Source organism: Phytophthora ramorum, assembly GCF_020800215.1.
Source record: "Phytophthora ramorum isolate Pr-102 chromosome Unknown Phyram_PR-102_s0006, whole genome shotgun sequence".
NCBI lineage: Eukaryota > Oomycota > Peronosporomycetes > Peronosporales > Peronosporaceae > Phytophthora > Phytophthora ramorum.
The window spans coordinates 2,563,164-2,828,554 of record NW_027150652.1 but is presented as its reverse complement, the minus strand read 5'-3'; the positions used below and the strand labels follow the sequence as shown (position 1 = coordinate 2,828,554).

At 53.6% G+C, this 265,391-nt stretch overlaps 88 protein-coding genes across 90 annotated transcripts; 46 read left to right on the top strand and 42 right to left on the bottom strand.

Moving 5' to 3' along the window:
• Window positions 1–27,393: 27,393 nt before the first annotated feature.
• Window positions 27,394–27,674, top strand: KRP23_7747 (uncharacterized protein; the record flags this gene model as incomplete). Its single annotated transcript, XM_067893102.1, has 2 exons — window positions 27,394–27,486; window positions 27,552–27,674. The coding sequence occupies 2 exons, from the start codon at window positions 27,394–27,396 to the stop codon at window positions 27,672–27,674; spliced, it is 216 nt and encodes a 71-aa protein (XP_067744917.1).
• Window positions 27,675–28,147: 473 nt separating this feature from the next.
• Window positions 28,148–28,918, bottom strand: KRP23_7746 (Protein THEM6; the record flags this gene model as incomplete). The annotated part of the gene is made up of 2 exons (XM_067893101.1): window positions 28,148–28,504; window positions 28,589–28,918. The coding sequence occupies 2 exons, from the start codon at window positions 28,916–28,918 to the stop codon at window positions 28,148–28,150; spliced, it is 687 nt and encodes a 228-aa protein (XP_067744916.1).
• Window positions 28,919–29,078: 160 nt separating this feature from the next.
• Window positions 29,079–37,196, top strand: KRP23_7745 (Helicase sen1; the record flags this gene model as incomplete). The annotated part of the gene is made up of 11 exons (XM_067893100.1): window positions 29,079–29,344; window positions 29,417–29,675; window positions 29,747–29,853; window positions 29,938–30,112; window positions 30,189–30,263; window positions 30,339–30,455; window positions 30,526–30,729; window positions 30,795–31,618; window positions 31,728–33,891; window positions 33,951–34,371; window positions 34,729–37,196. The coding sequence occupies 11 exons, from the start codon at window positions 29,079–29,081 to the stop codon at window positions 37,194–37,196; spliced, it is 7,080 nt and encodes a 2,359-aa protein (XP_067744915.1).
• Window positions 37,197–37,281: 85 nt separating this feature from the next.
• Window positions 37,282–38,206, bottom strand: KRP23_7744 (uncharacterized protein; the record flags this gene model as incomplete). The annotated part of the gene is made up of 4 exons (XM_067893098.1): window positions 37,282–37,559; window positions 37,627–37,702; window positions 37,775–37,857; window positions 37,939–38,206. The coding sequence occupies 4 exons, from the start codon at window positions 38,204–38,206 to the stop codon at window positions 37,282–37,284; spliced, it is 705 nt and encodes a 234-aa protein (XP_067744914.1).
• A 310-nt stretch (window positions 38,207–38,516) lies between these two features.
• KRP23_7743 (NADH dehydrogenase [ubiquinone] 1 alpha subcomplex subunit 9, mitochondrial) lies at window positions 38,517–39,634 on the bottom strand (the record flags this gene model as incomplete). The annotated part of the gene is made up of 2 exons (XM_067893097.1): window positions 38,517–39,421; window positions 39,505–39,634. 2 exons carry the CDS (start codon window positions 39,632–39,634, stop codon window positions 38,517–38,519), a joined length of 1,035 nt encoding a protein of 344 aa, XP_067744913.1.
• Window positions 39,635–39,876: 242 nt separating this feature from the next.
• KRP23_7742 (putative transport protein) lies at window positions 39,877–41,448 on the top strand (the record flags this gene model as incomplete). The annotated part of the gene is made up of 3 exons (XM_067893096.1): window positions 39,877–40,175; window positions 40,245–40,319; window positions 40,398–41,448. 3 exons carry the CDS (start codon window positions 39,877–39,879, stop codon window positions 41,446–41,448), a joined length of 1,425 nt encoding a protein of 474 aa, XP_067744912.1.
• Window positions 41,449–41,486: 38 nt separating this feature from the next.
• KRP23_7741 (uncharacterized protein) lies at window positions 41,487–42,437 on the bottom strand (the record flags this gene model as incomplete). Its single annotated transcript, XM_067893095.1, has 2 exons — window positions 41,487–42,239; window positions 42,330–42,437. 2 exons carry the CDS (start codon window positions 42,435–42,437, stop codon window positions 41,487–41,489), a joined length of 861 nt encoding a protein of 286 aa, XP_067744911.1.
• A 434-nt stretch (window positions 42,438–42,871) lies between these two features.
• On the top strand, window positions 42,872–44,131 carry KRP23_7740 (DnaJ-like protein subfamily B member 7; the record flags this gene model as incomplete). Its single annotated transcript, XM_067893094.1, has 4 exons — window positions 42,872–42,951; window positions 43,034–43,161; window positions 43,235–43,752; window positions 43,835–44,131. The coding sequence occupies 4 exons, from the start codon at window positions 42,872–42,874 to the stop codon at window positions 44,129–44,131; spliced, it is 1,023 nt and encodes a 340-aa protein (XP_067744910.1).
• A 145-nt stretch (window positions 44,132–44,276) lies between these two features.
• KRP23_7739 (Mevalonate kinase) lies at window positions 44,277–45,583 on the bottom strand (the record flags this gene model as incomplete). The annotated part of the gene is made up of 3 exons (XM_067893093.1): window positions 44,277–45,009; window positions 45,093–45,382; window positions 45,452–45,583. 3 exons carry the CDS (start codon window positions 45,581–45,583, stop codon window positions 44,277–44,279), a joined length of 1,155 nt encoding a protein of 384 aa, XP_067744909.1.
• A 208-nt stretch (window positions 45,584–45,791) lies between these two features.
• On the top strand, window positions 45,792–48,740 carry KRP23_7738 (uncharacterized protein; the record flags this gene model as incomplete). Its single annotated transcript, XM_067893092.1, has 2 exons — window positions 45,792–47,166; window positions 47,248–48,740. The coding sequence occupies 2 exons, from the start codon at window positions 45,792–45,794 to the stop codon at window positions 48,738–48,740; spliced, it is 2,868 nt and encodes a 955-aa protein (XP_067744908.1).
• A 3,606-nt stretch (window positions 48,741–52,346) lies between these two features.
• Window positions 52,347–54,080, top strand: KRP23_7737 (Methylthioribose transporter; the record flags this gene model as incomplete). The annotated part of the gene is made up of 1 exon (XM_067893091.1): window positions 52,347–54,080. One exon carries the CDS (start codon window positions 52,347–52,349, stop codon window positions 54,078–54,080), a length of 1,734 nt encoding a protein of 577 aa, XP_067744907.1.
• A 1,197-nt stretch (window positions 54,081–55,277) lies between these two features.
• Window positions 55,278–55,846, bottom strand: KRP23_7736 (uncharacterized protein; the record flags this gene model as incomplete). Its single annotated transcript, XM_067893090.1, has 3 exons — window positions 55,278–55,358; window positions 55,471–55,603; window positions 55,686–55,846. 3 exons carry the CDS (start codon window positions 55,844–55,846, stop codon window positions 55,278–55,280), a joined length of 375 nt encoding a protein of 124 aa, XP_067744906.1.
• Window positions 55,847–55,971: 125 nt separating this feature from the next.
• KRP23_7735 (uncharacterized protein) lies at window positions 55,972–57,015 on the top strand (the record flags this gene model as incomplete). Its single annotated transcript, XM_067893089.1, has 2 exons — window positions 55,972–56,351; window positions 56,424–57,015. The coding sequence occupies 2 exons, from the start codon at window positions 55,972–55,974 to the stop codon at window positions 57,013–57,015; spliced, it is 972 nt and encodes a 323-aa protein (XP_067744905.1).
• Window positions 57,016–57,301: 286 nt separating this feature from the next.
• On the bottom strand, window positions 57,302–58,100 carry KRP23_7734 (uncharacterized protein; the record flags this gene model as incomplete). Its single annotated transcript, XM_067893087.1, has 2 exons — window positions 57,302–57,508; window positions 57,579–58,100. The coding sequence occupies 2 exons, from the start codon at window positions 58,098–58,100 to the stop codon at window positions 57,302–57,304; spliced, it is 729 nt and encodes a 242-aa protein (XP_067744904.1).
• Window positions 58,101–58,615: 515 nt separating this feature from the next.
• KRP23_7733 (Ankyrin repeat domain-containing protein 2A) lies at window positions 58,616–60,152 on the top strand (the record flags this gene model as incomplete). Its single annotated transcript, XM_067893086.1, has 3 exons — window positions 58,616–59,074; window positions 59,148–59,988; window positions 60,055–60,152. The coding sequence occupies 3 exons, from the start codon at window positions 58,616–58,618 to the stop codon at window positions 60,150–60,152; spliced, it is 1,398 nt and encodes a 465-aa protein (XP_067744903.1).
• A 111-nt stretch (window positions 60,153–60,263) lies between these two features.
• KRP23_7732 (putative E3 ubiquitin-protein ligase XBAT35) lies at window positions 60,264–61,954 on the bottom strand (the record flags this gene model as incomplete). The annotated part of the gene is made up of 5 exons (XM_067893085.1): window positions 60,264–60,818; window positions 60,892–61,093; window positions 61,170–61,262; window positions 61,334–61,428; window positions 61,499–61,954. The coding sequence occupies 5 exons, from the start codon at window positions 61,952–61,954 to the stop codon at window positions 60,264–60,266; spliced, it is 1,401 nt and encodes a 466-aa protein (XP_067744902.1).
• Window positions 61,955–62,166: 212 nt separating this feature from the next.
• On the bottom strand, window positions 62,167–63,165 carry KRP23_7731 (uncharacterized protein; the record flags this gene model as incomplete). The annotated part of the gene is made up of 1 exon (XM_067893084.1): window positions 62,167–63,165. One exon carries the CDS (start codon window positions 63,163–63,165, stop codon window positions 62,167–62,169), a length of 999 nt encoding a protein of 332 aa, XP_067744901.1.
• An 87-nt stretch (window positions 63,166–63,252) lies between these two features.
• Window positions 63,253–64,053, top strand: KRP23_7730 (Protein-lysine N-methyltransferase EFM3; the record flags this gene model as incomplete). Its single annotated transcript, XM_067893083.1, has 1 exon — window positions 63,253–64,053. The coding sequence occupies one exon, from the start codon at window positions 63,253–63,255 to the stop codon at window positions 64,051–64,053; it is 801 nt and encodes a 266-aa protein (XP_067744900.1).
• A 76-nt stretch (window positions 64,054–64,129) lies between these two features.
• KRP23_7729 (Phosphatidylglycerophosphate phosphatase PTPMT2) lies at window positions 64,130–65,008 on the bottom strand (the record flags this gene model as incomplete). Its single annotated transcript, XM_067893082.1, has 5 exons — window positions 64,130–64,403; window positions 64,477–64,558; window positions 64,634–64,724; window positions 64,795–64,923; window positions 64,985–65,008. The coding sequence occupies 5 exons, from the start codon at window positions 65,006–65,008 to the stop codon at window positions 64,130–64,132; spliced, it is 600 nt and encodes a 199-aa protein (XP_067744899.1).
• A 183-nt stretch (window positions 65,009–65,191) lies between these two features.
• KRP23_7728 (uncharacterized protein) lies at window positions 65,192–66,481 on the top strand (the record flags this gene model as incomplete). The annotated part of the gene is made up of 9 exons (XM_067893081.1): window positions 65,192–65,325; window positions 65,400–65,494; window positions 65,560–65,585; window positions 65,646–65,678; window positions 65,757–65,795; window positions 65,870–66,020; window positions 66,086–66,183; window positions 66,257–66,295; window positions 66,368–66,481. The coding sequence occupies 9 exons, from the start codon at window positions 65,192–65,194 to the stop codon at window positions 66,479–66,481; spliced, it is 729 nt and encodes a 242-aa protein (XP_067744898.1).
• Window positions 66,482–72,130: 5,649 nt separating this feature from the next.
• KRP23_7727 (Guanylate kinase 1) lies at window positions 72,131–73,014 on the bottom strand (the record flags this gene model as incomplete). The annotated part of the gene is made up of 2 exons (XM_067893080.1): window positions 72,131–72,709; window positions 72,775–73,014. 2 exons carry the CDS (start codon window positions 73,012–73,014, stop codon window positions 72,131–72,133), a joined length of 819 nt encoding a protein of 272 aa, XP_067744897.1.
• A 172-nt stretch (window positions 73,015–73,186) lies between these two features.
• On the bottom strand, window positions 73,187–74,362 carry KRP23_7726 (Poly [ADP-ribose] polymerase tankyrase-1; the record flags this gene model as incomplete). The annotated part of the gene is made up of 1 exon (XM_067893079.1): window positions 73,187–74,362. The coding sequence occupies one exon, from the start codon at window positions 74,360–74,362 to the stop codon at window positions 73,187–73,189; it is 1,176 nt and encodes a 391-aa protein (XP_067744896.1).
• A 298-nt stretch (window positions 74,363–74,660) lies between these two features.
• KRP23_7725 (uncharacterized protein) lies at window positions 74,661–75,158 on the top strand (the record flags this gene model as incomplete). The annotated part of the gene is made up of 1 exon (XM_067893078.1): window positions 74,661–75,158. The coding sequence occupies one exon, from the start codon at window positions 74,661–74,663 to the stop codon at window positions 75,156–75,158; it is 498 nt and encodes a 165-aa protein (XP_067744895.1).
• A 325-nt stretch (window positions 75,159–75,483) lies between these two features.
• On the top strand, window positions 75,484–82,075 carry KRP23_7724 (uncharacterized protein; the record flags this gene model as incomplete). Its single annotated transcript, XM_067893076.1, has 19 exons — window positions 75,484–75,571; window positions 75,646–75,710; window positions 75,785–75,928; window positions 75,988–76,094; window positions 76,164–76,810; window positions 76,891–77,298; window positions 77,370–77,522; window positions 77,607–77,864; window positions 77,948–78,033; window positions 78,603–78,702; window positions 78,783–78,847; window positions 78,919–79,062; window positions 79,132–79,238; window positions 79,312–80,312; window positions 80,385–80,612; window positions 80,686–81,117; window positions 81,189–81,338; window positions 81,435–81,752; window positions 81,831–82,075. The coding sequence occupies 19 exons, from the start codon at window positions 75,484–75,486 to the stop codon at window positions 82,073–82,075; spliced, it is 4,746 nt and encodes a 1,581-aa protein (XP_067744894.1).
• A 411-nt stretch (window positions 82,076–82,486) lies between these two features.
• On the top strand, window positions 82,487–84,147 carry KRP23_7723 (uncharacterized protein; the record flags this gene model as incomplete). The annotated part of the gene is made up of 5 exons (XM_067893075.1): window positions 82,487–82,542; window positions 82,620–82,680; window positions 82,741–82,878; window positions 82,939–83,524; window positions 83,591–84,147. The coding sequence occupies 5 exons, from the start codon at window positions 82,487–82,489 to the stop codon at window positions 84,145–84,147; spliced, it is 1,398 nt and encodes a 465-aa protein (XP_067744893.1).
• A 97-nt stretch (window positions 84,148–84,244) lies between these two features.
• Window positions 84,245–86,917, bottom strand: KRP23_7722 (uncharacterized protein; the record flags this gene model as incomplete). 2 transcript variants are annotated; one of them, XM_067893073.1, is made up of 6 exons in its annotated part: window positions 84,245–84,780; window positions 84,928–85,098; window positions 85,204–85,708; window positions 85,778–85,995; window positions 86,052–86,145; window positions 86,324–86,917. In XM_067893073.1, the coding sequence occupies 6 exons, from the start codon at window positions 86,915–86,917 to the stop codon at window positions 84,245–84,247; spliced, it is 2,118 nt and encodes a 705-aa protein (XP_067744891.1). The 2 variants fall into 2 exon arrangements, with proteins under 2 accessions (XP_067744891.1, XP_067744892.1); XM_067893074.1 differs by lacking the exons at window positions 84,928–85,098; window positions 85,204–85,708; window positions 85,778–85,995; window positions 86,052–86,145; window positions 86,324–86,917 and adding an exon at window positions 84,871–84,874.
• Window positions 86,918–88,017: 1,100 nt separating this feature from the next.
• On the bottom strand, window positions 88,018–88,488 carry KRP23_7721 (uncharacterized protein; the record flags this gene model as incomplete). Its single annotated transcript, XM_067893072.1, has 1 exon — window positions 88,018–88,488. One exon carries the CDS (start codon window positions 88,486–88,488, stop codon window positions 88,018–88,020), a length of 471 nt encoding a protein of 156 aa, XP_067744890.1.
• An 870-nt stretch (window positions 88,489–89,358) lies between these two features.
• KRP23_7720 (uncharacterized protein) lies at window positions 89,359–90,006 on the bottom strand (the record flags this gene model as incomplete). The annotated part of the gene is made up of 1 exon (XM_067893071.1): window positions 89,359–90,006. One exon carries the CDS (start codon window positions 90,004–90,006, stop codon window positions 89,359–89,361), a length of 648 nt encoding a protein of 215 aa, XP_067744889.1.
• A 1,747-nt stretch (window positions 90,007–91,753) lies between these two features.
• KRP23_7719 (uncharacterized protein) lies at window positions 91,754–96,173 on the top strand (the record flags this gene model as incomplete). Its single annotated transcript, XM_067893070.1, has 4 exons — window positions 91,754–95,197; window positions 95,277–95,462; window positions 95,524–95,826; window positions 95,904–96,173. 4 exons carry the CDS (start codon window positions 91,754–91,756, stop codon window positions 96,171–96,173), a joined length of 4,203 nt encoding a protein of 1,400 aa, XP_067744888.1.
• A 69-nt stretch (window positions 96,174–96,242) lies between these two features.
• KRP23_7718 (uncharacterized protein) lies at window positions 96,243–97,925 on the bottom strand (the record flags this gene model as incomplete). Its single annotated transcript, XM_067893069.1, has 3 exons — window positions 96,243–96,292; window positions 96,365–96,646; window positions 96,707–97,925. 3 exons carry the CDS (start codon window positions 97,923–97,925, stop codon window positions 96,243–96,245), a joined length of 1,551 nt encoding a protein of 516 aa, XP_067744887.1.
• Window positions 97,926–98,603: 678 nt separating this feature from the next.
• On the top strand, window positions 98,604–99,977 carry KRP23_7717 (uncharacterized protein; the record flags this gene model as incomplete). The annotated part of the gene is made up of 3 exons (XM_067893068.1): window positions 98,604–99,510; window positions 99,574–99,855; window positions 99,919–99,977. The coding sequence occupies 3 exons, from the start codon at window positions 98,604–98,606 to the stop codon at window positions 99,975–99,977; spliced, it is 1,248 nt and encodes a 415-aa protein (XP_067744886.1).
• Window positions 99,978–100,013: 36 nt separating this feature from the next.
• On the top strand, window positions 100,014–102,182 carry KRP23_7716 (Protein NLRC3; the record flags this gene model as incomplete). The annotated part of the gene is made up of 4 exons (XM_067893067.1): window positions 100,014–100,357; window positions 100,429–100,864; window positions 100,933–101,356; window positions 101,428–102,182. The coding sequence occupies 4 exons, from the start codon at window positions 100,014–100,016 to the stop codon at window positions 102,180–102,182; spliced, it is 1,959 nt and encodes a 652-aa protein (XP_067744885.1).
• Window positions 102,183–102,576: 394 nt separating this feature from the next.
• On the top strand, window positions 102,577–104,084 carry KRP23_7715 (uncharacterized protein; the record flags this gene model as incomplete). The annotated part of the gene is made up of 3 exons (XM_067893066.1): window positions 102,577–103,609; window positions 103,687–103,968; window positions 104,041–104,084. The coding sequence occupies 3 exons, from the start codon at window positions 102,577–102,579 to the stop codon at window positions 104,082–104,084; spliced, it is 1,359 nt and encodes a 452-aa protein (XP_067744884.1).
• A 1,223-nt stretch (window positions 104,085–105,307) lies between these two features.
• Window positions 105,308–110,008, top strand: KRP23_7714 (ATP-dependent RNA helicase DHX29; the record flags this gene model as incomplete). Its single annotated transcript, XM_067893063.1, has 1 exon — window positions 105,308–110,008. The coding sequence occupies one exon, from the start codon at window positions 105,308–105,310 to the stop codon at window positions 110,006–110,008; it is 4,701 nt and encodes a 1,566-aa protein (XP_067744883.1).
• Window positions 110,009–110,078: 70 nt separating this feature from the next.
• Window positions 110,079–112,619, bottom strand: KRP23_7713 (uncharacterized protein; the record flags this gene model as incomplete). The annotated part of the gene is made up of 2 exons (XM_067893062.1): window positions 110,079–110,215; window positions 111,167–112,619. The coding sequence occupies 2 exons, from the start codon at window positions 112,617–112,619 to the stop codon at window positions 110,079–110,081; spliced, it is 1,590 nt and encodes a 529-aa protein (XP_067744882.1).
• An 88-nt stretch (window positions 112,620–112,707) lies between these two features.
• On the bottom strand, window positions 112,708–114,972 carry KRP23_7712 (Ascus wall endo-1,3(4)-beta-glucanase; the record flags this gene model as incomplete). Its single annotated transcript, XM_067893061.1, has 1 exon — window positions 112,708–114,972. The coding sequence occupies one exon, from the start codon at window positions 114,970–114,972 to the stop codon at window positions 112,708–112,710; it is 2,265 nt and encodes a 754-aa protein (XP_067744881.1).
• An 839-nt stretch (window positions 114,973–115,811) lies between these two features.
• On the top strand, window positions 115,812–117,459 carry KRP23_7711 (Glycogen synthase kinase-3 beta; the record flags this gene model as incomplete). The annotated part of the gene is made up of 6 exons (XM_067893060.1): window positions 115,812–115,991; window positions 116,084–116,215; window positions 116,297–116,729; window positions 116,796–117,060; window positions 117,141–117,256; window positions 117,335–117,459. 6 exons carry the CDS (start codon window positions 115,812–115,814, stop codon window positions 117,457–117,459), a joined length of 1,251 nt encoding a protein of 416 aa, XP_067744880.1.
• A 224-nt stretch (window positions 117,460–117,683) lies between these two features.
• KRP23_7710 (Dynein axonemal assembly factor 11) lies at window positions 117,684–120,241 on the bottom strand (the record flags this gene model as incomplete). Its single annotated transcript, XM_067893059.1, has 10 exons — window positions 117,684–117,832; window positions 117,897–118,053; window positions 118,136–118,219; window positions 118,292–118,480; window positions 118,548–118,751; window positions 118,834–119,520; window positions 119,608–119,721; window positions 119,795–119,878; window positions 119,947–120,084; window positions 120,158–120,241. 10 exons carry the CDS (start codon window positions 120,239–120,241, stop codon window positions 117,684–117,686), a joined length of 1,890 nt encoding a protein of 629 aa, XP_067744879.1.
• A 154-nt stretch (window positions 120,242–120,395) lies between these two features.
• Window positions 120,396–125,050, top strand: KRP23_7709 (Leucine-rich repeat-containing protein 74A; the record flags this gene model as incomplete). The annotated part of the gene is made up of 3 exons (XM_067893058.1): window positions 120,396–120,523; window positions 120,595–121,084; window positions 121,175–125,050. The coding sequence occupies 3 exons, from the start codon at window positions 120,396–120,398 to the stop codon at window positions 125,048–125,050; spliced, it is 4,494 nt and encodes a 1,497-aa protein (XP_067744878.1).
• Window positions 125,051–127,426: 2,376 nt separating this feature from the next.
• On the top strand, window positions 127,427–128,215 carry KRP23_7708 (Lateral signaling target protein 2-like protein; the record flags this gene model as incomplete). Its single annotated transcript, XM_067893057.1, has 1 exon — window positions 127,427–128,215. The coding sequence occupies one exon, from the start codon at window positions 127,427–127,429 to the stop codon at window positions 128,213–128,215; it is 789 nt and encodes a 262-aa protein (XP_067744877.1).
• Window positions 128,216–128,950: 735 nt separating this feature from the next.
• On the bottom strand, window positions 128,951–129,436 carry KRP23_7707 (Mitochondrial inner membrane protease subunit 2; the record flags this gene model as incomplete). Its single annotated transcript, XM_067893056.1, has 1 exon — window positions 128,951–129,436. The coding sequence occupies one exon, from the start codon at window positions 129,434–129,436 to the stop codon at window positions 128,951–128,953; it is 486 nt and encodes a 161-aa protein (XP_067744876.1).
• A 198-nt stretch (window positions 129,437–129,634) lies between these two features.
• KRP23_7706 (Protein CASP) lies at window positions 129,635–131,803 on the bottom strand (the record flags this gene model as incomplete). The annotated part of the gene is made up of 1 exon (XM_067893055.1): window positions 129,635–131,803. One exon carries the CDS (start codon window positions 131,801–131,803, stop codon window positions 129,635–129,637), a length of 2,169 nt encoding a protein of 722 aa, XP_067744875.1.
• A 336-nt stretch (window positions 131,804–132,139) lies between these two features.
• Window positions 132,140–132,566, top strand: KRP23_7705 (Glycine-rich RNA-binding protein 2, mitochondrial; the record flags this gene model as incomplete). Its single annotated transcript, XM_067893054.1, has 2 exons — window positions 132,140–132,233; window positions 132,307–132,566. 2 exons carry the CDS (start codon window positions 132,140–132,142, stop codon window positions 132,564–132,566), a joined length of 354 nt encoding a protein of 117 aa, XP_067744874.1.
• Window positions 132,567–132,621: 55 nt separating this feature from the next.
• Window positions 132,622–134,082, bottom strand: KRP23_7704 (Tetratricopeptide repeat protein 29; the record flags this gene model as incomplete). Its single annotated transcript, XM_067893052.1, has 2 exons — window positions 132,622–133,044; window positions 133,111–134,082. The coding sequence occupies 2 exons, from the start codon at window positions 134,080–134,082 to the stop codon at window positions 132,622–132,624; spliced, it is 1,395 nt and encodes a 464-aa protein (XP_067744873.1).
• Window positions 134,083–134,166: 84 nt separating this feature from the next.
• On the top strand, window positions 134,167–135,586 carry KRP23_7703 (Farnesyl pyrophosphate synthase; the record flags this gene model as incomplete). Its single annotated transcript, XM_067893051.1, has 6 exons — window positions 134,167–134,221; window positions 134,285–134,441; window positions 134,503–134,584; window positions 134,649–134,852; window positions 134,939–135,030; window positions 135,103–135,586. 6 exons carry the CDS (start codon window positions 134,167–134,169, stop codon window positions 135,584–135,586), a joined length of 1,074 nt encoding a protein of 357 aa, XP_067744872.1.
• Window positions 135,587–136,116: 530 nt separating this feature from the next.
• Window positions 136,117–137,419, bottom strand: KRP23_7702 (Vacuolar protein sorting-associated protein 26C; the record flags this gene model as incomplete). The annotated part of the gene is made up of 7 exons (XM_067893050.1): window positions 136,117–136,208; window positions 136,282–136,395; window positions 136,459–136,555; window positions 136,624–136,710; window positions 136,782–136,853; window positions 136,927–137,301; window positions 137,363–137,419. The coding sequence occupies 7 exons, from the start codon at window positions 137,417–137,419 to the stop codon at window positions 136,117–136,119; spliced, it is 894 nt and encodes a 297-aa protein (XP_067744871.1).
• Window positions 137,420–137,760: 341 nt separating this feature from the next.
• Window positions 137,761–138,049, bottom strand: KRP23_7701 (uncharacterized protein; the record flags this gene model as incomplete). Its single annotated transcript, XM_067893049.1, has 2 exons — window positions 137,761–137,866; window positions 137,937–138,049. 2 exons carry the CDS (start codon window positions 138,047–138,049, stop codon window positions 137,761–137,763), a joined length of 219 nt encoding a protein of 72 aa, XP_067744870.1.
• A 495-nt stretch (window positions 138,050–138,544) lies between these two features.
• KRP23_7700 (uncharacterized protein) lies at window positions 138,545–140,368 on the bottom strand (the record flags this gene model as incomplete). Its single annotated transcript, XM_067893048.1, has 4 exons — window positions 138,545–139,594; window positions 139,667–139,786; window positions 139,855–140,214; window positions 140,300–140,368. 4 exons carry the CDS (start codon window positions 140,366–140,368, stop codon window positions 138,545–138,547), a joined length of 1,599 nt encoding a protein of 532 aa, XP_067744869.1.
• A 468-nt stretch (window positions 140,369–140,836) lies between these two features.
• Window positions 140,837–142,299, top strand: KRP23_7699 (Phosphoenolpyruvate/phosphate translocator 3, chloroplastic; the record flags this gene model as incomplete). Its single annotated transcript, XM_067893047.1, has 6 exons — window positions 140,837–140,968; window positions 141,035–141,170; window positions 141,251–141,561; window positions 141,648–141,761; window positions 141,845–142,135; window positions 142,207–142,299. The coding sequence occupies 6 exons, from the start codon at window positions 140,837–140,839 to the stop codon at window positions 142,297–142,299; spliced, it is 1,077 nt and encodes a 358-aa protein (XP_067744868.1).
• Window positions 142,300–142,633: 334 nt separating this feature from the next.
• KRP23_7698 (Nuclear transcription factor Y subunit C-4) lies at window positions 142,634–143,787 on the bottom strand (the record flags this gene model as incomplete). Its single annotated transcript, XM_067893046.1, has 3 exons — window positions 142,634–142,987; window positions 143,056–143,492; window positions 143,604–143,787. The coding sequence occupies 3 exons, from the start codon at window positions 143,785–143,787 to the stop codon at window positions 142,634–142,636; spliced, it is 975 nt and encodes a 324-aa protein (XP_067744867.1).
• Window positions 143,788–143,857: 70 nt separating this feature from the next.
• KRP23_7697 (uncharacterized protein) lies at window positions 143,858–144,611 on the top strand (the record flags this gene model as incomplete). The annotated part of the gene is made up of 3 exons (XM_067893045.1): window positions 143,858–143,935; window positions 144,004–144,216; window positions 144,294–144,611. 3 exons carry the CDS (start codon window positions 143,858–143,860, stop codon window positions 144,609–144,611), a joined length of 609 nt encoding a protein of 202 aa, XP_067744866.1.
• Window positions 144,612–144,688: 77 nt separating this feature from the next.
• KRP23_7696 (Choline transporter-like protein 5-A) lies at window positions 144,689–147,195 on the bottom strand (the record flags this gene model as incomplete). The annotated part of the gene is made up of 5 exons (XM_067893044.1): window positions 144,689–145,361; window positions 145,430–146,776; window positions 146,860–146,903; window positions 146,979–147,030; window positions 147,104–147,195. The coding sequence occupies 5 exons, from the start codon at window positions 147,193–147,195 to the stop codon at window positions 144,689–144,691; spliced, it is 2,208 nt and encodes a 735-aa protein (XP_067744865.1).
• A 1,608-nt stretch (window positions 147,196–148,803) lies between these two features.
• Window positions 148,804–149,439, bottom strand: KRP23_7695 (uncharacterized protein; the record flags this gene model as incomplete). The annotated part of the gene is made up of 3 exons (XM_067893043.1): window positions 148,804–149,051; window positions 149,126–149,242; window positions 149,322–149,439. The coding sequence occupies 3 exons, from the start codon at window positions 149,437–149,439 to the stop codon at window positions 148,804–148,806; spliced, it is 483 nt and encodes a 160-aa protein (XP_067744864.1).
• A 139-nt stretch (window positions 149,440–149,578) lies between these two features.
• KRP23_7694 (uncharacterized protein) lies at window positions 149,579–152,331 on the bottom strand (the record flags this gene model as incomplete). The annotated part of the gene is made up of 2 exons (XM_067893041.1): window positions 149,579–149,692; window positions 149,761–152,331. 2 exons carry the CDS (start codon window positions 152,329–152,331, stop codon window positions 149,579–149,581), a joined length of 2,685 nt encoding a protein of 894 aa, XP_067744863.1.
• A 404-nt stretch (window positions 152,332–152,735) lies between these two features.
• Window positions 152,736–155,933, bottom strand: KRP23_7693 (Phosphatidylinositol 4-phosphate 5-kinase 6; the record flags this gene model as incomplete). The annotated part of the gene is made up of 6 exons (XM_067893040.1): window positions 152,736–154,317; window positions 154,403–154,489; window positions 154,577–154,630; window positions 154,725–154,881; window positions 154,957–155,606; window positions 155,677–155,933. The coding sequence occupies 6 exons, from the start codon at window positions 155,931–155,933 to the stop codon at window positions 152,736–152,738; spliced, it is 2,787 nt and encodes a 928-aa protein (XP_067744862.1).
• A 605-nt stretch (window positions 155,934–156,538) lies between these two features.
• On the top strand, window positions 156,539–157,838 carry KRP23_7691 (putative elongation factor 1-gamma 1; the record flags this gene model as incomplete). Its single annotated transcript, XM_067893038.1, has 2 exons — window positions 156,539–156,541; window positions 156,627–157,838. 2 exons carry the CDS (start codon window positions 156,539–156,541, stop codon window positions 157,836–157,838), a joined length of 1,215 nt encoding a protein of 404 aa, XP_067744860.1.
• KRP23_7692 (uncharacterized protein) lies at window positions 156,863–157,240 on the bottom strand (the record flags this gene model as incomplete). The annotated part of the gene is made up of 2 exons (XM_067893039.1): window positions 156,863–156,938; window positions 157,065–157,240. 2 exons carry the CDS (start codon window positions 157,238–157,240, stop codon window positions 156,863–156,865), a joined length of 252 nt encoding a protein of 83 aa, XP_067744861.1.
• Window positions 157,839–162,941: 5,103 nt separating the features above from the next.
• On the top strand, window positions 162,942–164,254 carry KRP23_7690 (Elongation factor 1-gamma 2; the record flags this gene model as incomplete). Its single annotated transcript, XM_067893037.1, has 2 exons — window positions 162,942–162,950; window positions 163,043–164,254. The coding sequence occupies 2 exons, from the start codon at window positions 162,942–162,944 to the stop codon at window positions 164,252–164,254; spliced, it is 1,221 nt and encodes a 406-aa protein (XP_067744859.1).
• Window positions 164,255–164,696: 442 nt separating this feature from the next.
• KRP23_7689 (Mediator of RNA polymerase II transcription subunit 14) lies at window positions 164,697–168,250 on the top strand (the record flags this gene model as incomplete). The annotated part of the gene is made up of 2 exons (XM_067893036.1): window positions 164,697–168,044; window positions 168,113–168,250. 2 exons carry the CDS (start codon window positions 164,697–164,699, stop codon window positions 168,248–168,250), a joined length of 3,486 nt encoding a protein of 1,161 aa, XP_067744858.1.
• A 435-nt stretch (window positions 168,251–168,685) lies between these two features.
• KRP23_7688 (putative protein disulfide-isomerase A6) lies at window positions 168,686–169,774 on the bottom strand (the record flags this gene model as incomplete). The annotated part of the gene is made up of 1 exon (XM_067893035.1): window positions 168,686–169,774. One exon carries the CDS (start codon window positions 169,772–169,774, stop codon window positions 168,686–168,688), a length of 1,089 nt encoding a protein of 362 aa, XP_067744857.1.
• A 225-nt stretch (window positions 169,775–169,999) lies between these two features.
• Window positions 170,000–171,535, bottom strand: KRP23_7687 (putative serine/threonine-protein kinase drkB; the record flags this gene model as incomplete). The annotated part of the gene is made up of 5 exons (XM_067893034.1): window positions 170,000–170,095; window positions 170,193–170,455; window positions 170,527–170,684; window positions 170,771–170,959; window positions 171,027–171,535. The coding sequence occupies 5 exons, from the start codon at window positions 171,533–171,535 to the stop codon at window positions 170,000–170,002; spliced, it is 1,215 nt and encodes a 404-aa protein (XP_067744856.1).
• A 248-nt stretch (window positions 171,536–171,783) lies between these two features.
• On the bottom strand, window positions 171,784–172,408 carry KRP23_7686 (uncharacterized protein; the record flags this gene model as incomplete). Its single annotated transcript, XM_067893033.1, has 3 exons — window positions 171,784–171,969; window positions 172,044–172,201; window positions 172,270–172,408. 3 exons carry the CDS (start codon window positions 172,406–172,408, stop codon window positions 171,784–171,786), a joined length of 483 nt encoding a protein of 160 aa, XP_067744855.1.
• Window positions 172,409–172,567: 159 nt separating this feature from the next.
• Window positions 172,568–179,775, top strand: KRP23_7685 (Pre-mRNA-processing-splicing factor 8; the record flags this gene model as incomplete). Its single annotated transcript, XM_067893032.1, has 3 exons — window positions 172,568–174,756; window positions 174,839–177,471; window positions 177,551–179,775. 3 exons carry the CDS (start codon window positions 172,568–172,570, stop codon window positions 179,773–179,775), a joined length of 7,047 nt encoding a protein of 2,348 aa, XP_067744854.1.
• A 178-nt stretch (window positions 179,776–179,953) lies between these two features.
• On the top strand, window positions 179,954–182,219 carry KRP23_7684 (CCR4-NOT transcription complex subunit 10; the record flags this gene model as incomplete). The annotated part of the gene is made up of 3 exons (XM_067893030.1): window positions 179,954–180,955; window positions 181,023–181,928; window positions 182,007–182,219. 3 exons carry the CDS (start codon window positions 179,954–179,956, stop codon window positions 182,217–182,219), a joined length of 2,121 nt encoding a protein of 706 aa, XP_067744853.1.
• Window positions 182,220–182,839: 620 nt separating this feature from the next.
• Window positions 182,840–184,429, bottom strand: KRP23_7683 (putative G3BP-like protein; the record flags this gene model as incomplete). The annotated part of the gene is made up of 1 exon (XM_067893029.1): window positions 182,840–184,429. One exon carries the CDS (start codon window positions 184,427–184,429, stop codon window positions 182,840–182,842), a length of 1,590 nt encoding a protein of 529 aa, XP_067744852.1.
• Window positions 184,430–184,651: 222 nt separating this feature from the next.
• Window positions 184,652–185,329, bottom strand: KRP23_7682 (Syntaxin-7A; the record flags this gene model as incomplete). The annotated part of the gene is made up of 1 exon (XM_067893028.1): window positions 184,652–185,329. One exon carries the CDS (start codon window positions 185,327–185,329, stop codon window positions 184,652–184,654), a length of 678 nt encoding a protein of 225 aa, XP_067744851.1.
• Window positions 185,330–185,797: 468 nt separating this feature from the next.
• KRP23_7681 (uncharacterized protein) lies at window positions 185,798–189,034 on the top strand (the record flags this gene model as incomplete). Its single annotated transcript, XM_067893027.1, has 1 exon — window positions 185,798–189,034. The coding sequence occupies one exon, from the start codon at window positions 185,798–185,800 to the stop codon at window positions 189,032–189,034; it is 3,237 nt and encodes a 1,078-aa protein (XP_067744850.1).
• A 2,929-nt stretch (window positions 189,035–191,963) lies between these two features.
• KRP23_7680 (uncharacterized protein) lies at window positions 191,964–192,845 on the bottom strand (the record flags this gene model as incomplete). The annotated part of the gene is made up of 1 exon (XM_067893026.1): window positions 191,964–192,845. One exon carries the CDS (start codon window positions 192,843–192,845, stop codon window positions 191,964–191,966), a length of 882 nt encoding a protein of 293 aa, XP_067744849.1.
• A 536-nt stretch (window positions 192,846–193,381) lies between these two features.
• KRP23_7679 (uncharacterized protein) lies at window positions 193,382–194,923 on the top strand (the record flags this gene model as incomplete). The annotated part of the gene is made up of 1 exon (XM_067893025.1): window positions 193,382–194,923. One exon carries the CDS (start codon window positions 193,382–193,384, stop codon window positions 194,921–194,923), a length of 1,542 nt encoding a protein of 513 aa, XP_067744848.1.
• Window positions 194,924–195,179: 256 nt separating this feature from the next.
• KRP23_7678 (WD repeat-containing protein 55) lies at window positions 195,180–196,634 on the top strand (the record flags this gene model as incomplete). The annotated part of the gene is made up of 6 exons (XM_067893024.1): window positions 195,180–195,301; window positions 195,374–195,468; window positions 195,537–195,621; window positions 195,694–195,817; window positions 195,887–196,212; window positions 196,289–196,634. 6 exons carry the CDS (start codon window positions 195,180–195,182, stop codon window positions 196,632–196,634), a joined length of 1,098 nt encoding a protein of 365 aa, XP_067744847.1.
• A 108-nt stretch (window positions 196,635–196,742) lies between these two features.
• On the bottom strand, window positions 196,743–198,800 carry KRP23_7677 (putative LRR receptor-like serine/threonine-protein kinase; the record flags this gene model as incomplete). The annotated part of the gene is made up of 1 exon (XM_067893023.1): window positions 196,743–198,800. One exon carries the CDS (start codon window positions 198,798–198,800, stop codon window positions 196,743–196,745), a length of 2,058 nt encoding a protein of 685 aa, XP_067744846.1.
• An 862-nt stretch (window positions 198,801–199,662) lies between these two features.
• KRP23_7676 (uncharacterized protein) lies at window positions 199,663–203,043 on the top strand (the record flags this gene model as incomplete). The annotated part of the gene is made up of 1 exon (XM_067893022.1): window positions 199,663–203,043. The coding sequence occupies one exon, from the start codon at window positions 199,663–199,665 to the stop codon at window positions 203,041–203,043; it is 3,381 nt and encodes a 1,126-aa protein (XP_067744845.1).
• A 657-nt stretch (window positions 203,044–203,700) lies between these two features.
• Window positions 203,701–204,809, bottom strand: KRP23_7675 (Succinate dehydrogenase [ubiquinone] iron-sulfur subunit; the record flags this gene model as incomplete). Its single annotated transcript, XM_067893021.1, has 5 exons — window positions 203,701–203,894; window positions 203,970–204,322; window positions 204,393–204,464; window positions 204,532–204,617; window positions 204,699–204,809. 5 exons carry the CDS (start codon window positions 204,807–204,809, stop codon window positions 203,701–203,703), a joined length of 816 nt encoding a protein of 271 aa, XP_067744844.1.
• A 353-nt stretch (window positions 204,810–205,162) lies between these two features.
• Window positions 205,163–206,868, top strand: KRP23_7674 (uncharacterized protein; the record flags this gene model as incomplete). Its single annotated transcript, XM_067893019.1, has 3 exons — window positions 205,163–205,237; window positions 205,313–206,058; window positions 206,133–206,868. The coding sequence occupies 3 exons, from the start codon at window positions 205,163–205,165 to the stop codon at window positions 206,866–206,868; spliced, it is 1,557 nt and encodes a 518-aa protein (XP_067744843.1).
• Window positions 206,869–206,973: 105 nt separating this feature from the next.
• KRP23_7673 (uncharacterized protein) lies at window positions 206,974–208,684 on the top strand (the record flags this gene model as incomplete). The annotated part of the gene is made up of 6 exons (XM_067893018.1): window positions 206,974–207,012; window positions 207,075–207,518; window positions 207,586–208,059; window positions 208,124–208,189; window positions 208,261–208,410; window positions 208,475–208,684. 6 exons carry the CDS (start codon window positions 206,974–206,976, stop codon window positions 208,682–208,684), a joined length of 1,383 nt encoding a protein of 460 aa, XP_067744842.1.
• A 35-nt stretch (window positions 208,685–208,719) lies between these two features.
• On the bottom strand, window positions 208,720–209,838 carry KRP23_7672 (18S rRNA (guanine-N(7))-methyltransferase RID2; the record flags this gene model as incomplete). Its single annotated transcript, XM_067893017.1, has 1 exon — window positions 208,720–209,838. One exon carries the CDS (start codon window positions 209,836–209,838, stop codon window positions 208,720–208,722), a length of 1,119 nt encoding a protein of 372 aa, XP_067744841.1.
• Window positions 209,839–209,931: 93 nt separating this feature from the next.
• KRP23_7671 (uncharacterized protein) lies at window positions 209,932–211,862 on the bottom strand (the record flags this gene model as incomplete). Its single annotated transcript, XM_067893016.1, has 2 exons — window positions 209,932–210,429; window positions 210,516–211,862. The coding sequence occupies 2 exons, from the start codon at window positions 211,860–211,862 to the stop codon at window positions 209,932–209,934; spliced, it is 1,845 nt and encodes a 614-aa protein (XP_067744840.1).
• A 755-nt stretch (window positions 211,863–212,617) lies between these two features.
• On the top strand, window positions 212,618–212,929 carry KRP23_7670 (uncharacterized protein; the record flags this gene model as incomplete). The annotated part of the gene is made up of 1 exon (XM_067893015.1): window positions 212,618–212,929. One exon carries the CDS (start codon window positions 212,618–212,620, stop codon window positions 212,927–212,929), a length of 312 nt encoding a protein of 103 aa, XP_067744839.1.
• Window positions 212,930–213,208: 279 nt separating this feature from the next.
• On the top strand, window positions 213,209–213,922 carry KRP23_7669 (uncharacterized protein; the record flags this gene model as incomplete). The annotated part of the gene is made up of 1 exon (XM_067893014.1): window positions 213,209–213,922. The coding sequence occupies one exon, from the start codon at window positions 213,209–213,211 to the stop codon at window positions 213,920–213,922; it is 714 nt and encodes a 237-aa protein (XP_067744838.1).
• Window positions 213,923–215,717: 1,795 nt separating this feature from the next.
• KRP23_7668 (uncharacterized protein) lies at window positions 215,718–217,935 on the top strand (the record flags this gene model as incomplete). The annotated part of the gene is made up of 8 exons (XM_067893013.1): window positions 215,718–215,793; window positions 215,857–216,011; window positions 216,080–216,195; window positions 216,277–216,361; window positions 216,429–216,565; window positions 216,648–217,092; window positions 217,186–217,431; window positions 217,519–217,935. The coding sequence occupies 8 exons, from the start codon at window positions 215,718–215,720 to the stop codon at window positions 217,933–217,935; spliced, it is 1,677 nt and encodes a 558-aa protein (XP_067744837.1).
• A 211-nt stretch (window positions 217,936–218,146) lies between these two features.
• KRP23_7667 (Mitochondrial intermembrane space cysteine motif-containing protein MIX17) lies at window positions 218,147–218,608 on the top strand (the record flags this gene model as incomplete). The annotated part of the gene is made up of 1 exon (XM_067893012.1): window positions 218,147–218,608. The coding sequence occupies one exon, from the start codon at window positions 218,147–218,149 to the stop codon at window positions 218,606–218,608; it is 462 nt and encodes a 153-aa protein (XP_067744836.1).
• Window positions 218,609–219,747: 1,139 nt separating this feature from the next.
• On the top strand, window positions 219,748–222,423 carry KRP23_7666 (Elongation factor 2; the record flags this gene model as incomplete). The annotated part of the gene is made up of 2 exons (XM_067893011.1): window positions 219,748–219,750; window positions 219,838–222,423. The coding sequence occupies 2 exons, from the start codon at window positions 219,748–219,750 to the stop codon at window positions 222,421–222,423; spliced, it is 2,589 nt and encodes an 862-aa protein (XP_067744835.1).
• A 726-nt stretch (window positions 222,424–223,149) lies between these two features.
• On the top strand, window positions 223,150–224,925 carry KRP23_7665 (Aldehyde dehydrogenase, mitochondrial; the record flags this gene model as incomplete). Its single annotated transcript, XM_067893010.1, has 1 exon — window positions 223,150–224,925. The coding sequence occupies one exon, from the start codon at window positions 223,150–223,152 to the stop codon at window positions 224,923–224,925; it is 1,776 nt and encodes a 591-aa protein (XP_067744834.1).
• Window positions 224,926–226,254: 1,329 nt separating this feature from the next.
• On the top strand, window positions 226,255–226,791 carry KRP23_7664 (RxLR effector protein 207; the record flags this gene model as incomplete). Its single annotated transcript, XM_067893008.1, has 1 exon — window positions 226,255–226,791. The coding sequence occupies one exon, from the start codon at window positions 226,255–226,257 to the stop codon at window positions 226,789–226,791; it is 537 nt and encodes a 178-aa protein (XP_067744833.1).
• Window positions 226,792–239,018: 12,227 nt separating this feature from the next.
• KRP23_7663 (Bet1-like SNARE 1-2) lies at window positions 239,019–239,658 on the top strand (the record flags this gene model as incomplete). 2 transcript variants are annotated; one of them, XM_067893006.1, is made up of 4 exons in its annotated part: window positions 239,019–239,093; window positions 239,170–239,274; window positions 239,352–239,408; window positions 239,503–239,658. In XM_067893006.1, the coding sequence occupies 4 exons, from the start codon at window positions 239,019–239,021 to the stop codon at window positions 239,656–239,658; spliced, it is 393 nt and encodes a 130-aa protein (XP_067744831.1). The 2 variants fall into 2 exon arrangements, with proteins under 2 accessions (XP_067744831.1, XP_067744832.1); XM_067893007.1 differs by having other exon boundaries at window positions 239,167–239,274.
• Window positions 239,659–239,920: 262 nt separating this feature from the next.
• Window positions 239,921–241,101, top strand: KRP23_7662 (Protein phosphatase 1A; the record flags this gene model as incomplete). The annotated part of the gene is made up of 3 exons (XM_067893005.1): window positions 239,921–240,436; window positions 240,501–240,835; window positions 240,918–241,101. 3 exons carry the CDS (start codon window positions 239,921–239,923, stop codon window positions 241,099–241,101), a joined length of 1,035 nt encoding a protein of 344 aa, XP_067744830.1.
• Window positions 241,102–241,541: 440 nt separating this feature from the next.
• On the bottom strand, window positions 241,542–242,825 carry KRP23_7661 (UDP-glucuronic acid decarboxylase 1; the record flags this gene model as incomplete). Its single annotated transcript, XM_067893004.1, has 2 exons — window positions 241,542–241,707; window positions 241,789–242,825. The coding sequence occupies 2 exons, from the start codon at window positions 242,823–242,825 to the stop codon at window positions 241,542–241,544; spliced, it is 1,203 nt and encodes a 400-aa protein (XP_067744829.1).
• Window positions 242,826–243,077: 252 nt separating this feature from the next.
• Window positions 243,078–244,073, top strand: KRP23_7660 (CAX-interacting protein 4; the record flags this gene model as incomplete). The annotated part of the gene is made up of 4 exons (XM_067893003.1): window positions 243,078–243,281; window positions 243,357–243,383; window positions 243,451–243,543; window positions 243,606–244,073. 4 exons carry the CDS (start codon window positions 243,078–243,080, stop codon window positions 244,071–244,073), a joined length of 792 nt encoding a protein of 263 aa, XP_067744828.1.
• Between the last annotated feature and the right edge of the window lie 21,318 nt (window positions 244,074–265,391).

Sequence of the window (265,391 nt, the reverse complement as noted above, 5' to 3'; positions counted from 1 at the left end):
GAGACAGCGATCGGTCGGGTGGCCCTTCTTGCCACATTTCTCGCACGTCAGACGCTTCCAGCAACCAAGATCGATGTGCTTCGACGATCCACAGTGGGAACATGGCTTCCGCGGGGCTCCTCCCTCGAGAGATCCGGCTGGACGATCGAGGCGACGGTCGTTGGAGTCTCGACTAGGACGGCGTTGCTCCTGATCCGAATGTGATCTGGTCGGCTGATCGGGCGTTGCCGCGAAGTACACCTTGCGTAGGTCTCCCTCACCCTCCGATCCGCTGGTTTCCAATTCGGAGTCGCTCGAGTTGACTGTTGCGCGGATTGCGCGGACTGCGCGGGCATTCGCGGATGGGGTGATTCCCGTGGGTGATTTCTGCTTGGGTTTGATGGACCCATACACCGTCTTTCCTTGTCTCGCCTTCGCACGTTGTCGGGATCGCAGTGTCTCTTCGAGAGTGTCTGCGTCCGGAATTCTTAGCAGTGCCAGTTGGCTGGCTAGATCGCGATCGTCGAGTGTTTCGATGAAGTGATCGACATGTTCACGGCGGACCTCAATCGATCCATCCTTGATCGAGAGCTGAGCTCGCAAACCAGCGACATTCAGACGGTGCAGATATTCCAGCGGCGATTCATCCGATCGCTTTCGCGCATGGTAGTATTGTCTCGCGACAGACACGCCACGTCCGCAGTATTGAGTCTGGAAGTTCTTAGACAAGCTCTTCCAGTTGCCGCGCGTCGTTCGACTCAGCTGTCGGTACCAGTTACGTGCGGGTCCAGTGAGCAGATCTCCAAACACCAGACACTTCTCGCCGTCAGGAGCTTGATCGCGGACAAAGGCAGACTTCAGTTTGCCGAACCAGCTTCTGGCACGATCTTCATCGTTGTCTTTTCCCGAAAATTCCTTCAGTTCTGAGATCGCGGAGACTCGGATCCTTGTGGCTGAGAGTGTTCCGCCGCCTGTAGTCCCAGCAGATGCGACTGCGGCACGAGGGGTAGCGTCGACACCCAGGTCATCCGGATCGTATTCGCTCGGGTGCGAATGGTCCCGGCGATTCGACTCCACGGACTCCATGTCAACGTCTTGAGCTCCAGGTGGCTTGGTTTGGTTGACGACTGGCGTGGTCGAGACCGCTTGCTGTTCCTTCAGGAAACGCTCCATTGCTGCATTGAAGAACGATTGCATGCGTTCAGGGGGAGCTTGGGCTGGATCGCTCGTCGCGATCACTGTCGGCTTGGTTTCCGATCTCTCCTTTCGCGACTGTAGCATGGCTGCTCCGGCCGGCCCAAGTGTCATCCGCTGCAGCTCGATCGAGCTGTCCGATCCCGCTTCGGATGTGGCTGAGGCATATTGCGACGATCCGGTTTGGCTGCGAGTCGGTGCTGGTCTTTCACGTTGAACCGGGACGACACTACCGACAAGGGGCGTCAGCTTCGCGAACAGGCTCAGCGTTGATTCCCTGATGATTGGCAATTCCAAGTCGAATAGCTCGTTCGCGTCGAAGGAGCCGAGCACGATTCCCGCTTCTTTCAGCATGCGCATCAGCAGTTTCACCGCCTCGAGTTGGCTGGTTACTTCCTTCGGTGCCTTCACTGGACCTTGCAGTTCCCCAATTGGCTTCGGGCGCACGATCTTCATTACAGGGTCTTCGTGCAGGAACTTGTAAAGGTCCTTGTAGAAGAAGGCAGACTCCAGTTGCTCGTCCGTCCACGTGTTGCAATCCTCCTGGTCTTCGGCTTCAGACTCCGGTGCCTTCAGCTTCTTGCGTGAGGGCTTCGACTTCTTCTTCTTCGAGGTTGCGTGCGGAACTGGAGGAGTGGTTTTGGATGAAGGTCCTTCGGTTTTCGCCGTCGGACCTTCGTCCGGCGGATCACGATTCGCATCGCGATCCGCGGGGGTCCCCGAGGGGACCTGGGGAGGGGTTTGAGGCTTTTCTTCTAGGTCCATCGCTGAACCTTCCTCTTTCACATCGTCAGAGCTCCTCCCGGCACTCTCACGATCAGTGGATCCTGGCGCTTTCAGCGCCGTCGGCGGCGATCCTTCTTCCGTCGACGACTCGTTCCCTGGTTCCATCTTGATTTTGACGTCTTCTTCTGTGGACTCACGGTGAAATCCCTGGTTCGAATCCGGGCACGCGCACCATTGTGGCGAAGCGGGATCACGAAAATTGCTGTCGTGATCTCCGGCTTACCAGCGGTACGCCCGGACTGCCGACTATCGGAGGGGGTACTCCGTTGATCTGGCGCGATCGGAACCTTGTATTCACCTTGTGTACCCGACGGCGGGGCGGGTTACGCTCTTCCGGTGTTCACTGAAGGCGTCGGTGGTTACCAGGATGGGGTGGGGAGCTGGACGGCTCCTTCCGGGGAACTGGGGGGTGACGTCCACGCGGGTATTCTTCACGCGGACGTCGGTGGTCTGCCGATCGGGGCCTGGTGGGGCTTGATCGGCGTGGGGGGTGTCCTTGGGTGTGTTCCTTTACGTGCTTGCCGCCTCCTATGGCGGGGTCTTCTGGGGGGGGGGTTAAGTGGTTGCGCACCTGGCCAAGCGATCCAGGGGCTCCCGTGTGATTACCTTGCGCGACGAGGTGAGTCCGAAGTCGTCAGGAGGGCCAATATACTTCCCAGCCCAGAATAAACGAACGCCACTTGTGTTGCAAGGGAAAGCTTCTTCTTCTCTTATTAAGCGAAGGCAAATCAAAACAAGCAATGACCTCAGCTTCCTATCCTCCCCCCCTTACTGGATTCTTTCACCCATCTTCCGAGGTACCTTCCACAGATCTTTTACTCCGGAATGATTGCGGGTGTACCACCAAGGTGGTACGTCACGATCGCCATTTGCGATCGGGATCGCGATCGCAGTGGTGGCCATGATCGCATATCGAAATGATCGCACCATACCGCATACCGGTATACACCGATGACTGATGGCACCACTGTACCCATTGGGTCTCCATACCCCTACCCCTCAGGTCCAATTTAATCCCTCCAAAGTCTGCCTTCATCAACCTCCGATCGTACGTCCGGTCCCGTCCGATCCTAGCCCATCGTTGGTCCATCACGAAATTTCCAACATCCACTTCACCACATTCTCGTATTACTAAGGCGCAGAAAATATGTATTGACTGACTGTAATGGGTCTGCTTAGACCCACTACTTAAGCTTACACGTGTGCGCACGTGTATGAGGAAGCGTAGGAGTAATTTACTTAAGTTCAGTATACTTGTATCCACAAGTATACTTAAACCTAGATAAAGGAACCGAACGATAGCTTTGGTGCCAAATGAGAACTGTATTGATTGTAAATGGGGTTTCCTCCTAAAACTGATATTTCTAATGAGAGGTTCTGCCATTGGATGGCTGGCAGAACTCCTATCTATTGAATGACTCTCATTGGTAGAAAGGTGTTACTTTCTACCAGTCATATGCCTTTTGCTATGAATGTGGACCACCCTGTGGTGGTCACCTGAATGTATGCCTTAGTGCATGTTGCACTAAGGTAGGAGGTGAACCGAATGTGTAGCCCCGCTACACCATCCCCCCGTTAGGATTTGACGTGCCAGTCTCGACACGTCAATCCGTATTTTCTTCGGGAGAACACGTGCTCATTCCCAATGAGCACGCCAACGCCGTCTTCGTCCAAGACGCCGGCCGCTTCGGCAACAGCAAGTGCTGTCGTTGCCTCCAAGGCGACGACGGCCGCTGCCTCAGCCACGACAGCTACTGGCATCGCCTCGACGGCGATGCCGACAAGCGCGGCAAGAGAGAGTCGCCTCTCTGTTGCTGGATACCACTCGAGATGGCATGAGAAACATGCCATCCGAAACAAGACAGGCAAGATCATTGCTGTCGAAACCGGAGTGGGTATCTACTCTCCGGGTGGAGAGGGAGTTCCCCTCGACTACGGAAGCGAAGTCGAGGAGAGGGAACTCGAAGGAGACAAGGACACCTTGTCTCCGGGCCACACTGACCCCAATGTGGGTCTGCGTCGTCCACGCGAGGACGACCCGAACGCTTCGAGCTCGAAGCGTTCGCGCAGCGGCAGTGGAACACCGCTCGCTGCCGCTGGAGCCTTGACGACTCCGCGGGATGGAGATGACTCTGCTCCATCCGCTGTTGTTGCGGCCTCGCACACTGAGCCAGTGCGCGAGCCGTGGATGCCGTCTCAGTCTGAGATCGGCAGCCGATTCGGTGCGACCGCGCCACCGAATCTGTACGCGTTGTACTCGTGCAACGCCATCGTTGACGATGACGTCGCGAAGCGAGTACACTTTGATCCGTTAACGAATCAAAGGCGCGACTACTACATCGGGCTCTTTCATGAGCTCCGATGGTTTGCGAGCAAGAAGACTTTTCGCAGAAGCAAAGTGCCCGAGTGGCAGGCACTTTGTCAAAGTTGGAGTGCCTTTGTTGAAAACTTCAACAAGAACCCCGCTGGCTATCGCGATCGGATTAGCCAGGCGCGGGAGCGCTACGAGAAGTTCTCGAAGCGTGGTAAACTTGAACGACTGCACCATGGTGCAGTCGGTATTGGACTTCCTTGCGCAGTGCCTTATGACACTGCTTGTGAGTACTGCTACCCTGGAGCAGTACGCATCACCGAGCGGGACATCAACGGGTACACGTCCATGTGTGTACCTGACGACCTCAAGACCCTGCGCGCTAGTTTTCAGGCGCACGCGTCTTCTAGTGCTGCGGATAATCGCAGCACTTATCCGAGTGCTGTAGGCGACTACAGCGCTCGCCCAAGTTTTACGCCCTTAGGCGGAGGTGGCGGTGGCGGCCTTCGTACGCCGTCACCATTTCCGGAATGTCCTCCATCAGGACATTCCGTGATTCCCACGTATCGTGTTGGGGAGGAAATCCTCTCCAACGAATACGAAAATGAACCGGACCTCGGGTCTGGTTCCGATGACCAACAATTCGCTGGACGATCCAGCGAATTGCCCCGCGTGCGTCTCGTAACGGGGGTGGGGGTGGGGGGGGGGGGGGGGGGGCGGGAAGACGCCCCGGGTTTGGTCAACCAAACCTTGAGTCTCGCTTGGAGGCTGTTGAGCGTCTCCAAGCGTCGCAGTTCGCTGCTCTGCGTCAGGAGCTGAGCTTGTTGAAGGCTCAGCTCGCGGAGGTTGCGCAGACGACCTCGAACGTAAAGGTCGAGGTCGGGACGAGGCTCTCTGGCGCCTTGAAGCGCGTCGCCGCACTCGAGAGCGCTTTGGCGAGTCACCAGACGTAGGTGACTCGTGCTGCACGTACGGCTTCAGTCGCCCAACGTAAAACGTTGGGTGCAAGCGCATGCTGGACGGTATGTCCAGTGTGTACGCGTTGCCATGCTTCGCCAACACGGTGAATGGCCCAATGAAGCGCGGAGCAAGCTTGCTTGCTCCGAAATCGGAAACTGCATGTTTAGCTAGGTTCTGCGTAGCTAACAGAACTAATGAACCAATTTTAAATTCATTTGTGTTTCCTCTGCCGGTGTTATCGGCATTCAGCTTCTGTCGATCGACAGAAGCTGCTATTGCATCTTGGACAAACCGAATTACGGCTTGTCGACGCTGGACAAAGTCCATTGCATCCGAGCTGAACCCCTGGTTCAGTTCGTGCTCCTTGTTCGCAGCAGGCCCGGCCTGCGCGTGATGTTCGTTGTCGTTTAAAGTGTCTACGCTCGTCGTAGACACTGTGTTGTCGTCGCCATGACTGCGCGCAGTACGTGCGCGAGTCGTCACAGCTGATACATTGCTTGTATCAGCGTGCTTATCCGGTTGTTTTGAATTTACCGGATATCCCCCCCCCCCCCCCCCCCCCCTCACTTAAGGAAGGAGCTACAGCACCGAGTACGCTCGGTACGCGTGGGTGCCTCATGGCATTCACGTAGAACGGTGTGTGTCCTGTCGAGACATGCACCGAGTTGTTGATGGCGAACTCCGCCATCGGCAAGCAGTCGCTCCATTGATGGAACGAGTGCGCGTAGCTTTTCATGGTGTCAACCAACACGCTCTGTTTGTCCGTCGGTCTGTGGGTGATCCGCAGTCGACATGGACAACTGTGTCCCAAGAAGTGTAAACACTTCTTGCCAGAATCGCGCTGTAAAGCGCGGATCCCGATCCGACACGATGTCGAGTGGCATACCATGGTGTCTAAACACCATGTCGACAAACAGACATGCCGTCTGTTTGGCTGTCACCTCGGCTGGTACTGCAGCAAGATGCACCATCTTGCTGAAGCGGTCAACAAAGACCACAATACCAGTCCTCCGCTTGTTGTCTTGCGGAAGACCAAAAACAAAGTCCATTGAAATGGACTGCCAGCACTCCGACGGAGTCGGTAGTGATTGAAGCGGAGCCTGCGAGTTGGGCGCAGGCTTCACACGCTGGCATACCTCGCAAGCACGAACGTACTTGCGTACCCATTTGTACTGGTGACTCCAGTAGAAGTCACGCGTGAGAAGCAAGTATGTCTTCTCACGGCCAGGATGTCCCGATGTCGGGGCATTGTGGTACTCGTACGTGATCTTGAGCTTCAGCTCATGATCATCCGGCACGACAATGCGATCTGCGTTGTCGTCGACTGCGCTGTAAAGCAGCAGACCATTGTGTACACGATAACGGTGTACACGGGCACGAAGGTGTTTGGCCAGCTTCTGACGAGACTTGTCAGAAGGTGTGGAGAAGTACTCCAACAACAGCTTCGCATCCGCATCATGCGCGTATGCGGCCTTCACGTCATCCAACAAGGACGACGAGGGTGTAGTCGTCCTGACGACGCCAACTGCGTTGGCGTCGGCCTCTTGCACCGCATAATCTGGTCGACGCGAAAGCGCGTCGGCCACGACATTCAACCTTCCAGGTTTGTACTCAACCTGGAAGTTGTATTCAGCAAAGAATGACAGCCACCGTGCCATTCTTTGTGATATATGCGGCGACTTGATCGCCGTACGCAACGAAGCGTGGTCGGTGTAGACCACGAATGGTCTACTCCCAAGTAGATACACTCGAAACTTTGCGAGTGCATACTTCATGGCAAGGAGTTCCTTGTCATGTACCGGGTAATTGCGCTCAGCTGGCTTCAGCTGACGCGATTGGTAGTAGACCACACGATCACGACCTTCGTGATCGAGTTGCATCAGTGCGCATCCGATCGCGAAATCGGATGCATCGCACACAACGTGGAATGGGCGATCTTGGTCGGCCACCGCCAAGATCGGCGCCTCAGTCAAGCCCTGCTTGACTGCTTCGAAGGCCTGCTGACAATCAGCAGTCCATTCCCATGCAGCCTCTTTCTTTAAGAGCTGCGACAGCGGGCGAATCTTGCCCGCGTAGTTGCTCACGTACTTGCACAAGTACGTGGCGAGTCCAAGGAACTGCCGCAGTTCCTTTACATTTGAAGGCGTAGGCCATTCATTGATCACTCTGACCTTTCCTGGGTCAGGGCGTACGCCGTTCTTCCCCACGAGACACCCAAGTACGGGTATCTCGGTCGCCCCGAAGATACACTTCTTCAGGTTCGCGTAGAGCTTGTGCTTTCGCATGAGCTCAAGCAACTTGCGGAGATGCTCTGTATGCATCTCCACATCCGATTTCCCATTCACAGCCCGGCTGTGAATGAACACGTCGTCGAAATAGCTCGGTGCGAAGTCGCGCACCGAGCGCAACAAGTGCGTGACGCACCTGTTGAACGTCGCTGGGGCGTTCTTCAGCCCCTGCGGCATTACGAGCCACTCCCAGAGCATGCCGCTCGGAGTGCTTACCGCTGTGAGAGGGATATCACTCTCACGCATGAGGATCTGATAGAACCCGTCTCTCAGATCCAGAGTACTGAAGATAGTACTCGAGGTCATCGAATCGATGATCACATCTTTTCGAGGTATCGGCGTCTGCGCCGGTACCGTCGCATCGTTCAGCTTGTTGTACGCATGAACGATGCGCCACCCGCCCTGTGGTTTCTTCACACAGAACGTAGGCGCGCTGTGCGGGGACTTCGATTCCCGCACTTGTCCTGCATTGCGACGACTTTCAAAGAAGTCGTCGATTGCCTTGACTTGCTCACGCGGCAGTCGCCACTGTCGCGTGACGCAGTACTTCGTTCCCGGCACGAGATCAATCTCGTGCTGAACACCCTTGTCCTGCGGTAACTCCGCAGGAATGTCGTCCGGGAGTACATCCTTGTACTCACGCAAGACCTTGTAAAAGGGGCTCGCCTTGAGCGAGTCCCAGCCTTGCTCGTCGAAGCGTTCCTTCTTCGACTTCGCGCTGAGGGCGTCCGCGCCCTCAGAGATGAGCTGATTCAGCTCTTCTGCTTCACACGTCATCCTCTCGACGTCCGAGAGGATGCAGATCTGCTCGATGCGTCCATCGTGCAGTTCGCGAGCGAAACGCTTCCAGCTTGTGACTGGGAGCGACATCAACTCCGACGCTAACGTCGGAGGATTATTCAGCCTCATCTTCTTGTATTGGAGACCAATACTCGTACGCGTCAAGACATCCAATGTCTCGACGGTCGTCTCCAACTCCTGTGTCTGCCCGGCAGACACTGCTTGTAGCGTCTCGGTCCCTGACCGAGACTTGCGCAGCTTTTCTCGCTTGTGCCGTTCGCTTCTCGTGCGGAGCCCGGCTCCGCGAGTTTCTTCTCGTCCAGACCCGGCCGTGGACAGTTGTTCCTTGTATTCGCCGGCGGGTTCTACCCGCGGGCGCACGCGTTCAAGCCCGGCTTGATCGCGCACCGCTTCGTCGTGCAGCCCGGCTGCACGCGAGCTCGCAAGCATTTCCGGTGCGGGACGTTTGCAACCGTCCGCACTGCTTGCAGCGTCGGCTCCCAGAGCCGACGCGTCTTCTTTACCTCTACGCCTAACGGCGGAGTGTCTTTCGACCAATTGTGTGTCGACATTACCTGTCGACACTACCGCGTCGCCCCGGACGCTTCGAGACCCTCTCGAATCGGATTGAACCAGGCCCTGCTGATTCGTTTCACATCTTCTTCCAACGACTCTCGCAGTCGTTGGCGTTCGCTTGGGGTGACCGGAGACAGCCGCATTCCGCGCTGTCTCTAGTGGAGGGCCGCATGCACCACGTGGTGCATGTGCTGCGCCGACAGGGCCATCGCTCTCTGTCGCGCTGCTGCTGCTCCCGAAGCGCACGATCGTGCGCTTCGTCCAGTCGATCACCGGATCATGCCGTGCAAGCCACGGCATGCCCAACACCATATCGAACTTATCGTCCAGTTCGAGGACGATAAGCTCGTCGACGAACTCCTTCTCTTGATAAGAGAAGCATACGCGTACGATACGCTTCTCGGTTCTAACAACGACACCCGTTGCTAGTCTCACTTCCAATAGACTTCGAGGTGTTTTCACTTTTCACCTCCTCGAAGTCAAGCCTTGGAAGGCTCTGCAGTCGAACAAAGTTGTTCGACGCACCACAGTCCACTAGAGCACGAAGAGACCTCTCTCTCTTCGAGCTTACCTTCAGGATGACAAGGTTCGGCTTGTCATCTTGCTTCTTGCAGTGAGATTGACTCTCACTGGGGGCAGCGATCTTCATTGCAGCGTGTCCGATGTCGACACGCTCGACCGCATCACCAGCAGGCGCGGGGCGCCCTGCTGGTCCCTTTAGTTTTTTGATTGCCCGTGACGATACCCAGTATCGCCACGACGGCTCCTCGCCGCGTGCACAGGTGCTGTGCACTCGCGGGCATAGTGACCGATGTTTCCGCATCGGAAACAACGCACATTCGTTGATACACGACGCTGCTGGGAACCAGCAGCGGTCGCACTCGAGAGGTCCATTGGTTCGGGACCTCCCGACGGCCTTACCACCGGTCGTGGCATTAGCCGTGGGGCGTTCACATGCCGTTTAGCCTGCCGAAGGCTAAAATCTTCTTGCATTGCAAGCGCAATTGCAGCCTCGAGAGTATTTGGATACTCTCGGAAGAGATAGGTCTTCACAGGCCCATCTCTAAGGCCCTTCATGAACGTGACGACCTTTGTCGCCTCGTCGATCGGGTTGGTCACGATGTTCGAGACCAAGTACCGTGCTCTTTGGGCGTAAGCATGCACGTCATGCTTGCCCTGTTGCAGATCGAGGAACTCCGCCCTCGATCGGAACTCGTTTTGCGGGGGCTCAAACGCTAGTTTGAGCTCCTCCTTGAACTCCTAGTACGTGCTAAAGCACGTAGGGTCTGTGAGTCGGCGTCCGTACGCCCAACTCCTCGCTCGTCCGCCAAGACATGACATGGCGAACGCAACCTTCGACAACGGGTCGACGATACGTCGAGCCGCAATGGCAGTGTCGACCTCGACAAACCAACGGAGGAGAGGTTCGCCCTCTCTTCCAACGTAACTGCTTACGTGGAGTTTCAATGACTGCACGCGCGGTGTGGCCGATGGCGACACCGAAGTTCGAGCAGCGGTTTCACGCTGTTCCTTCACGATGAAACCCAGAGCAACACCGTGTTGCTCCGTCGGCGATAGTGTTCGCAACATCGTTGCTACCGCCGCTTCCCCAATGACTGTTGACAGTCGTTGGAGGGCCTCCCACTCTGGTTCCGACAGGTGGGGGCAGTCTGCACGCGCAGCATGCGTTGCAGACGTGTTTGGGCTACCCACGGACATGTTACTGTCCGAGGGCAGGTTCTCAGCCCCGCGTTCGTATTCCATACGAACGTGTTAGTCGGTCGTTGAACGGACTACAAAGTGCTACCAGGTGTAATGGGTCTGCTTAGACCCACTACTTAAGCTTACACGTGTGCGCACGTGTAGGAGGAAGCGTAGGAATAATTTACTTAAGTTCAGTATACTTGTATTCACAAGTATACTTAAACCTAGATAAATGAACCAAACGAAAGCTTTGGTGGTAAATGAGAACTGTATTGATTGTAAATGGGGTTTCCTCCTAAAACTGATATTTCTAATGAGAGGTTCTGCCATTGGATGGCTGGCAGAACTCCTATCTATTGAATGACTCTCATTGGTAGAAAGGTGTTACTTTCTACCAGTCATATGCCTTTTGCTATGAATGTGGACCACCCTGTGGAGTGGTCAACCTGAATGTATCCATTAGTGCGTGCTGCACTAAGGTAGGAGGTGAACCGAATGTGTAGCCCCGCTACATTGACATACCAGTCAATGGAAGACACGCTCCCACTGCTTCATACATTTAATCGCTTATTGACACACGCTAACTTCTACTTACATAGAGTGATATGTTTAACCTAAAATTTGTGTGCAGCAATAAATTTTGCCGTGGCGAAGCGGCGCCTTACCCCTCCAACAAACCATGCCCACACCGTCCGTGTAGCGGGCGCCCAGAGCGCAAGTGTGCCGCTTTTAGCATCTTTCGGTAAAAATGACGGCTAGTGGACGGTTTTCCCGTTCTTGGTCGCACATAGTGGCTCTCACGGAGCTATGAATACTGATTCTCAAACAAAAGGAGCTACCCGATTGGCTGAATGGGCCATTCTTGAAGGATGAAATAACTTGAATGATGAATTCGTTTAATTACTCACCGGAGAATTGCTTATTTGATTCTTGCAGTATGAATTCCGAATGTAAAGGATGAAAGTTTGAGCTGTCGTGAGTTCTACATAAAGAGAATTCTTCAAGAGGGGCTCACGTATAAAAGAATGCACCCATGCAGAAAAATACAAGTGAATGGGTATAGGAAAGCGTCTTCGTCTGTCGAGTTGTCAAATTGATGTCCAGGTTGGTGGTCTCATTTTATCAGGAAAAGCGTTGATCTGTCTTGAGCTCAAGTTTCGAAAACTGTAAACTATTAATAGTTCGCGAGCTGCTGTGCACTCGCGGTACCGTCCACGGGTGGTGGAAGCTGGCTGACAAGCTGCTACGCTTTATTGGCCACACCACCTCTGCAGCGGGGCTGCCGTAGCTTGCGTCAGAGGAAGACGTAGACTCTCAGAGTCTTAGTTCGGTTGTAAACCTTGGTTCTATACCAGAACCAAGTACAGTCTGTAGATATGCGATCTACAGACTCCTAGAGTTATTAATACCTTAAATAAGGCTAATAGACACTAGACTTCAAAACGTGAACTGATTTTTATTGTTGTTATTCGCGGCAGGGCCGCCAGTGGGGTAAATGTATAACACTCACTATCTACCATAGTGGAGCCTAGTAATATGCATGACGGGTGGCTGTGAGGCCACCAACCTAAGTCTCGTGTACACACACCAACTTGGGTGTGCACACCATTTGTGTGAAACACACTATTCGTGTACGATACACTAACGGGTACGTGTAACCCCGTTACACCCTCCCTCACCAGACTGTTGACACCACGTGTCGACACTCGTCACTTTCCCTCATCAGAGGTATCCTCCACGGGGTCGCACGACCGATAAGCGTGACCTATGCACGCCCAATCCGTTCGTAGAACGTAGCGACGCTGTGTCAGCTCTGACCGCGTTGCGGACAACGTCGTCACTCCCGTCGCGAGACGAGGACGAGCCTATGGAGGCCAACGTTGTCTCCAACAACCTCGACGAGGTCCAAAGCCAGCAACTGGCCGCGATGGAAGAGGCGCCCCGCGCCCAGCGTCCGATAGCACGGCCTCTGCTCCACCCAAGCCGCCGTGACTACGGCTTTGAGCCACGCGACCCCAACGAAGTGGCTCGCCTAGCGGCGTCGCAACTGTTGAATGACTATGTCATCGGACCCGCGGCCCATTCCAACGAAGAGGTCGCTCAGCGAGAAGACCTCCGCCAGAGGTTGCTGACGCCTCAGCTTACCACTCAACGCGAGTACCGTGAGCGCCTGCAGCTCCAAGCCCGGGGGGCGTCCGTGCCGCAAATGCGGACGTATCCAGTGGTCCTACTGGCTGGCGAACGCCAGGAGCAGGATGTCGCTCAATTCGAGCTCTGGGTGGAAGGGGCTCGTAAGCTCTCTTCCATTGTCGCGCTGCAAGCTAGCTTCAAGAAGGACGACGTCCTGTTAGAGCGTCGGCTCCGGTTCGCGTTCGCGAAGTTAAAGGCGAAACGCCAACTTCCTTCGGGCTTCCAGCCCCGCCCTGCGCGGGCTCCTCAACATGCTCTTCCGAGCTCTGCAGACCTTCCACAAGGTGGATCGTCGGCTGCAGCAGCCCAGGGTCAAAGCTTGAGCTCAGCTGTTGACCCCCTCGCTCCCCGACCTACTGCCGGGAAGCGGGTGGCGACCGACGCGCCGGTCGCGAGCCCCCAGGGCGCCGTCGATCGTTTCGATCAAAAGCGTCCACGACGTCAGGGCAGTCTTGCCGGAGGGGTACCTCAAACTCCCATGAGTTCTGCGAGTGGGGGTACCCTCGCCACTTCACCAGATACTGGTATTGATTTTGGCGGCGACGCCGAGCCACAATCCGTTCCACATGGAAGTGGCGATTGCCCTGCTCATCGAGCAACGCCGGTGGCGGACGCTGAGTTGCACTGGGTGCATCGTTCGGAGCTTGAGGACGCTTGGAACGCGATGGGATCGCTGCGCCGGGAGGTCGTACGTCTCCGTGAGACTCTCCATCAGGCCGAGAACGCCTATGATCGTTCATGGCATGAGATTGATCAGCTCCGGGAGCGCGTCGACTGGTTCGAGGCCCCAGCTGCGCTGGCGAACCGGGTCTCCGACCTTGAGCGAGGTCTGGCGAGGCTGGAGGGTCAAGTCGACCTTCTGCTGCGACTTCAGCAGGGTTCTGTGGCTGTGCCACCTGTGCACGTCCCGGTGCCAGCGCCTCCGCGCTCACCCGCGCCGGGTCCCGGTACGGCTTGAGCAAGCCCACATAAAACACCGGATGGGTGCGCATCTTCTTCGGAAGGTTGAGCGTATACGCTAGGCCCTTCTTGGCCACGACTCTGAAAGGTCCGATGAAGCGTGGGCGCAGCTTCGTCTTGAAGACCGCAGAAACTGCATGTGTAGGTAGGTTTTTTGCGTTTAATAAAACCAAGTCTCCGACTGCGTAACTTTCAATGTTACCTCTGCCCCTGGCATCTGCGTTTTCCTTTTGTTGGTCTTGGCTCTCAGCCATAGCGTCACGTACGTGTCGAAGGACACTCAGACGCGTTGACAGAAACTCGTCAACCTGTTTACGAACAGTGAGAGGGCTGACATCAGCAAGCCGACCGGCTATCTCTCCCCCACCAAGCCCGGAACCACGGAGTGGTAGCGTCAACGGGACGCGAGGGTGGGTGAGGCCATTCACGTAGAATGGGGTAAAGCCTGTGGAGGCATGAACAGCATTATTCAATGCGAACTCCACGAGTGGAAGCATGGTGCTCCAACGCTTGGGCGTTTCGGCGCAAACGCTGCGGAGGACGTCCTCCACGACGCGATTAACGCGCTCGGTCTGACCATCGGTCTGTGGATGATCCGTTGTGGACATGTCCAATCGGGTGCCCAGCACCTTGAAGACGGACGACCAGAACTTACCCGTGAAACGGGGGTCTCTATCCGAGACGATCGACTCGGGCAGCCCGTGCTGGCGGAAAACCCGGTCGATAAACAGCTTGGCTGTACCTTTACCATCAATGGTGTCCGGCACCGCCGCTAGATGAGCCATCTTGCTCAAACGGTCGACAAAGACCACGATGCCCGTGTTGCCATCCGAGTCCTTCGGAAGGCTGAACACAAAGTCCATACTCATGGACTCCCAACACCCAGAGGGTACAGGCAAGCTTGCCAGCGGCGCGGCCGCATGCGGTGAGGGCTTCACCCGCTGACACGTCTCACACGTGCGCACATACGTGCTCGTCCACTTGTAAAGCTTGGGCCACCAATAGGAGAGGCTCACAGAGCCATAGGTCTTTTCACGACCAAGGTGGCCACTAAGCGCAGTGTCGTGTGCCTCATAGAGGATACGATATTTCAGATCCTCATCGTGAGGGACCACAATACGTGGAGTATCCTCCGGATCGGTGCTGTAATACAGCAGGCCATCATCGAGCGAATATCGATGCAGCCTCGCGCGTAAGCGCGCCGACAGCTTACAGTCCGAGTCTCCAAACTCCTTGCTCCCAAGAGCACGTAGCAGAGCGACACACATGTCGTCACGCGCATACGCAGCGCGGATCAAGTCCGTCACGGACGACGTCACAGTCGTGACATGAGATAACTCATAGTCGGGTCTGCGGGACAGCGCGTCCGCTAACCCGTTCTGCCTGCCAGGCTTGTACTTCACCTCGAAGTTGTACTCCGCAAAGAAGGAGAGCCAGCGGGCCATCCTCTGCGAGAGGTGAGGCGACTGAGTCGCAGTGCGTAGTGACGCATGATCAGTAAAGATGACAAATGGCTTAGAGCCTAGCAGGTGAACCCTGAATTTGACTAGAGCATACTTCATTGCAAGTAGCTCCTTGTCATGAACTGGATAGTTCTTCTCTGCAGCTTTAAGCTGGCGAGACTCAAACGCAATCACGCGTTCACGCCCTTCGGTGTCTGCTTGCAGCAATGCACAACCGATGGCAAAGTCCGATGCGTCACAGACGACACTAAACGGACGATCGGGGTCTGGCAACGCCAGGATCGGCGCGTGTAGGAGACTCTCCTTAACCGCCTCGAAGGCAACTTGATGCTCGGTGTCCCAGGCCCACTCCACATCCTTCTTAAGGAGATTGGACAATTGCCGAGCCATATCAGCGTAGTTCTCGCTGTACTTATGCAAATAGTTGGCGAGGCCAAGCCACTTGCGTAAGTCTTTTTGGTTCTTGGGAACCGGCCAGTCAACAATGGCTTTGACCTTAGAGGGATCCGCTCGAAGGCCGCGCTTCCCGATGAAGCACCCTAAGAAGGGGATCTCTTCAGCACCGAAGATGCATTTGGATGCGTTAGCGTACAGCTTATTAGTGCGCATGCACTCGAGCACCGCTCGCAAATGGTCTATGTGGTTGTCCACATCTGACTTCCCGTGCTCGGCACGACTGTGGACGAAAATGTCGTCGAAGTATGTCTGTGCATACGCCCGATGGGGCCGGAAGAGCTGCGTCACTAGGCGATTGAACGTCGCGGGCGCATTCGACAGCCCCTGGGGCATCACCAACCACTCCCAGAGCATCCCGCTCGGGGTGCTGACCGCTGTCAGCGGAATGTCGCTCGCACGCATGAGCAACTGGTAATAACCATCGACTAAGTCGAGCGCACTGTATGCTGTGCATCCAACCATGTTGTTCTGGAGAACATCCTTCCTAGGAATAGGCGTCTGCGCCGGAATGGTGGCGGCATTGAGCTTATTGAAAGCGTGGACAATGCGCCACTTGCCGTTTGACTTTCTGACACAGAATGTCGGCGTCGAGTGCGGAGACTTGCTCTCGCGCACCATGCCCGCCTCGTGTTTCGCACGGAAGAACGCGTCAATGACGTCACACTGCTCCCTTGGCAAGGGCCACTGCCTTGTTACGCAGTATTTGGTTCCAGGGACCAGGTCAATCTCATGACGCACGCCTCGATCTGGAGGTAGGCCAGAAGGCGGATCGTTGGAAACGACATCTTGGTATTCCTTAACCAAGGGATAGTACGGATCCGAAGGATCCTTCAGGATCGCCGATCCACTACGCGCACTAAGCGCCTGCTTCGTGTCCTCCAGGACTGTTTCGTCCATAAGGGACGACGAGTTTAACTCATCTTCAGGTCGTATAATAGCGACCTCGGCTAATTCGCCCGCCTTTAAGGCCTCGCCGAACTCGGCAATTGACATTTCGTCCAGCTCTAGCAGAGCATCTGCGGCGGGAACAGCCTCAAGGCTGACGTCGCCAGCGACCTCGCCGGTCACTCCATTAACGAGTGTATATAGCTGTTCGCTATCCACCACCCCCGACACTTGCTGTGTCATAACAGACGCTTTGCGTCTCGCAGCTGCCACACGGCGTCGCTGCCGTCTCCTCGCGGAGACCATACGCCTCGGGGAGGCCTGCATATTCACACCAAAGGTGTCCTCAGGTGTTTCCACCTCTTGTTGCTTCATCGGAGCGTCGACGTCAAACTCGACATCCGGCGAGGAGCTGCATAGCTCGCAGTCCCCACCCAGTGGGTTATGTGCCACTCCACACGCATCGTTAGGGCTGGGCCCAGGATGCCTCGGCTCGTGGCCGACCGCGCCATCGTTGGCACGCAGCGATTCTCCGCCATCGCGGCGCTCACCGCTCAGCGGATAACGTGCCGCTCCACGCGCATCATCAGGGCTATGCCCACGATGCCTCGGCTTTCTGCCGACCATGCCATCAACGGCCTGCAGCGATGGCTCGTTATCACAACGAGTCCCGCTCAGCGGATTACGTGCCGCTCCACGTACAGCCCCTTCGGGACTCTTGTCTACGACATCATGAGTGTCAACCAACTCCGACACGCCGATGTCCAGCACGTTGACCGTCTCGGTCCAGTGCTCGCGCCAATAGCGCTTTTGCTTCCTAGCAGAGGTGGGTTCATGACTCGCCAAAGCTACACCAGGAGGCAACCGCGTAGCGCCTAAGGTCTTAGACCTCCAATCAATCCATGGCTCATGGCGTTCCAGCCATGCCATGCCCAGGATGAGATCATATCTCGAATCCAGGTCAAGGACCAGACAGCGTTCAACGCTATCGAAGTCCAGAAACTTCACGCCAAGGTTCACAGGAACCTTGGGCACCGTAACGCGGGTTCCCGTCGCGAGACGGACAGTGATAATATCACTCGTACGCGCTACCAGCGCCTCGGCATACTGCCGACTTCCTTCCATCGTGGAGCGTCGAGCATAATTGCCCGACGCTCCCGAATCGATCAATATCGTCCACGGCTTATCAAAGCCCTTCACGGTCGCTTCAACGACCAGCAAGCCCGGCTTGCATACACGTTCCGTGTTAAAGAGCACGGTGCTCTTCGGGGCTAAGCCCTGCTGACCTCCTTGCTGAGGCTCAACAGAACTTAGTTCTTCCCCAGTAGGCCGCCCCGCGCCTACTGAGCGTTGACGTTTCCCCGCCACGAACCAGGTTTCTGGTAAGAAGTTGGGCTTCGGCTCGCCGGAGCCTGGCGCTGCTTACGCAGCGGGCACCCTGGTCGCAGGTGCTGGGTGCTCCCACACACGAAGCACCGGCGGATGCCGATGCGCTGCTCGGCAGCAAGAAGCTCAGCTTCTTCGTCTTCAGCATGGCTGAGATCCATCGGCTCGGGCCCACCCGAGGAGCCGGCGGCTCCGGATGAGTTCGTCTGCGACGTTCCCCACCCGGCTCGGGCCGACTTAAAGTTGAACTCGGCGTTCAACGCCACGCTCACTGCCTCTTCAAAAGAGGTGGGGTGAACTCGGAATACTTCCGTTCTGGCCACGCCAGTGCGGAGGCCTTCCATGAAGATGGTCACCGTGACCGCCTCCGGAAGAGGGTCCGCAGCCATACCGGCAATAAGCGTTCGTAACTCTTGGACGAAGTCCACCAACTCCTTCTTTCCTTGGCGGGTAGCCAGGAAGCGTGATCGCACGCGATAGGCCTGGTTAGGCGGCGAGAACACTCGCGACAGCTGAAGCTTCAGCTGCTCCCAGGATGGGAACGCGCTGTCCACCGACGTGCCACACGTTAGGGCCCACTCCCGGGCCCGGCCACCCAGCTTGGACACGGCCAGCGCCACGCGTTGTTGCTCCGTCTGGAGTATGGCGGACGCCATGGCCATCTCGACCTCTCTAATCCAGAGCAGGAGATTCTCTCCTTCCTTGCCCTCAAAGGTCTTCACGCTCACCATGAGCGGCTTAGCTCGTGGAGCTCCATCCGATGCCGGCTTGGGCGTTGTAGACGCTGTCACAGCCGTCATCTTCTGTTGTAGATGTTCCAACAGAGCATTCTCATAACTCGAGAACGCCTCCAGACGCGCATTAATCGCGTCGGGGCCTTGCGAAGCAAGATGAGCCACACCTTCCGGGCCCAACAAGGACATCAGCTTTTTAAGCCCGTCCTGTTGGTTTGGGGGTAAGTGGGCAAATTGCTCCATCCTCACAGAGGGACAGTCGTAAGACTCAGGTGTAGGATTGACTACAAGTGCTACCAAGTGCAGCGGGGCTGCCGTAGCTTGCGTCAGAGGAAGACGTAGACTCTCAGAGTCTTAGTTCGGTTGTAAACCTTGGTTCTATACCAGAACCAAGTACAGTCTGTAGATATGCGATCTACAGACTCCTAGAGTTATTAATACCTTAAATAAGGCTAATAGACACTAGACTTCAAAACGTGAACTGATTTTTATTGTTGTTATTCGCGGCAGGGCCGCCAGTGGGGTAAATGTATAACACTCACTATCTACCATAGTGGAGCCTAGTAATATGCATGACGGGTGGCTGTGAGGCCACCAACCTAAGTCTCGTGTACACACACCAACTTGGGTGTGCACACCATTTGTGTGAAACACACTATTCGTGTACGATACACTAACGGGTACGTGTAACCCCGTTACAACCTCCAATACGTTGAAGGGACAGAGACGACAGGAAATATTTCCTGACGTTCCTGCCATCGCCACCTTCATGAAAGACAAGTGGTGCGACGATAAGTTAAGCTATACTAGGCCGTTACGACTCGAGGCATCATGGAGAATATGTGGTAGACGGAGCCTGAGTGGGTAACCAACTATATGGATGGTAAGAAGAGTGGGCTGTTTGCGCTGCAACGCATGTGTGAGAGTCTCGCACATCGGTAATAATTTTTCTTTTTTATAAATATTGTCATACTGTAAATATTGTTTTTTAGACAATGATTTACGTCACAGAAACTCCAGACAGCAAAAAAAAAAAGACCTTGATCTATAGCGTGCTGAGTTTTCACTGGAATTCTGGAGAACCTACGCTGAGTTCGGGTCGGGGAGCATGCTTAATGTTGATGAGACGGCAATTAATTTTGACATGCCCTCCGCTCGGATTTGGGCTGACCCAGGACGGTGCGACCCCCTGGGACTAACAAACATGTGAAAGCAAGCAGAGCAGATGATTGCAGTGCTCACAATTCGAGGAGACGGTAAGTCTTGTGTATATTTATATTTTGTGTGTACTAATTGTCTCTTGCATGCGTTTTTAGGTAAGGAAATGCCGATTTTGTTCATCATTCGTGGTAATCCAGATGTGCACATCGAGGCAAACGGGGTACGTGAACTTGGGCAGCTGGTGGGTGAATTATAGAGGCCGAGAGAAATACAGCACTGTATGCAATTCAAATAGCGCTCAAGTGTTGATGAAGCACATAGACAAAAACCAATGTACGGAGCAACCAAGATCTGCGAATACGTGATGGAGAAAAGCATGAAGGTGGACCCCGTTACATAAAAAACATGTTGCAGATATGTTGGCGAAATCTGAGTCTGCAGAGGCATTTCGGTGACACCTGAGTGGGGTCGGTGGTACGACCACAAGTGAGGACAGCTCCGAGAAATGGGAAGAAAAGCGCGAGTCTTGCAAAATAGAGTTGGTCACAATGATGGCGCTGAAGATCGGGTGATTCGTGCTTGAAAAGACAGAGGTCCAAATTTGCACACAGACATGAGGGATGCTGTGTGAACGAAGACAGATGGATGGCTTGGTGATTTGTTTATTGATTTGAGTATGTGACAAATGGATGATAAACGTTTCGACTCTTAGTTGAAGGATAAATGAAGTCTTAGCTCGGAGAGTCATTCCGCAATCTGCAAGACTACCCATAAAGATTCGGCAGATTACAGCCAATCTTCAGACAGCGTTAAGTGAAGTATTTGCTTGGAAACTGATCATTGCTGATTTTCCAAATGTTGACGCTCGGCATGTACTGAGGGGAGTTATCTGCTCAAAGTTTGACATACTATGTGATATAACGCCGTAGCTGTGGTGCGAAGCCAGTGCGCTGCGCCACACACACTCTCACACACATGTCATGCTGGTATGGTGCTGCTCCTACCAAAGATCGCATTGATGACGCCACATCACGCGCAGCATCCGCGTGAACTTCACCAGTTGCGACCCAACGGACGCTGCCGTTGTTGCCGCTGACCAAACACTACCGTTGCCCAGAAGCAGTCAATGCGCAGGAGCTGCCTGTCGCTATATTTTGCTCTGTGAGCGAAACTCCTGTGTGCCGCCGCGATTGTACACGGCGCTACCTGGAGCTGGACGTTTCCCTGCGGACAAAACTCCTGAATGCTACAGCGCACACTCACAGCAAGTAATGCACACACACAAGCACGTGAATAGCTAAAGGAAACCAACGATACAGCGTACGGGTTGCGAGGGTTGGACAGGCGGACGTGCGCTGCGCGCATAGGGCTGTAGAGCTCGCGTCTCGACTCACCTCCGCCGAGCCAAGCCCCTCAAGCCCCTATAATGCTTCAGCCCTTGCATCATTGGCGTCAATGTAGTTTTCCTTCCTGTGAAAGCCCTACTCAAAGCATGACGAGCAACAACGACGAAGACTCAGCGAGTCTCAGCTTGCCCGCCTCGTTGTATTTTAGCCCGTGCTGTGCTGTAGACCACTGCAAAAGCGGATAGTTCTCGTATACAATACAGATTTGAACGGAAATATGTGACACCCTAAGTTTTTCTATTGAAAGGACAGTGACATTTGTAGCCAACCTTGATATTTAACCAATCAGAACTCGAAGAAAATCGTTCGTGGTGGTGCGTCGACAGACGACGCGGCGGGGCTACGTTATCATCACTCTTTCAGGACCTGCTCAAAACCAAGGTCCAGCATCCCCCGGGGGTTCTCAGTGCGAGAAAAAAGGCCACACTTCAGCTAAGTGCGAGTAGATATGCTCCACAATAGTTGAAATCCCCTGTTCTGGGATATGCTGGGGTCGAGGCTGGTGACGATCCATCCGAGCTGTGATGCCTGCGCCAGGGACGATGCCAGGGCGATCGGTGCGGCATGACATTCGTCATCCTCCCTCCGGGCCGGCTCGCGCCCGGGGCGAGCTTTGTTTGCATCGCCGAAAGCGCGTTCAAAACGGTGGAATACGCCGGTATGGACTTACGGATGCCGCTGGAAGAAGTCACAAATATTCTGTTCAAATCGAATAAGAAGGTCTTCCGAAACCAGAAGATTGTCACCGAGGAGGACAATACTGGCTCGGCGAAGTCTGCATTTCCGATGCTGAGTTCAAGGAGAAGAAGAGTCTACGCGCGACCGTGATAGAAGACATCATCTACCACAGCGTCGAAACGCGGCCTCGCGTTGGAGCCATTGTCAACTTGTACTGGATCATCGTATTTAAAGTCGCGCTAGACAGTCGGATCGCTGGGATTGGTGACAGACGTCGGCCCCCACGGGTTATATTGCAACTTGCCGCGAGACGGAACGTAGAAATGCTGAATGTACCGTGCGATTTGGTTGTCCTGAAATCCAAGGGCCCCGACGACAACATCAACGACCGACCCCTCCATCACCCTACGTCAGGCTCATTCAAAAAGGCATGGATTAGTGCAATAGAACGAGGGGCGTATATCATCCTGGTTGCTGAATTCCGCTTTTTCCAGGACGGGAGGCTAAGGCACTTCTGGGAAGTTAAAGCTGGCTGCTCTCACAGCACCAACTCGCTTCTTCGCAAACGAGTGAACGAAGTATGCAGCGATTACAATCAGAGAGATCGAGACTGCTTTTGACTCATGACAGTTCACCTGGCAGCCGACAAGGCCTCGGAAGCGGAGACCGAACTACTACGGCGCATTGCACTTCTTGGACTTTCGATGCCCGCGTTCCAAAACAATGCCAAGGAGCTCACTGAATTGGCTAGAGTGAGTCCTCGCCAACTTTTGATTATTTGAGAACAGCTACTCTGGATTACTATCAGACCGGAATACCAGCGTTCAGCCGGCCAAGTGGGCGTTCCGGAGGAAATCTGTCTTGATGTCTTCAACAATTCTACCGCAGACTTGTTGACGGCCGAGAATATCTCCTCATGTGAAAGCGAAGGAGACGTTCGGCCAGGACTCTCTCAAGAATCGACGGCGTTTTTACAAAATGTATGCTCTTCTTTAAATAGAAAACCGGGCCCATATGCAAGCCACCCCGTGGCCGGGTGCTAAACGACCGAGGCCATGATGGGCGAGTGGACCGAGCCAACGGATACTGCAGACGAACATGGCAATTAATGCGGACGCAATGCGGGCAATGTCCACGGGTATCAAACTCCGTCCTCCATATGGTAAGTGCCGCTCTTCCAACAGTTTGACGGTGATGCTGTCAACGCTATGGCAATCTTATTTACAACATTAAGACTGCCGAGCTTGTATCGCAGCCATGCTAGATGATTTTGGGACATTTGAAACATTTAACAGAGCTGGATGTGGAAAGCGTTGACGCAACACTTTAGTAAAGCAAGAAAAAGAGCTGGTTGCACCACGACCAACAGGAAAGAAGCGCGTAATGTGGCATAATGATGGTCAAGTCGATGATATCAGTTCTCTGAGCGTCTTAATTGACTGGATTACGAGTGGAGACAACTACGACCAGTACCGTGGGGGTGAAGGACAGAATGGAGAGATCATAACTGCACTTGCACAGCAAGTCATGAGCCAAATTTCCATCAAAGGAATTACGACGGTTCGAACAGCAACATATGCCATGATCAAGATTGCCTTTCTTGAATCAACGCTTCGGGGAGCAGTTGATTGGCTTGCAGTTACCGGTCAAGGTGTGGAAGACGAAAATACCCTGCGCGAATGCATTCTCGCGAGATGCCCCTAATATTATGAGCTCTTCGACACGATGCATAGCCGCATTAGCACCCGCGCGCAGCTCTTAAACACTGACCAACAGCTTTGCAAAGTGGATACAGAGAGCGAGGATGATGGTTCCGGTGATGAAAGTGAAGTTGAGTCGAATCAAAATGCTCGTGCTACTTCCGTGAACCCTACGTCAAAGCATTCCACGACCACTCAGATCGCTATCGCTCAACCTCAGACGAAAGCTCCTCGTAAACAAGATGACATGTCATCCCATCCCGCCCTATCGAGACTTAAGCAAGCTCAGCTCGACCAACAGGGGCACATACAGCTAGCAGAACTGGATGTACGCAAACATGAGCTCAGTCTTCGCGAATTTTTTTTTTTCTCGTGACCGACACATGGAAAATGAATTTCTTCTTGCTGCTGTGCGCATCGGAGAAGCAAATGATTAAGCAACGAAACTCCACAAAAAAGCTGCAACGCAAAACCATGCTACTTCGTGAACGTAAAAACTAGCAAAACGAAGGTATCTCCAAAACGGAGATTGATCTCCTGATGCCGTTAGGCCCGCAACTCCAGCAAATATGCTAAAAACTGATTTCGTCCTTCGCATTTTCTGGAAGTGGTGCGTTCAGCTCATCATCGTCAAGTTTTCCCGTTATTAGCTACTTAAACTCTCCGTTGGAATCGGCTCCGCGATGAGAAGGTTGTACATGATACACGAACAAGTGATAAAGCGGATCAAGGATCTCATGTGCTTTCTTTTCTTGGTCAGCTTCACGCGGACTTCACGTACGTATGGAAATCGCTTTTGTAACAACCTGATGCAGTGCTCGCTTTTGATTCTAGCCTTCGCAATTTTTGTGTTGAAGTACTTTGGTGGGATTCATATGAATTTTTTTTTTTTTTTTTGGGGGGGGGGAGGGATTGGACGCTGGAACCATAATCGCTGATACTTGGAAGGCCGAATCGGCTAAGCGATATTCGTTGTGCTTGAAATGACATTCCGAACGGAGCGCCATTGGACTGTTCATCCAAACACGGTTGTGATGGGTTGAGCTAGGCTACCCCACAGCTATGTTTTGTGGCGTTGGGTTTTGGAGCCGAACTGTCAAGGTCCGGCGGACGTTGCACCTTTCAGTGAACGGCGACAGAGTGTCCTGATTGGCGGGTCTCATTTCCCGCGCTATAGTGACCTAGGAACAATAGTGACCGAGGTCTCGGCTGGGTCTAATAAAACCCCGGCCGAGGTTAAAAAACCTCGTTTGTACCCACTTCGGTGTCGTACCCTCGGCTGTGTAGAGCCGGCTATACGATTTTCCACAGAGATCTGTTCACACTTGATATTTGTATAGATATATAGGACTAGCCAAATGATGACCTACAGAGGCTCCCAGAGCTGTAGGATAAAGAGAAATAAATCAGCAGTCTTCCCCACAAGCCACCAAGGGTCAAGTCCGTCTTCGGTAAGTCTAGCTAGCTTGTCTTAGGGTCTGGATACGCTCGGCTGCGTGGGATGCCTGTCAGCGAGCTTGAGGTACATTGAACCGAGAGTTTGTTGCTGGTCAGTCCAAGAGATAGGAGTGGCCAAGAGTTAGGGGCGACAAGGAGTGTCGGTTCCTATATATTGGTGGAACCCGAGTGTTCCCAAGTGTATTTCACTACCCGCCGAGGTTAGCCTCGGCAAACCCGTATTAGGCGTGACTGCCGGTACCCTTACTTCTGAGGGACTGCGGGGGTTCGCGCGAAAGCGCAATATTGCATTCTAGCCCTCGCTCGTGGCTAGTAGTGCAGGTTTTAAGGTTGACCGAACTCAACCTTGGTATACAGAGGTGCTTGCAACCAACCAGGTGTAAGGGATCGTTCCTGGTCTTCAGGTGTTGATCCAACGTTCGCTGACCTTTCGCGAGGGAAGCGTGTGTTGTTGGTGGGACTCATACCGTTCGGTAGTGAGATTTTCTGCGTGTCCCTACACGACAGTTTCAACTTCGTGCGAGGTCGTCACAAGTTACCAAGCCATTTACCGAATAGGATGCCTATCAGCTGTAGTAGTCTTCTCCATGGTTTGATGTAAGTGGGAATAATGTTCCATCCCTGATTCCAACACAGTTCACGAAATCGTACTTGTCTTGCATTCGCTGCGGAATCATATGACGCTCAATCTCATCATGCCGTGTGATGGTGGTGTTCTCAAGATTCAATATGGCCACTGACGCTCGGAACAGGTAATTGTGAACGGATTCGCTGACAATTCCTAGGAAATACCCTGTTTCGAGCCCCGAGTTGTCATTGCCGTACGTGCCTAGGAACTTAAGAAGCACTAACACGTGAAGCTCAGCACCAACACGAAAGGGTTTGCTCCCCTTCGAAGTGAAGACGCATACTGAAGTCTCCGATTTTGTCTCGGAAATCATTAGCAACTACACTTTGCCGTTTTCACGCGCGCTGCCTATTGGAGCCCTAGGGTCGTCTCTGACTAATTCCACTAGGCGGAAAAACACGTCACGGTCAAGCCGAAAGTGATCGTGAAACACGGTGGTATTCATGTAATCATGGTCATACAGCAGCTCCGGCCAGCAACTTTTACGCCGTCAGTACTTCAGAAGACGACTTATATAGCGCGTTGCGTGAACGCGCACATACTTGTACTGAGGGGAGTTATCTGCTCAAAGTTTGACATACTATGTGATATAACGCCGTAGCTGTGGTGCGAAGCCAGTGCGCTGCGCCACACACACTCTCACACACATGTCATGCTGGTATGGTGCTGCTCCTACCAAAGATCGCATTGATGACGCCACATCACGCGCAGCATCCGCGTGAACTTCACCAGTTGCGACCCAACGGACGCTGCCGTTGTTGCCGCTGACCAAACACTACCGTTGCCCAGAAGCAGTCAATGCGCAGGAGCTGCCTGTCGCTATATTTTGCTCTGTGAGCGAAACTCCTGTGTGCCGCCGCGATTGTACACGGCGCTACCTGGAGCTGGACGTTTCCCTGCGGACAAAACTCCTGAATGCTACAGCGCACACTCACAGCAAGTAATGCACACACACAAGCACGTGAATAGCTAAAGGAAACCAACGATACAGCGTACGGGTTGCGAGGGTTGGACAGGCGGACGTGCGCTGCGCGCATAGGGCTGTAGAGCTCGCGTCTCGACTCACCTCCGCCGAGCCAAGCCCCTCAAGCCCCTATAATGCTTCAGCCCTTGCATCATTGGCGTCAATGTAGTTTTCCTTCCTGTGAAAGCCCTACTCAAAGCATGACGAGCAACAACGACGAAGACTCAGCGAGTCTCAGCTTGCCCGCCTCGTTGTATTTTAGCCCGTGCTGTGCTGTAGACCACTGCAAAAGCGGATAGTTCTCGTATACAATACTATCGACCCATTCATAATGACCTCAGTGCTGCACGGAAGAGATCAAGATCTATCTCAGCCTCGGTAGAGCCCTTTAGTGGGTCTGCTTGGCCCTGCGTTGCTTTCATTGCGTTCGCTAAACTCGGCATATACCAGCCCGATTTGTATTTTATCGAATACTGAGCTGCGCAACTTCAACTGTGACGTCACCCAGGCGCGTCACCTTTATGCGTGTGACGCTGGCGCTACCATTGGCTGAAAGTGTGTCATAATTGACATCCATTGGCCGGAAATACTGCGGTCATTCGCACTTAGTCCCGTTGCAGACGCACGCCCGGCGTCCACCACGAGCTTTCCCGCAGCGGCAGGCGGTTGGATTTCTGCCCTCCGCTGCTGCGCTCGTCACATCGCCCACTTCGAAGTTTACCCCCTCGCCTGCAGATCACCACACGATGGAGAGCCTCAGTACCCCGAGCGCGGAGCAGCAGCTTCGCTTCTTCATGGCGCTGCCAGCGGATGACGAGATGGCGCAGCTGATCCTGGAGGTAGTTCTGTGCTTTGACACATGTGTACATCCAGCCAATCCACTAACGGATGTGCATTGTTGCAGGAGCTGTCGTTTTCGAGGCGCTCGTTCACGGGTGTGGCGGCGGAGATCGCCAACTCGCCGTCGAGCAAATCAGCGTCGGGGCTCAACTCGATCTCCGAGGACGAAGAAGAGGACGAGCTATAGACGACTGCCAGATGCCCAGGCGACCAACGCATAGAGAATCGACGCGACGGGGGAGCGACTGCATTGCGCAGCCTCCACCCTCGCGCACCCGGCGTACGTACATGTGCAGCACTGCACAGCGTCAGCAGGGGAGGCCGCCGCGTTAGAGGACCAGCGATTGCAACCCGATATTTATTGGAACATGGAGTCTGTTTAATAGCATTTTGGTGGTGGCGTTGGTTTGCATGCATGTAGTTCTGGCGGTGGCGGAGGCAGCGGCAACCATTGCGTTGCTCTTGTGGCGATCGAACCGCCGGTAGCCACTGCGTCATAGCCGCCGCGTCATTCCTGCAGGAGCAACCTACGTCATACGTGTAGTCTCGGATGCGCAATGGATCCATGCGCTAACCGTATCTTGTGCTTCAACAAAAACCCGTTAAAAACTGAGGATGGCGTTCATTAGTTGGGAGGAGCGCGTTCTAAAAAACTTTCATTCACTTGGCGCGCAGCATCTTGCTCGAGAGGTCGTTGCTCTGGACCCAGGCGGCGACGTCCGCGGGTGTGGGCGGGCTGGCCTCTTCGTCGGTCTGCAGCGCCGGCAGCTTGGCTACGATCTGCTCGGGGCTCAGGGCACCCAGCACTGTGTTCTTCACCAGCACGATGGCGTTCACAAAGTCGCCCTTGGTCACGAAGCGGTGCTCGACGTAGAATGCGCGCTTGTCCCAGCACAGAAGGCGCGACTCCATCGTGTACGCCTGGCCGAAGGACAGCTCGCGCCGGTAGCGCACGGTCTGCGAGCCCACCACGAGGTTCCCGCGCGCCGCAGTCACCACTTCCCACACGCCGTTAAGCTGTTGAGCAATAGCCACACACAGTTAGTTGGCTCGTACACGCCTCTAACGGCAATGGCCGAGACTCGCAGGTTGCTGCTGTACCTGCCATAGGTCGCGGCGCCCGAAGCCGCACTCACGCAGGAAGCGTGCATTGTTGCAATGGCCGTTGCGGTCGATGTCCATGAGCCAGATGCGTCCCTGGACTTTGCTCGTCGCGAACAAGTGGCGACGGGGGCCGCGCGCGGCGGGCGTGAGCGAGTTGAGCCCCATGCGCAGGAAGTACCACAAGTCGCAGAAGGCGAAGCCCGAGAGCGCGCCGACGCTCAGCGCTGCGACGCCGCTGGCCCCACCCACAAAGTACGTCAGCGCTGCAACGGCTGTTGGCGGCAGCGCCAGCAGCATGAATGCCAACACCTTGCGGGATAGCACCATCGCGCTCAATTGGATGTGTGTGCCGGGCTGAGCAAGTTGGCCTCTGACGCACCAAATGATTGACGAAACTGTAGCCATTTCGAAATGTGTTGTACAACACACCAACTTCACACCAACGCCTTTCATTGGCTGTTTATGACCCACTCTGACAATAACCAACATGGAGGCGCAAGCTCGCGCGCTGGAAGAGGAGGTGCGGCAGCTATGCGAGCTGGAACAGACCAAACAAACGGCGCTGCAGAGGCAGCGTCTGTACAGCCGCGTGGGCCAGTTCCTCATGGGCAGCCTGGACATGCGCCACTGGTGGTGCAGCTACTCGCCGCTCATGGTCTTCATGATGCGTGTGCTGGAGCTCTATCCATCGTCCGAGAGCGTCTGCGTCTTCTACCAGCGGATGGCGCAGCAGCTGGGCAAATGTAGTAAATGGTAGATGAAATTTTGCAATAAGGATTGTAGTATTTGGGAGAAAAACTTACATTGATGCTGCCTTTTTTCCAGTGTGGATATCTACCACTCGTCGATGCCGAGTGTCCACGTGGAGCTGGAGTTTGAGTTCACGCCTGACTCCATCAAGGCGTTTTTCGTCAAGCTGCAAGGACTGGATGCCGATCGGATCCAGCGCCAGCTGACGGATACGTCCATGGGGATGGCCAGCGCCGCTCAAGAGATGTCGGAGGCAGCGACCCTTACACTGTATGAAGTGCTCAGTCAGCGTCGACTGCTGTCGGACTTTCGCGTCTTGAGAGTACTGTCGAAAGTGCGTGGTATTATGACGTATTGCGGTGGAAGAACACTGTGCTGAAGTGGTGCTTTGGATGGCTTTTGTAGTGGGTTTCGACGCGGTTTGCTGATGTGAAATCTAACCCCAGTCTGGAGAGCCTTCGTGCTTGCGCTGGACTATATCAGCTGCTGGTATCACCAGACTCTGCAGTGAGGTGCGTGTTGTAGCGCCCTGGTGCTCTTTATTTTTCCCAGAGCAGCAGTAGCATACATCTAACTGATGGTGGTTGCACCTGTAGAGAATGGGCTAAACGCATGGTGAAACACTTTGGTAACATCCAGCTAACTGGGGATAACGGTGAAGACCAGTATTTTCTCGATGTGCTAGAAGAGTGGATGTACATTTTGGAAAACCAAGCGTTCAACAAATCTGTGCTATCGCTGGACTTGAGATCGACAGAAGACCTTCAAAACGTGAGTTTCATCACGGTCTTGGATTCGGTTGTAAGTGCACTGCAAGTCTCACCGAAGTTTACGGGTTTTGACACAGTTTTTGGAGCCGACAAATTGCGTGAAGACACCGACCAGGCAGATGCTATGGTCGGCACTTGATCACGTCATGCAGGTGAGACACGATACCAAATACCGGGCGGAAATGCATCATACATTAACTGGGTGTTTGGATTTGTTCTGTGTATAGCAAATGGACGTAAACAGTCTTGAAGCATTGCTTGATTCGTTTGACACGATTCCGGATCTTGTTTTCAACTATCTGCAGGAAGCAGACCCTGCTGGAGACCAAACAGTAACATTGGTGGTAGGAGGTCGGTACCTTGGAGCTATGCTTAACTTCTATTAATTATGCCGTCCACATCTCTTGCTTGCAGGTTTCTAAGTGCTTCGCCGTTCTTTTGCGCTGCCTTGGACACCGATTTTGGAATTATTGTGTCAACTCCCCCAAAGTGGTGCTGGATTTGGTGATGCAGCATTGCTGCTTAGCATCTTGGCGTGTATATGTGACGAAACAGTTTGTTGAACTTTTACCAGCGCTACTTGTGGCTATGCGACCACCTCAAGTTTCCAGTATTGCGGTATGTTATTGTTAATTTGCATTTTGTGGTTCGGACACTAAAAACTGACTCACATTTGTCACCAGTCCCACCAAGAAAAGCTGGATTTTTACTTGAAAACGCGCACGGAAATTTTGCGATTTTTGATTACCGAAGATTTCCGCAAGAAGCATTTTGATGCAGTCGCTATTGTTTCGTCGTCTAGGGCTGCGTTTACAATTTTAAGTGACTGTTATGAGCACCGCATGCCTTCTGTGAAAAGCATCCAGGGTGGAGCAGGCCGAGATGAAGGAGCGCTATCAGAATCGATCTCGGTCGACTATTCTGTTTCGGAAAGCGCGTTTTGGTGGCCGTGTAATGACGACGCCAACGATAATCTGGGGCAGTTGTGGATGAATCACTTATTTGACATTGTTGTTAGGCCCAACAATATCGAATCGCTCGTTGACGTGGCAGCGGAGACGACAGCACTTGTATTGAGCAAACACTTGCAGCTTGCTCGTGACGTCATTTATACGGATGTAGCGGTGAGCAAAGGCGAAGGTGCCACATCGATTGAAGCCGTTACGAAGGGAAAACCAATCATTACGCAATTGTTGAAGAAACTATGCTCCTGGGATGCGATTACGACAATACCGCTTCAAGTGCATGGAGCCCTATTTGAGTCGATTGGAGGCATTTCAGAGCTGTTAAATTGTGTTGCTGCTCAAATCAATCCCAGTGAACAGCTTCAACACTTCTCTGAAACCTTGCGGAGCTACGAAACACAAACGGAGCAGTATCTCCAGCGCATGTGTGATGAAGTGCTTGTCAAAGGCCTAGGCAACCCGTTTGGCTTTCCTGTTGTGTCGCAACACATTAGTGCTTGTTACCTCAGTCCAACAAGCAGCGTTGATCAGCAGATCAAAAGGTTCGTCCATTGTGCTCTCGAAGCTATAAAATACGGATTTGCACGACGCGACTGACATGGTGCCTCAGAGTGCAAAATGCTAACGATTCAAATTTCATGTTCCTTGTAGGTTAATTGGGCAATACGCCGCTGACAAAAAGCGACCAACACAAGTTCCCTCCCCGCTGGAGGCCCTTATCATTTCTGTTCACCGAAATGCTGAGGCGTTTTTGCGTGGACAGCTTTCGATGCTTCAGTCAATGCGGCTCTACGGCTTTTCACCAGCTGTTTGTTTGCCTGCCGTAAAGAAGCTTGTGTTTGTGTGGTCCCGCGTATTTCAAATGCTGGGCGGCGAGCTGGAAAAGGCTTTCCAGAAAGCGTCGAATGCAAAAGCCGAGGCCACATCGTCCCACCAGGTCACAGACACTGGCGTCGCAGCTGCACACCTGCTAAAACTCCCCAGTCTGATCAATGACTTTTTGATCTCTCTCCTGACTAGCTTATTTGACCCAAAGCTGAAATGTACCGTGGAGGTCACCGAAGCGACTCGCGTACAGTGTCTCGACTTTGGAATCTCCTTCTGGAAATTCTGGGTGTCCGTACTGAAAGACCCAAGCGTCTCAAGCAAACGAGTAGCAGCGCTCATTGTCCCACTGGTCGAATGCATCGCAAGGGGGTCCGCGTCTGAAAACAAGCGCGCAGCAGAACTGTTGATGACAGTCTTAGGGTGCCTTCTGAAGGGAAATACTCGCCTAAATGAAGCCACTCTTTCTATGATCGACAGCATCAAGGGTGAGGCAGCGTCCATTGAGTCCAAGCAGTCTACTGACTTTGGGCGCATGACCAAGAAGTTCCGGCAGCTGGACCATACGTCGTCGTTTTTCACGAAGCGCTCGACAGGATCAAGTGGTATGCAGAGCTTTGTGGACTTGACTTCTAGGTCAAAGTCAAGGTTGCCGCCGAGGACGAAAGCACCGGCAGGCTTGTTTAATTCTACTGCTCGCCCAATGAGCGGAAAATCTGCTGCAAGAGCTCAAGCCCATGCAGTCGTGGATCTTACTGGAGTCGAGGAAGTATCGAATGAAGCAGCAGCTCGTAAGCACCACAGCTTCTACTCCGAAGAAGAGTACCGTGCACCCCCCATGCGTGAACCTTCTCCCAAGGGGCTCACACCAAAGTCGAAGGCGGCGTTCGACATGACTCAAGTCATTAAGGGAATATCACACTCACACCCAGGCTCGAACAGAACTATCCGAGTGGAGCGACAGGTCAATGAAAGTGCAGCGAAACAACCTGAAGAGGAGGAAGAGGAGGTTGAAGAGGATACAGATTTGCGCTTTGCTGCACTCTTTCATCGGATCAAGACGACTCGAAAGCCGATCGCTGTCTGCTCACTGTTACCATTTTACCGGCAGTTGCTACAAGTATGTATGCCTGTTCTTCTGTCTGGTGAGTACCAAAACGAACGATCCGACAAAGAGTTACAAGCACCCGGCTTGAATTTCAAGAAAAATGCTGACTACGTCCGTGCGTTCCTGCCACTGATGCTGGAGGAATGCAACAATGAAGTTCAAGAGGGGCTTCGAAAACGTGCTTACAGCAACGGAGGTCATCTGCTGCGCTACGAAGCAGAAAAACCACGAGAAGGAATGCGGTGCATTAGCTTCAGCATCGTTCAGAGAGATGAGGGGTTGCTTGCGAGCTCCCAGTCAAAGTTTGGGGGAAAGGGCCGAGCAGGAAGATGGTTCAACGAAAAGCTCTTCCGGAATGGAGATGTGGTGCTGTTGCAGATTGCTGGTGGTAGCCAAAGCCAGGCTGGTTTCATGGGGAAACGAGAATTTGTGGGGGTCATTTTGATCAGCGAGATGGAGAAGGGGCGAAGGCAAACATCGTCGGCAAAGAAGAGCAGCAAGAATGAAGAGGAAGAATCCGTAAAGGTACTCTTTCTGAACGATGGCGAGCTGGACACCGCTACTGCGAGTGTGCAGTCCTTTTCAACAGAAGTGTTGGCAGCAAGTGTAATCGCGGATTCGGAGTGGAAGGTGAACCCACTTTGTAACTTGGTCACGTCTGCGCGTGAATACATCGCGCTTCGGTCTGTTGATATGCTCCCTGAGCATTTGCGAACAGCCATTCTGACTCCTGACACGTACAAGTCCACCCAATCGGAGCTCATTCTCATCACGTCGGTGCTGGACGAGTTGCGAGCAGATAAATCAAGTGAAGGATATGCAAAAATTGTGAAGCTCCTGAAACGCCTGGACAAGATGGACGTGATGCTTACAGATTTAAGGGTGCGCCTTGCTTGTTGTGAAGCTACTTTGGTGACGATATACTAACTCTTTCTCCTCAGTCTACAAGTATAGGGAAAGCTGTGAACAAGCTGCGCAAGCACGAGGATTCAGAAGTCAAGGCCTTGTCCGCGAAGTTAAAGGAGAAATGGACAAGCCTCATGGATAAAAAAGACACCCTGGAGCGCCCACCGCGATTTTTATCACCCGAGCTGTGGGAGGCAATTAAGCCTCAGTACAACTCGTCCCAGCTTCAGTCTATCCACAGCGTGCTGAATAACTACAGCATGGGTGTGTCTTTACTGCAGGGGCCTCCGGGAACGGGCAAAACGAAAACGATCATGGGCCTCCTCAGTGGGCTATTATCATTGAGGCTACCAGTTTCAGCGGTGATGCCGATAGCGAGCCCGAAAAACAGTCCAAATGCTCAAGCGAACGGAGCTAAGGGGGGCTTCAACAACTTTGAGGCTGCACGGTCTCGAGGTGTGAATGCTGGACAAATCAGTGGACAAGCATCTCGCAGTGATGTGGAACCAGCATTCTCGTTAAGTGGGGTTACTTCTGCACTTGGTAGTATTCTTCGTCGTTCCTCCGACTCTGCTTCAGCTGCTCCAAGTCGAACAACTATTCAATCACTGAAGAATGCGGGTTCATCGCGCTCTCGACTGGAAAACAAGCTGTCATCTCGGACAGGACATCAAGCCGGGTCGAACCTGGTAGTGAAACGCCGTGTAATTTCAAGAGCAGCATCAGAGCGATCAGCAAGCAGAATGAACAACATTTTGCTTTGCGCGCCATCTAACGGTGCAGTAAATGAGCTGGTGTTGCGAATTGTTACAGATGGGCTGATGGACAGCTCGGGAACAGTCACGAAAGTCCGAGCGCCAAGTGTGCATCCGGAGGCCATGTCAGAGGAGTGGATTTCGATCGTGCGCCTGGGAAATGCTGGAGAGGACGCGCCCGAGACCGTAAACTCGGTTTGCTTGCCTCACATCATCAGGCGCGAAATGGCAATCCACCCCAAAGCAATTGAACTGCACTCACTCCAAGACACACAACGACAGTTGCGCAGCTCTATCCGTGATTTCCACAACAAAGAAGAAGACCCCAATGGCCCTAAAAAGGATCGAAAGGCGCTAGCTAAGATGCATCAACAGCTGACGGGGTGCTCAGGTAAGATTCGACGCTTGCGAGATGAAGTGACCGCGATTCGGGGCAAAATGACGGAAACCATTTTATCCAAGGCAAGCATCATTGCTTGTACATTGTCAAAGGCCGGAAGTGGCGATTTCTCGGAGTTGAAGCGCGGATTTGACGCCCTCATTATCGATGAAGCAGCTCAAGCAGTGGAGTTAAGCACCCTTGTTCCGATTCGGGAGCGAGTCGCTCGAGTTGTGTTGGTTGGTGATCCGAAACAGCTACCTGCTACGGTAAAAAGCGTCGTCGCGGCTAATGCTCGGTACGATCGCTCGCTGTTCGAACGGATAGCACAAAGTGGGGTTGCACCGTCAATGCTTCGCGTGCAATATCGAATGCACCCGTTCCTGCGCGACTTCCCATCTAAAAGGTTTTACGGAGGAATGCTGACCGATGGACCCAGCGTTATGGAGCGTGTTCAGAAGGTATGCCCCGGCGTATATGCACGGACAAGCTTCCAGCCCTTCCTGCTGTATGATGTTGACAACTCGAGGGAGGAAGACATGAACGGATCAAAGTACAATCGCGTCGAGGCAGCCTTTTGCGTCAGCTTGTGCCAGAATATGTTCGAGTCCTGCGCAGATGTGCGCAACAACAAATGGAGCGTCGGATTCGTGTCTCCTTACAAAGAACAAGTGCGTGTACTTCGGCAGGAAATCACGCGCTCGGGGATCCCGGCGAGCGTATCCATCGAAGTGAACACGGTCGACGGATTCCAAGGTCGAGAAAAAGACGTGATTGTATTTTCGTGCGTTCGATCCTCTCGCCGCGGAGGTATTGGTTTCTTGCGCGATATCCGACGACTGAACGTGGCAATCACCCGCGCGCGGTTCTGCTTGTACGTGATTGGCAATGTCAACACATTGGTACGCGATGAAACCTGGGCGGCTCTTGTTAAGAGTGCTCGTGATCGTAAGCTGATCATTCGTACCGAGGGAGAGCCATTTCCAACTGTGGCCAAGCGGCTAGAAAGCGACAGATACCGTGATTTGGCTGAACACTACAAGATGATGCACGAAAAAGCATCTCTGAGATCTACTCCCACTGCGAAGCAGGCAAAGGCAAAAAATGAAAGGAAGTCCACTGAGGTTTCCAAAGCAGATGTAAACTCTGCGGAAGGAGGTAGGAGCGTGAAGGAGGAGACAAGCAGTGATGGAACACGTAGTGCACTTCAAGACGATCACAAGACCCCTGCCAAGTCATCCTCAGACTCCATAAAATCTGAATCACGGCCGGAGACTTCTCGAGATCAAAGTGAAAGTGATCAAGTAGTGAACCAACTTGCTGATAGCCACAAAAGACCTGCGGAGGAGGCTTCGGGCGCAGGAGTTCCCAAGAAGCCCCGTACGTCTGTGACAACGACACCTACTCTATCGGACTTGCAAGGTCAGCACGAGATCAGAAGCTTTCGGGACCGAAGCAATCCATCTACAGCGAATCCACGCCGGCGGGAAGAACGCCGTTCACACGACAGAGCTTCTGAGCATCGTAGGAGTGAGCACGCCGATTCCTTTAGAACAGAGGTCCGGCGTAATGAGCCCAGTAGATCTCACGACTACAATGGCTCATTTAATCGAGAGCGAGGCAGTCGAAGGGATGACGACACAAATCGACAGGGTAGCCGGTACCGCGGAGATGATCGGCGTGACCGCGACAACCGAAGCAGATACGCTTCTGCAGAGCCAAGAAACGCATCTCGATCTTCGTCCGCTCAGCTTACCGCCAATCCACCTCAGTCCATTTCGGAAAAGGAGTTCTGCCAGGCGAACGAGCCTCCACCTCCCTCCAAGAACGATCATATGCGTTCTATCACCCCAAGGTCGAGAGGCAAGCGACCGCACCAGGAGTCTAGCCACCCTCCAGCACACCCTGACCGTCATCGCAACCGCGAGCATCCATCCTACAGACCCGACGACCGTGCTTCATCAGGGAGAAACAGCTACCGTACTGTCACGAAAGAGTCCAGCACGACCAGAAACCACGGCAGCAGCACGAAATCGCCTAGAAGCGCTAACGTGCTGGGTAATATCCTAGGCAGCGCGTCAAAGTTGGCCAGTTCGACCTCGCGCGTGAATGACAAGACCAGCTCGCGCACTTCCGAGTTCTCGTAGACCTCTTCTGGAAGAAACCATTAGAAACAGGGCTGTTCTTATCTCATCACTCTTCGGGCCGCCACGTTGTTTTTGATTTGATGGCTTATAGGACCAGACGCATCAACGCGGCACCTACAGCCATAATGGTACCGGCAAAACCCACGGCGTACTGCAGCATACGCTTCTCCACCTTCTCCATCGACAGCCGCAGCTCATTCAGCGTCTCGTCCTCCGCTTGCTTTTGCAGTAGGAACTTCTTCTCGAGCTCTGCGATCTCCATGCGGATCTTGTCAAAGTCGATCTTCTCCAGCATGCGAATATCCTGCTTGAGCGTGTTGAAGTCTCGCTCCAGCAGCTCCCGCGAGTGACGCTGCGCTATGTCTGTTCGCCCAATCCCCACGGTCAAAAGTGCTACCCACCGCCACAAGCGAGCAACAATTCAGCCTACCGAACTTGAGCGTCGAGTTGAAGACTCGCTCCGACAGCTCCGCCTTCAGCTCGACATGCTCGGACTTCGTTGCCAGCTAACAAGTACAAGCGAGCGCAGAGTAAATACAGACAACTAAGGTTAGAGCATCTACCGGCCCAGCACTTACGATGCGAGACTGCGCTTCCAGGGAGTCGGCCATGGCGTCTTTCATCACTTGCAAAATGGACTCCGACTGATCGACGGTGAAGCCTGGGAACGCAAGTGCACAGCAAGATCGGACTCGTCAGCACAAATGGATGGCTACAGCCACCGATCTACGTCCACACGCACCTTTCTCCTGCAGACTCTTGACGACATGGTGCGTGTCGAAATACAGCGGCGTCTCGCTGTTGGCGGTGGAGAAGCAGCGACGGCCAAGTGTAGCCACAGCCAGCTGCGTCGACGTAACTTGCAGCGTCGGTCGCCTGCGCGAGAAGGTCACTGCTCCGTACGTTGCATGCAATTGCTGGGCCTGTGGTAGCGCTTGGAGTTGCTGCGGCAGCAGTGCGAACGCCCGTGTCCGCGGCGCAAGGGCGGAGACTCTGGCTCGGGCGAGCATGTTGCGTTCTGAGCTGGACGGTCGCTGGGACGGAGGCAATGATTTGCGCAAACGGAACGGAGACCACAAGAATGCATGTGGTTGTCCATGTGGACAATACTGTCCTACTTCAGCAGTTTCAAAGGTTCCTAGATCAATTGAGCAGGACGGCAGCAACGGCATTGACTCGAGCGGATAGTAGTCTCTCATTTTTGTCATTGTCACTCAATAAGGTATCGGTAAAGCGAGCAGGCTTGCCGTGGCCTCGCGTAGCCCAAGTTGTGTCGCTCACAGCCTATTCACCTCCCGCTCACCTCGCCGCAGGAGTGGTTTAATGGTAGCCAGACACCTCCTGGAAATGGCCGCCGGCGTTGAACTTGAGCAGGAAGTTGGGCGCCTCCTTCTCGAGCTTGGTGGGCTCCACGTCCAGCTCGCGCAGGCCGGGCAGGTCCGACGTCTTGACCTCGTTCAAGCTGAGACGCGTGGCCCAGTCCTGCGTGAACTTGGGGTCCGGGAACTGCTCGCAGAACTTGCCGATGGCCTGCGCCACGGGCAGCGGCAGGTTGATCAAACTCGGGTTGTGCTTGGTGATGTCGAACACGTAGTCGGCCAGCTCCTTGTACGTGAACTCTTCGTCTCCGACGAACTCGAAGGTCTTGCCCTGGATGGTCTCGTCCTGGGTGATGTGGTAGATGGCCTTGGCCACGTCGTTCACGAACACGGGCTGGATCACCGCGTCGCCGTTGTTCACTACGGGCACGCCGCCGTAGCCCAGACGGTTGCCCATCCAGACCAGGAGCCGGTCCTCCGGGCCGAACATGTTGGACGGCCGCACGATGTTGGCCTCCGGGAAGGCCTTGCGGACCGCCACTTCACCGCGGAACTTGGATGCAGCCCACTCGGACGGCGAGTTGGGCTGCGCCAGCAGCGACGACACGTGCACGAGGCGGGGCACGCCGGCCTCCGTGGCCACCTCGGCAATCGTGCGGGCCACGTCCACGTGCACGTCGTCGTACGTGTAGTTGATCCACCACGGCAGCATGTGCTTGGTCTGGTAGTGCTTACCGATGAGATTGATGACGATGTCGGAGCCCTCGACGGCCTCGAAGATCGAGTCACGGTCGCGCGGGTGGAACGGCTGCTGCGCCACGTTGCCCAGGTCGGCAGACACGCGCAGGTGCGCCACCTCGGCGTCTTCTCCGCGGTACGGCAGCACGTATCCGTTTCCGTTGAGGCCTGCGAGAGCATACAGAATCAAGAGTTAAAGGAGGCATTCGGACGGACCGCCGGAACGGATCAGGACGGGAAAATGGACGCACCCAAGTGCGCGCACACGTAGCGACCCAGGAAGCCCGTGGAGCCGAAGACTGCGGCTGTGATGCCGTTTCCGCGCACGCGGCCCACCGGGTGGCGGAGCGCCGCCTTGGCCACAGGAGAGAGCGCCGACATGTTCTGCTGCTTTCCCAGTTGTAGGGCCCCCGACCGCCGAGTTTTGTGCGGCTGCCATCGATGACGTACTTAAGCGGGACATAATATGTAAATGTGGTGTGGTACACTCACTCAAAAGTCATGTTTGACACACCACGACGAAAATAATATGCTTCTTTTTTAGCCCGCTAGTGACAGACACGACCAGGTTTACTTCAGTTCCCCCTGGGCACGCTAGACTCGGCAACAAGCAGCTCCCAGACATGAAGCTCGTGGGCAAGAAGGAGCAGGCGTACGCGTCGCTGGACATGGAGTCACCGCACGCGACGCCCATGCGACGCAGCAGCTCGAACCTCTCCAACGTGCAGCTGTCCCCCTCGGCGGCGTCCACTATCTCCATCAGCTCCGAGCGCAGCGGCACCTTCGGCGGCCAGGGACGACACAGCAACGACGAGGGCGTGCGGCCGTTCTACAACAACGTGGCCAACGACATCTTGGCGGCGCTGGACGGACCAGTGCGACAACTCGCGTTCGAGACCAAAGGCGCGCTGCTGGCCACGGGGTGCGTGCAACGTGTCGATGACGCGCCTCACCCTGGTCGCTAATTTCTCTTTTTTATTGATGACGACAGATTTGCAGCGACGTGCTACTTGCTAGCTTGGTTCCAGGCGGTGCTTATCCCGTTCTTCCTCGCCATCTTTTTAATGTTAGTTCTGTGCTTCGTTGTTGTTGTTTTCTAGCGGAATATTGACTTTGGTTTTTTATTTTTATTTTCCTCGTGCAGGTACCTGGTGGACCCGCTGGTGGAAGTCATTGACGTGTCGCCCAAGTATTTCCTTTGTATTTGCACATCGCATGGGCGTCACGCCCGGCGGAAGTCGCGCGGCTGCTCGCGTGCGTTTGCTTCGCTGGTCGCGGTTAGCTTGGTGTGCGTGTTCTTCGGACTGCTGGGCTACATTACTGTGCTTTCAGTCCATGCACTGGACGCTAGTGCTTATCAGACGGGATACAACCATCTTGTTGCGGGTGTCGAGCACATCCTCGAGCAGATCGGACTACCAGTGAACATCACGACGACTCTGCACGACAACGTTGACAAGCTGGCACGAATTGTGGTCACGGAGACCATGGACTTGCTCTCCGTTATGTTCGTGACGCTCATCTACCTCACGTATTTCCTGTGCACGCGCACGCGTGCAAGTGATGCTGGAGGCGTTTGGTCCAAGATCGACCACGACATCCAGCGGTTCGTGACATTGAAATGCTTCCTCTCGCTCTTCGTGGCGTTGCTCGTTACGATCGTGTATGTCTCGCTGAACGTGGGGTTGGCTGTCGTATGGGGCATGCTGACGTTCATCTTGAATTGGATCCCCAACGTCGGAGCTATGATCGCGTCGGTTGCTCCGATTTGCATCATCGCTATCACGCCGTCCGATCTGATGAACCCCATGGAGAAGTTTTTGGCCATGGTTCTTCCGATGTGCTTCCACATGTTCGTTGGCAATTTCGTGGAGCCCAAAGTATTTGGCCGCAAGCTCGAGATCGACCCTGTGGTCGTAATCCTGTCGCTTTCAGCGTGGGGGCTTTTGTGGGGTGTTGTGGGCATGATGCTGTCAGTGCCGCTCACGGCCGCGTTCAAGATTATGCTTAGCCACCTGAAGCTGTGGCCAGAATTTGTGGCCTTGGTGGAAGGCACATACTTCACCCGGTTCGGCCACAACAACAAGGCAGCTGGCTACAAGAAAGAGAAGGATGACAAGGAGGATTTCACGACTATGGAGGTGCGAACCGAAAGTGAGAAGGAGCGTGCAAATGGCAGCCACATGCGGGCATAACATGATTCTTCAACAGGTTCTTTATTCTTTACTGTGCATTATCTCGTGTGAATTGGATTTTGTAGCGCCAGGGCAACGCTGAGTGCTACCACGACGACGATCAGCGTGGATGTTGGCCGCACGGCTGCAGAAGGATCATGTAGGCACTTACACCTGGTAGCTGCTTCCTCCTCGCCGTACTCTTCCCTGCAAAGCACTTCGTCTACAATTTCAACTGGATAATCCTCGTAATTGGGCGGCTTGGCAGCTCGGTTGTCGTTAAGAAACATGAGTACGCCATCGCAAGTATATCTCGATGCGTTGCAAGGCACGTCGTTGAAACCCGTTGGCGTGTGCGCTGCTCCGCATTCCGAGTCGGAGCAGTACCACGTGGATGTTGCGTTGTCCTGGCAGACGTGCTGCTGGTCCTGGCAATCTGGCCACACTTTATGCGGCACGACAGGGGAGTTTGGTGAGCAGATCGTTTCGCGGTCGTCCGGCAGCGTGAGTCCGCAGTCGGAAAAGAGCTTCGGCGCCATGTTGATCGCGACGGTGGCGCATATTTTGACGGATTTGGTGCTCGCATCGAAGAAGTGCGTGTCCAACGGCGTCGAAAAATGTACTGGTTCTTCGGGGTCGCACGCGTAGCAAAAGACAAAGGACAGGAAGCGCTTGGCAGCGTTCTGGAACTTCTCGCAGGCCGGCCCGGCCTCAATCAGCGCGAGGAACTTGCCGTTGATGTCTGCGTCGTGCGCCGGCAGACAGCAGCTCGCAGAGCTGTACCAGTTGCAGAACACGAGGGGCTGGATATTCTACAGGTACAGCAGCAACGGTATCGGTATCAAACAGAGCCGTTAGATGGTTAAAAGACGAGTTCGCAGCTCCCAGCAGCAACGACTTGCCTTCCTGGGTGGATCCTGCAGACACTCGCAAGCGCCATCCTCCGCCGATATGGAGACTATTGCCAGCAGCGCAATGACCAGACACAGGAATGCGGAGATAACGTACATCCCGCACGTGTTCGAGCCAACAACAACAGGCCCGATCGGCCATTTTGGACGTGCACATTCGCAACGCACCGCGCACCGACGGTTGCAGACCCTGAACCGACGCGGCGGCGGTTGACTTATTGCAATTCCACACAACAAATACGAAGCTTGTCCGGCGCTGCTACAATAGCATCGCACGAATAGTGTAGAGCTAATGCCTAGCGACACGCATGGAATCGGCACATGGCAGGAGTAATCCCGCTTGCTCTTCCAGCGGTGTGATCAAAATGCAGCAAACATCCACCGTGCAAGTCGGAAAAATCAGTTCTTTTTTTCCACCAATCGCAGCACGACCAGTCTCTTCCGTTCAAGCCGAGTCATACGCACTTCACATCTCCTTCTGTCTGGTGGCACTGCTCGCCGCCTTCTCCGCCCTCTCTTCTAGCAGCACCACCATGGCCGACCTCACCTCCACCGACTACTACGAGAACCTGGGCGTGGCGCGCACCGCCACGGCGCAGGAGATCAAGACGGCGTACGCTTTCCTGGGCGACGAAAGAAGTTGACTGACGTCAAGTGGCTAACGATGTCTGTTACATGCTGTGATGCTGCTGCAGGTACCGCAAACTTGCCATCAAGTACCACCCGGACAAGAACCCGGCAGATAAACTCACGGCCGAAGCCAACTTCAAGATCGTGGGCGAGGCCTATAACGTGCTCTCGAACGAAGACACGCGCAAGATCTGTACGCAGAGAATGTGGCCACGGCGGCTGGAACGCGTGTACTGACTGCTATGGCTCGCTTTATGTGGATGCAGATGACATCTACGGCAAGGAAGGACTGGAGGACGGCGCGATGCCCATGACCAGGGAGCGCGCCATGGAAATCTTCGAGGAGTTCTTCCGCTTCGGCGACGCCATGGACCCGGACGCGCCTGACCGCTCCAAGGGTCTCAAGCGCGCCGCAGGAGGCGCAGTGTATGCGCCTGCAAAGGGACTTCTCTACGGAGGCAAGTCCATTGTCGGCGGCGTGTTCATGGGATCTGCCGCGATCGTGGCAGGAACTGGCGCCATGGTCGTCAACCTGGCTTCGGGCATTAAGGAGATGGGCGAGGCTGGTGTCAACGCAGCCCGCAAGCGCAGTGCTAGCAAGCAAGCAGCCAGTGACAGCGAGACTGAGGTGCCCGTTGCCACGGTGGTGGACGGACCTGCGGACGCTGGAGCTGACGGAGAGCAGAAGGTGGCGGTGGTGGAGGTCGCTAACCAGAAGCCCACGCCCACCTTTATGGGGGGCTTGAAGAAGGCGACGATTGGCGCTGTTGCAGCTCCCGTTGCGGTATGTTAGTGTTATGGTTTATGGTGATCTCCCCAGTTGGGACCAGCGACTCCCTGTATTGATCTATGATGTGTTCTTGCAGGCTATTGTCACTGGAGGTGGCGTACTCTTGGCTAGCGGTGTGGCGGCTGGTGGATACGTGGTCGGTGGTTTTGCTGGCGCTGCGTCGAATGTGGCAAGCGGTGTGCGTGAGGTGAAGGCAGCTAACAAGTTGGAGAAGAAGCGTCGCGCATCCAGTGCAGCAAGTACCCGCGACTCAACGTCTTCGAAGAGCTCGTCCCCGGCCAAGGATAGGCCCTCTTCGACCGAACCCTCCGTAAAAGCCGTTCCAGTGGCGGAAGAAGTACCAGCGACAGCGCAGGCGGCTCAAACCGCGTAGACGGCAATGAACATGCACGATAGAAGGCGGAAACCCCCTAGTCGTTGTGTGTAGTTAGAGAGAGATATTCCATAGTAAAACCTGATCTAGTTACTTCATGCTTTTGACTTGAACCATGATCGAGTCAACGCGCACTCAACACTCCCTAGGTGCGGATCAAGCCTGGACCTCCGATGGAGCTGGCGTAACAATGGTACCCTTTAGCTTCCAACTGGGTAATGAGCTTTTCCAAGTCTTCGTTGCTCAAGCTGCGAGGTAAGAGAGAGATCGTGCAACCACCGCCTCCAGCACCAGTCAGCTTTGTAGCGCCGTTAAACTGCTTGCAGATACGCGCGACCTCGTCAATTTGCGGATGGCCCACGCCTAGCCCATTGAGAATTTGTTGGTTGTGCTCGATCTCTTGGGCGAGAACCTCTTCAGACATAACCTTCCGCTCACCGAGCGCAACAAACTTTTCTACAAGCTGCTGAATGATGCCGAATTGTTTCTGCACCTTCTCGCGGTCTGCTTCGTAGAGCTTCCGGACATTGCCGACCTGCTCTTTTGTAGAGCGAGGGACGCACGTGTTGACCAAGAGAAAGCGGAACTTATTCAGCTGGCACTGGATTGGGCGGAAGGAGGGCCCCGGGTGCTTCTGGAAGAGCAGAGTGCCACCAAAGCACGACACCGTATTGTCTGCACCAGAAGGTGATCCGTGCAAAATCACTTCGGCGCCGAACGCGTACGCATTGATGAACTCGAGTTCAAACTTGCGAGGGCTGCCTGACAGCTCCGCAAATGCGCCGGAGAGCGCCACAGACATCGCAGCCGAAGAGCCCAGTCCCGCACCAATAGGCAAATTACACGTCGCCACCTCGACATGCAACCCTCCCTTCGCACTGCATAGCGTCAGAAATGACACAAGCTATTAGAACTCCAGCAAATACGCCCACAACATAGACATACGACCGACAAATCCTACCCACTCAAGTACCCAGACGAACGCAGCAATGCGCAACACAAGAACAGCGGAGCCCGCATCGCCTTGGCATCTTCAGGCGTCTCGCCATCCAGCACCTCTTCGATGCGCGTCATGACCTCTAGCGCCGGGGTCGGCACGTAGTGCACCTCATCCTCGAGTCCTTGGACCACATTCTGCAGCTCAGAGACCGCGTACGCGCGTCGCAGCGGCTCCTTGTCGCGCGTGGACTTGATGTCTTTGCATGAAAACTCGATCGTCGGCTCGACGCCTGCGGGCACTGCAATGCGAGTCTGTAATACGGCACACGATGAGTCTACGGGGTCTCTTCAACAAGTGAGCATCTGCGCTGAAGTACGCACGATCTCCGCCTTGATACGCAGATCCGACAGCGCCGCCGCCACCACGGGGCAGCCGTACACCACGGCGTGCTCGCCTAGCAGCAGCAGCTTCCCAGGCGCAGACACCCGCACGACCTCGCGGTCCCCTGCCATGACGATTGGCAACTGTCCTGGTATTACCTGCCCACCAAAACGTGCAACGCGATGCTGTACCAGAAATATGGCACACAAACGCTCCGCTCCTGTCACCACTAGTTTTTACGACATTTCGGGTATTTACGCGACCGCGGCAAGTGAGACCTGCTTGTTGAAGTGACTATCATTCTGCACTAACCTCCTCATGTGACAGACGCAGCCTGTGATGCCCGGCTTGACGCGCCCGTGGATGGAGACGGAGGCGAAGGGACAAGCGCAGACTCGCGCCATGAACGCAGCAGAGCAGGTGGACGTGACGACGGGCGCGGCGCTCTTCGACCTGTCGAGCTACACGGGCGGAGCGCCGCTGATCCCCATGGGAGACGCTGGTGCCGGTGTTGGAGGAGCCTCCACCACGGACGCGCACGGGATGTTTGACCACCAGGAGCTCCTGGGAAAGAGCTCGGACGGCGAGGAGAAGAAAATGGGGAGGCCCAGCCACCCGGCCTGGCAGTTCTTCGTCCGAGGAGAGAAGCGCAACCGCTACCACCACAACGCATACTGCAGGTTCTGCAGCGAAAATGGAGTGGACCCCGTTGCTGTGAGAGGCGTGTCGGGGAACATGATCCGACACCTGCAAAAGTGCATTTACTGCCCTGCGGAGGTGGTGACGCAGCTGAAGTTGCTCTGCGCGCAGAAGGATGCTGCGAGCTTTAACAAGAGACATCAGTCGAATCGCAGCGTCGACGTGTATTTGCAGGACACGTCGCCCGCTCCGAAGAAGAGGACGCGGCGAAGTGTAGGGGCAGGAGACGGAGCTGCTGTACCGTTGCGAAATGTAGCCTTGCGCGGATCCGTAGCGTTGGATGGTAAGGCGAGTGCTGCTACACAGGATACAACTGGAGTGGAAGACTTTATGCCACTCCAATTGCCTTTGTTGTCCACGGACATGAATGGAGCGCTCACGACGAGTATATCTTCCAAACCGCTGAGCTATGAAGAAGCTGCTTCCACACCGAAGAAGCCAAGCGCGTCTGCGAAACCTCGATTCCGAGATGTCGGGAAGAAGCACGGGAATAATCGAGCTGTTCAGCAGCAGCCGAATGAACTTCCGATGACTCATGTGGCAAATAACGTGGCCAGCTCAGGCACTTTGAATAAGCTGATTGTATCATCAATTGTGTCAGCGGGGCTGCCTTGGGATTGGGTGTGGACGGAGCAGTCTGCTCGAATGTTTGGTGATCTCCATCAGAAGGTCGACCCGCCAACTGCTGAGTTGTTGGCATCGATGGGAACCACTTCGTATGAAAAGCAGATTCTGAAAATGAAAGACGAGTCAGTTGGAGTTACGCTAGCAGTGAGCTGGTGGGTGGCCAAGTATCCACGATCGAACTTTGTACTGCTTTCTCTCGTAAATGCTCTTGGCGAAGCAACTGTCTGGGAGGTGATTGATATGGGGATCGATGAGACTGTACCTGAGACCTTGGCTGAAAAAATCAAGGTAAACTTGACTGATTTACGGAGAAGAGGCATCCATGTGATCAACATCGTTGCCGACACAGCTCTCGTTTATACCTCGGCCCGCCTTGCTGTCAGTTCAAGTGAGTGGACGAGCTTGGCCATCCCGGTGTTGCCATGCTTTTCACATTTGCTGCAATTGCTATTGGGTGTCGTCTTAACAGTATCGGAAAAATCGATCGAGACAATAAGCGAGGTGGTCGAGCTAGTGCAAGTATTTTCGAACCACCGGGTGCTGAAGGTGCTGCGGCGTGAATGCGGTGATCCGGATGCAGTCCTCCATGCTCCAACGCAAACCCACTGGTATTCGTTCATCGAAGCTATCGATTCAGTTCGACAGTACGAAGACGTGATCAAGATTATTTCATCCAAGGTTGCGCAGGCTTCCTCAGACTCCAAAGCAGCGTCAGGCCGAGCCTTGAACAGATTGAAGACAAATAACCCACGAAAAGACAGCGCCGGAAACACTGTGGACGAGCTAGCGGAGTGCGGTCTGTCAAGTGCTACTATACAGACTATTCAGAATGCCGAGTTTTGGGAAAGCGTGGTGGCTCTAAGCGAGCTGATGTCTCCGCTCAAGGAAACACACAAGATGATGACCAGCACTTTTACGTCAGCATTCTCGCTGTCCGACATCTTTTACCAGTTTGGAAGAATGCAGCAACAGTACAGTGCTATCTTGTCTGACTGGGAAGACACCGCTGGTGGAGGGCGATCTGCTGACCAAGTGCGCTTTTTACTGCAAACGGTAAACGAGATGTGGAAGTTGTATGACCAGCCGCTGATGGTTTTGGGATACACATTCAACTACAATCTTCAGCACCCGTTTTTCGCCCGACACCAACCTTCACTCCAGTGGCTCTCGATCGGAAAATACGCGAAACAATACTTTCGTGGATGGTTCTGTGCTGCGTCATCAACGCGGAACCCCTCGCGCTTGCTGGCCCTCAGTGACGAAGCCGCTGCCCAGTTCATGGAGGATATTTTGGCATTCAAGGAGCGCAAGTATCCCTTTGATTCAGAGTCAATGTGCGACTTTGAGAACCCCAAGTTTTTCTACATGCTTGTGTCCGACTCGCATCCGCTGATGCACATGTTCGGCTCTCGCCTGTTTAGTTTTGTGACCAGCACGCCACTCCTCGGCGATGTCCTCCCAGGAAAATGTTTTATCCCGTCCGCGCCATCGATGACGTGCTCGCAACAAACTTTGCTGCCAATCTTACGAATGAAATTGTTCGCGCAGACAGCAATGAGGCCGTCGAAAGATCTGCTTGGTTTCGTACAAAGCAACAGACCGAAGGGTACAATGCCCAGCGCAACTGATAGCGACATGCAGCTGCATCCTGAGTCGATGTCGGACGCTGATGATGCAGCTCCGACGTTTCTCCAAGCTTTTCATTCCGCTGACAGGACCAAAAGTGATGAAGGCGATAACAAGACAAGTACCGGAGGCAGAATTTGGAGAAAAAAACAATGGACCGCAATGGCGAAAGAATGGAAGGCGCACTGGGAGAAAGAAACGGATACTAGAAATCTGCTTCAAACGTCGAGAGTGCTCGACACTTTCACACCAGATCTGACACTTGACCAGATTTTCAAGGATAAGCTACCGTCTCGACTCCCCCATGACCGTGAAGATGCCGTTGTTGATGTGTAATGCTGATTCGTCGTGGCTACTGAGATCGGCGTCGTGAGTTATTCACCGAGGTAGAGCTGTCGCTGTTGCAGTGGAATGGCCATGAAAAGTTTTTCCAAAGTATCCCCATCCACGTCGCTGTTGCAAAGTGCTTCTAAACCTGCGGTTTGACGAGCGAAATGTTCGAATCTATTGGAGCAGCCGGTGTCAATTCCTGGTTAGATTTGGGATGGAAGTCCTACACGCTGAGTGGTTAAGACGTACGAAGCATGGAGCGCGTCGACCTGCTTGTCTTTCCCGGAAATACTGTCGCGAAAGACATCGTACCTTCTCAGAACATCAAGGGTTAGACATTGACCAACAGATGCAGTTAATCGCAAGGCAACGAACTTTTGATGATTCCGCTCGCTCTTTTTCGTGATCTTGTTGAGCATTGCGACAGCTTGATGTTCGGAGGCCTCGAATTGAGAGTAGTTGCCGTGATCTATTGGTTCACTTGGGATACTTCGGTTACTATCGAAGAGACTTTCCTCGTCGGTAGCCGGCTCGCTGTCCCGAGCAGAAGTGCGTAGGCTGTCAAATGGAAGCGATTCAAAATCGAGTTACTAGTAGTTGCAAAAAGAGGGTTATTTACTCGCTTACCTGGAAACCGTGCTGTTGTTGTCATCGTAACTACGTGCGCCGGGGCTAGAGGCTGATTTGGAATTGCGGCGTAAATGTGCCGAAGTGGAGGATACTAGTTGCGATGGTCTCCCCGCACGAGGCAACTCGACACTCTTTCTGCCAGGAGGCTTCGAAGGCTGAGGAGCTACATTCGGTAAGTCACCACGCTTGGACACCTTTTGCCTGACCCCGTTGCGGTTGGATAGAGTTTGGGGTTTGAAGGTATCGCAGCAGTTTTACTGATTGTAAAATTAGCTTGAATCAATTACTTTGGTTGGTGAGTTGCGTGCTGGTAGTGTGAGTCCAGGTGACGAGCGACGTGGGTCGCCGCTATGAGTCGAAGTGCCAAGCCACCTCAAGTTATGTTTGTGCGACCGAAGTCGGCTGGACCTGTTCGAAGCCGATCGCAGCTTTCCAGTCCGCTTTCGCGTGTCAAAGAAAGTAATCCATCGACCTCGTTGACGCCGTCAATTTCTATCGCTGCGTCGGCTCCACCACGTCCATTTCGCCCGCTGAATAATAGGGCAAGGCGTCCTTCTAGCGCAATCGGATCAAGGCGCTGCTTCACAGCAACACCAGCGTCGGCCCTTCCTCTACCTAAAAACGTTCATGATGCTGGCAACCTGGACACCTGCTTGTGGCAGCAATGCTCTCTCGACCCAGAAAGCTTCCCAGACGAAAATGTTGCAAGCATCTATCATGTTGTTGTTGCTCGGAAGGACGCCGAAGATGCGGCGGAGCAGTTGGCGCGCCGAATCGCGCACTTCCGCGCCCAGGAAGAGCGAGTACTTCATGAAATGCAAACCATGAGAACGCACCTGGAGACAACCCTCACGAAGACACACGAACAAGCGCACCAGGAGCTCAATTCGGTGTCAATAGCTTCCCTGCCGCTACATCTCAGGGGCCGACACAAACTAACACTTGACCCCAGTTCACGCTCGAATACTAAACATACGCGGATGGCGACAACCTCCGAGCGCACATTGAAAGTGCCACGTAGCCGCGAGCAGTTGGAGTTTCTTGCGGTAAGCTCACCTACCACAGAATTGAAGATTACACATTCGACTGATACTATTTGCAACCGTTTGGGAGGCGACAGAGGCAGAAGCGGGCACTCGAAGTGCACAAGCTCGAAGTTGCTCGCCAGCAAAGAGAGCGACGGAAGGTTGACGATATTTTTTGGATTTGGATCACAATTTTTGCTGATCATTTTACTATCTTGTCATTTCCATTTGAAGCAAGCTTTGGCCGAGCAAAAAACAAAGCAAGCAGAACAAGAACGCAGGCGGCGGTGTCGAAAAGAGAGCATACGAGCCGAGGAACAGCATGTCTTAGAGCAGCGCCTTGAGAAGCAGGTTCGCCTATCCGTCTTTCACAAGGAAATTTCTTGTGATTCGCTTGTGACTGACCTGCCTATTTGTACTGTACCAGCGCCAAATGCACGAGGCAGCAAGTAGGCAACAATACGAGCGACTGGTGACCGAAAAGCAGCGACAGCACGAAGCACTGAGTATGGTGGCTGAAATGGAGGAAGAAGAGAGGAACTTGAGGCTGCGACTCGAAGCGCTCCACTTTCATCGCGGGTACATGCAGCAAGAGCTGCGCGGTAGCTTGCCGCCGCACTGATTGACGACGACATTTTTTTGCGATCAGTGGGGACGCTTCAAGATTTACCCGTCCGGGAAGTTGGTAGAGGCCCTACGCAATTGAACGACTTTGCGGGCAGTGACGGTAGATACTGCACGGAGGACTAATATCCAGCATAATGACCGATGCGTTATGCGACTGCTCGTGCAGCAATGGGTCGGGAGCAGGTCGCCAGCGAGAGATGAAAGGAGTTCCTTCCTTAAATCAGTATGATATACTGGTACGTGCAGTTGAAAGTCGAAACGATTAATTGTTTTACTATGGTCAGGGGGTGATAACAGCGTCGTACACACATCTACAAAAATGCTTTTTCGCCTTGATCTTTAGGTTGCCGATTGCGCTTTATCAGTATCAGGTTGATGCACAGGTGAAGCGGAATGGGTCGACAACAAAGGTTTAAAAGTTTGTCATCGTACGCATGCAATTTTTCCGACGTGCCTTGAGAACCACATCAAAACGCGAAACGAAAAGATATTATCCATCTAGGATATTTTCCATTGCTACCAAAAAAGGGCATAGTTTTTCGGCGCAAAGAACACGTGTTGTGGCCCGATCCGTCTCTTTTCGTCTGCATCGAGTCGGATGGAGATGAGCGCGTTGACTTATTTTTTGTATGGGTAGATGGGAGCAATGGTAGTCGCGCATTCCTTTTTGGTCATCCCGCCTACTAAAATGCCATAGTAGACGAACTCCCGCGGAGTGCATCTCGAATGTGACGCGGCAAAGGTGACTTCTCCAGAATGCAGCGATATCGGTGTGCGGCCAGCGCTTCAACCTCGCTGTTAAAGTGGCGCAATCCGCGTGTTCGGCTCGAAAGTGTACCCTGTTGCTGAAAGTCTCTTTTGCGTGTAGTGCATCTGCCAATCAGTGACGTGATTCCTGTACGCAAAGTCTCGTCCTCCTTCGCCTCCGAGACGCTCTCGTCTGTCTCTGGGCGCTCACGCGAACGTTTTTACTGTTGAAATGCGGTGCAGTGACCTCTAAACAAAGGGATTAGAGGCCAAACGTCTGTGAACGAATGCTTTGGCAGCGGCTGGGACACACGCCCCAGAGGGTGTGCAACTCGCTGCATCAGCACGCGCCTGTCATCCAGCCAAAGCTACCGCGAGTATCGATCCGATACTATAATAACAGAGCCCTTGAAGCGATGGCTGGTCCATGGTTGCTGCTCCCTCTCTGCGCACCGTTGTGCCAACGCTCCCGCCACGACCCCGTCAGACACGCGAGTCGCTCCTCGCTTCGCTTCGCTTCGTCCTGCATCTGGTCATTCCACATTTTGCTAGCTGAGGTGAGCTGCCTCAAGCACCGATCGTCATGGAGAAGACGGGAACAACTGCGACCGCGCCGCTGCTGGAGCGCATGATGCGCCGCAAGCCCATGCAAGTGATCCAGGCAGAAGAGAGCCAAAGTGACCTACCTCGGTCACTAAGTTTGTTCGATTTGATCATGATTGGAGTGGGGGGAACTGTCGGCAGCGGCATCTTCTCGACGGCGGCCTCGATCGTGTCCGACACTGCTGGTCCGTCCGCGCTCGTCAGCTGGCTCATCGGCGGCGTGGTTTGCTGCATGAACGCCCTAGCGTACATGGAGCTCACCACACGTGTACCTTCGTCCGGCAGTACCTACGCGTACGCCTACCACGCCATCGGCGAGATGCCCGCTGTGGTCGCTGGCTGGCTGCTTACCCTGGAGTACGCCGTTTCCGGTGCTGGTGTGGCACGAAGTTGGGCGCAGAAGGTCGAGGACTGGGTTGTCTACCAGCACCCGGACGCCGACGTGCACTGGCTCAACCTGGAGTACGCCAACCTGCTGTCTGCCCTCATCCAGGCGCTGTGCGTGGCCGTGCTGCTTGCCGGTGTTCGCTTCGGTAAAGTTTTCGTGAACGGTTTCACGATCCTCAAGATGTTCGTGGTCGTGTTCATCATCATCGCCGGCTTCTGCGCCATGGACGCGGACAACCTCAGTCCCTTCGTTCCTGTGCGCTCGGAGAACAGTTCGGGCGACATGGCCTACGGCACGCAGGGTATCATCACTGGCGCCACCCAGGCCTTCTTCGGCTACATCGGTTTCGACGAAGTCTGCTGTCTCGCCGCTGAGGCCAAGAACCCCAAGAAGGTCATGCCAGTTGCTGTGCTGAGTGTCGTCACGGGCACGGCTGTGTTAAGTGTGCTGTGCTCGTTCGTGCTGTCTGGCATGGTTCCGTACGCGGAAGCCACGAGCTTCCCGGACGGCTTCAAGGGTGTCGGCTGGGACTGGGCTTCTGAGATCGTCCGCGCTGGTGAAACCATTACCATGCCTGTGGTGGTGCTTATCGCATTCCTGGCCCAGCCGCGTCTGAACTACGCGCTGGCCTGCGACGGTCTCATGCCGCAGATCTTTGCCAAGGTGGACGCTAAGGGCAACCTGTTCGTGAACACTTTTATCACGGGTATCTTTTTCACGCTGGTGGCGCTGATCGTGCCGTTCGTGACGCTGTGGGATATCGTGAACTTTGGTATTCTGGTGTCCTTCGTCCTGTCCAACTCGTCCCTCATGATGATCCGCATGTCGGAGCAGTCACCGCGCCTCGCGCCCAAACTCATCGGATCTTCGGTTGTGCTGGCACTGCTAACGGCCTTCTTCTACCAGCAGGGCTACGTGACCAACGACTCGTCGGCTTGCCTGGTGATCGCGATCATTTGCCTGGTGGCGACTGTCGTTATGACAATCGTGCTTGCCATCAAGTGCCCGCAGGTTGGCAACGACCCGCTGTATTTCTCGGCACCGCTTGTGCCGTACATCCCGATGATCTGCATTCTGGCGGACTTCTATCTGGTCGCTCAGATCAGCAACCTGGGTTTGATCCTCGGTGTCGCGTGGGTGCTGGTTGGCGTTCTCTCGTACTTGCTCTACGGGCAGCAGCACGCTTCCAGCCGCAACGACTGGGCCGACCTGCTCCAGTACCACCTGCCCAGCATCAGCAGCGCGGGCGATGATAGCTACGTGGGCACCCGTCCGTCCCTCAACGAGGTGCGTCCTTCGATGAGCTCCATGATGAAGGCCAACTAGGCACAGTTTTTTTTTGCTTTTATGATGCCGTCCACAACTGGGTGTTGCATTAGCCACACTACTGTACTCGTCCCGTACGTTTTATAAATACGTATCCAGAATAGTTTAGCATCTACAATACACCCCTGCTTGTGAGCCTACCGCGCTCCGCGCTCTCTTTTTTCAAAGAAGTTCACCTCTCATGGCGCGTCTTACCAATAGACTTCTCAACCAATGTTTGACACGTCCTCATTCCCTCCCTCTCTTTCTCCCGAGAATCTGCGGTGTCGAGGAAAGATGGCGAAGCTCTCACTAATGTGTGCAATCGATTGTGTGGCGGGAAGCTTCTCTGGTAGCTCTCGTTCAATTCGGATGGCGCTTGATCATCGGTAGTTCTAGCTACAGAAACCAGATTATTGAAATTCCAAATTGATTATTATGCTCTCGTTTGCTTACGGTAACGACAGCGTGCCGCCACGGCTCCTGCCACTGCGAGTCGATAGGCACTCAATCTGCTCATCTCTTCCCCGGGGTTGCTCTTCTTCGGACTGCTGCTAACATCGGGAGGGATTTCTGGCTCGTTGTGCTTGAAATCTGCCAGCTATCTGAGCTCGTACACGTGCTTTTTGCTGCTGTCCACAGCCTGAGAGCATCAACGTCAGACGCTGAAGTTGTCTCGAGTGCTCGCGCTCCGTTTATTTGCGCACTTTAGCCTTGCAATACCTGCAGTCTTGAAGTCAACATCTTCGTCATGGCGGCTCGCTCCTCCGCTAGCAATGCAGCAACTCGTGCTTCCACTTGCGCGAGTTGGTTTTGTTCCGCTCTTGCTACGCGTTCAAGCTCTGAGCGCGCCCCACTTCAAGTTCACGACGAATCTCGTCCGCTTCCAGCTTCAACTGGTGTCTTCGCTTTCCTCAGTCGCTGTCCGCTCCACCTCACGCAATTTATCTGCAGCATCCGAGTTGAGTTGAAGACAAAACGCGCATAATCCAATTCCGTTCACTGTTCTAAGCAAGGTTACGTGGCCCACCTTGCCTGGTGGACGCCATTATTTTCTGGTGGCAAAGTGGTATGTAAAATATCGGCAAAGTCGTTCAATCACCGCCAAGAAGGTGAGCCCAGCCACAAGTCCATTTTGTGCGGCTCTAGCCAAAGTACATAGCCAAAAAGTAACTTGACTCATTCCACGCAGTTCCTTTTTCTTGAATATCATTCACATCATGCTGAAGTCACGTTATCCCACGAGTTTGGCTCATACAGACCAATCATCACTCCATCAGGAGATCGCAGCGCAGCCACCTGCATCAAATAGAACCACCGCAACAGGAACCACATCAGCCTCGTCAGAAAGAAGACATTCTGAAACCCTGTAACTTCTCATTCCCACATCCCAATAGCCACACACACACACCTTCCCATGTGCCGGGTACTTGATGGGGCCGTCCATGATCGCTCCGAGCATCAGCAGCCGTGGCACCGCGTCGCTCAGATCCGGAATGTCAAAGTTAAGGAACGGAGAATACCCGCTACTGCACGCAGCCTCACTGTATCAAATGCAACAGCAAACAACCCAATCCCCATGAGCACTGGAGTGAGTCCCACAACTTCCACCGCAGATCCACGGACCTCTGCGCCAACTTGATGCAGAGCGGGACGCCTGCCTGTGTGTCGAACTCGGCGAACGTGTCGGACGAGCGCAGCAGCTTGAGCCCCAGCCCCTCCTGGTAGAACTGCTTGGAGCGCGCCAGGTCGCGGCTCAGCACCATCAGCTGCCGCAGTCGGCCCATGACTTCCGCAATGGTGAATATCAGCCAATCCGCACGTATCTCGCTCCCCATTGGCTGGTAAAAATAGCTTCAAGCCAAACTTGCCTCGTCACTCCCACAGCTCATACTCAATCTGGACATTCCTCATGCTCAGGACGGGACTCAAGGTGGGCGTCTTGGCGGCGGCCGTGGCCTGCTACGTGCGTCCGCAACTGCTGCTGCAGCGTCTGGTCGGATCGGAACTGGACGGAGCGGACGCCGACGCGTCGGTGCGCGTGCTGCGAGGGCTTCTGACGCTGCTGAGCTATGCGCTGGCCAGCCTTCGCCCTTCCTGGTTTTGGATCTTGGTAGTGATTGCGGCACTTCAGCTCGCTCTGTGGGGACTGCAGCTGGCGGAAGACTCACTACTGGGTCTAGGCGTGGAGGCGGAGAAGAAGCTGTTCCTGGCGGGCGCCGTGTTGTGCTTCGGAGCGATCGTCAGCGTCATTCTGTTTGGTGGGAAAGGAGACGCCAAAGCGCGCTTCCGGTAGGTGGTCTATGAAGTATTAGAGGTAGTTGAAGAGCGGTTGATAATGGGTTTGTGGTGTGCTGCATGCAGGAAGAGACTGGTGGCCTTCTACGCGAAGCACAACCCGGAAAAGCTGAAAGAAGTGGATGAGCTGGTCGACAAGTACGAGTTTAATGAGGAGCTGCTGTTCGCGCGCCTGCACCGCAAGTACAACGCGCTGGCAGCTGGAGCAGCGAGCCACTCGGTGATGAAGAACATCGATGAGAGCGAGTTTTTGTATGTGGAGGCAGAAGAGGAAAGCGCCGAGTCGGAAGAAGAGAAAGCGGCTACTGTAGCCTTGGTGGAGGACGAGGCTGACGCTGCTGCGTACGAGGAACCAGTGTGTCTACTTCCTACCGAGAGGGTTTTGGGAAGCAGTGGGAGTGATGAAAGCTTCGAGGTGGTGGAAAAGAAATCGCTGGCCGTTGCTCTCGAGCCGTTTGAAATTCAGGACTACGACATGCTAGACGGCACGCCTCCCGTGTCGCCTCGAACGGCTGAGAGACTCGCATATACGCACCGCCAGTCGTCCACGCTGATCAAGGATGCAATCGCAGAAGTGCGCCAAGAACAGCAGGCACGCATCAACCGGCGTATTGCTAACATTGCGTCGAAGAGTGGAGACGGCTACGCGGGACACTAATTAAGCCACGATATACAACTACAGCAGCAGCAGCAGCAGAAGAAGTGCATTTTTTGACAGGATGACAAGCCAGCAGGAAGGAAGGCAAGAAGAATAAGTATAACTCGAGCGCTTTTTCATTCGGGTAAGTAATTCTTAATTGGTCCTACCTACATGTAGTTATCCTTGACTATAATTCATCGAAAACCCCACCACGTTGAATGACGGACGGGTGTCCACGTAGTCCGCGCTGTTAATGCTGGGCAGGCAAGTGTGCTGCAACAGCTAGGCTCAGGTGAGGTTTTATTTATGATTGATACCTCTGTGAAGGTGATTCGACGATGCCCAACGTCGTCGCTGTAGAACCTGGTTCCCCATCCTCCGTGACGTTTGGTTTGCGCTTAAAGAGAAATGGCTGCGACGACTGCGCCAATGCAGAGCGTATTCCGTAGCCTAGCACGAGACTGTTGAGCACCTTCTTCTTGATTGGGAGAATTGGCTTGGGGGTGCACAACTGCATTGTACGGTGTAAACGTAAGTCTTACTGGAGATGATTCACTGGCGCTGTGGAGGACAGCACCGACGTCTGACAGCTTTGCTCCGATCATGCTTGAACCGTTCGCCGACCTCAGCACCATACCCTGTCGTACACCAAGCAGCCTCGCTGGCCCAAGCACCTCTGATGCAACTATCGGCGACGGCGGTGGAGTGAAGTTGAGGACACACGGGGAACTTGCGTTTTGCAGGAGGTCTACCACAGCTTGCAAGCTCATCCCGACGACCGACACCTTTCCAACACCGATGAGCTCCTGGCCAGGAGACACGTCACTGCGCATGCCCGGAACGTCCTTCACAGCCACTCCACCTTGAGGCATCTCGACGAACGTGAGTCCGAGTCGCTGGTTCTTGGACCAGACGAGCCGCGTGGGCCCCTCGTCCTCTAGAAATCGCGACTTGGCTCGCTGCAGCGTGACACTTAGCGCGCCGCCACTGTACACGATAGTTGTCTCCTTCGGGCCGGCGGAAGACTGCAGGGAGGCTGGTGGGGGCGGCAGCTTGGCGTCGAGGCCCCGTGTTTGCCGCTTGCTGTAACCAAAGAAGCGCATCGTCTCAGGCTAAACTCGAGTCGTCACGTGAGCTCCGCGCGTGTGTTTGCTAACTGCAGCGCACCTAGCGCTTCCTCGCCGCCGCCGTAGACTTCGAACAGCTGAAAGTGGTCAGCTGTGTGAAACTGGTCCGGTTTCTTGGACTTGCCGATGTCTCAGACATCGACACGTCTGGGCCTCTTCGCCTTGGAGCTGCGAGCCTGTCCACCCAAGGACTTGCGCCTGTCCCCATTGCAAATTGGTACTGCCCATTCTATTGCTGCAGCTCGGCTCGGTGCTGTAGCCCCATGTTTGCAACTTGGTGCTCGCACAACTGCATTCAACTCGACAGCGACGGTCATTGCAATGGTCCCCACATGTAGCATTTCTTTCTGCAATGGTCACTCTGTCTGATTTTCCCTCGGCATACAAACCGCCATACAAAACCAGCATTCCCACAAGCATATCCATTCACTATTTGCAGAGTGCCCGCGGCACAAGTGAATTTGCGTCCGATCCAGCAAGCCGTTCGCAGCATGGGAAACGTGACGAGTTGGCTGGCACAGTGCTTGTACCCGGAGGACCAAGTGTTCTGGGCGGCGGCGCGCTATGGCGACGCGCGAGTCATTCGCTCGGCGACGTCGCGGCTCACGCCCGAGACGCGCAAGTATCTCGAGTGGCAGGAGCCCTACACCGGACGGACCGCGCTGCTGGAAGCTGCGGCCAAAGGTCATCGCGAGTGCGCGCGGCTGCTGATCGAGGCGGGCGCCAACTGCAACGCCAAAGACCTAAAGATGAACACGCCGCTGCATCTCGCGTGCAAGCGAGCCAGGCCGGAGGTGGTCAAGTTCCTGCTGGAGGTTCCTGCGGTGAACCCGTTCGAGATCAATTTGTGCATGAAGACGCCGCTCGACTTGGCACGGAGCAGATTCTCAGAGGAGGAGGAAAAGAGCGAAGCGGAGCCGTACGCCAAGTGCGTTGAAGTTCTGGAGAAGGTACGAGCGAGCTCGACAGGCTTGAACTTGCGGTGTCTGCTGCAGATCTCTAACTGCCGTGTTGCTGCTGTAGAAATTCTGTCTGTACAGCGGCTGGGTGTATGAGAAAACCGACAACGTGCTCTCGCTCGTGTCGGGTATTTCGTCGCTGAATTCATGGACGCGGCGCTTGTGCATCGTGCTGGAGCGTGGGGAATCCGATGTGCTGGAGCTTGCACTCTTTAGCATGAAAGAAGGTGGAGGCGTGCGTCCGGTGTGCCCTACCTCAGTGTTGTTGTACAGCGTCGCTGCTGGGATGGAGCCTACCAGTGACCCGAGATGGTTTAGCCCCAAGGACTTCACTTTTGTTGTTCGCGGAGATCAGCTGAATAAGTGCCACTACCGTGCAAGCTCGGCCCTTCAAAACCCCGTGCACTTTGCTGCAATCGACCAGTCAAGCTTTCGTGCATGGAATGACTTCTTCACTCACCAACAGCAGCAATTGGCCGAGCGAGCTCACCTGAACCGGAGTCTCCACGAGCAATTGAGACCAGCAGAGGCCAGACACAGCAATATCCCTGGGTGGAATCCCAGCTCTCAGTCAGCTCCTGCTGCAATGTTGACGACCTTGTCGCCAGGAATTGGCCCAGAAGAAGACGAAGACATTCGCAGAGCCATCCAACTGTCACTCCAAACGGCCGCTGAAACAGGTCATGAGCCTGGTGCAACCATGGCACTTTCGCCGCCACTGCCGACGTCAGCTCCCGATTGGGAGGACTGGGTAGGATGCGAACCCAGTGGAAAGGAAGCTTCTGTTTCTGGAACAAGTGCTGCGGAAACGAGTGAGCACGGCAGTGAATCGGCCGGCTCGTCATCCTCAGAGCACAAACCTCCGGTGGTCAATTACGGAAGCACGCCAGCATACTCTTCCATCGGTGAGTGTGTTATTTGCTTTGATGGGCCGCAGTCTGCTGTTTGTGTGCCTTGCGGTCACAATGCAGTGTGCATGAAGTGTGCAGAGGAGATTCTTACGACCACTGCAGAGTGCCCGGTTTGCCGAGCTCACATCCGCGAGCTCATCAAGCTGTACCGTGTCTGACCTGAAAACAGGAACATTACTGCCTTCCAAGTGCTTAATAGGAGTTGCCTGTAAACTTGCGCGTAGCTTAAGAAAATTAATTTATGTAAGCGGCAACGATCCTGAATGCCTTCACACGCGGTACAGGCGGATAACTTCTCTCACTTGCTGGCGGCACACCGGGCACAATCGGGTAGTATCAAGAAGCTCCTGTGCACATTCCATGCAGACGGCGTTGTGGCCGCACGGAACGCAGACCGCCTCCTGAGGTCCATCAAAACAAATCACGCACTCGTCAGCGCTGTGCATTTCCGAGCTATGGCCCGGAATGCTCTTTGCAACAGGAGGTGCCGATGCTGTTCCATGGGCAGCCGAAGTGTCGTCGTCACGAAGGAGCTGCACAATCTCCACTCCATCAGGCCCAACGATCGTTTCAGAGTAACCCAGCGTTTCCAGCATTGTGTCGGAAGGTGGCGGGGCGGATGGCGACGAGTGGGTTCTGGAGCTTCGCCGTGCTTCCTCCAGCGACAGTTCCAGAGCACGTTCTAAATCACGTTGCTCTTGTAGCAGTGCAGCTTGAGAGGGGCTAGTGCTCTGAGCAGGAGACGCAGCGGGTTGTGCGCGTTGGGGGGATTGGTCTTGAGTGCCACCAAATGCGGTAGTGATTGGGTTCACTTGAGGATTGACCTGTACGCAGTATCCTTGGGTTAGAACAATAGATATTACACTTTTTCACAATCACAGCAAGGGGTGTCCTTACCCGAAGGTTCGTCAGGAATGTCTTCCAAGCGACAAGCTCACCGTGGTTTTTAGTAGCGAAATCCACCGGCTGAACAGCCGAGGCACGACTGGTGCCTAATTTACGGGAAACCTTCAAGGACCAACGGAAGTCCTTCCGATTCAACCATGTAGAGTCATCGCTCTGTTGAATGCCGTCGCTCGTTCGGTACACCAGCTCTGAACTGTTCACAACAACAGGAGTAAACTCGTTGTAGTCCATACTATCAACATGAATTGTCCCAATGTAGCGATGCGTACCTTGGGATCGGCGGGCGTCGCTCTCCAGGATTCATTGGAAACAGGTCGATCTCAATTACATCCCGCACAGCAGTCCGCAGCACCATTGCATACCTGAGCACAACAACCGCCGATTAATACCTCCCTAAAATATCTGGTTGCTAAAGGTCAAATATTCCTGCTACCTCTTCTTCCAGGAGTCCAAGCCCGAGAAACCTGATGCAATGGACAGGAAGTTGTCCGATCTCTCATACAACCAGCCCGAATAGAGACAAAGTTTCTGCAATAGCCACAACCCAATGAAATCAGACCCTGGCAAGTACAATTCACCCAACGCAGCACATTTTCACCTTCTCAATATGCTCCGCACACTGAATGTACTTGAGTCCTCGCCCCTCCGCCGTCTTGTAAGCTTGACGAGCAATATCCAGTGCCGTTTGCGCCTTGGTCGACGTCTTGGCGAAATAGTCCACCGCCGGCGTCTCCAGCAGCAGCCGCACGACTTCGCTCTTGCCGCAAGCCGTGGCGATGTGCAGTGGCGTGTTGCCCTGCGAGTCCCTCGTGTTGCAGTCCACCCCGTACGCGACCAGCGCCTGGACGCAGTGCAAATGGCCCTGCGAGCACGCGTTGGCCAGCGGCGAGTAGCCGTACATGGGGTCACGCCACTCGGCGTAGAAGCGCGTCTCGGGCGTGAGGCGCGCCAGGCCTTCGCGCAGCGTCGCCAGGTCCCCGCTCTTGGCGGCCATCCACAGCACTTGCTCTTCCGGACACAGCGACTGCGTCAGCCAGCTCGTCGCATTCCCCATGGTCGTTAGGCTTCGATTGTGGAAATGGCAAGGTTCAATCAAAAACTGAGAGAGTACCGTAAGAGACGCAGAACATAGTACCTGTTCAATATGATGCCGTAAAGTTTACAGGACCATACTAAAATGAAAGAGTTGCAAACCTTGTTTTCTTATTTACATTCCGGATAGTATAATACAGGAATGTATGTAGACAATATCCATCGCTAGCACCGTTAGCGCTCGAGTTCGGTGTTGGCTGGCAACGCGAAGACGTCTTCGTTGACTTCGCCCCTGTTGAAGTCTTCTACCACTAGCGACGCGCCTTGCAAAACGACGAACTGCAGGCTCGGGCAGTTGACGCTCGTGGTGTTTCGCCGCAGTTGGTCACAGCCCCGGAGATTCAGTTGCCGCAGCGACGGCGAGCGGATGTACAAGTGCGTGAGGTTCTTGAGGAACGACAAGTCCAGGTTCTCCACCCGCTCGAGGTCCAGCAGCAGGAACTGCAACTTGTCATTGTGCGAGATGTCGAGGGTCTCCAGCAGCTTGGAGGACACGTGCACTCGAGTGAGCTTCGGGCAGCAACTGAGATCGAGATGGTGGAGAGCTGGGAGATCTCCCGGGTCGACAAGTACCTGATCAAGCTGCAGACATCCCGCTAGACTCAATGTCCGCAGTACAGGAGACCTCGGGAGCATGTTTTTGATCAGATGGCGAGCCTGCAACGCGGTGAGGCTTCGCGAGGACACCGCCAGCTTGTTGAGCTGCGGCAAGCTCGTGTCCGCGTGGAACTTGGTCAGGGGGCAATGCTCAACGACCAGTGTCTTCAAGTTCGGCGCCACAATCGCCGGTTCCTGCACCTGGTAGCACTGTCGAATGGTGATCTTGGTGAGCTCCTCTGCCAGGAGATGCACGTAGAAGCCGCTGACGCAGGTCACCCTCGTCAACACCAGCTCTCGCAGGTTCCAGTTTCTGCCCAGCCACGGCACGAGCGACTCCATGGTCGGCATCTGCTCCAAAAGCGCATCCTGCAACCGAAGACACCACACGTGCGGGAAGAGCTTGGCCAGGTGACCCATCGACGCGGAATTGCTGATGCTGCTGGCAGTGAGCTCCCATGTGTGGCGTGGAATTGCAGTGTAGAAGCCACGACTCAGCGCACGCAGTGAGCACAACTCGAAGCACGTGAGCCACGAGCTCAGGTGGCTCAGCACGGCAGGCGATTCTAGCGACATGGCAACGCTGGCCAAATGAGTCGATCAACCCATTTTGCGTTTTTGGTAGCACTACCGTAATTTGTCAATCAAATTCGACTGGCCAAGATGAACAGCGATAGCGACAGCGATGGCGAGCAGTTGATGCTGTCTGGCGCGGCGCTGGCGGCGCTACAGGAGTTCGCCATTGAGCGCGGCATTGCCGTGGAGGATGAGTCGTCGGACGTGCGGCTGCACATCCAGAAGGCGTTGGACATTGAGCCCAAAGAGGACTCATTCGTGTTCAAGTTCGGTCAGCCAGACGAAGAGGAGGCTGAGATCACCATTCGCCTCAACGGCCTACGCCGCGACATCGGCCAGACGCTGCAGTCCACGGGGCTCACTCTCTGGCGCGCCGGGGACTTCCTGAGCGACTTCATGTACCAGAACCGCAGCCGGTTCGCTGACAAGGCCATCATCGAGCTGGGCAGCGGCCTCGGACTCATCGGCATCCTGGCGTCCTACCTCACGGACAAGAACGTGGTGATCACGGACGGCGACGACGACACAATTGACCTGCTAGTCGCCAACTGCAAGCTCAATGAGGTGGAAGAGGACCGAGTGCAGTGCCAGAAGCTCCTATGGGGAGTCAACTTGGAACAGATTCCGGACAAGTTTGATATCGTGCTGGGTGCCGACATCATCTACGAACAGGAGCACGTCGTTTCGCTCTTTGAGACGGCCAAATTCTTGCTGCGACCAGGACGTCGCAGTGTCGAGGACGGCGGCAAGGCTGCGTCGGAGTTCTTGCTAGCGTACACGAAGCGCAACGTCTCCATCGACTACGTCCTGGACACTGCCAAGAGCTTTGGCTTTGAGTGGGAAGAGCCCACCAGCGACGAAGGAATCTATACGTTTAGATTAGTGTGAACTTGTCTGCGTTTGACGCAGCAGAAATCAAGAACCGGTAGATTTACCTCGACAACTGGGTCCCATAGCCTGCCATCTATGGGTTTGCATTTCCATTTGCTACAGGCGACGTTGATTCGGATGAAGAGTATTTTTCGCTGAATTCGTGCAAAATTCGTCGTTGCTTCGGGTGGAGACTCACATGAGGCCGCTTGGTTTTCACAAACTCGAAAGCCTCTTCGATCGTCATGTTACGATGGTGAATAAAGAACGCCACGACGACCACTGTGCTCCGACCGCGCCCAGCTTTGCAGTGCACGTAGGTCGTGTTTTGCAGCACGTCCACCTGCTCGTGAACAAATTCCACACATCTGTGCAGTTGCACAGCAAGGTCAGTATTTAATGCTCCCCTTAGGCAGGTTTCACTTCTTCTGTCCGACCCACCTCTCTAATGTTGCCAAAGTCGGCGGAGAAAAGTCTCCCGTCGAGCCAAAGCACTGCGCAATTTGTGCATCCTCCCACTCCTCTGAACACCAGCAGCATTGGCATATCAACACGATTAATAAGAAGAGGTACTTCCACCAAGACCCTTCTACTGCACCTGGAGAGACTGGCGTTGACAAGAGGTTTGGCAGCAGCTCCACTGGCTGGTTCATGGTTACTATCGCTTTCACGCCCTCGACTTGCATCAACTGCACCAAGGCACAGACTCGATGTTAGCCAGGCTTATTAAGCAGCCAACACTAGTGGTTGACAGCTTACCTGGTCCAAGTGGTTTTTGTTTTGCAGTGGTAGAGCACCGAGGATCAAATTCGGCTCGATGCGACTCCACCATGGGCGGCGCTGCTCATGCCGCAGCACCAAATTGTACAGCAGCGACACGTGGAAGACCTGCCCAGCAACCTGTCAGCATCGAAAGAGCTGTAGCCAGACAACCTCCGCTGCGACTTACCACGCCGCGATTGCGCTTGACCATCTCGCGTCGCCCCCAATCGTCCGCTTGTTCTTCGGCAGGTCCGGTTTGATAATAAAAATTCACCATAGAAATGGCATTAAAATGCTTAGAAACAAGGTAGCCATTTTCGCATGCCGCAAATAGGCCTGCAACTTGCAGCCCGTTGCCACTCCACTATTATTTCAGCAGCGAACTGGGTGCGCAATGAGCTTCGCACTCGCGGCAGCATCGTCGAATTCTGGTGTCGGTCGCCGAGTGTCGGACCCATTGGGCCAATCGGACGCAGTGACGCTTGCCGCCTTGAAGAGCACGCTGCTGATTGCAGCACTCGAAACGCCGTACGCTCAACGTCGGTGCTGGACTTTGTGGCGCGTATAATTTTACAGATCGGCTGTGTTATGGCGCTGGACAGGCCTCGTTTTCGCAGCGACGTTGACGTGGTCATGATTGAACAGCACCTCGCCAGTCTCGGGGCTTTCGCGACCGTTTCTTCACAGATTTTGCATTGTACGCCTGGAATGGTTCATTGCTACAGAAATGGCCGCCTCTCATGTTCCTATTGTACCTACTAGATTTGGCAACCGAGTGCACAATCAGCGTAAGATTCTGCCATCTACCTGCCATTCTCCGAATCTAACTGGGGTTGCCCCTCTCATAGCGTATTCCAGACGGGGAAGTTCTCTTCTACCAGGTAGACGCGTTGACTGAGTTGATCACCGCCTTTGCTATACTGACTTGCAGCTTTCAAATGTGCTAACCGTGTGTGCAGGAAGATGTGGTAGACGACCACTCTCATGCATACATTATTGTACGCAACATATTTTCCACTTGCCTACTTGTGAAGCAACGGTTTATGGGTTATGAGTTGCTTGGGTAATGTAGCTCGAAGGCTCGCTGTGTGGTTACTTCAACAAAGCTTTTAGCCAACGCCACAGCAGAGGGGACAATTTTCGCTCGTGGAACAGCAAAAAGACCAATGCTCGGGGTGTGACCATCGATTTCGGGGATCTTCAGGTCACTTACGGCAAAGGAGGTACATTTTCAACGTCGCCGCGTTCATTGGTACCAGCGAAACGAGTCTCATTCTCTATTGCGCAGCCATTTGTGGTGTGGATGACTTCTACTTGTGCACTTCGACCAAGCCAACTCGCGAAAGTCGCCATCGTGTAAAGCCTCTTTGTCGTCGTAGAAGCGTGGTAAGCTTTTGAATTGTAATCGTCTCGTTTGCGTTACTGAAGATCTCATTGATACCACACGTGTGCTGTGTAGCACAGTCAAGAATCCACAACCATCATCGTTTTAGCTAAGGTAGGAGCGCTTACAAGAAATCGCTAGAGGAGTGGTCATTTCACACTCTTTCTCCTTATTTTCAATCTGCAGGACACCTTTGATCGTGTGTCGGAGCGGTTTGGTTTAATATACGAAAAGGGCGTGCTCACCACGACAAAGGTTGAGAAAGACACTCCAATCGCGAGCACCTTACCGTCTTCATAACCTGTTCGTCTAACCTATGTTATCTGTTCTCTTGCTGCTCATCAGGAAATCGCGCGGACGGATGTATCTCACCTAGCACTCTTCTCGCTACTATCGGATACTGCCAAGAGAACGCTACTCCAAAGTGCGTTGGTGCGACAGCTTCAACTCGGGGAAGATCTTTTTACTGCGAATGTCGAAAACAATTCCAGTTCAGCAGCTTTCGCGGTAGTACGCAATGGCCGACTTGATATCTACTGTGTTGAATACGGTGACATGAGCTCGGTGAAACCAGTTTCAGCGAATACAGAGAATGCTTCAAACGCATCTTCTAGCGCTGGACCAGGTATGTGTACTGTGCCACAAGACCCAATCGCGTCGCTTGCTCGAGGACAAACGTTCGGCGATCAAATGGTAGCGCTTGGCCACCCGCATATCTGGGTATCGAATCCACGCCGTCGACGTCAATTCAATGTGCGGTTTAAGGTCGTTGCAAGTGAACCGTCAACGGAAGTTCTTTGGGTCACAAGAGATCATTACGAGCAACTTGTTCGCGAAGACCAGCTTCGACTTTCATACAACCCCATATTTGGCAGTTCCTATGCCACTTATACGACAGCTGCACACGTGTCCGCTATCGAGAGTCGAGAAATTTGTCAGGCCACAAGACTGGTGCTCACTGATGCAAACCTGTCCAAGTTCTTCTTCCAGTTTCCTCCTCTTGTGCTTGATCGTCTGTGCCATCACATGGAAATTCAACACTTTGAATCTAGTGGCGTACTAATCGAGGCTGGAGGGTCGATCGAAGGAGTCTTTGTGGTCGCAGCGGGAGCTTTACACAGTTACCATATAAGGGGATCGGAGAATGTGCACACAGTAAAAAAGGCGATTCTGCACCAAGGGAGCTTGAGACGGATGTCTCTTGGTCAAGGCGTGCATTTCATTCCAGGTGATGCATTTGGGGCTCGTGAGTTGATGAAGCGTTGCTCAACGTCCGAAGCGCCTGTCCTAGCAGACCCAGGGACGACGGTGCTTTGCATCACACGCCCAGCCTTTGAGAGGTGGATATCTCCCATGCGCCACAATACCATTGTAAAAGCCGGAAGTATTTTACAGCCCTTCATATGGAGCAATTCGTCACCTCCAACAAGTCCACGCCAGACCTACCCAAACAACTATGCGTCATTGGTGAGAATGAATCGACGGCAGTCAGGCCCATCGGCGTTTTCGTCAACAGTTCTGGAACCCGACAGTGGTAAAACCCGCAGACTCGATGAGGCAGCCATTTTACTGAAGCGATTTGGACTCTTCCAGACCCTACCACGTTTTCTGCTGGCTCAAATGTTGACTCAGACCACTTTGTTGAGCAAGTCGGCAGGCGAGGAGCTGTTTCGGGAGGGTGACAACCATCGAGCACTTGTTGTTATTCTGTCCGGATTCGTCTCGTTTTATAGCCTGGAGAACATGTCCGCGACTATCGATATGTTCCAGAAGCACCCCTTTTGCATTTACACCACCTTTTCAGGGAGCACCATGAACCCCGAGGACTATGTTTCGGAGCCAAGAGCCAATGATAGTGACATTCTACCCCAGGCTGCTGCGTTGAAGCATCGCACCGCGATGCATGGTGTTCATATCCAAACCCTCCCACCACGCAACGCTTTTCGCACAGGAGTGCTAGAAGAAGGCTCCCTGTGTCCTGCCACCGTGCTAGCACAAACCGACTGCGAGTATTTGCTGCTGGACGAAAGTGTATATACACGGTTGCTGGCAGAACACATTCCTGCAGTGGATATGAGTGGCTACATAGCTGCTTTAGCGTCTTCAGAAACAACAGCACCGGCTTCTTCGGTAGCCAACAACGCCGAAGCACCTGCGCCGCAAGCTGCATTTCCTCTGGACAGCCCGAAAACTACAGCACCACCTGTGGATCCTTTACCAGGGGTGATCCCAGCGTCATTGTTATCGCATCTCGAGTCAACTCGGATTCCGTGGCTTCCGCCTTCTTCTGCAAAGAGGACGCTTCTCTTGCGTTCGATGCAGCATGTACATCTTGCGCCTGGGCAGCGATTTATCCAGTGCAACGATACACTAAAACAAGTGGTGCTCGTTGTCAGCGGAAAGCTTGCTGTGTACGTCCGTGAAAGCCACGAAGTTGCTTCCGTTTTGAACGCCAGCCAGCGGTCTGTGCAAAGTGCGGCGTTGGAGCGCAGTGTTGCAAGCAATTACTCCACGACATCTCAGCAGCTCTACCAAGAACGATCTGGTACAGTTGGTACAGCGAATCGAAAGGCGCTGCAGCGCAAGATTGCACGGATCGCAGAGGTAGAAACCTCAGCGTCAGACTCTGCTAGCTCAAATACGCGTTTCACTGAATTCGTCCTGCACGCAGCCATGCAGTCAAAATCGCGCCAGCCGCTCAAATCTGAGGGTTCGGAGGAACCAAGTCGCACACCAAAACCCCCACCGACATCTCGACGCCTCCATTCGATGGTAAAAAAAGTGAAGTTCCAGCACAAAGTTGGAGACAAAAGCATCGACAGTAACTCAGCGGGTCTCAAGGAGGGAAGTAAAGCACTTTTCATGCTTCACTTGGGACCCGGAGATATCTACGGAGAGGAAGTCACTGCTCCTAATGGTATTTTTCGCAGTGTGCACGACATCTACGCAGATACCACATCACCTAGCAGCCCTGGGAAAACGCCCGAACTCAAACGATCCCAGCCATCTCTGCTGGGGACAGAAGTACTCTGCTTAGATCGGCATGTGCTGCATTCGATTCTTGCCAAAACGGAAGAGGAAGCAGCAAACGAATTAATAGGCAAGTCATCAAATGCAAAGGCACGATGGCAGACCGCGAGCAAGAAGCTCTTTAAAAGAGCCTCGCACTCAACAATCGAAGAGCCTGGAGGGTACATCGGAACGAAGAAGACGCCGAAGTTATTCGACTTCTTCAAAAATATTTTGAACCAGCGACGATTTCTCACGATGGGGACTATAGCTCACTTTCCTGTACTACGAGACTTATCCGACGACGCTCGACGAGAGTTATGCCTCAATGCGCGATTCGAAGCATTAGATCGGTATACTGACGCGTACAAAGGCAACGGGGTTGGCAATGGAACCGGTCACCGCTTCTTTCTGCTGTTGACAGGGCGTATCAATCTCGTTGCCAATGGACCAAACAGCCATATCGTATCTCAGATTTCAAACGCTTCCAACTCCGATCACCATAGTCTTGGCGAGGTTTCTGCAGGAGAAGGTTTTGGTGAGTTTGAGATCTTGATACCTGAGGCACCCGCCTACATAGCCGCAATTGCTGCAGAACCTACGAAGCTTTTGTCGATTCCTTCGGAAATGTTTTTGAGGCATTGGCCATGCACGAGAGAAGCCCGTCGTAACATTGGGTACCTGCAAACGCAGATACCGTCCTTTGCCGCGCTTGACCCTGAACGGATTGCATATCTCTACCACAGCTTTTCATTCGAGACACACATTCGAGGAACCAGTAAGTTTGTATTTTCGATCAAGCACCTCTCACTGCCATCACTGCATCACTCTTATGCGTTGTTTGTTATTTTTTGCACAGCCATTTTCCAGCTCCACGACATGAAGTCAAATTCAGAGTCGACAAAGGAGGTATACTTGATCAAGGAGGGTACTTGTTGCATCCGCCAACATGTCACCTTGATAAGTCGTCCAGACGCTGAATTTCACTACGATCCATGCAATGATCACCGCCCAGGCACTCTGAATGCAGATTCCCAACTGTCTCGAACGAAGAAGCCTGCGAAAACCATTAAAGTCTTGGCGACTGTGGCAGACGTTGGTGCAGGACACGTTTTTTGGAACGATACAGATCACTATCCGATTACTTTAGTGGCAACATCAGCTGCCGTTACGATAGCCAGCATTTCTATCGACAAGTTGAAAGCGATCGTACCTCGAGGCCTGCTAGTTGGCCTGGAAGATTTAAGCGATCAATTGCGCGAACTATACGCGCATCAATTTGAGCTAGCCAAGCGAGCCACGGCCGCAGCGATGAATGAAAAGCTGACAACAACACATCAGAGGCCAAAACTGAGTGAGCGGCTTCCAACGATTCAGCCCCACCCCATTCAAAAGGCTTATCTCTCGAATCAAAGCCCTCCAGCTGAAGAACTAAATCTCCTTGACAACGCTAGCTCGGAAGCTACTGGCCTTGTATCTCTTCACACCGAGAGAGTAAATGCTGTCTATAATGCTCAGCATCGAATTGAGCACTACAATATTCCCAAACCGTTTCCTGCGTCAAACCTGACGGGGTCGTTCCTCGATAAAAATCCTACACTGGAAGGTGCCAATGACACTGAAGAGAATTCGATAGTGATGGCGGCTAAGGGCTGGTCAGTCAAACAGGATGAATACTGCAGCCCAGAGTTCACAGGTGAATCGATAGCATTGCCGCAAAAAGACACGACGAACTTGCTCCATTTGGACGTAAAAGTTCCAGTTGCTTGTCGTCTCAGGAATCACCCCAGCTCTCATAATCCGCTGCCTGTGGGTACTGGAGAGTGGAGGAGCATCGATCGTGGAATATCAACTGCATTAGTCAATTCTGTAGCAGAGACTACGACTCCAATTCAATCTGTGATGTACGAAGTTGACGTCCGTACACGAGTTCATGCTCAGCTGTGTATGATAAGTTCACCGATGCGGGCGATCCGCTTGGAGCCTTCACGCTCACCACTAAATAGTTTGGGCAAGTACTGTTCCGATTCCCCGTCTCCATTTGCCAAGCCTGGTGATTCGTATCGGAGACAGTGTGCGCAGCTGCAGCACCAGCTACCCACCTCGCTAACAAAAGTGCACACCAAGCCGCCAAAACACAAGTCGACCAGGGCTCTTCGATCAAATCCAAAGCTGCTGCATACAATCGGAGGCTCGGCGGTTCCAGAGTTGACACGAAAACAGGGGTTTCTGACATCACTACGCGTCAGGAATCCTCCCCCGCTGGATGGCGACGGGCGCGATTTTCTTGACACCATTCTCCCTCGTATTCACCAGGGGCGACGATTCTTTTATGCTTTAGTCGACGGAGAGCTGCGCGAGTATGCAGACACCATTTCTCTCAACAATATCGCACAAACTCCATTCCTTCGTCGCTACAATTTGTGCAACCCTCGACTATCGTCTGGGGTGAGCGAGGTTCCAGTAACCCCAGGAGAAGCCGAAGCTTTGCTACGCCAAAGCTTTTTGTTAAAGGTTGACGATGCAGCGCACTTCTTGCTTACGGCCTCGAGCGCGATTGAGAAGCAGAAATGGATGGCGGAGCTCAATCAAGCAGGCGCGCTCGGAGATTTACAGCACTCGATCTCCATCAAAATGCAGTCACCAAGGCCCAGTATCCCTACGCCACCGCCTGCCGAGTCGGCAGCACTGGCTGCGATCATCGATGCGTTTAAAGGCCGTCGTAGATCAACGCTAAAAGAACGAAATCGCTCGTCCATTTTCGTGCCTAAGCCCGTGGACGACTCGCTTCACGTAGAATATCGCATCAGTTGATTGAGTTGGATGAATCGCCGTACACATGGACTTTCGCATCTCATTCAATTCTCCTTTGGACAAGGGTGCGCTACTAAGTACTTCACATTGGCGCACTGGCAGCGCAAGCCGACCGCTTCCACTCGTCTACTTGAGCTCCACAGTCGGGTACCACTGCTTGAGCGTGACAACCAGCTCCCGGAAGCTGTCGTCCACCACCTTGTTCACGAGGATGGAGTCAAACACGCCCGGCTGCTGGCCAAAGGCCACTTCACCCGCGGCGTTCTTCACCCGCAGCTGGATCTTGTCCTCCGTCTCGGTAGCGCGTCCACGGAGACGCTTCTCGAGCTCGTCCATCGACGGCGGCGCGATGAAGAGGTACTTGGCACGGATGCCCGACTTCTTCACCTGCTGGACGCCCTGGATGTCAATGTCCAGGATGCAGATCTTGCCCTTCTCTTGCACGTCCTGCACGGCGCGCTTGCTAGTGCCGTACACGTTGCCGTGCACCTCAGCGTGCTCCAGGAAGAGCCCGGCATCGATCTCCTTGAGCACCTTCTCCTTCTCGGTGAAGTGGTAAGCCACGCCGTTCACTTCGCCCTCACGCGGGCCACGCGTCGTATGGCTCACGGAGAAGCCAAAGGTGTCGGGGAACTGCTCCAGCAGCAGGTTGATGAGCGTTCCCTTGCCGACGCCCGACGGTCCGGCGATCACGATGGGATCCAGCTGTGCGAAATTGTCACTATTAAACGTCATTTTTGACAACCCCTCACGGAATGTTGGCCACGAACCTCCGCGTGCGGCGGCTTGAAGGCCGAAAAATGCTCGGCCGCAAAGGCCACGACGTCCTGCGGCTTCTCGAGCAGCAGCGCCGACATGAAGCCGCTCAGCAGCGTCTTGATCTCCGGGTGCGCCTCCACGTAGGCGGCGTGGTCCTTCTTGAGCGCCTCCTTGCGCTCATTGAGCAGAGAAAGCTCCTCGAACGAGAGCGACTCCAGCGCCTTGGTGGCCTCCTGCTCCGCGCCGCTCATGATGCTCGATTGGCAGGGGAATTTGTGTCGTTTGCAGGTCGTGGAATTGCGATTCGGTCTTCAGATAGTGATATCAAATAAGGGGGGGACGAAGCGTTGAGCACAATTGCAATGGCTACACTTTAGCCCTCATAGGCTCTACATGTAGTAGAGACTCTCTACTTACTTGAAGCTACTGCAGCACACTGGCGCTGGCTGATAAATTCACTTCTTCGCCGTGCGCAGGCGCGTCATACTGAGCGGAATTGGGAGGAGGGTACTGCGGAGCCGCCATCGAGCCGAAGGCTGGAGGTTGGGCGACGGGGGCGGCAACTGGGGCAGCAGCAGCAGCACTAGAGTCTGCGCTGCCAGCCATCTTCGGGTTGAAGATCTTGAATTGCGGAGGGCCGCGTGCTGCAACACCAGCGTTTGGAGGCGCGTATCCCGGGTACCCGCCAGTTGACGACGTGCGTGGCTTGTTCGCGTACGCGGAAGCGTACGGGTTCACGCCAGCGGCAGCAGGGGGTGGAGCGGGTGCATCTTGCGCACCACTTTCCGTCGACGCTGGAGCGGGCGGCATCATTACAGACGGAGGCGGCGCCGTGACCTTGACCTCGCGCTTGTTGCCGAATTTGGCAGTCAGCTCTTCGTTGCCCACACTCGAGCCAAAGCCGTCAGCCTGGATGGGGCGGTAGTCCTTCGGACGAGCAAACCGCGACGGACCGCCACGAGGGATAGCACTGTGCGTTGCAGCGGCATAGAGGTTATTCTGTGGCGTTTGCTGCTGCGGCATGCCCATGGGTGGGCCCTGCATTGCCGAGTAGTCTCCGCTGAGTGGGGGCGGGGCGACAACCGGTCGGGGCGCCGTGGGGTCCACCGACGGGGTGATTCCAGGCGGCAGCATCGACGCTGCCTGCGTGGGGTCTTCGTGTCGGAATTGCAGCGGCAGCAGATACTGACGGATGTTGTCTCCCTTGGCCACGTCGTAGGCGGTGCGGCCGCTGCGGTTGCGCAGCGCAGGGTTGGCGCCCTTCTCCACTAGGAATTTGACCGCATCGTATCGACTCTGCGCCGCCGCATAGTGCAGTGGCGAGTTCTGGCGCGGACACGTGGCGTTCACGTCCACGTTGCGACTCAGCAGGAGCTCCAGGAAGTCCACACGGCCATAGTACGCGGCCGTATGGATGGGCAGGTTCCCCGCGTCGTTCTTGGCGTTTGGATCGACGTGGAGCTCGTCCAGCATGTGCATGAACTTGTCGTGCAGCCCCTGCTCGATGGCGGCGTGGAACTCCTGCTCGGGCGTGAGCGTGGGCGCCAGCAGCTCGCCCAAGTTCTTCACGTTGAGCTTCTCAGCAAAGTAGCCGAACATTGTGTCTGGTTTCACGGGGAGGTACTAGCGCTACGATCTGCAGCAGATGCACACAGTTCGCGGAGGAGGAAGGCGCCTTCTCGAGGGCGGGCAGCGGCGCTCGATGCCTGTGCGCTTCTCGGCTTTTGAAGGTCGCGCCACGTGCATGGTACTATCATTTATGTTCAGAACACCAGTTACGTACTACACACCATATGTAGCCACTTTGACCCCTTTCCCAGAGGAAACATGCCTGTCGCAACCTGGACTCGAAAATCCACCACCTTGCTCATTCTCGATTAATCGCCGAGGAGAAGAGATGATTCCTGCTGCCCAGCCACTGCCGCAGACGGCGGCCGACATCCCGCAGCGCTCGTACGCCCCCATGAAGAACCCGTCCACTGGAGTGGACACCACCAACGCCCAGTGTGCGCACTGCCGCAAGGGACTCATGGAGAGGGACATTGTGAAGCAACCGCAGTGCGGTCACCTGTTCCACGCGCACTGCCTCGACAGCCACCTGCGTACGGATGTCTGCTGCCCCGTGTGCAAGGTGCAGCTGCTGTTTCCGACCGTTACCACTGGCTCCGTCTACCCGTCGGCCCATTTGCCGCCGAGAGCGGTCCCGGTGGCGACGACCTTCGCGCCCGTGGACGGCACCAATGCGCGCGACTACGCGGCCTGTCGGGGCTGCGGGCAGATGTTCTACCGAGACCCGCGTAGGGTCCGACCCGAGACCAGTGGCTGGTACCGGTGCGAGCGCTGCGCCGACACAAACATCGTCGACTTCATGCGAGGCAGTTGCGTGCTGCAGTAAACGGCAGCAACTGGGAGCCGAGTGAAGCTTCTACAGCAGCAATAAGCGGTTGCTGGCAAGGAGATACTGCCAACTAAATCGCCCCATTGAGAGACCGAGGAGCTCCGACCAAGCCAACCACTTTTTTAACGTTATATAGCACAACCATTTTGTACGTTTAGCGCAGTCGTAGCGAAGAAGATCGAACAGTAAATCCAACAATCGCTTGTGAATGAACATGGCGATGTCAACTGCAACAATGCATCGAGCGGCAGGAATGTTTGAAGCGACGCATTTCGATTGGCTAAAATTGCGCGCCAGGTTCAGCTCCACTCCGAAGTTCGTCATGGTGACCAGGAAGCGGACCAAGCAGGGGGTCCGCAAGGAGCCCTCACCGAAGCTGAAAACGTTCCTTAAGGAGGGCGACTGGCTAGGTGTGTCTATCCTTCCTCTCCACCCTCACTTATTGTTAGTGTAACTAACTGCTGGTGTTGCGTCCTGAGTGCAGACGTGATGGATGGCGACGGCGTGTGGAACGTGGCTCAAGTGCTGAGCGTCCCCTCACCAGGAGAGGTGCCGTCCCGCCCCAGCTTGTGGCGTCTGGATGCAACAATCGCTGACAATCCATTGCTGCTTCGTCCGTCTAGGTGGAGATCACATACGACGGTTGGCCGGCGGAGTATGACGAAGTCGTGCGCGTGGACAGCGACCGCGTGGCGCCTTACCACACATTTACGTGGGCGGTCAAATGCTGGGTAAAGTATCTGAACTGGCCGTTGTGGCCCTCCCTGGTACGTAACTACTGACCGCCACTTAGTTGAGCTTGAGCTCATGCTGCTAGCTTTTGCAGGTCACCGTTCGGACGCCAGGAACGCAGGCAGGCATTAAGAACCTCGCTGCCGAGAATCGTCTCTATATCGACTTCTTGGACAACCCAAATTTTGCCAAGCGAGACCGGTACGAGGGTTTCCGCATTCAGGGTGGTATGGTTTGGTTGACAGTGCAGTGCACGTGATGATATTGCAGATGCTGGCAAATGAAGCGGCAAGTCCGAGCGTTCGACAACGACTACGACAAAAAGCGAACCGGCTCGACTGGTGATGAATTTGAACAAGCTCTGGGGTGGGTGCTGCAAGCAGACGCACCCACAAAGCTCCCCAAGTTTGCAGGAGGCACTTTGCCGGAGAATTATGCACACACAACGACTGCATCTGTCCAGGAAGTGCGAATTCAATTGGGGGATGAACTTTGGTTCCAAAACTTCACGAACAATCGAATGCGCCACCAGTTGGCCCATGTTTACAACACGAACGGAGAGGAAGAAGAACACTCAAGTGATGAGTCATCTTCTGCGACGATGGGGGTGAAAAAGCGAACGTTAAATCTGTCAGCGGGGAAAAGGGAGTCGCAAGCATTACCCAACGAAAAAAAGCGGCCACCTCCTGTCAAGATAGAACAGGAATCTAGTGCAGATGTCGAAGTGCCGTACGAGCTGGAGCTGCTGGACAGCAGTGATGCCAGTGTAAGCAAGGAAGACCAGGGAAGTACGCGGACCAAGAGAAGGCGACTGCGAACGAATCCGAGGAAGGGGAGAGCCAGAGAAAACCGGCGTTCGCAACCAACGTTCATTACGACGCATGTCCCGGTGAGCAGAAGAAAAGGTCATGGAAAAGGTGCATCAGCGTAGTGGAGGGATACCAACCGTTTGTTCATAAATTGATGATGATGTTGGTGATGGTATCTGATTGTGCAGGACAGATTAAAATGGCTGCCAGACGTAGTTTCCCACCTGTCGGTGAAATTCTCAACCCGACCGCGGGTGATATACAGATAGCAAATTATTCACCAGATGAAGATCATGATGGGGAATATGAGGCAGTCAACTCAGTCCAGAGTGCATTGCAAACGGACACGACCCTGAAGCATGTTATTAATCATCGTACGGAAAAGTTAAGCGAAAGTGAAGCCGAACAAGACGCTGAAGACAATTCCACGGCATCGAAATCGCCACAATATTCAAGAGGGTCTATCGAGCGGGAAATTACACTTACGACGAAGAAGCTCCAAATCCTGGAAGAAGAGAAGCAGCAAGCTACTGAAGACACATTTGCAAGAAGGGAAGGGATTAGGCTGGGTGATCCCAGTCCCATGTCAGCTGACTGTATGTCCATACCTGTATGTGATTGTCACTCCACTCCACTGTCCCACTTACGTGTTTTGTGATATATACAGCGCATGGTAGGGCCCAGCCGATCGCGCCTCACATTGACATGGTGGAAACCCATCGATCGAAACAGGCAAGTTCAGCTTTCTCAAAGCACTCTAGAGAAGTTGACGAGGTGCTTGATCCTCAGCCCATGTCAAAGATGAACAAACGTCACACGGGTATGACTAAGTCTTTTATTCTGCTGAATTTGTGGGGCATAATTAACGCTATGTGTTAATTTGTGGTGTGTTCTATTCAAATAGGAATTATTATACCAGCCTCGGATAACGTGGGTTTGCGTTCTGAGAAGCTAGGTTCCTCAGTTCTCTCTGAGGACAGAGCGCACAGCTCTGACCGTAACGAGTCAAAAGGTACTTCGTGCGTGGAGCAGATTGGATCAAAAAGTCGGAAAACAGTTAAAATCACGGCTGAGCCCCCAAGTCAACAAAAAGTGAGTAGTGCAGACGAAGAAACCCAAGAACAACGCCGACCTTTCTGTGTGATGCATGCACAGAAAGAAGGTCAGTTTGCGGATTGATAAAGGCTCCACCTGTTCAACAGGATCCATTCTCCACTAACGCTCTTTTGAGTGTTGTTAATACAGATGCCCAACTAGCAGACACCCAAGAGAAAGTCAAGATCTCTATGAAGACCGCCATCAGCGCATCAAGAAAATTTGACGAGAAGTCTGTAGGTCCCCAGGTGCCTGGCTGCCTGTTAACTAACCCCACGCTTCGGATTGCGCCACCGCCTCGACTTCGCCATCCGTCTTCCGGTGGTGCACTGGTATCTCCGTCAACAGGAAGTTTTAGCCCCAACAAAGGGTTTACGATGGAGTCATGGTTTCAGCGCAAGTTGATGCGAACTTTCATGAACGGCGGGGGCTGATGGGATATACTAAAGTGCCGTATTTACTATCACTTCACAATGCTTTCTGAAGCTTGACCAGTGTCGACAATCTAATATGAATACCTAGCCCACGTAATCTGGGCAGGATGTGCTTCTTCAGAGCTATAATGTTCTGCATTGCTATCCGCCGTGATCTACCACCAACAACATGCTCTCGCGCCCCAGATCAAAGTCCAATGTCGTGCTTGCACAATAACTTGATAAAACGAGCTCCACCTTGCAGTAGTCAAAATTGGATACAACGCCACTCCTTTTTGTCAACCTTATTTTGCTTCGAGCTTTCACAAAAGGGCTTGAGTTGTTGAAATTGAGAGTTTTGCAATTATTGTCCCTAATTTTGTTGAAGTCAGATCGCCAAGGCCATGTTGGTACAGAGGAAGGGCCCGAGCCCGTCCGACCGCAGCTCCTCGCCACGACAGAGTGTGGTGCTCACCAAGGGTGACTGGCTCGGTGCGTTCGCTCGCTCCTCTTGCTGCCTCCCCTTTCTTCAAGCGCCTAACTGGCAATTCTCCTTATCTATTGCCCATTAGACGTGATGGATCAAGACGGAGTGTGGAACGTCGCCCGAGTCCTGAGTGTGCCGTCCCCAGAAGAGGTCTCACAATGCCCAAAATATAGCTCTGAGCCCAGCAGGTAGAGGGTCCTAACTGTTGGGTCTTGCTGCAGGTTGAAGTCATGTACGACGGTTGGCCGGAGGAGTACGACGAGGTTGTCCGCGTTGACAGCGACCGAGTGGCTCCGTTCCACACATTCACGTGGGCAGTAAAGTGCTGGGTCAAGTATCTCAACTGGCCCATGTGGCCGTCGGTGGTACGTGCAACAACAGTGCAGGGGTATTGGGCTGAATGTTTTAATGCCATTGTTGTTGTGTGTATGCAGATTACAATCCGGACACCTGGAACGGCGGAAGGTATCAAGAATCTTGCAATGGAGAATCAGCTGTACGTGGATTTCCTGGATAATCCGAACTTTGCCAAGCGAGACCGGTACGTGGATGAGATGGTGTTCGATACTCGGTACATTGTTATTGTTGACGATTTGTTTGATGGGATTCCATAGGTGCTGGCAGAAGAAGCGACAAGTGAAATTTTTTGATGACAATTATGACCGGAACCGCATGGGAACAAATGGCGCTCAGTTTGAACGAGCTCTAGAGTTTGTTCTCAGGTCAGATGCAACCACAAAAATGCCCAAGTTTGCCAGAGGAACGTTGCCGTTGCAGTACGATAATTTGACGACGGAGTCTGTCGAAAGGATGCGAAAAAATATGGGCAACGGGCTTTGGTATCGAAATTTCGCGAATAACAAAGCGCGGCACATGCACACTCATATTTACGAAGAGATAGGAGATGAAGAGGAGACAGCCAGTGATGAATCAGCCCCACTGCCAAAGCTCAAGGTAAGAAGGACAAAAACATCAGAATCAATTGATGATCGTAGCACTTCAAGCACACAAAAGAAGAAGAAACGGCCACTTCCCTTTAAACCGCGTGATGTCCCAGTGAAAATTGAGCCGGAATCGCTCGCAGAAATTGAAGTGACTTACGAACTCGAATCAATGGATAGCAGTGAGAGTGACCGTGAAAAGGATGCTGATCTAGCGAAGAAACGACGACTACCTGTGAAAACACGATCCACTATACCTCCAGTATCTGGTCTCAAGAAAAGTAAGCGTGTGGCCTCCCCACAGGACAGCAACGTTGCGTCAACCATGCCACGGCATGTTACGGTGATGATGGATGAGATAATTGTCGATGACGATCAAGATAGTGACTGCAGCGGTGTCATTCAGAGGCAAGCGTTGAAGAAAACTGGGCACCCACCGGCAAGAAAAAATAGTGTGGATAGCATCCCGGCACGGTTAAAGAAAGAGAGGGGCAACTCTTTATCACTTTCAGAATCGGAGGCATTGCCTCGGAAACCCATGCCAAAGTCTGCTCGGATGCATCAGCGTGTGCGACGCAGAAAGCCGGAACTGGCAGTCAATCTCCACGGGGGAGTGTGGAACGAGAGTTTCAGTGTGGTAGCCAAGTCAGCAACACTACGCAGCAAAAGACAAGGTTTGCCTTGCTTAAAATTTATCCCTTCGATGCATCATGTCTGACACTAATTCTATTTTGTTGGTACTGTAGCCTTATACGTCCCAAGTGATGACGAAAACGACGATAGCGAATGCTCGGACAGCTTCGATCCAGGGACTACTTCTGAAGATAAGGCTGGAAGCCCGTTTGATTCGCATCAGAGCTCTCAAGAGAAAGCTGCAGCTTCCCTTGTTGATACTGCAAGGCCTACACGTCATGCAAGATTAAAAACTGAGACGGGTTATCTGGATTCAACCACGATTAAAGCTCGTGATAAAGGTATGAGAAGAGTCAGAGGTAAATGCCGGGATGGATCATTAACTTTCGAGTTGACGTCATTGCGAAATTGCAGTTAATACTAAGATGGCAGCGAGGCGAAGTATTCCTCACCTTAGCGAAGATCTCAGTCTTGCTGCTAGTGCCAAACCCAGGCAAGCCCGCTCAGAGCGCGCGCTTTCCGATGACAATGATTGGGAAGATGAAGAAAAAGGAGTTCCAAAGGCCACAAAACCGCTGGTGCGAAAGGAATTTGCCGCGAAAAAGTTGAATGCAAGACGTCGCAACCAGCAGTTTGAGAAACTACCACATAATGGACCTGCCGCTATCTCAATGATGCCGAGAGAGCAGAAATCACCAAAACGGTCCAAGACAACAGTATCTCTGATCGAGCAGCGCATTGCGTCAGCCCACGAGGCGTTGCGCCTAGATAAAGAGAAGGCACAGGAAATTCAAGACACTTCTGCACCAGATCGGCGAGACAGGGCAAATGGTGCAGTACCTGAGAGTAAGTTTTCGTACTTTTCCGTATGATGGCACTTCGTAACCGAGGAGCTTGTATATTTTGCGCTTTTGTAGCCCGCGTTAGGCCTCGGTCAAGTATGCTGAGAGCAGAGATAAAGGAGCCCCCTCTGTACCAAAGAAAAAGATCGGACGTATCATTTCTCCGGGTGGCCGGTAGGGAACATGGGTCGTCGATGGTATCGGATGTTGATGGAGACCGCCAGGGTATGCTAAATCAGCAAATATGCATACTAGCATGATTCGATGCAAGTTGCGACTAACCAATGTTGGGGTGGATGGCACCATGATGTACATTAATAGGGCAGGCCCTGAAGACGCCATTAGACCTCGAATTGAGATCTGATCAGCAGGGCCACTCCTTTCTGGCGGTTGATAAAGCCTACAGCTCGGACAGTCAAGAGTCAAAAAGTGTTCCGACACCATTTGACGTTGACATTCGAGGCGATCCCACAGAAAGCCCAAGGGTGAACAAAGCAGACGCGAAGGTCTTACCGAAAGTGAAAGTATTTGTCGATTCAAAGCAAGCAGCTGAGGAGAAAGCAGCTTCAAGTGACTGTCAAGAGGGAGAATCTCCAGAGGTGGGTCGGCATTTTTGTGTGATGAGAGCTGGCTTAGAAGGTAAGCCTTCATGAAGCTTACCTCGATGGAACTGCGAGTATCGAAATTGTGAACTAAATGTTGATTGTTGTGTGATAGACGTCCTGGAGGTGGATGGAGACGAAAATATCGAAACCTCCAAGAAGACGACTATGATCAGCGTGCCACGAAAATTTGGTGAACTCTCCCAGGAAGAGGGCTCGATGTTGCCGCCGCGTGCAGATCTCTGTGAAGCATTCCAAATGTCTCCATCGTCAACAGTCTTTAGCTCCAGTAACGGGTTTTCGATGGAGAAGTGGTTCAAGAGTTCGCTGGCCCCCAGCTTCAGAGGAACCAAGACTTGATGCTTACGAGAACGTTGTTGGCTGTCCAAGGAATCGAGTGATAAGCAAAAAGTGTGCAAGACTTCTGAAACCGCGTATTTAGTCTTGCCAATATGCCTAACAAGGACGTGTCAATGGGGTCTGATCTTTCTGCACATCTATTCTGGTTGCTTTTGCTAACTAGAACTTGAAATATTTCGTGTCGGCCTCAAGTCAGATCACAAGGCAGAAAACGAAATGGACCCAGGCGATGGCGAAGAGGATAAACGAGGGTACAAGCGACGGCCTCTATATACCGTCCGTCAGCCCCCGCTGATCCAGCCATTGCGATTTTCTGCGTTCACTCAGAAGACTTACTCTGAGCTCGCCATTCCTCCGGAGGATTTAGCTCACGAATGGGTAGTGTTGTTTAAAGTGCTTAGCGGAGGAAAGATGGGTGAAGGCATGTCACTCCAAATTCCTGATACGGTTTTGCTGAGCCCCAGTGGGTACGTTATCGGCGATTGTAGGTGAAACTGGTATGATCAAATGCTGACGTGGGTGCGTGCGTTTACAATGACCGTAGGCAGCCCAGTGTCTGGTACACAACCTCATCATCAGGACGTGTAAAAGAGAAAGATTTAATGGTCGGAATGACTTCACTTGTGGTAACAATTCTCAATTCTAACAAATGTCGATTCTTATAGCGCGTCTCTCCTCAAGCGATTTGTGAAGCATTCCGGAGGCCATTACCGCAACGGCAGTTTGCTGCTACCACAAACGAATTCAGTGCTGTGCGTCGTCTGGGTTTTCAAGTTGATACTCTGTCTTCTCAGCAGCTCAAGGTGAGGAAATCGATGAAAATACACAGCTTGTTTGTGCTAACAACGCTTACTTTGGTGTAGATGTTCTGCACGGATATGAAACACCCTGACATTTGCCTCCCTTTGGAGCTCCCATCCACAACGTCAACTTCAACATTAACTCGACCGGGGTTGACCAAGCGTGTGTTTTGCTTGCAGAGACACATACCTTGTCAAAGGAATTCTAGCTTCTTGATCGCGTGGAGACATTCACCCGTAGTATCAAGCAACGAGCAGCCGAAGAGTGCTTGCAGAACTACTCAACCAGCGGCAGGGGACCCTGATCCTGGCGTTTATTCGACTCGCCAAACCAAAGACACCAACACCCCGCGTGCTCACTCAGACGTGTTCCTTCTGACCCAAGCTGAACCGAGCAATATGCACGATGCTGAGAACAGCAACGATGATTTCATGAGAGAAGAAACTCGATCAAGCCAAGCACTGCAGGAGGATACGTACGGGCTCGCTCATCTTGACATTGAGCGCCAGGAGAGCACTGCGGGGAAGGCTCTTCGAAATGGTGGCTTTGACCCCGACGTGATGACTCCGTTGATATTTTACATGAAGCGAGTGACTTCCGAGATCGCAAACTCTATCAACTTGGGACGCAATACACGACAGGCTTGTGGTACGCTATACGAAACGTGTGGCTGGCTGCAAGGATGAACCATTTTTTGTGTTGTGTATTTGCCAGGCCTCGTGTGTGAGTTCTTCGTCGGTGAGCACAACCGAAAAGTGTACTTTTCAGCGTTGCGTGGGATCCAGTGGGTCGCGAGCGCGCCGTCGTGGGAGGTATTGCGAGAAGTCGATCCTCTCTCGCGGTCGTTGTGTGCGTTTTATGAGAGTCCGAGCTACCTGGATGAATCCAAGAGAGGCGCATGTTCGCCTTTGAGGCTTCGCTCTCCGGCACCAAACAGCAAGGCTGCCTACTATGAGCAAAATCCGCGCTTTCCGTCGGTCCACACACCATTTGCTGGTGATAAGCAGTGGCTTCACCGTTCGCAGTTGCTGGCACCAGACATCTCACCCCGGTACATCGGTGCATCCGTGCCGAAAATCTGTCGAGACGGCGTGTTTCAGTCGCTATTGACCGCGCACCAAGCTGACTCGGTTGTTCGTCTCAACCTCTCGCCTCGAGCGCCGTCAACACTAGCGGAAGTACGTCGTGAGCAGCCTCATTTGTCTCCTCGAAGAGTTTCTTTGCGTAAGAAAACTGCCAACAGCACTTCGGTCACTACAAGCGATATCTAGGTTCGTCTTTCTCTTTAAAACGCTGCATGAGGATAAACATTTTTGCATCCGTCCTTCACTCCCTCTGTACAAATGCCCCATGTACACAGAGTGTGCTTCACTTCCTCTGTAGCCTACTCCCAATGCCGTCAACAAGCCACCCAAGGATGTTCCAAGGCTTGTTGTCCACCTCGTAGCGAGACCCGCCAGACCAATCCTGATAGAAATCGGGGTCTTGCTCCGACGCAGCTTGGCCACCTGATCCCTCGGTCTTCGTTGCCTTGGCGGTGTCAATGCGCTCAGACAGCTTGGCAGGTGGCGTGGTCAGATCCTTTCGTCGACGGCTCGTTCCCACGCATTCCGAGTTGACTTGGACAGACGGAGCCTCAGGCTTGCACTCTTCCAGTAGCTGGCCATCGTCTTGCATCTTGACATCCGGCTCACTCGGCAGTTTTAGTAGCTTGGGCTCCGACTCAATTGTGGGCTGCGCTTTCGACTCCACTTGAGGAGAGGCTTCCGTTTTGACAACAAACTGCTTGGGGTTGACGATGAGGTTGCAGTCCCTGGCAATGCTGGAGGATCTCGCGTCGCGGGCGGAGGTGGGAGATGAAAGGGAAGACGCAGAGCTTGTATGCAGGATCAGTTCCTCAATTACTGATTAAAAAACGAGCCATACCACACATACACAGTCAACACTATGCACGCATGGAAGGCAGAGCTACGCACAGGCACGAATGCACGCACCCATCCACCCGTACTATAACTGCAGGTACAGACGGAGGGGAGGAACGTCAAATTAACCTTTAACGCGTCGGGGCCGGATGCTGCGGCGGGCAGGCGGAGCTGGAGCTGCAGCGCGCTTGTTCTGACGACGAGAAGTCCGCCGAGCCGGCGCCTCCTCCTCTTCGTCGCCGCTTTCTTCGGGCTCATCGGCCTCGGGTTCTTCCTCTTTCTCTTCACTTTCATCTTCATCTAAAAAGCAGCAACAACCAAACACGCAAATGCAATGCACACACAAGGCACAACAAGCCATCACTACCCCATTTCCTGCCTCTAAAGAGTAGAATCCGCACGAACCTTCCGACTGCTCTCCCTTCACAACTTTCGTCACCGAGCGAGCAGGGGCACGCTTCCCCGACTTACGAGGACCCGATGAGGCCGTTCTCTTGCCCGATGAGGCAGCGGGCGCCGTCGTGTACCCGTACAGATCCTTGTAGCGGTTGCTGAAGTCCCTGTAGAGATGGAACCACTGCTCGGCTGTGCACTCCTTCTTCTTCTCCTCCAGCGGGTCTGCCATCTTGCTCGAGTACTCGATCGGAAGTGTGCCCGGGCCCGAGAAGAGCAGAGGCGACGTGCCGGCCTTGGCACGCTGGGTGCCTTCCACAAACTGGGGAAAGTTCTTGCCAATATTCTTGGACGCGCGCTCCTCGAAGCCGTCGCGGAACGCAGCCACGTTTTTTTTCTGCATCCAACAGCGAGAGCGCTTGGCCTCGTTGAACGAGTCGTAGAACTCGACGTAGAGCTTGGACTCCTCCTCGAGCCCCTGGGACGCCAGCGCCGTCGTGGGTGCGCGGAGTACTACCTGTTCAAGGAGTAGTTGGGTCAGCGTCACAGTACTATCAACGCTAAGTCTAGCAGTACTACTACGCACGAAGGCGGGCCACCAGGGCCACTTGGTGAGCTTGGCCCAGCACTTCTTGACGATCGTGTACGTGTGCAGCGGGGCCAACCGCTGCGACGTCACGTCGATCCACTGGTTGTAGTCGTCTCCCCAGCCGTCATACTTGATCTCCACCTTGTCGCCGTCGTCCTCGGAGCCCACGTCGGCCACTATGCCCGTGTTCCAGATGCCCTCATCGTCCAGGACGTCTGCAGAGAGCGTTAGTCACATGGGGAGAGCAGGAAACAACAGAGAGCGAACGTACCCACGCGCAGGCCGATGTCCAGCGGCATTTCCTTCACCATTTTGGTCTCGTGCTTGCTGCTTTCTCCCCTCGCTTTTTTTCCCGCGCGTTTGCGCTAGTGTGTCACACACCAAAACGAGTCAATGTGACAAATACCACAGCCCTGGCAACATGTACAAAGGTCTATTGTGTTCATTCTTCTATCTGCACAGGGCGGGTGTCGGTTGCATCACATGGAGCTCTAATCCAACCCGCTGTGGTCGTCTTTGACTTGCGAGTTACCGACCTCCCACCTCAATGGGCGTGGCTGTTACTGGTATCTCAACCGCAGGGAAGTGGTGTGGTCGCTCAGCCTCCAGCAGCTCCTTGGCGGAAGTCTGAGCTGTCGGCGTCAGGTTGCACGCGTCCTCTGTAGTGTTGCCCTCCGGGTCAGTTTCGGGTTCCTCCTCGGGCGTCGGTTGCGGCTCAGCAGACTGCTGCTGTGTCTGCCACCACTCTGCCGTCTCATCCAGCAGTGGGAAGAAGTATGGCACGTGAACCTTCTTGGTCGGCACGTCAGCCGGCTTCCTCTTCTTGAGCAGAGGCAGCGGCATCGTCAGCGACAAGGAGAGCGATCCCTTACGGACCGGCCGCATCCTCTTGGGCTGCTCCTTCTGTCCAGCGGCCACGCCGTGCCATGGTGAGCGCAGAAGACCCGCGAACGTGGGCAACAGCGAGTCCTTCTCGTCGTGGTCGGCCACGACATTGACGCTCAGAGGTCCGGACGTCTCGTCGTCGCTGCTGTCGCTCTCGGCTACAGTGGACGCTCGTCTACGGATGTGCACGAATAAGACGACGATGGCAGCAGCGAAGGCGGAGCCTAATGAGGCTACGACGAGCGTCTCCATATCGGGCAAACGGCGATGCCGCCAGCGGTCGATGTTGCTGTCCGACCGCGGTAATGGGCGCCTTGTCTCTGATTGGTGAAAATGAATCATATCGTGTGTCTTCACACGAATTCGCGTGGGCCACACACTGCGCCAGCAGCATGCTGCATGTCTGCTGCTGCTCGCAACTGACTCACGTGGAGTGCTGTAGCCTCACGTGCAGGCTGTAGGCCCCAGGCAGGAGGGAGTCCTGCGGGCGGCGGACAAGGGCGTCATCGTTGATAGAACGCGCGCGACGCTGTGAGGGGCATAATCGCAGTCGTGCGGCCCGTGCCCGCTCTCTGAATGGCCTCCTGTGGTTGCCGAGCGCTCAGCACAAAGGATTCACCCGCGCGCCGATCGCGAGATGACTCCTGGATTCATTTGCTCGGTTTTCTTTGACGGTTTGCGCTCCGGTGCGTGAAAGTTGCCTTGAAGTTGACGTTGTACGTCATTGCGCAAACCCGAACGCGGCAAAGCTCTTGTCGCGCTCAAATCTTTTGTCGCCAATGTCTATGCTGCGATACCGGCCGCCATCGATTGCCAATGCGAGTCTCGCAGCAACCGGTATTATAGTCTGGCCTGGCCTGTAGCAGCAGCAGCAGCCTACCCCGCGACAAGCCGGGGCGCGGGATATGGTCACTTTGCTGTGGATTGTGGACGGTTTGATTATGGCGACGGAGCGTACAGCGGCAAGCGCGGGCGTCGCATATCCGACTGGCGGCCCGCAGATCCCTCATGGCGCTCTCCGACGACGGCAAGGATCGCAGTCGCCGCCGGAGCTGTGGCGCTCCGGCCGACCAGCACCGCTGTCCGCCGCTGCTCAACACCGGCACGGCCTCTGTCACAGAGTACGTGGGTGTAAAGCGGGAAGGGATGCGCTCTCCTGAAGACTAAAACACCCTCTTGAGTCAACTCCTTGGGAGGCGAAACCAATGGAGCAATGGGGACAATGGTGGAGCTGGTAACGAGTTGGCATTCATTCTGCGCATGCTTATTACTACAGTACTGCACATGGACTTCTCTTTTTATAGTAGGTGAGCACTACATACATAACTAACTATCGTTGGACCGGGACGAGCCTAGAGCTCGAGGTCGAACATGAGGTCGCTAACGGCCGCGACGTCGGTTGCCGTCTCCTCGTCGACTGGGGCCGAGGCCGGCCGGTTCTCGCTCTGATTGCAGCAGCACGGGCACTGGTCGCAGTCCTCCTCAACTTCGTCCCAGATCCACTGCTTGGTAGACGTGGGCACGTACTGGCGGCTCTGCGCGGGGATCAGCACGGGTGTAGTAGTGCACGCGACGGCGGGACGCGAGACCTGGTGTTGGAAGACCTGCTTGCGCGCGCGTTCGCGCTGCAGGCGGATGAAGCTGGCCATGAGCTGCTGGTCCTCGCGGCTGAGCGTGTCGCTGCCGCGCTCCGAGTCGCAGTCGGTCTCCTCGCCCGAGAGGTACAGCGGGTCCTCGTCCTCGAAGGTGGGCTTGCAGGTGGCGGACGGCAGCGCGTGCGCTGGCGCCCACACGGGCAGGCTCTGGGTCTGAGCTGGGGCCATGTTTGCCTTTTAGCGTAGTGGGGAGGCGTCAAGCGCTACTTGGATATGCGCGGTGCTTTGACAATTGCAGACTGGAGGCTTGACGCCACTTGCACCCGTTGCCGGTCGCGTTGCAGCAGGGCAGGCACGCTGCTGGCGTAGGATGACAAGGACCAGGCGGTTGACCGCAGGCGGTGCACGCGCGTCGCAGGCGCGCCACCATTGGACGAAAGCGAGTGTCAAGCGCGGGACGCGGCTCCCCATTGGCTGAAAATGGCGAATCTCGCGTGATTGGCCGAATCCCCACCGCGTGCACGGAATCTGCAGTGGCTGGTGACAAGGCCCCAAGCCCCGGTTAAAAGAATCCCAGGTCGCACCAACAGCGCGCCAAGCACAGGGCGACTCACGCGCTATGCGCGCGGCGGCCGGTGGCGTTTGCGGCGGGTGGTCGGCCGCAGCGGAGCGCAATCGCATCGAATCTTGCGGCTAAGTCCAGAACCGAGATTCGGCAGCCTTCCTACAGTACCGGAAACTGGGTACAACAATCGGTTTCGAAGGGCTGCAACTGCAACTTTGTGCGAACGGCATGCAGCGGCGATGAATCCGACGGCGATGGCGCTGCGCTTGATCGCTGTTCGTGGCCGCACTACACGAGATAAAAGGATGCACTGCGCGCGTGCATGTAGAGTGCGTACGTCTGTTGTCGTTGCCGACGGCGAGGGCGACAATCACGCGACCGATGAACGATGACGAGAAGATCGAAAGCTCGTGTTTGTGTTGCAAAACTCGTTTGATGTTGTTTGGATAAGTTATGGCTCGCACTCGTAGGCGCTGCACTTCGCACCTTCTAGCGGGCGAATAAATAGACCTGTCTTTCCTAGCAGAAACTCCCTAGAGCTCCATGGCGAAGATGTCTTCGTCGCAGTCGTCGACACCCCTGGGGGACGTCGAGGCGTTCTGGAGCGGATGTACGCTGCGCTTCAGGACGCGTGCCTGCTGAGTCGCGCCCTGCTGGGAACGGAAGAAGGCGAGGTTGTCGTAGAAGGCCGGGTCATCCTCGTCCAGCTCCTCTTCGTGGTGCAGGTAGCGGCCGGCGCGCAGCAGGCGCTTGTCGGCGTGGTAAGACAGGTCCGGGCTCTCGGCGACGCTTGCACACAGGTGCGGGTGCGGACGACCGCTGGACGGGATGCTAATGGGCTCCGTACGTGCCCAGACGCGCTGGGCTTCCACGAACTTGCGCTTGGCCTCGAGACGGCACTGGCAGTCGTCGCGCAGGCTATTGTCGGAGTCGCTGTCCGAGTCGGCGCTGTCCGTCTCGGCGTACGAGGACGCGGGGCTGTGCTGCTGCAGGGTGGTCATCCACTCGGAGAACTCTTGCATGGTGGTGGCTGGCGAGCGCGTGCGGGGTAGCTTGCAGATTCGGTAATGGTCGTCTACGGGGCGCGCGCCATCATCGCCGCCTGTCTCTCCACATTGAACGCTGCCAGCAGAAAAATCTGTATCGCCATGTATATGCGCGCGCGCTCGCGGGGCGCGCATTGGCCAATAATACGGTGACGCCAGCCAATCTGGAGCCGGTATCCGAAAAGGCAACTTCCGGGCTGTGACCGCGCGCCAAGCAGCAAAGATGCGGGGCTGCGTATGGATTTGAGCATGGCAGAAACCGGTGATCTTGGCACAGGGACTGGTCCCGGAGGCCCGGCAAAAAGACACGCTGCACAACACGGCGGCTTCTTGAGGTCGTTGAAGCACGCTGTCATCAGCGCCATGAGACGAACACGTAGGCACCCGACAAGCGAGGCACGTGCTGCTGGGTGCCGGAGGTGCTTGCAACTACATGCATGTGCATCATGCACTGAGTACATGTGCATGTACCTTAGCCACTGCCTTTGCCGACGGCGCGGGGGCACGCGTTTGACAAACAAACGCGTGCCAAAATCGGGAAGCGAATAAGCTCGCGGCGAGCGCGCACCGCATTCGCTGTAAGAAGAGCCAATTGACGTGCGTGTGGCCTGTGACAGGTGTCAAACGAGGCCAGCCACGAATCTTGCGGTCGGGCAAATAAGGCCGGTGTACGAATGCCGGTGCCAAGTGGACGATTGCACGCGAGCCGACGCTATCGACGCCTAACGACGCCTGCACCTGTACGAATCTTGCCGACGGCGGCGGCGAGGTGGTGAGTTTCGCTGGGCTGGAGCCGGCCTGGACAAGGCGCTGCTCGTGCCACCGCGAAAGCTGCTCCACCAATTGTTGTCGTCGGTCAGAAAAACGCATCTCTGCAGGTTCAATCGCCCGTTTATGTTTTGGGAAAAAGTGACGCGGCAGGGTTGAGCCGTGCGTTCCGATTGGCAGTAATAGTGAGCTATTATGACCAACCGCAACAGGGAATCTATATAGAACCGCGGGTTGAACTTCAACCCGCTTTCTGCGGGCTGGCTGCGTCACGTGGCGATGACAGCTACGGCTTGAGGCTCCATGTTGGTGCTTTGAGCACTGGCATTGAGCACTGGCATTGAGCACTGGCAGGGCAAAGTCAAAGGGAATCCTTCGAACGAGGCGCGCTCGGCACCGCGCTGCGCCGCCTCTGCCAGATCAAGCTGCTTCGACCTGCTTCAACCTGTGCGGAGCTGCAACTGCAAGTTGCACGGGGGTGTTCGAGGACAGGTGCTCTCCAACTTGTGGAGTCGCGGCGCGTTGAAGAAATTGAAGAAACTCGACCAACTAGCCAGCTGGCAAAGTTCTCTGCTTGAAGCTGGTAGTTTTGGTGCAGCCTGAAAGTTCGACAAGGAAAGGTTGTCCCATGGTGCAGCTTGCACCTCTCATCGGAACACTCCGCTGTCGATGTCAATCGGAGAGAAAAGTCGTTGTAAAAACTGCTGATCTCCTTGGCAGGTCTCCCACTAGAGGTTGAGATGAATAAGAAGCAAAAACTACTTGCATTGTTTGCAACTAGAAACAAAACGATGTAATTTCCATCAGTACGTGGTGCCTGTGCGCAAGCGCTGGTATGTCCTTGGGGTTGCAATTGGTACGGTGACAGGGGCTTACCTCGTATTGCCACATCGCCAATGCATGTGACTATTTTAGCATGACACTTCGAGCCGAGTTCTCGCCTCCAAAGTGTCCAGGAAAACTCGTTTCGATGCGGATTGAAGGTCAACTTCAAGATCACCCCCCGCCAGTCTCCCCTGCTCATGCCGGTCTGCGAGCTGGCGGACGTCGCGCCTACATGAATCTTGAGCTCGATGGGTTTGCGCCGAAAGAAGCGAAGCAAACGCAGACAGACATGGGTCTGACGAGAACGCGCTTTGTGACGACTCGCCTCGTGTTGAGCAGCGAGGAGACTTCAGACGCGCCATTAGCTCTAGCGTTTCGGGAGCTCTGTAAGCGCATTCGGTCCCCAGCGTGGAAACCTTCGCTGCTGGTAGTTCTAGGCCACGACCCTGAGAAGCGTCGGGATGAACTGGAGCGCACCATTCGGGAGGATGAGGCGGCGGAGGCGCTCGACGGCGAGCTGCGAGCCTTTTTCGACTTGGTGTTGGCTCCTGTGATGCAGGAGCGTGAGTCGGTTCTAGTGAACACCATCCACGAGTGCGTCCAACAAGAGATGCAAGCCCAGCAGCTAATCATCCAGAACCAGCAACAACGCTTGACCCAACTCACGCAGGAGGTCGAGCAGTGGGAAAAGCAGGCGGCGCACCTCAAAGCCAAAGTCGATCGCCGTGTGGCTGAAAACAACGCGCTGCGCAAGGAGCAGTACCGACAACTGCTCATGCTACGCGATATCATGAGCAAACAAGGCACGGAGCCTGGGGCTCTGTCTGCGTTGAACGAAGCGATCGCCGGGGTTTTAGCTGGCAAACAGCAGACGTTGGCACCGGAGACCACGCAGAGTAACAATGATGGAGACCAAGGTAAAGCCCCTGGTCGCGGCTGGACGACCTTGAACTCTAATGCGCAGGTGTTGCATCGAGAGAAGGAGAAATGGGAGCAGCGCGCGAGAGAAGCAGCCGTGGAGTGCCAAGAGCTCCGGGATAAAATCGTACGGCTGACGCAGGAGAACATGACGTACCAAGCTACGTGTGCCGAGTCCGTGCCTTGGTTCTTGAAACCCGAGAGCGCCGTCACCGAGCGACAGCGCATAGCAGACGCAGTGTGCTCGTATCACGGCAAATGGGAAGATGTGGGCGACTCGCTCGTCGAGCTGCTCAACAACGATATCCTGTGGGCTGCCGTGGAGCAAAGTGCTCGTCGAGGTGGCAAACGCCGCACTGCGAGGGGGTTGGAGGCTGCGTTGGCCCAGATTGATAACTGGGCGCAGCCTGCGTCGATCGAAGAAGAGCATGCGAGTGACAAAGAGCAAGAGTCGACAGCTTCTCTCCTCGGAAGGAGACGCTCGACGTTCACCGACTTGGGGCGTCCCATTCCATGCAGAGCGTGCAATGGTGTCGGGTATATCCACGCAGACTTAGGTGACAACAGCACTAACGACTCGGACTCGTATTTGCGCAAAACGCTTGAGCAAGTGCTTGAGTTGAAGACGCACCTGGAGAAAGCTAACACCAAAGCACTGACGCTGGAGGGACAACTTCAACTGGCACACATGCATTCGGCACAGCTACAAGAGGAGATCCAACAGGCGGAACTCATCAAGACGAGTGCCATGGACAGCTGTCTCCAAACGGATTTGGACGAGGAGGAGGGTCTTGATCTCGACGAGATCATGCGGTCCGCTTACGGGAAAGACACTATTGCCACGGATACGCTCCGGGCTGGTCCGCGTCAAAATCGACGAAACACGCAGTATGAGCACTTGATTGTCGAGCTAAAGAGCTCACTCGCAGATAAGGACGGCGGCTTGGCCGAGAGTAGGAGAGCTCTCGATGTAGCCCAGACGCGTACTGTAACTTTGCAGCGCGCGCTTCAAAAAGAGAAAGATGCCCACGCTCAAGAGCTGGCGATGCTGAAAACGTCCTTGGCGTTTTCCCTAAAGACTCGCAACACCAAGATTGAAGAACGACAAGCGGCGGTAAAGCTCCTGATGAAGAAGTTTGCGAAGAAAACGCCCCACTCACAGCCTGCGAAGCTAAGCAGTGCGACTACTTTACCCACGATGAATGAATCTGATCACGATGAGGACAGCGATAGCAGCCAAGAAGACGAGGGAGATACAAACGATAGTGCTGTACTGGTTGAGACGCACCAGAATGAGCAGAGCAGTGAACAGCACGAAGTCACGCGAACGGAAGCGCTGGTTCGGCGATACGCAGAGGACATCATCCGAGTACGAAAGGAGTATGAGACCCAGCAGGAGCTGCTCCAGAAGGCTGAGACTGAAATGGTGGAGGAGGACGAAAAGCGAAGTCGAACAAACAGCATCTCTCAGGGAAGTCTTGTCGTCAGCTTGGCCTCACATCCTCGCGACTTGTTCAAGGCACTTTCGACCACACAAACGGACCTTTTGAAGCTGCGCAGGGCGTCACAACGTTCATCAGCACTGCAAACGGACCGCTTGCTGACTTTGACAACTCATTTGGGCCACATGTCCGAGGAGCTCTGTACACTACGCAAACGAAACCTAGCGGAGCTCGAGTTCTGGAAGCTGGAGTGTGAGAAGCTTCAAAACACCAATAAAGCGTTAGAAGCTGAGCAACAAATCTACCAGAAGCAACTGAGCGAGGCAAGAGATGAAGAATTCGGAGACGCATCGTCGGGAGTTTGCTTTATGTGTGAAAAACACAAGAAGCGACTTGTGCAGATCTCAAAAGAGCTTTTGAACCAGGCCCAGGCGTCTGGGGTAGAACCAGAGGTTGAGGTGCCTGCACAATCAGCATTGACGGAAGCAGAGAGGAAACTCGTCAGTAGCGTTCTGATGGATCTGGAAAGTATATACTCCGGGATGACTGCAGCAAAGCAGAAAGTCACACGAGAAGTGGTGGCTACTCATCTCGGTAACGCTCTTAACGTTAGTCCGCGTTCGGCAAGGAGGACGACGGTAGCATCGCCAAGATCAGATTCGAAGGACGCACGACCGAATAACCAGAGTAGTGGTGGGGGCTCGCCATTGCCGACAAGAACTGCAGCAAGCTCCCCAAGGAAGAGCTTCGCTGGGATTAAGTCATCGGGATCTACGCGTCAGTTAAAGAGAACGGGAGAAACTCTCAATGGCAAGGCGAAAGCAAGTCCGAGTCCAACGCGGGCGATTCAGGAATATTCAACCCCAGCAGATCCCGAATTGGCCGCCAACGCTACTACAGACAGTGAGACGGTGAAGGAAATCGTTTCTCCTCACCACCGGAAAACATTGGTTCAAGAGATCCTGGAAGGGGGTGGGTTCTTGCTAACAAAGCATGGCCTTGCTCTCGATGGACAAAAACTACCTGACGCTCCTGAGATCGAACCTAGACTGGAAAAACAAACCGACTCAGAACCTGATAACAATGCAGATCCGAGTACGCCGCAGAGAGCACGTAGCGCACCATTGCATCGAAACGAGTACGAGTCTCAAAATTCTGATCATGAAGACACTTTCACGTTGAGAGAGGAACAATTCCCGCAATTTCCGCTACTGGGTGGCTCTAACGATATCGAGCGCGACCCGGAGGTTATTCGTCAGTTGCGGCTTCTGGTCAAGCAAAGCTCGGCAGCAAAAGAGCGTCTATCCGTCTCAGGCTGGGAGATTTTGGTGCTTCGAATGCAATGTGTGGCGGGTGAGCAGCGACTTGATCAGGTATGTGGCTATAAAATTCTAGGCTTCCTCACTCTGTAGTAAAACGTTTTCGTGATGTTACATGTACAATGTCTACTAGCTTAAGCACACGGCAGATATGCGGGCAAACATCTACCCTGATGGAACGCGTCGCCCTACTGGCTACAAGATTGTCAGCACATGTGCTACAATGGCAAAGATTGTCCAGCAGCGCAAAAGCGCTTTGAGCGAGGCAAATTCAGCCCGAGAAATCTCTCGCAGAGATCTCAAAAACGCCCAAGCACTCGTAAGTCACAAAAGCTGGCGTATCCCTCCTCTTTCACTGCTTACCATCGAATGCACTGTAGTTGATCCATGGCGTGGCCATGCTTCTGGATAATCTGAGTCGAAAAGGCAAACCAACGATCGAGCTAACTGAGCTCCTATACCCGGCTCAGGGCGGTTCTCCTCGTAGAAGCCCAACAAGCAACCGACTACTTTACCCGGCGACTAAAGTTCACCTGAATCACTTGCCCCAGACTCAACAAATTCCTACAACAACATTTCCAGCTTTAGTTGGGTCCGCACCAGATCAGCCAGCGCGCTCGATGATGCGCAGTGAGGAAAAGGCTGCTGAAGGCTCATCGTACAATGAGGGCTACCACCTTCCGGTACGTTTGACTCCAAATGACTGTGCTACTCAGTGCTGTTGACTAACAGTTCTGTTTGTCGTTTTTGACGTGTACAGCATCGGCTTATCAAGTCAGCTGGACCACGACCATTCCACTTGGTGCACTCTTCAATTGGCTCACTGCAAGGCTCCATGCCATTTCCTGACCCTACGTATCTCCGCAGTATCCACGAATCGCGAAATGCAGGAAGTGCAGCTACGAGCACCGTTTCAGAGCACTACACGCCTGTACGGCCGCGCTCATCCCCTGCAGGCCCGCGCTTAATGTCGCCACGAAACCATGACTTTGCACCATCGGCGACTTTGACAGAAACCCCGTACAACTGAAGTAACTGAACTTGCATGTGCTAGGCTATCGCTACTAGTAACATTCTCTTCAAACCATCAGTAGACTCGCTAGTTTCCTTTACCGTGCAGCCAGCTGAATTGCCAACTGAAGTCTGCGCCTTTAGAACAGAAAAAATGACAAATGATCAGGGCGAGGAGATAGTGAAGCAATACACAAAGTCGCCACGTACCATTGTGGTCAAGTGAATTCTGGATGGTGTAGCAAATCCAAAGGAATAGGTTCGATTGAACCATTTGCCACTCACGGTCCAATACGAAGGACAACTGGTGTAGTATTGATATCCGAAGCTTCTTCTTTAGAAGAATACTCATTGCGAAAAAGGATAAGAGCTCCATGAGACCGTAAATGGCGATGTTGCCCATCATTTTCGCGAGCCTGCGCTGGTCAAGCGAGCGAATTTGCGGGTAATAGACCCGATTGGGAAGCTGAAACATGGCAATCGTATACATGCCTAGATACCGCACAGAGTTAGCTTAAGCATTGAGCTCGCTACTGATCCTGAGCAACTTACCGTAGATGAACGGGATGATAACCTCAGTGAACTCGATGAGGATGATGAACTCTGTAGTGAAAAGCACTTGTGCTGTCCTGTGCACGTACTCTTTGCGTTGTCTGGCAGTAAAAATTCGCCGGAGGGGTTTGGATGGCTGCGGTTTGGCTGGTACTACGGATGCAAAGGAGCTCGACGGTGACCTCGCTAAAATCGATTCCGATGCAATTAGCTGGCGAGTTGATTTATTCTCGTCACTTGTTGGATCGAAATTGTGGACCCTCGATGCCTTGCCGCTGATTGCATTTGGAGAAGGCAGCTGAACTGCGAAAAAGCGAAGAGATGTGTCTGCTCTGAGCTCGGCATCCTCTTCAAGCATTTGAAGAGCGATCTCCATGAAGTTTGCTTTCTTGAGAGCGTGATTTGTAGGGATTTTCTCTAGGAGCGTAGTGATATCTGTAAGGAAATGATTCACGTCTTTGATGGAGATCCACGCAAGCACAAAATCCACGAATGTGAGAGCCATGGTCGTGCTGATCGAAGTAGCATTCTGCATAGAGCTGGCCACGTAGAGCGAGTTGAATACCTCGATGTTAAGAATGATAACCTGCGGCTTTAGGTCATCCTTCGGACCCAAGAAAAAGCTGATCCAGTTCTTCGTCGCAATCTTAACCACAGGAAGCAGAAGAACGTAAAATGTCTGAGCTGTAGAGCCGACTGAGCGAAAGCCATAGAGATACGCTGGATAGATGAACGTCAGTACAACCTGGCAGGCGATCACCACGACATAGCTGAACAATTCTTTCCTCAACGCAGCTTCTTGCTTCAACTTTGCTCCGAAGAAAATCCCAAAGCAAATGACCAGACCAACGAACCACACCGGAATCCCAATCACTAGCGTGAACGGCAGTGGAAACCCGATCAGACTTGTCATTGCTAGCATGAACGCCACGGCGCCCGCACTTGGGATGGCGGATATACTGATGGTCCGAATTGTTGTCAAGTCCAGGGATGGCACAGTCAGATGAAGCTGCTGGAGAACCGCACGCGTCATGAGCGAGATCGTCAAGTAGTTTCTACCCCAAAACAAGTAGTTTGCTCGAGAGCCGTCCCCAGTTGGGGCTAAAGGGACGCAATCGATCAGCGTGAGAACGATGAGGCACGGGAATGGCGCCATAACGGCAAACATGCTCGCACGGAACACCGAAGTCGAGCTGGAGTAGTCCTTCAATAACCTCATTCGGGAAATGGAGTAGCTGCCATGCAGTTCCACTTGAAGGTACATCCAAACGTCAAAGATGCACCGGCATATTCGTCGCAAACCGTGCATTGTGTTTCTTGTGACCAGCCGGTCACGTCTGCAAGTTTTTTCGGGTAGGATTGTTCGAAGTAAAGGTTTCAGGAACGCTTATCTACATTGGTGATGTTTGAGTCATAAATACTGTCACCCTTTTTGAGTTTCAACGCGAGCTTTTCTTCCTCCAGTCTTCCTCTTCGTCATCAAACGAGCCCCACAAGTGTAATGAAAGAAACCCGCATTATATGGCGGCGTATGCGCAAGTTCACGTCGACATTCCAAGCCGAGTTGCGTGGGCACTACTCAACTGAACGAATGCACGATTTGCGCAAATACAGTCACTCAACATCATTGCAGCGCGCGATTTGGATCAGTGTGCTGTCGCCATTCCCTTGCCTTATAATTCTGACGCTGATTGATTGTGTCCCGCTGGCCCCACCTGAAGACGGTTCCAGCGCAAATTTCCTGTTCTGGGGTCGAGATTTCTTGACGATTGCTCTAATGACGCGTGTTATCTTGGAGCAGTTCCGGATAAGTGTACCGGAACTGCATATCAACTCTGTACAGGTTGTTGTAATGCCGATTTTAGCGAGTGGAGGCGCTATAGTATTTATGATCGCCATGTCAAGCATTATCGGATTTCCACTCCCGTTCGCACTTGTCGTGGGGATCTCGGTGTGGTTTGCGGTGCTGGTCGTGTGCTTCGCACTGTTCTTCGGTCGAGTCCTGAAGCGAGACCCCGTGCTGTTCAAAGACTTGCTTAGGTCGATCGTAGTGCTTGTCTGTCAGGTGCTACTGACGTTCGTGTATCCAGCGTATCTCTACGGATTCATAAGCGTTGAACCTTCAAACCAGAAGTTCTACGTCATGCTGCTTCCCATCATCAAAATTATCGCAAAGAACTGGATCAGCTATTGCCTTGGCAGCAAACACGACCTAACACCACAGATCATGATCTTCAATGTCGACGTCTTCAACGCGTTGTACGTCGCCAGCTCCATGCAGAAGTCTCAATCGATTACTACAGTGCTGCAAATGGTGGCCCTTGATGCTCTTCTCGGCTGGGTATCTTTATCCGACATTGCTGATCTTGTGCGAGATGTCCTCAGACTTCGACGTAAGATACCAATGGGACATCCACTGGAAAAGGCGAGCTTCATCGAAATTGCTCTCCAGATAATCGAAGAAGACCCTGACGTAGCTGAGCGGCTAGCAATGCGTCACTACAGCTCTACAGCTCTAATCGTCAGGCGCTTGACTGGTCCCAGTACGACTTCTGTGGCGCAACCTGAGGTCTTGTCTACCAGTCGGCAAATTCTTCCGGTGGACGAAGCAAATATCTCACTCCCTACAGCTCCAGACTCAAAACCAGCATCGCTACGACTCGCTCCTGTGCAAAAATCTCTGGGCGATATTTTCTCGGCTAAGGAGCGTCACCGATTTGTGCAACAAAGCGCACGAGTACTTTTCACGACCGAGTTCGTCATTTTGGTTGAGTACACGGAAGTGGTCGTCCCGTTCATCTACAGTGCGTCTTTGTTGTTTTGCTCCTCTAAAAGCTACAGACTCACCATGTTTTATTATCTGACAGGCATGTACACAGCAGGAATGTTTTACCTGCCCAACCGCGACTACTACCCCCAACTCCAGTCGTTTGATCATAGCGGTTTGGGCAGTAACCTCGGAACCGTGATTGCATTTGGATTTATTGAGTTGATCTCTCTCTTGGTGATCGGATTCTTGATCCAACGGATGCTTGGAATCTCGACGCTGCAACTTCTTTCATTCGTGCTGGACCGGGGTTGGAGAATGGTGCAGTCAAACTTGTTTCTGTGGATCTGCTACACGATTCAGAATTCGTTGGAACACAATGGTGCGTTGGCATTCGTAATTCTCTATACACTGAGTTCCTCTAATTGTGCGATTCTTGTATTAGGTGCCGATTTCAGCTTTTCCTTCGGTTGGCTCGGCGTATCGGACACGGGGTCTACGTGACTCTTCACTTTTCATCGTTTTGGGGCGGCGGGCAGCATGGCAGCCAGAGGTGCGGTGACTTCGACCGTGACGCAGCTTACAACTGTTAGTCAAGTTCAAGATGCTGCTAGAGTCTTGATGCAGACTCAAAGCTCCCGGCGGTCGTCCAAAGTCCCTGCACTACAGGGTCCGAAAAAGATCCTTTTGGTGGAGCAGCAGCTCGATAGCGAGTTTGGTGCCGAGTTGTTCCCTTTGGTAGCGTTTCCAGCGGTGTCAGCGTCTTTGACGGTGCTCGATCTCTCTTTCAACGAGCTGGATGATCGATTTTGGATGAATTGGACAACGGAGCTGCACGGAGCAGTGTGGCCAGGACTGGTATCACTGAACCTTGCTAACAATCAGTACGTTGCCACTCAAAACGTTCTCCTTAGCGAATGATATGCCTGTTCACTTATTGATTCCTGTGTGGTAGGTTTTCAGCTCGTGGGCTCAAAGCAGTCGCGGCTTTCATCGCGCGATGCCCCAGCCTGACACAACTCGACGTGTCACTCAATCTGTTCGGTGAACCGAATTCATCGTCCGATTGGATCCAACCACTGATCAGAGCGTTTGATGCCAAGAACCGTGAACCCCTTCAAATTCTGGACATGTCATGCACGGGTGTTACAGACGCGTGTTTCTCGCAGTTGATGGAAGCAGAATTCTCCAAGTATATTGCCAAGTTATACCTCCGTTCAAATGCACTGACCGACAAAGGAGCAATCACCTTAGGACACGCACTGCCACTGATGAAGCTGGAGGTTCTTTCGCTTTCCGGCAACCTGATTGGAGACTGTGGTGCTGCTAGCCTGGCGTTTGTATTGGATCAAGCACCAGCACTGCAAACCCTCGACCTTGAGCAGAACCAGGTATGAGGTTTTGTCTTTGCGGTCATGCACTGTTGAATAACTCTTGTACCTTGATGACCATGATGCAGATCGGACAAGCAGGGATCATGTCATTCTACCACGCGATTAACGGGATGGTAGCACCATTTCCAGTGCGATATCTTCATCTCGGTCGCAACACTTTTGCTTCTGAGCCTGTGCTAAGACAGGTCCATCGGAAACTGCACGAAAAAATAATCGAGACGCAGTTAAATGCTGGTGCACCCGTTGCTACCGCGCTCAATTTAAGCGGAAGCAAGGTGAAGCGAGATATTTTGCTGGAGTGCTGCCTAACTGACCAATATGTTCATATCGTCTTGGCAACACTTCGATCGTCGCCTAATTGGCAATTGCTGGAAGTGCTCGATTTGAATGGAAATGAGATCGGAGAGAAGGGTACTCACGACGTTGGCCTGTTCCTGGCGTTGCAGCCTCCACTTCGAGTGCTCAACCTGTCGAATAACCTGATTACAGGTAAAGTAAAGTAGCATCCTCCTAGGAAAGGCGAGTGCTCTCGATACTCACCAGCGTCTTTATTTGATTAGATACGGCAATTCTTGGACTAGCGGAAGGACTGGAGTTGAACGTTAGGCTCCAAGAATTGCTTCTCGACCACAACCAAATCACTGACGCCGGTGCCAAGCAGCTATACTTGAAAGCCTTCAAGGCAAACCAGCAGCGCCGAATCCGCCTCAGTGCCGGAAACCCACTCACGTCGGAGTGTAAGGTCATGCTGGCAGCAATCTCGCAAGCACATGACCTTCGAAAGCGCTTTGGCAAAGAGCTTGCTCCTCTAGAAACGCTTGATCTGAGTGGGAAGGCCTTGCGCCAGTACGGCGCAGCCGCCATCGCAGAGGAACTTGCAGCTGCACCAAGTTCGAAGTGTCGATGCCTCGACTTCTCTCGCAACAGCCTTGGTGACGAAGGTGCTCAGGCTGTCGCGAAGCTAATTCGCGCGTACCCTCGTCTTGAAGACCTGGACGTGAGCTTCAACGATATCGGGGATGAAGGTGCAATTGCTCTGGCCGATGCCTTAGCAGACAATTCTACCTTGGTATCATTTTCGCTGCATTCGGTTGTTGAAGGCTCGCAAGCAAAGCCAAAACTGCAGGAAAAGGGGTTATGCCACCTAGCTCGAGCCATCCAGAAGCACAGCACTCTGGTAAAAGTCGACTTACGCGACAACGCAACCTCACCCGCTGTTGTTCGCGCGTATGTGGAGATGCTACGACGCAACCAAGGGATTCAAAAGTTCAACGGCACAAATGCTGCGGTTTTTCTGGCTAGGTATGATCAATGAACGGGGATCAAGATAGCAATAGTTTTTGCATTCCGGTATAATTAGGTGGTCAGCTCTATGGTAACGTTCATTTCACGTTGATCCTTCCCGGCTATCGCTGAGTCAACATTTCTTCAGAATGCCAGGTCTGCGCCGCTTCTGGCGTCGGGCCTACAAGTTATGTGCTAGTTTCCAGGTGGAGTTACGCGGACATTACTCAGCTGAACGAATTAGTAGCTTCGACAGCTACAGTCACAGCACCACACTGGTTTGGGCTCTCCTTGTTTCTGTGGTGTCACCATTCCCATGCTTGGCTGTTGTCACCGCAATCGACTATGCCCCGATGGCACCGCCTGAAGAAGGATCTAGCGCAAACTACTTGTTTTGGATCAGAGATGGCCTTGCAATCGCACTCATGACACGCGCCATCTTGGAGCAGTTCCGGATAAGTGTTCCGAATCTGCACATCAACTCCATGCACGTTATTGTTATGCCTATCATTGCAGGCGGGGGAGCGATCGCGTTCATGGTCGCTATGTCGAGTATTATCGGGTTTCCCCTGCCGTTTGCACTCGTGGTTGGGATTCCTGTGTGGTTCGTCGTGGTTCTTGTGTCGTTTATTTGCTGCTTCGGCCGGATTTTAAGAAAAGACCCAAACCTGCTCAAGGAACTTCAAAGCAGCCTCATCGTTCTCGTCTGCCAGGTGCTGCTCACCTTCGTCTACCCAGCCTACCTGTACGGTTTCAACAGCGTACGAACATCGAACCAGAAGTTCTACCTCGTATTGCTTCCTATCATCAAGATAATTGCGAAGAACTGGATCGGTCACTTCCTGGGGAACAAGTACGATTTAATGCCACAGATCATTATCTTCAACGTTGATGTCTTCAATGCTCTGTACGTCTCCAGCTCAATGCAGAGCTCCAGCTCCATTAGCACGATGGTGTCGGTGATTGGGCTGGATGCTTTTCAAGCCTGGGTTTCCATTTCAGACATCAACAATCTTATGAAAAACATAGTCCTGCTGCAAAAGAAGATTCCCGCCGACCACCCCATGGAGTCTGCGAGCTTCATTGAAATTGCTCAACAGCTTATTAGGGAAGACTCTCAAGCGAAAGCTCACCTTACGTTGCGACACTATAACTCTGCACTATCGATTCTGAGTGTTGACAGTATGAACTCCGTGGGAGCTTCTACTGACATTACACCGGTGCCTAGCGCACGAGTCCTGCCGGTAGCCTCTACAGGCGTTCCACTACTTGTTGCAGCGGTAGAAACATTCACACCGTTGCATCAAGATGAATCGTCGCAACAACATAGCCTCCTGCAAAATGTATTCTCGCCGAGAGAACGTCGCCTGTTCGTACAGAGGACAGCTCAAGTGCTTTTCACAACTGAATTCGTCATTCTCGTCGAGTACACAGAAGTTATAGTCCCGTTCATCTTCTGTACGTGTGTCGAGTTTGTTGGTTGTGGTTTGATTCATATTAGTACTATTTCTTATGCTTTCAATATGTTTGTGCAGGTATGTACACAGTTGGCATGTACTACCTCCCGAATCGCGCATACTACCCGCAACTGGAGACTCTCGATGAAGCTGGACTTGGAAACAAGCTTGGAACTGTTGTGATGTTCGGATCAGTGGAGCTAATTTCACTCTTGGTGTTTGGCTTTCTAATTCAACGCAAGATTGGCGTTTCGATGCTACGGCTGCTCTCGCACGTGCTTGACCGCAGTTGGAGAATGGTACAATCTAATTTGTTTCTATGGATATTCTACACTGTTCAAAATTCGCTCGAGCACAACGGTACGGGGGACGACGAATGATACTTTGTTTTGTTGCTTTCAGGCTAACATCATTGTGATTATTTGATTATAGGTGCAGACTTTAGTTGGTCTTTCAGCTGGCTGAAGAACAAATGAATACCACCCAGTGCGAAGAGTTTATATGAGGTCAATGCAATCACCTCAAACGTATACCTTGTTCCGAATTCCAAACAGGTTGGAAAATGTTGACCGCTCATCTCTTCCAGATTTGAGTTCGAGAAGAAAGTTGAGACAGCGTAGTTCGTATCGCGACCGAACACTGTTTGTCAGTGTCAGGTGCGTGGGGCTGGTATTTGTAGTCTTGTTCGAACATGAGAGTAAGTGCAACTCGAACTGCACCGAGGTTGACTCTGGTTGAGGCTGTGGATACGATACCATTAACATCGCCATGTATTGATTTGGATCATAGCGACTCGATGTGGATTAAGATTGACAACTATTGCGGATTGCATTCCAGTACCCCGAGCTAATACACCAATGGTTTTTGCGTGATATTTTCCCAGTGAAAGGCTGACGTCTTTTGAGCCACTTCGTTTCGTAGGTTGAGTGTGAATGGAAACGCGATCAAAGCAATGGTGGCGCTTGCCAGATCAGTACAAGACACTCCCGCAGTTGCAATCACCTACAACGGCGTTCTGCCTGCTTCACCGTCGGTCAGCCAGATTGTTCCTTTGCCCGACCGAATAGTAGGTGCATTGACTACAAAAACTCCAGCAATTGATCTCGCGAGTGGTATTTGCTGCTTCAGAAAGCTCTCCAGATTCTTTTATCGCTGAATGCTTATTTCTGGTTGAATTCGTGGAAGCGATGACGTCTATCACGTACAGCGAAAATTAATGCTGTTATTGGTTAATGAGTGAACCTTCTTCCAACTCTACTTTTTTTGTGCCAGCTTGTTACCTGGTGATCTACCAACTTCCTAATAGGGAGCTCTCGAGGGACTGGACAAGACGTCAATCTGGGAAGTTATCCGCAATATTCTGGGGTACGGGTTGCTGGAAGTAGGCTCATTGATACTTGCGGTTGGGTTTTATCGACAACGCATCGATTTCTTCTTTAGCAACTCACATACGTAGCGGAGTGCGAATGGGGGAATGGGTAGAGTATTAGTTGCTTATGCTGGGAACGTGCGAAGTTATAGTACGGAAGTTCTCACGACGTTTATGTGGTGGATAAACCCTGAAAACATGCAGGAGCCGACTAGGTTTTCTTTTCGGTAAGCACGATACTGTAACGTTAGCAGCATAAGTAAAATACAACTAGTAAATGACTCGTTATATTACCGCCTGTAATTTACCCGGACAATAAATTCGTCGACAATGGCTTCGGAGCGCGGCTTCGAGTTCCGGCGCGACCTGGAGCAGCTCGTGCACGACGGTGTGCTGTCGTCCCGCCGTCATGCACAGCGCTCGGCCTTCCGCCCTGGCGTCCTGGCGCTGACGTCGGAGCCCGCTGACGTGCAGCTGCAGCAGCGCTCCAAGAAGAAGCTCCTTCGGGCGCTGCGCAGTCTCCGCGAGGACTACGGGGCGTCGCTGGCGCTGAGCAAAGAGGCTCTGGGCTTCACTAACTCGCTGGAGGACGCGCTGAGCTTCCTAGCGCTGCAGCACTCGAGCGACGAGCTGCCACCCACGTTGAGGGCGTTGCCCACGCAGCTTTTGGGCGTAAAAGACGCGGACGCGGACGGCGGCGAGCTGCTGGCCGAGCTGAACGCCCCCGTGAAAAAGGAGAAGAAGGGCACTAATAAAGTAGAGGAGTCTCCAATGGAGGAGGTGATGGGTTGGGAGCAGGAACAGGAGGAGAGAGAGGATGCCAAGCAGGAGGAGAAAGGAGATGCCAAGCAGACGGAAGCGCTGTCGTGGACGCAGCAGTATGTGCTGACTATGGCAGCGAGAGAGGAGGAGCAGGCGCGACGAGAAGCGGAGGTGACGCCCGAGGCACGCGAGCTGCAGGAGCTCGAGACGAGGTACAATGAACTGGCCGCGGCGTTGCGCCGGCTCAAGGAACGGAAGAGCAAGAAGAAACCCAAGAGCGGCGACAAGCAGAAGACGCGAGAGATGAATGAACAGATGCAGGATACGCGTAGGCAGTTGCTGGCGCGGGGATGGAGAGACCCGATGCAGCCGCAGAGGAAGGCAAAGAAGGAGTCGAAGGAGAAGTCAGTTGAAAAGGAAGAAAAGGTGCCTACAGCTGAAAAGACGAACCCGCCTACGACGTCGAATCCCGCGCTGGAAGATGCGGATGACGAGCTGCTGTCTTTAGCGTTAGGCATGGCGGATGAGGAAGAGCCTGCACAAGTTGAACAGATTGACACAGTTTCGAAGCAAGACGAGAAGGTGGAGAAGGTAATTGAGGCGCCCAGTCCGATCGTCCAAGCAGACGATGACGAGGGTGATGAAAATGGTGGTTTGTTTGGGTTCTTGGAAGAAGCTGAAGCTACCGTGGTGCGTGCCGAAGAGATTAAAAAGAGTGCGGCTGTCAACACGGCTGCTATCATCGCTGCCCAAGCAGCGGCCGATCTTGCAGTTTCGAAAGGGAAGAAGGGAAAGGGAGGCAAGAACAAGAAAGGTCGCAACATGCTGAAAGTCCAAGCAGCAGCAGCTCAAGCCGCCCAGGCCCAAGATACTGCTGCAGCACCGTGGACGGGCAAGTCACCTCGCGACCACCTGGAGCAGCACTGCCGCAAGAATGGTTTGCAGAAGCCGCAGTACAAGAAGCTGGCCCGCCCGCCAGGCGGTGGAAACTTGTATTCGGTGGTTCTCGGCAATAAAACTCGTGGAAAGCACGAGATTACCGTGAGAGATTCTAGCGATGCTGCACAAGGATTTGATTCCATTTCAGACGCAAAGGACGCCGTAGCTACCAGTGCACTGTTCGAGCTAGCGTCTGATCTTCCACTCTACCGAGTACTGCCGCCGGTTTATCGCGACATGTGGCAGCGATGGATCAACGAGCGACAGCAAGATGAGGCAGCAGCCGCCGCCGCTAACCGGGATGAGCAGGACGAACTACTGGAAGAGATCCTGCGCGCGCTTCCAGCAGAGATTGCTGAGAAGCGCGCTGAGTTACCAGTGCCAGAATCAAAACCTTCTGCCCTGGTTGTGAAAAAGACTGACGAGAACGCTGAAAGTACCCTGGAGGACTGGAGCGTCGACGACTGGGACGTCGATTTGGTCGACGAGGAGGATTCGAATGTCAAGGACTCAGCTCTATCTGCCAGCGATGACGTTTCCGGGTCTGCAGGCGAACTGGAGATCGAAGAAGAGAGCGAAGCTGAGCGCAATGCTGCGCTAGAGCTGTCTCGGCAACTGCGAGAGCAGCTTCAAAAGCAAATGCGTTCTGGAGCTTATCGCTCGAAGCTCCAACAGCGCGAATCGCTGCCCATTGCATCGTTCAAGGAGCGAGTGGTGGAGATGCTGTCTAATCACGACGTAATCTTGATATCAGGCGAAACTGGTTGCGGTAAGAGTACGCAGGTGCCGCAGTTCTTGCTAGAGGATCTACTGATTTCAGAACCCGGAGGAGCGCGTGGACAAATTGTTTGTACCCAGCCTCGACGACTGGCTGCTATTAGTCTGGCTGAACGAGTTTCGGAGGAGCTGGGAGAGTCAAACATGGGCTCGGGTGACTCGCTTACGGGCTTCCAAATCCGCCTCGAAACGCGTATGACCCGCCGTACACGATTGCTCTTCTGCACAACTGGTATCTTACTTCGCAAGCTGCAGGACCCGCGCACGTTGGGCGAGGAGGTGAGTCACGTAATTGTCGATGAGGTGCATGAACGTGACCTTCAGAGTGATGTGCTACTAGCCATGTTGCGCCAATTCTTGTCCGAGGGTAACGCAGCAAGGCGCCGCAAGTTTGGTGGCACTTTGCCGCCGCTAAAGGTTATCCTCATGAGTGCTACGCTCAACGCCGCAAGCTTCCAGAAGTACTTTGGTGGGGCTGCAGTGTGCCCGATGATTGAAGTTCCTGGTCGCACGTTCCCCGTGGAGCAATTCTACCTCGAGGATGTGCTTGAAAAGACCCAGTTTGTTGTGGATGAAGAGTCCCCAGCCTACGTCCCGGTGAGCGATGGCAGTTTGGATAAGCAGTCTACGCAGGTCACCATCTCGGGTCGCGGAGGTACGTCATACTCCCAGCAAGTTTCGTGGACCTCAGGTTCAGGTTCATCTTCCTCCAAGGCACCAGCAGCTAGTGAGACGCAACGCATGCTGGCTGAGAAGTACAGTGAGTCAACGTTGGTTGCGTTAGATCGTATGGATCCGTCCGTGGTTAACTACGAGCTGGTTCAGGCGCTTTTGGAGCACCTTGCCATGGAAACAGATCTGCTCTCGCTGACACATGAAGGCGGCGGGAAACATCGAAGAAGCGCGTCTGTACTCGTGTTCCTTCCGGGTCTTCAAGAGATCACCACGCTGCTGGACTTACTTGGTGGCAGCCGCTTGCTCCGTCGTGATCCCCACGGTCGTGAATTCGAGTTGCTACCTCTTCATTCATCGGTTTCGGCGCAGGAGCAGCAACGCATCTTCCGGCAGCGTCCCGGTGTTATTCGAGTCATTGCCGCAACTAACATCGCAGAGACATCGCTGACAATCGACGATGTCAAGGTCGTCATTGATACGGGGCGTGTAAAGCAGATGCGTCACGATGCCCAACATCGCACCAATGTGCTTGAAGAGATTTGGGTTGCGCGTGCGAATGCCAAGCAGCGTGCCGGTCGTGCAGGCCGCACAAGTGGTGGCTCGTGCTTCCGCCTCTTCCCTCAGTCTGTTTTTCGCTCCGTCATGCTCGAGCAACCCGTGCCCGAGATCAGGCGCGCGCCATTGACATCGCTCTGTTTGCAGATTAAGACGTTTGGCGTTGGCGGTAACGAGCAGAAGGATGGTTGCGGTGAGTTCCTGCGCGCTTGCCTTGATCCACCTGATGAAGCGAGTATTCGCGATGCGCTAGAGGAGCTTTTTGAAATTGGGGCGTTGAACCGCGAAGACGAGGCCCTTACCAAGTTGGGTGCTCACCTGGCTAGACTGCCTGTTGACGTGAAAGTGGGCAAGTTGCTCCTGCTTGGAGCGCTATTTGGTGTGTTTGATGCCGCTAGTACGTGCGCAGCCGTGCTCGAAACCAAGTCGCCTTTTGTGGCACCCTTTGGTCGGCAGAATGAAATGAAGCAGGTCCGCCAGAATTTCGCAATCGGTGCAAGCGATCTGCTTACAGACGTGAATGCTTTCGAGGCCTGGCGCTACGTTGTGCAGCGTAGCAGAAGTGGTGGAATCAGCGAGAAAACCTTTTGCAGCCAAAACTTCTTGAGCCACCGTTCGCTGCGTGAGCTCAGCAAGCTGAAGCGTCAATTCCGAGGTCTCGTGGCACAGCTTGGTTTCTTGCCGTCGTCCGAACCCGCAGCAGACGAGCGCATGACGCTTCAGCAGTTGGCGACGCTGTCTGCTGTTCTCTATGCTGGTCTGGCCCCGAATTTGGTGCATGCTGAGCCTCCAGCGGCATATGGCCCTAAGCGTGCAGTCCTTCGCGAACGCGACCACTCGATTGTTGTGGTGCATCCGGGGTCGATTAACTACAAAGTGGCAAGCTTCCACGCGAGCAGCTTTCTCACGTTCGCAGTGAAGCTACACACGTCGCAGGTCTATCTGCCAGCCTCGAGTCTTGTGCTGCCTTTGGCTGTGTGCTTGTTTAGCCATACCCTGGAGCTTCTCCCACAGCTACGACGCAAGGACAAGGATGGCAATGAGACCATTGGTCTGCGCGTGAACGACTGGGTGGTTTTCCAAACCTCCTTCCGTTCAGCAGCACTGTTGCAGGAATTGCGCGGCGCGGTTCTCGAAGCAATCGATGCCAGTCTCCAGGCCCCACCGTTCGTGCGCGGCATCAAAGCCGAGTCAAACTCCCAGAAAATCGAGCGGGAATCTCTCGTTGACGTGCTCCGTGTGCTCTTTCTGGCTGAGTATGAGGAGCGTGACCCCAAAAAGCAGCTTTCGGGGCAATTGTGTGCTGGTAAGCTGCGTGATTAGAAAGCCAATCGTGGAAGTGACTATCCACCAAATAGAGGTTACAGTGCATCAAACGAATACGCTCTCTTGCTCAAGCAGTGTCTTCCAGCTGCTTCCCTAGTGCTACAAGCTTACGCCGTTGTAGTGCATGTAATCGGGCTTCCACCATCATGGTAGAAGCCGATCCCAACGATTCCTCTCGGATTAACGCCGCGGCGGGCTTTGACACTGCAAGATGCGCACCGAAGACAGCAGCAAAACAACTGAGAGACGGATATTCCACCCTAACACCACTCCACGCGTCATTGCCAGGCCTTTGTTGCTGGTGTCTGGCGCCGATACTTTCATAAAGGTCGCCGCAGTGCGCAAACGCATTCACAAGGCGGTTCCGCTCACCAGTTATTTGTGTTAGTATTTTCCCTGACCATCTTGCGCGCAGTCTTGCTTGATGTCCGTTCAACAGCTCCATGAAGGCAAGGTTGGATAGTGTCATCAACTCGTTCGGAGTGCTAGGTGGCACAATACCGCAGTCTCGCTTTAAGGCATTGAAAGTGATTGATGCTGTAACTGGGGTCTCACTCTCTGTAAACTCTGAGGGAGCTGCAGAAGACGCAACAGCGGACTGCAAATTGCTCTGGAACTCGACCAAAAGCATGCTAAAGTGCTTAAAAATTGATTCACGCTCGGTGTCGCCAATGCCTTCGACAGTTTTGAGCTGAAAAGCTTCGTACATGAACAAGTCCAATGGGATGATCGCGTTCACAAAGTCCTGATAGCTAAAAGTCGTTGCGGTGTTTGTGCTCGGATCTGCGGCAAGTGATACTTGAGAAGACACATCTGTCGGCTTGATATTAAACTTGAGACGAAGTTGAGAGAGAAACTCGCGCAAATGCCGCTGCACATCAGAATAACTCTCACTTTCATGCTCACAATGTTGGAGTGTAGCCTGAAGGTCTTTGAGCAGGTCACGAAAAAGAAAGACGAGTACCCAGAACAGGTTGGATGCGAGAGCGGGCGCAAGTGACTCAACATCGGCTTCAGTGCAATGATCGCACTGCCACTGCATAAGCGTCTCGCGATGCATAACAAGCCATTCGCATTGCGCAGACACCCGCATCCAGCGGGTCTGCAGCAAAGGTGGTGCTGACGATGCGGTTGAACCTTCATGTATCCGAGTACTTGCTGTTCCAAGTATCAGCGGATTCATGTCACTAGCTAGCAGCTCTCGCAGTGACTTGTTAGTCTTAAACATCTTGTCAATGCCTGCGAGCGACGAGATGAAGGCAAATTCGCGCTGAAATGCTGTTAGTACGTCTTCTATCGCCAGACTTAGCAGGAAAGTGGCACTTGGGCGAATGTAAAAGGTGGCGATACTACCGTTGCTTGCACCTGAGACTGTCACCGCCAGCTGAGCTTGTGATCGAAGCCATCGTGCAACGCCAATGCCAAGCGCACCCATTTCAAACGGATCACCGTTCACCGTGACACCTATGAGCTTCTCCATGGCACGTAAATCAACCGCACAGAGAATGCGAACTATAGCTCCCCCTACAGCTGAAGCCCCCGTCACATTTACATGGGCGAATGATAACGGAAAGGTCACTAGATGCACTTCTTGCAAATTACCATCCACTGGAAGTTGCAATCGAACATCCAACAAGCCTCCTCTTCGCGCGCTGCTTTCAGTATACTCGTTCTCCATAATTGAAAAGTGGAGAACTAGCGAGAATCCCCACAAATTCGCTGTCAGGGTTGCAATAGACGACAAATTCAAAGCTAGAAGTTGCCGCACCGCTCGCACAACATGCACTCTCGTCACAGGATCCCCGTCATTCAACACAGTAGCAGGATCCAGCATCGGCTGCAGCTGTCGGGTGGCCTCAATCACTGCCAGCATTGCATCCATGCTCAAACCAGCGCGGAAAGTATCCACAAAAAAGAACAACAATGGTTCCGACACCACCAGCGAGTCTCCGTCATCCATCCAGTCACTCCTCGACTCCACATCCCCAACCTGGTTACCTGCGTCGCTATCATCTTCAAAGACAAATGGCTGCAATGTAGAACCCGCCGATTTGGTCCCTAGCAACTGATCCAGCACTTCCAACACAGCACTCGAAGCCTCCACCCGAATCTCAGCAGGAGACTCAGAGCCTCTGACTGCATCTGAAGCCTCACTCGCCGGCGACAACAAACTCGTAGCAGCTGACCTCGTACTGTCTGAAGTGGTGCTCCTCGCTCTACCTGCTTCCACTGTATTTCTATCTTCTACAGTGTCAATGTTATTGGTGTTTCTATTCTCTTGCTGCACGACTGGGAAGAAATTCTCCTTCTCCTCGTCCGCCAGCTGCTCGTACTCGTGCCACTTGGTCGCATGTTCGCGCCACAGATGCGACTCGAGATTATCCGAGCGGAAGTTCGGTCCGAACAGCTTCAACGTCTGTCGCTTCTTGCGTCGCTTGTTCGAGGCGGTTGTCGACGCTCGCTCGCGCCCGAAGCTCTCGCAGAAGCAGCACTTGGCGCGCACCACCACTGACGCGCTCATCTCCACGGGTTGCACCCCGTACTTGAGCGCGTAGTGCGCGATCCATCGGTTCTTGAGCTCCCGACGCCGAGCCGACACCTCGGCCATGATTCTCGAATGTAATGATCACTTCAGTGAGATTTTTTATGGATTTTGAAAAAAAAGGCAAGTTGAAGTGGAAATGGAGACTACAAAGTTAGAGCGAGTACTGCGCTGCCATGTAGATGGCCCAGGAGCGAGAGAGGCCGTCCATCATGGTGGTGCATTGGCTGAGCTTGGACAGCGCCTCGGCCTTGTTGAGTCGCGCGTAGTTGAGTAACAGCAACGAATACCACGAGTTGGACACTTGGTCGGTCGTGACGATGTCGAGCTTCGAGAGGATGTTTTCCCACTCCTCGCGCACGAAAGTGGACGTCCGCACGTACTCGGTGAGCGGCGTGACCGGCAGCATCTGGATACCGTGGATCATGTACTCGTCGGCGGAGAACCACGTCGCGTAGTCGGCCTTGTTGTCGAAGAGGATGCCCGGCACCATTCGCGGGCGGAACGCTGCAGGGTGGATCGTGTTCGAGCTGTCGAAGAGGAAGTACGTCTGGATGGAGCGCGTGCTGACCCTGGTCATGAGACGACCGATGTCCTTCATGCGCGTGTGGTTGGTCGTCTGACCGAACAGCGCCATGCTGTACGCGAAGTTGATGTCCTCCGAAGTGGACTCCTCGTCCTTGCCGTCGCCCAGCGTCGTCAAACCGTGCGAGTACGAGTGTCCACGGAACCAGTCGAAGCCGCGGAACTTGGGGAAGTACGGGTCGTCGCGCGATGGGCTGGCCACATCGCGCAGCAGCAGTCTTGTCATATTGTTGAGCTCTCCGATCCGCTTCCACGTCGGGTGCAGGAAGTTGATCACCGAGGCCATGTGCACCCAGTAGCCGTAGTGATAGTGGTGGTCATTGTACACCGTGTTGCCGAAGTCCGCGTTCATGTCGCCCGTGACGAATCCCTCCGAGCTCACGACGCCGCCCGCGACGGCATCGTACTTCAGCTTGTACTTCCAACTGTTGTCGAGGAACGGAGCGATGGCGCTCTCGAGCTTGGTCACACAGCGACGCAGGAGCGAGACGTCAGTGCCTACGATCACCGGGTCGTTCGCCATCAGACACAGCGACGCATATTGCTGCACGAGCTTGCCAGTGAAGTAGTAGCTGCCGTCGGTCGACACGGTCCAGATACTTTGGATATCTGCGCGCAGCTTTGTGAACAGATCCTGCTGCAGCGCGACAGCTTTCGTGAGGCGGTTCTTCGGGTAGTAGGTCACAGGGATGTTTTGAGACTCGTAGAAGTTCCAGGCGGGCGGAGATGACACCGTCACGAATGCCTTCATGAGGCCTCGCGTGGCGGCGTACATTGCGACGTTGGCCACTTCAGCCACGCTAGCCGCAGTGAGCGACTTGGCGTGGTGGTCCAGCGCATAGTGAAGCAGTCCATTGGAGCAATCTCCTTCAGTTTTCCACTTGAACGAGTACTTTGAGTCGCTGGCGATCTCCACATCTCCACCGGTTACGACGCAGCTACTGTACGTGTCCTGCGCAGCAGACTGAGTAGCGTCGAGAATGACTGAAATTCGGATCGTCCCGTTGAAGGCGGTTAGTCCCTGCATTATCATGCTGGTAGCAAGGTTGAACTGGATGCCACTCGTCGACGAGGACGAAGACGACGGCAGGACATGCAGCCACCACTGCTGGCCGCTTACCGCGACGACGTTGAACTTGGTTCCGGAGTAGCGAGTACCGATACTGGCCGCGACCCCGTTGATCGTAGCGATCGGGGCTTCAAACAGTACTTCGGGGGTGAGCCCCTGGTAGGTGGACGTGAAATACGCCATGCCGCTCACCATACTGGACTTCATGGTACCCGTGGATGCTGGTGCCTGGAGTTGCACGGTGACGCCCAAGTCCGTCCAGTTGACGACCTGCATATCTGGGATTGAAGTCGCGAACTCGCAAGCACTCAGTTGAATCTCATTGCGCTTCGGGTGCGCGTAGTATTTGGCGACACCGTCGGTGACCCCACCGAAGAACCTGTTGCGGTAAGGATAGCTGAGCGCAAAGCCATAAGCTCCCGAAGACTCGACACTCACTGCTAACGGGTTAGGCCAGATTGGTCCGGTTGCATTCGTAGTGGTGTCACATGTGATGAGGTTGCCCCACCACGCGTTCGTTGGCACAGGTTTGCTCCTCATTGTGTCCAAATGGCGGGGCTTGCAGAACGTCGCCTGCTCGGTGGTTGCGTTGACGAGCAGTGTCGGGGGCGAGAACTTGCCGTTGGGGTCCCATGAGTCATTCTGCGCGCTAACAAGTGTATCTCCTCCAAAAAGAAGCTGGACGCACAGTCCAGCCAAAACTAGCACGGAGCGGCGGGAGGCGGAAGGCGCCTTACAGGAAGGCGATATCTGTCGGATGCTCATCGTGAGATGAGATGAGAACTGGGAGTCTTCAAGCCTGCGGCGGGGTCCGACCAACGTGGCATTTTACTCCGTCGGGATCTCTCTGCGCCCCGCAGCATCGCGTGCTTCGCCACCAAGCCAGAAACGAAGAGCTCTTCAAATAGGTGCGTAAAACGCCTTGGTGCTCGCTCATTATTCAGGTTTCACTGAGCGCCCTGCACTCCAAAATTACATATGTGTCAGCCAGCCAAGGCGATTCAGCTCGAAATTCGCCGTTCGTTTCGCCATTGGAGAGAGCTCTCCTCTTGTCACAAGGAACACGACTGGACAAGTAAAAGTGCGATGGTGGAAAGCGTCCTCGCAGCTTCTCAGAGAAGGTTCTGCCCCCGCGAGCAACGCGAAGTGAGCGTTGAGGCAGCAAACACGTCGCACCCCTGCAGTGAGAGACATCCTTTTGCCTTGAGGCAAGCCATCCTAGTTGAATACTGAAGCATGTCAGTCAGTGCTCATGTGGCGGCAAGTTGAGTCCGAATCCCCCACCATAGAATTTCTTACCGCTGCAAATCAATTCGAGAGTGCCATTATAACGCTGCTATCCAGCATCTTGGCAGCCAATACACTCGGTAATCCTACGACAGGCCGCAGGTCAACGTTGTCAACGCCGTCGTCCTGCAAATTGTCGCCACGACCAAGAAGAATACCAAAGCAAAACAGCGCACCCAGCCACTACCTGACGAAGTTGAAGTTCTCTTGAGCTCGTTCTGCCTTTTCCTCCAATCAGATCATCTTATCCAGGAATAAAAACGCACCTTCCTCGATACAAAACCAACAAAAAGCCCCGCCCCGCCCCCTCCGCCCCCATGAGCGAGCGCGCGGCCGACGGCGCCTCCAAGCCGCCCAAAGAGCCCGCGGCCCAGCTCAGCGTGGACGACGAGATCGCGACCGTCATGACCACGGCGTCCACCACCAAGAAGAAGGAGGACATGCGCAACGATAGCACGGGCATCACCGTGGGGGACTCGGCCCACACGCTGTCGGACGTGCGTGCTGACGGCTTAAAAAATCGTCGCAGAAGAAGAACGAGGAGAACTGACTGTTTTTTTTAATTTTATTTTACGATCTTTTCTTTCAGGGCAAAACGATCCACTACTCTGCAGAGCGGATCATCGGCAATGGCTCGTTCGGCGTCGTGTTCCAAGCCTCAGTGGAAGAGACGGGCGAGATCGTCGCCATCAAGAAGGTGCTGCAAGACAAACGCTTCAAGGTGGGGGAACGTTTTGTTTTAAATATGTGCTTATTCTTCTACTGACGTTTATTTTAATTTTATTATTGCTGTTGTTGTAAGAATCGGGAGCTGCAGATCATGCGCCAGCTGCACCACGTGAACATTGTGCAGCTCAAACACTGCTTCTACTGCAACGGAGAGAAACCAGACGAACTGTATCTGAACTTGGTGCTCGAGTACATCCCCGACACGGTCTACGGCGTCGCCAGGCAGCTTCAGAAGGCCAAGCAGTACATGCCCGTGGTACTGGTCAAGCTCTACATCTACCAGATTTGTCGCTCGCTGGCGTACATCCACTCCACGGGCATCTGCCATCGCGACATTAAGCCGCAGAACCTGCTGCTGGATCCCAGGTCTCACGTGGTAAAGCTGTGCGATTTTGGAAGTGCCAAGGTGCTGCAGAAGAATGAGCCCAATGTGTCGTACATTTGCTCGCGCTACTACCGAGCCCCAGAGCTCATTTTCGGCGCCACGGATTACACCACAGCTATCGGTAATTATTGCAGTTCTGTAGCTTAAAAGTGGTTCGTGTGCTGACGTGTTTTTTTTTCGAATTCAGATATCTGGTCACTAGGCTGCGTGTGTGCGGAGCTGCTTCTGGGACAGCCGTTGTTCCCTGGAGAGAGCGGTGTGGACCAGTTGGTGGAGATCATTAAAGTTCTGGGCACGCCGCAGCGTGAGGAGATCGAGGCTATGAACCCGAACTACACGGAGTTCCAATTCCCGCAGATTAAGGCCCACTCCTGGAGCAAGATTTTTCGTTCACGAACCCCTCCCGAGGCTATTAATTTGCTGTCCAAAATGCTGGTCTACGACCCGAAGCGGTGAGACGTCGGAGTCTGATTGGGTACCTCTATGGGCTCCACGGCTGACTCGCTGTGTTGTGTGCGTGTGTGAAAACTAGACGTGTGAAACCGCTGGAAGCTGCAGCGCACCCGTTCTTCGATGAGTTGCGGCACAAGGATCTGAAGCTGCCAAATGACGTCCCCGCGCCTGCACTGTTCAATTTCACGTTGCAAGGTACGCAAACAATATGCACATGTCTACCTATTACCGAGCCTGTGTAACCCGAGTCCGTGTTGCTGTCATTTTGCACAGAGCTCTCGCAAGTGGACGCCGCAACGCGCGAGATTTTAGTACCGCTTCACGAGCGGAACTCCACCAACTGGCCGGTCTTAGAGGACGGCACGTGGCCTGATGCGGCAGCTCACGGGACTTCCTGAAGGGTTGTTGTACATCAAGCAAAACATGAACGGCCCAAGGAGACAGCAATGGATTTGACCGAGGGAGAAACCAAATGTATTTTGCTTGTATCTTTAGTGGGCCCGGAGCTGTTACACGATTGATGGCTGTGGTTGTACAGTACCTACTAATTCCGCACATTGGTGCAACCGTCCTGGTATCGCACGGGTGAAGGCACAGGTGATACATTTTGCAGGCCACGATCTCATAAGGTAAGGATGTTCGTGGTGGAACTATCACTGCTGACAACCTCGCGAATGCTAGTGAGCGGGTGCACTGCTGTCTGCCCAAGCAGGTGTGCCTCAGGCCCATGGCGAAACCCTGCCGATGTGTGAAGCCGTCGATTTCGAGTTGCTGCGGCACCTCAAGTCAGCAGTGCCCCAGCAGAGGAATCATGAGAGGCGAAAGGAAAGCTTACCTCCGTTCTGAGCTGCCCCGTGGAAGGAGTCGGAGCCTGCTGCTGATCTGCTACTGTTGCTGAGTCCCAGCGAAGTTTGAGGTCGGACTCGCTCTTTCTCGGCTGCTTTGGCTTGCTGGAAGTGCTCCTCCCACTCCTTTTTCGTGTTCTTGATGTCCTGCGTGGAATTTGGACGCCAATTTGTTAGTGGATGGTCAAGTCTCTCCCGCGATACTGTAGACCACGACACAGAAGCGTACATTTCGAATAAGCTCGAGTGAGACCTCATTCTGCAGAATAAGCTCTGTCAGCTCCACATCAATCAGCGCGGATTCATCGAGTAGCTATGGCACACGTTCGTGAGGATCGTTCGCAACATATCAGTGGAGGCTGCAAATCACCAGTATGACACTTACCTCTGAATGAGCTAACCGCTGGGGGGCTGTCATGACGTCGTTTTGGTTTTTCGTCACAGTTGCTTCCTCCCCGCCTGGCGGTATTCGAGGAGATCTCAATGCATTAAGCGATTCTTCGGTCTCCTGAGTTTGACGAAGCAGCATTTCTCTCAGCCGTGTGTTTTCCCTCTGCAGACTTGCATTGTGTTGCTGCAAGTGCACAAGACTCGGTGTTATCGCTCTTCGATGCCAGCTTGCCTTTTCTGACAGTACGAACCTCTAAAGATTTAACCCGCTTTGTTTCAAGCACACGAGTTGCGCTGGGGTCGCTTTCAAATACGGCCAATCGCTTCTTTAGGTCCTGAACCTGTTCCTGGAGAATGGGGATGTTGTTGTTCTCCGTCTGAAGGTGCTTGTTTTCCTCCAGCAACGATTGACTAACGGCATCAAGCTGATGGTTCTTACTCGTCGCTAGCGTTTCCTATCATTGTGAACGGACCCAACAGAAGGAGCAATAAGCAAACACGCTGGCCGACCGGAAGCACAGACACGTAAGTGCTTACCATCAATACTTCGATGTGCTTCAGCAGTTTTCGGATCGTTGTGTTGGGGTCTGACGGGTCTACACCAAGATGTGAAGTCGAAACACTGGGAGACAAGCTCAGTTTCTTTAAATCCCCCAAGATCGTGGATTCTGCCGAGGCATCAGCAGCAGCCTCCACCTCTCTCCCTGACAACGGGTTAGCACTGCGCATTTTATCGACAAAATTGGATGCTGTCGGAGAAGTATCGGTGTCAACGTCCTCGTCACTCGAAAGTTTGGCGTTAGCGTGGTTGGCGGCGGCCTCCACTTCCACTGTCGACATTTCACCAGCATCGTCGGCCATGTATTCCAACAAAATCGGATGATTGTTGAGAAAGTCATCGCGGAACAGGCGGACATTACCTCGAGGCATGAGATTGCTCGCAAAAGGATCGGTTCCATTCGACTTGAAGCTCGCTGCGGTAAGGCTTCCACGAGACCCGGCGCCAGCAGGAGCTGTATATGGCCGAGCTCCGATAAACCCGTTGTTTCCCTCTCGTGAGCTCTTGTGCACCGAGGCAAAGAACTCTTCGGTCAAGTCTTTATCAAGTTGCGTGACCTTGTCCCCGTCTAACATCTTGAGGCGCGAAAGTACTCGCACTACCCGGAATTTGTAGCCTTCAACATCTCTTGAGCAGGGATTGCCACCCAAGTCCAATGCGCGCAGCTACCATACAGAAACATTTAACACGCAATTTCGTTCAGTCTCGAATAGCACGCAGCAAACAATAAGGGGGTCATATTTGAAGCAAACCTTTGGCAGACCTCGACACGTATGCAAGGCCGAATCAAGGTCAGCTATCTGGTTTCCGTAGACAGACACTGTATTGAGCTCGAGCAGCTTGCGCAGAGGGCTAATGTCCACGATCTGTGAAGCATTACCATAGGTTCAGCCGGGCGCCCAAGTAATCTACAAACTACCACCTCAGCGCACAAGCAACCTGGTTGTTGGCAAGGAATAATTTTTCAAGCCCCGCACACTGGAGGTTATCGAGCGTCTCGATCTGATTGAAGTTTACATTGAGCTGCTCAAAACAAAAAAGCACCGCGTCAATTGCAACACCAATCTTGACCCCCTGACACTGGACTAGACCTCAATCAAGTTGACAAAGTGCTGGAAGTGCTCGAGTGACGCTAGTCGGTTGTGTGATAACGACAGTATCTCTAGCGATGCCAAACTTTGCGCGCAAGTGTCATCCATATGTGCCACGTCTTCATCACGCAGAATCAACTGGAAGCATTGGGACAACACAAAACAGTTAGGTCTCAGCTAAAAGGAGGGAACTGCTCACAAAACTCGTCACCTCCTTCAGCGCCAGGAGATCGTAGACCCCCGCACGATTCATAACCACATCAGTCGTCAGTGTTATCGCGCTGGAAGCCTCCATTGGCGGCCCCTGGTTAACCTCCATGGCGCAACTCCAATGCTCGCAGCGACTGGAGATTACGACGCTTCAAGATCCCCGTGTGTAGCCACTTCAACTACGAAACGAATGCAAAAATGTAGCCATCTTATTTATTTTCAAGCGTGGCATCTCAGCAATGCAGTACAGCCGGGATGAAGTGCCGGTTATTCGTCGCCCGAGCTCCCTCTCAGCTCTCGGTGAAGGTGTTGTGGGCTCAGGCGGACAGAGTAATCGACATGGCAAGTGCAAGGTGTCGTGGTATCGGTAAGTCTCCCACCAACTTGTGGCACGTGATGCTAGCGCTTCCAGGGGCTAATGCACGTTCATACAACCAGAAATTCCTTCGGAGACACTGTGCCGTTGCCAGAGATGCCGCCTGAGCCATTGGCATTGGATCCGCCGATGGTGATCCCCCCAGATCTTCGACCTCTGGGCAGCAAGCGGCGATACCTGCGCACAATGCAGCTCCTCGCAGACCCTCTACCAGAGGATGACATGAACCGGGATCTTCAGGGTAAGCTTACAGAAACTTCGCCGCCACGTCCGATCGGCCGATTGCTGCGGCACCAAAACTCCATGTCGTCCAAGCGGCTACTCTCGAGCAAGAAAGAACGGAAACTTCTCAAGTCTGTGTCGCACAAGGACCTGGTGCTCGATCGCCAGGTTTCGAGGCGGATAAAATCAAGCAACTACGTGGAAGAGAAGGAGGCAGAAATTGCAGACGCAGAAAGGCAACATGTTCCAGCCACAGATGCAAGCGAAGCCACCGTAGCGGCGGAGGCAGAATCATCCTCGGATGTCACGGTCGCTAGGCAACGTTCATCAGTACGTCTGATGCAGCGATCGAGTTGTGCATGCGTACCTTACTTAGCCAAGCACCTTTCTCTGACGATCTTGTGGTTCTGTACTTTGTAGAGTCCTGTGACCAGTGCTGCAAAAGAACCACGTAAAGTTCATGGCGAGCTTGATGGAGAAAATGCAACGGCAAGAGCTCTGCGTCTGCGCCGGATATCCAAGGAGGAGACTCTAGACATCCAAAGCAGTCAAGGGTACTTCGGAAAAACCGCGAAGCAGCAATTCTACGCACAGTACAAGCAGCTTTACTCCCGACCGTACCTGTTCATGGACAGTAGAATTGCAAATGGTGCGGCAGGTATACCCGACATGAAATCGTTAGCAGAGAGAGGTAGTGCACGTGACTATTTGGACGATACCGCTGAGAGCTCGATCATTCCGGCGTACCCGTCATCAATCGAGATGCGGAAGATTAGTGAAGAGCTCAATCCATCATCAAGACTCGTGTCCAGAGTATCGTCGTCAATTATCATGGAGGACCGGCCAAAGCTACCCCTACGAGACAAGCTATCGCCTCGAGCACACTTCTTGGCCTCATGCGCTGCGAAATCCCAAGTGGTAGTTCCCTTTCTCATCCGCAACAGGAACACCAAGGTTTTCGACTTCTCGTTTCAATCGCTCGGGGATGCCTCCATCTCGGCATTTGCCAAGTCGCTCGTGCACGACCTGCCTCACGTGGAAGAAATCAGCGTGCGAGACAACCGACTAACGGACGATGGACTGAACGAACTGCTGCAGGCCGTGAGTGACGACAGCTCAACACTGAATCTCCGTTGTCTTGACATTTCCCAGAACCAAATAGGCCCCAAGAGCGCACAGACATTACAATTGTATCTAGTGTCGCCACGATGTACCGTAGAAATGCTGCACGTGGACAACGCCGACATCGACGACCACGAATGCGCAGCCTTCATGACAGCCTTCGAGAAAAACCAGTCTATCAAGAGACTCTGGATGAGCAGGAACTGCATCGGAAAAGCTGAGAACCTCAATGTCGTGCAGCCCGACTTCACGACCGGTGGCGAGGCCATTGCCCAAATGCTACACGTGAACACTGTGCTCGTTCATCTGGACCTCTCATGGAATTATTTACGACTCGAAAGCAGCATTGCCCTCGCAAACTCGATCCGCGACAATGGTACTCTCATAGAGCTGAAGCTCGCGTATAACGCATGTGCAGATGCCGGTGCTATGATGTTTGGCGAGGCGTTGCGCTTTAACAAGACTCTGCAGGTGCTGGATTTGTCGTACAACAGCATCGGAGTGAAAGGTGCCATGGTGCTGGGAAATGCCATCCGCTCAAACCGCGCCCTGCGTTCACTTCAGCTGAACGGGAACAACATCGGACGAGAGGGTGGTCAACTGCTGATGGCAGCACTTTGCGCGAATCAAACCGAGGTTGGATGCACTATCGAGCTGCACGCTTGCAATCTAGGAGCCAACATCATGCCGATTGGTGCAGCAGCTCCTGTGCTTCCCAAACCTTCTGCTGGGATCTCGGATCCTCGTGGCCTTGCACCACATGCAAGCACTAATGGGGAATTCAACGTGCAGGACCTTCCGGTGTTTAATGCAAAGTCCACTCGGGTGTTCAATCCAAGAGAGCCCGCTGGCAGATATTCACTCAACCTACGCAACGCCTATGACAAGATGATCGCGATGGAGCTCGTTCGGCTTGCTACAACACGAAAAGGATGCCGCTTCTTGCGAATTGAATACAAGACTCCGACGTCGTCAAAGCGGCCTATTACCCTCATCAAGAAGGAGAATCTCGTGGTTGAACAGCACAAAGGCGCAGGGGCTCACCGTAGCGCAGAGAGCAACGGAGAAGAAACCACGCTTGAGACCAGAGGGCTAGACGCGCTATTCGCCAACGTAGACCGTGACAAGTCCGGGTACATTGACCAGGACGAGCTCATGGCGGTTCTCAATCAAATCGGTCTCTTCCCCCGGATGGAGAGCCTGGAGTCCATGCTGCAGAAGTTCGACTACAACAAGTCGGGCTTCATCGACGAGGGCGAGTTCAGTGCGTTCTTCTTCCATGCAGTCTTCCAGATGATCGACGAAGACCAGTCCGGCAAAATCGACGCGGACGAAGTCGAGGAAGCGTTTAAGATGCTGGGCATCCACAAGTACGACGAGAACGAAATCGCCAACGCTATCACCACGTACGACATAAGCGGGGACGGCGAGATGGAGGAGTACGAGTTTGTAGAGTTCATGAAGAGCAAACTGCTGGAGCGGATCAAGAACAAGCTGCTTGGTTACGATGGAGGTGAAGATGATACCGGAGACCAGGATAGGGTCCCGCTTGTATCACTGCTGGATGCGTCGACCCAGAAGCCGTGGATAATCCCCGAAGACGGCCAACTAGAGGTCGACTTCCTCTATGACCGCGAGGCGTTTGCGACGAACGATGAGGCCTACCGACAGGGCAAAATCTCTCGGGTAGGTCTGGAACTCCTGATCCGAAACATCACTGAAGTCGCTACGTCCAAGTCTGAACAGGACGATCTCTTTCATGTGGCCATGTACGACTCGGAGGTTCGGCTCACGGCAGCACAGGCGTACCAGGTTCTTGACGCTTGCCACTACCTCAAGCCCGAAAGCAAGAAGATCGAGACGATTGCACTGCTGCTGCCACAAATGCTGACGGCTAAGGAAGCGCAGATCCTCGTAGCTCGAACCTTGACGCTCATGCAGCGGTGTCGTCTGAAGGCTCGTATGGGCAGTGCGTACTCCGTCGTGCTCGGGAACCCGACGTCTCACTACTCGTTCGATCTCGCCAAGCACAAAGACCGCATCGCGTTGACCAAGCTGGCTGAAGTTGCTCAGAGCGAGAAGCTCTTCTCGAAATCGCGCTCTGGCCGTGCCGACACGTCACAGCACGGCAATTGGGAAAACTTTCGCAACGAAGAGCTCGACGGCCGCAGTATCGTGCTCACCAACACCTTCTTCCACTCACTACCACGACGCGGCAAACTCTGCTTTGACTACGTGAGCACCACGCGTCCCAAGCGAGGCACCACGCAGATCAGTGAACGACGCTTTGACCAGCTCATTGAAATTCTCCAGATGGATGTCGTGCTGCCGGACGCGTTAGGTGCTCTAGGCCCCACGCGATCTCAACGTGCAAGAGGACACCGTCAACCCAAGGCTGATGTAAGTGAGTCCAAAGCCGAAAAGGAGGAGAGCGAACAAGTGGCTGAGCTAGCAGGGCCTCTTGCAGCCAAGTTGAAGCGTACAGCCTCCCAGGAGCAGTCTGCGTTCTGGAACAAGACGCGCGCCTCGATCCTCAAGCGCGGCTGGGACTTTGTCGTGAACCACGCGTACACGTTCCGCCTCACGGGCGCCACCAAGGAGAACGTGGGGCTCAAGATGGTGCAGATCGAGTCGGCCATTTGCGACCGGTGGCTCTCTTGCGACCAGGCCTCCAAGATCATCGCGTGCATGCCGGCGACCTTCCACGCGCGGCCGGAGACGGCCCGCATCCTCTTCTCTCGGCTCATCGACCTGCACAACTTCCACCGCATCTACGACGCCATGCCCAGGTCAGAGCAGCAGGTCTGCGCCAGTACGCTGGGCTGGCTCAACATGATGAACCCCATGGCGCCCGAGCGCTTCTACGCGCTCAACTTGGCCGTGTACGACGAGCGCGAGATGACCAAAGTGCTGGTGGACTTGGCCATTGGCGAGCCGGGCGAGAACTGGCTTAACCAGAACTTCACGCTCGTGCAGGGCGAGCCGGGCATCCCCGGCTGGAAGCTGCCCGCTCGCTGGGAGAAAGAGGACAACAAGGAGGGCGGCGTGAACCGCGCGGGCTTCCTCGAGCTCGAGTACTATTCCGGCCAGGACCGCGGCTGCGCGCCCGTGGTCTCGCTGCGCAAGACGCTCATGAAGCGCGTGCTGTGCGGCACCCGCCTGTACTGCCTCTAGAGGAGATGGCTACATCAACTTCAAGCAGCTTCAACGCGACATGTTTCCCACACATCAGTGTAGCCACTTCTGCGTCTTGGACGGGTGGTGGCGGTGGCCCGTTGGGCCTCGCTAGCTTTGGTAGCCATTTGCGCAACGCGGGGATGCATGTTGAAGAGTCCGGCGTGAAGTCTGGCCCTGGCCGTTAAGTGACAAGCATGGCAGCCCCCGCACGCCACTGCACGGTGGTGGGTGGAATTGCTTCAAGGCGTCGACGCACATGCCGTCTATAGCCACTCCTTGCGTCTCGCAAATCGGCAGGGATGGCTGACCTCAGCGCGGAGACCCCAAGCTCTTTCGCGGGTCCAGCGCCACCCATTCGCGATGACCACCAAAAGCACCACCACCGCGATGGCGAGCTGCGACAATCGAGCATGCACTGGCTGGTCTGCCTCGCAGTCCCACTCGCGGTCAGCAGTTCAGTGCTCAGATGCTGCAACGTACTGCTGCAGCGTACCGTTGACACTCGATAGTTGCGTCCTCGTCCTCGTTGCAGTTTTGATTCACTTGTTATTGGCACGAGGAGCGCTCGTCGCGGCACATTAACTCTACCGCTCGAGGCTCGAGCGCAGGCGCATTTGCATCCGTAGCGTGAATGAAAATGGGATAACGCAGCGCCACAAAACGTGTTGGTGAACAAGCGCGTGGTCCGGCGGCCCAGTCTTTGTTGAGCGGTGCTCTCTTGGTCGTCGCGTTTGACTGCAGCCTGCAACAGGCAGCTCGCCGCGCCGCGCCGAGGTCGATGCCATGACGGCCAACATTGGACGTTGGGGACTCGGTTCTGCGGCGCTGTGCGTGCTTCTAATTTCGATGCAAAGCTCAACTCGATCTCGAGCGTGTTCCATTGCTTATCCCGGGCTCGAGTGCAGGCTTTGAAGCGCTGAAGTCGAACCGTACGGACGGCGGCGAAAGCGATGCCTTTCGCGCCAAAACTCGCTTCTTGTGCTCTATGTCGGCCGAGTGGTTCAACGGCGGGAGCTTGGGCAGACAAGGCGAATGAGACCAGCTCCGTTTTGTTCAGGATATCGCTGCCAATACATGTGGCGGCCAAATGAGCCCGACGCGCAATGTACGCAAAGATATCGGGTAAGCAAGAATATACCTACAAATGTGTATGGCTGTTAGCAGAAGTGGAAGCGAGACATTGCTCGCCGGCGCATGCGAGCGTTGTATTTTGTCAACAGCGAGCCCTGCGTCAACAGCGTCTCTGTGGAGAAAGAGAGAGACGGTTGTGCGTTTGCTTGCAGATGGCAGTCTGTTTTCAGCAGGCGGAGCTTGAAGAAAGAAGCGATGTGTTTTCGTTGCCACGACGCCAAGCAACGTGAAGTTGCCGGGCCTTGAGAAGTTCGCAACGAGCGGAACAATTCCGCTTCGATGTGAAGGCTGGTGTCCCAAGGAACTCGCTGGCGCGGTGCTTGGGCTCATTCAATCCAGGCGGGCCGCCTGTGCATGTCCACTTCAATCCCACGCATTCGTCATGGCATTTTCTGATGGTGGACCGCGGACACATCGAGCGCGTCGCCCGCTTCAACCACTGTTTTGGCTGGGACACCAAGCGGCGAAGGCCGGCGACGCAAGGCTGCGGCGGTCGGCCTCTCCTACCCTTGCAGCGAAATCAGAGACGGAGAACAAGTTGTTCTCCGCGTGTGGTAGTTTCTCGGCCATAACGTTTTTGGAAATCAGCCCTGCAGAAGCTGCAGTTTCCCTTCAAAAAAAGCAGCCCTGCTCACTTCAGTTTAACACCGTCTTTCGACCAGGCAGACAACAAAAGCGAACGCCGTCTTCGCAGTCGCAACTAAGCGCTGTGATCGCGATAGTCGCCGCTGGTAGTGGGCTGCTGCAAAAATGCCTTCGTGGTTGGCGCAGCACGAAGGTGGCGAGAGCGGCAAATCCTCGAGACACCTGCGAAAATGAGCTGTTCCCACAGCCCTCCTCGCTGCGCTTCAGAAACTCAGCATACCCAAGGTACGTGTAGTTCATCGCCGGCCAACGGGCAGCAAACGGCAAGCGGCTCATGCAAAGCGAGCCGTTTGCCAGGTGCTGGTCAGTGAGCAGTGCTCACGCAGCATGGCAGAGTCACGGAGCGAAAACCGCATGCCGTTCGTGAGTTTGGCTCTAGCCCGTCGTCGTATGGGAGCCGGCTGCGCTGTTACAGAGGCACTGGCGCCGAAATGCTGTTCCGTAGGAAGGTGATGGGCAGTGATGCGGAGGGCGACTGTGCGCGGAGTGAGAAAGGACAGTCCGTGCAGCGCCGGGCGCGCTACCAAAACTTTTTAGACTTCGGTTCACTTTCGGATTTCGAGCGTCGAGCAGAGAGCGCTTCAACCCGCGACCGACATGGGTGTGTCCGTGACCACGTGCGACTCGCCCCTGACGCTTGGCAAGGAGCAGCCGGGCAGCCCGCCGCAGTGGCGCCCCGACGCCGCCAGCGACTCCTGTCTGTGCTGCGGCAACGACTTCTCCATCTGGACGCGGCGCCGCCACCACTGCCGCGCCTGCGGGGAGCTCGTGTGCGGCGAGTGCTCGCCCTTCTACGTGCGGCTGCCGGAGCTCGGCTACAAGGGCCGCGTGCGCGTGTGCACGCACTGCCACGCGCTGGCCGAGTCGACGCTGGCATCCTCGGGCTCGTTGTTGTCGCTCGAGTCGGCCGCCGCCTCGAGCGAGTCCTCGGACAACGAGCAGCTTGGCGACGTCGAAGAGGAGCTCGTCTTCAGCGCCGTGGAGGTGTTGGCCATGACGTCCCGCAACAAACGCTCCAAGGTGCAGTACCAGTACTTCGTGCAGTCCGAGGCCGTGAGCTGGCTCGTGGACGCCGGCATCATGGCGAACCGCACGGGCTGCGCTGCGCTCTTCCTGCGCCTCGTGGACTACGGCTACGTGACGCTCAAGCCCTGGAGCGGCTCGGGTCGCAGTGCCTTCTACATCCTGAGCGAGGAAGTGACGCTCGAGAACCGCACGAGCCACTACGGCACCACGATCCACTCGGAGACCACCAAGTGCCGCAACTGCGCGCAGTCGTTCCAGAAGGCGCTGGCGCCTGCCGACGGCTTCTGCTCCATCGACTGCAAGACCAACGCGCTCATCAGCCAGTCGGATTCGGCTCGCATTCGCCGTTTCTGCAACTAAAGTCATCGGAGACTGCAGTGAGCTCGAAGGCTTCACTGCAATGATGGCTCAACTCCCCTCTATCTATCGGCGCCAGGTAGGCGTCCTCCTGTATTATAGAGTGTTCGATATGTATTTACAAAGTGTAGTTAAGGTGTCGGTGTCCAAGTTGGGGCTGTCTTCATCAGCAGCCTTGCAAATTGCACCACACGATAAGGTATTTCATCAAAGCTTTTCTTGTCCAGTTTGTGCCATTCCTTCTCTTCATCACTGCGTTCAGTAGCTGTTGAATCGACAGCAATTAGCGACGCGTTTATCACTCGATCAGCACACATGTACGACTTGATGCTGACCGTACGCGGATAAACCTGATTGCCCCTGCATGCGCGCACGTTCACCACTTCGAATGCTCAATGCGCTTACCGGTGCGATGCATCCTGCAGACGATTGGCTGTTGAATCAGCAATACATAGCGCTCCGTTGTCTCTAATGAGCCTTGTGGCCGTCTCGCGACAACGGCCTTCCCGTATTTGCGGCACCACTAAGGAATGAAAATAGCGCGACACCAGAATGCAGCAGCACTGATTCACGTTTGGCTGTCACCTTTCCACCAAGGTCACTCATCACCACGATAAACCCTCGACAAACTCGGCTTTCAATTCTCCATCCAGCACGCATCGGCTCAGCGCTCAATCGCGCGCAGCGCAAGCATTGCATTAGCTCCAGCAACTGCGCCTGTTAACTAACCCCTGTCATCTATCCGTTCACTCGGTCTGGCAGCTTCCCACGCACGATCTTCGCCTCGCTAGGTGGCCACACCACGGCGACAACGCGCGAGTCGATGAGCGCGAGTGGCACGGGGCCGAACGAGTCGCTGTCGTCGCTGAACGTGGGGTTGTCTCCTTCCACCCAGCACTTGCCCACGGGCACCGCGTGGTGGCCCCCGCTGCGGTCCGTTACCAGGTCCCCCTCGAGCGCCACGAGCCTCTTGATCAGGTATTGGCCCGCCGCCTCAGGCGACTCGAGCACCACCACGTCGCCCCGCCGGTAGCGGTGCCGAATCTGCACCGAGAACTTGTCCAGCAGCACGCGGTCGCGCACCGCATCCTGTGTCAGCCCATCGTTGAGCTCCGGCTGCATGGAGCGACCCTTGACGCTCGCCAGACTCACGCCCAGCGCGTTCACTGTCACGCCCACGGGCAGCCACAGCGCCGTCTTGGCCGCAGTCTGCCACCACCCCATTCGCAACTTATTGTGTACTGTAGTCTCATCATTAAAATAATAGCGAATTGAGTCATAATTTAGAAAATGGACCTTAATTCAGGTCTAAAACGGACCTTATTTCAGGTCTAAAACAGACCTTGAAGTGATGAAAATGTAATCTCTTACGTTATTTTTTGTTGGTTGAAATGCAGCATGTACAGTAGGTTGTTCGTCACTTTACGAGTCGTTGGTGACCCCGCACACATGCATGAACGAATAGAGGGTGGCCACCACGAGGAAGTGCAGCAGCAGAATGTACCCGAACGCCATGTTGCGCGTGATGCGGTGGCCCAAGAGCAGCTTGGCGCTTGTCAGCAAGATCTTGTCCACCGGGTTGAGGTTCGTGAAGCGCTGCTGGTTCTCCATCTTGTTGAACTGTACGAACGGGTTCATCTTCTCTTCGTACATGCCGCGGTATCGGGCCTCGACATCGGATGCACCTCCACTTCCATCTTCTAAAGCAGAGAAGTTGGGTTTCACGCGAGAGCCCGCAGATTTGCTGTCTGCGCCGTAGCTCTGCAGGTAGCGGATCTTATGGTAAAGCTGCATGTTGTCGGTTTCGAGACGTGCCACCGTGCTCTTGTACGACTGCGCGAGCTCTTCCACGCGGTTCTTCTCACTCTGGAGCTCCTTCATGCGTTCACGGAAGCGGTCACGCTGACCACGAACAATCTCCAGCATTTTGCTGTCCGACGAGGTAGTCGAGTTGGAGGACGCAGCGTCTACTGCTGCTGCCGCAGGTCCACCACCACGCGATGAGCTCGAGGTTCCAGTAAATTGATCCTCCATGGCATCCATAAGGATCTCTGAGCCAATGTCCCCAACAATAACACCTGAACTGCGGTTGCGTCGAGCCTTTTCCAGCGCGGCCACATTCTCTTCTAAGTTGCGAATAAGTGTTGCTTGCTCCCGAATTTTAGCGTCACGCTCATGAAGTTCGCTTTGGGCCTTTTGAAGTGATGACGTTCGGGCTTGAAGCGCTCGCTCGCATTCCTGAAGCGAATGCTCAAGACGACGCACGCGCGATACCAACATCTTTTCTACCTCCACTGTTGCGGCCTCCAGACCTTCCGCGGTTTCGTTCTCCTCCGCGTCTACGGAAGCACGTCCGTTCTTTTCATCATCATCATCGACAATGTTGTACTCCAGCTGCTGCAAAACACGCAGCTTGCGCGTCACCTCGTGGAATTTCTCGATGGTCGGACGGGCTGCCAACTGCGCCTCTAGATCCTTCTTGACTTCTAAGGCGTCGTCTAGCGCACTTTTCAGTCGTGCTGCTTCACTGGCTATTGCTGCACCTGCTGTAACTTGAGACTCCTTCAAACGAAATACTTCCTGTCGCAGTGCCGCGACGACAGCATCCTGTTCCGCCTGCATCTCCCTCGCCGATTGCAAAGTTTCACCTGCATCTGTGTCAGCACTAGGGAGCGCCGACGAACGAGCTTCAAAGATTTCCGACGACGTCGAAGCGCTAAGCAATTCGTCGAGCTGTTTCTTGAGCTGAGCGTTCTCCAGTTGCAGCGTCTGTGACAGAAGCGATTCCTGTGAAATGGCCTCCATCTCTGCGTCAAGTGCATTGCGAGCAAGCCCCGAGCGCTGCTTGTGTGCGAACAGATCCGACTGCATCGCATCCATTCGTGCAAAAGCCTCGCGCAGCTCAGCACGGGAGGTTTCCAGCTGTCGCTCATAGTCCCGACGTTGCTGCGCCCATTCCAGTCGCGCATTTTCCAACTGGCCTTCCAGATCCCTTGTGCGTCGCTCTACTTGCTGGTGGACAGCATCCTCCTGCTCTCTGGCCGCCGCAGCGACCTGCTCTTCCAAATTCCGGATCGTGATGTCCTGGTTCTTGAGCGAGGCGAACTCGGCCTCATATTCCTTCAGTTCCCTCTTGAGCTTCTTGTTCTCGTCCGTTAAATCCTCCGTCCCGAACGACGAGGACGCCACCAAGGCCAGTGCTGGTGCAGGGTCCGGCGCAGCATACAGGCCCTTGTACAGCTGGAAGAAGGCGTTCTCCGAGAACTTGGCGCGTCGCGTGAGGTGGTCGATCTCCTCCTGGTACGCCTTAAGCAGCGGCCCCGCGCCCGCGGCTTTGTCCGCGTCTGTGCCCAGCCGTCGGAAGTGCTTGGTGGTCTCCGCCAGCTTCTTGCGGGAGCGGACGCTGGCGTCTTTCTCGCTTTTCATGGTGCTGCCCTGCGCGTCCAGCTGCAGGCGCTTGCTGTCCAGGTCGAAGGCCTTCCAGAACTGCAGCACGGGCAGCGCGCTCTGACGACTCGCGGATGTGCGGGGACGCGGCCGGTTGTCGCCTCCGCTGCTGCCTGGGGGCGTAGCGGCCGACACTTCGGTCATGACTATGTCGCCTGCGACTTGGGCCATTTACGCGCGTTCCAAGCGGCTTTCAGACCGGGAAATGGGTGTGTGAAGGAAGCGTAGATGAAGGTGCAAGTAGCTTTGTACGTTGTCAAGTGGCCTGTGGCGCGTACACGAGGGGCTACAAGAAAGCTTCTTCTGCACGAATGCGCTGTCCGCTCGCTGCGTGGCGATTATTCCCGAGCTATAACAAGATGTGCTCTTGTAGAGGGACATGATGTTCTTGCAGAGGGTATCGGTTGGTCCCAATTTTGTGTGTGCTCAAAAATTGCGGTTAGTCAAAAATTGATCATGATGGCCTTACATCGAGGAGGAATGCGCGCGCTGCGGACGCTGCGCCAGTGCGGTGAGACGCCGTCGGGGGGCGTTTCTGGCTATCGTATGTTGTCAACGCACGTCTCAGTGATCGGTAGGGCGACGATTTCGCGCATTAAACCTCCTCTATCATTGTTGCAATCGCGTCTGACGCTTTGGACCCGCAGGTTTGCACCTGAAGACGGACGAGACGCGGCTGCGCGAGGCGTTCTCAGGCTACGGGACGCTGGAGGAGGCCAAGATCGTGACACCCGCTCACTCGTCCACGCACCTGTGGGCGTCGCTGGTCTTCTCGACGTTCAATGAGGCTCTGGAGGCTGCTAGCGAGATGAACGGCCAGGAGTTGGACGGCCGCTTGCTCCGTGTGAGCATCGTAGACCCTCCGACGGAGGCAGAATCGGTGGTTCCCACTACGACGACCAAGTGAGCAAATGATGGGAATAAAACGGAGTAGAGTGTGGAATTGCTACGAGAGGGAGGGTTTACTCGGTCGTGGGTACTGCTCGCGTGTTTTTCCACGCGAGCAGACCGTGGAAGTCGTCCTTTATGAGAGCAAGCAGCGTGACAAGTTTGTCGTTGGCTCGTGCAGCGCCTACGTTGACGCGGGAGATGTTCTGTGTCAGTCGGTCGCCGGATCGGGCTGCTACAGCTTGGACGAGCTCGTAGTTCTTCTCGTGCATTTCGCGTGCGCGCTCGAAGTTCTGAGAAGCCGTGTAGATCTGGCCGAGACGTGCGCACGCGTCCGCCTGATTGACTACGTTCTCAGCTCGGGTTGCAATGGTCACGTAGTGATTGAGAAACTCGATAGAAAGCTGCTGGTTCCCGAGTTTCTCGTGCGCAGTGGCCAATGCTGCGCAGGCGTTCCCTTCGCCCTCTGCGTCTCCACTCTGTCGTGCTACAGCTAGCTGTTGAGTAGACACCAACGCATCAAATCAGTAACAGAGTGCATCAAACTTTACAGCGGTACGTACGTTGGTCTCTAGGAAGGGAAGTGCATTAGTGGGGTCATTGAGCGCATTGTAACAGGTGCCGATCTTGAATTGCGCGTGGGCCCGCGCCTCAGCGTTGTGCGACTTGGTCGCGCAGTCGAGGTGGAGTTTGTACAGATCAATAGCATCCAAGTACTGCTTCGCTTGCTCGTGACGCAACGCAAGCCCCACGTAGACTTTCCCAAGCTGCGCATAGGCCTCACTACGTAGCTCTTCGTCATCGTCGTGCTCGTACACAACCTTGGCAATGGCCACACAGAGCTCTAGATATTGGCGTGCTTGCTTCAACTCACCCGCGGCATGATATCCACTACCAATCTGGCTCAGCACACGCATTTCACTGACCTGATCCTTCACCAGTCTAGTGATCTCCAGACACTTTTCGTAGAAGAAGATCATGGTCTTGGTGTCCTGCTTCTCGGAGCAGTACGTGGCGAGACTGTCGTAGGCAGCCATCACATCGGGAATCTCCCCGCGCCGCTTGCAGTGCTCGGCTGCAACCAACTGGTCACGCAGAAACTCCATCTCCGGCAGCTCTAGCACGGCAAAGTCGGTACTCTTCGTCACTGCACCTTCAGTTCCTCCATTCGCTTGCTGAGTTTCCGAAGTGGTTCCAGGACCTCGTGCGGGGTCGTTCCGGTGCGTGAGATAGAAGAGGTCCACGAACGACTGCACATATCCGTCGATGAGAAGCTGTGTACACACCTCCTCCTTCATCTTGGCTTGCTGCTCGGCTTGCGTCGCGATGCCGCCGCTCGGATCCTTCCAGCCAACTTGTCCATGTGCCGTCCTCGGGATCCCGCTAGGTCCGCGCATAGGTTGCGTCCTCACAGGCCGCTGCTGGTTCTCACGTACCACGCGCTTCTCATTCAGTCCTAGCAGTCGACCGACACCATTATCCCGGCTCTCAGAGCCTCCGGGGCGCTTCTTGCTCGCCATCGTTAATGGCAACATGGCTACACCTTTTCGCGTCGTTTCGCGTCCCACCTACTCTATCTTCTCTGTAAAGTACGAGTCGTCGCATCGAGGAGGTCCAAAATGTGGGGCATTTGTGGATCGTCATCGTTGTCAACGATGGCTCAGGAACGCGAAGGTATCCGCGGTACATTGACCTCTTGGTAGATGCAATTGCTCTAACAAATGGCCTTTGGTGCAGAATTCATTGCCGTCTGCGGAAAGCTCAAGCTGGAGGTGCTGGAGCTGCTGCGCGCCAAGCACCAGCTGCCTCAAGATGCTCTGGACTGGGTGGACGAGGTCGTGGAGTACAACTGCATCGGCGGAAAGCTCAACCGCGGCATCAGCGTCGTGCACTGGTACGTTTGCAGTAAAACTCATGGCGCAGTAGCTAGTGATGTGACGCTTGTTGTTGCGCAGCGCGCAGGCCATGGCACCGGGCACTGTCCTCACTCCCGAGATGAAGGAGAAGGCGAGCATTCTGGGTTGGTGCATTGAGTGGGTGAGTAAAAAGAGCTGGGGCTGTTCATTGTGTGAAGCCTGACCGGTCTGCTGTCGTTGCTTAGCTCCAAGCCTTTTTCTTGGTGGCGGACGACATCATGGACGAGTCCATCACCCGTCGCGGCCAGCCTTGCTGGTACCGTAAGCCGAACGTCAAGATGATTGCTATCAACGACGCGTTCTTGCTCGAAGCCTTCGTGTTCCAGATCCTGAAGAAGCACTTCCGCTCGGAGCCGTACTACCTGGATTTGGTCGACACTTTCCACGACGTACGTGTGCAAAGTTTATCCTAGTTTTCAGGGACGGTGGTCATTGAGCTAATGTGCCATTTGTGTGCTTTGTGCTTCGCTATCAGGTCGTCTTCCACACGGAGATCGGTCAGCTGCTGGACTTGACGTCGCAGCCTCTGGATGGAGAGGTGGACCTTGACCGCTTCACCGTCGAGCGGTAAGAGTTTCAGAAAACGTTTATAAGATTTTCATGTGCTGATGCTGGGTACTTCGTTATGTTGTATCATAGCTACCACCAGATTGTGATCAACAAGACGGCGTACTACACGTTTTACCTCTCAGCCGCGTGCGCCATGTTCCTGAACGGAGTCGCCGACGAGGCCTCACACGACCTGGCTAAGAAGATTTGCGTGCAGATTGGCGAGTACTTCCAGATCCAGGACGACTTCCTCGACTGCTATGGCGACGAGAAGGTGATTGGCAAGGTGGGCACGGACATTCAAGACAACAAGTGCAGCTGGCTGGTCGTTCAGGCGCTTGACCGCGCGACACCCGAACAACGCGAGACGCTCAAGGCGAACTACGGTCGCAACGACCCCTCTGCGATTGCGGCCGTGAAGAAGTTGTACAGTGAGCTGGACCTTGCCGCAGTTTACCACCGCTACGAGGATGAGACGTACAAGACACTTTCCGAGGAGATTGCACAGGTGACCGCAATGCCGTCGGAGGTGTTCACGTTGCTGGTTAGCAAGATTTTCAAGCGCAGCAAGTAAACTTCAGCATCTCTTGAGCTCAGTCATTGAAATGAGTAGCGATTGATGTTGAACACTTGTCGGGAAGTAAGGGAGGCAACATAAATGCAACCTTCGTTAAATCGTTCAGCGTTGATGTGATTGTTGGGGGCCATCGTGCGAAGCGATTGCGGTAGTAGCCTTGAGATGATCTTAATCAACCAGAAATCTGGATCCCAAATGCAGTTCTCTAGCACGGGGGTGGTGCCGTTGGTGGTTGTAATGATAGATGGACACAGCGTACAAGGAGGAACATGCCGCTGTGTTTCCGATTTTTTTTCCGCATCGACGATGGCTACTGGGCAATGGAGTTACCGCGAGCATTCAGGAAAGCGTTGTGTACATGCAGTTCAATGCGATGGTGCAATTTTTTTCGGGGTATTGAGTGTTCTTGCAGCATACAAGCTCCATAAAAGATAATTGTGGTGCAGCTGAGGGAATACGCATACCAAACTCACTATAGTCAATATGCCCGCACGTTCTGCACTTACCCCGAAGCTATGTTGGTTTGACTACCTATATAATGTGATGGGAAAGTTTTCCGTGATCATATTGCCATTCTCGAAGAGCACAACAACATTTGTCTCGAACTCGACCTTGAACGCTAGGATAGTCAGGCACCAAGCATACAGAAGTGAGCAATAGTCGCTGTATCACTCTACACTGTTGAAACGCACCAGGAGTCAGCATTGTTGGGCATGTGAACAAGCGAGGAAAGATCATGTAGATCGGAATCGCCATTTGTCGGCACACGTCGCCCCACCCAATCTGCACATTCTGAATTTCCGTTGCTGTTCCAACAAAAATGTACACTCAGCTCCATTCATAACTTCGCGTTGCTCGTGCAACCTTACCATCCCTTGCAACTCCGTCTCCATGTGCCACACTCTCCACTCGAATCAGTTGTAGCTCAACCGACTTGATAGGGCTTTTCGCTTCTTCAATCACAATCTACAATCACAGCACAGTCAGCAAGGTCAGAAAGCAGCACAAACCTCAACAAAATATCCAAACTGCACCTCGCCCGTAAACGGCAGATTCACTGGGCAGTTGGTGCGGTGAACCTTCCCCGTGATATGAAAATACGGCATCCCCGACAGACTTTGCTGCACTCCACCAAAAAGCAACAAAATAGAAGTAAATAACCAACAAAACGCTTTTCCACATTGCACCTCACCGGTCGAACATTCTCCAGCGACTCCGGAGTGACGTGGAACTCCTCCGGTGAGTCCGGCAATGGCTCCTTCAGCTGCAATTATTGCAACAACAAAAAAGATTAGTTCCACTTTCTACCCACCCACAAAATGTCCCCTTGCTCTCACCGGAACTTCTACAACGAACTCGAGCGTCTTGTGCAGTTTGTTCTTCATGATGCCCCGGACGCAGTCACACACTATTTCGTACTTAACTGAGACGTACACGCCGTGATATGTTTCCAGCAGCTCCTGGCCGTCGTTGCCTTGCAATTCGAACTCGAAGGGGAACTTGGAGATGCCCGGAGGAACTTTACCGGCGGGGGCTACGGGGAGGTGGAAATACACGAGCTCCAGCGGAGCCACATTGTTGTAGAAGGAGTCAAATAGACCAGCGCTCTTGGTGGAAAGCTGCAGGCGAGCGCTGCCCTCGACCTTCATGGCCAGCCCCTGGTGAGAGAAGCCCTTGGGCGACGAGATGATCACTTGACCCTGCACGATCTCCTGCAACGGTAAATTATGGCGTGAGATGGTATTTTATTGAGGGGGTACAGGGAGTATGTACATGCGGATGGAAGATGCGGTCGATGCGGTTGAGCTTCACGTCCAGAGTCGAGCTCATGATGTGGGTCGCTTGTGGAAAGGATTCGCTTCAAGTGTCGGGATGGTTGTGATTGGTGGAAAAGGAGGAGGGTACGTGTAACCACTCGCGAGGGTACATATGTTGAAGATGTAGACGAATGAGCAGATAGATCTTTAGAAATGTGGGGAGCTTATCGCACTTATATTATGGAGCGGCTGGCGGACGGGATTCTATGGCCGCCTGCTCGACTGTGAGCAAAACTGGAGCTGGACGAGGGGTTGCGGCTACTTGTGCACGGTGGTGCGCATCATTCTCGCCTGGTTTCCGCGTAGGAGTATCGATGCGGAGGCTGAGAACGAGTCGGTTATCAAGTTCTTTGTTCAGGCTGCGGACAGTCGGTTGGGCAAATGCACGCCTTTGGTGGATCGTGCCTGGAGAGCGCGACTCACTGGGGAGAGCATCTTGTCTGTTGGGCTGGGTAGGACACTGTTCACAGAAGAGACCCGTTAGGAAAATGTTCAGCGAGCTACAGTGAAGAGCGACAGCGTCAACGTACTCGTGCAGTTGTCGGACGCGGTCGATGGTAGGGTCGTCGCTCTTGCAGCACACGAAGAGAAGCTCCTTGCGGAAGCGGGCGGCGTCAACCTCGACGTGGCGGCTCAGGGTCATCGTATCTTGGTGCTTGGTCGCTGAGGAGAGTGGGACTGCCGAGGCTAAATCGGAAATGCGCTGGAATTGCCTGCACAGGCGATAGTGAGCAGTTTTGCTTCGGCTGGCTGGGGAACATAACGCCATCCTGCTGTGCGTTTCGCTTCACGCTGCTTACCGTAGCAGGAACCAGGCCGATGACGATTGCGACCAACGTTGTGGCATGGTATTGCAGCCCAAGATAGCTAGCCGCGTGTTCGAGAAGAGTGCGACTTAGTGCGTTTTCCCATTTGGCCGTTTTTCGAGAACCCCTTGAGGCGTCGGAATGCTTGCTGGCCATCTACAGCGTCAACTTAGACAAAGTCAAATGCAAAACGGTCCGACGATGTCGCACGCCGCAAAATTCGGGGCGGCGCAGTTACTCGCGAGTGCGATGCTGTAGAAAGCAACGGGCCGGAACAAAATAGTTAAATAAATGGATTAGACCGCAAAGTAGCATATAGCGACAACCTAAGTTCATTTCTCTCGATCCAGCCCGCTATCGGGATTTTCTGGCGTATACAGGGCTGTTTCCCTTGCTGTTATTGATGCATTGTAGTGGTCGTCTTCGTCGCTGGGCTCTTCGGCACTCGCGTCAGACTCTTTGTTGTCATTTCGTGTGCTCCCTCCACTCTGCGGGCATGACGTGGAGCGGTTGAAGGGAAGTGCGCGAGTACTAGCAGTGGCGGCGGCCAATCCAACTGTGGAAGGCGGCGGAAACGGCACCAATTTGCCTTGAATACAATTCGACGGGATGTTCGTTTGGTCGTCCTGCGTGTTGTTGGTAGGAGACTCTGTAGACTCGGTCTCCTCTGACGAGAGAGGCATTACGAAGCCAAGATGATGCAAGGCTTCATGGATCCACCTGCCCGGGTTGAGCACTGGTCCTTTTGAAGGGGAATGAGGACCCGCTTGGTTGTGCTGAGAACCGTTGCTTCTGTTGGCGATGCGCATTTCCCGGTTTGCCAGGAACGGCTGAAAACGTTGGTTCGTTTGCTGAGTCAGAGCTAATTCGTGCAGCGCATGCTTGAGCTTCTTCATGTGCAAGAATTGGACTCGTGCTACACGCTCCTTCGCAAAGAGCTGTTGGTAAAACTCTTCCATCTCGGCCTGCGCCCGCTCGATCTCATCTTGGCTCGATTTCAGCAATCGCTCGTACTTGGATTGCTCGGCTTTGTGCGTCTTCTTCATCAACGCCACGCGCTGGTGTAGACGAGTGATCTCTTCTTCCTGGCTGGAGATTATTGTTTGCACCTCTTCGGTTGAGGTTCCTTCGATAGAAGCTCCTGTTCCGATGCGATTGCTGGAAAGGGCCGGTGACAGCAAACTTGACGACGCAGAGGCACTCTCCAGCAATCGAACTTTCTCGCTAAGCCCTTTGTTTTTGACTGTCAAGTCAAAGCTTTGTTGATGAAGCTTGAAACCTTTTTCGTCTGCAGCCCGATACAGCTCCTTGAGCTGTTTAATTCTCTCCTTGCAAACGCGGAGCTCTTCTTGTAGTGCGCGCTTCTTCGATGGAAAATCGTCCTGATTACAAAGCAGAAGGCATAATTAGGAAGTGTATCGAGCAGTAGTGGTGCTGCTGATCTTAGGCCAAACCTTTGAGTTCTGAATGTCTTCCATCTCCTTCATCAACATCCTCTCCGAGTTTTTCAATGTACGGGTCTCGCGCACCAGCTCATCGATTCGTTTCTGCTTTTCCTTCAAGCGATTTTCTAGCTGTCACGGAAGCAAGTTAGTAGCCGCAAGCAGCAGGAACAAAACGAGCACAATCGTCAACGACATACCTGCAGCACCACTTCATTTGCGTGGAAACGCTGGAGTTGGGTGTGCAGCTCGGCGTTGGCTTTCTTCGCTTGGCTCAGCTTTTTCGTAAGCGCAGCGATCTCCAAGTCCCTTGCTTCCACCTGTCCTGGGTGGTTCTTTGGACCACGCCGCTGCTTCGGCTCCTCTTGACAAGTCGGAGCTTGTTCAGATCCCGCAGATAATTCAACACCTGCCCCACTCAAATGCTCCGAGTGCTCTACTTTGTCTGCTGTCGGTTCTGATACTTTCTCCGCGTTACTTTCTTCTTCCCTTGGATCACCAGTAATCTCCACACCAACTGCAGCTTCTACAGTCTCGCAGACCACTTCTGATACCTCGGACTGCACAAATATCAACACACAAGAAAACGTAAGTGTTGCTATGATGCACGCATAGCCCACACCCGGTCCCTTTCTAAGGCAACACCTTGCGTTCCTCCGCGTCTTCCGCTTGCAAGTCATTCTCGTGCTCGTCAGCAGACCCATTGTGCTCCATTTTTTCAAACCTCCAATAATAGGAATCGAGGGACAGCCTCAGTCGCTCGAACAGACGCAAAGTGGGCCGAGGCAGTCATCAAGACTGCTGACGCGAGTGCCTTTCGCTATATTTTGCTCGAACGCAAGCTTCCTCGACTGCTGTGATCATAAGGAGACTTTTCACCAGCCTCGAACAAATCCTGCAAATGTAGAAAATGTAGCAAATGTAGCCTTCTCTCCTCCACCACTTCAATACTATGGTACTCAGCGCTAGCACTGCCAGTAGATATACCTGTGCCGTTGCACCGATGTACGGATGCAATTTACCAACATCTCGCCGTCCTCCATCCTGATGATCCGGATCCTGCAGGTCGTAAAACGTTGGGGTGTGGTGCACACCAATAGAAAAGGCTGCTCGCCAAGCAGAAGACGCCAGTCCAAAGCCAGTGCCGAATCTGCTAAATATTCACCAGGGCAAGTGGGTACCATGATGTTGGCGCGGACGAAAGCACCGTACCCGCTGTACGACCTGGAAGGCGGCATGGGCGTCCCCGCCAAGGAACATAAGTCCCCCAAGGGCCGCACCATGATCCGCCTGCGAGACAACAAGGCGCTCCGGGTGAGCAACAAAGTTCCCGATTGATACATGGCCTGTGGTGTTGACTGTTGCATGTATTGTCTGCAGATCGGGTGCAGCTTGTGCGTGTGGTACCTCTTCTCCACGACCGCCACGTTCACCAACAAGGTTCTGATCAAGGAGCACCACGTGTCGGCCGAAATGCTCACCATGTGCCATCTCTTCATCAGCATCCTCTTCGACTGTACGAGCGCTCGGAATAGCCCCCTACTCGTTTTGCGTAGGTGCTTACCTATGTGACTATTGGCTGTATGATGTTTGCAGTTGTGGTGCTGACGTTCCCGAGCTCGCCGACGAATGCCGGGGCCTGGCGGATGCAGCGCGTTCGGCTTCGCAGCATCATGTGGATCGTGCCGCTCAGCCTCTGCTCCGTCTTGGCCAAGACGCTCACGTACTGGAGCTACAACGCCGTGCCGGTGTCCATCACGCAGACCTGCAAGGCGTCGCAGCCCTTTTTCAACGTAGTGCTGGCCTACTTGGCCTACCGCTCGCGGTTCACACTCGCCACGTACTCGACCCTTGTCCCCATTGTCTTTGGTGTCGTCCTGGCCTCCGTGTCTGAAATGGGCATGAACGTGAGTGCTATCATTTTTCCCTCGTCATTTGGGTCGGTAGCTCGAAGCTGATGGGTGCATCTGTGGAATGGATTTTCGTGTTGCAGGACCTGGCCTACTCGGGCACAATGTTCGCCGTGACCTCAGCACTGCTGGGTGTCATGCAAAGTATGTTTGCCAAGTTCCTGCTCCGTCGCCGTATCGTGGTTGACACTGTCAACGTAAGTGCACTCTAGTTTTCCATAGCGTATCCTTATTGTCCACGCGAGCTAACTTTTTTTTTTTCTCCTTGCAACGACGGCAGCTCCACTTTTACAGCGCGTTTGTGTCGTTCGCTATCAACGCACCATTCGTGCTCATGTCGGCGCGGGCGCACCAGGACAACTTCGTTGCTAGTTTTCCGTTTGGCAAAGTGTTGATGTGCAGCATGATGCATTTCGTGGGCAGTTTCTGTTCGTCCTGGGTCCTTGGCGAGGTTTCAGAGCTTACGTTCTCCATCATGAGCACGATGAAGCGCGTGGTTGTCATCCTCAGTGCGGTGCTGTACTTTGGGAACCCCGTCACTGCCCAGTCGATTCTTGGCATGGCACTTGCAGTACGTATTTTTTCCTTACGAAAGACGAAGCACGGAAGACTAACACTTTGATCTCTGTCGTGTCACCACAGATTGGCGGTGTGGCTGCCTACCAGCTAATCAAGATCACGGAGAAGCGGTCAAAAATGCTTCCGTTACCGCTTACGGTCAAATCGTCCGACTAAGCCGCGCTTGGGTGCTTCTTGCTTTTCCATATACAAGTAGACGATATAGATTACAGTTCATGAAGAAGAAGCAGTGAAAGACGAGAAGCGCTGGCAACAAATGACGCTGGTTAGCCCTGTCAGCGTACAGTTCTACCTGAAGCTAAAGTTCAGAAACGAATGAACATCATAGAACCCAATTGCTTGAATGTTGTGGGATTTCACTAGCACCGACTTCACAGAAGCAGCTTGTCAAACTCTGATCACTCACTCCACACTCTGATTATCGGAAAGTAAACTTGATCATTCAATTAAAAACACGAGGCTCTTGGTACTGTACCGCGCTGAAGCAAAATCATACATCCACGCTGCGCTGGTTCAGTGAGAGCTGGTCGGACGTCGGCGCGTTCGCCGAGCCTCCAGGCGTCGTGTTAGCCGAGGCCTGACCAGCCGCATCGCTGCCCGAGGGCGACAGGTTGGGCAGCGCGCCGTTCGACGGTGTCGTGGCCCCACCTGCCGCCACGTTCTGCTGCATAGACTGCATGCGCTGGTACTGCTGGAGCATTTGCTGCTGCAGCTGCTGGTTGGGCCACTGCACAGGGTTGGCGGCCGCGGCGCCGTTCTGTTGGGTCTGCAGAAGCTGCTGCAGCATCGCAGCCTGTTGCTGCTGCAACTGCTGCTGGTACACGGCCTGCGGGTCCACGGGGCCCTACAATAAAGCACAACAGCACGTATCAGCCTATCAGGTCCTACAGGTTCTCTACTAACTCTTTTCACCTTCTTGGCTGGCTTGATGTCGTCCCGTGGGACGATGTCGATGAGGAAGTCGAAGACGTCGGTCTTGGTGATGGCCATGGCGATGTCGTTGCGCTGCAGCGTGCGGCGCTTGTTCTCCTCCGTGTGGATCCAGGCACGCAGACTGAGCTCGAGGATGAACATCTCGCAGGCCTTGGCGAAGAGCACGGGCGCCTCGGCGCTGATCATGCGCACGTCCTCGTCCGTCTTCATGATCTTCTTGATGCGCGCGAGCGGCAGCTGGTGCGTCTTGAAGTCGAAGGCATTAGCGTCGATCTGCGAGATGTCAGCGATCTGGTGCTGCCAGAACGCGTGCAGTTGCAGCTGCTGCTGCTGCATCTGTGCGCGCTGGTTCTGCAGCTGGAGCTGCATCTGCAGGTTGGCGTTGTTGGCGCTGGCGTCTCCGTCGCTGGACATGGCTGCATTAGGACGAGGAAGGCATCACGAGGAGCGCACAGACACATTGGAGACGTCAGTGACGCAGCTTGTCATAGGCGGAAAAGACAAGCCAAGCGCTCTCATTGGCGTACCTGCAGGTGCGCTACGGTTGGTCGATTGGATTGGAATGGAGAGCTGCCACTGGCGGAAGGGGGAGACAGAGAACGTGGTGTGGCGCACGCTAGCCCCGCTGAAAGTGATAAAACCTTGATAGATGGGCGGGAAACCGTTTGAACGGTCAAACGAGGTTTTAAAACTGGCTACTTTTAGAGACATGGGTGCACTTCAAGATGGCTACATCAACATGATGGACACTTTTTGCTGCATTTAGCGGTTGATGACAACCATGGCGCAGACCTGGCACTGGCAGGAGCGCTTTGACCCCGCGGACGTGGAAGACGCGTGCCGTCAGCAGATCCTCAAGGTATTGAAAGCCATTGGCGAAAGCGCTTGATGTAGACAGAGATCCTCACCATTACTGAGTGACTGTAGATCCGCAAGTCCGTGCCGTACGAGCTCTGGCTGAAGAAGAAGGCGCGCGTTAGTAAAGGAACTTGCGAGAAAGCGGTCGATTATACTGCTGAAGACAACAAGCAAGAGGAGGTTGATGCGGCTTTTCAGGATTGGCTCCGAAGAAAGAGGAAGCAAGCACGAAGTGCCAAGAAGCAGAAGCAACAAGCAGCACCAGAGAAGGATAAAGCTGAGGCACGCGTCACATTTTGCATTGTGTATTGATGTATGTTATGTCTGCTACTTGCTCACTCGTCGTTGCTGCTGCACAGTCAAAGCCGTGGCGCAAACCTCCATCTTTGCACGTGAATCCAAAGACGGAGGGCAAAACTCGCAAGGTCGAACATGCCGAGCCAAGGATGTCGAAGTCTAGCAGTGCAACATACATCCAACGAGGTCGCTCCGAGGTCGAGAACCAGCACGCTTATGCGGTTTGGATGGAGCGGGTCCGTCAAGAAGACCAGATAAGGCGAGCTCAGTGTCAGGAAGAGCTCAAGCGACTTGAGCAGCAGCAGCGTGAAAAGCACAAGGTCACGTGGCGCAAAAAGCTGGCCGTTTGTGCCTACTCGACTTTAGTTGTCGACGACTAGCTATGAATGAAAGGAATTTCTGTATTGCTGCATGATATCTTCTTCATGGATGGACTTGTCGTTAGAGTCCCAGCCACTTAGATATCTGTTTCCTCCATCCTCTCTACGATGGTCTCGTCTTCTGCTGCAATTTGTCGTGTTGGACTACTAGGCGGGCTTGCACTCTTTCGGGGCGAAACATGAATCAACTGATGCTTTGGTTCGGCGTGTAGAGCGTCTCTACCCATAATGTGCTGTAGCTCCTTACTCATAAACTCGCTGGCACTGTCGCCGTGCTGCTCAGTATCTTCGCAGAAGCAGAGCAGGATGGTGTCGATAGCTGCATCGTAGACGTTCACAAAGGCGGAAGCCACAAGCCAAGCAAGAACGCAAGCCACAACCATCGGGGCTAATGGTGATGTTACGGTCTCGCCTCCCAGCAGTGAAAGTTGGTCCGCTGACAACGACAAGGACGAGGACGAGGATAGCAGTGCAAACACTACCAGTCCGACCGCAAGAGTGACCGTCAGTTTGATAAGGAAGAGCAGGAAGAAACTGATCGAGTTCACCACAGCCACACGCGCCATGTTCTTGAAGATGAGCTTGAACGAACGAGCCGACGCTGTGCAGAATGAACTTCCTTTCATCGCAATCAGGATGTAGGCATTTCTCGAGAGAAACTTGATGCACTTCTCAAAGCACCACAAACAGCACTTTACTGCAAGCAACGCCACTCTAACAATTCGATTACCTTGCTGAATCTGCTTGGTACTACACGCAACAAGTAAGGCAAATTAGTCTTCGTGTGGTGCCAGCAAGTAGAAATCAGCTCGACCTACTTTCGATCGAGATACTCCAGCATGATCCGTAGGAATTGCACAACGGCGATAATGAATGAGCCGAAGCAAAGCGATCCGAGGCTGAAGCGTAATGTGTATCTGAGAGCTCGAGCAATTGGAAACCTTGCTTCGAGTTCACGTTTTCCGCTATCAGATGGTGGAGTCCAGTAGAACTGTGCGACGCTGCCAGCAATAACACAAATCGAAATGGCCTGCAGAAGCTGATTTGTCCACAGGAATCCGAAGACGTGGAATGCTAGCAACACCTGCTGCAATCGTTTGGCTGGGAGCTCTTCTGCAGCACTTAATTCGCTCGTCACATTGAAAGCCGCAGCGGATTCCTTCACGGCCGACGTCAAATCGTCCGAGCTCAAGAGGTAGGCAGCCACAGCTACGCTGTAGACCACAAGCCCAACGAAGAATGCTGTTGGAACGACTGGCCAAATTAGAAGCACTGGTAGCTTTTGAATCGCCTTGGAGCTCTCACGGATGATCGCGATGGCAATTTTGAGGCGTTTACGCATTGCAATCAGCAACAAGAAGACGACCCCAGTGACGACCCAAGACACGTACGCCGCTGCTTTGAATTGTAGCTTCGTGTTCGTGTCACTCTCCGCCGCTAGAGCGGTAGTGTCGATAGTACTGGCGTCCAAGAACGATAAACTGCCTAGTTGTTCCGAGGAGATCAGCTCCGAGCGCACGGAGCAAAACAGACTCAGCAGCAAGAGCCCAACGAGCACAAGCGAGCACGTTAGCCATACAACACAACCAGCAAAAAACTGCAGCACTATGAGCCAGATCAAGCCTAGGATCAAAGCTCCAAGGCCTCCGACCAGGAGAACCACTGAGCGTGCAGCATACATGTCGTTCAAAAATCGCCCTAGCACCTGCAGGTTACCCTGCAATTGGCTCAGCAACGGGTTCGTTCCTCCGGTGGCCTCAACTTCCCACACCTCCTTGTGCGCCCGCTTGGTATTGCAGACAATATCGCATTTGCCAGCTTCAAACAAGTCCACGGTGCAAGACGGATCGGCACCTTCCGGGTCAATGCAGACCTCTTCAAGTATAGTCTCGTTCGTAGAGGCTACTGGTAGACAACGGAAGAAGGCAGGCTCAGTGTCCTGAGCAACCACCCAACAAGTTTCGCCACCGTACGTGCAAGTCTTTGCGCCAGCCGCGGGGCAGCTTTCCACGCAGACACCAAAGAACTTGGCGCTAGTAGGGGACACCCCATTTGCTGCAGCAACCACAAGATCTTCATTGAGCCGCGGGTATGTCGTGAATTTTGCGTTGGAGTAGTTTCCGTCACCGCAAACATTGCCGTTGTAGTCTTTTCCGTAGAGAAGGCTGTTTGATCCACGAAGATAATCGTAAGAACATTACGACATGTGCGTACAAAAGTGCTCGTTGAGGTCAGTAAAAATTCATACCTGAGAGGTTCTCCGGTTTGTAGAGCGACGATAGCAACCACAATCTAAGAAATGAAAGCACGCATCTCAACATTACTTCTAGATAATAAGCAACTCGATTCGGTAAGCTCAATCCTTACCATACCAATCCAGTAGACTACGAACAAGAGACAGCAGAACACATCTCGGCACCTAGAGAATTGCATATCGTTGGTAATCATCCACATCTTCATCGCTGCAAGTTGTCGAATACGGTTGTACGCACTTGCGTTGGCTTTTCGAGGCAAATGCACTTCTCGAATCTGCGGCGCCCTCCTTTTCAGCTACATCATTGGGGCTCGTACAGCACCCAGCCATTTTTCAACTGTGCCAATTCCTCCACCACGTCTCCAAAGTGTACTCGGCTTGTGACGAGTGCGTTGAAGGCTCTAAACCAAACCTCCCAGCAGACCTGTGATGGCACCTCTGGTCGGAGAAACTGCCCGCAGTAGAAATAGCTGCTTGGCCATCTTCGCTGAATGGAGAGAGCAAAGCTGATGTCGCCCGAGACGGATGCAAATGATCATGTACCGCTTGAGTTTTTGCTAGGAGCGCGCGTGAAATACTACGTCCCGGACTCGTCTAACGCAAGCATTCTCAGGCGGAGCATCAAGGTGTGTACCCAGTCCATTGAAAAACGCGCAGTAAACCCCAGGGTTAATCCTCATCGTTCTGAAGGCAAAACGCATCTTAGCACCGTCAACCCATCCACGCCAGCGAGAGGAACAAGCTCGACATTTACTTCGTCGAGTTTTGGAGCACGAGGGCCCACGCCCAAATGATGGCCCACTAGAACCAGCAAATGAAGACACCAAACCCGACAAGTCGGCGGTGCTGAGAGCTTTGGCTGAAGCTGTTTCAACAGCAGCCCTCGACGAAGAAAGTATTGCCGATCCCGATGGCTTCCAGCTAAGTTTTGACGATGACAGACGCAGTCCTGTTCAGATCAAAACTTTGCAACAAATGCAAGATGATGATGTAAAGCGCCAGCAGCGGCGAGACAACAGTTTCCACGGCTATGAGCAAAACCAGAGGTCGTTTCTGGATGTTAGTGGGGCAGCCGCGCGTATTCCGCATACTACAACTCAGCAGCTCCGTGATCTCAAGTTGAATGTGGTAAATGCGAAAAAGAAGCTAGAAGACGAGAGGAAACAAGAGTTACTCGAAATTTTGCAGGAACAACAAGCATTCACACGTACAGCGCTTCACCAGCATCAGCTTTCGAAAAGAATGCACCAGCAAAAGCACCCGCGAACTGTTTCAACAAAAGTGTTAGCCCTCGACAACATAGAAAATCTACGGGGCGAAGCTGATGCACGACAAGCAGCGAGGACCTTGATTCCATTGCAGGTTCACTACGAGCAGAAGTTGCTGGAGGAGCATTCACAACGACCCATCATGACCACACTCAACTTCGACGCTCGGATGCTGTCGTTATCGCCTACAAAAGACAAGAAAACTGATGACATGGATTATGATGGAGTGCTGTCCACAAGCAACAACGACGATTCACAGGACAGCTCAGACGCAGACGACGATAGTGAGCAGGTCCGAAGACGTTTGGGTAACCGGCAACGAGAGGTATTTGCCAGTACCGCAGCCAGCGGCCTGTTCCTCGGAGGGGGCTTTATATCAAAGAAGACAACGGAGAAAAAAATCACTGTCAACTCACTCAACAACAATTCCAGCAGCCGCCTCGTTCAAGCTGCAAGCGAGCGCAAATTCCTGGAAACCGTGCTTGGTGCGCACTCCGCCTCGATTCTTTCGTTAGCAGACGCAAACAAACCTGCACTGCGTCGTCGTGAAGCAAGTGCTGGTCGTCGATATCCTAAGCACCACCACAAACCTCCACACAAATAATAACACACTACCACTCCAGCATTTCAGCTATCAGCACCTTCATCCTCTATTCTCTCCACCACCTCGCTACTTCTCCGTCGTAGCAAATGGTGGCGTCTTCGGGGTTTTATCACGCATAGGACGGCATTTCACCGCCGTCCCGTAGCAGATCACCGAGCAGTGCATGCCGAACACCAGACGATTCATGGTCGTGTTGGAATCAAAGCGCACGTTGATCACAGCCGTGGCGCCCTGTGCTCTGGCCGCAAACTGCACTCGGTGCACTGCCTCCGCCATCGTCTCGTTCATCAATGAAGTGTATGACGCTGCCTCGCCTGCAAATTATCACAAAAATATACAACAAAATCCCATGAAAATCCTCAAAATCACCTTGTCATCATTCTCGTACCTCCGACCAGCCCCGCTAGAGCCACATACATGTCGCTGATGACGGATTTGGAGCGCACAGCCACGGCCGAGACCATCCCGAACTCCTCCAGCACCTCTCGACCTTTAATGTAGTCACCTAGGCATGAAAAATAAAGCGAAACTGGTCAAGTTTGAGTCCATGGGAGGTGGTTCCTAAGCTTTATTGCTCGCCCCACGCGTGGTGAAGTAAAGCGACTCGGTGCGCTCTACGCTGTCGTTGTTTCCTGCGGTGGAAGCGAAGGCGCGGCGAGACGTCACGCGCTGCACGCGACGTGCTACGCGCCCCAGCATCATTGAAATTCGGATTGACGACTGAACATACACTGGTTGTGCCGGAATGATGGTATCTTGAAGATGGGTCTTCCCTCCTGGGGAAGGAGTGAGTATACAATTTTAAATGTCGCCTAGCCTCTATGTGCGGCAATGGACCTGATTAGTACTGTGGGTGATGTCGGCGTTGGCGAGGGCTGCGTTGGCGGAGAAGCAGTGGGGATCCCCGACTATAACTGCTCTTAGTGCTCGCTCGTGTACTGCTGGTAGGTCGTTGCTGCAGAAAATACAACATTAGTGATCGATGGATGAATTGGATTTTAAACAAGTTTCGTGTGGACTTACCTCGGTTGTTCCCATGCGATAAACTTCAGCTGGAGAGTATGGTACCCACTCGTCGTCGTTTTGGGCGTCAAAGCCAGTGTCAATCTCGGGTGCCTGCTCTGATGTTGCTTCGTCGTCCCGTTCGGGTGTCATGAGGGATACCTCTTCAACGCCACCATCCGTCTCGTCGCCACCCCACTCGTCGCTATCATCCTGGGTATCCGCCATCGTCCTAGCTCGCCGCTGGGCTAGCAGCAGAGCACGTTGGTTCCTCCTTTTCCGACGTTCTTCGAACCACCTCTTGCGACGATTGATGTTGTACACGCGAAGCACAACACAGGCTGCGAGAAACATGATACCCACCAGTAGAAGGATCCCATCCCACGACATTCCAGACGCACTCCGAGGTGGCTTGGTGGTGATAGCCACCTTGGGTGCAGGGGTGACAGAAATGTCGATTTTGTTTTCATCATGATCGATCTCCGATAGCTGTACCACAACAGCTTCTTGGACTTGCTCGACCTTGATCTGCTCGACGTAGACTTGAGGTACGGATTCAACTTGAATGGCATGATCAGTCTCTTGAGGTTCGACAATCAATTCGATAATTGGTTGCGGCGAAGCCACGGCTTCTCCCTGATCCATTTCAGTAATCATGGTCTCAGTCTCAGTTGGCACATCATTGAGATGGACCGCGGTTTGCACAGTGGCAACAGCTTCCTCAATCACTGGTGGGGCCGGCACGATCACGTGTTCCTGACTTCGCTTATCACCGAACGATGCAGTATGAACGTGCTCGTCTTGGGGCGGCTGGGTACCTGAGGAGAAATCAGGGCTCGACTCATGTACAGGTTGCACTGATTCGCTTTGAGCCGGATCCTCGATTGTACTTTCATCTGGTTGTCCGCTAGTTTTCTCTGATTCCTTTTCGTTTTCGACGCCACTTTCAGCTATTGCTCTGTGACCATCTTCGTTGGTACTCCGGACCTTTACCAATTCTTGTAGCTGAGATTGAATCGACTTTCGCTCTTTTGTAACCAATTCATGCGTTACGTGTAGGATGTGGCGACGCAAGTCTTGCATTTCGGTCGCGAGCATGTCTTGATGCCTCTCGCGATCTAGCCGCATCCTTTCCATGTGGCGTTGCAGCTCAGTTAAGGCCGTCTGAGATTTCACTTCAATCTCGGAGGTCGAATGCTGGAAACCCCGCAGTTCGTGTTGCAAAGCGCTTACTCTGTCACGCATGCGTTTTTGTTCTGCCTTCGATAATGTGAAAGGGGTCTTTTTCGAGAACAGTCCCATCAAGCCCATTAGCTCCTCAATAAAAAACCCACCAGTCCCGATCCCCAAACAGATCACCACCACGATCATACTCCACAGCGGAAAGTCTGCACAAGGCGAACCAACTTGCACGAAATTACAGTCACCAGCAGACTCGCCCATAGAAAACTGTTCTTTATCACCACCACTGCTGGAATCATTGCAGCCCTTATCATCACCAGCCACGAGATCTCCGTTGGCTGGCTCGACTTTGGTTGACTTTTCCATAGACGCAAGCATTTCAGCAATGGTCTGCATCGAAGTTGGAGCTGTTGCTCCGTTCGAGTCAGTGGCAGGTGATCCAATTTCGCTATGCTGCGGCTGAATGGTAGACACCGTGGATAACTCACTATCCAGGCGTCCTTCGCCGCCGATACTTTTCTTCAGAGGAGACTTAGGTGGAGCATTTTCAGCATCATAGCAGGGGCTGTGTGCATTCGACCCAAGAAAACTACTCGTCGAGTACACCTCCGACTGCTGGGGGTGGTTCTGCTGGTTAGTCTTGATCCGCGCAGCCTTGGTGTCGTAAAGTAAATCACCCCACAGCGCGTCGTCATCTCCCTCTCTCGCAGCTTTCTCCAATAACCGGTCAGCTTGAGCAGTGTCTTCCTCATCCCATCTCCTCACCGTGGACTCGTTGAGATCTTCCTGGTTGGATTTCATCGCTGTCGTGCGCCACCTGTCCGGGGTCTTCATCTGGTCATACCAAGGCGATTTTCTGGGTGACAAAGGAGCGGTCGCCCCCACCAACCGCACCGGCGTCGGAGCTTTGATCCTCGAAAAGGCCAAACTCTGTCGAAATTCCGAGGTCGAGCTGTTCAACGACGATTCTCGAGGCCTCACGGGTGAGTAAAAGTCTCCTGCAGCATTGAGTTTCTGTCCTGTAGGTCGTAAAGCGACGTTCTTCACGGGGGTATTCATTGGGGCCTTCGGCTCCAGGCGCCGTAAAGGCGGCAGCACGGACGGATGCTTGAGTCTCGACACTGGGCGCTCGTTCTGATTGGACGTGGCTGCTTCTCGCTCTTCTCGCTCCTTAATGAGCGACATCAGCGCGTCCTCCTCCGGGTCGTGGTGCATTGGTCGCGGTCTCCGAACGATTGGCCGTCGGTTCACGGAGCTGTCCACGCCAAGAGAAGACGCCGGGGACGGAGCTGCCATGCGCATGAGTCGCTGCTGCACCTCCCTCAAACGCCGCTGATCCTGCTGCAATTGCCACTTGAGCAGCGCGTTGCGAACTGGGCGGCGGTTGCTGCTGTCATGGCGAGATGCCATGGAAGTGTCGAAAGTTGGATTCGACCGTTTTCGAGTAGGTTTCGGCTGAGGGTATAGTGAATTGAAGACGTTTGGGCCTTCCCGCCAAAAAACGGATGAAGAGGTTGTGGTTTTTGAGCTGGTCAAGCGTGATTCTATAGTTGACGCAGACGTTATGCAAGAGGTGGCGAATGTCAAAACTGCATGGCTCGATTCATTATCGGTTGGTTGATTAGCTGGTAGTCACTTGCTTCTTGTGCTTGCTGCTTGTGTTTTTGATCTAAAATACACCCGCTGACCTGCAGCAGCACTTCGTCAACATAAAAACCCAGGTAGTAGGGGGTGGAGCTTTCTTCGTTCCGTGAGGGCGGGCCCTCGGTGGGGGGCGTCACCATTGCCTTCGTTTCCCACCAAGGCCTCACGGTTTAAAAAAAACGTCGGTTCGGGTCTGCTGCGCCGTTGATGCTGTTGCTTACTCTTCGCTCGCCCACAAAGCACTCAGCGTACTCATCGCGGGTAGTCACAGACAGGATCTCGCCCATCTTGCGTTTGAAGCGCTCGCAGTACGCCGCCGGGGGAATAGCAGACAGGCCGTCAGGGTCCTTCGCGAGCATCTTGGTCTTGGCGAAGCGCTCCAGTTTCTTGTCCATGTTCCACGTCTGCAGGATGTCGATGAGTCCGAAGTAGTAGATCGATGGACCAACGACAGTGTTAGCCCGGCGTGTACCCGTGGCAACACGCGGGAGATGAGTGCGAGGCTTAGAATCCCTAATCGGAGGAGCACTTGATCCCTCGCGCCCACCGTGGTTCATCGTCGAGTTGTTGATGGTTCGGCGTCTTGTTCCGACCGCATCCTTTGGCGGAATAACTGGGGATTCCTCCTCCAAATCGGGGTTCACCATGTACTCCACGTTGTGAATACCCAGCAAAAGCGAGTAATCCATGATTCCCAGTCGCGACAGGAAATTGGCGTCCTTAACCACCTGGTCGTACAGCTCATCAGCCACCTTCGAATCCAGTCGAACCTTAGCCGTCAAATCATTGTCCTTCAAAATCACGTTTGGCTCGTGGCGACCAACCCGCGCGCGGCAGTTCTCGGCGTCTGTCGAGCCGAAAACATACTTTGCATTACAGTGACGGCACGTGACTCTCTTGCCCTTGGAAGGGTGCTTGGCACTGCGGTTCACCCAGGATCCCTTGATATCATAGCGACGGTGAATCACCTTTTCAGTGCTAAACAAGTTGGCCATAACCACGAAATTAAACGTGTTGCCGTAAAGCCGAATCGCGTGACATCCATAGAATCGCGTCAACAAGCTGTCCGGGTTTGTGAGCAAGAAGGATGCGTACTCCGCTGCCACCGAACGCAGGAACACAGATTCCTCATCACTCATACTTTTCACAATCAGCTGCTGATCATGCGAGAAGAACATGAAGGCCCCACTGGCACCTTCACTCAGGCGTTCCTTAGTGGTTCGGCTTAGGCTCTCAATGTACTGGTTCGTATCGATACCAAAGTGTTCACGGATAGTCTGGAAAGTATGGGGGCAGTAGTCAATAAATAACGTGCCCTTTCCAAGTGCAGCCTTCGGGCGGGTTCGGATCATGTACTCATCAACACCAAGCGACCCGCGGTTGTCCTCTGTGCCTTGAGGCTGCAAGTATAACTCCTGCTGGTTGGCTCCAGGTGGCAGGTGCTGCGTGTCACGCACGGCCTGAATAATACCTGTCGTGGTGTAATACAGCACCTCGCAACGCAAAGCAAGATTCACTTGCGGACTGAGATCCACATCCACATCGACGTCTGTCTTCTTTCCCTTGCCTTTCTTCAAGGCATCGTGGAAATCGTTCATCTGGAACCAGACCACGAAGTCGAAGTAACCCTTGCATGTGATCATAAAGTTCATCATCTGCTCCACCCTGCTGGAGCGTTCGTCTCCTTGAACCAGGAACGGCACGTAGATACAAAATGAAAGACCCCAGTAAATGATAATGGCGATCACATAGCTACAGACACGCAAATCAACAAAAACTTTCGTAAGAAACAAGTTGCCCGCAGCAGGGAAGCTGCAGAATACTTCAGACTACGTACATTGTGACCGAGTGCAGCACGCGAAGACGCATACGCAACGTCTCTGACAGACCGGAGTTCAAACGTCTGTACGCCCAGTAGATAACCCTGCATATATGTAATACCGAGAATACCAACACAGTTAAGTTAGTACAGTATCACAATGCCTCCACTTCAGCCCTCTCAGGAACGTACGTGATGGCGTAGACCCAGTACATAATGAGCCATATGTAGAAGAGCAGCCATGACCTGATCGCACAAAAATAAACAATTACGGGTCAGAAACCACATCTACTCCATTGCAAACAACTGGGTTCAACATTAAAAATGTTTGCGAACGTACTGAAAGTTGAGGTTCCAAAGATTACCCGTGTCGCTGGAACCGGAGCTCTGACTGTTATCATGACGCAACTTGCTTTTGCTCGCTGTCCAGCAGTATCCAAATTCGGACTCGCCAGCAAAATCCGGGATAGACACTAGCAGAACGCACGTGATGAGACCTGATACCACAACAAACCAGTTCAGTTAGCACAACCAGCGTCTCCGATTCACCATGCCACGCCCAATAAGCGTACCTGTTGCCCACACGAATCCGTGGTAGCGGCGAACGTTGGTCTTGTAGTCGGTGAACGGACTCTGCAGTGACGACAGCATGTCGATGGCCATGACAAAAAACCAACTTTCGGACGTCCAGAGGAAAAACTGCGTAAGCGCAGCTGTTGCCGTGCACGACGCTCCTGTGAGAGTTTTCGAGCAGTCGCCATTGCCGCACTTGTACAGCTCCGTAATGAGCAGAACCGCCACGAGACAGATATCGCAGATACTGCGGAAGAAAATGATGGGGTTCGGGTGCTTCCGCCACGTTGGGCGTGTCAAGAACGTGTACACGACTGCAGAGCAGCAGAAGAGCGTGATGACACTACCAGCGACAAGGCCCACCGAGGCCTCAGCGTCGTTGTCCGCGAAGGCGACCGTCAGTGCAGCGCCGCATATGAAAATGAAGAACATGAAGGTCTGGATCTTGTAGTTGTTGGCCCAGTGGATGGTGTTCTCGACTTTGATCTTGGCATGGAACCAGCCGATGCCTTCATTGGGCCCGCCCTGGATCTTGTCCGTCACGTAGCTGCCGTTGTCGAAACTGTCCTCGGAGCTCTCATCTACAGAACGCATTTGTTTAGAGCCGCGCTTGAGCTCAATCGGAGTTTTCATGGGCGAGTAGCCATTACTACAACAAATAACATCCCATAGTAAATACCACCACAAGCCAAACCTCCTCTACCTTTTCTAAAACGTACCCTGCTTCGAGCATTCCGTTGGGGAATCCCTGGGCGTTGGGCGCGCTGTCCGTGCGGACGTAGTAGGGCATGTCTCCGCCTGGCATTTGGCGCTCGTAGTCGGCGTCGCTCGGGTGGTCCAACTGCTGCTGCTGGAGTCGCGGTTGCGGAGGAGGCGGCGCGGGCGGGCGGTGCGACTGCTGTCGCGAGCTGGAGGGGCCGCTGAGCACTGGCTGGCGCTCCGACACGCGGAGGCCGTCACTGTCTCTGCTGGCCATTGGGCTGCGTGGAGTCTGGCGAGAGGTAGGCCGCGCTAAGACCTGGCGACGTGTCTAGCAGGCGGGGAAGAACGGTCGCTCTCCTCTGAGCCTGTCGTCGTCGAGCGGGGCGTCGGTCGGCGCTTCCTGCCGCTCGTCTCTTTCGTCAAGTGCCCAGAATTAGGAGCCAGCGCGTTTGGGAGCTTGAGTTGCGCGAACGTTGCGTTAAAGTTGCGCCACTTGCGATCTGACACAATCCGAGCACCGGCAGAGAAAATCGCCTCTCGAGTCGACTGGCAGGTTTGCTTTTTTCAATCTTACTTATTAATATGCTTTGGTGCGCTCCTGCGCACTGGGTTAGATGCATAACGCAACCTTGAGCAGCATTATGGTCCAAGCGATGCCGTGAAAACGACTTAGCGTAAAGGTCCCACTCTGATTAAGGTAGGTTCACTACAAGTTAATAATACCTCTGAGCATACCCATTATCAGCAGAGTCGGTCTTGAACCCGTTAATATACCCCTAAAACCGACTCCGCCAACATTATGTACTTGCACACAAACTCCTAATGGCGGCAGCGATCCAGTCGTTTTGGCCGCCATTCTCATTCTTCCTGACTGTCAAGATGGTACGGAAGTGTGGCTGCTGCTGCCAGTTAAGCGAGCGTATGGGGCTCACAGGATGTTTATTGATGTCTCTTGATCGCTGAGCAGAAGCTCTACACGTACCCCGGCAACTACCGCGTCTTCAAGGTGCTCATCGCCGCCGAGTTCAACGGCGTCAACATTGAGCTGCCGGCCTTCGACATGGCCAAGGACCTCAAGTCCGCCGCCTTCAAGGCCAAGACCCCTGCCGGCAAGGTGCCGATCCTTGAGACCGACGAGGGCTGCATCTTTGAGAGCGGCGCCATCGCCCGCTACGTCGCCCGTCTGCGTCAGGACACCAACCTCTACGGCAAGACCTTCTTCGAGTCGGGCCAGGTGGACTCCTGGATCGACTTCTCCGCCAACGAGCTGGAGGTGCCCCTGGAGGTGTGGGTGCACCCAATCCTCGGCGTCAGCGCGTTCAACGCCGCTGCTCTCACTAAGGCCAAGGCGGACGTGAAGAAGGCGCTTCAGTCCCTGGAGAACCACCTGCACCTGCGCACGTACCTCGTGGGCGAGCAGATCACCCTGGCCGACATTGTTGTCGCCTCGGCTCTGGTGTACCCGTTCAAGTTCGTGCTGGACAAGGAGTTCCGCAAGCCGTACTCGGCCGTGAACCGTTGGTTCTCGACGCTGGTGAACCAGCCCGAGTTCCAGGCCGTGGTTGGCGACGTGCCGCTCATTGACGTGGCTCTGACCGCCGAGGGCGACAACTCTGGCAAGAAGGCCACGAAGAAGGACGCCTCGAAGAAGGAGAAGGCCGCCCCCAAGGAGGAGGCCCCCAAGCCCAAGAAGGTGGAGCACCCGCTCGCCGTGTTGAACCGCGAGAAACCCGCGTCGATGAACTTGGACGCGTGGAAGGTGCAGTACTCGAACACGAAGAACCTGGCGGACGCCATGACGTGGTTCTGGGAGCACCTGGACAAGGAGGGCTACTCGCTGTGGTTCTGCGACTACAACTACAACAAGGAGAACACCAAGATGTTCATGACGTGCAACGCCGTGGGCGGCTTCCTGCAGCGCTCGGAGGCCATGCGCAAGTACGCGTTCGGCGTGATGGACGTGTGCGGCGCCGAGGGCTCGGAGATCATCATCACGGGCTGCTGGTTGTTCCGTGGCGACTCGGAGAAGCACATGATCGAGGCCAACCCGGACGCCGAGTACTACACGTGGACGAAGGCGGAGCTGAGCGACGAGACAAAGGCTCGCGTGGCCGCGTACTGGTGCAACGAGGACGAGCTGGAGGGCAAGCCCATCGCCGACTCCAAGGTGTTCAAGTAAGCAGCTTGCTGAGGTGTAGAATTGAATGCATGTAGCACAACGGACCCAGCCTGTGAATTGACACCAAGCGGGTGAGCACACCTACATGTGTGTCGATACCATTCAAGAGGTAAACCTTTTGGTCAGCTTATTTGGCACGAACGCGAGGCAACCCTCTACGGAGACCTGATGGTTGCTTCTTGGCAATGTCCTTAGAAAAATGGTTGCAAATGGCTGTCTAGCGCCAGAAATGCAGCATTGATATGCTTGGCGCGAAGACTGCAAGCGTTTTCTGGCCTCCTACCAACTTGATTGAACTCTAAGTAAATGCATACTACGCTCTTCGAGCGCTTTATCTGCTCTTTGCGCGTGGTAAAAGTACAGCACATTATGGACGCTGTAACCATCGGCTTCATCTTCCTTCTCGCTAAAATTGAGTCTCATCACGTCCGTGGAGCTGGAAGGTCCTTCCTACAAAGTTCGTTTCCCTGTGTACCCGTCGATTAAGTATGCTATCAGCCAGCTCTTCTTGTTGTCAGCCAGCTCTTCTTGTGTACCAGTGTTTCTTGATACTCGAAGTGCGCTGGTTCGTGGTGCTTGTTCTTTTGTCTCTGCGATAGCTTTGCTGGCAACCAATGCATTCATGTTGTCAGCTGAGCATCCCAGCTTGGGTTGTAGACAACCACGTTTGACTGGGTTGGTATATAGCAGCGCGATCAAGACAATTGCCGCCATTGCGTTGCACATATTCTTTCCCTTGGTGCTGGCGAGGTCACGACTCAGGTCGTACGTACAGTACCGGTAGTAACATGTTTTTGTCTCATTAAGCATATTACTAATAAGAGATTGACTTTACTTACAACAGTAGCTACATTGATATCACTAATGGGGTGAGAAGAAATGTAGTATTACTAGTTATAACTACTAATAGTAGAATCAAACTACTAAAGCAGCCTTACCACAGATTCCGCTCGCATGCGCTTGACCTCTTGGGAGAATTAGCTGACGCTGAGTTCGCTCATTGCTTGCACCCGCGCGCAGAGGGCTCGTGACACAGTATCTCAGAGCAGAGCTACTGTTGGAAAGGTATTGTAGCTGTGCGCACATACGCTTTCTTCCATTGATTGCTGTGTTTCGTTCGAATCGTGCAAATATGCATGTATGCTTCCAAGGCGTCGTCCACATATGAATCACACTCCAAACGGAATCACGAGCTCTTGGAGGTATGTGGTGGTCGATGTCTTCAGGAATCCCAACATCAGTTTTTATGCGACTTGGTGTCGCATTGGTAGAGCTTTCAGAGACACAGTAGGCTTGACGTCACAGTAGGCTTGACGGCTCACTGTGGCTTATCCTTATCCGAGGAGCTATCAGAAGGTTGCTCAATTGCCGGAGGCTCGTCGTCATCCGAGTCGTCGGCGATGTCAGCGGGTACCTCAACAGGGACGGACAGTTGGATGCGTTCGCGTGGCGAACGGCGCGCACGCCCACGAGGAATGTCAGCAAGCCGTTGCATGTACTTTGCGGAGAGCGTCTTGATGACACCAATAAATGTTGTCATACTCGGGCGAGGTTTTGGGAAACGATTGCCAATCTCCCTGTTAAACCTCTCTAATCGGTTGTTCGTACGCGCGACGAGCTCGTTGTTCAGTCCAGCGACGTTCCACACGTTTACATCGTATTTCTCGAGCCATGTCCGTTGAAAGTAGTCCCAGAAGCCTCGCCACTTGTCTTTAGAATTGGCTACATCTGCCGCACTGCAGCGCTGACGAATGTCATGTTTCACCATCTTTATCCCTTGCTCCAGTAGACTATGATCAATGACCGTCAGCATGTCGAGTACTCCCTTTATCATGGCAATACTACACTCCACCTCAGGGATAGAACATCGCTTCATTGCACGTCTGAGGGCCTGCTTGATGTGGAACAAACAACCGACAACGATGGCGTTGGGAAATTTCGTTTGCGTTGCGTCTATCAGAGCGCTCTCGAAGTCGCATACAATCTCAGAAGGCTGAATCTGCTGGTCTGTGCCTTGGACAATGAAATGGATCATATCCCAGTATGAGTCACCACTTCGAGATGTACTTAGTTCGTAGTAGACTGGTACAAACAAGCCCGACGCTCGATCGTGTACCATGAAGATGACGCACTGTTTGTAGACACGAGGTACGCAGCGGAAGTACCATCGATAAAAAGAGTAGTCCCGTGGTAGCGCAACAAGTTCACTAGCGACGGGTGTGCCCAACCCACCAAGCGCGTGGGCTTGCTCAGATTTTCCGTATTCATTGTGACGTAATGGAACCGGAAAAGTGACACAGACTCGTTAAGCGCCAGCGAAGCGGGGGTATTTCAACAGATCCATGGGCATCACCGCTAAAGTGTCGGTTTCTAGCTTGATATACTCGACGTAAAACTTGCTCATCCGACAGACCACGCATGACGTTTCCATTTTCAGCACCGTAAAATTGAGCACATAGTTCTTCCCATATGTGTCGTGCAGGAAGCGAAACTTGCTTGATTGCGAGTGTATCCGCTTGTGCTTTCATTGCCATGGTGACGTCGACAAGACTGTTGCCGGTAACGGACGTACGGCAGGAATGGGCCCACCTAGTTGCAAACCCCATGGTCGCGATCGTGAAATCTATCGTACGACAACCTTGACGATACCTAGAGCAGCGGTACGCAATTTTCCGGTTGGATGTCCAGGCTCGCGTGTATTTGTAGCCACGGAAGTAGCGCGTGGTCCGCTCATGGCGTGCTTCGCGCTAGGTATTGACGTCAGTCGAAGTCCCAGCTTGGTTGGCAGAAACGAGCTCAGCAAGTTCTGCAGAAACAGCGGCGGCTCTAAAGCCGCCTTGGGCAACATGAAGTTGATCAGTTGCATCTTGAATAACAGCGCCGGGTTCTGCAGCAGCACCCAGGGGCACCTCTGGTGGCGTCTGTATCTTGTCGAGTGAGCCCCTGTTTTCAGTAGCAGTATTCCCACCTCCTTTCAATTTCAGATCTCATGTCAGACCATGCCAAACATGTGTCCGTTCAGAAACCTGATCCGTTCCGTATATGATTCATTTTAGAGATAACCGCCGCATCGACCTTAGTGGCGTGACTTGACTGTGTACTGGTGCGGATTAGTTCCCCGTTTTTCTTGCACGAACCCAGTCTGGACTGCAAATTCTACGTATACACGCAAGCCCGGGTATCGCTTGTCTATCCTTTGGAGATATCCGTATCACCCCAATACTCGTTACTGCAAAATATGATGAACAGAGTGACCACAAATACAGCAAGGAATTTGTGGTCGCTCTGTCCATCATATTCTCCAAGGCATATGCTCCAAGACAAACAGCTTGTCTTGGAGCACCTCCTTGGACCTAGATGCGCTCTTCAGCCAGAGGATTTCAGAATGAGCGGGAAAAGATGGCAGAGCAGCTGAACACCCACTCATTTGCGCACGCCCATTGAAAATAGAGGTCTTTAGAGACTCTCTCACGGTTTCTTAGTGGACGCGGCCACATGGCTTTCCGTGTGGGTTTCGTCTCTATTTTAAGTGAAATGTGTAAGTTCCTATCAGCAGCTGTCTGGTTTTGGCAAATATCACTTGGGAATTAGCCGGACGTGTTCAAGATGGGCGCTTTCCGCTTTAATGAACCACACGATATAGAGCTGATGCGGGAAGTCATCAAGGCAAAGCTTTTTAGTGCCAAATACGGGGAAGTTGGGCAGACTTGGGGCCAAGTTGCTGTTGCAGTGTCGACAGCGATCGGTGATGGCGTCATTTTGAGCTCTAAGCAAGTCCACAATCGCCTTCGCTTGCTACAAGAAAGTGGAAGGTCGGCGAGTTGTCTTCAGCTGTTGGAAGTGGAATCGAGGAGTCGCGTGATGCTGTGAACGAGCAAAGCCATTACACCACACTTCCTGGGCTTATCAGCGAGTACATCAGGCTCAAATCTGCTTTTTCCGATCAGCAAAAGGGAAAAGCTGACCGAAAAAAAGCAAAGGAGACCAGCCTTCAGATGTATGCTTCGGAGATTATTGCAGAACGTAATCGCCGTAGAGCACTGAGGACCATGCTCGACGATGACGACTCGCTGCTTGAGACTGACGACGCTGATCGTATTTCAAGCTGCGGATCTGTTACAGCTAGTGACTCAGCTTCTGCTTGCTCGACTCCGAATAAACCAGCAGGAAAAAAGCGTGCTAGTGCCTTTTAAGTTGAAACGGAGTGACTAGAGAAGCGTGCACGTGACGAACTTACGATCAAGAAGAAGCAGTTTGAAGAAAAAAATGGAATGGCAAAAGCAAAAACATGCCGATCTATTGCAGCTTGAAAGAAGTCGAGTCGCCGCTCGCGAGGTAGCTGAGAGAACCAGAACCGGAAGCTGACTCTCGAGTGTGCTAAACTATTTAGCGCAGTTTTGGCGAAGAAGTAGGTTGCAGCTTACATACCTTGCAAATAAGACTCGATACTAGGAGGATGGAGATCAAAATAATCACTGACATTGTTTCCACTGCGAATGCAAGTAATACAGTTTGTCAACAGCACTCCAATTCTGCACATTTGACCGATGGGTGTGTTCTAGTGAATAGGAGAATGAGCTTACCCGCTGCACGAGCGGCCCCCACGACACGCGACGACATCTACCTATCCCACCGCTACTATTTACAGTTGTGATGCGACGATTTACGATTGCCCGCAAAGCTGTAAAATGTTATGGACGAACTGTAAAAGCACGCTGGCTTTGTGAGCTTTCGCCGACCTACACGGTGGGTATGGTCAGCTGTTTTGCAAAAAACGGACCGTCCTAAACCCACAATTCCGACTTTGTGAGCACTTCTAAAGACGTCTCATATTGGGCCCCAGTCAAATAGTATTTAATTTAGTACTAAGACCTCATATTTAAATTACTAATTTGCGTTATTATTGATGACTACATTTGACGTTTGTTCTCAATACCATTATGAATGGTACTATAGTATTTGTAGTGCATAGTAGTGATCTCGATTTTACTACTAATCATTGGGCTCGAATATTAAACGTACTTAGTAATGACTGAGCCGCGCGTGTCGAAAGCCAACCGTTCAGGAGCTCCGCCACTTTCTTCCAAGTCCAAGATCGACAAGATGGTTCTGGTACGTTGGCCCGCCGCGCTTGCTTGCAATGCTGCACTGAAATGGAACATCAACTCACTCTGTGCACCCCCTCTCTGTAAATCGTCGAGCAGAAGCTCTACACGTACCCCGCCAACTACCGCGTCTTCAAGGCGCTCATCGCCGCCGAATTCAACGGCGTTGAGGTTGAGCTCCCGGAGTTCGACTTCGCCAAGGACGTCAAGTCGGCGGAGTTCAAGGCCAAGACCCCGGTCGGCAAGGTTCCACTGCTCGAGACCGATGAGGGCTGCATCTTCGAGAGCGGCGCCATCGCCAAGTACATCGCTCGCCTGCGTCAGGACACCAACCTCTACGGCAAGACCTTCTTCGAGTCGGGCCAGGTGGACTCCTGGATCGACTTCTCCGCCAACGAGCTGGAGATCCCTCTCGAGGCTTGGCTCTACCCCATTCTGGGCTTTGCCAATTTCAACGCCGCTGCTCTCACTAAGGCCAAGGCGGACGTGAAGAAGGCGCTTCAGACCCTGGAGAACCACCTGCACCTGCGCACCTACATCGTGGGTGAGCAGATCACTCTGGCTGACATTTTCATTGCCTCGGCTCTGGTGTACCCGTTCAAGTTCGTGCTGGACAAGGAGTTCCGCAAGCCGTACTCGGCCGTGAACCGTTGGTTCTCGACGCTGGTGAACCAGCCCGAGTTCCAGGCCGTGGTTGGCGACGTGCCGCTCATTGACGTGGCTCTGACCGCCGAGGGCGACAACTCTGGCAAGAAGGCCACGAAGAAGGACGCCTCGAAGAAGGAGAAGGCCGCCCCCAAGGAGGAGGCCCCCAAGCCCAAGAAGGTGGAGCACCCGCTCGCCGTGTTGAACCGCGAGAAACCCGCGTCGATGAACTTGGACGCGTGGAAGGTGCAGTACTCGAACACGAAGAACCTGGCGGACGCCATGACGTGGTTCTGGGAGCACCTGGACAAGGAGGGCTACTCGCTGTGGTTCTGCGACTACAACTACAACAAGGAGAACACCAAGATGTTCATGACGTGCAACGCCGTGGGCGGCTTCCTGCAGCGCTCGGAGGCCATGCGCAAGTACGCGTTCGGCGTGATGGACGTGTGCGGCGCCGAGGGCTCGGAGATCATCATCACGGGCTGCTGGTTGTTCCGTGGCGACTCGGAGAAGCACATGATCGAGGCCAACCCGGACGCCGAGTACTACACGTGGACGAAGGCGGAGCTGAGCGACGAGACGAAGGCTCGCGTGGCCGCGTACTGGTGCAACGAGGACGAGCTGGAGGGCAAGCCCATCGCCGACTCCAAGGTGTTCAAGTAAGCAGCTTGCTGAGGTGTCTGAGCACGTCGGCAGTAATCTTCTCGTAGTTTTTTGCCACGAAGTCCGTTGATAACTTGGAAATGAAAGGAACGAAACAACCATCATGCTCATTCCATCGTCACGTCCGCGAGGTAGCCATGTTAAAAACCTCGACTATTATTTGACCGAGGTTTTATTGGTAGGCGGCGGGGAAACCGAGCTGAGCGCTCACTTGTGAAGTTGCTTCCCAGCCCTCAGAGGGAGGGAGAGAAGCGCGTGTCGGTCACCTTACGTGCCGCGCCGAGGCGCAGGACCCTCGCCGAGTGCCCCCAGCAGACGCCGCCGTGTCCGCTCAACACACACAGACCCGCCGAAAGCGCCGGAACCGCGCGCCAAAGTCGTCCGATCGAAGGCTATTTCCGCGCGATCAGGGGCCGGATCCGGAGCAAAATAGCAGCCAGAAATGGGTGATTTCCCGCCGCCCGAGCGCACCAGCGTCAAGGCGTCCGAGCTGGTCCACCGCGCCGTGGACAGGAGCTACGAGGACTTCCGCACGCTCATGCACCAGCTGCCCACGATGCGCGAGGAGGAGCGCCGCGAGCCGCTGCTGGCACATTTGCAGAGCTCCCGCAAGCGCTTTGCGCAGCTGCTAGCGGTGCTCAAGTGGTCGGTGCAGTCGCCGCTGCTGCAGCAGTGCGACACGTTGTTGCAGCAGACGGAGAGCTACCGCAACAACGTGAACGAGACCAATGACCGGCTCTTCTTCATGCACGCAGATCTCAACCGCGCCAAGGAGAGGAGGTACGACCTGAGCACCGCCGTGGACGTGCTCTACGGAGGCAGCTATCTGCGGCTGCCCACGATCATCAACAATGCCATGTTCCCACGCGAACTGCCAGAGGTGGACACGGAGCAGGCGGCGACGGAGGTGGCGGATATTATCCGCTTCCGACTCATTGAGGCAGAGATCCCCGAACAGTTGTCCAACATTAAGCTGGAAGGAGGCTTCGTCACGTGCCAGGCAGAGGGAGAGTTCGAGATCGTGCTGACGATTCAAGGCAAAGAGAAGGACGCTAAGTGGAGAGTTATCAGCGTCAACACGGTGCTTACGGACCCGCAGGCTTTTGAAGATCACGCGCAGGCGGCGTCCACGAGCGTATTGCGCATTATTCGCACGAATGCACCCAACGCAGCACACTACAACCACTTGAAGAATCTGGTGCAGCGTGCCATGAACAAATCTGAAAAGCCATTTGTGGACGCGTTCAATGTGATGCGAGAGTTCTGCTCGTCGTTGGCGCTGCAAATTCTGGCTTCGCAGGGAAAGCTGCTGATGGAAGGACGCTGGAAGAATCGTATCATGATTAAGCACCATCGCGACCAGTACGTGCTCGATATTTGCTACTGGCCCAAGGCTTGCACGCGGAAGGAAGCGCAACCACTGACTGAGCAGCAGCGGTTGCTTCAACAGCTAAGCGATCCGGTTGCGAATTCACAGAAGGGGTCCTCGCTACCTTACCCCGAGTCGAGCTTGTGTGTTCGACTAGGCTTCGATCCCAACCAGAAGAAGCTGCTCTCCGTTAGTCTTAGTCCGTCGCTTCCACCGAACCTTCCGGGGTATACGTCATTGCTGAGCGCACTTGAGGTGCCGTCCAACATGTTCTTGCTGAGTGCTGAGAATCTGCTGATCGCTGCAATGCGTGCACACGTGTCAGCGGCCCTTTTTTCCGTGGGCAGGTTGCTTGTAGTGGATTCTCCGGACGACAAGGCTTCTACGCAACTAGTGTCTGGGGAAGATGTCTCTATGATCTGCTCGGACACGAGTTTGCGGATCGCGCGCGCGGATATTGGCGGGCTGCAGCAGTTTCTGGAGGTAACGTTTGATATCCGCGAGGGTCAGTTTATTGTGAGCTCAGTCGCTGCGGCGAAACATCCCGCGCTTTACGCCACGGTGAAGCAGCTGGAACGGATATTGAACGCACAATGCAAAGTTGAGCTTGGAGGCAACATTGACAAGTCGTTCCCAAACGATTTTGCGCTAGTTTCCGGCAACGGGAAGGGTGAAAAGTCGAATGAATTGATCCACGCTAGCGTTCGGAAAGCGTTGTGCGAGATTGTGGCTGACGAGGTAGCTCAAATCGGCTCATCTTTCAAGGGCATCGAGGTCTTGCGCAGTGTGAATTTGAACTGGGAGCGGTACCTTGCTTTCCGTCAACAACATGGCGGACAAACCGAAGATTTATCAATCTCGGAAACAGCGCTGTATTTCCAGTTAACATCCTCTAAAGAGTCTACGTGCTACCTGGTTATTGAGATTGACAAATATGGCGAGGTGGATGGCATGAACGGAAACGTGCATGAAGCTGCAGAGGTGGAGGAATACGTGCGATTACCTTGCTTCTCGTTGCTCCAGACAAGTGCAGGCTTGCCTGGCCAGCCGTCAGGTGTGCAATTTATTCAACGCTTCGGCGCTTTTAAGAAGGAAGATTTGCATCCGTCCGTCACCCGTCACAATGAGATTATTGCTAATGATCTACGTGGCAGCCGGAAACGTCCGTACGGATCGAATGGTAACTCCTTGGTTGGAAATAATGTACGGTCAACGAAGAAGGCGCTGCTTGACGGTGGACGAGTACAGGAAAACACTGGGTATTGGTTGGATGATGCTGAGCACAACGCGGTCTCTCGCAATTTTGTTCCGCACATTGCGTCTGTGCTGTTGCACGCGATTACCTTGTGCAGCGAGAGGATTCAGTTGCAGCACTTTGTAAACTTTGCTCGGCGGCGCAAATCAAGAATTCGATACTCAGGCGAAGCAGGTACATCAAACCGAGAAGGCACCGGTGGTCAAGTGGTGACATTGTCTTTTCCTGAAAAGGTTAACACGGATCCACTGAAGATTGTTGCCATCCAAGGCCACCTGAAGCATGGTGGAGGATTCGAACTCTGCCTTCAGTTATCTTCGTTGCCGTTCAAGTTTATTCTGCCGAAGGACCCAAAACAGCACTTGCTATCAGAACGCTCTCATTACGTCAACGCGCGAGGCCAGCTGATTTTCAAGTACCCTACGACGTTGGTTACAAGCGATCTATTCAGTGAAAACCCTCTGGAGATGTTCATGGTTGAGCTCATCTGCGTTGTGAGGCCACTGTGTGAGCTCGCTGTAAAGTTGGAAAAGATGCTCACCTCCGTAGGCCGTTACACTAACGACATCAAAAGCGACGGCCATTTCTACGTAGAAAGTGCCGATCCGTTTGCGATTGTGTTGGCCTGTCGGGCGCCAAATCCGAGGCATTGCATTGCTGCTGGTTCGTCGCCAGACGGCATGACGACGTATCGTGTAACAGTGCAGTTCAAGCAGAAAATGGGTTTCGTGGTCAACTACAGCCACAAGGCTGAGCATCCTCTGATGCACTTCATCCAGTCGGCGCTTAATGGACACAGCGACCCGGCACAATTCGTAGAAGCGTTGGAACGCACATGCATCCCGATGGGCATCTTGGCTAGCGTCGTCGAATCCCAGCTACTTTGTGCCAAATACTACCGCCAAGACCCGCCGCCAAATGCAAAGGATAGCGCAGCAAATGGAGGCCCCAAGGCTGTAGGTCGAGGCAAGATGGGTGGAAAGGGAATGAAGCTGGGCTACAAGTTCAAGCTTCCTGGTGAGGAGAAGGGCTATTACGCTGAGAAGTCTTACGGCGGTGATGACAAGTCCTTCGTTCCCGCTGAACTGGTGATGATTCCGCGGTCTCAAACGCAGGTTCGCTTGTCTTACGGAGACCGCTCCGCCGTAGATATTTATTTTCTGGAGGTACGAGCTGTCTGGCGCTATGTTTTTCTTTGGTTCCGCTCGTAGTTAACCTGTGATTTGCCCTGTAGAATCACTCGGTGAAAATGCAAAGTTCGACGGGAGGTGTACGCGTGCCCAGCTGTCCGTCTGAGAAGGGTATCGTCATGGACTGCCAGAATTTTGCTGATAAGCTGCGCAGCGCGCTGTCGGAGATGGCATCGGCATAACGGAAAAAAGCTGCAGCCTAGCAAGTGTGATCTCCGCGCCTGGCGAACGCTGTGGTAAACAGCAGCACGGGCAGACAGGACGAATGGAAAGTGAGAAGGGAGATGCACGGGCGGACAACCAGGTCTGGCCAGCGGGATTGGTGATAGGCAATAGGACAGGCAGCAGAAAAGCGGCTGGAGATAAAGGAGAATGTCGTGGCGAGGAGGACGACCAGCGTTCATCTCAATGCATGGAATAGATCCGAGCATGATAATAAGACGGCGAGAAACTCGGCATCGCACAGCCCACCCCAACACCAGATTGAATCCAAAGTGACAGCAGAATACAAGGAACTGTGTTGACATTCTAACGCTGCTGGCACAGCAACTGCGAGAACCGCCACGTGCTCCACTTTCAGGTGCGACTGCCAACCCGCAAGGCTTGACTGAACAAACTTACAGCTCCGTTTTCTCGTTCTGCTTCTCCTGGAAGAACTCCAGGATGTTCTTGCGCAACAAGAAGAGCGTCTTCTTCTGCGGCGACACGTTGTCGTTGTCCAGCAGGCCCTCCAGACGCTTGATCTCCGAGTCCACGTACGAGGGGCCCTTGGCGACGATCTTCTTGATGGCCTTCACGTACAGTGAGCCGTGCTTGGCAGCGGCGCCCTCCAGACCGTCCACGACGGTCTGAGCCTTCTCCAGCACGGCAGCGGTGATGTCGCCGCTCTCCGAGATGATCAGGTCCAGCTCCTCGACGCGGCCAGCCTCAGCAGTGAGGCCACCGTCCACCGTGCGGTGCGTGCCAGCGTGCTCGTTGACGAACTCGACGAACGAGGCCTTGTCACGGCCGTTCGAGTAGTCCTCCGGCTCGTCCGCGCCGGGGGCGAAGTAGAAGAGCGTTGGGTAGCCCTTGACGTTGTAGCGCTTGGCCAGTTCCGCGTTCTCTGTGGCGTCCACCTTGGCGATGAGCACATTGTCCTCCCCCTCGAAGATGGCGCCCACCTCCTCGTACGTAGGCGCCAGGCTCTTGCAGTGGCCGCACCACGGGGCGTAGAACTCGACGATCGAGTGCTTCTTCGAGTGGATGACCTCAGCGTCAAAGTCCCCGTCGGTCAGCGCAGCCACGTGGCTCGGGGCCTTGGCCACACGCACGTGAGAGCCGGCCTTATCGTTGAGGAAGTTGATAAAATCATCTTCGCTGCGGCCGCCACTGTAAGCCTCGGCCTCCGTAGTGCCCGCAGCAAAGTACTTGAGCGTGGGGAAGCCCGTGACGCCGAACTTGCTGCCCAGGTCCTTGTGCTGGTCGGCGTCCACCTCGGCCACCACCACGTTGCTCGTCTTCTTGAAGGCTGTGGCCACCGTCTCGTACGTGGGTGCCATACTCTTGCAGTGGCCGCACCACGGCGCGTAGAACTTGACCAGCACGTGCTTGGAGCCGTCCACCACGTCGTCGAAGTTGTCGGGCGTCAGCACCGTCACGTCGCCGGCCTTCACGACGCCCAGCGCCACCGCCGCCATAGAAACCGCCAGCTTCCACACACCCATTCTTGCTGCTATTTGCTGCTTTGCCTTGAGTCGTCCAAAGCGCGAATGCCTCGAAGGTGCGTGCGTGGATCTCTGCTTGAAGGCAAATAGGTGCTTTAAGCAGTTTGACTTGGATTTAGTATGACCCTGGAGGATTGACACGTGGCCCAAAACCCCGTTAAAGCGATACTAATATGGCTACAGTTGGAATTCAGGACGAAGGAAAAGCAAAAATACGTCATTATTTTAGTCCACGTAGCGCGTGGCATGGTGGACGCCGAGCTCTTCGGGAGATACATCCGAGCCGTTCGGATCTACCTCGATTAGGTTCATCTCCTCGTTCTGCACACGGAAGGCAAACATGAGCAGGTGATCAGTATCCAGGCAGCAACAACCTGTATCAGAAAACAACAACCCAGGCAGGTGGTCGGTCACGTACCGCGCGAACGAGTGTCTCCTTGCGCACGTCGTTCTCCAGGAACTGCACGATCTCCTCGAAGGTGGGGCGCACCGACTGATCATCGGACGTGCAGCGCTTGTACAAGTCGCGCACGCTGTCCATGCAGGTCTTGCTCAGCGACGGACGCAGGTTCTCGTAGGCCACCATGTGCATCAGCGTACTGCCCGACACCTTCTTGTTGCGCGCACCCTTGGCCTTGATGTCGTGGTACGGAATCTTGCGCGTGTCCAGCTCAGCCAACACTGTTCACAGCAGGATACCAGTCAGTCACATCGGCAGCAACTCAAGAGAACGACATTGGTCAGCGGCGTACCAATGCCGAAGCTGTATACATCTGCCTTCTCCGTGTATCGTTCTCCACGAATCATCTCGGGTGGCAGCCACAGCGGTGTGCCGGTCACGCTCATAGTCTCATCCACAGACTTTTCGCGGCTCAAGCCGAAGTCGCTCACCTTGGCGCCCCATGTCGAGCTGCACACACACGTATCATACCGAGTCAGTCGCCATCTGCCTAAAAAGAGCGCTTTGGCAGCAAGCCAACTGTGTGCGGTCGTTACCTAACGAGGATGTTCATGCTCTTGAGGTCACGGTGGATAATGGGGGGCTTCATACTGTGCAGGTAGGCCATGCCGCGCGAGGTGTCGATGGTCATGCGCAGAATAGGCTTAGCCCACGTCATCTTGTTCTCCGGGTTGCGCAGCACGGCAAAGAGGTCTCCACGCTCCAGGAACTCGGTCACAAAGCAGCTGCACATAGGACACAAAAAATCAGTACGACACTCGACCCAACGACAGCTCCAACCGCTACACGTACATGTTGGAGTACGAGTTCCAACTGGCGCCGATAAACTGCACAATGTTGGGGTGACGCAGGTTCATCATGAGCTGAATCTCGTCGCCGAACATGCGCAGGTTGTCCTCCGTGATCTTGTTACGCAGCATGCGCTTGACCACGACAGGCGTGCCGCAGTACGTGCCCTTGATGACCTCCCCAAAGGCGCCGGCGCCGATGATCTTCTGCAGCTTGAGGTCGTTGAAGTTGATCTCGGCCATGCGCAGGCCTTTGTTGCTCTCCAGCATCGTCTCCACCACGTTCTTCTCCTTGTCCTTGAACTCCTGGAAGTCCACTGTGTTGTTATTGGGCCGCCGGTTGGACCTGTCGGACGCCGCGTCGGCCGAAGCCGCGGGGCGTCCGCGTCTGAACCCGTCGCTGCCTGCGTTCGTGCCGCGCTCGTGCTGGTTGTCGCTGCGGCGGCCGTTGGGCACGGGTCCGTCGTGCACGACGTAGTCCTTCGGGTCGCTCTTGGACGAGCACCCGCCCATGATGAAGGGAAGGTATGAGGCGGCGACTTGGGAAATGGGCTGCCCTCGTACCGGGATCATATGCCAGGTACAGTAATATGGCGATTTGTATGCCCTGTCTGAATACTTTCGACGCTAGAAAAAAGACGTCTTCTGGTGTGGTGTACGCGACGACAAAGTGCGATGGCTACACTTCAGAAAATCCTCAATTGAATCCGGCACGTCACGTTACATGTACATCGCCAGCGGAGATCGATCAATCAGTGTACCTACGGAGCCGGCAACTCGGCTAACGGTCCGGCCGCGAGCGCCGCGCTGAGTTTGCGCACGTCCAGCCCTTCCACGCGAGCCTGTTCGAGCAGCGCCACCACGTCCGTCTTCAAGCTGTTGGCTCTGGCTTTCTCTTGTTCGGCTTGCGCTCTCGTTTTCTCTTCGTCGAGGCTCGACACCGCCAGCTAGCAGCCATATACCCCCAAAAGCAGCGTTAGAATCAGTTACTGCACCCTTGAGGCAGCCTCGTACAACGCACCATTTCGACCAGCAGCTGGCACTTGAACTTCTCCATGTTGGACTCCTCCGTTATGCGCGCATATTTGTCCCGTAGCTGCGCGTTCTCCGCCTCGAGCGCTGCATTGCGCTCTTCTAGTACGCGTGCGTGCTCCTTCATCTCCTGCAGCGTCGAGTGGTCTTAGCGACAGATAATTATATCAGCTCCCCAGTATCTTCACCAAATTAATAATTGACACCTCTCGTACCGAGTTCCCATTGCCCCTGTGCACCGAGCGACAGCGTCGCCGCGCCCAGCGTCACTTTGATTGGAATCTCCCTATCCACAGTCTTCACCTCATCCTCCGACAGCTGCGGCGTCCGACTCGGTGGCGTCGCCGTCGCCATGGGGCTCGCCATCCTCTCTGTCCCTCCAGGATCCGCCAACTGTACCCTTCAATCGGTACACTTGAAACCTATCCAATCGCCTAACGATCCTCACTTATTCCATACTGTGGGCCACCCCCACAACGCTTGCCACCCATACAAAAGCGGAGCAGAGCTGGGATGCCGCCCCCGGGAGCCGCCGACGTGGACATGACGGGCGCCAACGGGCACAGCAACGGCAACGGCACGGCGTTCCTGCGGACCGACGAGAAGGTTCAGCTGCTGGAGGAGCGCAGCCGTCGCTGGAACAAGATGAACGCCAAGCGCTACGGCGAGAAGCGCAAGTTTGGCTTCGTGGAGTCCGTCAAGGATGACATGCCCCCTGAGCACGTGCGCAAGATCATTAAGGACCACGGAGACATGAGCAGCAAGAAGTTCCGCCACGACAAGCGCGTGTACTTGGGCGCACTCAAGTACGTGCCGCATGCCATCTTCAAGCTGCTGGAGAACATGCCCATGCCCTGGGAGCAGGTCAAGGACGTCAAAGTGCTGTACCACGTCACAGGCGCCATCACGTTTGTGAATGAGGTCCCGTGGGTCATTGAGCCCGTGTACATCGCCCAGTGGGGCACCATGTGGATCATGATGCGACGCGAGAAGCGCGATCGACGCCACTTTAAGCGCATGCGCTTCCCGCCTTTCGACGACGAGGAGCCGCCGCTCGACTACGGCGACAATATCCTGGATATTGAGCCTTCCGAGAGCATTACGATGGAATTGGACGAGGAGGATGATGAGGCTGTGATCGAGTGGTTGTACGACTCCAAGCCTCTGGTAGACTCCAAGTTTGTCAATGGACCGAGCTACCGCAAGTGGCGACTGCCGGTACCGATCATGGCCAACTTGCATCGGCTGGCTGGCCAGCTCATTAGTGACCTGATTGACCCGAACTACGAGTACTTGTTCGACAAGAAGTCGTTCTTTACAGCCAAGGCACTGAATGTTGCGATCCCCGGAGGACCCAAGTTTGAGCCGCTGTATCGGGATGTGGACGAGGACGACGAGGACTGGAACGAGTTCAATGACATCAACAAGATCATTATTCGCCACCAGATCCGCACGGAGTACAAGGTGGCGTTCCCATTTCTGTACAACAGTCGACCGCGGTCGGTGCACATCCAGCCGTACCACACACCGGTGCTCTGCTACATTAAGGCCGAGGACCCGGACCTACCGGCGTTCTACTTCGACCCGATTGTGAACCCGATCTCGCACTTCAGAGTGAACCGCTCGGGAAAAGCCAACAACCACGAAGAGGATGAAGAGGGCGATGAAGACGACGAGTTCCAGCTTCCGATGGGATTCGACCCTCTTCTTACAGACGAACCGCTCTACACCCCGGAAACGGCGAACGGCATCGCTCTGTACTGGGCCCCACGACCGTTTAATCTACGCACGGGCCGTACGCGTCGCGCTATCGATGTGCCTCTGGTTAATAAGTGGTTCCAGGAGCACTGTCCACAGGGCCAGCCTGTGAAGGTTCGTGTCAGTTACCAGAAGCTGCTGAAGTGCTGGGTGCTGAACTCGCTTCACCACCGACCACCGAAGGCTCTGAACAAGAGGTACCTGTTTAAGTCACTCAAGTCCACGAAGTTCTTCCAGAGCACTGAACTGGATTGGGTTGAAGCCGGCCTCCAGGTTTGCCGTCAGGGCTACAATATGCTGAATCTGCTGATCCACCGAAAGAACCTGAACTACCTTCACTTGGACTACAACTTCAATCTGAAGCCTATCAAGACGCTTACGACAAAGGAACGTAAGAAGTCGCGTTTTGGTAATGCCTTCCACTTGACCCGAGAGATTCTGCGCTTGACGAAACTGATCGTGGATGCACACGTGCAATACCGACTGGGCAACGTTGACGCGTTCCAACTGGCCGATGGCTTGCAGTACATTTTTGCCCACGTCGGACAGCTGACGGGCATGTATAGATACAAGTACCGATTGATGCGTCAAGTTCGCATGTGCAAGGACTTGAAGCACTTGATCTACTACAGGTTCAACACAGGCCCAGTTGGCAAGGGGCCTGGGTGTGGTTTCTGGGCCCCTGGTTGGCGTGTGTGGCTGTTCTTTTTGCGAGGCATCGTGCCACTGCTTGAGCGATGGCTTGGAAACTTGCTGGCACGTCAATTTGAAGGTCGCCACTCGAAGGGCATTGCGAAGACTGTCACGAAGCAGCGCGTGGAAAGTCACTTCGATTTGGAGCTACGTGCAGCGGTGATGCACGACATTCTGGATATGATGCCGGAAGGAGTCAAGGTGAACAAGTCGCGTACGGTCATGGCGCATCTCAGTGAAGCATGGCGCTGGTACGTGTTGCAACTCTATAGCGCGTTTGAATGTGTGTTGTGTGTACTTATTTTGTTATGCGCGTTTTGTTTGTATGAGCAGTTGGAAAGCAAATATTCCGTGGAAGGTGCCTGGCTTGCCTGCTCCCATTGAGAACATGATCCTGCGATATGTTAAGTCCAAGGCAGACTGGTGGACAAATGTGGCGCACTACAACCGTGAGCGTATTAAGCGCGGTGCTACTGTCGACAAGACTGTCTGCAAGAAGAACTTGGGTCGCTTGACCCGACTCTGGCTCAAGGCGGAGCAAGAGCGTCAGCACAACTACCTGAAAGATGGACCCTACGTATCTGCCGAAGAAGCAGTCGCGGTATACACGACCACCGTGCACTGGCTGGAGAGTCGGAAGTTCGCCCCCATTCCGTTCCCTCCTCTGTCGTACAAGCACGATACGAAGCTCCTTATTCTTGCGTTGGAGCGACTGAAGGAGGGCTACTCGGTCAACAATCGGTTAAACCAGACGCAGCGTGAAGAACTTGGACTGATTGAGCAAGCTTATGACAACCCTCACGAGGCGCTGTCCCGTATTAAGCGGCACTTGCTAACCCAGCGAGCGTTCAAGGAAGTTCACATTGAATTCATGGATCTGTACAGCCACTTGATTCCGGTGTACGATATTGAACCGTTGGAAAAGATCACGGACGCCTATCTGGACCAGTACTTGTGGTATGAAGCCGATAAGCGCCACCTGTTCCCGTGCTGGATCAAACCGAGCGACTCGGAGCCACCTCCGCTGCTTGTTTACAAGTGGTGCCAAGGTGTCAACAACCTACACAAGGTATGGGACACATCTGAGGAGGAGTGCGTGGTGATGCTCGAGTCGAAGCTGGAGAAGGTTTACGAAAAGATCGATTTGACGCTGCTGAACAGACTTCTACGATTAATTCTGGACCACAATATCGCCGACTATATGACCGCGAAGAACAACATTGTCATCGCGTACAAGGATATGATGCACACGAATTCGTACGGTCTCATTCGCGGATTGCAATTTGGTTCATTTATCTTCCAGTACTACGGTCTGATTTTGGATCTGCTGCTGCTGGGTCTCACTCGTGCTACTGAGATCGCCGGCCCACCTGAACTTCCGAACGAATATTTGTCGTTTAAGGACACTGCGACGGAGACACGGCACCCGATTCGCTTGTACACGCGTTACATCGATCAGATCTATGTGCTGTTCCGGTTCGACGCGGATGATTCTCGCGATTTGATCCAGCGCTATTTGACAGAGCACCCGGATCCGAATAACGAGAACGTGGTTGGGTACAATAACAAGAAGTGCTGGCCTCGCGACGCCCGTATGAGATTGATGAAGCATGACGTGAACCTTGGAAGGGCAACGTTCTGGGATATGAAGAACCGTTTGCCGCGCTCGATGACAACGTTCGACTGGGACAACAGTTTTGTTTCAGTGTACTCGAAGGATAACCCAAACCTATTGTTCAACATGTCTGGGTTTGAAGTGCGCATTTTGCCGAAGATGCGCGTGGTGGATGCCGAGTTTACGCACAAGGATGGAGTGTGGATTCTGCAAAATGAAACTACGAAGGAGCGCACCGCGCAGGCGTACCTCCGCGTGGATGATGAGGCACTGCACGCGTTTGAGAACCGCATTCGTCAGATTTTGATGTCGTCAGGCAGTACTACGTTTACAAAGGTGGCAAACAAGTGGAATTCAGCACTGATCGGACTGATGACGTACTACCGCGAGTCTGTCGTACAGACGCAGGAGCTGCTGGATCTCTTGGTAAAATGCGAGAACAAGATTCAGACCCGTATCAAGATCGGTTTGAACTCGAAGATGCCGTCCCGATTCCCGCCCGTAGTGTTTTACACGCCGAAGGAACTGGGCGGTCTGGGTATGCTGTCGATGGGCCACGTTTTGATCCCTCAATCTGATCTTCGCTACTCGAAGCAGACTGACGGCGGTGGTGTGACGCATTTCCGCTCGGGTATGTCTCATGAGGAAGACCAACTGATTCCGAACTTATTCCGGTACTTGCAGCCTTGGGAATCTGAGTTCATTGACTCACAGCGTGTCTGGGCTGAATACGCGTTGAAGCGGCAGGAAGCTAACGCTCAGAACCGTCGTTTGACACTGGAGGATCTGGAGGACTCGTGGGATCGTGGTATTCCTCGTATTAACACTCTTTTCCAGAAGGACCGTCACACGCTGGCATACGATAAGGGTTGGCGCGTGCGTACGAGCTTCAAGTCCTACCAGGTACCTCGTCATAACCCGTTCTGGTGGACGCACCAGCGACACGATGGCAAGTTGTGGAACTTAAACAACTACCGAACGGACATGATCCAGGCACTGGGTGGCGTTGAAGGTATTCTAGAGCACACACTTTTCAAGGGCACGTACTTCCCCACGTGGGAAGGTTTGTTCTGGGAGAAGGCGTCTGGTTTCGAGGAGAGTATGAAATACAAGAAGCTGACGAACGCGCAGCGATCGGGTCTAAACCAGATTCCGAACCGTCGATTCACGCTGTGGTGGTCTCCCACGATCAACCGCGCGAATGTGTATGTCGGCTTTCAGGTGCAGCTGGATTTGACGGGTATTTTCATGCACGGTAAAATCCCGACTCTGAAGATCTCGCTGATCCAGATTTTCCGCGCACACTTGTGGCAGAAAATCCACGAGTCTTTGGTTATGGACTTGGTGCAAGGTTCGTAATTGAGAAGCAGCGTCTTGGATTGTTTTGTACTCGTGGGTGCTAACCTTTCTCTATTGTTGTCATTGCACAGTGTTCGATCAAGAACTCGACGCGTTGGAGATTGAAAATGTGCAGAAGGAGACGATTCACCCGCGTAAATCGTACAAGATGAACTCTTCGTGCGCAGACGTTCTGCTGTTTGCTGCGTACAAGTGGCAAATGGGCCGACCGACGCTGTTGCACGACACGAAGGATAGCTACGATGGCTCGACTAGCACGAAGTACTGGGTTGATGTGCAGCTTCGTTGGGGCGACTTCGATTCACACGACATTGAGCGGTATGCACGTGCCAAGTTTCTGGATTACACGACGGACAACATGACGATCTATCCGTCACCCACGGGCGTGCTGCTTGCGGTGGATCTTGCTTACAACCTGTACAGCGGCTACGGAAACTGGTTCCCAGGCTGTAAACCGCTCATGCAGCAAGCGATGGCCAAAATTATGAAGGCGAATCCAGCTCTGTATGTGCTGCGCGAGCGTATTCGTAAGGGTTTGCAGCTATACTCTTCTGAACCGACGGAGCCGTATCTGTCGAGTCAGAACTACGGTGAGTTGTTCTCGAACCAGATTATTTGGTTCGTTGATGATACGAACGTGTACCGAGTGACGATCCACAAGACCTTCGAGGGTAACCTGACGACGAAGCCCATTAACGGCGCCATCTTCATCTTCAATCCACGCACTGGTCAATTGTTCTTGAAGATTATTCACACGTCAGTGTGGGCAGGTCAGAAGCGTTTGGGTCAACTGGCAAAGTGGAAGACCGCGGAAGAAGTTGCGGCGCTTATTCGGTCGTTGCCCGTCGAAGAGCAGCCGAAACAGATTATTGTGACGCGTAAGGGTATGCTGGATCCGCTGGAAGTGCACTTGCTGGACTTCCCGAACATTGTCATCAAGGGCAGCGAGCTCCAGTTGCCGTTCCAGGCATGTTTGAAGGTGGAAAAGTTCGGCGATTTGATCCTGAAGGCCACGGAGCCGCAGATGGTTTTGTTCAATATCTACGACGATTGGCTCAACACAATCACGTCGTACACGGCATTCTCGCGTTTGATTTTGATTCTGCGTGCCCTGCACGTGAGCAACGATCGCACTAAGATCATTCTGCGGCCCGACGGTGAAACGACGACGCAGCCGCACCACATTTGGCCGTCTCTGACAGATGAGCAGTGGCTGAAGGTGGAAGTGCAGCTGAAGGATCTGATCCTGGGTGACTACGGCAAGAAGAACAATGTGAATGTTGCCTCGCTGACCCAATCGGAGATCCGTGATATTATCTTGGGTATGGAGATTTCAGCGCCGTCGCTGCAGCGGCAGCAGGTCGCCGAGATCGAGCAGCAGGCTCGCGAGCAGAGCCAACTCACGGCGGTGACGACGAAGACGACGAATGTGCATGGTGATGAAATGGTGGTCACGACGACCAGCCAGTACGAGCAGCACTCGTTCGCTTCCAAGACCGACTGGCGTGTGCGTGCCATTTCGGCGACGAACCTGCACCTGCGTACCAACCATATTTACGTGTCGTCGGACGACATCAAGGAGACGGGGTTCACGTACGTGCTGCCGAAGAATGTGCTGAACAAGTTCATTACGGTGTCCGACTTGCGCACGCAGATCTGCGGTCTCATGTACGGCGTCAGCCCGCCGGACAATCCGCAGGTGAAGGAGATCCGCTGCATCGTGATGCCGCCGCAGCTCGGCACGCACCAGAACGTGTCGATCCCGCTGCACATGCCGGAGCACGAGTACCTGGATGGCATGGAGGCGCTCGGCTGGATCCACACGCAGCCGAACGAGCTGCCGAGCTTGCCACCGCAGGACGTGACGTTCCACTCGAAGATCATGTCGGAGAACACGTCGTGGGACGGTGAGAAGTCCGTCATCATCACGTGCAGCTTCACACCCGGCTCGTGCTCGCTGACGGCGTACAAGCTCACGCCCGCCGGCTACGAGTGGGGTCGCCAGAACAAGGACAGCGGCGCCAACCCCGCGGGCTTCGCACCGACTCACTACGAGAAGGTGCAGATGCTGCTGTCCGACCGCTTCATGGGCTTCTACATGGTGCCGGAGGAGGAGGTGTGGAACTACAACTTCATGGGCGTCAAGCACAACACAGGCATGAAGTACGACCTGAAGCTGGGCAACCCCAAGGAGTTCTACCACGAGATCCACCGCAAGACGCACTTCCTCAACTTCAGCGCGCTGGAGGCCACCGAAGAGGACGTCGACGAGGAGCAGCAGAATGTGTTCGCCTAAAAGACCTTTCCATAACTAATTCGAAACAAAAAAGACTTGTCCACGTTGTAGTTGGTGGACGTCCACTCTCATTGGTCAAAACAAGCTCAACAAAACGATCGGTGGCTGGAGCCACACCGATTGTACACGTTCTGACACCATTCCCCCCTCTCACTCGGGAATCTACAAGACAAACACCATGTCGGGGGCCAAGGACAACAAGTCGTCGCTGAGCCACCGCGCACAGCAGAAGTTTAACGCCGGCAAGTACGAGGAGGCCGTGGACGCGCTGGAGAAGCTCGTGGAGGAGATCGACCCGCGCCAGGACTTCAAGGTGCGACACAACGTGGCGCTCGCACGGTTCGCGGCGGCGCTGGACTCGCCCGACAAGCTGCAGCAGGCGCTGCGTCTGAATCTGCGCGCGCAACAGCAGGAGCACGACAAAGGCAGTAAACCGGCGGCTTCTGCTGCAGCAGACGCGGACGACGCGGAGGACAGCGGGTCCTTCTCCATCGAGCGAGAGCTGGCCTACCTACGCTACAACTACGCAGCCGCCCTGTTCCTGTGCAAACAGTACGCACAGGCCAGCGCTGCGTTGGAGGCCGTGATGCGGAACGTGGACCCCATCGACGAGAACGTGGCCATGCACGCCGGGTTCCTGTACTTGGACGTGATCCTGCACAGCAGTCGGGGCTGTGTGAGCACGGAGAAGGAGCGCGCGACGACCAGCAAGAAGGCGCAGAGCATCTTGGCCTTTTTGGAGAAGCCGCACCGGTTTAACACCGTGCAGGAACCGCCCGAGCATTTGGTGCAGAGAGATGCCAATGGGAATGTAGTGGAGACGGAGGTGCAGAGGAAGAATAGGTGGGACGTGACCGAGTTCCGCTTTCGACTGCACTTGTACCGCGCCAAGTTCATGCTGCTGCAGAGCAACACCAAGACAGCCAAGAAGGAGGTCAAGTCGGCGCTCGAGATCTTCCAGAAGGAGATCAAGACGTACGACAGAGGGGAGGTTGCTGCGGCGACGACGTCCTCGCTCGCGATGGAGTCGGAGAAAACCAGCACGGCCATTGGACACCCGTGTCTCGTGGTGCAGAACTCGACAGCGCTGTTTCTCAAGGCCAACCTGGAATATTTAAAGAAGAACTACAAGAAATGTATCAAGCTTCTTGCATCGTGTACACAGGAGGCCGTGAGCGAGGTACGTGAGCGTTGATTGGGGGTGCGAGGTGGCAGCTCATTCTGACTTGTGGTTGTGATGAGTGCAGAGTGTTTTGTTGAATAATATGGGCTGCATCCACTACCAGATGGGACAGCGCAAGGCGGCACAGTCTTACTTTGCCAGAGCACTGAAAGCTACAACCAAGGCCACCAAGATGGACGCGGTCGTCATTGCGAGCTCTTCTCACCATGAAATCATGTACAATAACGGACTGCACCTGCTGCTTCAGGGCGAGTACGCGCTAGCTTTCCGGTGCTTCCACGAGTCTTCAAGACTGTTCTTCAACCGTCCCAAGTTGTGGCTCCGCCTTGGCGAGTGCTGCACTGCAGCATTTGCCAAGGAGCAGAAACTGGCGGTAGTTGCTGGAAACAAAAGCGGCTTGATCCAAGGCATTGTCGGCGCTGGCTCACATCGCCGTGTGCTGCTTCCCACTAGCTTGCCGTCTGCGGCGTCGCAAGATATCGAGCTCCCCGAGAAAAATGGCAATGGTAGCGGTTCTCGTAAGGCATCTACAGATGCGAACGACGCGGATGGTTCACCGACGATGAGTCTTCCGTTCGGCGCGAAGTGCTTCAAGAACGTAGTGTTGCTTTGCAACCAGCTTTTGGATTCCGGGAACGTGAATGGAAACGCTGACGGTACTCCACCACCCGCTGACGGAGCAGATAGTGAAGTGCTCGATGTGGAGGCTCTGGACGTGCTGCGTCAGAAGGCCCTAGTCAACCTGTCGTATGTGTACTTGTCGATGTACGAGCCCCAGCTTGCGATTACGAGCGCAAAGGAGTTGCTGGCCTTATCCACATGCTCTAAGGCGAACAACTTCCTGGCGCGGTCATATACGGCGGAGGCCCTTTGTATGCTGTCTCGGGCGTCAGAAGCGACGGAGGCGTTGCAGTCTGAGCGTGACTTGATTGCTATGGCTGAGGAGTACGCGCGGGAAGCCAAGATTCAGGTATGTCCAGGGTGTTTCTGTTGTGCTTAAAGACTATGTGCGGGTGGTCTAAACGTCGTTGTGCTGTGAATTGTGCAGTTGTCACGAGCTCGAGCTGGTGTCCATGTGAACAACGCGACGACGCTTTTGCTGCAGGGACGCAATTCGGAAGCCGAGGAAAGTGTGACGCGTGCCGTGAGGGAAAACCCGAACTGCCGCGAGTCGCTTGAGCTGTTAGTCTACGTGCTGCTGAAGAAGGGCGATACGAAGAAGGCGCTTCGTGTGCTGAAAGAGGCACAGGTGGTGCAATAAGCTGCTCAGCCCCTGGTGAGCTTATGCGGCAACATTGGTCGTCAGCTGGGTGGCCAGGGGTGGCTTCCGACAGGCATAGTAAGGATGTACACGGGTGATGGCGATCTGCACAAAGAGGGCATGTAGTACGTGGCCGAGCACGACCCGGACCTAAAACAAAACCTAAATGGATCGGATAGATTCTCGATGCAGTGATTTCCTGTCTGTCGTAGCCCACGTTGCTGGGCAGGACAGGACAGCGCATTCCGGTGCAAGACATGATACAGCGATCCATAACGGACTTTGGTCTTTTTGAGTCATTTCAGTTTGCCAAGCCCCTCGTGTCTGCTGCTCTACCCTATCGAGCCGAACGAACGTTGCTCCATCTCGACTGTGTCCCCCCCCCTTCCTGCTCTTGTGTCTGTCTTCCTACCTAGTGCGTTGCTTGCCAGGCACGGCAAAAGAGGAGCATCCGTCGCAGCATGTGGCTGATAGCGCTCCCTTCAGTGTACACCCCACTGCTGTCACCACCTTCTCGAAGCCAATAGTTTCTCAGCTCTTGCGCTCCTCGTCACCGCAACGTTTCATGCTTGTTATCCACTGCACGTCAACAACCTGGCTGTTGCACATAATATACCGCGTTACTCCGATCGGTTCTGCGACGTAGCGTCCACCTTGCCACCACGACGGTTGCCGGTCTTCTCGCGGCGCGGTCCCTCACGTCGGTCGCCCTTGTTGGAGGGGGGAGCGTCGTCGCCGCTGCGCTCCTTGCGGTCACCGCGGCCGCCCTTGGGGCCGCGGCCACGACCACGCGAGTCGTTTCCACGGAAGCCCCCGCGCTGGCCCTCCTTGCGCTCAGCGCGCTCGTCCACCTGCAGCACCTTGTCGAACACCTTGAACTCCTTCGTCTCGGCAAGAGCCGCGCGCATGCTTTCCTGCTCGTAGTAGTCCACGAAGGCAAAGCCACGCGGGGCCACGACGCTCACGCCGGCAATCGATCCGAACCCCTTGAACAGTTCACGCAGGTCGCCCTCACGGGTCTGGGGCGGCACGTCACGAATGAACAGGCTATACAGACGCTTGTGCTCCTTCTCCTTGCCGTTGCCCGATTTGTTCTTGGGCGACTTCTCCGACTTCTCCACAGCACCAGTAGCAGGAGCAATAGCATCAGGGATTGGGGCCGTGACAGGCGCCGCAGCCGGAGCAGCCTTCGGGGTCGAAGGTTTTGCCGGCGCCGAGACCGGAGCGGTCGCAGCAGGCGTAGGCGTGATGGTTGCAGGCTTGGGACCTGAAAACAGCGCAGCCCACGTCTTGGGCTTCTCGGGCTCAGTAGGTGCCGGCACAACCGGGTCGGCCGGCACTGCAGCTGGAGCGGAAGCAGGGGCAGGCGACGCAGCTGCCGGAGCCTTCTCCTGCTTCTTCGGCGACTTGATGGGAGACTTGACCGGGGACGCCACCTTGACCGGCGACGCCTCCTTAACGACCTTAGCAGCCGGCGTTTCCTTCTCTTTAGTGGTCGTGGTCGTGGTCGTAGTGGTGGTCGTCTTCTTCACTGGAGAAGACGCGACCGTCGCCGTCGTCTTGACGGGGGACGCCAAAGGCGCGTCCTTCACCACCTTCTTGGTCGTCGTCTTAATCTCCGTCTTCACAGGGGACGCCACCTTCTCGGGCGAGGTGGGCACGGACTCCTCCTTCTTCACCTTCTTCACGGGTGACGTGGGGGCCTGCGTCTCCGTCTTCTTACCGTTCTTGGCAGGAGACGCGGGCGTTTGGTCCTTCAGTTGCTTGTCCGTCGCCACGTCCGTGCCCGGAAGCTCCAAGAAGCGCAGACAGTCGTTCAGCACGAAGAAGCCCTTGGGCTGCACGGCCAGGAAGAAGGTCTGCACGAAAGGCTTGGGCGTGGTGCTCGATTGCAACGTCATAACGCCCGTGACGAGCACGAGCACGCCGCCGCCCAGCGAGTTCTGGCAGTCGATGGATCCGGCGTCCAGGTCCACACGTGCGCCTGCGTAGCCGCGCTTGAGGATCTGCTCGTTGATGGCGCGCTGGCCCGCGATGGGCTCCTCCATGTGCGAGCCCAGGCCGTGGCACCAGCGGCTCTCGGCCTTGTAGAAGCGGTGCAGACTCTGCGGCTCCTTGGCCAGGAAGTGGTAGTACTGGCGCATGAACGTGTTTCCCACGGTACTGGGCGACGGCGCCGCCTCGTCGGCGGGGGAGGACGTCTCGGGCATCTTTGCTGGCTTGGATGGCGGGGAGATTTTAAGAATTGGATCTCTTTGTTTGAGGGCCAGGAGAACCTTTGTAAATGGATACTGAATGTTTATTAAAATAAGAAGGTTTACGTCCAAAAAGTGCGAAGGTACCGCTACATTGGTACTTCGGATAACATTTGGAGAGAAGTTGAGGGTGTAGCCATGTAGTAGGCTTAGATACTTTCTATTCCCTTCAACTTGCTACTTGAGCGCGAAGACGAGCGGAATGACGATGCCGGCGAGGACGAGCGTGAGCAGGCAGATGTACCAGAGGTACTTTTGCCGCGCTTCTCGCTGCAACTGCCGCGCGTGCTGCAGCTCGTCGACGCCTTTGCCGATCTCCACTCGCACGGCCTCGACTTTGGTGGCGATCTGGTCCACGCCCTGGCCCTGCTCGCTCACCAACGTCCCCACCTGACGGAACAAGGCGTTGACGGCGGCGGCTTCTTGCGCGATCTCGCCAGCTTCGAGCACTTCCTCCTTCGCGGTCTGGATCTCCTGTGCGGAGATGACCACTGACCCGGTGCCGGCTAGGAAGTCGGCGTCGCACAGCGCCTCGCGTCGAGCTGCAGCCTGACGCTGTGCGCTCTGCAGCTCCTGCATGACGCGTACAAAGGAACGCTGTACGTCGCGGAAGCCGGTTGCTTCGGTGTGACCGCGCTTGTGCTCGCGTAGGAAGGTGGCGAGCGCCTGGTACGTGGCGGTGGCCTCATCGAGCTGTGGTGCCACGCTGGTGATGTAGTCTTGCTCGGTCTTGAGCGATGGGCTGGCGGCCGCTTGGCTTATGTCGGCCGTGAGTGTACGCAGAGTTTCTAGTTTGGAGGTGGCATCGTCGAGACTCGAGATGGCTGGCGCAGATACAGCGCCGTCTGCCTCCATGGAATCCGCGTCGGGGCTACGGAGCAGCTGTGGAACGCAGCAGCACCTCGTTGATCAACGCTGAGATTGTGTCACTTGTGCAGGAAAGTGTGATCCTGTCGACATATTTCCAGCCGACCCCGGCGTCTTACCCACGCCACAAATAAGCGAAGAAAGACGTCGGAGCAGCGAGAAGTACACTTGAACGGAGCTCCTGGAAATGCTTGGTGCTGCTATATGCGATGGTGCACACGCCCAACGCTGCCAAAGATAGTGTACCATTTCCAGCGCAAAGCCTTGCTTGGAGTGATGCGATCCATTTCGCACATGTAGGTGCCTATTTTGAACGGTGTGAATACGAGTTTGCTGCTACAGCGCATGTCCTGAACACAGTTAGGCTCTTGCTCACTGCTTCTTGCTCTCATTTCTCTCGACTGGCATCCAGCACCAAGGCGGCTTAGGCTTCGCCACAGACGGCGAGGGAGAACCATGCCTGGATCGATTATTATGAGCCCCAGTAGCATTGATCACGGGGCGATGAGCACTGCTGAAGCGGGTGCTAGACCGAAGCGGAAGAAGAGTGTGATCGGTAGGATCAAAAGCAAGTTCTCGACGAAGTTGGGCCGGCGGAAGTCGATTTCGGTGGCGTCACCAACACCCACCGACTTGATCAAAACTGAGCCTGAAACGACAGAGCTTGCTAGTAACGAACAGCAAACCGAGGAGGAACACGACGATAGCGAAGAGCACTCGTACCCTGAGGAAACACAGCAACAGTCTCAAAAGAGCGAGACGGAAATTGATAGTCTGGACGACGACCAAGACTCGGTACAGCAATTCCACGCACCATTGTCTACCGTCAACAGCTTCGTCGACGATTCCAGCCACCAATCCATCAGTGATGTGAAGCGGAGCCGGGAGGAGTATGAGCAGACGCGCTTTGTGACGCCCGAGCAGGTTGACGAAGATGACTACGAAGTCGACGAAGACGTTAAAGAAGAAAGGATGGATGGAGACGCTACTCTGAACGACGAACAAGAAATATCGAGAAGTAGTGTCGGTGGCTCTGCAGATGTACCTGAACAAGCTGATGTCGAGCAGGTAGCCGATGATAACGTTACCCCTGAAGTTGACGACGACACGCTAGAGGTTTTTGATGAGGGAAACCAACGACACTCCTCTCCCCGTGAGCCCGAAGAGGATGACGAAGAATCCCAAAGCAACGAGTGCAGCCCGTTTGAACCCTCACCTCCCATGCAGGACGTCGAGTTGATGATCATCGGAGTCACTCCCATATCACTCAGAAATCGCTCTGCTCTAACTTCGCCAGGTGAATTCCAAGAAGAGGAAGAGCCCTTGGACACCGAACCTGATACCGTATCAACGCCCCGAATCTGTGAAGCTCTTTCCTCTCCGCTAAAACGCGTGCGTCCTGGCCCGGGGGTGGAAATGGCGTGTCCAATATCGCCTCGAGGGTCACTCTCAAACAGCAATACCTTACCTCACCCCCCTCTCCAAGAAATTCGAGAAGAAGATGACAGCACTGGCGCTTGCAATGGTAAGCAGATACGTCACTTTGAAGGCCGACGGCGTACCCTCGTTGGCTCAGAGACACCAATCCTGTCATCAGCTTCGACCCAAGTCTCCCTTCAGGATAATGAGCTAGAGGTATCATCTCCCATTGAAAACGACGCCGAGTCGAAAGCTGAGGGATTCGGAGCGGGCGATGATGAAGCAGGATCCGAAATGTTTGACGCGGGTGCCTTGATCACGCGTGTATTCGGTGAACGAATCGTGACTTTGCTGGCGGCTGATCCATGGGGAGACCGACAAGACGGCTTTGATGCCATCAAACTGGCAGTGAAGAAGGCGGATATATCGACGATCGATCCGATAACACGTCAGCGTCTACTGTGTGCTTCACTTGCAGCAGTGCAGTGCGGTGTGGAAGATCGAGTTGTCCCTGTCATGTTTTGTGCACTGGAGTGCTTTCGCTCAGTACTGAAGGAGTTTGCGCGCGTTCTTCCTGATGACCGGGCGTTTGCCGACACGGAGTCGACAGGTGCAGCGGTCCTCAATACCCAATTGTCTTCTCTAGTTGGTGCACTGGTTCGGAAGCTAGGTGACTCCAATAAGAGGACACAGCGTGAAGCCGTGCAGGCGTTGATTCGCATTGCTCGCCTTCGATCCTTGCGTGCACTTCCTCACTTGCTGCTGCACTTGAGCGGGCGAGAGGTTCCACCGCGCCGACAGCTGGAAACACTGCGCCGCATGATGCAAGAGCTTGGCCTAGCAAGCGCCTCAGAATCGTCATCGCAACAGCAGCAGTTGACAGTGGAGACCGTGCTTCAGTTTGTAGCACCCAGCCTTAAAATTGTGGAGGAGAAGACGAGGAAAGCAGCAATTGAGATTCTCGCAGACCTCCAAATGCGAACGAACAACTCGACAGCTTGGCATGCTCAGCTTGCTCGCGCCGGAGCAGTTAAGCCGGAAATGCTCCGAGTCATTACTCGTCGTGTCGAAGAACTGGTAGCCACGCGCGAGCAACAACAAGTAACTACGTCTTCTCCCGAAGTACCAGGTAGTGCGGCTACAAACCAGGCAGAGGAGCAAGTGGACGATGAAGCTGCCTTCCCTCCAGCAGAGCTCGTCGATGTGCCTCAAGAAGACTCGCAATCTAGCATCGGGCTTCTCGAGGCGGCATTGCTGAGCGCGCAAAGTGTAGTGGGGCCTGTTTGCTGGCGAAAGCTTTCGAGCAAGACGTGGAGTGACAGGAAGGAGGCACTTCTGGAGGTCGAGAAAGCCATGGCCGAGGCCAAATCCGATTTGCGTGACACTCGACCGGCTTTCGGTGGTGCTGCTCAGGGCACTTTTCTAGCTTACAGCGCGTTATTGCACCGCGCTCTGGGTGACAGCATTGCACCTGTGGTGAATACCGCTTTGGATACGTTCGCAACACTCGTGAAGATTTACGGTCCTCGTGTTGAGTGGCGAGAGGCAGACGTTCGTGAAGTCACGCTGCTGACCTTGCTGCGGTTGCTCACGGTAATGCAAAAGCCAAACACAAGAACGACTCGTGCTGCGTGCCGCGGTATTTTGAAGCTAGCGAGGTTGCCTAATGCTCGGCATCCACTTCGCTATGTGCTGTCCTGTGTGTTTGGCGGTGAAGGAAGCAGTGCTTGTGACCAGCAGGTTCAAATGCACCTGCTTCGGCTTCTCGTACCGGAGTTCGGATTTCAAGCAGATGGCTTGGGGGCATCTCGAGTGCTAGATGCAGTTGGCAAGGGGTTGACGCACAGCAGTGCTCGTGTTCGTCGTTCTGCTGCTGACGTTGCGTTGAGTGCTCAGCGGCTACTCGGTCGAGATTTCGTGCTAGCTCGACTGCAAGGTGTGAAGCCTGTTACTCTCAAGGAACTCGAAAAGAGTTTCGTCGATGGGGTGGGAGGCTCTGGCGGCGGTGAGCGTCCGCAAACCGTACACGCTACCACTGCTGAAGCTTCTGCGCCTGCAGCAATTGGAGGCTCAGATCTACCGCCCGTGACATTTGGAGGACTTGGCGAGTTTTCTTCACGGAGATTGCTTAATAGTGCACCGGTGGGCATTGGACGTTTGCAGTGCACTCCGCTATTCGAAGAAGTTTCTGCAAGTTCGAGCCCTCAAGCTCGTGCGTCCGTACTTAGTAACGAGGAAGAAAACCTGATGGATTCGATCCTAGATAGTTTCTAGGAGACAGCAAATTGAGCGGCATCTGTACTGCATTACTTCACTTGCCGAGGATTCTCGTCCTCGTCGTCGTGTCTGCAAGAGCAGCTCTCTTGGTTTCCTATGTAAGCTACAGTAGCAGAACTGAGAGGCCCCAATTTGTTAATGTTGACACCACGTTCTCTCTGATCCCTAGACGCAAGCTAACAAAGGCACCAATACCTGTCGTATTGTAATGTTGAGGCTCTGGGATTCTTGCGCGTCTTGACACAGTCGGGGTATCATCCATTCACGAGAACCCTCATGTGTACGCGGGCGTAATTTGCGCACTTGGTCCGATCGAGCGGGTTATCGTGACAGTTCAGTATCGCCAGTCAAAGTGACTCAAAGTAAGTTTGTTGCGCGTGGAAGTACAAGGGCCCGACTATATGGTCCAGTACAAGGTGAATATGAAGGCCATATGCCATGCATAATTTGAGTTGAGTCATTGCATGATAAATTACGGACTTTCCACTACGTTTACGATTGCAGCGAGAGAGTGACAGATCAATAGGCTATTTGACTAGAGTCCCGGTAGTAAACTGGAAAAGGTTTGGACCCTACGAAACGTTCTTGGTAACTACACTTTTCATTTTGCATCCTGAGTGGACTCATAACTCGGTTTTCGCCAGAACCAAGCATGAAGACGCCGGACCACATTGCTTGTGGAGATTTACAAATGAAAGTCGAATTAATGACTGCGACGAATACGCACACTGGATGTTGCAGGTCGAGATTAAGCTTCTGCAAAGTGAGTTGATCAAGCAAGCTCGCATTTTGCTGCCCTTTCATCTGCTGACGCTCTGTTTGGGTTTAAGTGTGAGCTTGTACACTGTATTTTCTCCGTGTATTCTTCTGGGGGCTGGGGGCGTTGGATGATGTACCTCTCACCCCTCGCTGAGTGCTGTGAAAATTTTGGTCAAGGCAGATACTCGACTCGTTAACTTCGTGAGCATTGCGGTACCGACCGCTTCCATTACTGAAGACTTGCAACCAGAGAAATGGGCTGAACAAATTGGTCTGAAGAGCAACCGCTATACGTGCAGCCACGATATGGAGTTGGTGCCATTCATCGAGATGACATACCGTGGGTGGATGGCAATTTTCTACTTCGGTGTTGTCAAAGTTTGCATCGGACTCCTGAGCGCTACCATCATCTCCTTCATGGTGATTTCGTGACAAGCTGGAGTTTTGGTTCTGCGGGACTCGTGCCGCGAGCGAAACTATCCGTGCAAATGGCCTTGCACAGTTTTGGCAACTGAAAGCGATATTGAAGCTGCACCCTAAGCGACCTTTTTGGTTTCTGGGAGTCAACACTACACATTAAGTTTGAATTGAATGCGCACCTTTCAGGGCTAAATTACAGGACAGCGAAACCAAGATCAATGTCGACGACTAGCACAAAATTATGGCTACTTCGATGTACGCGCAAGGACACCAGTTTCAACTCGATCCTTGCCATACAGGATCATTCTTTTAGTTTCCCTGAGAGGTAGCAAGAGTCAGACGTTTACAGCATGAGAAGTCTGAGCAAGCACTAAGTTGTGGTGCTGAGTGTCGTCAAGGAAATCTAGAGGCTTCACCTTTGCGCGCTTCACACGTGAAGATACAAATCACGAGGAGAGTCAGGGGATGATTCATTCAAAAAGCTCAACCTCATCTCGAGTTTTGTATCAGCAGTTTACTGCTTCTTGCTGTACGATCTGGAAGTCAGATTTTACATATAATATCGCCACGGCAGCCAGGTGGCAAGGAAAACGCTATAGTATACGCCACTGCTTTGTCTTGGAAAGTGAAGGAGTTGGCCAAGGAGTCAGCTCGAGGCGTTCGTCATGCAGTCGAAGCTACTCCACCCGGTGAGGTCGGGCTCGTGTTAGGCTAGTTCCCGAGATCCGCTGGCTCGTTCTCGGTTTGTACGTCGATTTCAGTCTTTAGCACGAACTTGTGTCGGAAACGACTTCCCTCCTAATGAATCAACAGCTATTGATGTGCCTCACGATGGTAAGAGGGACCCGCGCTCGTATCATAGCAGATCACTTCAATACCGTCTCCTCCGTCAAACTCGCAGCACGCCCAAAGTGTCAGAGGTATCGAAAGCTTTGGAAGCAGGATAGTACAGATCACGCCGACGAGCGAGCAGCCCAGCAAGACAGAGATATAGAGAATCGGATTGGCCTCGAGAGTCGTAATACCGAGAACGTCGTTGTATCCACCACTAATGAGAGCCAACAGAGGTTGCTCCACTGTCCACGCTGCTGCAGCGCCACTCAGTGCACCAACTAGAAACTTTGGTATAGCGAAGTAGAACAGCAAGCGCAGATGTGTGGCAGGGATCGGAGAAGTCAAATGTGAGCAGCTCGTTGTCTGGAAATTAACCTGATCTTCGAGAAAAGCGTGCATCTTCAGGTCGTACGGACACTGCTGGTTTGCTAGTTTGACGTCCAACCGTGCAAGTCGTACCAAAACTCTCATCATAGACCGAAACGCCACCAACCCAAGTCCACAGAGAGGAACAAGTACCAAACTCAATGGAACCAACACCCAAACCAAGACGCCACCGCCGAGGCCCAAGGCCGCGTTGAACGTGTGGAACTCGAGCAGCTCAAAAAGCCTTCGCGCAAAGGTTCTGCAGCAGCAATATCGCGATCGTGCAGCGGTATCTGACTCCACCTGCTCGTAGTCGCTTTGTCGAGTCGCTGGGGGATCTTCTTGTGTTTGCATCGCCATGTTTCAAAGTGACAAGACGGTGGATACTGCACGTGGAACTAGAGCTAGGGCGGAGCTCCTGGTGACAGGAAAGCTCGAGATGAAGCGATGTATCCACAACCACTTCCATGATGGAAGTTCCATCCGATGGGTTAAAATGAGTAGTGGACATTGGGTGACTTTTCGGATACAACTGACTACAAGGCGACTATACAATTGCCTTTGCTTGAGGCGTAGGCGTCTGGATGACAGCCTCAAGATCGGCTGCAGCATCGCAAGTATCACGAGCTGCGCGGTCTTCGTCGTGGTCGTCCCTCTCAGCACACGCCCAGCTCGTCAGCGCGACGGATGGCTTCCAGACGAGCGCGAGGCAGACCACGCCGAGCGCCCAACCTCCCAGGACGACAGCAACGTACGCTCCCGGGTGATCCTGGTAATTCACCCACCCAATCGCGTCCGCGCGACCACCGCTGCAAAGCGCCTCAACAGGGAGAACAAGTCCCCACCCAACAGCAATGAGGCTCAGCGTACCAAGAGCGAGCTTGATCGTGGCGAAATAGATCATCACTAGCAGCATCTTGGGCGACACGAACAAAAGCCGCTGCCACCAGCTAGTGCAGCCGTTGTTAGTCGACAGCCCGCTCTGAATTCCAAAGGCTTTGCACAGCTTTGGTTCCTGTTTCGTCACCATGTTCGCGAGTCGAACATCCACCTTCGCCAGCACTTCCACGATACCCGCCGAGAGCTGGAACAGAACGATCCCCACACCGAACAGCGGGGTTAGCCCCACACTCAGTGGGACGAGCACCAGCACGAGAATAGCACCCCCGATGCCCAAGATCGCGTTGAGCGTGTGGAACACGAGCAGTCGGGCCAGTTGAGCGCAGAGCGACGGCCAGCGACCAGGTGGGGACGGCGGTAGTGGTGCCGCGTTGTTGGTCGCTCGAACGTCGCTGGCATCTTCATCGTTGTCTGTGTCGATTGCGACTGCCACTGGGATGGGTTTCTCTGCGGGGTCAAAGTCCTTGCTGGGGTACCGGTGGTAGATGACATCGCAGCGCTGCTCCTGGTCTCCGGCCGGACTCTTCATTGCGGGCAGTTGGTTGTAGGTTTCAAATTGCGAACTGGCGGTCGTTGTTTATGGCAATGCAGCCGTGGATATGCGCGAGAGTCACACGCAGACATGGATACATGTACTGGCGCCTGGAAAAACGGTTGTGGATGTTGTTGTCGTTGAAGCTGGTCGATTGGTGTGGGACACGTAATAGTTGGGTACAGTGTACCATTAGTGACGCGCCTGCGTCGATACTGGATCTCGCAAAATCGTTAAACAGTTTCTCGTTTAAACTTTCGGGCCCTGATACGATCTGAGTCCGCCCGCAATAGCCCTCGGCAACAGCCGAGCGAGCTAAAAGAGGTAGCTTGCCGCCCAACGTGTCCGCTTCTGCTTGTAGACATGGAAGGAATGCTTGTGCCCAGGTCCTTGCGCACTTGGTGTGTAATACACCAATCTTGAGACAATATTGGCCAATCAGCTGGTGCTTACGTGCGAAGACGAGCACGGGGAAACGTTGGGTGGGGAGCGCCATTGTTGTTTAGCTCTCGGTGGCCACAGGTGCTTAAGTCATGGCGACGGTGGTAGCGATCAACGATCAGGACTGCGCCGCGAACGGAGCGGCGCGCAGTATGAAGGACGTGACAGTCACAGACCCAGAACCGCCGCAGAAGGAGCGTGAGATCGACGAGGTCATGGAGTTCCTCAAGTTCAGCGTTAAGCCGAGCACGAGTTTCGGCGGCACGATCCTTTTCAAGTTCAGGGACGAAGACGGTGCCGAGCCCAAGACCACGTACGCCGTGGAGATCAGCGACGATCGACAGGTGGCCACGCGCAAGAACGCGAGCGCCAGCGACGTGCGCCCCACGTGCGAGGTGACCATCTCCATGGACGACTTCCTCTGGATCTACTCGGGCAAGGCGTCCAGCTCCGACCTGGTCAAGCTCTTCTACGCCGGCCGCGTGGCCATCAGCGGCTACGCGTTCCGCTCCGTGTCCAAGTTCGCGCAGAGCTTCGACTTTTCGTCCGACAAGTGGCGCAGCTTCTACGCGTGGCAGGCGCAGAAGAACGACATCGGCCGCTCCTCTAGCGCGCTCGAGGAGGCCAGGAATGTGGGCTCGCCCTCGAGGGACTACTGGTTCTTCCACGCGCGCTCCATCCTGGACAGATACAAGCTCAACAGACTCCAGCGGCTGCTCTGGGAGACGTCTCTCGCGAGTGTGTTTGGAGAGAAGATCGTGCTTGAAAGCGTGCGGCACACGGCAGTACGGGACCACAAACTCGCGTCCGGCAAGTTCAGCGTCATTGCAAGTGTCGTGGGAAATGCTGGCCCCGTGTCGGCTCTGTTGAAGCGCCGCGCAACCGGCGAGATCCCGCCCGGTCAGCTCCAGTCCGAGCGAGAGCTGCGTGCCGTGTTGGTGCGCTACTTGCGACCCTGCACTAAGCAGTCGGCTGTGATCGAAGAGTCCCTCTCGGTGGGGAACCCCAAGCAGGCGGCCAGTTCCATATTCCAATTTTTTGACGAGGACTTCGTTGTGGCGGTGAAGCTCAGCACCAAGGAGCGTCAGCAGCGTCGCCATCGCCGCAACCGCGTCGACCTGGGTGATGCTGGTATGGCGCAGCTAGACAAACTCGTGAAGGTGATCGGCAAGGGCGGCCACTCAAACCTGAAACGGGACAACCGGTCCAAGTATGTGCCTGCGCCGGAGCTGCTCCTGCGCGAGTTCCGCGTGAACGTGACTGTACTCATGGACACGTTCATGGAGAAGGCCTCGGGTCGGAAGGCTCTGCACAAGATCCCTGCGCCAGAGATGGACTGGCTGGTGCGCAACGGACGCTCGGGCAACATGGTGATTCCTGACTACAGCAGCCATGACAAGTCGGCGAGCAAGTGTGCCGTGCCGTCGCCGGCTGCCTCTGCCCTACCCAGGCTACCGCAGAACATCATCGTGGAAGTGAACCGCGCCAAGATCGCGCGCAGCGGGAAGCGCTTCGACGTGCCCAAGCAGCGCATCAAGGCCAAGTTTGCGTCCATTTCGCGCGAGCTGGCGACCCAGAGGAACCCCGTCGTGTCCCACATCGATGAGCATCTGGTGTTCTCCGACTACCTATAAACAACGCACAAGTGGCGAGTTCCCTCTTCAACCAAGACGCAGCTAGCTCCTATCTAGACGCTGCGCTGTTGGTAGCGCAGCAGCAGCACCCTATGTTCATATTTAACGCAATTTTGCGCTTTACCCGATTTGTCCTCGTTTCCAATTGGTTCGTTACCACGATATTCGCACAATAATCAGTGAAAACGTTTGAGCCAGTCAAATTGGCTACGCACGCCTCGAAGCGAAGCAGACCAGCAGCTACACCGCGCACACAATGGGGGACCTGGACGACCACACGCCCGATGAGATCTACTGCGACAGCCACGTGTTCGACATCGACTTCCACCCCATGACGGACATGGTGGCCGTGGGTTGCATCGACGGCGTCGTGCAAGTGTAAGCGAATGACGGAACTGGAATTGGAATATGAAAAGCTTTGCTCACGTTTTATTGGCGGTGGATGTACAGCTATAAGTACTCGGAGGAGGCCAACACGAAGGTTCTGGAGCTCAAGCACCACCAGGAGGCGGTGCGGGCGCTGCTCTTCGCTCCTGATGGGCAGAGTACGTCGCGTTTTGGCACGGAGTGCGTTCGTACAATGGCTGACGATGGGTTTTCTGTGAATCTGCAGCGCTGTACACTGCGTCGGCGGACAAATCGATTCGCGCCTTTGACACGCTCGGAAACCCGACGTGGGCGGAGATGCGTGCGCACGAGTACGTGGAAGGTGTCTAAAGGACAGAGATTGAGGAGGTAGACTGATGAATTGTCTGTGGTGTTATCTGTAGAAATCCGGTTAACCGTCTGCACGAACTGTCGGCGAATGTGTTTGCCAGTGGTGACGACCAAGGTTGCGTCAAGATCTGGGACACACGGCAGCACCGGTGCCTGGCCGAGTTTAAGGAGCACACGGTGCGCTTTTGTTGCCATTCAGCTGTTACATCTTTTTGGCTGACGATGTTAATTATTGCTCAATTGCAGGACTACATTTCAGGCTTCGCTACCAACCCAGCGCAAGATCACTTGTTGGCTACGAGCGGCGATGGGCGATTGTCAGCTTACGATCTGCGTAAGAATGTGCTGGCAGGCAAGAGTGACGAGCTGGATGACGAGCTGCTCTCGGTGGCAGTGATCAAGAATGGGCGAAAAATTGTGTGCGGCTCGCAGGACGGAGTGCTTGTGATTTTCAGCTGGGGTACCTGGGGAGACATGTCAGACCGTTTCCCGGGCCATCCGGACTCTGTCGAGGCCCTCCTGAAAGTGGACGAAGACACTGTCCTTACGGGATCGAGTGACGGAATTGTTCGGTACGTTTGTCCAGTGCAGTATGGTAGATATTGGCGTGTAGTCCCTGACATGCATTTTATCTCTTTTGCTATGTAGTGTGGTTCAGTTGCATCCTAACAAGCTGCTCGGGCTGATCGGAGACCACGAAGAGTTCCCAGTGGAAAATCTCAAGTTTTCGCACGACAAGAAGATTATCGGCAGCGTTTCGCACACTAACAAGGTGCATTTCTGGGACGTTGGCTACCTTTTCGAGGAGGACGACGGGGAGGACGATGGCGTCGCGGATGAGAATGAGGAGAAGGCTCCGGCGGGTTTGTCCTTTGATACCGAGATGCAGGATGCAGATAGCGACAGCGACAGTGACGACTCGGACATGGGCGGCGCACCCGGAGGTCGTCGGGCGTTCCCTACGGCCAACGAGCAATTCTTCTCGGACTTGTAGAGAATCTCCATTGAGAGAGAAAGTCGTTGAGATAGATGGAGGTAAGCCCAACCATACAATATTTTGCAAGTCACGTTCTTTGGTGGTCTTTTTTGATTTGATCGCTTACTACAAGGAGAACAATGATCGAACGATTTGATCGTCGCTCCCTAGTCGGGGTTTGGCGTGTGTTGGGTATTCGCACGAAGGCCACGGACTACTTACTCCAGAAATTGTTTCGAGGCGGTGCAGCAGTTCCCGTGACGTCGGGCGTGCATCAGGGTCGTCTTGGAGACAGTCAGACGCAATTTTATGAATGAATTCGGGGCACACTGGTGTTAGCAGATCCAGCAAGTGATTTCGTGAGATATCGATCAGCAACTTTCCCGTGTCCAGCGCCACCAGCACCACGCCAAACGAGTATATATCCGACTTCTCTGAGAACTTGCGTTCCGACAGCACCTCGGGGCTGCTCCAGATGCAGTTTTCTTCAGTTTGACTTGGTTTGTCTTCGATCATGACAGAAGAAGCTCGGACAGCGCAGGCACCAAGCCCGCAAAGTGCTGGTTCTCCAGTAGCGGAGTCCAGCAGGATATGACGTGGCTCAATGGCACCGTGGATAATTGGAGGTGAGTGTGTGTGGAGAAATGACAAGCCTCGCAACACACCCATGGCGATCTGAAGCTTCTGCTGCGTCCACGTCCAGTGTTGTGCTTTCCTACCGCTTCGCAGTGCCCGTCGCAAATCACGGCTGCGATGATACTCCCAAATTGCCACGAGGTTCTGGAATGAGTTCCAGGCAATGCCCACCAGACTTACAATGTTACGGTGCTCCAATGTGGCAGCCAAGCGAATTTCTCGCGCAAGGCGCTCAACAGCGCAGGTGTCATTTCGTCGAGGCGCACGCAACCGCTTTAGAACGACTTCGCGAGATCCAAGTGTTCCAACAAGCACCTCAGTCGAAGATTTACCTCGACCATGGGAGATCATCTTGTCGCCATTTACATCAATGATGGGGACGCGCAGTGCAAGTACAACGGGGTCATTCTGGAATAGCAGCAGCACTTCCGATGCACCGAGGGCGTCCGAATAATCGACCTCAGAAGGCGCTGATGTACTCGAGTATCCTCTTCGAACGTCTGCTTCCAACTCAGCCTCAAGATCGGACAGTTCGGACGACATCGAGCCTGTAGCGCCGTTGCTGTCACTAGTATCGACGAAGAAGATTCCTTCAGGTGTAAGAGCACAATGCTCCAGTGTCGCTTTTTCCATGAGGTCCATTTCGGGTGTTTGGTGACTTCGGCGACGAAAGAAGCGGCGGAAGCACATGAATCCGATCACACAAAGCACGAGCACGAGCGCAGATGCCACCACCCAGATCGCAATCAACATCCCAGACGTCCCCGTGTCACTTGCATCGTGTCCTTGATGAATGTCAACTAGATCTTGAAGCAGACCTTCCACCACGCCGGATTTGCGAGGCCTACACCATTCACTGCTGTTGGCTGAGGAATCTACAACCGTGCAAGGAATGACGAGAGCAGGTTGGCCTGGACAATCCCCACCGCTGGTAGGAGTCTGTAGCGTGATAGCAAAGGACTCGAAGGAGTGGCGTCGCACAGTTGGCATCGGAACGTCAGTGTTGTTTCCCTCTTCGGCCCACAACAAGCTTGTTTCAACGTCTACTGATGTCGCTCTCTCCTCGTTTGTAGACACCAAGACAGCACATTTGGCCATCTGTTTGATCTGACTGTCGGCACAAATTGTCCCGTGCAACACGCTTTCCGAGCTCACTGGATCTGTGCACGACGTTGACGGACAGTCGTGTAGGTCCTGAAACTCGTCTCGAGACACCACCACGTCGTCCAAGTTCATGCCACAGCGTACTCGCAATTCGCGTGTGGTGTTGCTGCTCGTGACGACGTATCCCTTATCCCACAGCACCAGTCGTTGCAGTGTTCCTCCCAGGTCTCTCCATGTGAGAGCCTTTTCATACAGCACATACTGCACCTCGACCGGCAGCGTCGTATTGAGCTTGAGCTTTGGGGATTCAATGCCGGCACTTATTAGATGTGCCATTCGCGCAGATATGCTCATGTCGGCAAAGTTCTCGGCCAGCGACGCGTGCACCAGCACCGCCAGAAGCAGCAACGACAGCGGAGCACGGCGCACTCGACGCCGCTCCATATTTCTCGTGCGCCGACGACGTTCGGGTTTCGGGTCCTCCAGCGTTTTAGCAACTGGCCGGAATAACGCCAGCCAGAAGACGAGCTCACCTCCATTCCCCAGGGGCGGAACGGCCGTCCGTCACTTGGGGAGGGTTAACGTTCGCAGTTTCAGCGCCAATGTCCGGACCAGGGAGGAAGAAGTGCCGAGCCGTCCACCCCACGATAAATTACATGGTTCTTCCACGGTTGCGGAGCTCTAAGCAGCAATACAGCAGTATTACCAGTGGTGCCGTGCGCATGAAGGGACGCGACGGCGACCACCAAACCGAACTCAGCGGCAGCAACCGATCTCGTTCACGACAACACGGCACTTATGCATCAAAAGCGGCGAGGTGCTTATCAAAGCTCATTGGACCGTCCAGGTTTGACGCGAAGCACGTATGTCTCCAGCCAAGTGAGACTGAAGCGCTTCAACGTGGTAACACTACCGTTACAAATTCCGTGTAGCGATTGGCTGAAAGTGCGTTCCATACAAACGCCAACATGTCCGGGCCTCTGTCGCACATCCCCCTCTTCCTCGCGCCAACTGGGCCATTCTTCGCTGGGGGAGACCGACCTGGAGGCTCAAAGCGCGACTGCAGCGTCGAGTGAAGTTTCCGCACTCGAGCCCGGTATCAAACACACCCGGCGCCCTACCCGCCCTACTCGAGCGCGTGACAGACGGGGCCCGCTGACAGTTCTTCTCCCTCCAATCGCACTTAGTGCTCTCCACATTGACCGTCCGGTCGTAGACAGCCAGAGCGCGAGACGCGGAGGAGGTGACCGAGGCCCCAAGCAGCGGACGGCGCGCGGCGGAGGACAGCACAGCCACGAAGGCGGTTATGAAGAAGATGTCCCGCAAGAACTTCCGCGGGGGTCCGCTCTTCTCCAGCAAGTCGACGCACGCGCCTAGCAGCAGCAGCAGCAGCAGCGCATCCCCCAACAGCGGCGGGGGCGGCATCATGCGGCGCGCCACGTGGGCCGACAAGATCCGCGACAAGCTGCCGCCGCTCGGGGAGAACGAGTACGAGGTGCTGTGGGAGCGCGGCGTGCTGGGCGTGGTGTTCCTCGAGTCGGAGAAGGACGGCATCCCATACGTGTCTAAGGCCACCGAGTCGTGCATCTCGCCTGCCCTGAGTCAGGGGGACATCCTCAAGTACGTGAACGTGGTGCGCTCCAAGGACCACTCGTTCTCGGACTTTTTCAAGATCCTGGCAACCATGAAGAAGCCCGTCTTGCTGCGTTTCGAGCGCCTGGCGGCCAGCACCCCGTCGTCGGACGAGGATGAGGCCGCGCAGCTCTTCGGCGTGCAGCGCGCGAGCTCCACGAACGCTGTCAACAACAGCGCGAGTCACTATGCACGGCAGAACGCGCCGACTGGTGACGAGGCGGACCCCACGGGCAAGTTCCAGCGAGCTAACTCGGTGCCCCAGAAGGACCACAAGCCCCCCAAGGCCACGAGAGGCGCGTTCTGGCGTGCGCCGGCCGGGAAGGACTCGGTCGGGCCTGCGGGCCCGCCCAACCCGGCGAATGCAGCACCGCCCGACCGGTTGGGGTCTTCGCAGTCGCAGGGGCCTCGTCGTGTTCCTAGTGGTAGAGACCACCAGGTCTCGCCCCGAGATGCAGTGGCAGCGAACGGGTCGGGAGGACACTCGGCTTCACATTCGCCCCTTGGACTGCATGAGTATCAGGTGTACTGGGAGACCGGATCGCTGGGCCTGTTCTTTGGAGAAGATCGGTCGACCAATTTGCCGGTTGTGACGCGATCAACACCCAGCGCGAACCCTGTGGTGCGCCGCGCCGTGGCGGTCAACGACACGCTTGTGTCGGCCAACGGCATCCGCTCGGCAGACTACACGTTTGAATCGTTCTTTGGGAGGCTCCAACAAATGAACAAGCCTGTCCGGCTCGTGTTTAGGCGAAGGCAGCCGACTGATCAAGTTGTTATTGTGAAGCAGGGTGATCCGCAGCAACACCAGCGGCAGCAGCAGCAACAGCAAATGCAGCAGCAGCTTCAGCAACGACAGCAGCAAATGCGTGAGCAGCAGCAACAACGCGAACAGCAAGAGTTGCGTGAGCAACAGCAACAGCGAGAGCAGCAACAGCGCGAACAGCAGCAGCAGGAAGTACGTGAAAAGCAACGCGAACAGCAGCTCCGAGAACAACAACTTCATGAGCAACAGCTTCGAGAGCAACAGCTTCGTGAGCAACAGCTTCGTGAGCAACAGCTTCGAGAGCAACAGCTTCGTGAGCAACAATTGCATGAAAAGCAGCAACTGCAAGAGCAACAGCGACGCCAACAAGAAGAAGCAGAGTCTCGGAACAGAACACCATCGGCCACCGTGGATACAACTTTGCCATCGGTAGTGTCACCAGCGGAGAGCAGGACACCGCACCGTAACCGCACTCCAAGCCCAACCGTTAAACGTGCTGGAACTCCTCCTCCTCGGCCATCTTCCCCCCAAGGTCGAATGAACTCAGACATTCACCATCGCGAGCATCGCCATGCAGACAGAGGACATGGACGCACGCCTCCACCCAGTTCTCCTGTGTTGCATGAAGAGCGCGCAAATTCAAGGCAACAAGAGATCCCAGAAAATGTTTCAAGCGCCAATTACGACGTCTCACCTAAAGCCAATGCCTCCCCAAGACTACGAAGTTCGCCGAGAGTTGACATCTCGCCGAATTTCGGTGTGTCACCCGGCGCCTCGCCGAACATCGGAAGCTCGCCTAAGGTCAGCAGTTCGCCGTTGGCCTCGCCCATCTCGCCGTTTACTGCAACTGAGAGCAGCAGTGAAGCAAGTAACCCTGCACCTTCACCTGTCGTGGATAACGAAAACGATACGCCTTCTCCAACTGAGATGGAGGACGCCCCACCACCAATTAAAACGCATACGGTATTTGAAAACACCCACGGTAGGCGAAGTCGCAACAGCAGTGAAGAGCAACGGCAGCACCAGAAGACTATCATTGCTGTGCATGAAGAGGAACCAGTATTGTCCCCCGTCAACAAGGCGACGCATCTTTCTCCGACGGAGCCGTGGGATCTGCCCGAGCACATTCCTTCGCCGACGATTAAGGCGGAGTCAGCAATTGCGATGGACGAAGACGACGATGTTGACATTGCTGTGCCTGTCTCACCTAGTGCGAATGTGAGTTTTGAGTCTGTTGCTGTGTACGGAGAAGATGAGCTAGCTGAAGACGCGGAACTGGTTGAAGAAGCAGAGTTAGTTGAAGAGGCTGAGCCCGCAGACGAAGTAGAGTTGGCTGAAGAAGCGGAGCATGCTGAAGCAGAATTGGCCGAAGAAGCGGAGCCTGTGTTGCCGTCGCTGCCCGTAGACAGCTCAGCAGATGATAATGACGTGGAGGTCGGAATGCTGGCAGATGTGGAGGTGGGGATTGCTGTTGAAGAGACTGAGTCGGAAGTTGCTGAAAGCAGTTCGTCGAACAGTGACCAGAATTCTAGCCCATGGGATCTTGAGCCCGAAGAGGACCACCAGAAGACACACGCTCATGACACCAGCGCTACCTCCTCGCATGGCAACAGCGAAACCTCGTCGATTGATAGCGCTGCAGAAGCATCAAAGGTCGACTTTACAGATGCATCCGATTCAGCGGACGAGTTTGCAAACGATCCAGACATTTCCAGTGACATTGATATCGTGGACGACGAAATCACGATGCGGGAGATCCCCAAGGACAAGGTAGACGCAGCGACTCCTCCAAAGCCAAGCAAGCAATCCCTGCACGCCAATTTGGCCAAGTATAAGAAGAAGGGCAAGACTTCTCGCGGCGTGATGAAGCTGCCTGCACTTACTGAGGAGCAGGAACTAACGGTTCCGCTAGTCGCGCCAAATGCCGTGAACACGACAGTCCAAGTGCGCGGGCGGCCGAAGCCCAAGCTGACGATGGCCGACACTCCCGACAGTACAACATATCTAGTCAAGTGGAAGGAGAACCGGAGCATCGGCTTACAGTTGAAGGAAGTGCGTTTTGCGAAGGGCACCTACCCGCTGGTGACGGACGTGTGCCAAGAGCCTTGCTGCGAGCTGCTGCGGCATATTTGCCCGGGCGACGTGATCATCGAGATTAACGGCCGCAACACGTCAACGATGGGGGTGAAGAAGACTGTGAACTTCCTCAAAACGTGCACGAAGACGACTTTGATGAAGATCCGGCACGGGCCGGCGTTCGTGAGTCAACGTGTAAGTGCGACAGTATGACGGGAGCGGCCCGCTGTAGCAGTAATGTACGATCAATTCCGCGAGCTGAACTGGCGTCGCGGCTCTCACCAGAACACGATGGGACGCGGAAGTAGCTGAGGCCGGGCATCGGGTTGCCTCGCTTCGACCGAGGTTAGAAGCGCTTCCGCTACGACATTGCTTTTCCTTTTAGTTTTTTCCTCTCAGTGTCAGTGAAGTGCTCAATGTTGGAGAGGACGATTTAGACATGAGTTTGGCTTTTGCGGCGCTGAGTGGACGGTGCTGGCGCTGTCACAACAATGAACAAACATGAACATACCTTGCCAGGCGTCTTTCAAGTCAGAAACGCAGCGGCATGGCTGCTGTGTTCATCCAAGCAGAAAGCATAAAAGAGCGAGCAAAGTGAAAAGCGACGTACAACATCAGCGCGTCACGCGCTGATCGTTGCGTTTCAACCTGTTAAACCAGGGAGGCCACCTCGATTGAGAAACTTGTATTTTGTTCATTTCTTGCCTACGAGCGCGCCGCGGCCGACACTGCGATCGATGGTCGGCCGCAGCGGCTGGATAGAGACGCCTCTTGCTGCAGCTTCTTTCCGTGTGTGTGTGTTTCTGTGCGGCTACTGTTTATCACACGCTTGTCTCGCTCGCGACGTCTCCGGGCCAACCGAGCGCGAGCTTAGTGCAGGCCCTCGAGTCGGCTCTTGATCTTGCCAATGGCTTGCGCTGGGTTCAGCCCCTTCGGACATGTGCGCGTGCAGTTCATGATGGTGTGGCACTTGTACAACTTGAACGAATCGTCCAGCGCGCGCAGACGCTCCTCCGTCTTGTCGTCACGCGAGTCCTCGATCCAGCGGAACGCCTGCATCAGCACTGTAGCCAATAAAAACAATAAATCGTTAGATAACGGCTTGGTTTCCAGCAACTGAGCCAGCAATTGCAACATACCGGCAGGGCCAAGGTACTTGTCGGGGTTCCACCAGTAGCTCGGGCATGACGTGCTGCAGCACGCGCACAGGATACATTCGTACATGCCGTCGAGCTTCTTGCGGTCCTCGATGGACTGCAGGTGCTCGTGGTTAACGTCACTCGGCTTGTCCGAGTGCAGCCACGGCTTAATGGACGTGTACTGGTCGTAGAAGTTGTTCATGTCCGGCACGAGGTCGCGGATGACGAACATGTGCGGCAGCGGGTGGATGCTGGTCACCTCCTTGTTCTTCTTGATGGGGTTCAAACACGCCAGCGTGTTGCCGCCGTCGATGTTCATGGCGCACGAGCCGCAAATGCCCTCACGACACGAGCTGCACATAACAACAACAAGACACGTCAGCGCTGTGCCTCTCTAAGAGCCGCAATAAACGATCGTCGCACCGACGGAACGTGAGCGTCGGGTCCTGCTCGTTCTTGATCTTGATGAGGGCGTCCAGCACCATGGGACCACATCTATAGGACAGAACTGAATCGTTAGCCTCTCTCTCCTCGGCTCGTGTCCCCTCTCAGCGCCACGTACTCGTCCAGATCCACGGGGTACGTGCACTGGTAGGGCTTCTCCTTGGACTCGGGGTCCCATCGGTAGATCTTAAAGTACTTGATGTTCTACTCCAGCAGCAAAGTTAACGTCAGTGAAGACGCACCCCACACCACCAAAACCTCGACTGACTCTCCCCCTCTTCGTACCTTGGGCTTGGTCACCGGGGACTTGAGGTCCGGGCTGTAGGCTGGCACGCTAAAGGCGCGCAGCCCCGTGTTCGCCACGGGCTTTTGGATGGAACGTACGGCCGCCAGCATCGCTTCCTGCTTCTGAACACTTGCACTCGCGGTATCAACTCCACCGTTGGAATTCGAGACTGACGGCTCAGAGCAAAACGCAAGGCTTGCGGATCGTACGTTTAACCTCGTCGGCAGCAACTTATTTCTGAAGCGTACTTAGTAGGAGTTTTGAGAATAAACGGTAGTTGAGTAAGTATTCGGAATGTCACTTTCGATACCCTATGATAGTGACTTCGTATTCGATTGGTGGAGCCACCAATTCCGGAGGTCCACGCCACCTAACCACATCTGTACCACACCACCATGTAGCGGTCATTTCAAAACACTTGAAGTTGCGTCATACTCAAGACAAGAGGAACTCGGGTGGAGCGATGGCCAAGCGCTCGTCGACGCTCAAGCAGTTCCTGCTGCGCGTCCACCCGGACCACTTCCACAACATCCCCAAGGTGCGTCTCCTAGTCTTCTAGTCTCCTTCTCCCTATTATGACACTATATCGACCCCAGAATCTTGTGGTGATCAGGTCCACGATGAGAATCTGCAGTCCGTCAAGCTGCTGAACCAGTTTATAGACGAGCATTACGCGCCTCAAGGCGGTGGGAGCTCCATAGGCTGGAGAGGGCTTGGATCTCCAAGAGAGAAGGTCTATTTCAGCGTCATGGTGCCGTCGTTGAGTGTCAAGGCGACGGACAAAGAGGCAAAGAAGCTGAAGCGGTTCTCCATGGAGCTGGCGGCCAATATTGAGGCCAAGATGATCGCAGTGCTGAGGGAATGCGGCGTCGTAGTGCCCGAGAGTGAGGAAGAGGTGTCTGGTGCCGATTCTCAGCAGCGACGGACGAAGAAAATGGTGGAGAGGAGACGTGACGACTGGCAGAACGGATGGACACGTCCGAGTGGCATGGATTTCGGAGGGTTTACAATGGGAGAGATGTACGCCAAGGCCAACCGTGCAGCTGCGGCGTCGGCTTCTAGACGGAGGAAGAAACCTATTCAGACGTTGCAAGGTCTGCTGGAGTTTATGAGGGAAGATGAAACGATGGAGATGCAAGAGCGACGGCAAATTGCTTGGAACTCGATTCAGTCGGTAAGAGGCACGCTGAAGCGGGAGCTTGGATTGGAAGACATGATGTTTTCGTGCGGCTGGTCTACAATGCATTTGAACACGACTACCATGATCCTACTTCAGACGCTGCGCAAATATACGCGAGCGAACAAGCAGGGCCTCTTCACTCCGAAGGACTTTTTGCGTGGCGCGACGATTGATATAAGGTAGGTCGACTTCAGCCAGTGCTGCTTAATGTGTTCTTGTAGCGACGAGCTAACGCGTTCGTTTTGGTATGCAGTGCCAACCCATCTGGGATCGATTTCAGCAACGAGTATCGAATTGGGCTGAATCCGGCCGATGTCCCGGTGCAGTGGGTACAAGTTTTAGAGACCATCGATGCGAATATGGTGTTATTTATGAGGGCAGCGCGCGAGGGTTTGGCTTCGTTGCAGACGGATGCAACCGCTGCGCTAGGTGAAGCAAATATCTCTAGAGGGCACACGTGCTCGGCGCTCGGATATCGAACATTTTTGCAGAGCATGCGGCAGCGCGATGCTGATTACCGAGATAGCGAGCAAGGGTTGCTGGAGAAGTTCACGCTCGTTATCGAAGACGACTCATACGAGTGGAGGGTTTTGGAGACCGGCCAAGTGCGAGCGCCGTTCACCAGCTCGTATGGAGAAGCTGTCACGTTCCTCAGCAAAAGCCGAGCACAGATTCGCCATCAGCAAGAGGCACACAATGCCAATCTGGAAGCTTTCGCGTACATTTCCTCCCGCTGTGCAGATGCTATGCGTATGAAGGTCATCACGCACGACGAGGGGATCCCAGTGGCAGATGCCATCGCGGCGTGCGAAGAGCTGTTGAAATCTGTGGTCGGGTTGACTCCCCAGAGCTCCCGCGGCTCGATTCCGCACGAGATGGTGCGCTTCCTGGACACGTACACTCAAGGGCGATGCATGTGTGTTAGTCGCACGTATGGATTGGGGCAGGACGGGGTATTCATGCTTCCGGTCGACTGGTTCAAGTGGTGAACTTCAACTTCCTTTTGATAATCGATTCTGTAGCGACACAAATAACACTGCAAAATACTACTGCAAAATACTACCTGTAATATTTTTTTCAAGAAGGAAACGATCATGGAGGAAGAGATCCGCGAGCTCCGCCTTGAGCTCAAGGTTAGCTCCACTTGCATGCGAAATAAGCGGTACTAGTAGTGACTAGTGCTGTATGTGGGCAGGCTGCGCGGAGTGACGTGAAGCGATATGCGAGTTTTGCGCTGCGTCTGCAGCAGGAATTGGCTCGGGAGAAGCAAAAGCAGGAGGAACAGGACAAGGGCAAGTCCATTCTGGACGAGGAGGGCGCTCGCTTTCCTGTGTTCAATGAAAAATACACGGAACCATCGGGGACTTTTGTGTGGGACAAGAGGGTGGACAAGGCGAGGCAGGAGCACGTCGCCTGGAGTCGCAAGATCGATCTAGTCGTGCAGATGTTGGACGGACGAAATGGGGGCGAGAAAATGAGAGAAAAGCGCAGCAATCAGCTGGATGAAAGTGTTGAGAATGTGATACGAGAAATTGTGTCATTTCTACAGCAACAGAAACACTTCATAACGGAGCTTGGTCGCGAGAACATCAAGCTGCGCGATATGGTGCATGCCAGGCCGACCCGACGTGAGCTCGTGGTGCGTTGGAGTTGCATTTTTAAAGTATGTCATGGATGTAGAATGACTTATCGTGTGTTTTTTACAGACCTTACAGCTTGAAGTGGAACGATTGCAGTGGCATGTGCAGAAGTTGCGGATACGACCAAAGGATGCCAGTAATGTGCATGAACGGGAGAACGGATCAGTTGAGGGGGCAACTGGAAAGATGCCTTCCCTGTCAGAGAGAATCGTTGAAGAGAAGCTGCTGCAATCTCTGCGAGTGAGAACGGAGAGGTCAGTGACGCACCACGTGTATTTGAACGAAAAGCTACACTGCTTTCTCTCATTGGACTCCGCGGGTCTGGCTTCGAAACATCAACATTTGGCAGAAACCGCTGTATTGGAGCGTGTTGGTCGAATTTGTTCCGATATTGTGGCCTCGTGCTGCTACGTGTTGGAGGTTGACAACGTTGGTGAGCTACCTAGTCGCGTTGAAAAAGCTCGCCAACTCTCTCATGTGTCAACAAGTTATCAAGGATTCGTCGAGCGAATAGAAAAAGTTCTAAAACGCTTTGATAAGGTATACACATGGACGCCAACGATAGTGAATCACGCCAGTGATTGATGAATGTGTTGTTGTGCAGGATGCCTTCTACTCTATACGAGCAAATTCAACGGCGGAAACATTGTGCCACGAAGCCTTAGACCTGGTTAGCTGTCGCTCGAACTGGTTGTACTTGAAGATTTAATTTTGTTCTCACACAGATGCAACGTGCTTCAGATTCTATCTCATGTCAATGATGTATTGGTGGAGCTGGACGCACGCCGTGAGCAGATGAAGCCTCCTGGTTCTAAAGCCCACGAAATTCTACTCAAGAGCATGAAGCTTCTTCAAGTCGCGCGCATTGATGAACTAGCGCCAACTGTTCGGGTACGTGTGCGCTTGGAGTAAAACATGGCGCTCATACACTTACATATCGGTTTGCTCGCTTCAGTGCTTGATCGACAACATGAAAGCTGAACAGGAATTCCAGCGTGATCTACGAGAGTTGTTTGGACTGGACGAGGCTGCAACGAGGAAGCAGATCTTGAAGGTTGCTACCATACTGTTTGGTGAGCTCGGGTTTCTGACGGGCAACGCCCCCTTCAGACGAAATTCCACAACACCGCCAAGGCATCCGCACGAATCATCCCGTTCCAAGTGACTACATCATTAAAAATCACTCCACTTCGAATCTGTCTAGTTTGCAGCAAGCTCTATCGCTCTAGCTTCCGTGTAAGCTGTGTGCAAGATGTCAACGACCTCCGCAGTGTTCTCCAGCAGGAAGGCAAGTGAGATTTTTTCAGCCCTATCTTCAAACTGCACTTGCAATGCCCGTCCGATAATCTTGTCACTCGGGTAGAGTTCCAGTGACTGCTGGGCTTTCGCGTGCATCACTTTTGGCTTCTTACCTAGAGAAACTGCAGTCTCCACATCCACAATCGATCGTCTGAACTTCCGCCAAATATGCCACGCCGACTTAACGTGCTCCTTCGCAACTCGGTCTCGAATTTCCTCCTTTGCACAATCACCCTCCATCCCAAGCCATTGAAGCACACAACGCCTTTCATACCGTCTAGCAAACAAACAGACCTGTTTTTCCTTGGTCTTCTCGTCTTCTTTCTCTTTGTTTTGCCGCTTTTCCAGACAAAAGAACCATTTCTTCGCCGTTGTCGCGTGTGGAAATGACACAAACACCTCTGCGCGGTCAAAACCCACGCGCAACCCCGTCTTCTCCATGATGTCGACGTACGCCAATCCCGACGGGTACACCTGAAAAACCGCTCGCGATTTGTGATGCCCCGACAACTGCTTCAAAAGCGACGCAAAGCAGATCTCCAGTCCCTTCGGTTGCAACCATTGCAGCATGGAGACCCCAATTGCAGCATCCAGCACGCCGTCCCGAATCGGGAGCTTCTGTGCAGCATTGCCACAGTAAAAGTCCGCACAGGCTTGCGTCTCTTGCTCCTCTTTTGGTGCCAATAACAGCATCGATGCACTGATGTCGAACGCCAATGTGAACACCGGCAGTTTCCTCTCTTGGAACCAAATTTGGGCTGCCTGAGTGCTGAGTCCAGAGCCTGCACCCAAGTCTAACAGGAAAAAGACATCGTCACCAGCTCTGGACTGTGTCAATTCCTCGGACTCCACTTGCAGAAGCTCCAGAGCGTGGCGCGTCAGGTCTTTCTGGATGCTGGCATTGGCGGCTGTGGTGTAGACGCTGGACTGCTTCTCGCTGTAGAAATCTTGCGCTGCAGCAGACAGCGGCGTCGCCAGGGCATTGCTACGCTCTTCCGGTCGCTGCCTCGTAAACGGCATCGTCCACCAATAGAAGATGTAGCCATCGTGAAATATAGCCAATGTAATAAATTAGTACAGTAGGTTTCAGCTTAAATAGAGTCCACTTCCCGCTTAGGTGGACACTCGGAAGATCGTTTGGTCGCTGGGAGATTGATCATTCGTGTCTTCGATGTCACGTGCTGTGGTTGTGTCGTCGTGCCCGGAGCGATGAGAGCTTGAGCGCCGACGACTTCGCCAGTCGCTTCGGAAGAGCAGCATGATGCCGACGATGGGCGAGACGCACACTAGCACTGCAGCTCCAGCCCCTACACCACCGATGAATGCACCCAGAGCTACAAGTCCTAAAGCCAGCACGATGGGCGCGAGCAAAACATAGCCAGAGACGCAGAAGCAAGTCGTGAATGCTTGTCGGAACGTGAGGCGGGCGTTGGCTGTGCACGGAAGAAAGCAGCAGCACAGGATGCTAAACACCACAGCAATCACGAATGCAGGCGGGCCGAAAATCACGAAGAAGAGCACGCGCATGATCATGCCAATGCCCTTTTGGGTAGCGCCTTGCCCTTCGATGTCCGCCATCTGATTGCCTGCGCATCCACCGACATTCCACCACTGTAACAGCAGCAGCACAAGTTCACACACACAACAAGGAATGGTTAGCTTGTCATCAGCGCGTTGACGATTCCTGGGTGCAGTACCTGGAAATGCTCCGGAAAGACACTATCGTCGATGATCTTGAGGCAAATCCAGCAGAAGCTCGTACTGCACACTACGCACTTCATCTGATTGCAGCCGCCAGTCTTCTCCACGTTGTTCTGGCACCCAGGACATGGTTTCGAGATCTTGCTGATCAGAGCATTATTGAGTTTCTCCACCGCGATCATTTTCTTGTCGTACTCGGCACAGGTACGTCCTTGATGGGCGCTACTGTGTACAAAGCAGAACTCGCGCTCGCAGGCCTCACACACGCACTCCGGTTGGTCACTTCCTGCGCAGATCTGAGAGTGGTCGCAATACGGACACTGGCGCGCGAGTTCGTGCTCCTTGTTGAACTTAAATGTGTTGTACTTCTGCCAAACCTCGTCCGACACAAGCGACTGGATATCATCCACCGCGATCTCCGCTTTACACGCTGTTTTATCTTCCCCCTTCTCGTAGAAGCACTTCGGGTACACCTGCCCCTCTTTAACCTTGAATTCCAAGTAGTTCCTCATGCACATTTCACAGAAAGTGTGGCCGCAGATAGACAACGCGTACGACGTATTCACCGGCGCATAATCGTAGCAAATCTGACACAGGAACGTCTCCTCCATGGAAAGCCCCAAGTAACTTGCCATTGACCGCAGCAAACTCGGAACGGAGTGGCCTAAGCTGTTGCTCTCCTGTCTCCTGTACGTCAACGACAACGATAAGCTCTCTCTCTCAACCTTCTCTTCCTCCACACTAATAGATGAAGACTGCAGACTAGAAGCCGCTGCAGCCAATGACATCTCGTCACTATCCCCCATATCGAACTCGCTCATGCTCATGCGAGACAACGGCACCGAGTGGCCACGATCTCTGCTACTGGCGCGCGTCAAGGCCCCCAACGTGCGTCCTGAGGCGGCCCGCACCAGTCTCGACATGTGGTCCCAACTGCTTCGTCGTGTGTCCTCCATAGTGGCCAGCACTTCGTTCTCCATGATGGGGATAGACCCTCGTCTCGGTTCGGACTCTCGCTGGTCGTCTGCGTCTCCAATTGGGAGACGGAACTCACCAATGGATGCAGCTGCAGACGACGCTCGGGTGCGTGACACACGACCATCACTCTCCACGGGTAACGCCGCGATCTGATTCTCCATAGCTGCCAAGAGCGAAGCCATGTGCGCGGCCCACGCCTCAGGCGCGTCCTGCTGCTCGAGCTGCTGCTGGCGGCGCAACTGGTGCAGACGCCAGCGCCAGCGCATGCGCTCGTCCTCACCGGAGAAGGCTCGCAGATCGCGCAGGGAGCCGTAGAGCTCCGCCAGGTGCGCGGCGCGGTCGCGGGTCGCGGCAGCGGGCTGCATTATTGCCTTACTGGCGGAATATGGAGCTGCTGGCTCCACGCGCGAGATGATTGGCTGAAATTGCGATAAGTGAATGGCTACCACTTCAACTTCAGAAAGCGAAATGTTAGGATCCATCACAAAGTGATGAAAAGTGACCAAGTCGTTAGGATTTCTCGTTTGTATCGTTTTCACTGTCGAAGTTGATTTTGTGGACCATGCCAGCGGTTCTCCTTGTGAATCAAGCTCGCTCCTGCTTCACGGTAGAAAGCTGAATTCCAAACGTGGTGACGTTGGCTCTCACCTGAAAGGTGCATGGCGATGGCGTGGGTGGGCTGTAGAGGAATTGTTCACAGGTGTGGCTCTGCTCGTTTTCCACGCGCTGAGCGTTGTCGTAGCCGTCAATGGGGCCTTCTCTGTTGTACTTCTACTTGCTGGTTTGGCGCTAATGTCAGTGGTAACTTTGACCGCTTGACTGCTCTTGACGCCCTGGGGTTGCTTGCTGTTAACCGTGTGCATCGGAGGCGCTGTGGTGTATATCGTGGAGGGGGCTTGCAACGCGCTAGTACTTTTGGTGCTGATTTATCTGCTTGCGGTTCTATTCGTCTTGGCGTATTGTGGACGATGCTGGTTTATATCGCAAATGTCATAATGGACTAGGGCAGACGCTTGTCTAGCGAACAATCCGGAAGGGAAGCTATTGGCACCACGGATTCGTTTCGTGGTGACACTTGTAATTGGCTGGCTGAGCCATGCTTTTGCCTGACCTTGACGACATGATGTGGGGGGCTCGATCGGGAAATGACAAGAGTGCAGTCATTCTCTACTTCGCCGTGCCCAAGGTCGCACTGAGTGCCGTGATTGTCATATTGGTCGCGGTCCAGCCTGTTGCCGCCTTCCTCAGCGGCACGGACGCCCCCTTCCTTGCCAACCTCGCCATGTTCGGCAAGAGCCCGAGCCTGTTTGTTGTCGTTGTGTCCTGCTGCTGGTTGATTGGTGTCGCTGGTCTGCTCAAGGTGGCGAGAAGTGGAGTGAAGCGTACAAAATCTGGTGGCAACTTGGTCAGCTCTATGGTCTTCGGTCTCTGAATACACCAACGGCGTTCATTTCATTCGCGATTGTTTGATCACTTATTGCGACTTGCACGGCAACATGATGGGCAGCTTGACGTCTGCTCTCTTCGGCGAACGTTCTGTGCCCGCTGGAGAAATCAGGTCGGATACCTTTCAGTCGCCAATGGCAGAGCAGACCTCGTCGACTGCTTTCGCGCTGCAGCCGCCTCCATGACCCATCCAACAAGACCAGACGCGTCGTTTCTCTCAGTTCCTGATTAGCTCCGAATCAATCACTCCAAGTTTCGAAGCAGAATGCAGGTCGGCAGACCCATGGACGATAACCTTCGTCGGTTCCCACTCACTCGAGTAGCCATCGCGCCCGTGTCTGGCGGCTTCGGGTCTTCGTACCAGCGCCCCACCAAGAGCGTCGGCAAGATGGAGGAAGTCCGTCTCGACGTCATGCCACACTGCACCATGTGCGGAATTCCAGTCCGGCCGAATACCGTCAAGACGATGAACAAGCTCCTGTGCCAAGGTTGTCGCCGCCGCGAGTTCCAGAGACAAGGAAGTGTGGAGGACATCCGTCCAGCGTCGCCTATGGCTGGCAAGCCCAAGATGCTGAACCCTGTCAAGAGTGATGGTCGTGTGCACCCGTCGTGGACGACGGAGACGGAAGTGGAGAGCGAACCGGAGACTTCCGAGCTCTCGGCTGAGCACTCACACTTGCTCCGCGTCAAGAACGCGGACGACGCCGGGTCGTTCCGCAGTATGGAGGTGCTTACCTGCTTCCGCTCACAAGTGCACCGTGGACTTCGACTGCTGCTGAAGGCGGCGACTGCCGAGACGTGGCACATGTGGTGGGCGATCCTCCTCTCGATGCTGCTGATGCCGACGATCCTGACTCTGATGGTGGTGGCTGGCGTGGGCTTCCTCGTGCTGTCCGCGTGGGTGGCCATTGCATGTGTCGTGGTGTATCCGATCGCGTACATCAACCCACGACTGTATACCTACGCCATGGACTCGTAAAGCGTGCTCCCGGACGCAGGGCTTGAGGTATAAAGGCCCATTCGTCCTAGTTTCGTACGACAGTTTTCCTTGGCAGCTTGTGTGTAAATTCATGTACTTTTACTCGTTTTTATCGCTCCGCTGTCCCGTTCATCCGTTTCTATTATAACAAAGTTTCCGCTCGTCGTTGCGGGTTGGTACATTAAGTCGGCTGCTACATGTAGTAGACCGCACAAATATGAAGACAGGGTCTCCCAGTTTAGTTCGATAACTCTCAGTCATGATGAACGGATCGACCTCAGTTCAAGATGAAAAATTTGTTAAACGCTGGAGCATGCTGCTTTCCAACTCCTGGCTTGTGGTGTCGACATCACCCCATCTGATAGGAAGGCGACTTGGGTTCACGAAATTGATTGATAGCTACATTCAACTGACGCCATATTTCTCTGCGCAATGCCGACGGGACCTCACTTTCAAAACTCTCTGCTCACCGCAACATTCGTCCAGCAAGCTAATCGAAATATGAGATTCAAGACAAATATCGAGCCTTCCCCGGATCCGATGCAGAAACTCATGGCAACATCTCCGGACAATGAAAATGACAGCTCGCGATCAAGATACCGCCGTGTGAAAACGTTCTCCAAGCGAGTGAGTGCACTACTGGTATTCCACTTGTTGAACGTTGTAGTGAGCATCGGCGGCGTTATTTCCGTGGCGCTACTGCTTGGCAGCGTGGTGTTGATGCCATGTTGGTTTGCAGCATTGATGGTCGTTGTGCTTGCGATGAGCCTGGTTCACGCGGTGCAGCTTATTTCGCCTAAGTGTTTGTTGTACTTCAGCTACGTGGTGCTGACGGGGGTTTACATTGTTTCGTTGTCGGTGAATGCGTACGTGACGCTGGGGCCGTACGTACTCTTGGGTGTTGGCACCGTTGGAGTGAGCTTGTTTTTTATATCGACATTCACCATGACGTATCTACTGAAAGCTGACGTTTACCTTGCCGACTTCGTCAATCCTAACTCGAAAAACGACACCAGTGCTCTCGATCCTGAAAAGTGCATGGACCGATTCATAATGTCTGAATCGACCGATACCAGCTTTCTCCTACCACACCTCCGCATGACCCGTCGGTTGCGGGTAGTTGCTCTCTATTTTACCGTGTTCAAGATCGTAGTAGGTGTGCTGAGTGCAGCCGTGGTTTTATTTACTGTGATTCAGCCTGCACTATTGATTTTCAGCAACGAAGATGCGCTATTCTTTGCTAGCCGAGTGAACAACGACGTCGAGTATGTGATCTTGATGGTTTCGATCTGGATTACTGGAGCAGTTGGAATGCCAATGGTGGCAGCAGCGTCCGCGAAGCTGACATCCTGTATCTGCACAGACTCGGGAACTGATATCGGCGAATCACTGAAGCAGCAAGACACTGAAGCTGCAATTCCAGAGACCCCCGAGCTCGAATCAAGCGCGATATGCTTTACCGAAATCGAGTCGGCACCACCCGTCGTGTCTTCAGCTTCGTTGTAGTGAGATATAATATATCACTACGTTGAGTTTCTGCGTCATTTATTCATCCTCGTTTCCTTACTGTTGTTCACCTGGTTGCCAATTCGGTAGCAAACCACCAAATACTGTTGATAGAACCCCCCCCCCCCCCCCCCCCCCCCCCCGCTCCTTGTCATGCATCGTTTTTTTCACCGAGGACCTAAATGCAATTTGTTTTGCTGCAATCGAGCCGAAGACACTTGTGGCTCAAAAGCAAGCTCGGATACATTTTCTACGAATCAAAAGACCACAATATTCACTGGAAGCGAAGATGCTCATCAGCGGTCCGGCGGAGTGGAGCGCGGCGTTGCTCGCGACGGGCGTCAAAGCAAACCTGCTACATGATGGTGCGATCACCTGCGGTCCCTTTACTTCGTTGAGATCGCTCAACTTATGTTTGCTGATGGTAGGATACAACCCGGAGCTGCAAGTGTCGGCGATGCCGCTTGGCCCGACCGTAGCCATCACACGCTATGCAGACGCCGAAGCAACTCCGGGTTTTGCACGAGGCGTCTTGGACCAGCCGGCTGGCTCATTGCTGCTGCATGAAGATGCCTCGAAAACTGTGAGTGACTGACTATAGTGTCTGCTATTGAGGAAGGATTTCCAATGTCGTCTGCCACTCGTCTTTAGGAGACTTCAACGCCCTGCTATCGACTGGTGTCATGGTCTCGAGGGTCGGCAGAGAAGTGTCTGTTAGCGATCGCTTCGACGATTCACGTGGAGGTTTGGGAGGTCACCGTGGCAAGGTTTGGCTCAGTTTTGGTGTTGGTGTTTAGTACTGATGGCGAAGTTTGCTTGACTGGCTTGTGCAACTACCATTGATGTAGTGACATCTCCGCAGTTTTGAAGGGGTCCGTTGATATTCATCATTTGCAAGGCCTGGCCTGGAACCCGTGCAGTGATAATCTTCTGGTAGGCATTGCACGGATCTACGTGTTTGTGAATCTGAGGTCTCTCACATTGCGATTTCGGTGCCCAGATCGTCTCCAAGACCGATGTTCAGTTGATCAATGCGTCGCAGCCAACTCTGTCACGGCGTACAATTTACACAGATAGCAGCACTCGCCATGCCTTTGGAGCGTGCTCATGGAGCCCGTGCGGCTTACAGTTGTCGTTGTGCGTGGATGGATTACTTTGCTGGGGCAACGCAATGCAAGAATTTTTACCTTACTAACGTTTTTGTGTTATTCTCTCACAGAGCGCAGAATCACATCCTCCACTGCTTCGGCTGGACGAGCGTGAGCTCTTCACTCACTGATCCCCCAAGACACAACCAAATCGATGCCAGCAGTTCCCTGAATGGTAGCAACGGTTTGCGGTTGGACATCGGAATGGGCAGTGTTGGTCCTATCGCTGCTGTTTCTCGTTTATCTCCAACTATTTGCATCCTCACAACAGATACAAAAGTGATCCTCGAAGACATTTCTCGTGCGAGTTCGGGAATTTCAACGCTGAACTCTGAAATCAGGAAAACAATCGGAACCAGGTCCACATCAAGCTTATTGCTTGGCTCTGAAAGCACTCAACATCTCACTATTCGAGAAGAAGCCGAGGAATCGTCCAGTGGCATCATTAATCTGATGTCTATGCGCGTCTCCTCCAGCTCTGCTCGGAGCTCGCTGCAAATTTTAAACCACGTCGAAGTACGTACTTGCAGGTCACTAGGAGAACTTTCCTCTTTGCTGACATGGCTACATGTACTTGTGTGTGTGTGTGTGTGTGTGCCAATTGTGCAGGATACCATATCCCAGGAAAATGCTCCCCATGAAAAACCGCGCTCCCACGTCGTAATTGTCGAATACAAGGCGGGGCAATGGGGCGTCATTTCAATCCTCGATCTGCCCCACTTGACCTCTCCAGACATCCTCATTGTTCAGGATATGCGTGCAATTATTGGAAGCTCCCTGTCATCACGTCTACTTGTTGCGCACTTGGATGTGTCCGACCGCATGGAGTGGACGGTATCTCTGTCAGGTGAACTGGTAAGGCCTCTCGGCGCAATTCTACCTCAGAACCATGTTCATCTAACCACAAGGCTGTGTGCATGCTCCAACCTTTTATATATCCAGGAACTGCCGTCAACGCACTTGTGCAGAGGAATCTACCTCGCAGAGAGGTCTCCGTTCGTGGACGTCGCCTCCACGGAGAAGTGCAAGCGCGCGACATTCTTCCACGCTGGTGCCAACCTCCAGCCGCAGCCAATCTTCCTGTCCAAGTTCAAGGTGCCTCGACGCTCACGGCCCAGATCCACTGCCAAACCAGCTGAAATCGTCCCCGCAGTTACTACCGATCAGACGTCGAAGAGCTCCGTCGATGCCGTCCCCAGCAGCAGTGAGAGCAAGGACCTGCTGGAGCTCATCCTCGTAAAAATGTCGGCTATGCAGACGCAGCTGAACGCGCGCTTCGACGACGTGGACAAGGAGTTGCAGCAGTTAACAGCTCGTGTCGAGCACATGGAGCGCAACGTCGGAACATGCGCCACGTGAGCTTTGCCCTGGTTGCAATCAAGGAATGATGGTAGTAGTATCCGCCAGAGGTAGCCATCTTACCCACATCCTCATACAAACTTCAAGCTAAAATAACGAATCCCCGTGATTCTCGATCGTTCGTTGTGTAAAGCTGGTGTGGCGCTTGCCCGTCCGCACGGTGGATCGTCAGAATCAAAACCGACACCAAGAAGCGAAGACAGAAGACACTATGGGCCGCTCCCGTTCTTCCCGCCCTGCCGCCCGCCCGGCCCCTCGCCGCGCCCCCGCTCCGGCCCAGCCGCGTCGTTCGGCTCCCGCCCCTGCCCGCACCCAGGCCGCGCCCCCTCCGGCTCATCAGAGCAGCAGCAGCGGCGGCGGCATGATGAGCGGCCTCATGGGCACGGTGGCCCAGGGCATGGCTTTCGGCACAGGCAGCGCCATCGCGCACCGCGCCGTGGGAGCCGTAGCCGGCTCGTTCTCGGGCGGCTCGGACGCCCCGCAGGAGCAGGAGGCCGCCCCCGCCGCGCAGGACCACCAGACCGCGCAGCCGCCGCAGCAGAACCAGTGCGGCGCCGACCAGAAGTCCTTCCTGGAGTGCCTGAACAACAACAGCAACGACATCAGCTCGTGCCAGTTCTACCTTGACCAGTTCAAGCAGTGCCAGATGCAGCAGCAGAGCACCTTCATGTAAGGACGAGCCTTTCAAGGGACCAACGATGACGAGGAGAGTTTTGCTCTGTCGGACGCTGCAAAGCTCTTATTGGCGTCCTTGACTGAAGACAGAGGAAGAGTTTTTGCCAGCTGAGATACAGCGAATGCTAGACTACGAGATAAATACATGAACTGTCCGTGCAAAAAGCACGAGCTCACAATTATCTTACGCACTAGAGTTGCCTTGTGGTGCGTGGTGTAAGTGTTAGCTGTCGAGTACTGTCCGTTTCAGTGCCTGAGAACGTCACGGGCCGATCGCGCGCTTCCTCAATTGCCGGATCATCATTTCCTGCTACACCGGTAAACACTGTGCTGTGCCCACGTGAACAGACCTGCCTGAAATTTGAATGCCCGACGCATTGATCTCGCCGCGACGAGGTCCAGCACCGGCATGAGCCTTCAGCTGCAAATTGCAGCGTGTCCATGATGAAATAGCAATGTACATGCGCTTGCTTACACGGATGAGTCAAAGTCAATCGTCAATGCACCAAGCCCAGCCAAAGCAACGGCCAAGATTCTTGGGTTTTTCAGATGCCACTGAGTGAGTAGCGAGGCGCTGCAACACACCAACACCGTCATGCCTCGACAACGGACCTCCTCTTCAACAGTGTTGCCGGCAATTCCTGGCGGCAGTTCTCGACGGAGAACAATCGACTCTTCCAAAGGACGTTTCCCTCCATCACTACGCAATCATAAAGCGCAAAGGTCGAGGTGGACTATTATAGCCCCCGAACGGTACTCTCCCCATCGAGTTTCTTCGTGCAGAAGCCCCGCACGCATCGTTCTCTGCGGGGGCGAACCTCACTCACCATTCTCGTACGTCACCATGTTTCAATGCGCTTTGGTCGATTCCACCCAAATCCAATAAAACCTAGCGTCGTTGAACCTCGATTACACTAGAAGATTGTAGGCGGCATACGCGCACCCAGATAGTTCGCGTCTGCTCTTATAGAGGGAGGTCGCGGGCGCTCTGCTCCACCCGTTTGCGGCTTTTTCTCTGCTGTGTTCCCCCGCGTTTCCTTCTCGCGGTTGGCTTTCGAGCCTGAGCGCCATTTCCTCTTTTGGATAAAGGGAGAAGCCGAGAGAAAGCCGCCGCTACCCCGCACCCCAGCAGCAACCATGGTACGCCGCGGCGATCCAATAAACACAGCATGAAGCATCAGAGACTGATGTATCTTTTCCATGTCCTTCCCCCTCCCTCCTCTTTAGGTGAACTTCACGGTCGACCAGATGCGTGAGATCATGGACTACACGAAGAACATTCGTAACATGTCCGTGATTGCTCACGTGGACCACGGCAAGTCGACGCTGACCGACTCGCTCGTGTCCAAGGCCGGTATTATCTCCGCCAAGCACGCCGGTGAGGCCCGTTTCACGGACACGCGCGCCGACGAGCAGGAGCGATGCATTACCATCAAGTCGACCGGTATCTCCATGTTCTTCGAGTACGACATGGACGCCGGTGAGGCCGCCACGGCGGCCGCTCTCGCTAACGAGACGGCCGAGGAGACCGCCGCCGAAGCCGCGAAGGAGGGTGTACAGATCTCGAAGAACTCGTACCTGATCAACCTGATCGACTCGCCTGGTCACGTTGACTTTTCGTCCGAGGTGACGGCTGCTCTGCGTGTCACGGACGGTGCTCTGGTCGTGGTGGACTGCATTGAGGGCGTCTGCGTGCAGACCGAGACGGTGCTGCGCCAGTCGATCAGCGAGCGCGTCAAGCCCGTGCTCATGGTGAACAAGGTGGACCGCGCTCTGCTCGAGCTGCACCTTGAGCCGGAGGACTGCTACCAGTCGTTCACCCGTGCTATTGAGACGGTGAACGTCGTCATTGCCACGTACTTCGACGAGAAGCTGGGAGACGTCCAGGTGTACCCCGAGAAGGGCACGGTCGCCTTCGGTTCGGGACTTCACCAGTGGGGTTTCACCCTGAAGAAGTTCGCCCGCCTCTACTCGAAGAAGTTCGGCATTGCTGAGGACAAGATGATGCAGAAGCTGTGGGGCGACTGGTACTTCGACGCCGCCAACAAGAAGTGGACGAGCAAGAACAACGCGGAGGGCTCGCTCAAGCGCGCTTTCTGTCAGTTCATCATGGACCCCATCATCAAGATGTTCGACGCCATCATGAACGACAAGAAGTCCAAGTACGAGAAGATGATGAAGGCCGTGGGCGTGGAGCTCAAGACCGAGGAGAAGGAGCTGACGGGCAAGCCCCTGCTCAAGCGTGTCATGCAGCGCTGGCTGCCGGCCGCCGACGCCGTCCTTGAGATGATTGTGGTGCACCTGCCGTCCCCCATCACGGCGCAGCGCTACCGTGTGGACACCCTGTACGAGGGCCCCCAGGACGATGAGTGCGCTGAGGCTATCCGCAAGTGCGACGTCAACGGTCCTCTGGTCATGTACGTGTCCAAGATGGTGCCGACCTCGGACAAGGGCCGTTTCTACGCCTTCGGCCGTGTGTTCGCCGGTAAGATCGCCACCGGCCAGAAGGTGCGCATGCTCGGCCCCAACTACGTGCCCGGCAAGAAGACGGACCTGTGGGTCAAGAACATCCAGCGTACGGTCATCATGATGGGCCGTTACGTCGAGCAGACCCCCGACATCCCGGCCGGTAACACGTGCGCCCTGGTGGGTGTGGACCAGTACCTGCTGAAGTCTGGTACGATCACCACGTCCGAGACGGGCCACACGATCCGTACCATGAAGTTCTCCGTGTCGCCCGTTGTGCGTGTGGCCGTTGAGCCCAAGACCGCTTCGGACCTGCCCAAGCTTGTGGAGGGCATGAAGCGTCTGTCCAAGTCTGACCCCATGGTCCTGTGTTACACGGAGGAGTCGGGCGAGCACATTATCGCCGGTGCCGGCGAGCTCCACCTTGAGATCTGTCTGAAGGATCTGCAGGAGGAGTTCATGGGCACGGAGGTCAAGATCTCGGAGCCTGTTGTGTCGTACCGTGAGACGATCACGGGCAACTCGTCCAAGACGTGTCTGTCCAAGTCGCCTAACAAGCACAACCGTCTGTTCTGCGAGGCCCTGCCTCTGGGCGACGAGCTGACCGCTGAGATTGAGGACCAGAAGCAGGAGGTGAGCCCCCGTTACGACTTCAAGCTTCGTGGCCGTTACCTTGCTGACGAGCACGGCTGGGACGTGACTGACGCCCGTAAGATCTGGGGCTACGGCCCGGACGGCACGGGTGCCAACCTGTTCGTGGACGCCACCAAGGGTGTGTCGTACCTGAACGAGATCAAGGAGTCCGTGCTTGGCGGATTCAACTGGGCCACCAAGGACGGTGTGCTTTGCGAGGAGACCGTGCGCGGCATGCGCGTGAACCTGCTGGATGTGGTGCTCCACGCTGATGCTATTCACCGTGGTATGGGCCAGATCCTGCCCACCACCCGCCGTGTGGTGTACGCTTGCCAGCTTGTGTCGGAGCCTGCTCTGATGGAGCCTATCTTCCTGGTGGACATCCAGGTGCCCCAGGACGCCGTTGGTGGCGTGTACGGTGTGCTGACCCGTCGTCGTGGCCACGTCTTCGCCGAGGAGCAGCGCCCGGGTACCCCGATGATGCAGCTGAAGGCTTACCTGCCTGTCAACGAGTCGTTCGGTTTCACCGCCGACCTGCGTCAGGCTACGGGCGGCAAGGCCTTCCCGCAGTGCGTGTTCGACCACTACCAGGCCATCCAGGGTGACCCCACGGACACCAGCAACATGGCCGGCAAGCTGGTGAACGGCGTGCGTGTCCGCAAGGGTCTGTCCCCGGACGTGCCCCCTCTTGACCGTTTCTACGACCGTCTGTAAGGCGTTTAGCTCGAGCGGGATCTTCTGTCGTGGTGCAGCCCTGTGCCTTTGGCGCGGGCGAGTCTCATGAGTGTAGATTTGTTTCGGCTTTACGGCTCGGTTTAACATCGTAGTTGAATGGAGGTGCCTCTTTTTATATCGATCTCGTTGCCTCTGTGTGTACCAAAGTTTGTCATTGTGCGCTGGCTGTGCTTAGCCGAGCGCTACACATTGTGGTACAAGAAACACACCGAATTTGCAGCTCCCCCTTGCAAATCTGGCGAGTCATGCCTATCAAGAAGGACACTTGAAGTTGCACGAAACGGTCATGTAATCGCTTTGCACCGGATACTTTCCGGTGGGCGTCTCCAGGTTTTTAGTGCGGCAACGACAATGCTCGCCCGGGTGACCCGATACAGTCCATCGAGGCGGCAGCGTTGCTGCAGGCGGATCGAAGCGCCCCCTATTGTGGCCGAAGCAATGATGAAGTGCCGCCGGGCGTCTAGTGAAATTGGCGCAGGAACTTCAACCAGGTGCAGTCGACAGCATCCCACAGCATCTCCAGCGGCAAGTGTAAACCGCAACGCTTACGTCGTAAGTTGCAACCCCCTGAAGCCGGTCCTTTGCCGTGCTGCACTGTCGCCGGCCAAGAAGGGGATTTGCCTCCCCAGCACTTGTAAACCGCAGAGCTTACGAAATGCCCATCGGTCTTCACGCGACGAGCGCTGACTGCTGCCCTACAAGTGCATGTACATTGAAGTTCGGTCCGCCATTGCGTTTCAAGGCTGGCGCTTTCAAAGCGTGTCAATCAACAGCGAAGACACTTCGGCAGCCGTGGTTGAAGTTGCTGCCAACTGGGACGAGGAGCTCCACCCGACCGCGGCGGAACTGCTCATTCTGCATTTTGCTCGCTCGCTGCCACCTCGCAAGCCCCGGTCCTTTGCCATGCAGCGCCAGCTCCTGCGTCAAGCTCCCCGCGTCAAGGCCAGCGCCTTCGCCGTCAAGTCGGCCACGACCGTCGCCAAGGCCTCGCCGCTTATCCTGTCGCGCAACTTCTCCACGCCCGTGCCAGTCAAGCAGACCAACCTGCTCATCAACAACAAGTTTGTGCCGTCCATCTCGGGCAAGACCTTTGAGACGTTCAACCCCGCCACGGAGGACAAGATCACGGACGTCGCCGAGGCTGGCACTGCCGACATTGACGCCGCTGTAGTCGCAGCCCGTGAGGCCTTCAACGGTCCGTGGCGCACCATGGCCCCCGCGGACCGTGGCCGCCTCATCCACAAGCTCGCCGATCTCATTGAGGAGAACATCGACGAGCTCGCCGCGCTCGAGGCGCTCGACAACGGCAAGCCGTGCTCTGAGGCCAAGGCGGCCGACCTCGGCCTCGTGCTCAAGACCTACCGCTACTACGCCGGCTGGCCCGACAAGATCCACGGTGCCGTCATCCCCATTTCGGGCCCGTACCTGTGCTACAGCAAGGCTGAGCCCGTCGGTGTGTGCGCGCAGATCATCCCGTGGAACTTCCCGCTGCTCATGATGGCGTGGAAGCTGGGCCCTGCTCTCGCTGCCGGCAACACCATTGTGCTCAAGCCCGCTGAGCAGACGCCGCTGTCAGCTCTGCGTGTCGGTGAACTCATTGTGGAGGCTGGCTTCCCCAAGGGCGTGGTGAACATTGTGCCGGGTGTGGGCCCCACTGCTGGCCGCCACCTCGCACAGCACCCGGATGTCGACAAGGTCGCCTTCACGGGCTCCACTGAGGTGGGCTACCAGATCATGCGCACCTCGCACGTGAGCAACCTCAAGCGTATCACCCTGGAGCTGGGCGGCAAGTCGGCCAACATCATCCTGGACGATGCTGATATCGACCTCGCCATCCAGCAGTCGCAGCTGGGGCTGTTCCTGAACCAGGGCCAATGCTGCATTGCCGGCACGCGCGTATACGTGCAGGAAGGCATCTACGACGAGTTCGTCAAGCGCACGGTGGAGGCTGCTAGTGCTCGTGTGGTGGGCGACCCGTTCGACCCCAAGACCCAGCAGGGCTCGCAGATTGACGAGACCCAGTTCGAGAAGATCCTGGGCTACATTGACGAGGGTGTGAAGGAGGGCGCCCGCCTGCTGACCGGCGGCAAGCGCGTCGGCAACAAGGGCTGGTTCATTGAGCCTACCGTGTTTGCGGACGTGACGGACGACATGACCATCGCTCGCGAGGAGATCTTCGGCCCCGTCATGTCCATTCTCAAGTTCAAGACCATCGATGAGGTGATCGACCGCGCCAACGACTCGGTCTACGGCCTCGGTGCCGGTGTCGTGACGAGTAACATCGACAACGCCATCAAGATCTCCAACGGTATCCGCACGGGTACCGTGTACGTGAACTGCTACGACGTGTTTGATGCCAACACGCCGTTCGGCGGCTTCAAGGACTCGGGTATTGGGCGCGAGAACGGCGAGCTGGGTCTGCGCAACTATCTGGAGCACAAGACTGTGATCATCAAGCGCCCGGACGACTCGATGCCTTAAGTATGTTTTCAAGTCAAGTCGAAAGTGTATAAGTGGTGTCCCCTTTGTCGCTGCACTGCTAAAACTACTAATAGTCGTTGAGTCTCTAAAAAAAAAAAACGCGGAAACTTGCACGACGTGCACCAGGAGCGAACGCGGTCCCTCCTCCAGTCGGAGAAATTCCACTTGCCCAGTACTCCACCAGCCAGTTCGTCCCCACCCACCCCCAGTACGTTGGCGCGCTCGCAAGTGTGCCAACAGCGGAAAACGTCGCTCTCGCCACCGTTCGGATGTACACTCCATCACGACGCGTCATACCGAATGCCTACAGAACTGGGAAGTACGCTGCCCAAGAAACGCCGTTGGCGGACTAACCCCATCAGAGAAGTCCCAGCTTCGCAAGCGATACCAGAAAAGGGAGAGAATTACCCAACGGCATCGAAGCACGGGACACGCCTGCAGCACGATCGACTCCATCGTCCACGCCCAGCCCAATCAAGACGAGTCGAAGTTCAAGTAAACCCTATCGGTGGACCCCATGCGTTTCGTGGTGGAAATGCTGAAACGAGGTCTTAAGCATCACACAAACCCAATCGCTCAAGAACATCGCAAAGATGATGGGGGTCGACCGTAGAGTATTTTGACCGCATGGAGCAGGACATACTGTGTAGTAGACTACAAACTACAGTTGTAGACTACTGGTTTTCTCGCGACCAAGCTGCACCTCAGAAGCTCATTGATTTGCTCGACGGCGCAGAGACCTCAGTAGATATCGCTATGTTTATTTTGACGCATCCTGAACTGACAGACGCTATCATCCGTGCCTCTAAGCGTGTCACGGTTCGTGTTATCACTGATTGTGTGACTCAAATTGATCAGCGAGCCAGCGTAACCTCACCCCATCTTCCCGCGCTACATCTGAAGATCTGAGTGAAGCTGGGGAGGAAGGGGTGAAATGCTCCATTGGAGCATGGCATTTGGAGTGGCTCGAATGTACCAAGACAGGGAGTACACCCCCTGTCTTGTACACTGTGCACTGGTATTGTTAGTGCAGAAGACAAAGCGCATGATTCGCTCTGGTCCGTGCATCTCAAGATCGCTCCGTTACAATAACCTAGATGAACGAAAACTCAGCTGAGCCAAAACCTTCCGGATGTCCAAGCGAATGGAGGGTTTACGAATATGATTGCATGTACTAAGTAGCCACGGATCAGACGCGCCCAGAATGTAAGCTTCGCCATCATGAGGCTGGCTGGGTGGTTCGCCGGCTCCAGACGGGATTCTTCATTCTCCAAACTGCGCCGCGCCGACAAAAGCTTCAAGACTTTTCTTCTCCCTTCGCCTGTCGTCATGATGCACAAGTGCTTGCTTTTGCTCGTGGTCACGCTCGCCTTTCTTTCGAGCGGTGACGCTCTCTCGCCACCCACAGTTGGTTCCAAGTTGTCGAAGTTGGCTTCCCTAGACATGGATCAGGCTACCCATACGAACGTCGACGGCAAACGCCTGCTCCGAGCCAATGGCGAGGAGGAAGACAACTCTGCCAACGAGGAAAGAGGGGTATCGGGGGCTACTGAGAAATTCAAGGCGTGGACTCAAAGCTCCGTGAAGTGGGCTAGAAACTCAAAACTGGGCCAAATGCTGGCAAAGCAGTTCCAGAAAGTGATCCAGTACAGAAGAGACTGGAAGGTTTCTGGGCTGATCAAGAAGGGCTACTCGGATATGGTTTTGCTTCAGAACAAGGTCACTCCTGATGAATTTTTCAAGGCTAAGGGTCTCAGCGCGAACCTGAAGGATCAGGCAAGTAAGTCAGCACTCTGGGAAAAAAATCCCGGCCTGAGAGAGTACTTTTCGTACAAAACCTTCTGGGACGGCAAGCAGCTATTGTAGTCTAGCGAAACGTAATGGAGTGCGGTTCGAATTCTTAATCGTTTTCAATTGAAAATTGCTTTCGTGCACGCAGTCCCCAAAGCATCCACTTGATCCACACAGCATCCAGGACATCTTAAACTGTCCCCGCACCTCTTAACCTGCCTTATCCCAAAATCCGTACCGTAAGCCACAAAAGTATCCGGACACTGAATTGACTTGGGAAAGCGTAAGTCCCGCATGCCAACGGTGCACTCCTATTGGCTAATATTAGCTACAAACAGACAGGAGCTGACAGTACTAGAGTGCTCGTGTTATTGTGCCTTTCAGGTAAAATTGCCAATCTGACCTAAAAGGTAAGTCCTAAGCAAGAGGGGTTAGGTGTATAGGTAGGATTTGCCAAGTTGCCACCGCAGATTTAGTGGCTGGGGCACGACAAAATACATATTTACCCAATCAAATCATATTATTTTCGCGAGTATCATCCAATGAATGTAAAAAAAAAGTCTTACGAAAGACTTTCGATTTGAGCTAAAGAGTACCTTTTTACAAACTAAAGAAACCGAATGGCCACAATCCACCGGCCATTTCGTCCTACGTAAGGTCTCCCCTAGCATTATCCAAACGTCTATGGGCTACTCAACCGATATCCGCCGGCGTGGCATTGTTTTACAGTATGTATACAACATTGAAATTACTGTTGTGTCTGAGGTTCTAGGAGTTTCCGCCCGAAGTCTTCGCCGTTGGTACCTGCTTTCAAGACGACAGGAAATGTCGACGACAATTTGGCTTCTGTCGGGCTAAGCAAGAGTGTACAAGCCAGTAACCCAGTCTGCATTCTTAAATCTCAATTTGTTTTAGGTCATATTTCACCACTGAGCGGGTGGGAGGCCGCCACACCCACGACACACAAGCGGTTGGAGTGCATGTGCACGTAATGAACAGTCCTGCTTTTCAAATTAGGGTTAAGGCAATTTTTAGTGATCATCACCAGGTCAGTTAGGAGAGCTTTCGTAAGACCTCTCTCCTACGTAGGACCTTAAAACGGAAGGCGTTTTGGCAGAAAGGTACAATACATGATGACGCGCTGGATGCGATGAGCACGAAATACTCTATTTCCAAGCGTAACTGGACGTGCTCATGTTTGTTCATGAGTGCGCGCTTGCTGCCATGCCGGCACGTCTTCTACCGCAGAAAAGCGTTGGACACGGAAACGGTAACCCCGACTCAACTATTGAACCCTTAGGGATTGCTTTCATCTGTTAGATCGTCGATCGAGTGTGAAAAACTCCGCGTATCCCAAATCGTTTGCAGTCCACCGGGTGTAACCGCAGCCAATCGCCCCTGGGACTCGAATCGAAAGTATCGCGAGGCGTTGCCTATTGCAAGTCAGATATGCGATACTATGGCGGGGCTTGGTATGGCGCAGTATCACGAGGCGGTGGCGTACACGCAGGATATGGCACGTCAGATCAAGAAGGGTGAATTCAGCAGGACTTCAAACTCGCTACTGTCTGTTTCTGTGAGAAAGTCGGGGGTTGCTAGCGAACATGTTTCTACCGAGGCTGATGATCACCACATCGAGCTACAATCCGACTCGTCACAACAATCTGCTCAACTCTTGTCAACTCAAGTGGCGGCTGACCAATTGTCTGCACAAGTCCCTCTCACTCGAGCGAATCGTGAAACCAGTCGGGAAATCCTTCGGGGGAAATTGGTGTACAGTTGTGACACGAAGTGTTCCTGGTTTTTCTGTGACGCACCGCCGTCGCGACTCTGGTCTAAACTTTCGAGCATGGATACTATTGGATGAAATGGAGAATGTGACTCGGCTGTACCCGTGCGACACGGGTGACGTATGGAGTGCGACTGATTTATGGAAAGATCTTACGCCTAACCACAGATGGGCCCAACTGGCTGGAAGTGTGTATCCTGGATGTGTACAAATCCACGATTGCAAACCCGCATTATGTCCAGCCCCCGGACTTTCCCTTACGATGAGTGCCTAAATCCTGGCGGAAAGTGCAGTTGAGAACGTATCTCAGATTGTACCTCATCTTGCTGTGGTTCAGAGTGACTACTAAAGATACTGAACCAAGATCTACCAACACCCAAGTCGTGCGCTGGAAGCCCAAAGAGTCTGGATGTCAAGTACATCCTGAATCCTGACTCCAAAATCCTGACTCCAGAATACCAGAATCTTGACGGTTGACCACTGACTACTGACTTCGAAGACAGTGGTACGTCGTCAAGTGAAACGCAATTGAACTACCACCAAAGAAATCCAACAGAACTGTCGAGTCGACGCTTTTGAAGCTACGAAGACAATGTACCCAGACCATACCGATGCGAAGACAATTTGACCCAAGCCATGGTGAAATCAAGATAAATCACCCAGAGCCGAGATCTAGAAAGAATTGATAGTTTAAGGCTTACAGCCAACCACAGAGTTTGCTTTACCCCATACTGCGCAAGTGAATTCGGCCAAACCTGCCGACGGAAATCCGGAGGACCCGAGACTACGACCGCGATACAGCAAGGGGCGCTGCGACCATTAAGGACGGGTCGTCTGTGGCATCTCCACCTCATAACATCAAGTCCAGTTAGGTGGTGACCAGAGGCGCTCCGGCACCCTATCTATTTCATATTCTAGTTGGGTCACTAGCGTGCTGGTGTTTGCCCATTTCATATTCCCTTGGTATTCGAGGTGACTGATTAGCAGTTGTCCCCCGAATTGATTGTTTAACTGCTGTGTGTATCGACTGACTATAGTAATTGATAGTTTCTCTCTTAATTGAGAGTGGTGCGCGTTTTATACGAGTGTTCAGACTGACTAGGTGTCTGAATTGTAAGACTCGAGTGAGCCTAGCGAGTGGCCACCGTCCAAGGGTCGATAAGAATAAGTGACGGCTATTTGTATTGTATATAACACTGTATTTGTTGGCTATTGGTATTTGGGGTGCATCTTGGGTAAAGGTGCATCCTGGATTTTCGATACTCTGGGTGTAAAATCCAGACTACGCTCTGCCATTCTGTCGCTGAGAGTGCATCCTGAAGTGGACGTACGCTCGGCACAGTTTCAAGGCCACAAGCACGGTGAAGTACCGTTTCGTCAAAGACAAACGAGCCGACAGGGATTCCGCAAGGTACCCACGCCACCAAGAACCCAAGGTCTCGCTTCGCGGTGAGATCTTGGATACTTGTTGACTCCTACAAGTCTTTCCCCTTCAATCCTGGAGGAGGAATTCCTGGAGCGCGCTATACGAACCCCCCTGGGCGGTAAACGTTTCATCGACCTCGCCACAGCTGGACAATCAGCCGGGCGAAGAGGGCTCGACTTTACGTGACGAGTCGGTTGAACAAACCGAATCTTGAAACCGGCAAACGAATACGATTTCGATGTCACAAGCCACCGAGGTCACGGGGGCGATCGAAATAAACAGCAAAAGCCAAGAAATCCTCTCGCAACAAAACTATTGCAATGGTGGCAGACGATTCGGACATATTCGCTTTGAATATGAGTCTTGAAAATGTTCAAGTTGCTGTGAACGGTCAGTCCACTTACACCTCGTCAGCAACGCTTCTTACCAGATTCAAGTTGTTCGAGCTAGCAAAAAAAAAGCCAGGCCGCCGATTGCCCGCAAAATATCGGCGTTGCCGGCCTCGAAACTGCCGGCTCCTATCAATGCGATCACGCGCATATTCCGCTCAGACCTCATTAAGAGATGTCATGGAAAAGTAGCAGCTCTACAGAAAAAAGAGAAAGATGCAGGACGGCAAATCTGAGCCAAACAGTTAGTTGTGGTGGGGGTTGTCGGTGTTGGCATCTATTCTACGTCAGCGCGAGGAGTCATGAAGAAATGGCAGAAGACTGCGGCTTTGTAGACAAGGCAGTGAGTTGGATCGACACGATCGACTTGCCTTAACGACGCCCGAGGCTTTTCAAGTCGAGCCCGAACCTGATATAGCCATAAAGCTGAAGTCAATCCCACTTCTTTCCTTTCAGATAAACTTCCCTTGTCCTCTGTAGTTTTAGAAAATTTCTAATGTGGGATTTGCAGGCAGAAGCACTAGAGTTAGTTGAAAGAACTGCATTGGGTGACTGCACCGTGAACATGCTGATGTCGATGCTGTTTGCAGAGATGGCATATACCATCGAAATGGGCACATCGATCGCTGGAAACGTTTTAAACGGCTTCATGCTGGCCCAGAGCATGCAGGCCGTTTTCGGTGGAGCGAAACACGAGAAGATATTGATTCCTGTCATATGTGGCAGAAATCACTGGTGCTCTATTATGATTGATCTTACACAGAAAGATGTGTGCATCCACGACCCGATGGTGTCAAGCTGTTCGTTCCCTTGCCAAAACCTTGATGGTTTTTGTTGTTGCCAGAATTAGCGTCAAAGCAATATCGAGTCCACCAGTATGTGAGCCAGCTCGGAGAGCAAATAGACAGCTACAACTGCGGCATATACATGCTGATAGCATTTGAACTGTTTGCTAGCGAAGAGAATATGAACTTGCTGAGTAAGAAGGAGTTGCAGTACTTGCGCTATCGGCACCTGTGAATGTACATTTACATCCAGCAAGTATATGTTTTCGATACATTCAAACTTTCTAAGTTTCACTTTATTTCGTAGCTACTTGTGGTAGCGCCGCACTTTGGCGCTTGGCCGTCTCAAAGCCTCCAAAGATTATCCGGTATACGCATGTAATTTAGGACTCATCATGCGATGAATTCTCAGGTTCTTTCGTTCTCTGAATCGGGACACAACTGTCCTGTCTCGTGTTAACCACTGGGGAAAATAACGAGTGCCTTTAAGTTGTGCGCTGGTGTCATTCGCACTGTTGGGGGGAGGTAGAAGTCGGTACTTGTGCCACTTAGCTTTATCCAATGAAGCACCAGCCGACAGCATCGCTTTCCTCCAATAGTAGCCTGCACGTACATTGCTGCCAGTGGCAGCAAAAGTTGTGCAGCCATTGCAGCTGCCGGTTGCAATGACTTTGAACCAGCTCGGTTGATTCACAAACACATTCACACCAGGCCCTCCAAGCAACCCACACCTTCCAAACAACCCAGATTCCAAAGAACCCACACCTTCCAAACAGCATTTGCTGCCCAAAGCCTCTTGAAGAATCCGAAACGCATAGACTGGGTCGAGTTGGCATCTGCCCTACCTCTGCAAGCTGCTGGTATTGACATCGTGAAGCTGATCACACAAAATCATGATATGCCAACCCACGACGTGTGTTGTGTTCACGGATCCGTACCCATCTTTGCTGAAGTACTAGCTTTTTGCATCCAAGGCCACTGTGTGCACGATTGGGAAGAAAATAAGTAGTTCTGTAAATCCATCGCGCTCTAATTTTCCTATACGTTTATCGGCTTTCTCCTATTTCACACTGTCAACACATCGTCAAGGTAGTTGCTCTGCGGTGGTATACCTGGTGGCTTGGCAAATAATCTTTGGTTCTCCTCTAGAATCGGTGCATCGGGGTCGTCTTTTTGTTTTTTTGTAGTCCATACTTCATAACCGCCGTCAGCTGCGTTCCTGTACAGGAGCTCAGCTTTTGCGATTCTGGCAGCTGCTACTTCTGGACTTGTCCTCTCTTCAGCTGACACAGGTTCGGGATCAGAGCTGGTAACTCCGAGCGGTCCAGCAATGGCGTCCGTCAGATGGATGACTACTGCCGCATACGCTTGCTCTCTTGTCTTCAATCTGGAGACCGCGCGTGTAAAAGTGCATATTGATACAACCGCGTGTAGCAGCGACGACATGTTTCCTTGGTTGTATGCTGTATGAACGCGTAGAAGTTCTTCCGTCATACCCGTTTTATGATACGTTGAGCGCGCCTTACCGAGATGAGCAAGACAGTTCTGCAGATGAAGACCTTCAGCTCTGCCTGGTCTCTCCATCTCTGAGCATTCGGTGTCCGCTGTGAATGAAGGCAGCTGAATACGTGTGACCGTCTTTCGACTTGGTTTACATCGCTCATCCGGTATTCCGAACGTTTCGGACGGGAACGGTGAATCAGGACACTGCTGCACGCGGCTGGTACGTTCTTCGTTGGTTAAGTTCAGCCATACTTTACGCATACCACCTCTTCCACGCAACCATTTGTCATCCATTTCCAATTTTGCTTGATGAGACATGTGTTCACGTCTCTCTGTGTTTTTACCAAACTGCATTGCAAACAACTAGACTGCGTTGTGAGCTCGCATTCTCGTTGTACAAGTGCCGTGTGTGATCCACAGCAGAAGCGATTATGCAGACGATTGAATTCCTGTTGATTGGATATATAAAAAACGTATGGATAGCGTCAGTGGTGTAATTACGCCGAATTGTCATAATTATGCAGGATATCTTGTTAGTTGATTGGCTAATAAATATAAAAATTGAATGCATTAGTCAGTAAATGTGTTGTAACCTATTTGTAACCAGTAACATAATCTATTTTGACGCTGTCGCTTTGGTCTTGCATTTTGAGTGTCCACAAGCAAATGTGAACCAAAGCTCGTCATGGTGACGTCGGCACCGGCAGGAATCGGCTTAATGACAACGACAAACACTTTCGTGAATTTCTGATAGCGTGCTCCAGCGACTAAATATGCAGTTTAGTGCATAAGAGTGGCTGACAAAACGAACTAGGCCCCCACACTCTTTTGCAACGATATATCGATGCTCTTGTTTGGAATTGCAATGCATACTCGCTGATCATGTCCGGGTCCTTGTTGTAGTCATATGGGGTAAGAATATCAGTGTATTCACCTATAACACAGCCCACAGGGGCAAAACTTGTTGATTATACTCCACAACCAAACCTGGTGCTGACAAGTTTCAGATCGCGAAACTCGTATACGCTCATCGAAGAGCGCCCGGAGCGTGCACAATTACCGGGGGTACAGTACATGCCCGTGCTTGTATAACTGCAAATATCCCGAAAGCAGTCCATGGAGCAGCCACGCGATGAATCAATGGCGGGCACCACGAACGAATCCTTAACGCTTGGTTCAATTCAGTCGGGTTGGTCCTCTGGTCCGTCGACGTGAGGCGCTGGAGCTGGAGTCTCGTGCACAGGAGACTCCCCACCAGGAATTGTGTACAAGGTGGACGGCACGGATGTGTCTGTTGTGGGGATGTCTGGTCTGGATCTCCAAACACGGCTGACCGTGCGCCAGTTCCTGCGACAGATTGCAGCAACAAGGGCAAGATTAACCATCCCTGACGAGACGCACCGCACCGCCCGAGAGGGTCGTAGCTCGCGCAGGTGATGGTCGTGTCCTTCTCTGCATAGGTGAGCGTTTCCGCGTTTGAGCCGTTGTTTAAGTTTGAGAGTTTTTGAGGATCCATTTTTGGCTCGGGGATGCACGTTTGTGAGGAACACTCAAAGAGGGTCTTTCCGTGTTACGAGAAAGCACAACGAAAAGAATTTTATTTCCCTCCACGAGTATGCCAAACCATACCGCTAAGCGAGCCAGATGGCGTCATTAGCGGGGACGGTTTGATAGTACAGAGCTGGTCTAGTGTCACTGACAAAGGTAGGATTATCACCGCTGGGTAGGGTTCCGCCTATTAGTATCGAGGAGAAAGTAAAAAGTAAACGCAGCTGCTGCGCATCTCGCAACAACTGGTGAGCACAATCTTCTCATCGCAGTCTTCAAAAACAAACTTGTATGTATTGCAGATACTGGATCTCCGTTTCTTCTCCCAGCTCTCTGATGTAATTGTCAATCTGACGTTCGAGTTCTTGTGTTGATTGGGTCTCTGCATTACCTGACACCGTAATGTCAACATATGGAGAAGCCAGCAAATGCCACATCGTTCGAAATGCGTCCGCATCTTGCTCAGCAACAACGCCTTGAAAGCCGCAGAAATCGTGTTCCATGTTCGCTAAAAAAAAACACACGCACACTCCATGACAATAACGAAGAGACACCACAGTTATAACTGTCTCCTCGAGTTGGCGCCGAAAGTAAGACGGGCTTTAATTCGTAGTGATCCCTTCCGGTTTTGTGCTCCCATTGATAGATAGCATCAAATATGACGCCTTTGCACCAATGTGTATTCTGATCGAAGTAAAAGCTCTGCATCAATGGCTCGTACACAACCACCGTATGCTTGTCTAAGCCAGCAATCACGAGCGTTCAGTGGATATTATTCATGTTACATGGTGCAATGACCAGCTTCCACTCTTGGTTGGTTGGTATTGCCCATTTCATTCCCTTTTCAACCAGCGGGTCCAAGAAATATGCTTCATGATTGAAATTGTAAAACGTTTGAAGCGTCGCGCAGATTGTTCGATCGGTAAACTACTTTGTCAGCCGTAGCACTTGTAAGATGTCTCTAACCGCGATAGAAATCTGTGAACCAGGCTTCAACTGCAAGCTAATTCTCGTACCTGCGTCCAGCGAGCTTGAATGAAGGGCGGCTTCCATATTTCCTGATCCAACTATCCATAAGGCAACAATGATCTACATTGATACTCATTCACCGCCCACTTTCTGTCGACGAAGGTGATGACGTCGCGCTTGTGATACAACGCATTGCGTAGGCTCTGAAATGCTGTCATGGCTTTTGCAAGGTTCCTAGACAACAACAATGCAGAGGGTAGAGGGTAGGTGTTAGAGTCGATCAATCAAAACTATTGATCAGCACGCTCAATACTTACTCTGATTAGTAGTCGTCGCCAAATAAAGCACCAAACTCAGATGCATGTTGAGCTGAGTCCGCAACTAGGCGGCACCGTCGGCTTTGGAGCTCCATATTGCACTAATCACGTATTTCGTTGTCGAATACAACTGCTAAACTCACCACCGGTTTTTGTGTCTCGACCACCGTCACCACCGTTTTAAGTTTCTTTTGAACTCCCGCGTATTACGACTGAAAAATACGCAAACAGCTCACTCAATATCAGGTCGTTGTATGTGTGTGCAGCCCACTGGTTGCAGCGACGTAGTGGCACACCGTCATGCCACTCTTCTTTCAGCACCTCGAGTTTTAGCACCTTGAGTTTCAGTCTCGATGCCCTCAGTTTCTTAGCGCTGACGCTGCGTGTGAGACGACGTTTTCTTCCGGGGTGAGGGCAATTTGAACGGGTTCTTGCCACGCTGAACAGTTAGCTTACCACCGCAAGATCTGGGGTTTGGACCGAAGTCGTCCTTCAACTCTTCTACACTGACCTGTATTTTAGAGGCGCGATTGGTTTTTGATTCATCATCATCTGGAGTAAGGGCGTCGATTTCCATGCTAGCTGATAGATCAAGAGTTGAAAGAAAATATTGCGCTACTCAATCTATCAAATAACTCATCGATGTGCGGAATTGGGATCTTGGGCACGAGTGTTTGGTTATTGAGAAATCTGCAGTCTACAATCCAGCGAATTGGCTACGATGGATCGCCGGCTTTGACCCATTACGACTTCTTCGGAGCCTTTCCAGAACTGGGTTTTCTTTGGAACTGCACACACATTCGAGACCCAAGGTAAGTTCGACAGCTTGATATACTCTTTTTCCAACATGCTCGCTATAAAAATGTCGAGTGCGCTCTGCTCTGTTTTCGATAGTCGGACTAGTGGGCGATTCCGAGGCGTGACATTCGGCTTCAGATTTATTTCGAACTCCACGGCACGTTGTGGAGGAAGTCCAGCGGGATGGTTGTCGGGTATTACGTCATGAAACTCGTTCAGTATGACTGCTCGTAGCGAGGTCATGTTAGCTTTATCTGCAACGCCTTAACATTGATGTAAAACGCGTGCTCTATATCCAGAATTGCCTCAAACCCGAACGGAGACCGAGGTGGGAGTTCTGGTAGTGCAGATGACATAGCAGAGTTGCAGTCACGTGCTGGTAGCGGCTCATGCTTGTATGCGGCGGACAAATTCAGCACATTGAGGTCGGCATAGCTGACGGGAGATCTAGAGTGATTTGATGTGTAATCCAGTCAAGGTAAGGGTTGAATTGCGTTAACCAGGGCTTTCCCAGAATGACGTCGTGACTAGTAGGTAGCTCGAATTCCGTGAATTGGACGCCGGAAAATTGATGCAGGTCCAATGTGATTGTACAAGCACCTTCTTGTACCGAAATGTTTTACAGTCTGCCACTATCGAATCCTTCGATATTGACTTTGCGCGCAACCAACTGCCCTGACAGATAACCAGGTCTGATCAAGTTGGTGTATCAATCAAAACACGAGCAATTTTTCCGTTGATTTCAGCATTCTTGCGAAACAAGTCAATTTGTCGCAACCTCTCATGATGAGCACCATTGTCTATACCGACCCAAGCTGAATCACCTTGGCGGTGGGCTCTTCATCATCCATTCGAGCGTCGCATGACTGGATTGGACTCATCTTCGAGACGTAGACGCGTCTGTTTCAGCACTGCTGTCCTTCTTTAGGCATCAACCGAGCATGTGTCCTGTATGCTTACAATAGTAGCAAAGTCGCTTACGGCGACACTGCTCACGCGAGACTTAGACATGTCCAATCTCCATAGTTTCAGGCTGATCATCCGGCGGGGGAAATCGAGGTCGTGCTGAGCGAACCGGCATACGTTCACGCTGTGCCCAGCGATTATTTTCGCCGTTCCAATCAGGATAGTTGTTCGGGTAAGATCGCTCATATTGTTAAGCTATTGTCATAGCTGCAGACACCGTTTGGCACCGACGATAAACGACTTCTTCCCGAGTTTTTTTGCGCGAGGCTTTGAATGAACCAGGTGCCCTGGTCCAAGCCACGATGCCCTAATTTGCGACAGCAATTGTCGAAATTGGGCAATGTAGTCGTCGAGGTCAGAACATTTACGTTGACATAGCTGTTGAAGATCGCTTCGAAGTCGTTCTTGCAGATCGATAGGTACAAATTCATGCTGAAGGCCTTCGGCCAATGAATCCATGGTAGCCAGCGATGACTTCGAGGCGCGGCAGGCTCTTTGAGGTGAGAGGCCATCATTGTCACCACTCATTGTTGGTTGTAGGCGGCGTGATAATCAATGTTCTTCGCCTCCAAATATATGAGGACTCGGTCGAGAAACAGATCCAAGGATACGCTCTTCTTGCCCCCGAATGTCGGCATGGGCATGCTTTCAACTCGGCACTTCTCGGGTGGATTGTTCGCGAACGTGCTTACTAGATTACTCAACTCCTCTTGCTGCGCCACCATGGTCACCGCGAGACGTGCGATGGCGGCCTACTTCTTCTTCACATATGCGGGCGGCGGCTCGCACATGGGCACCGGTTCTTGGCGTCAACGAAAACTTCTCCTAATCCTCCACAGACGGAAGCAAGTGTTACCAATTGTTGAATTCCTTGGGGCTCGGCCTGCCGGGTGCAATGGAGTTGGAGCTTGGAAACAGAGCGGGGACGAAGTTGGTGGGCAAGTAGAGGAAGTTGTTGGTGTTGGAGTTAGTAGGCGACTTGAGGATTTGGAGGTAAATGTGAGAAGGAATTGATTTTTGTTTGGAGCCTGGTGAGGAAAGCAAAGAAAACCTTCAGCACTGCCTAGTCATGAAGTCGAATCTAGCTATCCATACATATAGAGTGTTAACCAAGTCACCTGCACGGTGATCATCCGAATCTGCTCAGTCCGGTTCATTCGCAGCCTCCTTCATCTTGAAGTTCATCTTGAAGATGCAACCCGCGTCGAGTCGAGCTTCCAGATTCGAATAGGAAAGTATTCGAAGAGGAAAGTACAACAGTGGTGATCATTAGGGCGGGTGACTGCTGCCCGTCGCCCTTGCTTCGCTCGGCCTCGATTGCCAACCACAAATATCGGGTTGCAGCGCTACAACATACCTGCCTGTTCAGCGGCGTTGGTAGAAGGTGAATTCACAAAGTGAGCCTCACCCTCGGCATCTGACAGGGAGTCGTATCTGCTGTCGTAGTTTACGAAGCCTTCGATATTTTTTCTTCTGTAGCACTCGTACTGATGTGTTAACGTTAATGGACTCATTGCCCAGTAACCCCGACACAGACCCAAAACCCCTGCACAGAGACTTTGGTATACCTGTACGCGTTGACAACTTCAACGTGATATTTCATTGTGAGTTGAATTTCCAACATGATAAAGTTGAATTGCACATTATGTCCACCACACTAGAGAATGAAATGGCACGTGGTGACTGGTTGATATAACTCTCACTAATTGGCCAAAAATAGATTTTCTGCTGGGTCCAATGACGTCGTCAAAGTGAAGCAAGCCCACGGTTCAGACCTACGATCTCGGCGGGACAGCACGCGCTCGGGGGTTCATGTACAACAGGATGGCGAACGGCCGATCAACCGCGCGAGACACCCTCTTCTCGGGGGCCTCATCACGAACGCAGGTGCGCAACGGACACTGGGTTAGTGCCATCTCGTGAGAAACGTGCTAAAGGCCGATGTTGCGCTGTTGTGCAGCAGGTTGGAGGGAGCGTCGACAATGGAGAGCAGGCCAAGCGACTTCTGGAAGACCAAAACGATGAGCAGATCAGCCACTTGTCGCTGCAGATCACGCAATTGAAGCAGGTCAGTCGACGAAGCAGAGTTGAGGGGCTACAGAAGTAATTAGGATCGCTGACTGTCTCCTGTGCATTTTACTGTAGCTGTCGGGTAACATTCATTCGGAGGTGGTGGACCAGAACCGCTTCCTGGACGGCATGGTGGGCATCTTGTGCTTTATGTTCCTCAGTGAACATAATGTCGACACTGGCTGCAATGACTAATGGTGAGAACTTTGTGCTTGGTGCGGTGCAGGGCAAGGAATTCGACAACACGGAGGGACTGTTGGGCGGCACCATGAAGCGGCTGGGTATCATGATGGACCAGGGCGGCAGCAAGCACATGCTGTACTTGATCCTCTTCGTGGTGGTGGTGTTCGTGCTGCTGTACTTCGCCATCCGATCCCACTAGACGCGGCTGGTAAACAAAGACGACGCCATTTCTCCCCTTTATAAAATCCACCATCGTGCTTGAAGCTTGCTCGTTAATGCAGCGATTGCTGCACCCATCGATCCGTTTGTACAGGACCTGACACCATAGTCATTTGGTAATTGACTGTAGCATTTCCCGTAAAGTACTGTACTGCGTCCGCATACTCACCTCAAGAGTAGAAAAAGATCAGCGCCGGATCCGTCTTCTTCAAAGGGGCAACCTGCAACGCAGAACAAGAGCGATGGGCAACTTCCTGGCCACGCCGATCACGGAAAAGGAGACGGAGGGCGACGCGGGCAATGGCCTTGAGTACGGCGTGGCGTCCATGCAGGGCTGGCGCACGGGCATGGAGGACGCGCACGTGGCGCAGATCAACCCGAGCGGGCTGCCCGCGGGCTGCTCGCTCTTCGCCGTGTTCGACGGCCACGGCGGGCGCTTGGCCGCAGACCTGGCGTCCGACCGAGTGACGCAGCACCTGGCTAACGTCATGAAGAGCGACGTGTTCCCCGGCGGCAAGACGGAAGGCGCAGACCCGGACAAGATCGGGCGAGCTATGCGCGACGCCTTCATGAACCTGGACCAGGACATCCGCGAGACGTTCGACAAGAGCTACGGCAGCGACCAGAGCGGTTGCACGGCCATCGCGGCGCTCGTGACGCCCACGCACATCATCGTGGCCAACTCTGGCGACTCGCGCAGCGTCATGGCCAAGGGCGGCCGTACGGTCGAGATGTCGTTTGACCACAAACCCATTAATGTATGTCTGTCAGCTAGAGATTAGGAAAAGGAATACATTGCTAATTGGAGTGTGGTGACTGCAGGCCGGAGAGCGCAAGCGGATCCAAGACGCGGGAGGACTAGTGCGCAGCAACCGAGTGAATGGAGACCTGGCCGTGTCCCGCGCGCTCGGGGACTTTTCCTACAAGGCGCGGGCGGATTTGCCTGCGGAGCAGCAGCAGGTGTCGGCGGAACCCGATATTGAAGTGCAGAAGATCGACAAGACGGAGGAGTTTCTGGTGTTGGCGTGCGACGGCATCTGGGACGTCATGAGCAACGACGAATTGTGCGCCTACATTCGCCAGCTTATGAACAACGGCGAGACGGACCTCAAGTTAATAGCGGAAGAGATCTTGGACAACTGCCTGCGCGCGGGAAGGTACGATAGTTGTCGTCTTGACACTTGTGCGTTTGTGTGTTGACCACTGTTTTGGGTACTTGTTGTGTTTGCCCGTGTGCAGCCGTGACAATATGAGTGTTGTGCTTGTCAAGTTTCCTGGCGCTAAGCTCGGCGAGGGAGGTGGCGTGGCCAAGATCCGAGAGGAACGTGCCCGCCTCGAAAAGGCCGAACAGGAGGCGAATGGTGAATTCGACGACAACGATGATGGGGGAGCTGCAGGTGCCCTTCCGGCTAAATCCACGTAGTTATGCGCGAGCGAAACGAGACGTGGCGGGTGCGTGTTCATCAGTTCCGATGCTTCCTCACAGCCAGCTAGGTTTGATGTCCTGCAGCCACGCCCACAAACAATGAACATGAGCAACCAGTTCCCTCTATGGTTTTGTGGATGCATTTGCACCCGAGCCGCTTTCTCAATCGATCGTCCGTTTAGTGTTTAGATTCCCCGACAAACTTACGCTAAGAAGAGTCACAAACCAACCCAAGGTGCTTGCGAATGTCAAATGTGTTTTTCATGTATGCGATGTACGTACGTTCTACAACGTGTGGTTTGCCTGCGCCATTTGACTCCCCAGTCTTATATCGGCCGCAGAACATGCACCATGGTACAGGCGCATATTTGCGGTTTCTCCGTCAGGTATGTGTCCAGTAAAGCAGTAATTTGGGCGTGGCTACGGCGATGGCGAATCTACTTTCGGCTGGCTGCTTTTGCCTGGTTCGCCATCTCGCTCTTTCGATGCGCTGTGTTGTTCGTTGGTCGCTTGTACTTGGATAAATCCAAGTCGCGGAAATATGCGATGGTGCGCATGAGCCCTGCTTCGATGTCCACATGAGGAGTCCAGTCCAAATGAGTCCTGGCAAGCGAAAACGAGCAAACGAGTTAAGTCACAAAAATGCTATGCCCACGAAAACAGTAGGTTAGACACGGCACGTACTTGGCAAGAGCGATATCGGGTCGCCGCAGCTTGGGGTCGTTGTTGGGTAGCTCCCGGAACACCAAGCGGCTTTGAGAGTTGGTGAGACGAATGATCATCTCGGCAAGCTCTCGAATGGTCATTTCGTACGGGTTGCCCAAATTCATTGGCCCCACGCACGTAGTGCAGTCCATAAAGCGCACGATGGCTTCCACGAGGTCGTCCACGAAGCAGAACGAGCGAGTTTGGCTGCCCGAGCCGTAGATCGTGATATTCTCGCCCTGCAGTGCCTGCATGATGAAGTTGCTCACAACACGTCCGTCATAAGGGTGCATCCCCGGTCCATACGTGTTGAAGATGCGTGCTACACGAATGTCAACGCCCAACGTGCGGTGATACTCAAAGAAGAGCGTCTCGGCCACCCGCTTGCCTTCGTCGTAGCACGCTCTCACACCCGTGCAGTCCACATTACCCAGATACGACTCAACTTGCGGCGACACTTCCGGGTCGCCATACACTTCACTAGTCGACGCCTGGAAGATGCGCGCCTTGACCCGCTTGGCCAGACCCAGCAGGTGCATCGCGCCCAGAAACGACACTTTGGTCGTCTTGATGGGGTTGTACTGGTAGTGCACGGGTGAGGCAGGACACGCCAAATTGTAGATCTGGTCCACCTCGCACGCGTAGGGCTCCGTGACGTCGTGGCGCACGAACTCGAAGTTCGGGTAGCGGTTCTGCAGCTCCAGTACATTGGCCCGCTGGCTCGTGAAGAGGTTGTCGAGGCAAATGACCTCGTGGCCTTGCTGCAACAACTTGCGGCACAGGTGGATGCCGATGAACCCGGCGCCGCCCGTCACCAGGATGCGCTGGATGGTGCACTCCTGCACCTGGCGGGGCAGCGACACCGGCGGGCGCGGACGCGGCTGCTGCGCGGGCTCCTCGCGCGCTACAATTGCGACAGGTGACGTGGGCGCCAGCGGCGGCGCGGGCGTGTGCACGGCCACGTGGTCATCGGTCTGCGTCATCTCGGGCGAAGCGATAGATGCGGTGGGGGCCATCGTTCTTGGCTGGCTATTGTGGCCTTGGCGTCTTATTCGAATCTGAGCGCGTGAGTGTGAGTTTTCGAGCTTTTTTGTCACATTGTGCCGTTCGACGCCTGTCTGCTTTCACTTGGCGAAAGTATGTTACAGAGTGAAAGCGGAGTACTGGAGGCGTTTTGAATTTCTAGCACAAGGTGAATTTTCTCATACCTAAGTTGATATTTCTTCTTCTCCTTTTTATCTGGAGAAGGAGAGTTACATTAGCCAGCCATGCCAGCCACCGCGGGGCGTGTGCGCATGCCGCACAACAACCGCATGCACAGCAGCGCGGCGCTCAAGATGACGGGCATCTGGAAGAACACCATCGGCTACGACCCGTATGCGGCCGAGGACGAGAAGCAACAGGAGACGTCGGAGACCTCGTACGAGCAGGCGAAGGGGCTCATGACGCTCGCCAAGCTCTCCAACAAGTCGGTGGGTTCACGTTGGATATTTGGCATGGGAATAGGGGAGCATGTATTCATTTTTTTTCTATTGTCATTTTTGCAGACGGACGTACGCGGGGCTTGCAAGAAGGTATTTCTTTTCGACTTTCTGAGCTACTTTTAACAACACTGACCGCGTCTTAATTTTTATTTTGTAGTGCGGTATGATGGGCCACTTGACTTTCCAGTGTCGAAATCACCTAGGAGTGACGGAAAAGCGCGTGGTGTCGTCGGACTCGTCTTCGTCCTCGGTGAGCGTCAGGTTGATGTCGTCTGCTGGGAAATTGACTAATTCATGCTGTTGTTTTCTTAGGATTCTTCAAGTGACGAGGAGGAAGATGAGAGTGAAGAGGAGGAAAAGTCGACGCGCCGTCCGTCGTCACGTGGACGCAGCCGCAGTAACTCGAGAGAGCGACGTCAAGACGGATCGGATAGCCGCAACCGCAGTCGCCGTGCTGGACGACGTGGTCGGGAGAAATCACCGTCTAGGAGCCGCAGCTTGAGCCGGGACAGGGGTCGCAGTCGTAGCCAGGAGCGTGACTCGGCCAAGAAACATCGACGTAGTCGCAGCCGCAGCTCGAGTCCTACTCCTGAGAGGATGAGCAGCAAACGACGACGACGATCGGACAGCAAGGAACGCTCGGCGTCCAAGAAGGACAAAAAGCGTAAGAGATCGTCCAAGAAGGACAGAAAGGAGAAAGATCGCAAGCATCGCCATCATCATCACCGCGACCACGACTCGGAGAAGAAGTCGCACTCCAAGAAGAAGAGACGCCATTGAGCCGTCCACCTCGAAGCGGTAGAGTCAATGCTTTCCAGTGTTCCGACCACATCTAACCGAGCTTTCCTCTCTTTATACATACAGCATCCTGCTTCTATATACATTTCTCGCTGTTACACTGCGCTGCGCCATTGGTAATGCAGAGTGTAAGGCAAAGCCATCGCAAGAGCGTTGTGGTTTGCACACATTATCGAAGTTTCCTCCAACTGAAATTTTCTTACAAAAGGTCAGCGAAGATATGATGAAAACAATTATTTCAGCACCGATGAATGAAAGAATCACTTGCTTGTGTGGATCATCAATGGAGAGATGGAACTTTGCAAAACACTGTAATAAAGAAAAGCATTCGAAGTGGATAAAGACAATGCCACATCCGCAAGATCTTGAGTGGTGGGGTCCGGATTTTAGTAAATGGTAAGCAATCTACATAATTATTTTTTTTCTCAAAAAATTAAAGGGGTATGTATATACCACCAACTGATAACATGACGTTCGAACTAACTTTTGGAAAATACAAGGGCACGCCGATCGAAGAAGTTTATTCTTCTGATCCCGGTTATTGTCGATGGATGCACAACCAACCCAGTCTCAATATTACTGAGGATATCAAGATTTTCCTTCACTCCAAGTTTCTAAGCAATGATAATTCGTATATGATGAGTTGGGGCAAGTACAAGGGGAAGACGCTAAAGCAAATTAGTCGCACCGATTCTAATTATATTGATTGTCTTCGTAAGAACCTATTCGTAATTGAGAAATGTCCTAAGCTTGTCGAGGCTTTAGAGCTTAATTAAAAAAAAGTAATTTTTTTTCAATCCAAAACTAAGCAGTGGTAAAATCCAATACCTCACCCGTTAGACGATCGTAGGAAAGCTCTTGTTCACTCACAACCAACACAAGCATGTTGGTACCTTGGCAACCAGCATTAACACCGCTTACCTGAATAGCCTGGGGTACATCACGTTCCGTCAGGCGGCTAACATCAGCAATGAGAACACGTTTAGTTAGCGACCACGTCTGATAGTCAAGAAGACCATTCACCAGCTCAGGAGTCAGATCACCGTTAATCGAAGCAATCTTAGCGATTTCGTTAGTGAAGTGGTGGAAGTCATAGTCGTGGCTGATGTCAAACGTCTGCTGAGAACCAATACGAACGTTAAAGTTGCGAATGCTCGAACTGGGGTGAAGAGTCCAAGGAGCCGAATCAAACGGACTCTGGAACTCCTGTACAGCAGCAGAAGCAAAACTACCCGTCTGCTCAGCAAATGGAAGGAGGATAATATACTTAGCATTCTTAACAGACGCCGATAGCTGGAGATCAAATGCAGCATTAAGCTGAGTCGACTGCTTACCAGTACCAGCGCGTTGTAAAACCACTGTGCACAACAATCATTGTATCGAACCTTCTTAACAGGCTTAGAAATGATTGTCTGGGGGTTCTCGAGATGAACGAACGGTACATACGAGAAGTAGTAAATGGCATGTAAGTACCATCGATGGTCGGTTCAAGTGCATTGACTACAGCACCCCAAGAAATGCTGAATGGAGCAGAAGCAGCAAGAACACCAGCCATAGGATTACCAGTCGAAGAAGCTGAAACCATTACCGGACAGGTGTTGCCACTCGCGAGAGTAGTACTGGTTAGCGACATACATCTACAGCAACAGACGAAGTACCCTGGTTGACACGGAAACGGAGACGGATCTGGGGGTTAGCCATCAAGTCGAGCTCCTTGAAAACCGGATGGAGGTCAGTTAGCTTAACCTTAAGCATATAGTTCCACGTTCCCATGATGGCGTTAGCGGTAGTAGCACCAGCTACGAAGGTACCACGAGCAGTCTGATTCGAGATAGTGGTAGACGCGGCAGCTCCACCTACCGACGGCCACGACGTAGAGAAATCAGAACCGGCATTAGGAGGGCTCGACAGAAGTCGGCGAACAAAGCCATCGTTTGGAATGGATGCACCACCCGACGGGCCAGTGGTAGCAAACGAAGACGAGAATGCAGTATTGTTTGAGTATCCATCTCCAGTAGTCGAGCTGGTACCAGAACTGTACAAAGCGGACTGAGCAGCATCCGGGTAAAGGAACGACTCTGCTCCATGCTTCTCAACGTACTGTGTGCTGTAGCTTGTCTGCGCGCGGACATTGTTTCAAAAGAGCTTGTAGTCAGCCATAGAAACAATGGTCTTACCATTTAGTTCAAGAGACATGCTATCAATGACATTCCAATTGCCACACTCTAGAGTAGCGCAGAAACGATTAGCAGCAGCAGTCTGAGCAGTAGCACCATTCTTCATCAATACTTTGTATGGTAGCATGATGTACGCATCGCGAAGGCAAGCAAATCCTTCGGAGCCGTTAAGCTGAGCAGTGGCATCGATAGTAATAACACCATTCTGATACGATCCCTGATTAAGATCGATTACAAACGGTACTCGCTTGCCAGAAGATACCTTGATCTCCGGATCGCTCTTGAGCGAACTCTGGTACAAATATTGGTCGAGTTTCGCTCATCGTTGATTGTATATGTTTTCTAATATAGTTTGTACGAAATTAAATATTATGAGCAGCCTTATCAAGCCGATCACATCCGATCATGATCTGATCGAACTCGCGAAAAAAATTGGAGTCCATCTGGATGATATATGATTCAAGTGAAATAACTAACCCAATATCTAAGAAGGGGTCATATCTGATTTTACTACGGCCACCTAACCTTGATGTAGGACACTGGACGGCTGTCCATAACGGTGAATACTTCGATAGTATGGGCGAGGCAGCCCCAACAAAGTATGGTATCGGTAAATACAACCCCAAACAGTATCAAGGTACGTATGGCGATTTTTGTGGACCATTCTGATGATATGGCTCTATTCCAAGCAACATAAGAAACCGCAAGTATTTCAAAGATGAAAGATTTAAATTTAACTATTATTTAGTCTGGAAAATATAGATTAATCATGTATCGCGAATTAACGATCTCCAGTGATATTCCAGGTCCCAAGCTGACCAAAGCTTTCAAGACTGGTAAGCTAAGTCTTACAGCTGACCAACTCAAAGGTAGTGGTTCTGTTATTCATCTTCACCCCGCTTCATATGAGAAGGCGCTCAAGACTCGCAAGGCAGGTCGCGGTGTTCGTCTTGACATCACAAGACACGAAGTCAAGAAGGGGTATAAGCGCGCACAAGGAGGTTCAATCTGGTCCAAGGTATGGGGAGGCATTAAATCAGCTTTTAAGGTTGCTAAGGACTCAGGTCTATTGTCTCGCGCCGCTGACGTTGCTGTACCCGCTCTTGCAACCGCACTCGGTGCTCCAGAGGGTGCTATCCCAGCAAGAGCTGCTATCCGTTCCATGACTGGTATCGGTGTTTATGACTCTGATAGTGATGATGATAAGGATGACGGACGTCTAACCATGACAGATGTTAAGAAAGGTGCAAAGCGAGCGCTTTCGTATGCTAAACGCAAAGGTATTCTGACTGATGTAGTCGATTCCGGAGAGAAGTATCTACTATCTAAGGCGACCAAACCTGAGCACGAGAATCTAATTAAGTCTATCCGAGGTGAGGTCCGTCGTCTGACACGTGGCGACTGGACGTAAAATGTCCGAGCGTCGTTTCCCATTTCCCATGGAAGCACTCGCGGTGATGATTGGTCCAGAAGTGCGCGCGACAGGGAAGAACGAGGACGAACGGAGAACTGGTACAAGTTCCCACAGCATACTGAGACCAAGTGACTTCCAGAAGTCCTCCCAATGTCGAGTTACTTCCGGAAGCCACGTGTGCCTTCCGAAAGTTCTTTCCTGATGTGACTCGCAGATGACCCAGACGTTGTGGGTGCGGAGGCTGACCAGACGCTCCTGATTTTTACCCACCAAGACCTTTCCAATTTTCCAGTATACAAAACCCAAGATATTAGCAACCGACCAAGACGACCAGCCGGATATGTTATGCACGAAGAGCCGGCTTGCGACCAGGATGTGTCAGCCTCCCGGATGCTGATTACGCCAAGGAACCCTATAGTGAAACCAAGACAAATGTGCATGTGGAAGACTTCCAGCAGAGACCTTGACAGAAGACTTCTAGCAGAGACTAAAAATAACAGAGAGTTCGTTTTGCCACCAAGGGCGCAAGTGTTTTCCAGGGCCCTTATCAGTTGGCCTGGAAGCACGCTGGGATAACGCCGGACAAGCCGCCGTGTATTTCCGGGGACCCGGGTTCACCCAGCCTGCGTTTGGACGCGTCGTGATCGCGAAGACCGCCGTGGAACTCTCCGAAAGGCTCAAGACCAAATTAGGCGGTGACCGAGTGACGCGCATTCGTACGTGATCTGTCCTATTTCATATTTCAGTTGGGAGTGTGTCCTCTAGACCCCCCATTTCATAGTAATTGCCGTTTCAGGAGGTTGTTAGTAGTCACCCCCCGGAATTTGATCGAATAGACTGCTGTGTGATAGGACTGTATATTGAGTGATCCGGAAGTAGTTTTCCTTTTGGATATATCTGAAAGTTATCTTCCGGAAGGAGTTATAAATCCTCCTTCTGGGAGTGGTGCGCAACAAGGGTGCATCTGGAAGTGACCAGTCTTCCAGGTGAAACACAAGTAGACTGGTGTACGGACCCACTGCTCAAGGGTCCAAAAGAATAAGTAGCAGCTGTATATTGTGTATAACTCTCTGTATTATTTGGTCATCTGGGAAGGCTTTGCTAGTGGTCTAACCCCAGCTGTACTACTTGCGTCGAGAAGTGAACGTACGCACTCTGTATTCTTATATTCATTTTGATTGTGTAGGAACAACTCATCAGGTGGAGTCCGGTCTTCCGAAGCCAAACGACACCTATAGGGATTACACAAGGTCACACGCCAAGCTACTTCCGGAGGTCCCGTACTTTTGGAGGTAGTCTGATCCCATTGGGCTTTCCGAAAGGCGAAGTTTAAGCTTCCTGATCGGCCGAGTCTTCTGGCGCGCGTGCGCTATACACCCTGGACGATAAAGGCGTTCACCCGCCTCGCCTCACGTCGCTATGGAGTAGGTGTTGCCAAGCCAAAGGGTAAGAAATTTGCGAAGGGTTCGCAAGCAGCTAAGGATCACATGGCTAAGATTCGATCTATGCGGAAGTCTGGTGGTTCCTTCCGTTTGTAAGAGAAAAAAAAGAAGCATTAGTCAATCTATTTTTTTGGTCTCAGCAACAGCATGATCGAGACTGAAGTATCGCGAAAGATTACCTTCTTATCATTTTGGTTGTAGATACTGATTGTAATTGTAGAGCGAGAGCCATTGTGGCAGTTCATCCACGCATACTGGGAGGGTTTGTACGAGATTAGCCCACCAATCTCCGCATCACCTCTATCGAATGCGCTGACAATATCACCAGAGGCGACGTACTCATTTTTGATCAGGTCGCAACGAACAATGTATGAGCTGTTTGGGTGAATCTGGGGAATGATGTTTGACAGCTGAGCGCTGGCTACCGTAGCAGAAGCGGCTGGGTAAGTAGCAGCAGTCAAGCCTAATACCTTTCCAAACTCAGCATTATCAATGATCAGACGAGGGACGCGAGTCGTGGTAGGCAAGCCAGTACCGCCAGATGAGTATAGCCCCGTAGCTGGTCTGGTCCAAGTACCACCGATTGTTGGTAAAGTAGTAGGAGTCGGCGAAAATCCACCTGGCACGCGTAATAGACACTGTTTTCACTCAGCTTTAGGTAGAAGACGTTGTTTCCAGTCGGATCGATCGAATATGCTCCAGCATTGGCCAGGGCTGTCTGAATGCTGCGATTGATGTCATCATAAGAATAAATACCATCTGGAAGAGTGATACTGATAATAGATGTGGTAGCAGCAGTCGGGACTTCGACTTTGAAGCTTGTGTTTTGGAATTGCATCGAGTCAATGTTGTACTCACTATTGTACATGGTAATGCTTTGCACTGCACAAACTACGTCGGAAATCAGCAGCTGAACCAGGGAACGAGTATTTCCAAGTCGAGTTGTATTGGATTAGTTTGGTACTGTCAAGTTTGAGAAAGCTCGCCATTTTAATAGTATATTTGTAAGATCATATTTAAGCGATAATCTCTAATAAATATAACGACTTTATATAGATATGATTGGGAGATTATATAAGATTACGACCGCGGACGAGTCGATTGTTTATGTGGGTAGTACCACAGAATCTATTCACCGTCGATTCAAACACCATACATATGGATTCAAACAGTGGCAAGATGGTAAAGCGGATCGGTGTCATTCGATGATATATCATAGCTTTCTTAAACATGGAATTGATAGTTTCAAGATCAGTCTGATCACCGAACACGAAATTGATAACCCTCGTCAATTACACGAGTTTGAGCAACTCGTTATTGACCAACCTCATGTGTAAATAAAAATGCTGCATATCGTACGGCTGAACACATCGAGAAATGGTCCAGCAACGTTATCAGAGAAATAGAGATCAACGATTAGAAAAGGTTCGCCAATATTCTGAAGCTAACAAAGAGAAGATCAAAGCTCGCATGAGTGTGCGAATTGAATGTGGATGTGGTATTATCCTGAGCAGAGGTAATTTAGCCCCACACAGACGTTCTAAACAGCACCTGCGCTGGATGGAAGAGCAAACTTAAAGATCGTCGGGATTGATTACTTCGTTGAAATTGTACCTGAGCTGGCTCTTCACGCTATCTAATACCAATATGAGACGGCGTGAAACAAAATAATGCTAGTTAAGCATTTAGAAAATTACGAGCTGGGCACGCCATCGTAAAGGGAAGAGTCTCAGCTACACGTAGAGCTCCCCAGCACCAAAATCCACACAGTCTTCGCTGAGTGAGGGTCTCTGAAAAAATGTGTTGCCTCGTGATCTGGCCGAACTCGATTTTTTTTATTGATTGACTGGGGGTAAACTGAACCAGCGGAGCCGTTGTGCCTATTCCTAGCTCCTAATTCGACTCCTGCTTTGTTTTAGACGCAGTGTTATGAGCACCAAATTCAGAAAATCAAAAATCGAGGTGTATATTTAGGATTTTGGTAGCGATGGAAACAAGAATCATTTTGATTTACCGAGAACAAAACACTGACCGGGCTCGGAAATCGCATCAGTCACGACGTTTCCTTACGTGGTCTTTTCTTCACATGTGACGGCTCCTTCGCCATGGATGCTTCATCTGGACCACTGCGATTTCCTTCAGCTGGCTGCTGCTCGGTTTGCATTGCCTCGGCTTCATTACCGGCACTGTTCACTGCAGCTTCACTTGGTGGATCACGCTTCGTTGCTGCTTCTCTTTCAAGCTTCTTTCTCTTGGCGGATGGCTTTTGATGTGCAGCTCGAGCCCTCTTGATCTCGTTTGCTTTCCGTTCGTCTTCGTCGTTTGGCGGAACGTACAGTGCATCGTTCACAAACTCTTCTGGAACGTACGGACGCACTTTGTTGTACAGTTGCTGGATCTTCTCGGAGTTTGGCGGGGGGGGGGGGGGGGGGGGGGGGGGTTGGGCAGCAACTCCAAGTGGCTAGTGAACAGTACACGCACGCGATCCGCATCCGCGACAATTCCATCGTATTTGCGCCGCAGATCTTGAAGAACTGGTGAGGATCTTGGACCTCTCTGGCAAGCCACAACCCCGGGGGAATCGCTCTTCATGACGAATATCTGGAACTTCTGGATATCCTTCAGGTCCTTGTAAGCCTCCTTCACTACCTCGCGGTACTCTCTGAACGTATTGTTCTTATTCGGCACGTGCACGAGTGCTGATGTAGCCGATGCGTCGTTGACCACTTCTAGGAGGCGATCCATCGTCCATACATCCACCCGACTCAAGCGCTTTCGCACGTGCCCGAACCCGCGGCCGACTGCCTTCTTGGTGTGCCCCTTAACGAAGAATTTCAGCTCCACAGTCCTTAAGTCACCCATGTGTGCCAGTGCGAGCAGCGCCTTCAGCACGTAGTTGTTTTTGTTCTGACCGCCACAATTATCAGCGTAGATCGTTAGCTTCCGGTGGCCGCCTGGTAACGCGATCTTATGGATGAAGTGATGCAGCAAGGAGTTCACCTCGTCTGTACCCTTGCCAGCTACCGTCTCGTCGTAGATGTAGTTGTATTGGATGGTCTTGTTCACGTAGTAAATACCAAACATGTTGACACTCCGCAGCGACAGGAAGTACCACTGCGACGGCGTGCTGGTCACACTTGGTAATGTGAGGTTCTGACTGTAGTCTATAATGAGCACCGCGTGGTCTTCGCTTGCAGAAGACAGATCGTGTTTGTACGCTTCCCTTAAGTCCCGAGTAAATCAAAATGATGTTAGTTTCCATTAGTCTAAATCAAAATGATGCTTGTATCCCGCAGGTACAACGAACCTCATGTGTCGAGCTGCTTCGGTGTGTCGCCCCAGTTCTTCTGTCAGCTCAGCCGTAACCCCGCTCCGCATCCGCGTGAAGTAGATGCTACAAACGTCGCAAACGTTGCTGCGCTGGGACCTGATGCGAATTGTCGGACAATGCTTCTTCAACAGCTGCCTGAAAGTACTCGGTCTTGGCTCGCGTACTCGCAGCCGAATCTCCTCGACATAGTTGTGCATCTCCATGTAGAGCTGCCCCCACGTGAAGTACGCTGGTAGCAGGGTGTAGTCAGCCGAGGAATACTGCAGCTTCACCACACCGTCCACAGTCGATTGCTTTCTCACCCGGATGGGCACCACCTCCCCCACGCTCTTCGCGAAGTCCTTGAACCAGGAGATCAACCAACGGGGATCAACAGCACTGGCGTTCTGGTTCAGCCGATTGCCGTGTGCCTTCACAGAGAAGATGCCGTCATTGATGCGGTTCCTGAAGCGTGTTACTGTTGGGGTTGATACCCCGTACGCCGCGCACCAAGCCGCACGACAGACATGCCCGACGACAGGAAGGTAGTAGTGATACTGATCCCGTACACCGGTGCCACGATGGCGCTGCACTGTATCCGTCTCCTTGAGCACCGCTAGCGCCGTCACAATGCTCTGCTTTCACTCGCCACCACAGCGAGCATAGGAACTGTTCCAGCTTATCTGCCTTCCCCTCTAGTCACCTCTTCTTGCAAACGTCTTCGCGAATCAGACGAGTAACTTCGGATGTTAAGTCGCAGTCAATCAAAATTATGCTTGTGTCCATGTCTTCGCCCCCGCCTTGATCCTCTTCGCGCTCGTCCTCGTTTCCCGCAGAGCTTGCGTCGTCTGGGTCAGGCTCCCAGCTGCTGTCTGCACTACCGTCACTGCTGTAGCCACTAGAGCTGCTGGCGGTCTGGTCTCCCCCAGCGGCGGCAAATGCGGCGAGCTCTTCCATGCTTCGTTGCCGATACACTCCAGTCAAATTTAGAGATTTTGAAAAACCTCCCTCATGAAAAATTTCACTTAAGTGCGAAAAGAGAAGCGCCAACTTCCAAGCCGTTTATCTCGAAAACGTTTAAAGGTTAACTAGCATCGTTTGTTTGGCGCAGTCTTATATTTGACCGTTTCCACGACCGATAGCTTTATTGTATGAAATCATCATTTTTTATCATCGATTTTATTGATATTGAAATCTTTCACAACCATCTGCAAATCACGCTTCGAATTAGCCTTTAGGATCGCGACGTACTCTGAATTCAAGCGAATCATCTTATCAGTTGCAAAGTAGCTGTGGCTCAAGAATATGGTCGATAGCTTGAAATGGCGGCCCCTGGTCATGTAATGTGAGAAGATGTTTTTTTGCAACTGACGGTCATTACTAAACTCGTCGATGATAACAAGCTCAGGTTTATTTGAGCTCATTGGTGTATGACGCACTTGATCAACCTTTGGTTGACTATCAGGGTCAGCAAAAGTAATGAAATCCTCTAACTTATCGCGCAGATACTCGTATAACTCTTGGTGAGGATTGCGGGCTATGATCGTCAAATGGGCAAACACGTGGGGAGAATGTTTAAGTATAAAAAGGCAAAGATTGTTCTTACCACTGAACGATGGACCAAGGACAACCATTCTAAACAGCTTTTTAATGTCAAGGGCAGGAATATCACCCATACTCGCAGACTTGAACTTTTTTGGCAACGAAGCGCCATAGTTTGGAATACCGCTCATGATCGTGTCTTTAATCGCTCGATCTATATAGTTCGAGACAAAAACAACTATGAGTTCAGGTTTCTCTTATCCCAAGCCAATATTTTCATCGCCTATCTATAACCCAGCATTCTTTTTAACGTTGGATACCTGTGGATATCTAACCTATGACTATGCTCAGACGCTTTATCTCGGTAAGAATGATTATCGCTTAACTTACATAACAGGACTTACTCCAGGAACAGCAACACAAGGTGTAGCCCTCATTCCAGGTACTAGTAATGATATCAGTGGGATTGGAGCATTATCATGTACCAGTCTGACTGTTAATGGCTCCAGCGTATCATCGACCCCTGATTACGTAGTCGGCATCACTCCTGGAACGGCAGCAAACTCAAAAGCGCTTGTACTAGGTCCAACTGGTGAGATTGCTACAATTAGGTCACTGACAGCGACGTCAATTACAGGCACGCTACAAACAGGAGCGCAGCCTAATATCACCTCCATAGGTACTCAGAGTGGTCCTATCACGACCACTTTTGCAAACAATACCAGCTTGTTCAATCCTTACGCCTCTTGGAACAATTCTGGAACAACACCTATCTCAGCGATACTCACAATAACGAACATAGGAGTCAGTCTCCTGACAACTACTAACCACCCCCTCAGGTTAGGGTCTAATTCGAGCAACCGTCTGATAGTCTCTGCGGCCGGCAATGTTTCAATTATGTAATGGGTCTGCTTAGACCCACTACTTAAGCTTACACGTGTGCGCACGTGTAGGAGGAAGCGTAGGAGTAATTTACTTAAGTTCAGTATACTTGTATCCACAAGTATACTTAAACCTAGATAAATGAACCAAACGAAAGCTTTGGTGGTAAATGAGAACTGTATTGATTGTAAATGGGGTTTCCTCCTAAAACTGATATTTATAATGAGAGGTTCTGCCATTGGATGGCTGGCAGAACCCCTATCTATTGAATGACTCTCATTGGTAGAAAGGTGTTACTTTCTACCAGTCATATGCCTTTTGCTATGAATGTGGACCACCCTGTGGTGGTCACCTGAATGTGTGCCTTAGTGCATGTTGCACTAAGGTAGGAGGTGAACCGACTGTGTAGCCCCGCTACACCATCCCCCCGTTAGGATTTGACGTGCCGGTCTCGACACGTCAATCCGTATTGTCTTCGGGAGAACACGTGCTCATTCCCAATGAGCACGCCAACGACGTCTTCGTCCAAGACGCCGGCCGCTTCGGCAACAGCAATTGCTGTCGTCGCCTCCAAGGCGACGACGGCCGCTGCCTCAGCCACGACCGCTACTGGCATCGCCTCGATGGCGATGCCGACAAGCGCGGCAACAGAGAGTCGCCTCTCTGTTGCTGGATACCACTCGAGATGGCATGAGAAACATGCCATCCGAAACAAGACAGGCAAGATCATTGCTGTCGAAACCGGAGTGGGCATCTACTCTCCGGGTGGAGAGGGAGTTCCCCTCGACTACGGTAGCGAAGTCGAGGAGGGGGAACTCGAAGGAGACAAGGACATCTTGTCTCCGGGCCACACTGACCCCAATGCGGGTCTACGTCGTCCACGCGAGGACGACTCGAACGCTTCGGGATCGAAGCGTTCGCGCAGCGGCAGTGGAACACCGCTCGCTGCCGCTGGAGCCTTGACGACTCCGCGGGATGGAGATGACTCTGCTCCATCCGCTGTTGTTGCGGCCTCGCACACTGAGCCAGTGCGCGAGCCGTGGATGCCGTCTCAGTCTGAGATCGGCAGCCGATTCGGTGCGACCGCGCCACCGAATCTGTACGCGCTGTACTCGTGCAACGCCATCGTTGACGATGACGTCGCGAAGCGAGTACACTTTGATCCGATGACGGACCAAAGGCGCGATTACTATATCGGACTCTTCCATGAGCTCCGATGGTTTGCGAGCAAGAAGACTTCTCGCAGAAGCAAAGTTCCCGAGTGGCAGGCACTTTGTCAAAGTTGGAGTGCCTTTGTTGAAAACTTCAACAAGAACCCCGCTGGCTATCGCGACCGGATTAGCCAGGCGCGGGAGCGCTACGAGAAATTCTCGAAGCGTGGTAAACTTGAACGACTGCACCATGGTGCAGTCGGTATTGGACTTCCTTGCGCAGTGCCTTATGACACTGCTTGTGAGTACTGCTACCCTGGAGCAGTACGCATCACCGAGCGGGACGTCAACGGGTACACGTCCATGTGTGTACCTGACGACCTCAAGACCCTGCGCGCCAGTTTTCAGGCGCAGGCGTCTTCTAGTGCTGCGGATAATCGCAGCACTTATCCGAGTGCTGTAGGCGACTACAGCGCTCGCCCAAGTTTTACGCCCTTCGGCGGAGGTGGCGGTGGCGGCCTTCGTACGCCGTCACCATTTCCGGAATGTCCTCCATCAGGACATTCCGTGATTCCCACGTATCGTGTTGGGGAGGAAATCCTCTCCAACGAATACGAAAATGAACCGGACCTCGGGTCTGGTTCCGATGACCAACAATTCGCTGGACGATCCAGCGAGTTGCCCCGCGTGCGTCTCGCAACGGGGGTGGGGGTGGGGGTGGGGGGGGGGCGGGAAGACGCCCCGGGTTTGGTCAACCAAACCTTGAGTCTCGCTTGGAGGCTGTTGAGCGTCTCCAAGCGTCGCAGTTCGCTGCTCTGCGTCAGGAGCTGAGCTTGTTGAAGGCTCAGCTCGCGGAGGTTGCGCAGACGACCTCGAACGTAAAGGTCGAGGTCGGGACGAGGCTCTCCGGCGCCTTGAAGCGCGTCGCCGCGCTCGAGAGCGCTTTGGCGAGTCACCAGACGTAGGTGACTCGTGCTGCACGTACGGCTTCAGTCGCCCAACGTAAAACGTTGGGTGCAAGCGCATGCTGGACGGTATGTCCAGTGTGTACGCGTTGCCATGCTTCGCCAACACGGTGAATGGCCCAATGAAGCGCGGAGCAAGCTTGCTTGCTCCGAAATCGGAAACTGCATGTTTAGCTAGGTTCTGCGTAGCTAACAGAACTAATGAACCAATTTTAAATTCATTTGTGTTTCCTGTGCCGGTGTTATCGGCATTCAGCTTCTGTCGATCGACAGAAGCTGCTATTGCATCTTGGACAAACCGAATTACGGCTTGTCGACGCTGGACAAAGTCCATTGCATCCGAGCTGAACCCCTGGTTCAGTTCGTGCTCCTTGTTCGCAGCAGGCCCGGCCTGCGCGTGATGTTCGTTGTCGTTTAAAGTGTCTACGCCCGTCGTAGACACTGTCTTGTCGTCGCCATGACTGCGCGCAGTACGTGCGCGAGTCGTCACAGCTGATACATTGCTTGTATCAGCGTGCTTATCCGGTTGTTTTGAATTAACCGGATATCCTCCCCCACTTAAGGAAGGAGCTACCGCACCGAGTACGCTCGGTACGCGTGGGTGCCTCATGGCATTCACGTAGAACGGTGTGTGTCCTGTCGAGACATGCACCGAGTTGTTGATGGCGAACTCCGCCATCGGCAAGCAGTCGCTCCATTGATGGAACGAGTGCGCGTAGCTCTTCATGGTGTCAACCAGCACGCGGTTGACACGCTCTGTTTGTCCGTCGGTCTGCGGGTGATCCGCAGTCGACATGGACAACTGCGTCCCAAGAAGTGTAAACACTTCTTGCCAGAATCGCGCTGTAAAGCGCGGATCCCGATCCGACACGATGTCGAGTGGCATGCCATGGTGTCTAAACACCATGTCGACAAACAGACATGCCGTCTGTTTGGCTGTCACCTCGGCTGGTACTGCAGCAAGATGCACCATCTTGCTGAAGCGGTCAACAAAGACCACAATACCAGTCCTCCGCTTGTTGTCTTGCGGAAGACCAAAAACAAAGTCCATTGAAATGGACTGTCAGCACTCCGACGGAGTCGGTAGTGATTGAAGCGGAGCCTGCGAGTTGGGCGCAGGCTTCACGCGCTGGCATACCTCGCAAGCACGAACGTACTTGCGTACCCACTTGTACTGGTGACTCCAATAGAAGTCACGCGTGAGAAGCAAATATGTCTTCTCACGGCCAGGATGTCCCGATGTCGGGGCATCGTGGTACTCATACGTGATCTTGAGCTTCAGCTCATGATCATCCGGCACGACAATGCGATCTGCGTTGTCGTCGACTGCGCTGTAAAGCAGCAGACCATTGTGTACACGATAACGGTGTACACGGGCACGAAGGTGTTTGGCCAGCTTCTGACGGGACTTGTCAGAAGGTGTGGAGAAGTACTCCAACAATTGCTTCGCATCTGCATCATGTGCGTATGCGGCCTTCACTTCGTCCAGCAAGGACGACGAGGGTGTAGTCGTCCTGACGACGCCAACTGCGTTGGCGTCGGCCTCTTGCACCGCATAATCTGGTCGACGCGAAAGCGCGTCGGCCACGACATTCAACCTTCCAGGTTTGTACTCAACCTGGAAGTTGTATTCCGCAAAGAATGACAGCCACCGTGCCATTCTTTGTGATATGTGCGGCGACTCGATCGCCGTACGCAACGATGCGTGGTCGGTGTAGACCACGAATGGTCTACTCCCAAGTAGATACACTCGAAACTTTGCGAGTGCATACTTCATGGCAAGGAGTTCCTTGTCATATACCGGGTAATTGCGCTCAGCTGGCTTCAGCTGACGCGATTGGTAGTAAACCACACGATCACGACCTTCGTGATCGAGTTGCATCAGTGCGCATCCGATCGCGAAATCGGATGCATCGCACACCACGTGGAATGGGCGATCTTGGTCGGCCACCGCCAAGATCGGCGCCTCAGTCAAGCCCTGCTTGACTGCTTCGAAGGCCTGCTGACAATCAGCAGTCCATTCCCATGCAGCCTCTTTCTTTAAGAGCTGCGACAGCGGGCGAATCTTGCCCGCGTAGTTGCTCACGTACTTGCACAAGTACGTGGCGAGTCCAAGGAACTGCCGCAGTTCCTTTACATTTGAAGGCGTAGGCCATTCATTGATCACTCTGACCTTTCCTGGGTCAGGGCGTACGCCGTTCTTCCCCACGAGACACCCAAGTACGGGTATCTCGGTCGCCCCGAAGATACACTTCTTCAGGTTCGCGTAGAGCTTGTGCTTTCGCATGAGCTCAAGCAACTTGCGGAGATGCTCTGTATGCATCTCCACATCCGATTTCCCATTCACAGCCCGGCTGTGAATGAACACGTCGTCGAAATAGCTCGGTGCGAAGTCGCGCACCGAGCGCAACAAGTGCGTGACGCACCTGTTGAACGTCGCTGGGGCGTTCTTCAGCCCCTGCGGCATCATGAGCCACTCCCAGAGCATGCCGCTCGGAGTGCTTACCGCCGTGAGAGGGATATCACTCTCACGCATGAGGATCTGATAGAACCCGTCTCTCAGATCCAGAGTACTGAAGATAGTACTCGAGGTTATCGAATCGATGATCACATCTTTTCGAGGTATCGGCGTCTGTGCCGGTACCGTCGCATCGTTCAGCTTGTTGTACGCATGAACGATGCGCCACCCGCCCTGTGGTTTCTTCACACAGAACGTAGGCGCGCTGTGCGGGGACTTCGATTCCCGCACTTGTCCTGCATTGCGACGACTTTCAAAGAAGTCGTCGATTGCCTTGACTTGCTCACGCGGCAGTGGCCACTGTCGCGTGACGCAGTACTTCGTTCCCGGCACGAGATCAATCTCGTGCTGAACACCCTTGTCCTGCGGTAACTCCGCAGGAATGTCGTCCGGGAGTACATCCTTGTACTCACGCAAGACCTTGTAAAAGGGGCTCGCCTTGAGCGAGTCCCAGCCTTGCTCGTCGAAGCGTTCCTTCTTCGACTTCGCGCTGAGGGCGTCCGCGCCCTCAGAGATGAGCTGATTCAGCTCTTCTGCTTCACACGTCATCCTCTCGACGTCCGAGAGGATGCAGATCTGCTCGATGCGTCCATCGTGCAGTTCGCGAGCGAAACGCTTCCAGCTTGTGACTGGGAGCGACATCAACTCCGACGCTAACGTCGGAGGATTATTCAGCCTCATCTTCTTGTATTGGAGACCAATACTCGTACGCGTCAAGACGTTCAATGTCTCGACGGTCGTCTCCAACTCCTGTGTCTGCCCGGCAGACACTGCTTGTAGCGTCTCGGTCCCTGACCGAGACTTGCGCAGCTTTTCTTGCTTGCGCCGTTCACTTCTCGTGCGGAGCCCGGCTCCGCGAGTTTCTTCTTGTCCAGGCCCGGCCGTGGACAGTTGTTCCTTGTGTTCGCCGGCGGGTTCTACCCGCGGGCGCACGCGTTCAAGCCCGGCTTGATCGCGCACCGCTTCGTCGTGCAGCCCTGCTGCACGCGAGCTCGCAAGCATTTCCGGTGCGGGACGTTTGCAACCGTCCGCACTGCTTGCAGCGTCGGCTCCCAGAGCCGACGCGTCTTCTTTACCTCTACGCCTAACGGCGGAGTGTCTTTCGACCAATTGTGTGTCGACATTACCTGTCGACACTACCGCGTCGCCCCGGACGCTTCGAGACCCTCTCGAATCGGATTGAATCAGGCCCTGCTGATTCGGTTCACATCTTCTCCCAACGACTCTCGCAGTCGTTGGCGTTCGCTTGGGGTGGCCGGAGACAGCCGCATTCCGCGCTGTCTCTGATGGAGGGCCGCATGCACCACGTGGTGCATGTGCTGCGCCGACAGGGCCATCGCTCTCTGTCGCGCTGCTGCTGCTCCCGAAGCGCACGATCGTGCGCTTCGTCCAGTCGATCACCGGATCATCCCGTGCAAGCCACGGCATGCCCAACACCATATCGAACTCCTTCTCTTGATAAGAGAAGCGTACGCGTACGATACGCTTCTCGGTTCTAACAACGACACCCGTTGCTAGCCTCACTTCCAATAGACTTCGAGGTGTTTCCACCTCCTCGAAGTCAAGCGTTGGAAGGCTCTGCAGTCGAACAAAGTTGTTCGACGCACCACAGTCCACTAGAGCACGAAGAGACCTCTCTCTCTTCGAGCTTACCTTCAGGATGACAATGTTCGGCTTGTCATCTTGCTTCTTGCAGTGAGATTGACTCTCACTGGGGGCAGCGATCTTCATTGCAGCGTGTCCGATGTCGACACGCTCGATCGCATCACCAGCAGGCGCGGGGCGCCCTGCTGGTCCCTTTAGTTTTTTGATTGTCCGTGGCGATACCCAGTATCGCCACGACGGCTCCTCGCCGCGTGCACAGGTGCTCTGCACTCGCGGGCGTAGTGACCGATGTTTCCGCAGCGGAAACAACGCACATTCGTTGATACACGACGCTGCTGGGAAACAGCAGCGGTCGCACTCGAGAGGTCCATTGGTTCGGGACCTCCCGACGGCCTTACCACCGGTCGTGGCATCAGCCGTGGGGCGTTCACATGCAGTTTAGCCTGCCGCAGGCTAAACTCTTCTTGCATTGCAAGCGCAATCGCAGCCTCGAGAGTATTTGGATACTCTCGGAAGAGATAGGTCTTCACAGGCCCATCTCTAAGGCCTTTCATGAACGTGACGACCTATGTCGCCTCGTCAATCGGGTTGGTCACGATGTTCGAGACCAAGTACCGTGCTCTTTGGGCGTAAGCATGCACGTCATGCTTGCCCTGTTGCAGATCGAGGAACTCCGCCCTCGATCGGAACTCGTTCTGCGGGGGCTCAAACGCTAGTTTGAGCTCCTCCTTGAAATCCTCGTACGTGCTAAAGCACGTAGGGTCCGTGAGTCGGCGTCCGTACGCCCAACTCCTTGCTCGTCCGCCAAGACATGACATGGCGAACGCAACCTTCGACAACGGGTCGACGATACGTCGAGCCGTAATGGCAGTGTCGACCTCGACAAGCCAACGGAGGAGAGGTTCCCCCTCTCTTCCAACGTAACTGCTTACGTGGAGTTTCAATGACTTCACGCGCGGTGTGGCCGATGGTGACACCGAAGCTCGAGCAGTGGTTTCACGCTGTTCCTTCACGATGAAACCCAGAGCAACACCGTGTTGCTCCGTCGGTGATAGCGTTCGCAACATCGTTGCTACCGCCGCTTCCCCAATGACTGTTGACAGTCGTTGGAGGGCCTCCCACTCTGGTTCCGACAGGTGGGGGCAGTCTGCACGCGCAACATGCGTTGCAGACGTGTTTGGGCTACCCACGGACATGTTACTGTCCGAGGGCAGGTTCTCAGCCCCGCGTTCGTATTCCATACGAACGTGTTAGTCGGTCGTTGGACGGACTACAAAGTGCTACCAGGTGTAATGGGTCTGCTTAGACCCACTACTTAAGCTTACACGTGTGCGCACGTGTAGGAGGAAGCGTAGGAGTAATTTACTTAAGTTCAGTATACTTGTATCCACAAGTATACTTAAACCTAGATAAATGAACCAAACGAAAGCTTTGGTGGTAAATGAGAACTGTATTGATTGTAAATGGGGTTTCCTCCTAAAACTGATATTTATAATGAGAGGTTCTGCCATTGGATGGCTGGCAGAACCCCTATCTATTGAATGACTCTCATTGGTAGAAAGGTGTTACTTTCTACCAGTCATATGCCTTTTGCTATGAATGTGGACCACCCTGTGGTGGTCACCTGAATGTGTGCCTTAGTGCATGTTGCACTAAGGTAGGAGGTGAACCGAATGTGTAGCCCCGCTACAAATTAGCACCACAACTTTCGATACTCATACGCTGTACGTCGATGGCACTTTGCGCGCGACTGATATCACATGTGGCATCATTAATGCTACCAGCTATCAAATCAGTGGAGTATCTTTACCGCTACCGACTACCGTAGGAACGAACGCTGCTTCTCAATGTCTATCAATGAATAGCTCAGGAGTATCCCTTACTGCTTTAGGATCGGATACAACGAATGGATTGAAATGGTAGGGAGGCACTGCAAATACTGAGTACTACAGCCTTTATCGATCGTCAGATACGACCGGAATGGTATTAGCAAGTACACAATAGAATCCAGCAGCTAATGCTAAGTCAAACGCCCTCTTGACATTAATTTCAGGAACGAACGCAAACAGCGCGGTAGCGGGTGTATCAGCGACAAGTATGACTCTTCTCTCAACCCTATGGAATAGCAAGCAAGGCACGAATTCGACATTCGCAAATATCACGAGCAATTTTGGGATTAGCGTCGGATTTACCCAGCCTTTTGCCTCTGGGTATCCAGCAACTTTTGGATTAGCTTCGAGTGCTATGGCGATCGCATTGAATCCAAATAGCGCTTCTGGTACAAATTTCACTCCATCCAATGGATGCTTATATGTGATAGGAGATACTGTCTCGAAGCTTCTCTTCAATACTAACACTCCATATACTGATGCAACGCTTGGCTCGCCCAATTGCACGATCAATGGCAATGATCAATCACAAGAGTCTTAGCATCGAGGTCAGGAATACGAATGTACTTGCTACCAAGCTGCTTGTAGGTATATGCCGACGGCGTTGCGAACCCCTGGATCTCATTAAGATTATAAATTCTTCCACGTCTGACAACACCTTCCAGTGGAGCCACGCCAGATCCTCTTAGGCCACGCCCCTCTAACCCGTTTCCGCGAGTACGCTGTACAAACTCGTCGGCAGCGCGCTCACGTTCTTCCTCTTCCGCGATCTCCTGTACCACTCTACTGTATTTCGTATATTTGATGCTATAAACGGACTTTGTCACCTTCACAGCTGATACCGCGGCTTTCAATGTTGATCGAGCTGCTTTTGAACTATTTCCTTTCACAGCCTTCTTAGCCTCTTCGTGTCGCTTCTGAGCCTCTCCATAATTTTGGTAAGCACGTTCGGCGTCATCCTGAAGCTTGTCCAATTCACTCTCTTCATATACGTCTTCACTCTGGTGCTTTACATCATAAGCGTTGTTAAAGATGACCTCGCGAATGATCTTGAGATTGTCATTCACGTTTTTAATAATTTTCTTCTCCTTTTCAGTTGCAGGTCCTTCGATAGCTGTTGCAGTACGATGGACATCTTCCAGCCCGTTTAGAAGCGCAAGGAATGTATCAATCCAACGCATCTCTTTCATCAGGTTGGACCAAGCGTTTCCTGAAACAGGGTTATCATTCTTATCTCTTATGTTAAAGTAGCGATCCTTGCTTGGCACGCTAAAGTAGTACGTGGCATGGGCTTTTACACCATTCTTAGAATCGACAACAGGATTAAGAGGGAATGGTATGACAATCTTGTTGTCAAAGAGGCACTTGTAGTACTCATATAAAATTTTCTTAGCTTTGCTATCAGGGATTGATAGATTTCTATCCATATCTTTATCTAAACCAGTTTTCATACCATGTCGTGCCTCGCGCTCTTCATCATCGTCATAAGGCTTGTAGTCCTTAATGTTTTTCTAGATATCGTTAGCTCCAACCATAATAAGTTCCAAGCCTCGGCTCTTCACCAAGTCCAAAAACTTTCTCAGTGTGGATTGCCAATTAATTTTCTTTAGTGCTGTGGTGTGCTTCAGGTTCGATTCTTTTCCAAACACATCAACAGATCCATCCTTGACCCAAACATATTGATCTAATGAGCTTTTGTCAGAGTTATACTTATCCTTGAAAATCGGTACAATGCTCTTCATAAGTCCATTCGAATCAAGCATCTCCATGTTTTTGGAAATAATCCATAGCATTTTAAATTTACTACTATCGACGTCGGATGTGGTAGAAGTTATTTTTCTACCAAATGTAATATTGGGCAGTCTCCGATCCTTAAGAACAGCATCAAGTTCTTCTAATTCATCACCAGTCCGCTTATTCTTTCCCAAACGCATAAGAGTCCTCGTTCGTTTTTCTTCTTCCAACAGTCCATGTGTTTCATCGATCGATTGACTTTCAGCATCATAGTACATATCTTTAATCTTCTCCATAGTTGCCACCCAGTCAATATACTCATATCGTTTATATTTCTTACCATTTCTGACTGATAACAATGAACCATTTCCACCAATAACATAGCGTGTATCGTCTTTAGAATCTTTCTTTTTAAGGGGGTGGATTCTGAGTGCAACCCAATTGGGGTACTTTTTGAAGAACGCTTTGACCCACTCTCGAGATGCCACTTGCTCCTCCGTGTCAAGTCGGCTGGGTTTAGATGCTGCATCTGTAGTTGAAGGCTTGATATTATCTGTATTTGTACCATTGTCTAACATGTCTACTTCAGCATCTACCATACGTACTCCGTTATCTACTCCAATGTCCACTGTATTAGGGCGGACCTGAACGTTTCGATCAGTTGTGTCAGG